General features: G+C 55.9%; 7 protein-coding genes across 21 annotated transcripts; 2 read left to right on the top strand and 5 right to left on the bottom strand.

Annotated features, from left to right (window-relative positions):
* Positions 1-5,045: 5,045 nt before the first annotated feature.
* On the bottom strand, positions 5,046-38,054 carry LOC119849015 (peptide YY-like). Of its 3 annotated transcripts, none has more exons than XM_043503494.1 (4): positions 37,751-38,054; positions 7,320-7,507; positions 6,181-6,261; positions 5,046-5,549 (listed from the first exon to the last, which is right to left on the bottom strand). In XM_043503494.1, the coding sequence occupies exons 1-4, from the start codon at positions 37,865-37,867 to the stop codon at positions 5,525-5,527; spliced, it is 411 nt and encodes a 136-aa protein (XP_043359429.1). In that variant the 5' UTR covers positions 37,868-38,054; the 3' UTR covers positions 5,046-5,524. The 3 variants fall into 3 exon arrangements, with proteins under 3 accessions (XP_043359429.1, XP_038241491.1, XP_043359428.1); XM_038385563.2 differs by lacking the exon at positions 37,751-38,054 and adding an exon at positions 10,430-10,660; XM_043503493.1 differs by lacking the exons at positions 5,046-5,549; positions 6,181-6,261 and having other exon boundaries at positions 6,270-7,507.
* A 9,511-nt stretch (positions 38,055-47,565) lies between these two features.
* Positions 47,566-55,228, top strand: NAGS (N-acetylglutamate synthase). Its single transcript, XM_038385954.2, has 7 exons — positions 47,566-47,903; positions 51,287-51,561; positions 51,640-51,844; positions 52,444-52,624; positions 52,815-52,986; positions 53,608-53,790; positions 54,555-55,228. Exons 1-7 carry the CDS (start codon positions 47,598-47,600, stop codon positions 54,688-54,690), a joined length of 1,458 nt encoding a protein of 485 aa, XP_038241882.2. The 5' UTR covers positions 47,566-47,597; the 3' UTR covers positions 54,691-55,228.
* Positions 55,229-56,996: 1,768 nt separating this feature from the next.
* Positions 56,997-65,771, bottom strand: TMEM101 (transmembrane protein 101). The gene is made up of 4 exons (XM_038385953.2): positions 65,584-65,771; positions 62,480-62,660; positions 61,648-61,794; positions 56,997-58,908 (listed from the first exon to the last, which is right to left on the bottom strand). The coding sequence occupies exons 1-4, from the start codon at positions 65,718-65,720 to the stop codon at positions 58,600-58,602; spliced, it is 774 nt and encodes a 257-aa protein (XP_038241881.1). The 5' UTR covers positions 65,721-65,771; the 3' UTR covers positions 56,997-58,599.
* A 4,967-nt stretch (positions 65,772-70,738) lies between these two features.
* On the bottom strand, positions 70,739-71,800 carry LOC119849189 (slit homolog 2 protein-like). Its single transcript, XM_038386022.1, has one exon. The coding sequence runs from the start codon at positions 71,798-71,800 to the stop codon at positions 70,739-70,741; it is 1,062 nt and encodes a 353-aa protein (XP_038241950.1).
* Positions 71,801-80,382: 8,582 nt separating this feature from the next.
* LSM12 (LSM12 homolog) lies at positions 80,383-97,320 on the bottom strand. Of its 2 annotated transcripts, none has more exons than XM_038385839.2 (5): positions 97,056-97,320; positions 94,607-94,740; positions 85,253-85,362; positions 83,032-83,158; positions 80,383-82,051 (listed from the first exon to the last, which is right to left on the bottom strand). In XM_038385839.2, the coding sequence occupies exons 1-5, from the start codon at positions 97,174-97,176 to the stop codon at positions 81,959-81,961; spliced, it is 585 nt and encodes a 194-aa protein (XP_038241767.1). In that variant the 5' UTR covers positions 97,177-97,320; the 3' UTR covers positions 80,383-81,958. The 2 variants fall into 2 exon arrangements, with proteins under 2 accessions (XP_038241767.1, XP_043359427.1); XM_043503492.1 differs by having other exon boundaries at positions 82,023-82,324; positions 97,056-97,312.
* A 3,561-nt stretch (positions 97,321-100,881) lies between these two features.
* On the top strand, positions 100,882-113,668 carry G6PC3 (glucose-6-phosphatase catalytic subunit 3). Of its 4 annotated transcripts, XM_038385804.1 has the most exons (8): positions 100,977-101,051; positions 101,684-101,911; positions 102,598-102,686; positions 103,429-103,535; positions 106,039-106,129; positions 108,425-108,543; positions 109,375-109,516; positions 110,558-113,668. In XM_038385804.1, exons 2-8 carry the CDS (start codon positions 101,909-101,911, stop codon positions 110,916-110,918), a joined length of 912 nt encoding a protein of 303 aa, XP_038241732.1. In that variant the 5' UTR covers positions 100,977-101,051; positions 101,684-101,908; the 3' UTR covers positions 110,919-113,668. The 4 variants fall into 4 exon arrangements, with proteins under 4 accessions (XP_038241729.1, XP_038241732.1, XP_038241731.1 ...); XM_038385801.2 differs by lacking the exon at positions 102,598-102,686 and having other exon boundaries at positions 100,882-101,051; XM_038385803.2 differs by lacking the exon at positions 100,977-101,051 and having other exon boundaries at positions 101,250-101,911.
* Positions 113,669-120,239: 6,571 nt separating this feature from the next.
* Positions 120,240-224,869, bottom strand: HDAC5 (histone deacetylase 5). 9 transcript variants are annotated; one of them, XM_038385176.2, is made up of 27 exons: positions 224,627-224,869; positions 207,971-208,164; positions 185,393-185,464; positions 159,600-159,853; positions 157,159-157,300; positions 156,264-156,378; positions 154,806-154,936; positions 153,615-153,746; positions 148,950-149,062; positions 146,255-146,389; positions 141,809-142,031; positions 141,005-141,219; positions 140,531-140,812; positions 138,406-138,571; positions 137,382-137,515; positions 135,966-136,086; positions 135,069-135,118; positions 134,864-134,971; positions 132,147-132,202; positions 130,626-130,713; positions 128,901-129,020; positions 128,244-128,341; positions 127,167-127,285; positions 126,011-126,144; positions 123,508-123,592; positions 122,998-123,151; positions 120,240-121,248 (listed from the first exon to the last, which is right to left on the bottom strand). In XM_038385176.2, exons 2-27 carry the CDS (start codon positions 207,990-207,992, stop codon positions 121,209-121,211), a joined length of 3,309 nt encoding a protein of 1,102 aa, XP_038241104.1. In that variant the 5' UTR covers positions 207,993-208,164; positions 224,627-224,869; the 3' UTR covers positions 120,240-121,208. The 9 variants fall into 9 exon arrangements, with proteins under 9 accessions (XP_038241104.1, XP_038241099.1, XP_043359425.1 ...); XM_038385171.2 differs by having other exon boundaries at positions 157,159-157,303; positions 207,971-208,167; positions 224,627-224,842; XM_043503490.1 differs by lacking the exon at positions 185,393-185,464 and having other exon boundaries at positions 157,159-157,303; positions 207,971-208,167; positions 224,627-224,830.
* Between the last annotated feature and the right edge of the window lie 1,991 nt (positions 224,870-226,860).

The following is a 226,860-nucleotide window of genomic DNA, read 5'->3' as shown; positions in this document are numbered from 1 at the left end:
TTCCTTATCTACTTTCTCCACACCAGTCATGATTTTATAGACTTCTGTCCTCTCTCCCCTTAGTCATCTCTTTGCCAAGCTGAAAAGACTCAGTTGTATTAATCTCTCCTCATACGGAAGCCATTCCTGACCCCTAATCATTTTTGTTGCCCTTTTCTGAACCTTTTCCAGTCTACATATTTTTGAGACGGGGCCACCACATCTGCAGGCAGTATTCAAGAGCTAGCAGTTGCAGAAGAAACCGGGCATCCGTCAGTGGGCCCTTTCCCCCAGCAGGTGGCACCCCAGGCCGGGCAGTGCTGGGAGCCCACAGCTAGGCCAGGGTCGCGGGAACCGTTCCCAGGGGCTGGGGAAACCCGGCCCAGGGAGAGTCAGACCCGGCGGGCTCCGATGTGGGTGATGGAGGCCGAGGGCTGTGGAAACTCTGGCTTTGGAGCTGGTGCAACCGCGGCTGGAATCCTGTGTGCAGAGCCGGGGCCCACAATTCAAGGACGCGGGCAAACTGGAGTGGGGGGAGGGGGTCCGAGGTTATCGCAGCTGAGCTCCTGGGGTCTCTCTCTTTAGCTGAGCAAAGAGAAGGTGAAGGGGTGACTATCCCAGTCCATCCGTCCCTCCAGCGGGAGCCACGCGCTGGCAACGGGCTCCACTGTCTAGCAGGCAAAGGTCTAACAGGCTGGAAGTAAAAAGAAAAGGAGTACTTGTGGCACCTTAGCGACTAACAAATTTATTTGAGCATAAGCTTTCGTGAGCTACAGCTCACTTGATGAAGTGAGCTGTAGCTCACGAAAGCTTATGCTCAAATAAATTTGTTAGTCTCTAAGGTGCCACAAGTCCTTCTTTTCTTTTTGCGAATACAGACTAACATGGCTGCTACTCCAAAGGCTGGAAGTAGAAACTGGACAAATTCAGACTGGAAATAAGGTGCAAGTTGTTACCTGTGCAGATAACTGACCCTTGGAACAACGTGCCCAGGGCTGTGGTGGATTCTCCGTCACTGGCAGTTTACAAATCCCGCGTGGACGTGGTTCTGGAAGATCTGCTCGGATCCAGCTGGGAATTAATCCAGGGCCGCTCTGGGACCTGGGCTATGGAGGAGGTCCTGCTCCATCACAATCTATGAAAGGTGGGCTGGTGCCCAAAGTGGAACAAAGCCAAATCAGGGGACATGACTCCCCCCAAAAATCTGTGGGGAGGGAGGGGCTGCATCTACCTCCCCCCGAGGTAGCTGCCGCTCTGTCCTCTCCACGCCCACACGGCTGGTGCTCAGCAAGGTCAAACCCAGCCCCAATGGAAAGGGGAGGTACACCCACTACACACACCCCCTGCAGTGGGTTGCTGCTCTGCCAAGGGCGGCTAAAGGCCACGGCACCACGAGGAGTAAGCGCATGGGGCAGGTGTTTGGGTCGAAGCTCCACTCCCCTTGGTGGACCCGGAGCCCCCCAGGTCAGCCGGGAGGGCAGCTGATCAGCAGGTGAGCCCGAGGCAGTGCAGTCCAGCAGGCAGAGCACTGGCCTCAGGAGACCTCTGTCACGCAGGGCCGTCCTTAGCCATACGCGGCTGTGTAGGGCACCCGAAAATTTGGGGCACCCCTAGGTCTTAGTTTTCAGAGTAGCAGCCGTGTTGGCTTGGATCTTCAGACATATCGCTTTTTAAATAAATCTTTCAAAAAACCACCCTCATCTAAAATACACCCGCGAGCCCAAGCTGCCGTCGGGCATAGGGTGCCCAGACAGCAAGTGTGAAAAATCGGGATGGGGGGTAATATATAACAAAAAGCCCCAAATATCAGGTCTGTTCCTATAAAATTGGGACATCTGGTCACCCTATAGAGGCACCAGTTTAATAATACTGAATATTCATAGAGCCCCATAAATCCTAAGGACGGCCCTCCCCTGTCCAGGTCTCTGTCTCCCCTTTGCCTTAGCTAGTTAAGACTGTAAGAGCTTGGGGGCAGGACCGGTTGTGACCACCCAGCACAATGGGGCCCTGACCTGAGGGCTGCTAGAATACGAATAGCCCGGCTTTCACTCTCAGGCGTTACAGCCTCCCAGGGAGGGTGCTGCCAAATCTTGTGCTGCTGGAGTCCAGGGATGATGAGAAAATCTCTGCTTTCATATTACAAAAAAGGCCGTTTTTAGACCTTACGACCAAGAGAAAGCCATGAAAACGTGACATGAGTGCGACCCACGGGCTCAGCAAGCAGCAGGCGAACCAACAGATCCCACAGCTCATGTGTTTGTTAAAAGTCTCATGCTTTTTCGAGATGGTCCTGTGATTTCGGGGGACCTGACTGGTGATTTTTGGACGCTCGGAGTTGGGGATGCTGGCAGACAGCGCCTAAGTCCCAGCTTTCAGAGTAGCAGCCGTGTTAGTCTGTATTCGCAAAAAGAAAAGGAGTACTTGTGGCACCTTAGAGACTAACAAATTTATTAGAGCATAAGCTTTCGTGAGCTACAGCTCACTTCATCGGATGCATTTTTCCCAGCTTTCCCATCATAAGTCCCAGCTTGCGATGGCAAAGTTGGGGGCCTGGAGAGCAGGAGGTCAGATCAGTGTCTCCAACTCCCACACTTTCATTGCAAATCTCACAAGGTCTGGTGCCTCTCTTAAAGCCCCAGCTGCTGGAGTCATGTGATGAAACACAGCTATTATTAACGTTAAGTATGTTTCTAGCGCTTGCGGTTGCAGAGAAAAAAATGAACACATGGCACGAGCTCACCCGGAGGGCTCAGAAATCAGAGGAGCACATGCAGAGAACACACCATTTACAGGGGGCTTTGGGGTTTGTTTGTTTTAATTCATGATTGGTGAGAGGGGTGGCAATTCGTGCTGGTGGCTCTAGGGGTCAGTAGAAGCACAGAGAGCCCATCCCTCCCAGGTCACCGCTGCAAACCCAGCCCGGTACGATACCCCACTGCACCCTTCCCAGTGGCCCCTCCGTGAAGCGAGTTTGGTGGGTTCTCGCTACCCAGTGCTCACCCCCATTTGTGGCAAGCCCCACAGACCACTCTCCTTGCCAGCTGGGGACAGCGTGAGGGGCACAGCATCAGGGCACAGCACGGGGAGGCTGCCCTGGGATAATTAGAGGACTCCCATCTCCTGGGCTGCCCGTGCACCTTCCACCCAGTGATTCATCCCTCTGCTTGGTTAGAAGCAGGCTGGGTCCTGTGGGAGGACAACAAGCAGCCCCTCCTGCCCCCAGCCAGAGTTCATTTGGCCCATCTCCGCCCACCTTGCCAACGTGCTGTTTCGCAGCCATCCAGGAGGTGGGTCCCAGTGCCAATCAAGGGCCCAGATCCTGCCTAATCCGTGCCCAGCACTGGGGGGTCAGCACAGCTCCCCGGAATACACCACCTGAGAACTGGTCCAGTGACTAACTGGAGCAGCCACGGTTCAAGCCCCTCCCCAGAATAGGGGCCATGTCCCAGTGACACCTGGGGAGGACCCTCTGTTGCCCAGCAGCTACATGGAGCTCAAGGATGGGGGGGCACCTCAGTTTAAGAGGCTGGAACAACAGGGGCTGCAGCCATATGGCCCAGGGGTTGAGCATCCCGTCAGCCTTGGCATGGCAGGGGGATGAGGCTCGGGGAGGGCTCAGTACAGAGAGCGACTCTCACCCCCATCCGAGTTCACTTCTCCTGCCAGGGCTGGGCTTTTGCCGGGACACCAGGGCAGGGGGCAGCACGAAGCTTCAGGTACGGGGCCGAGGACGTGGGACCAGAGCCCAGGACAGCTGGAACAAATGGGACATATGACAGACTCTGAGGGCAACGACTCAGCCATTGCTAATATCACTAGTCAGCTCCAGCCACGGCCCCGCCGGCTCCCCGCGGCCGAGGGACTTCAGGCTTAGCCAAGTGACGTCCCTCCCCAGAGTCGAGACTCCAGATCGAGCCAGCCCCATGCTCACCCCTATCTGAGCGGCCAGCTCCACCCTAGCCTCCTAGCCCGATGCTGGCCCATCCCCCAGCCTGCCTCGGCAGAGTCCAAAGAGAAGGAGACGAAAAGTCAAACTACACCCCCCCACCACCACCGACCCCCAACTCCCCTCCACTCACCCCCCAGCCCCCAAATCAGAGCTCTGCCCTAGTTCACGCATTGCTGGAGGAGGCAGGCCGGGTCCTTTCCCCTTCGCCAGCTGGGCAGGGCAGGGCAGGAGCTGCCTTGCCCCATTCCTGAGGCCCTGATCTCGGAGCCTGGAGTCGGAGCAACGAAAGGTACAGTCCAAAAACCAACCCCTCCCAGCCCCACTGGGGCCAGCAGAGCCCAGGCCCGGGTCTCTCACTGAGTCGCCCGCCCCGGTTCCTATCCAGCCCCAGCACCCGGGCAGGGCAAGTGCTCCCTGATCGCACCCAGCTGCTTTTGGCCATTAGCTCCAAATTGTCCCTTAAAGGAGTCACACCCCCTGCCACACATTCCCGACATGCCCATTGTATCTATCTAGCCACCCTCCTGTCCAGCCCCATATCCATCCATCCCCCCCATACGCCCATCTCTCTACCCAGCCCCATATCCATTGATTCTCCCACACTCCATCTCTCTACCCAGCCCCATATCTATCGATTCCCCTACACTCCCATCTCTCTACCCAGCCCCATATCCCTCTATCCCCCTACACGCCCATCTCTCTACCCAGTCCCATATCCACCGATCCCCCCATATGCCCATCTCTCTACCCAGCCCCATACCCTTCTATCCCCCTACACTCCCATCTCCCTACCCAGCCCCAGATCATCAATCCCCCTACACACCCATCTATCTACACATATTCATCTATCCCCGTACACACACCAATCTAATCTATCTAGCCATCCCCATATTTGTCTATCCCCATCCATCCATCTCCAGACGCACCTGTCTAATCTCTCTATCTACCCCTCCCTCCCCAAACACACCCATCTCTCTCTCTCTGTTATTAAGTTGGTGCTGTGGGACCTGACAGCCTCTGTCCAGCCCTTCCACCCGTCTGACCTTTCTTTTAACCCCGGGTTCCCGGCCCTGCGGCCTTTGCTGGGGAGGGACAGAAACACTCCAGACATCGCTTCTTTCCGTTCAACTTGCTCTTTATTATGGAGGCAGAGACCAGAGACTCCACTGGAAATATATATAAATGACATACAAAATAAAATCAACCCGATTCGGGGGGACAGCGAGGGGTCAGGATTCAGCCGCTCAGACTGGCCACTGCACACAGACATCATTACAATGACAACCCAGAGAGGCCCCCCTGCCCTGCGCCCCCAGGGCCCACATCCATCTCTGAGACCCCCGCCGTGGGGTTGGGGGCGGTCCTCAGCACCGAACACTGTGGTGCAGCCTCTCCAGGTGCTGTACGGGGGGGAGGTCTTGGTGCCTTGGAGGGGGCTGGGGTGGGGTTGGAGAGGGGGTCAGGAAAGGGGGGGGAGGAGAGAAGACCCTCTTTGCAGAGAGATTTCCGCTCCTCAGGGCTCAATTAAAAATGCAAATGATACCAAAAGACTCGGAACATTTAAAAAGAGACGGGGGGGGGGAAGCAGGGAGCCCATCACCATAGGTAGGAGTCCTCGTACCTGCCGGAGAGAGTGGGGAGTTAGACACTGGGGCAAGGTCAGGCGGAGCCCCCCCCCCCACCAGTCCCCTCCTCAAGCTCTGCCCCCTCAGCCTTATCCCCGTCTCTCCCTCCTCCCCACAGAGCAGCCAGTTGCTGACCCCCACCAGCAGGGAGGGAGGCAACCCCCCCCATTCCACCACTGGGACAAGCTTTCCCTTCCCCCAACCTACAGGGTGGGCAGGGCCAGCCTGGCAGTCAGGAGAGGGGTTGGGGAGGGGTTGGGGCATATGGGGATCACCTCTCCCTGTACCCCAGCCTAGCCCCCTCCTTCAACCTGTACCACTCATGGAGGACCCGAGCCATGGAGTTTGGATCTGGATTCCAAGTCCCCTCACTGAAGGGGTCCAGTCTGGGAAGGGGGTGGGGGCTGATCTGGCCCCTGGGGCCATCGGCTCCAGATCTCTGCTCAGGTCTAGGGTCCCACGAGAAGCCAGTTCCCAGGGGGTGGTGTAGGACAATGCGGGGCGCTCGGACCACAGCGTGGACAGGGCCCCAGGGCCCCAGTGCATCCCCTGCCACCCTGGAGTTTGGGGGGGGGGGACCGCTGACATTGGAGTGAAGGGAACCCCAGAGGCCGGGGGCGCGCTCACCGCGATCTGCCAGCGTGGTCGCTGCTGTCCCCGAAGAGCATCTCGGACATCAAGGCCTCAGGGCTGGATCTCTTCCCATACCTGGGGTGCGGTTAAACAGAGCACTGGGTTCACGGACCCTGCCTGGCCGGGGCAGGCTCCAGAGCCCAGCATCCCCCCAGCTACTCAGAAAGGGGGGAAGGGGCACGGATGGGGGGCAGATGGGATCAGTGAGAGTGGAGTGTGCCAGGGTGCGGGGGAAGGGGGGCACAAGGCATGGGGAGGTGTCTGAGTGTGCAAGGGCAGTGTGAGTGTGTGGAGAGGGCTGTGGGGGGGGGTGTCTTAGTGTGTGGAAAGGGCTGGGTTGGGGGGATGTGCAAGTGAGGGGCTGGGGCCTGGCAGAGGAGGGTTGCAAGCAGCCACCTCTGCTTTGCAATTAGCATGTATTAGCCCCTGGCTAACGGGCTCCCGTGGGGCAAGCTGCATTGATGGAGCTGGTGCTTAATGTGCTGTTTCATGGCTGCCGTCTTCATTGTGCTCCCCAAAGGACCTCCCAGGGGCCAGGGGACCCAGCAGCCTGCCTCTTCCACGGGCTACACTGGGAGATTATCCAGGGCAGAGGGAGAATAAAACTCACGATTCTCGCTGGAGTGAGAACACGGAGCTGGGAATGACGCCGCAGACCCAGATCTGGCTGCAAATGGGGGCTAGGGGAATAAACGCCTGCCCCATTCAGACACACACCCACACAGGGAAAAAAACCCCAGGCAAAGTCATGCACAAAGACCCACATTTGTGCATAACTGCCCGTGCTCAAAAAGGGCACAACACACACAACCACCCACAAAGCACAGACTTGTGCACAAATAGGTGCAGAGAGTCCCGGGCTTGTGCACAAACATGCCCCCCACCACCGGGCACCCGACACGGCAACCCCTGGGCACATACACAGACTCTCCTGCACAAAACCCATGAGATTCCTGCACAGCAAAAACACAAACACACACACACACATACAGACACCCGCACTGGCCCAAACACACATAGTCATGCACAAACCCGGACACCCGTGTCCAGACACACGGACACACACGCACAGGGCGTGCACGAGCACATGCACAAACACAAATGCGTGCACAGCCCAACCCGCACACACGCACCGCTGCCTTGTCACTAGATTGATGTAATGCCGAAGGGCAGAGAAGTATTTGGCCATTTCTTCTGGGGAGGCGTCGTCTCCGGGGTTCTCTGGTTTAGGGGGGTAGGCCTCCACCAGCGCCCCCAAGCAGAACAGCACGCAGAGAGTCACGGCAACCAGCATGGGCCAGAGCTTCACAGAGGCGACCATCTGAGAGCGGGGCAAAAAACGGGGTGAACACCCCATGCGAATATAGACATCGTCCCTGCCACCCTCTCCGCTGACCCCTGCTGGGCAGCTGCGTTTCTATGGGGAAGGGGTTGCTGCCAGTCCAAGGACCCAATAAAAGTGGTCCTGAACTTCCCGAATCTCCAAGGTTCTGGTTGGGGGCACAGGTTCACCTGCCCACCCCTCACCCTAAGGCCAACACACTCTGTTGTCTTGTTTGAATCAGGAGAGCTGGGCTCTGCCACCGATCTGATGGGTGACCTTGGGCAAGTCACTTCCCTTCTGAGTGCCACTTTCCCCTCCCACCCTCTGTGTGTCTATTTCAATTGGAAGTCCTGCCTCTCAGGAGCCTGCCCATGGCTGGGGCTACTAGATGTTGTATCATACAAATAGGAATGGCTGTCCAGCTGCAATCTTGTCCCATCCTATGGGACACTGATCCTTCCCAGTTCCTTAGAGGACTGTGTGCTCATTTGCTGAGACATCCAGCCCAGGAGACATTTCCGAGTACCAAGGAGGGGGACAACCCATCGGCCCTGTTCTTCTTCTGCAAATGCACAGAGCAGCTGAGTTCCTGAGCATCCTGATCCCGGATTCTGGGCCCCCTTCCGATTCCTGACCTCCAGCTCCCTGCGGTCCCCCACAGGGCCTGCGGTTCATCCCTACAGGTTTGAACATCCTGGGTGGAAGTCTCCTCTCATTCATGCTGGGGCAGCCCCCGCCCCAGGGCCACGTGGTTGTAACCAAGAGGTGAATTTGGTCTGCTGTGTCACCGCTCAGAAAGCTGGGACTTTCAAAGGAGCCGGAATGAAGTGCCCAGCTCCCTCCAGCATCCCATAAACAAGTCACTTTTCCACCTCCCCAAAGCAGCCAGCTCTGGGGTGGAACACAGCAGCCGTTCAACACTAACAGCCTGATTCTGCTGTCACCTATGCCATTGTAACAGCATTAACTTCTGTGGCATTACTGCTGATTTACACCAAAGCAGCGAAGCTCAGACTCTGGCCCTACCATTTCCATTTCCTGTCTGTATTACCGTGGGATGGATACACTGATATTTGGCATAGTGCTTCGAAGCGGTAAAGCTAAGACTCCAGAACACCATCCATATTCATTCATTTACGCACCCAGGCTTAACGAGACGAACGCCGCATTTAGGACCAGACTCTGAGCTCAGTTATGCCGCTGCAAATCAGCCACAGAAAATAATGAGTTACACTGATACGAGCACACCCAAGTCTCTATTAGTCTGTGTGCATCCGTATAGTTGCAGTGTTATTTCTATCACACTCTTTGCATGCCTGGTGCTGTACAGATAAAAGAGATGGGGCCCTTTTGTGTCTATGCCTGCTGCACGTGTATCTGTGTGTGCAGGCCCGTCTCTAGCTTTGCACTGCTATTGGATGTGTGTGCGATGGACATTAGAAGTGAGTCTCTCCGTTGTGTTTCTCTGCTGCATACATACTGCAAAGGCCGCGGGGGGGGTTCTAGACGACACCCCTGAAATCAAGTGTCTAAAAGCAACTCGACAGAGGCAGGCTTCACCCCACTGATTCTGAGGGCATCATGCCAGGGCTGAGGTTGGCCCTGCCACACTGGCATCCCTTTAGTAAGCATGAGATCCATCTAGATATTCCCCTGACCCACCTTCCTGGAAATGTGAAGAGATGGTGACTCAGCCCCCTACCTGAGAGCCTGTATCGTCCTCCGCTGACAACCCCCTTCGCTCATCAGACACCGCTCCCCGGGAATAATGAGCTGATACCCAAAGCAGGAGAGATTTGGGGGTGGGGAGAGGGAGGGAAAGCAAGATGCCCCTCAAAGCCTCCTCTTTAGGAGTCACCCCCATTCCCTCCTCCCCAGGCTTTCCTTATTATTATGATTGATATTGTGCTGGCCCTGAGCACAGCCCAACACCCCTCAGGGGGTCGCGAGGTTATTAGGTGGGGGGGGTCGCTAGCTGTTAGCCTCCACCCCAAACCTTTCTTTGCATCCAGCATTTATAATGGTGTTAAATATATTAAAAAGTATTTTTAATTTATAAGAGGGGGTCGCACTCAGAGGCTTGCTAGTTGAAAGGGATCACCAGTACAAAAGTTTGAGAACCATGGGTTATTAGGTGTATTACGGTAGCACCTAAGAGCCCTAGGCATGGCCCAGGACCCAGAGCACCATGCGCTGCACGTTATTAGATGTATTACGGTAGCACCTAGGGGGCCCAGGACCCCAGAGCGCCAGGCGCTGCACGTTATTAGGTGTATTACGGTAGCACCTAGGAGGCCCAGGACCCCAGAGCGCCAGGCGCTGCACGTCATTAGGTGTATTACGGTAGCACCTAGGAGGCCCAGGACCCCAGAGCACCATGCGCTGCACGTTATTAGATGTATTACGGTAGCACCTAGGGGGCCCAGGACCCCAGAGCGCTGGGCGCTGCACGTTATTAGGTGTATTACGGTAGCACCTAGGAGGCCCAGGACCCCAGAGCACCAGGCACTGCACGTTATTAGGTGTATTTACGGTAGCACCTAGGAGGCCCAGGACCCCAGAGCGCCAGGCGCTGCACGTCATTAGGTGTATTACGGTAGCACCTAGGAGGCCCAGGACCCCAGAGCGCCAGGCACTGCACATTCCCACTGTGTTTGGCCAGTAACTCCCAGGGCTACCCCTGCCCCGGAAGCTGATGGGAGTGAGAGACGCGCGGCCGACCCCCCGCCCCACCCAGTCAAATTGCGATGGCCCCAAACATTGGGGGGCTCTCCGCTTCCTTTGGGGAGACCATGCCGCCACCCACAACCTCCCTCTTTGCTCAGCTTATCCCTGACTGTGGGCAAACTGCCCCCCCCCAGCTCCTCACCCTCAAGGGAAGGGCCTGGCCCAAGCTAAGCCCCTGGCCAAGCTACTCACCGCGGGCAGGCGTCGGGGTGCAGGAAGCACAGAGAGGTGCGGGTCTCAGCTTGACAGGGTGGGAGAACCTGGAGCTTCCAGTCCCTCTTGCTGCTCTCACCGCTCTGGCTGCTCACCACCCAGGGCTTTATAGCCCTGCTGGCTCGGGGAAGTAAGGAAGGAGGAAGGCTCCTCCCTCCCCCTCTCTCCCTCCCCTCAGCAGTCACTGATCAATGTGCTGCCAGCAGTCATCCTTGAGCCTCCCCAAGGAGAGCAGGGTCCATGCCAAGGGAGGGGGGCACTGGGATGCGTCCAAGGGAGACTGGCTGAGAAGCTTCCCTTTGTAAAGGACACGGGGGTCGGGGGAACCTGCTGTGGGACTGACTCCACCACGGCTGGGTGCTGCGGGCAGGCACGGATTGGAACAGGTGAGGTGGGGGTGGCAGTGCTCAGTGTTTGGACTCAGGAGTCCAGGGGGATGTAGCAGCGAGATTCACTCGGGGTCCCCTGGCAGAGTTGGGGAGGCTAGCCCCGGTGTCCTGGCCAAACCCCCACATCTTCTCTGCATCAAATTCCCACCGTCATCCCAACTGGACCCTCACGCCCTGTCCCAAACTGTTATGTAGCGCTGATCAACAGCCGCCGTGTTCCAGCCCAGAGGTGGCTGCACTTCAGTGGTGGGTGAAGTGATTCTGGTTGGGCGGTGGGGTGGGCAGAGTGAATGGCCCGATCTGTAAGGGGGTCACTCAGGCAGGACCAACCGCGCAACAACATCAGTACAGATAGATAGGAGATGATGGAAAGAAGGAGTTGGAATGATAGATGGACAGAAAGACAAATAAACAGAGACAGACAGCAGACAAAGTAGATTCTCTGTTGACCAATATATAGCTCAGGGATGGGCAAACTTTTTGGCCCGAGGGCCACATCTGGGTATGGAAATTGTATGGCAGGCCATGAATGCTCACAAAATTGCGGGTTGGGGGTGCGGGAGGAGGTGAGAGCTCCGACTGGCAAGGGATTCGAAGGGTAGGAGGGGGATCAGGGGGTTGGGGCGTGGGAGGACGTCAGGGGTGCAGGCTCCGGGTAGTGCTTACCTCAAGCAGCTCCCAGAAGCAGCAGCATGTTCCCCCTCCGGCCACCCTTGAGGGCCAAATTAAAACGTCTGGGAGGCCGGATGTGCCCCCCGGGCCGTAGTTTGCCCACCCCAATATTGCTGATGAGCTATTTCAAATTCTATCCGTGTCTGTTCATCTCAATCCTTTCTTTCTTTTCGATAATCTATTTCAACTCCGATTTGCCTCACGGTCCATCTCAATCTTTCTTCTTCTTTCTGCCGTAGACAGACAGACAGAGACAGCTGTACGACCAGCTCCTCCAACGCTCATTCTCACCCCCCTTCGCCAGGACCAGCCAAAAACTCAACCCCTGTGTTCCCAGAATGCCAGGACTGGAGGGTGTTTCCGTGTGACCCTACAAGCTTAGGAGGGTCCGCAGAGCTACAGAACATGGAGTGGGGTAGGACAAAGGTTTTGTTGCTAGGTATTTTGACTGCAAGCTCTATGGGGCAGGGCCTTTTCGTTGCGGGTCTGTGCTAGACCTAGCACAATGGGGGCCCAATCCCTATTTGGGGAGCTCTCGCTGCTAGAATAATGTATAATAATACCCGATGGGCACTTTATTCTCCTGGGGTGATGCCGCGGGAGAGCTAGGTCGGGGTCCCAGCCGAATGCCGCTAGCCCCTCGGCCCTGTACCAGCCCAGCGTGTATTCTGTATGTGCCACGTATTCAGGAACTGTCTTCAAAGCATGTGACCAGTGCCACTTTCCAAACCCTTCACCTGGCAAGCCAAGGTTGCCGCAATAACCTGAATCCAACCGGCCTGGCCTGGAGGGAGGGGGAAAAAACCCTAATTCCCCGTTTCTACATCAAACTCTTTCATGACTGGAAAATCTCATTTCTCCTGGCCTGCAGAGTGCTGTTCCAAAGGGGAAATTCCCCTTCCCCACCGGGATGAGGCATTAATTTCTAGCCCTGATGGCTCATGAGATATGGCCCCTCGATCTTGTCCATGATCCAAGACTGCCCATTGCCGGGCGGATTTGACATTTCAGGGTCAAAGGGAAAGATTTGGGGAAAGGGGAGCTGTTTGCAGCTGCTTGGGAATTGCAGTGTTAGGCTAGGACGGCAGGGGCAGCCGGGTATGTCTAAACACGCTGCGATCACGCCTCCTCGTGGCTGTACAGACACCCCTGCGCCGTACCCCAGACCGGGCTGCATCGGTGGGCAGAGTGCAGGTGACACGGACGGAGGTGAATGCTGAGCACCACGTGGCTCGGTCGTTTGTCCCCATCCCGATCTACATAGGTTATGACTCGCTCCGCACAAGGCTGTTTGGGGGACAGTGCCAGTGGAGGTGAGGGGGGGGAGGCGGGAGCGGCTATAAATAAGCAGCGGTGCGGACATAGTGACTCAGCGGTGGAGGAGAAAGGAGGACAGGAACATAAAAGGCAAACGCTCCAAAACACCTTACCTAACGCAAACGGTTATGACACTGGATTCAACTTTCGGCTTTGCCGCTGACTCCCTGGGTGACCTTGAGCAAGTCACTTAGACCCGGATCCTCAAAGGGATTTAGGTGCTGAATGCCCATGGGAGTTAGGTGCCTAGACACCTTTGAGAATCTGAGCCTCAGTCTCTCTTTGCCTCAGGTTCCCATCTGTACAATGGGGATAAAACCATTGCCTTGCTTGCGGGGGGAGAGGTGTCAGGATAACTCCGTTGATCCTGGGAGATATGCTTGGAGCCATGTCATCAACGTGGAAGAAAGAGTCCGGGGTGGAGACGATAGACAGAGTGAGCAGCCTCTGGGCTTAGTAACGCTGCCTGCTATTCAAACACCTAGCCAGAGACAGTCCCTGCCCCCAAACAGCTTCCAGCTGAAATAGAAGAGACAGGCACAAGCTCAGGCAGGGAAACTGAGTCACAGAATAAGGGACTTGACCAAGGCCACACGCTCAATGAGTGGCAGAGGTGAGACTAGAACCCAGGTCACTGCCTTAGCCACTGGACTTTTGGAAAGCCCTGGGGAAATTCACTGAGGATCTGCCCTGGGTATTGACCCAACCAGCCACGGGGGCGCCATTGACACGGGAACAGAGCTGGCACGCTCGTCTAGCCAGCCACAGTAAATATTTACAAGACACACGGCGCAGCTGCCTGACTCCTGCGGCCGGAGAGCTGGCGTCTGCCGTGCAGGGGAGCACACGGTCAGGGGCATGAACTCTCCATCCTTGGGTGGAAGAGACCGGGCAGTGGCTCAGTGAGCTTTCCCAAATCCCTGCCACGGGAGGGCTGCGCCGCCCGGAACCTGGGCCACCTCCACAGCCCTAGAGCCTGGCTGAGTGACCCCCTCCACTAGCCCAGCACCTGGGACAGTGGCCTCAGGATGGCCAATTCTGCACAGCCAGCTGGGCCCCAGGGGAGAGGCCTCCGGCAGTTACCCTGACTGCTCAGCACGAAGGGACAGCAGGGGTGGGGGACACCTGACACCATCCTTGCCACGCGCCCTGCCAGCAAAGGCAGCCACGGCGCCAGGGAGCCGGTGTGTTGCTGTGCAGCAGGCCGCTCCCTGGGCGTCCGTCCGTGTCCTTTGATGGATTCAGGCCGTGAGTCCTTGTCTGGCCCAGTACAAGCTGCACCCTCCAGCAGGCTCTGCGCCCTCCATCTCCATCCCCATCCCCTGGGCATTGCCTACACAGAGCAGGAAGCCAAGGAGAGTCAGGGACTGCGCAATCTGCCTCCTGGGCCAGCCTGTACTGCAGGGGGCCCTGGGGGTGGAGGGGGTTTAGCCAAGGAACCCCAGCACCCAGATCCTCCGCTGCGCCAGAGCTCTGTGCAACGCAGGGGAAGACATGGCTGCTCCCCTGATCCTCGGGGCTGGTTTAGTTAGAGCCACCTCCGGGCTGCTCTAGCCTATGCCAGCTTGCAATGACCCCATACAGACCATTCCTCTTGCCACAGACCCTGCACTGTCTCACACACCAGAGAAATCCCAGCTGGGGGCAGCTTTATGGGCTCTGGACTGGGACTCAGGAGAGGTGGGTTCTAGTCCTGTCTTGGCTGCCCAGTGAGCTTGGCTGAGTCACTTCCCCATGCTGTGCCTCAGTTTCCCCAGCTGTGAAATGGGGAATAGTGATCCTGTCCTCCGTTGTAAAGTGCTGTGGGCTCTAGGGATGGAAAGGGCTGCGTTGGAACAATTATAACTGGAGGCGAGGAGCTGGCCCTAGGTATCCGGAAGGCTGCTCTGTTACAGTTCAAGTGTCTCAGCCCTTGGGGAGCTGCTAGAACCCCCACTGGTGATAGTTGAACACCTCCCCACTCCCCGGCTGCCAACTTAGAATAACCCCAGCCCATTTTTATCAATCCTGTTATTACAGCAGTGCCTGGAGACCAGACCAGCTGGGACCTCTTTGTGCCAGATGCTGTACAAACACAGAGTCCCTGCCCAGCACAGCTAACCACTGGGGCAGGGGAGCAGGACAGAACAAGAAACCCCAAGCTCTTCCATAGCTCTTGCCAGCAATAGATCTCAAAGCACTTTACAAAAGGGAATAATGACACTGTTCTCCTTTTTACAGATGGGGAAACTGAGGCAGGAGGATGACATGACTTGCCTAAGGCCACACAAGCGGCCAGTAGCAGAGCCAGGAATAGAACGCAGGGCTTCTGAGACTCAGTTCCCATGGGGTGTGGTGCTGGGGGTTGGACCTTGCCCTAACGCTGTTTGCTGGCACTCCGCTACAGGGCTGGCACTTCCACTCCTTCCACCCACATCAAGTGCTTGATAAAAATTCATTTAAAAAAAAATAACCAACATAAAACAAGCTCCGAATGATTTACACACACACGTGTGCAATCACACACATGGCCAACCAGCTCAGCCCCATAATTAGAAAGGTGAGTGATTAGTTAATTAATCACCACTCCGCCATCGAATCTCTCATTAAGACTCTGATTACTCTCCAAGAAAGTTTCCTGGTCCAATCAATAGTCATCAAAGCCCCTTTATGCACTGATGAGTTGCCCTTTGCAGCTCAGTTTCATTAAATCCCAACTCGGTGTGGGGGGAACTAATTCTTTATGGATTTGGCATTAAGAGCAAGGGGCCGGATCCCGAGAGATTTGCCTCCTTCCCTCTCAGGCAAAATTCTCATTGAAGTCCCAGGGGCATTTTCCCTGAATATGGACCAGCTAATACATTGGCACTTTTATAGCCCTTATAACAGGATCTCAAGGCAAATTACAGTCAATCCTTGTTACAATTTATTTGGATTTTATTAATTCCAAGGCGCCCCCATCAAGGATCCAGCTGCCCCAGACAGACAGCATCAAGGCAGCTCCTCCCCCAAACAGCTCCTCCTCACTCCCTTGAGATTGGTCAATGTCATTCCCCCCGCCCCCACTGCGGATGGGTAAACCAAGGCACAGAGCGGCTAAGCTGGGCATCTGTCCAACATAGCCACTGGTTTGGGGAGCCAATTGGAGCTAGCTGGCCCAGCTGTGGGGATAGATTAGAGCCCCGGGGCTGCTTTCACTAGGGCTGGTAACCTGCCCTTTTACAGCCAGGATGCTGGCTAAGCCACTCGAATGCTGATAGTCCTCCAATGCCGTCCCACAATTCCCCCCGCGCGCCCAGAGGGACAGACAAGTTCATCCACAAGTCGCTTGGAAAGAACGACAGAGAGGCTCAGCTTCCCATGCAGCACAAAGCACCATGGGATACGTCCTCCCCCGAACTCCTAGCAGCACACATGGGGGCGTGCGGCATGGGTGAGGACGCACGCCCCCAGGCAGGGCTTTGCAGCGTGGCCACTCACACCCGGGCGAGGCTCACCTGGGTGCTCAGACCCCGGGGCTGATCATCCGGGCTGCCTGGAGCAACAACGCACCCTGGCTGTAGCAACAGTCGGGGCATTGGCCAAGCTCTCTACCACCACGTGAGGCCCCCACTGCTCCCACCAGAGTCGTGCCTCGCTGGCCAGATGATGGAGTCTAGCCTTTGCCTGCTGCACACACCCCAATCAGGCTGCAAGAAAGTCATGAGGTTTTGATTCATCGGTTGCGGCCATAGTTTAAAGTTGCGGCTTCGGTGCAGTCAGACATGAGCATGTCAACGTGGCACTCGACAGACGCTCCCCTGCGGGCTCTAGTCTCAGGTTGCCCTTCACCCTGGTTCCTGACGAATGCCAGCCCCCGCCGGGAGTGCCACCCCCGGGCGCACTCCCCCGCACACAGGCCCCAGCACCTTCTTTCAAGATACGCCGGCTACCTTCCAACGCAGGGCAGCAGCCCAGAGGAGACACCTCGCTCCAAGGGCAGGCACCAGCCGAGGGGACGCCGGGCTGCAGTTGGGTGGCGTCGCGACCCCGGGTGCTCAGGTTACAACACCATTCAGATCTGCGGCAGCGCTAAGAAGCTGCATGGGTTAAAAGTTGTCGTTTCCGCACGAAAACCAGGCCCCACCATGTTCTTACAGCCCTGCCAATGACGGGGACTCCATCACCTCTCTAGGCTGCCTGGTCCAGTGCTTACCTGTCCTTATCCTTAGGAAGTTTTTCCCCAATATCTAACCTAAAATCTCTCGTGCTGCAAAGTCAATTGATTCCTTCTTGTCCTACCCTGGGTGGCCATGGAGATCAATTGATCACCATCCTCTTTATCACACCCTTTTACGTCTTTGAAGACTGTTATCTTGTCCCAGCTCTGCCTTCTCCTCTCTAGACTAAATATTCCCCTTCCTTTCAACCTTTCTTCACAGGTCACATTTTCTAATCCTTTTATAATGCGTGTTGATTTTTAGTCAATCCAAATGATTCTTTACAGGCTGAGTCGAAGCTGGAAGTGGAAAAAGAGCTAGACAGACCAGAGAAAAGAAAGAAAAGAAAAAAAACAGAGAGAAACAATCGCAGGAACTATTCCAGTGGGAATCCTGAGATGTATAAAGATATATCAGTTTGCTAGTGTAACAAGCAGAGCTGAATTACCATTGTTTAAGCCACACAGCGCGGATTATGTCTCACACTGCATCTGGCCTTCTGTCTGAGCTCCATCGAGAGTGATGTCTAGTGGTTAGAGCAGGGTCAGGATTCCTGAGTTCTATTCCCACCTCAGCCCTTCCTGTGCCTCAGTTTCCCCTTCTATAGAACAGAAGTAATGATACCCACCTGCCCCCAGGTGGGGTTGTGAGGTTTAATGAATTAATGTTAGTAAGAAGCTTTGAGACCCCTAGACAGGAGGGGCAGAGAATTATTACGCACGCCAGCCCAAACCAAGTTATTTCTTTATTTCCTATCCCATCATTTTAAATAGACAGAAGCAAATACTCATTGCCCTCTTCCAAGGCCCTCAGGGGGTTTCTAAGGGTTGAGCCAGCCTGAGCCACGCTGATACATCAGGACCCAGATAAGGACGCAAGACACATGATCCCAAGAGCTGATGTGAGTGCCTGACAAATCGTATCATAGATATCAATTACCAGCCAGCAGCTCTGACAAAGGACGTTAAAACCCCCATGAAATAAATAACATCACTGTTTTGCTACAGAGGTAACCCGGAGCTGAACTTTTCTGCCGTTTGCTCTAATGGCCCCAGTCAGGAAGCTGAGATTTAAGACATTATATCTCCTCTTGCTGACAGCCCCAGAGTGGGGCTGAAATCAATGAGAGATTGGGAGCTGGGGCCATGTGGAGCATCTCTCTCTCCCACACGCACAGCTGGAAATAGACTGAGAGGCAGACGCCCTGCGGGTGGGGGGTTCAACAGGTACCGTCGCTCTCTCCACACACACAGTTATAGCCGAGTGTGTTGGTGTGAGCACACGTGGGAGCACAGAGTGTCTGTGCACATGTGGGTGAGAATAGGGGTGTATGAACAATTATGAGTCTCTCCCACACATACCTGAACATGGACAAGCACATCCATTCTCCCGGGTCCATCCACTCAAACACCCTCAGGTACACCTCTGCTTTGACACACATTTATACACTCCCTTATGCACACTCGCTCTCAGTCATTCGTACCCCTTCATTCACACCCACTCACGGCCAGGCATGCTCTCCAGGCTGACGTGCACGCTCCCAAGCTTTCACACTGACACACACTCAGTTATCGATCTCTGACCTCACACACGTCCCGACACGCTCACTCGGACGCTCACTATCTCACACGCGCCATTCCACCCACTCAGGCACCGTCTTGCACAGGCGCTCCACACACTCGCAGCTCCTTAGGGGGTGAAACTACTTTGCACGCGCCTCTTCCTCCATCACACTCAGCAAGGAGGCATCCAACGCCCCGGCCTGGGGGAGCCGAGATATTGAAGAGACCGAAAGGACTGGGTCTGTTGCCCACCAGAGTGGAAGGAGCGGGACCTGGCCTCAGAGCTGTTCTCTGGCTCAGAGGACAAGGAAACGGGCCACAGACTCAGGAGGGGTCAGCGATGCATCCTTGCCTAGATGCTTGGGATGGCAGGATGTGGCTCCCCTGCACCCCACAGGCATGTCTCAAACACAAAGGGAAAGCGCATGCTACAGGGCAGGTGCAGACACCAGCTGGGACATGCAGCGAATGGGAGGGCTCGGGGCATGCTGGCGCTGCAGTTGGGAGTCTGACTGCAGCCCGTAGAGGTGTGCGCAAGCCAGCGGTGATCGAGCCGGCTCGAGTAACAACAGCAGTGAAGCTGTGGCAACACACGTTCCAAGGACCCTGGGCACGCACTCAAGCAGCGAGCCCGTGCGGTCACACGTCTGATTGCAGTGCACAGCAAACCCCCCAAATCTATTGCCAACTCAGGGGCCCAGTTTGCTGAGCAAACCTGGGTCGGCCGATGGCACCCACAACAACACTCACCTGGAAGGTGGTTGAGCCCTGACCAGCTCACCAGGGAAGTGGCAAATGGATTGGGCCTGGCCCCAGGAGCAGGCGATAAGTAAGTTCAGGGCCTGCCCAGGTCAGAATCAGGTCTCTGGTTCTGATGCGCCATTTCCAAGTGGCGCAGCTGGCATCTCGCTGCCCCACCCGACCTCCGCCGCCCATCCACACTGCTCAGTGTCCCAGCACCCCTCCGCCTGCTTCTGCAACTAGGGGGGACAGGGCGTCATTCCAGCACTGCCCCTTGCACACACCAGGCTGTCCCTCCAAGGCACGGTCCCACTACTTGTCAGCTGCCCTTCGCCTCGACTGACAGGCACGTCACTGCCTCTGTCAGGAAGGATTTGCAGGCCCGGTGCTGGCCTGTCAGAGCAACTCGGAGAAGGGAGCAGCCAGTGTGGGGGCAGGGGTGCATGGCACAGGCAGTGTGGGGGGGGTGAAGAGACGTGGAATGCAGAGGGGGAGAGGAGGTGTTTGGGGAGGGACATAAAGGCAGGGTGGGGAGATGCAAGGAGTCGGAGCAGTGGGACAGCTGGAGAACCTGCCCTGATACTCATCACAGGGCTGGGAATCATGCAGCACATGCCTGTATGAAGCCAAAAGTCCTGCCAACCTCCAGTGCAGAGAGATTAATGCTGGGGTCCTGGCCAAATTCAAATGTGGGTAACGTCCATTCAGCCTGCAATACCCCCCACACCCAAATCTCTGATTTCAACTCTCCTGAATTCTTTGCTCCCTGTCCTAACCTATTGTGCAGTGTTCTTGTGAGCTGTTAAACAGCTGCTTAGTCCCACCCCAGAGGTAGCTGCCTTTCAGGAGTAGGCACACATGGGACTTGATGGTGTACGGCTTTGTGTGCCAGCTCACTGGGGTGGCACAGCTCTGCAACCAGGTGGTACAACCTCTCTCACAGAGGATGCTCCCCTGGAAGGTAAAGCCCTGCATCCCACCCCTTGGCCAGAATATATATAGCATGGGAGTGGGGTAAAGGCCCCTGGGGCTGGCATGAGATAAGGGGGAGCTGTGAGCCCTCCTGGGTTGTTCTGGGTACCCAGAGAGTTTCTGTGTCGGAGGACAGCTGGGTTTTTCTCAGGGCACCCGGGCCATCCAGCTGGCACAGCAACCCCAGTCCCTCAGTGGGTTCTTAGGTTGGATCACCACCAGGCCACCTCAGCTTGGCCACCCAGCCTAATCAGGGCTGCTCCCACCTGTGCTCCATCTGCCTTTCCCACACTAGCCATCGCACGCCTGTCATCTGGTGCCAGTCCTGGTATTTACACTCTTCTGACTCGGCACCAGAATCGTGCGCCAAGGAAAGGTCAGGAGCAGAGAGGCCGGCTGCCTGGTGCAGAGTGACCCTCCCCTCACCCTGGAGAAGCTCCGGCGCCCAGCCGGGCCTCGCACCAACCTACAGCCCAGGGCGGCCGAGATGGGGCTGAAACCTGGCCAGCCCTGTGAACCCAGAGCTACCAGCACACCCCGGCACATTCACCCACACAGCTGGGCTCACACACACACACACACACACACACACACACACACACCTGTGAGCACAGTCCTTTCCCACTACCCTGCACAGTCTCATACACACAGGCGTGTACACCCACACAAAGCCACACACACCTGCTCTCAGACACACACACACACAAACACACCTGATGCCTTCACACACCCAGACACACAGTCCCTTACACCCTGCCCGTCTATCTAGGGTTTCACTGCAGTGCAGGGCGTGGTGTAGCTGACTGTCACCCCCAAATCAAGACAGATGCACACGCACCCTGTAGAATCTCACACACATCCCTTCGTGTGCGAACAGCCATGCCCACGTGCGCACACTGCACAGGTGGCCTCAGTCACAGACTTGCCCCCGGAGGCTCGGTCTGGCCCGAGGGTCTGTGCGCCTGAGCGGAGCTGGGTGCCCACTGCAGGATTTCGCCCTGTGATGCAGGTGCCTGCAGCCCGGGGAGCAGACATGGCCGTCGGGAAGGTCAAATGAAGCCCCAAACACTAGCTCAGCCCACGTGCCTTTCCACAGGGCTGGTTGTGTTATCGCAGCCCAAAAGCAAAGCGGCTGGGTAAGAACCACCAGGGATCTTGCCAGCCCCAGGCGGGGGGGGGGGGGCACATCCTTGGCCCTAGGTCACCCCCACTCTAGCAGCTTGATCTTTGCTTTTACAGCCCCACGCCCGCTCAGGCAGGGGCTGGACAGGGAACCCAGGCTCTCCGCGTCACACCTGGGGTGGAATGGGAAGCTTTACGCCTTGGCCCAGCGGCTCCGGGGGGCGGGAAATCAGGCCCCTGCAGCTGAGGGTCTCTAAAGCCAAGGCCAAGGTGTCGGAGACCAGCCTGAGACCCCTTAGGGATCTGGATTCCAGGGGGTGCTGAGCACCCACTCGTTCACCACCAAGCCCCTTGAAGACCCCTAAAGTCCCTGTTCAAGAGCTTGGCCCAAGCCCCTGAGAGAAGCAGTTGCCGGCTCAGCCATAGGAGCCCTGTTCTCCCAACTGCCTCAGCCAGCTGGCCTGACCCCAAGCTGTCTAGGGAACCCAGCTCCAGATGGTGTCAATGCTGGATCCTCACTGCCTCAGGCCTCAAAGGCCAGCTTCGATCAGAGCGGCCACTCCCGGCTCCCCGGAGCCTTCCTGATCTCCAGCCAGTATCTGCCCTTCCCCTGCCCATGGCCCAGGGAAGGCTGGTGCCCTGCCAGCCGCAATCAGAGCTTATTACCCACCTGTGACGAAGCAGGACTGTTCTTAATGTTTCCTCTGAATATTGTGGGGGTGCCTCAGTTTCCCCTATGCAGTTCTTAAGTATCTAGGGGGTGGGATAAGGGTGTATGATCATTGCAGAGCCCTAGAGGGCAGGTGTGTGCAGGGGTCTGGACACAGAGAATGGCCGACACCCTGTTTCCTGGCAGCTGATGGCCTGGGCCCTTCCCCCTGCAAGGTGAGAGCTAAAGGGTTGGAGAACAAAGGAATCCGATGACCTCCTGGCCCGGAAAGGGACAAAGCCCAGAGGAGGGGGGGCTGGAGAGTTTCAGTTTGGGACTGGCTGGGGACATGGAGTGAAGTGCAGACGGGGTTGTCTGGCTCATTGCCCCCCAAAATGGACCCAGCTGAGGGGTCCTGTTCTCTGCACCTACAAGCTCTGGTTTAGACCATGTTCCTGTCGTCTAATAAACCGGCGGGCTGAGAGTCCCGTCTGACTGCGAAGTTGGGGGGCAGGACCCTCTGGCTTCCCCAGGACCCCGCCTGGGCGGACTCGCTGTGGGAAGCACACGGAGGGGCAGAGGATGCCGAATGCCCCGAGGTCAGACCCAGGAAGGGGGAAGCCGGGTGAGCTGTGTGCCCTGGAGACAGGCTGTTCCCGGAGACGAGACTCCCCAGAGTCCTGCCTGGCTCCGTAGGGAGCAGGTCCAGAGCATCGTCCCGTGACTCCGTGACACCACCCTGAGCCGCTCCCCTCCTCCCCTCGGCCTCGCCAGACGCCCTCGTCAGAGGCGCAGCATCGAACCCCCGCGGGTGACGCATCCCGGGCTGCCAGCCAGCCGGAGCCGGGACGGGGCTAGAAGTCAAGAGGAGACGGCGCGCTCCCATGGCAAGGGACAGGGAGCGTGGAGAGGAGATAGTCGCCCAGACACCGGCTCTCACTGCCACCATGGTTAGGCCGTAGCCAGAGGCCGGCTCCCCTTGGTATGGCTGCGGTGGGACCAGCTGGAGTTTAGTGATAGGGGATGGGTCAGGCTGGAAACCTGGATCCCACACCTAGAATCTGGGATCCTTTGCTGGATCACGGCCCCACTTGGGTGGGACACTGAGACAGGAGGGTCTCCTATAGCCCGGCCCCTTGGGGCTGGGGGTCTCTGACAGCAGGATCTGGAGTCGGAGGCTTCGGCTTGAAGGGCCTCCTGGATGGGGCCTCTCAGATGAGGGGTGGATAGGGCTGGTGGGGAGCAGGCCGGTTAGCTCCCAGCCCGAGAGAGGGATGGAGACAGACAGGGAGGAAGGAGAGAGGACGGCCCACGCAGGCAGAGCGATGGGACTGGGGGGGAAGATACACAGGGAGCACTGGGGTGTCAGGCCCCAGCCCTGCACGCACCCCCCACCAGGAAACATGGAGGATGTTCCCGCCGTGGCCAACATGCCTAATTTCCTCTCTTTGTTCAGTGCGCTGCTGCAATTAGCCACACGTCTGAGCGGACGGCTCCCCCCTCGTTACCCAGCAAGCCCCCAGCCATGGGAACTAGCCACAGTGGGGTCTGGTCCACGGCTGGGGCTCCTGCAGTAATAAATAATCCTCTGGCCACAACGATACAACAGGTTTGATTCAGCCCCCAAAGCCCTGCACTGAACCCCCAACGCCGTGATGTGATCGCCTGCCTGGGAGAAGCCCCGATGACTTAGGCTGTTCTCCAGAGTCCCTCTGGGCTCTGTGTCCTTTGCTGGGAGGCAGAGAAAGGACTTCCAGTTCCCCCCGCAAGCTCCCTTCCACCTCCCCCGCCTGGCGCCAGGGGACCCAGTTGGCACGCTGCAGCTGGCTGGAGCTGGTGACTCTGCCTGGCTGCTGCCAGCTCTGGGAAGCGGACCGAATCCCCGGCTGGTTTCTCACGCGCTCTGGGGTCGGTTTGTTTTTTTGGAAGAGCCTCAGAAGCGGGAAGGACGTGCCGTCCCCAAAGCAGAGATGAGGAGAGCGGCGGGGACCGTGGGGGACATCCCGGCAGGCGGTGCTGAGAAGATAGGCAGCAAAAAAGGGCAGCGTGCGTTCCAGGGACGTCCTGCTCTATCCAGGGGTGAAAATGAACCCGGGGTCCAGACCCTCAGATGGTACAAATCCACAGAGCTCTTCTAAGTCAATTATTACTCATATGACAGAAGCGCTGAGGCCAGGTGCTGGCCCCCGACAAAGAGACAAGACAGAAGTGGAAGCAGAGGAAAAGCAACAAGACCAAGGTCACCCAGCAGGTCAGTGGCAGAGCTGGGACTAGAACAAGCCCAGTGCACTAGACAATGACGTCTCCCACAGCCAATGGTGCCATGCAACCTAGCTTAGGTGCAGACCTGGCCCCCAATTGCCGTGGGGGGCAGGTCTGTTCTCCCCATTGTACGATGGGGAACTGAGGTCCAGAGAGGGGAAGGGCCAGTTTTCCAAAGGTGCCTAAAGATGCAGACTGGCACCTAGTGGAACTTTCCAAAGTCCCTAAGCAGGTCAGTTACCTCCATTCAATTGAGACCGATGGGAGTTTGGTGCCTAACCTGCTTAGGTGCCTGGAAAATCCACTAGGTGCCTAAATACATTGGAACCTCTGGCCCCGTGGGGCTTGTCCAAAATCACCCAGGAACCCTGCAGTGGAATTGAAGCCAGGTGTCTGGCTAGCACCCCACCACAGGACTATGCTCCTCTGCTGATTGACACCGGCTGGCTCAGTCCCACGCTCTGCCTGAGCAGTTAGGCATTCGCAGGTCGAGAAGGGAACAGGCCCACAGGGATCCCCCAGCCCATAGATCTGGGTTGTCAATGGGGCACCCCATAAGTCAAAATGAGCTTTAAACCCACTCCAAGGACAGTCTGTCCCTCTCCAGCAGGGCTGACCTGGTATTGGCAGGAGCAGTGGGGCCTTTGGGCACTGGACAGACCCTCCCTTTTCTGGCGGTGCCACCCCACATCCTCTCAGCAGGGAACTTCATGGGAAAATTGGCTGGCAGGGCCAGCGCCTCACGCCACTGGACCCCCGCATTGGGTTGCGTTCTCTCTCGCTCAGCCAGAGGCACGGGTGGGGGGGTACCTCCTTCCACCCCATGCAGAGGCGGGGAAGAGAGCCCTGGCCCATGAGCAGGGCTCTCTCCATTTGAGGAAGGTCTGGCACTGGGTGCCACCTCGAATCTTTCCAGTCCATTTCCTAACCCAACAGTGCCGCTCACGAGGGGGGGGGGACAGGCCAGGGGTCTATCCCGACTCCCAGCCTCCCCCAGCTCTGCCAGGGCCCCTCTATCCCGACTCCTGGGCCCCCCACCCAGCTCTGCCAGGGCCCCTCTATCCTGATGATCAGTCCCCCGTCATCCCCCAGCTCTGCCAGGGCCCCTCTATCCTGGTGATCAGTCCCCCCTGCCCAGCTCTGCCAGGGCCCCTCTATCCCAAATCCCAGCCCCCCCAGCTCTGCCAGGGCCCCTCTATCCCAACTCCTGGGCCCCTCTATCCCGACTCCCGGGCCCCGCACCCAGCTCTGCCAGGGCCCCTCTATCCTGACGATCAATCCCCCGTCGTCCCCCAGCTCTGCCAGGGCCCCTCTATCCCGACTCCCAGCCCCACCCCCCCACAGCTCTGCCAGGGCCCCTCTATCCTGGTGATCAGTCCCCCCTGCCCAGCTCTGCCAGGGCCCCTCTATCCCAACTCCCAGCCTCCCCCAGCTCTGCCAGGGCCCCTCTATCCCGACTCCTGGGCCCCTCTATCCCGACTCCTGGGCCCCCCACCCAGCTCTGCCAGGGCCCCTCTATCCTGATGATCAGTCCCCCGTCATCCCCCAGCTCTGCCAGGGCCCCTCTATCCTGACTCCCAGCCTCCCCCCAGCTCTGCCAGGGCCCCTCTATCCTGGTGATCAGTCCCCCCTGCCCAGCTCTGCCAGGGCCCCTCTATCCCAACTCCCAGCCCCCCCCAGCTCTGCCAGGGCCCCTCTTTCCCAACTCCTGGGCCCCTCTATCCCAACTCCCGGGCCCCCCACCCAGCTCCGCCAGGGCCCCTCTATCCTGACGATCAATCCCCCGTCGTCCCCCAGCTCTGCCAGGGCCCCTCTATCCCGACTCCCAGCCCCACCCCCCCACAGCTCTGCCAGGGCCCCTCTATCCTGGTGATCAGTCCCCCCTGCCCAGCTCTGCCAGGGCCCCTCTATCCCAACTCCCAGCCTCCCCCAGCTCTGCCAGGGCCCCTCTATCCCGACTCCTGGGCCCCTCTATCCCGACTCCTGGGCCCCCCACCCAGCTCTGCCAGGGCCCCTCTATCCTGATGATCAGTCCCCCGTCATCCCCCAGCTCTGCCAGGGCCCCTCTATCCTGACTCCCAGCCTCCCCCCAGCTCTGCCAGGGCCCCTCTATCCTGGTGATCAGTCCCCCCTGCCCAGCTCTGCCAGGGCCCCTCTATCCCAACTCCCAGCCCCCCCCAGCTCTGCCAGGGCCCCTCTTTCCCAACTCCTGGGCCCCTCTATCCCGACTCCCGGGCCCCCCACCCAGCTCCGCCAGGGCCCCTCTATCCTGACGATCAATCCCCCGTCATCCCCCAGCTCTGCCAGGGCCCCTCTATCCCGACTCCCAGCCCCACCCCCCCCAGCTCTGCCAGGGCCCCTCTATCCCAACTCCCGGGCCCCTCTATCCCGACTCCCAGTGCCCCCCGAGTTCTACCAGGGCTCCTCTATCCCGACTTTCAACCCCCCCAGCTCTGCCAGGGCCCCTCTATGCCGACTCCCAGCGCACCCCAGCTCTACCAGGGCTCCTCTATCCCGACTTTCAACCCCCCCAGCTCTGCCAGGGCCCCTCTATGCCGACTCCCAGCGCACCCCAGCTCTGCCAGGGCCCATGAATAGGGCTCTCTCCATTTGAGGAAGGTCCGGCACTGGGTGCCACCTCGAATCTTTCCAGTCCATTTCCTAACCCAACAGTGCCGCTCACGAGTGAGCAGTCGGGGGGGGGGCCGTCCAGGGATCTATCCCGACTCCCAGCCTCCCCCAGCTCTGCCAGGGCTCCTATATCCTGAGGATCAGTCCCCCCCCCCAGCTTTGCCAGGGCCCCTCTATCCTGACTCCCATCCCCCCCCCAGCTCTGCCAGGGCCCCTCCCTCCGAACCTGCAGCCTCCTAACGATCCAGGAGCCAACCACAGCAGGCCCTGACACTCTAACACTGGAAATGAGCAGCTCTAATCAGAAACAAGGTAAGAAACAGCAAGTGCTGCTACCTGCCATCCGGGAGTCCTAGGTCCTCTCTGCCGTTTGATTCCCTACGACAGACGAGCTATTACTAACCCCAGTCATTGCACCTGGGGCTCAGCAATCAGCTGGGGCCCACCTGGAGCCCAGCCAGCACACCGGGAGTACACCTCTGCTGGGGAACTATTGATGAAGGCTCCCCTGGCCCACCAGAGCCCCCGCTTTTCATCTCGGAGCCCCCAGGGACCTTTCAGAGGCACTCCGAGAAGTGAGGGGGCTGGGGCAAAGTTATTTACGCAGTCACACCAAATCAATGATCTTTTCTCCCTTTTTGTTAAGTCATTAGGTACTAATTTGAGCCAGAAGCTCAATCAATGGGAAGAAGAAAACGGGCACCACGGGAGGAGGGAAGGCCTGGGAGGGAAGTGTGATTCCGGCCGGAGGAAGCAGGAGCTGTGATGCCACACAGACAGGACTGGGGTAGATTCATGCTGCAATACTTAAGCCGGGTCTACACTTAAAAATTCAACCGACCTAGCCACGTCGCACAAGGCTGTGAAAAAATTCCCGCCCTGAATGCTAGGGTTAGATGCAGCCAGGTTGGTGGAATAATTCTTCCGTAAACCAGCTACCACCTCTTGGAGAGGTGAATTAATTGCACGGAGGTTGTGGAGGCCAAGACCATAACAGGGTTCAAAAAAGAACTAGATATGTTCCTGGAGGATCGGTCCATCAATGGCTATTAGCCAGGATGGGAGGGATGGTGTCCCTAGCCTCTGTTTGCCAGAAGCGGGGAACGGGCGACAGGGGATGGATCACTTGATGATTCCCTGGTCCGTTCATTCCCTCTGGGGCACCTGGCACTGGCTGCTGTCGGAAGACAGGACACTGGGCTAGATGGACCTTTGGTCTGACCCAGCAGGGCCGTTCTTATGATGGAAAAACCTTCCATCAATGTAGGAAGCGTATAGCTAGGCCCTTAGCTCTTCCATTGGGCTTTTCAGCCATAGATCTCAATGCTCTTGAGAAAGGAAGCTCAGTACCCAGTACAGATGGGGAAACTGAGGCACCAAGCGAGTGGGCATTACTTGCCCAAGGTCACACGTACAGCTGGTCGGGGGCGGGGGGAGTGGACCAAAAAGTTTTTTTTGGGGGGAGGAGGGGAGGCGAGGCAGTGCAGGGGTGTGCCCTGCAAATGGCAACCCAGTTCCACTGACGCCCCTACTTCCCCCTTTCCCCCGCTCTTCCCCACACTGCAACTGCTGTCCCACTCTGGGCAAGCCCCCTGCTCCTGTATCTCCGCTCACTCCCCATCACACACTCACAGAGCTCTAGCAACACATCTAAGCCCTCACACACACACACACACACACACTCCACCCCACCCCTAAGCCCTGAGGTCTTAGGCCAAGCCTGCCTGGAAAGCCACCAGCAATGCCAAACCAGGGAGTGGCAGGACGGGACTGTCAAAACTAACCTGGCCCCCTAGAATTCAAGGCAACCAAGTTCTCTGGAAGGGACAGGCTGGTGCACTGCCCATGTGTTGCTTGCAATGGCTACCTATTTAAAAAAAAACCCACTAAAGCCTGAAATCCAAGACCACAGCATCCGAGCCCCTCACAATCTTCAATGCATTTAGCCTCAGAACCCCCAGAGGACATGAGACTGAGGGGAAACTGAGGCACAGAAAGGCTAAGCAACTTGCCTCTAGTCACACAGGCCTCTCAAGCTGTAGTCAAGTGCCCTAACCATCAGGCATCACTGCCAGTGCGGGTTCAGTGGGAGCCATAAGGTGGGGAGTGAACTATGCTGTTAGCCCAGCAATTTACATCCCAAGCAGGCAGAGCAGTTCAGTGTATGACAGAGACGTAAGTCCATTTCCTGGCGCATTTCCCCTTGCCTCTCCCCCCCCCCCGTTACATCCCTCCCCACACACACACACCCATCAGAAGGGCTAATGCACCTTGAGAGACCAATAAAAAGGTTTGTGCCCTATGAAGTGGAATCTGTTTAAACTGAATTTGGGCTGCAGTGTACACAGCGGCAGCGGGGGTCTGGCTAATTCACTCCCTTATCTTGTTTAAACAAGCGCCTGGCCCCAAATTGATCGGTTAAGGAGGTTCCGGGACAAGGGTATTTTTTACACAGATTAAACTGATTGCTATTGATGTCCGTTAGCCAAAGAGAACACTTGCGCTTTCTTCCCTGGGTGTTTTATCTTATCACCATATCAGAGTCGGGGGGCGGGGGTCACACTCCCAAGCAGGTGGAGCAGAATTTTAAAGTTTTAATTTTAAGTTGTAATTTTAAAATTTTAAATTCCACACCGTAATCGAGGACCCTAGTTTGCGCAGCACTCGGCTCCTAATGAAGCCCGTCCATCAGGACTGGACATTCAGCACATTGGGGACCATGCAGAGTTGCTCAAAAAATATCCAATGGTTACTGCAAAGCTTTGGGGAAGTTGCCCTTTCTTTCCACTTGAAATTTCCTGAGAACATTATTTAGTTTGGCCCGAAAAAGTGGCCACGGGGGGAGGGTGACTCGGTTTAACAGCCAGGATGGAGTGAATGAAACAGGGAGCAGTCATAGCCCCGAGAAGTATTTGGAACATCAAGGAAGAAGCTCAGAGCTGCAACCCCCAGACACCCAAAGTCTACTGGCCCAAAAAGACACTCAAACCAGCTTGGCCTCCTGAGGGTGCCAGGTGCCTTCCCCATCACACGCTCCCTGATCACTGGCTTCCCAAGTGAATCTGGTTTCCATTGGCGTGGAAGCTACAAAAGAGTCAATGGATCCACCCTCACTTACACCTGCGGAAGATCCGATTCCCTGTTCTCGTCATGGGAGCTGGTCAGAAAACAGATTTTCCAACCCGGGAAACATTTGAAAATTGGGGAGGGGAGGGAGTGGAATTTGCCCGGCATTGGGCCAAAAAGCCAAATTTCCACACTTTCCATGAAATGAAATTCCAAACAAAAGCAATCTCTGTTTCCGGGCAATTGAAATGTTTTGTTTGGATTTCGACTCCTATGGGCGCCCGTGTGGCGAATACGTTTCAAAATGAAAACGGCAAACTTTTTTCACTCCACAAGCGTTTTGACATTTTCTAAACTTTCTTCCCCAATTTGGCCCCCTGTGAACTTACATCAGAATCGACGCGATTTTGAGAAGCAAAACAAATGATCCAGTTTAATCGAACGAGCAATTTCCAGAGAGGAACATTATCCGACCAAACTTGGGCCTGTCTATGGAGACCCGCTCGGGGCACAATCCCAACAAACTTCCGGGGGAGCCGTCAGACCCTGAAGCAAACCCCTGGGGAATCTCCAATCCATATGCAGAGGGTGAATCCTGCGGTGCCAGTGACTTCCACAGAAGTTTGGCTGGAATAAGAACTGAGCAAGGACCTTTGAGACTGGCTCAAAGAATCTGCAGCTGGGAAAGACCAGCGAGGGCACTTGTCTCCTACAGGGCAGGTCCCTGCAGCATCTTCTCCCGTGCCAGTGATGGCAGGGTCCCACCAGCCCCTCTGCACCAGTGTGAAACCTCCAGGGATGCCAGGAATCAGCTGAACCTGGGGCCGGCTGATTGCTCTTGTGCCTGCCTGGTTCCCAGCCTTGCTCCAGTCCAGCCGAGCCCGACTCCTGGCCTCTGACCACCACTGCTCCAACCACTAGGCCTGACCACCCATGCCCCGGTCCGGGACATGGAGTAGGTGGGATGGAGTACTGCCCTCTCTGCCATGTGAATCTGGAGGCAGGGGACAAGGGAGGGTCCTCAGGGTTAGGCGGGGAGCAAACCCCAGACCAGGAGGAGGATGCTCATGGATCTGGGCGTGGGGGGGGGCAGGGGACTGGGTTGATGAAATCAATAACCCCCCCGGCAATATTCCTGTGGGTCCACATCCGCCTGGCCTGGGCGGGGGCAGAGCACAGATAGGGAAATCCATACGGAGCAAGGGCACCAGGGATGTCCAATCCAGCCTATTGAGCGAGAATCAGCCATGCTGCCAAAGCCTCGGTTGAGGGCACTGGGTACCGGCGGCAGCTGGGCAGGCTGCCACCCTCTTCCCAGCTCCCCCAGCGAAGCCAGTTCACGGCTGCATCCCCAGCCATGGGCCCCAGCCAAGCAACAGCTGCCAGTCTGGTTTGCAAGGTGAGCACCAACCTCTCCTGCCCATTGGGAAGATCAGTGGCAAGAGACAGGGCATGCTGGCTCAGCCAGCGGGGCGGCCCCCCCCCCCGGCACACCACGGAGCGTCAGAAGCTGTGACCTTCCCGACCCCAAATCAATCCCACTGGGGGCGGGGGCTGCCCCGAGGAGCTGGGATGGAGGGAGCTCCTGGCCACCAGAGGGAGGCCACGGCGGAAGAGAAAGTCCGTGAGCCAGAGGCCACAGCGCGAGCTGCTCCATCCAGGAACCCAGCCCTGGCCCTAGGGCACTGTCCCTTCCCCGACTGCAGGAAGATGATGCTTCAGCAGGTGGTGCTCTTCCCTCCGAGTCAGCAATGACCCAGTATCCCCTGCTGTCCTCTTATGACACCCTTCACTTCCTGTCCTAAGCGGGCAGCTGCCCAGCTGTTAAAAAAGCCACTCTGCTCCACCCCAGCAGCAGCTGCATTCCAGCTGCGGGTGAGGCCATGAGACGCTCGGTGCTCTTTAAGGGGAGGGCTGGGGGAGGGGGCGCTCAGCCTTGTAAGGGCTTCCCCGGGATCCAGAACCCATGAAATGAAGCTATTAGCCGCCTTTTGTTAACAGCCAGTCCATTAGCCTTTATGGCCTCATTAAGCAGCTGCCCCAGAATGGCAGGTTCATGTCACATAGGAAACTCCATGTGTCATCAAATCCTTGTCCCCAGTGACAACAGCCTGGCCTCCTACCCCACCCCCTATGCTCTTAGCACCCATGTGTCTCTCCGAGCCTCAGGCCCTCCTTGATAAGGGGGTTCTCTCTAGGCCCCCTAATGCCACTCCGGGCATGGAAGCGCCAGCCCCGCATGCCCACGGTTTGTTTCATGCTAATTGCTGAGGGGACCATCAGGAACGCTAATTAAAGAGAGATGCAAAGACAGCCGGAAGAGGATTGCGTTCCCCCACTGCAGTGCCCACAGCACGCCCCCTCCTCGCCCCCCCACACCTCCCCTTTCACGAGGGAAGCATGGGAAAGCGGCTCAAGGATAAAAATTAGCTTTGCAATTAGCCCCTTTTGTTCATGGCATGTAATGAGCCTAGGGTGACCACATGTCCCGATTTTATAGGGACAGTCCCGATTTTGGGGTCTTTTTCTTATATAGGCTCCTATTACCCTCCATGCCCTGTCCTGATTTTTCACACTTGCTGTCTGGTCACCCTAAATGAGCCGCAGTGACTGCGCCTTGGGGAGACCCCTGAGCCTGCGCCCCCTACTGGGAGAGGCTAGAGTGGCCCGGAGCCCCCCTACAACCAGCATTCCTACCCCACCCCTACAGTGCCCCCTGCTGGGAATAGATTAGCAAACCACCACTTCCCAGGCTAACGTGAGAAGACAACGAAGCTATCCGGCTCCCCCCGCGAGGTGCTTCCTGACGCTGCGTGATCTTTACCAGCGTCTCCATGAAAGCAGGCACTTTTCTCCCCCAGATCAAACTCCACCGGGGCTTTCTGTGCCAGAGAGAGACGGGAGCTCCAGCAGGCTTGGCCCTGTCTCAGCCTGACCTCCTTAATCTGAATTGATGGCAACCGTTCAGCCACTCACTCCGTCCCGCCACTGCCCATACCTGCTGGCTTCGCATGCCCACTGAGTGCTGCCAGCCCCCAGTGAGCCACTCCCCCTTTGCCCCGTGACTCAGGATGGCCTCCCCAGGGTGGGCTTCACTTCCAGGGCCCCAGGCTGGCTGGGAGGGGGCCCCAGCTGCCAAGCGTGCGTCTAACCCCTAGCAGCTCAGGGGATGGAGAGGGGAGCCCGAATGCAGAGGGAGAGGAGCCAGGTGGGAGCCACTGGAGAGCACAGAGGGTCAGAGCAGGATCAGACCTGGAGTCCCTTCCCTCCCAAGCTGGGATGTGGGTTCTGGGGAGCAAAAGACAGCTCTTGGGCATTGCAAGGTTTTTCATGTAATTAGCAATCAGTAAACAATCAGCCCCCTCTGCCGGCAGCACTTGGGTGCAGGGAAGCCCCCTGAACTCCATCTCACCCCTCGTGGATCCTACAAGCACCCACCATCCAGGGCAGCTTGTCCCCGCTTTGCTTGACTCCCATGGTCCCCTGGGGGTGCCTCACCCCCCCTCCAACACCAACCTGCCCGGCGTGGCAAACACACGGGCTGTAACATTCACACAGAGCCTGGGGCCGAGCTGGGATTGAACCCACGTCTCCAGCGCCAGGGCCACGCTCCCTCCCAGATCTCAGCATGATACTAGAAACAGGCCCACACCAGAGCCCCAGGTCCATGCAGCCCTGAGCTGGGATCTGGGCCTTGCTCCACCTGTGTGGTGTGTGCCCGACGCAGGGCCCCTCCTGGGGGTCTGGTGAGATTTCCCATCCCTGCCCCGGACGCTTGTGTCCCCCGCACCTCCGGAGCCGCCAGCACATTTCCAGAAGGAGGTAATTTCACAGAGGGACAGGCTCGCTGGTTAACAAGCCCCTGATGGGATTAGCCAAGGGTGACTCAGGCTCTGAAGGAGGCGAACGAGCCGGAGCACTGGGGAACGGGTAAATCAAGCAGCCGCTGGCCCCGCCAGGCTGGGCGCTTGGAAGCAGATCCAAACCCACGCGGGGTTAACAAAGATGGAGCATCACCGCCTGGGTAGCTCGCCCTGAGCATCCTCATCCCCATGCCCTCAGCTCCTTCTGGGGCCCCAATCCATGCTGTCAAAGCCAACGGGCCAGATCCTGAGCGGCGCCGGGTGCCCATAGCTCCCACTGAACTCCATGGCAATCTGGATGGTGTCGAAACCAACCAGATGGGGCTGTTAAAATCTAACCCAGAGGGAGCTCTGGGAGGCCTGGCACCCTGGGGGTGTGGGGGGGCAGCTGCAGGAACCCCCTTCGGCTGGTGAGCTGTCACAGTGCCGGGTGAGTACAGGGGACACACAGCTTTGCCGCCTGCTTGTGCCCAGGCCAGCGCCCACAGAGGGCCCTAGCCCTAGACCGACCTGCCTGGAGAGCCCTTGGTTCTCCAATCAGCAGCTGGGGAACGAGTTGGGGATGGAGAGACAGAAAGATGATGAGGGCCCCATAGCCAGGTGCCCAAATCAAACCACACTAAGACCTCATCTGCGGGACACCCGGCCCCCGGCCCCTCTCCCTGGCTGTCAGACTCGGCCCCGAGACAGCAGCGTGGCCAGGCAGAGGCACGCGGGGTTCGTTCACAGCTCGGCCTTGCTCCCGACGGGAGGAAAGCGCCGGCTTAGACAGATCGGTGGCGAGGGCACAGGCCGGCCCCCCAGCGACGGCAAAGCAAACGTCCTGCCGCTTGGCTAAGCTAACATTGATTTTTCGATCCCATCCAGGCCGCATCTTTCCTGAGTGCCCCGGCAGTGTAAATAGCACAGCCCGTGGGCCTGCCCCTGGCCTGTGTTGACACAGAGACGGGCCTAATCCTCTCGAACGACTTACAAATGTCAGACAAGCCATCTCAATGCACGCCGGGCGACAGACGAAGCTGGCTAACCAGAGGCAGTGCACTCAGCCCCCCCCCCACCCCCCCAGCTCACATGCATGGCTCCGGAGCCAACGCTGTTGACACGAGCTGGCGCTTCGGTGATGGGACCGAGCTGGCTTCCGCGCCATTTACCAGAGAGGCTGTAAAAAGCAATTTTCCAAAGGTCGCCGAGCGGGACGGAAAAGCTTCTCTGGATGGGGCCCAAAGAGGGCACAGAGGGTGGGGTGGAGGTGCTATCCTGGAGCTGGGCACAAAGGGTTCACTGGCCTCTCTCCCCTACTGCTCAGGGATGGAGTAGCCTGCCCCGGGGCAGTCCCTTCCTGACCCCTGCCGGTGAGTGGCTGGCTCGTGCCCTGAAGCAGGGGGATTGATAGCTCTGCTGAGCACGTAGCTGAATGTCAAGTTGACCACGTCCCCAGAACTACGCACCTCGCTCTCCTGGTCTCGCCAGGTCATCGCCCTGAGCGGGGCGATGGATTGCAGCACCTGATCCCCGGCCCTGTCTGCAATCTGGGCCCCACCGGCGGGCACCACCCGCAGCCTGCGCTCTGCATCACCTGCGGCATGGGCACTCGACAAAGGTTTCTGCTTTCCAGCCTGGGGCCCTGCTGCACTTCACCCTGATTGGAAATGACTTCAAACAGCACTTCAAGAAGAATACAAGCCAGCTCGTTCCTATCCCCTCACACACACCCCCTCCCTGTCACCCACACCTATGCCCCTTCCTCCCTTCTCTCTGGCCCCACACGGGCTGCTGTCTTCCTTCTTCCAGCTAGCCACGGCACCCAGAGAGAGTCAGACCTGGGGCTGTGGCTAACTGTGCCACCCTGCCCTGGGGTTTGCTGGTGGAGGGTGCTGGGTCCTTTCCTCTTTACACAGCAATAAGAAGTAGCCACATGGGCACAGCAGGGGCCTGCTCTGGCCACTTCTAAAACAGAACCCAGTGAACACCAGTAGACCCACAACCTACGTAAAGGGCTACCACCCGGCTCCTGTACGAGATGGAAGGGGTCACTGATAATCCCATAGTAACAGAGACAGAAGGGGATGCCCTGAATCAGCTGGCGATGCTCTGGCTACACCCCCGTGCCCCACCATCGTCTGCCACCCACTTTGGGTGCGACAGTGGCCCTCTTCAGCCCCCTGGTTGAGAGGGGGATTTCGGTTAAGTCCCTTGCAGAGAGGAGGGCCAGGTAGAAAGCTCTGGCCCGGACCAGGAAGATTGGGGCGGTTCTGGATCCAAGGTTGGGCTCAGGTCCCATCTCTAATCCCAGCCCCACGGCCAGCCGCTGTGAAGCAAGGTTACAAGGTTGAGCTCCATCTCCATTGCTGTCTGGAGCTGGGCTATAAACTTGCCCAGCAGCTGCTCTCTGAGCCAAGGCCCTGTTGCCACCTAGAGCTGTTTCTCTTTGCTGCAGCCACAGATGTCTTCACAGCTGCACAGAGCTTCAGGCTAAAAGGGACCATTAGATCATCCAGCACAGTACAGCCCACTGCAGGTCACCCAGTTACTCCTGCTCTGCCACTAGCCTGCTGTGCAACCCCAGGTGAGTCACTTCCCCTTGGGGTGCCTCAGTTTCCCCATCAGTACAATGTGGATAAGGGGCATGGGGGGGGGCACTGCATGGTTTGCAAAGTGCATGGAGATTCTTGGGAAGGAGGTGCTCGAGGGGGAGAGCTGCCAGGTGTATAGGACGGCCGGGATTGGAGGAGGAGGTAACCACCCTGCTAACCAAGTCCCAGCACTGTGATCCCAGGGGCGAAGGAGGCAGGAAGGGAGCCTTGCCCAGCAGCGGACCAGATGTGTCTATCTGTTGATGCTGAAGCCAGAGGGTGGCTTGTGCCTCCCCTAGACTAGGGCTGCCCTATCTTGTGCTCCTGTTCCACCAACCTTGCGGGCAAGGGGGGCTCTGGGCCACTCGGCTGCTCCCAGCCAGCCCTTCACGCTGCCCCAGGGAGACCTAAGTGGAGCCGCTGTGCAAACAAGGACCCACAGAGCTTTATGGCCCAATGCTTCCGAGAGCGCTGAGTTAAAACCCTTCTCCCCAGCCCCGGTTCCCTTATCAGGGTGACATGCAGCCACTTAGTGACTGTGTGTTATCCTTGTGTTTGTTCCCCCGCTGTAATGGCCTCACGTGCATTGCAGCTTCCTTTGGGAGGGGGGAGCCTGGCCGGGGAGGGGGCCCGGGGAGCCATGGGACGGAGAGTCTTTGGAGCCAGGCAGCCGGGGCTCGACGGGGAAGGAATCAAGCTAAATGCAGGCCGGGTTCTTGTGTCACGTCTCCTCAGCTAAACCGGGTGCACAGAGCCAGCCCTGGGAGGGGAGACCTTCGAGTGCCAGCCAGAGTTGGCTGGCCATGGTGCTAGCCCCAGCAGGGATCGGGGGAAAGGGCTGATGGCAATACGGCCCTTTCTCCCCCCAATCCCTCTGTTCTTCTAGGGGCATCCTGGGTGGAAAATTACCCAGGATGCCACGTGTGGGGTAGGTATCCCAGCCTCTTGCAATGTGCCCCTTTCAGTGCAGCTGGGACCCATGGCTCAAACATGAGGCTGGTGATGCCAGAGTGAACATGCCCAACTGGCATCAGGGGCCTCATCTGCTCCCCATCCACCCATGGCCTGTGTGTAGACACAGCTACAGAGCACTTAGAAAGGGGGTGGAGGGGTTGGTAGGTAACACTCTCCCTTCAGAGACCCCCTGAAACATGAGCTCCTGACCCCTGGAAGATCTCGGGGGGCTTCCCCCAGGAGCCAGATTCCTCGCTGTGATATCATGGGCTAAGTCCAGTCTGGGTGGTTCATTTACTGGCCCCAACGTCCCTCGTGGTTTCAATTCATAATCACGCCTCGCTCTTACCTCACGGTTTCCATCCCTCACACTCAGCGGGCTGTCCAAAGCAGGAATTGAACCCAGGTCTCCAGCCTTGCTCTGCTGGCTTGTAGTTAACACACTGAGCTGGGAGCCAGGAGACATATGGCCGCCTCTGCCCCAGATTCTTTGTCTGACCTTGGGCAAGTCCCTTCATCCCCCAGTGCTTGAGTTCCCCACCGGACAAACAATAAGAAGGGCCGACCCCAGGTTCTGGTTTAGGGGCAGCCGGCACTGCGCCCTCTGCAAGGGAAAAGATCCTGTTCCTCCCCAGTTCAGGCCCCAAATCTCAGTTCTCCTGCCGTGGGGAGGTTAAAGGGCAGGCTGCAGCCACAGGGCTGAGGGGCAGGCTGAAGCCAGCAGCAAGGGGGTGATGTGAGCCCACTGATCGTGTTAATTACAGAGCAGCAGGGCCTGCCAGGCCCCTCAGCTGTTCCATACCATCAGCTGAGCTGCTGGTGGACAATTAACCTCCTCAGGACACCTCAGCCCTGCCCCCATATCTACCCTCCTTTTCTCCAGCCCTGACCCCATATCCCTTCCTCCCCTCCCCCAGCCCCCATTTACCACAGCATCTAATTAGCAGCAGAGCAATTAGAGCTGCTCTCCACTGAGCTGTCCGCTGGGGCGGGAAGGGCCCCTTGTTCCCTTCAGATGCGTGCTGGTCTCCAGCGAGACGAGCCTGCTTCTGGGGCAACGGGGCCGGCAGCGCACCTGGCCCCGCGGCGGAGAGGGAAACTGGATTTGAAGTGGCTGCAGGTCGCAGCCCCGGGACTCGCCAAGAGCGTCTCACTCTTCCAGCTGAGGCACCTTGTGGGTGAAGTGGCCTCCACCCACCGGTCTCCTTTAAATCGGAGCCAAGTCTTTTGGTGTGGGGGTTTAAGACCAGAATGCAAGTGCTCATCGTCCCCCTGAACAGAGGGGGAAACTGAGGCTCACAGAGAAGCGGTGACTTTGCCCAAGGTCACTCAACAGGCCAGCGGCAGATCTGGGGTCAGAACCCGGTGCTGAGGAGTCAGAGACGGGAACCTGACCTAGATGGACCTGGGGATCTGAGCCACTCTGGCAAGTCCCATGTTCCTCCAGCCACGAGGACCAACAGTGCATCAATCCCTGTTCATTCATTCCTCAATGCCGGTAAGGAGCCGTGAGATCCCGGGTGGAAAGTACTGCAGAGATGCCCAGTCTCCTCACCCGAGCACCTGGCACCATGAGGCGTTCATCGTCAGCACTCACTGACCATCAACGTGACGCATGAGCTATGGAGGAGCTGCTCGTTGTGGGCCTGCCAGGGAAGAAATGAACCGATCTGTAAAACTAAAGTTACTTATTGGCCTGGTGGAAGGCCGCTGGGCTGGGGACGGGTCCAGTGCCAAAGAGAACATGCTATAATATCAGCGGGCAGAGTGTGAATCAAAGAGTCTCCCTCAGGCCCTGTCTATTTGCCCTGGCTGGGAAATTCAGTGGCACACGCTGATGTCTCAGGACTGCTCGTGATGAAACAACTAAGCCCCCCCCCCTTAATTTCTGGGGAAGAGACGCTGATGTCTGAGACTGGTTATAAATAAAATTACAGCCCTGGCGAGATTGACGAGTTTATTCCCAGCAGCCCCCTTACTGCCAGAGCTGGGAGATTTGGGAATCAAGTGCGTTGCCAACCCCTGTAGTTAGCCACAGAGCAGGGATGGCATGAGCCAATGTAAACACACGCGGATGCCAACCCCCTGCCCCCGTGACCTCAGCTTTCACCTGCATGGGCCACTTCTTGGGGAGAAGTTCCAGACTCTATGGCCCGGGCCGGCTTGGAAAACTAGGAGCCTTCATTGTCCATTGGTGGTAGCAGCGTCAGGGAACCTAGAGCAGACATGGCTCTGGGTTGTCTGATCCTGCTCAGAGCTGGATTAGCTAACATAGTGGTAAAGAACACCGAGTCCCGTCTTTGTTGCAGAGCCTAGGGCGGCTACTGCTGGAGAATGACAGGGTCAAATAATCATCACCATCCCTAGCTCTTCTGTAGTGTTTTCCACCCGTAGATCTCAAAGCGCTTCACCGAGGAAGGCAGCATCATTATCCCCATTTCACAGATGGGGAAACTGAGGCACAGAGAGGGGAAGTGACAGGAACACAACCCAGAGCTCCTGAGTCCCAGTCCAGTGCTCTATCCGCTAGGCAATACTGCCTCCCATCCTGTTCCCAGATCCCCCTTGAGAGCAGGCACCTCCACTCTGCCTGCGGGGGGAGCAGGGTGGTGAAGGACACAGCAGGGGCTCTCTCCTCTCTCTAGCTGGAGTTCCACTGTTCACTCCTCACTCCAGCTAAGAACCTGGCTGCCTCCTCCCTGTAAAGTCGGTCAACCAGCCGTAGCACCTTAATCCAAAGGGCCTGGCTGGGTGGTGCCAGACAGGCTGCTGGCCGCCAAGTGGCATAACTAACCTGGGCCAGGTGGAGGAGGACACGGCCCGGGAAGGCAGGGCTGGGATGCGAGACTACCAATAGGCAGCGTCCCAGCAACATCTGCCTCCAGTCACTTCATCTCCAAGGGCTCCTGGATCAAGATCCGACCTGGGTGTTGTGCGGGCCAGGAATGAGCTACCCGTCCCCAGGCCGTTCTGCAGAGCATGAGTCCGGCACGCCGACGGTTCTGAGCTAACCACTAGGCCAGGCTGAGAGCAAATCCCTGCTGGCAAGGCCCAGGGCTACCTCACGACTTTCCAGAAGAGCAAGTCTCTGGGCCGCACATGGGATATGCCACCACTGCCTCAACCTGCAGAGCGTGGGAGAACTCCCCTAGCAAGCCCGGCGCTCAAATCCGGCAACGCACAGCACCCCCATCAGGGCGTTCCAGACGTGGGCGCCCAGAACTCAAACCCAGTTCTCCCTGCATGGCAACGCACAGCGCCCCCGTGAGGCTACCAACCTATCCCTTAAATGATTTCTGTGACTGCTGCCCATGAATGGTTTGCCAGTGGCTTTTTATTGCTCCTTATCGAACAAACAGCTTGGGGGAAGGGCCAGGTCCCTTCTCCGTCTCTCTTGCTTTGTAGTCAATGGAGATTTACCCAGCTAAACTCATGGTATCAATTCAAGGAATGCCAGCAAACCCACTGCACAAACGTGCGACGATCTGCAAGAGATGTGGTAATGGTGCCCTCTAGTGCCAATATCCATGACCTGACATCACCGAGCTTTGTGATGTGCCACCCCTCTGCCGGGCATCACAGCTCCTGGCTGCCAGGTCAAGCAAGAGTCTGATCCCAGCTATGACCCAGCGGCAATCAGCCAAGCTGCATCCATTAGGAGGAAGCGCTGGTGTACACCCGGCCTGGGACGGGAGGTACACCTCCTTGCGGGCAAGAATGCTGGCTGGACCAGCTAGCTCAAAAACAGAACGACAGTCCTGGTGTGTGGCAGATGGAGTCACACTCACTGCTAACATGGGGACCAATCGAATGCCTGGAAGGCACTCAGCCCCTCGGAGGGGTGCTCAGCACCTGGGACAATCACCCCTAGGGCAATGGGAAGTGCAGCCCTGAGACAGGTCACTGGGGCCTTATAAAGTACCAAGCCTTGTAGCAGGCAGACACCAGCTCCATCCATCAGGACCTGCAAGCCTAGAATGTAAGAACTGGGTCAGACCAAAGGTCCATCTAGCCCAGTGTCCTGTCTTCCGACAGCAGCCAATGCCAGGTGCCCCAGAGGGAATGAACAGACCAGACAACCGTCAAGTGATCCATCCCCAGCTTCTGGCAAACAGAGGCTAGAGACACCCAGAGCATGGAGTTGCACCCCGACCATCATGGCCAATAGCCATGAACTTATCTCATTCTTTTTTGAACCTGGTTGTAGTTTTGGCCTTCACAACATCCCCTGGCAATGCGTTCCACAGGTTGACTGTGCATTGTGTGAAGAAATACTTCCTGTTTATTTTAAACCTGCTGCCTGTTAATTTCATTGGGTGAGCCCTAGTTCGCGTTTTATGTGAAGGAGTAAATAACACTTCCTGATTTACTTTCTCCGCACCAGTCAAGATTTTATAGACATCCGTCATATCCCCCCTTAGTCGTCACTTTTCCAAGCTGAACGGTCCCAGTTTTATTACTCTCTCCTCATACGGAAGCCATTCCAGACCTCTCATCATTTTTGTTGCCCTTCTCTGTACCTTTTCCAAGTCCAACAGATCTTTTTTGAGATGAGGCGACCAGATATGCATGCAGTATTCAAGGTGTGGGCGTACCATGGATTTATAGAGAGGCATTAGGATATTTTCTCTCTTGTTATCTATCCCTTTCCTGGCCTGGTTTTTCATTTTTCCCTTTTAAATGTTCCAGCCTGTTGAAAAGTGTGGCCAGGATGGATGAGGTGACGGTTAAGACACTGGACTGGGACTGAAAAAGTGTCGGTTCAGTTCCACCACTGGCGCCCTGTGTGACCTTTCAGTTCTGCATCTGTTACGTGGGGACAACAATCCTGCTTTGGTCTGGTTAACCTGGAAGCTCTTTGGCACAGGGCCTGTCTCCCCACGTGGGTCTGTGCAGCACCGGGCACAATACGGCCTTGAAGAGCAGCGCTTCAATAATGCAAAAACCATCAGTAGGGTGTGAGCGCTCTGGAGACCCCAGAATGTTGGCATAGGGGGCCAGGAGAGCTTCCCCCACTGCCCTGGCACCTTTCCGACGGAGGCATGGGCCCCAGCCGGTCAATGGAGCGAGGCTGCAGTACAGTGCACCCCACACACCTGATTGCCTGCGAGCTCCATTCTGCCCCAGCGCATCCCCTTGAGCCACGCTTCTTCTAGGACATCAGTGTTCAAGCATCACCTACTGGCGGTGCCTTCGACTCGCCAAGGAACAGCATCTAGCGCCTACCGCAGCTTTGCCCTTGGTCTCTTTGGGGGAATTCTGTGTTTTTGAAGGTCGGGGCACCTGGCTGAGCACCCTGGAGGCTCAAGTCCTCCTTTATCTGCCTAACGAAGGCAGAGGCTTCCCCCCCACACACACACCTCTTGCTCCCATAACCCAGCCTTAACCAGGAGGGGGTGACCGGGGTTGCAAGTAAGAGCCAGCTCAGTTCCGAACACTCGGTTCATGTCTTGCGAACATCACAGAGGTCACTGCTATGGGGAGACTTAACAGCAGAGAAGGGGGGGAGCTGGCAAAGAGGGATCAGGAGGGTGAAGGGCCTGGCATGAAAGATGGATCATTGGTGGAGCAGGGGGATCACCAGGGGTGCAATTCACATCTGGAACAGAAGTCTAGGAACGAGCAGAGGTTATAAAGACAAGCAGCTTCTCCTCTGCGTGGGACAGAACAGGAAGCAAGCGCAGGGCAACAGAGGCAGATTGCCAAGGAATCATTGCAGCGGCAGTGTTTTAATGTCTTTTTTTTTTTTTTGGGTATGGAATAAACCTCATGGCATGAGCATGGGGGACAGCAGAGCCCTGACACAGCTCATCCAGCTCCACAGGGGGGTGAAGGGACAAGAACAGCTTTCAAGCTAATCAGTGAGGGCCCGCAGGCATCAGTCCTGGGTCCAGTACTATTCAATATTTTCATTAATGACATGGATAATGGAGTGGAGAGGATGCTTATAAAATTTGCAGATGACACCAAGCTGGGAGGGGTTGCCAGCACTTTGGAGGACAGGATTCGAATGCAAAACCACCTGGACAAATTGGAGAATCGGTCTGAATTCCAGCAAGACTAAATTTAATAAAGATAAGTTCAAAGCACTTCACTTAGGAAGGAAAAAAACAGACATGCAACTACAAGATGGGGACTAGCTGGCGAGGTGGTACTGCTGAAAAGGATCAGGGGTTATAGATTTCAGATCACAAATTGGATATGAAGCAACAATGTGATGCAGTTGCGAAAAAGGCTAATATCATTCTGGGCTGTATTAACTGCAGTGTCGTATGTAAGACAGGGGAAGGTACCTGTCCCGCTCTGCTCAGCACTAGTAAGGCCTCAGATGGGCACCACATTTCGGGAAAGCTGTGAACAAACTAGAGAGAGTCCAGAGGAGAGCCGCAAAAGTGATCAAAGGTTTAGAAAACCTAACCTATAAGGAAAGGGTAAAAAAAAAAATGGCATATTTCATCTGCAGAAAAAAAGACTGAGGGAGACCTGATAACAATCTGCAAATATGTTCAGGGCTGTTACAAAGAGGACAACGATCAGTTGTTCTCCACGTCCACTGAAGGCCGGACAAGAAGAAATGGGCTTGATCGGCAGCAAGGGAGATTTCAGTTAGATATAAGGAAAAGTTTTCCAACTCTCAGGGCAGTTAAGCTCCGAAATAGGCTTCCAAGGGAGGTTGTGGAATCCCCATTCCTGGAGGTCTGGAAGAACAGGTTGGACAAACACCCGTCAGGGATGATCTGGGGTTACTTGGCCCTGCCTCAGCATAGGGACTGGACTAGATGACTTCTCAAGGTCCCTTCCAGCTCCACGTCTATAATTCTGTGATCATTTGACTATAATCCCCTCTACTCACTGGCTGCACTTTGGGCTTCCCCTACTGGAGGTGATACCCCTGCACGTGATGGCAGCTAGAAATAAAAGGGGACAGAGGTCACACATGGGCCAAAAGTGACCCTGGCGATTAGCATTGGGCAGGACTTTTCCATCCGAACATCATTTTGATGCAAAACGAACTTCACATCAGAACCAAACCTTGCCCCAGGGAATTTGCATTGTCAATCAATTTTTTTCAGCTTTTCAATGGGCGAAAAATCCCAGACACTGAACAATTGCCACCGAAAACTGACTAGTTTTATTTCTGAAAATGATTTCCAGGAAAAAAAGAGAGGTTGTTCTCTAGGGTACCCCAGAAACCTCCAGATATCTAAGGGATCCCCATCAGCTGATCTTCTCTCCTCAACAGAGACTTCCCAGCCTGACAGCTGGGCTTCCTGTTATTAGAGAACTATATTGGCTCATTGATTCCTTGTGTCTGAATCCATTTGTCTCTTGTCTCCACGTAATCCATGCCAGTGTGGTTTCAGAGTAGCAGCCGTGTTAGTCTGTGTCCGTAAAAAGAAAAGGAGGACTTGTGGCACCTTAGAGACTAACAAATGTATTAGAGCATAAGCTTTCGTGAGCTACAGCTCACTTCATCGGATGCATGTAGTGGAAAAAAATGCCAGTCTGGTGTGTCACTCGGTCCCTCTCTGGCAGTGGATGGGCCCCACAGAGATTGATGAGCCTGCTACAGCCGTATTTCAATCCCCACTGCTGACAACCCACCTGGGGTACAGTGTTACACGTCATTTGGAAACCCCCTGGGACAGGCACCATCTTTTCATTCTGTCTGTACAGTGCCTAGCACCAGCGGGTCCTGCATCCAGGACGGGGCTCCTAGCCATTGGAAAAAGTCACCTCCCTAACTGACCTAGTTACACCCATATAAAAAAGGCATAGAGCAGGCCTGAATCTCTGCAGGAAGGTGCCTGCTATGGGAATTGGATCTTAGAATCATAGAATATCAGGGTCGGAAGGGACCTCGGGAGGTCATCTAGTCCAACCCCCTGGCTCAAAGCAGGACCAAGCCCCAGTTTTTGCCCCACATCCCTAAATGGCCCCCTCAAGTATTGAACTCACAACCCTGGGTTTAACAGGCCAATGCTCAAACCACTGAGCTATCCCTCCCCCCGGCATTGATCTATTTCCCCCCACCCTCCGATGACCTTGACTGCTTGCTTTCTCCTATCTATCAACAGCCCCTCTCTACAGAGCAGCTCTCTTTGAAGCTCTCCACTCACTCCGGGGCACAATCCGCTGCCTTGCTGCTATTACGTTTACATCAGCTCTTGAGAAATGACAGCAGAACGCACCCACCACATCCCTCTCGCAGCCACACAAGTGCAAATCCTGGGAAGTCAACAGAAAGCTGGCCCCGGCTCTGATACGCTGTTCCAGGTACACAACGCTGACCCCAACTCACGGCTTTCGGGAACGACAATATCATCACATGGCTAAAAGGCCTTGGCAGGTCATTCTGATAAGACACAAAGTGAGAACGTATCAGGAGCTGCGTCCCACACAGGGCTTCTGTCTTAATCCAGAGCTTCTCACACTATGGGCCCATCGATGGTCTGGTAAGCCCCTTTGGGTGCTCCAGAGAGTGAAATACACGCATAGACTCCAAGGCTGGATGGCACTCCTGAATATCAGGTCAGAGATCCTCTTCACCCAGAAATCCCTGCATTGAGCCCAGAACGTCTGGGTGATCTACGACATGGATATCAGCAATAGTTAGACACCTAAAAGGTGGGGGATTAGAGAAGTTGGGAGGGGAGGTGTATTAAAGGAGACAATATAGGACTTGGTTTCCGGACTCCTGGGTTCTGTTCCTGACTTTGCTACCGAGATGCCCTGTGAACACTGCTTTGTACCTCAGTTTCCCATAATGAGTGAAGTAGACAAGATCTGCTGAAAATCACTCAGAGTATTGTCGGGGGGGGGGAATCTCTCTCTTACGACCTAGACAGTTGGCAAAGCTCTGTAAAATGGCCATGACCTTTTCCTTTTTCTTTTTCTGGTTTGCTGCAAATGCCTACAACCCCGGCTCTGTTGGGGTGGAAGAAAGACAGATGGGCAGACCCAAAACTCCAACCCACTTGTCTCTCAGCAATACAGCACGTTCGCTTTCTCATGACTACACTTCAACATGGAACAATTGCAGAAAGGCCGTAGAGATGGAAGTGATTTCGATCCTTTTCAATGTATATAACCAACAGCTTCACTTACTCAGGTTCATCTGGACAGACTCCAATTATCACTAATTACCAGCCACGATTGTTGTAAGACCATTTATCAAAGCTTCCAGAAGCATTTGCATGAGAATCAGTCTCATGCATCCCTGTCTACTGCTGTTTCTAGGACTACGTGCTACCATTTATAACACACACACACACCCCGGCAGTAACTGGCACGTTCCCGCCCACAACTGTCTTTGCTGCTGCTCATGTTCCTGACCTTCACCAGTCTGGTCACAGCAAAGGGCTGGGTCCTGACTCCCAGTTGCGCTCTAACCATTGGACCCTATTCCAAGGACTGGGGAAAGAGAGGGTCCAATATTTAGAGCAGGACTCGGAATCAGAACTGCTAAGTGGGAGAGAAGAGGGTCTAGTGGTTAGCGCAGGCGGACTGGGAGCCCGGACTCCTGGGTTCCATTCCCCGTTCCGCTACTGACTCCTTGCGCAGGTTAGTGATTCAAGCCCACATCCACAAAGGTATGTCGGTGCCGAGCTCCCACCCATTCATTATGGCCTTAAACTGTCATTTTCAACAGCAGCCACTGATTTTTTTTGGGGGGGGGGGCACTGGAGAGGCCTGCGGCCTGGCACCCCACGCACACGGCTCTCATCGCAGCCCCCGGGTCGGGCCCCCTCTGCCAAGCTGGCCCCAGGATTAGTCTCAGGTCGGGCAGCCAGTGCCGGCCTGGGCGAGGATGGCACAGCAGCCCAGCCGGGGGCAGAAGCAGGGAAAGCGCCCGGCCAGCCTTGGCAGGTGGGAGCTGGCCCACGCCCCAGGAGGAGCAGGGGGAGGCTCTGATCCCTGCAGGGAGCGGGACGTCCCAACCCGCGGAGCACCTGGCCCTGGCTCCCGGCCCGGCCCGGCCCGGCCCCCCGCAGCACGCACTGGGCTTGCACAAGCCGCTGTTTGCACAGCCCCGTGGCGGGCAGGGGCCAGGGCCCGGGCGGGGAGGCACCGCGGGAGCCGGCCGCTGATTTGCCTGGAGGGGCCCGGAGTCAGGGGGCGGGGACCGGGGGGAGGCCCCAGGGTGTCGCCCTGGCCCGGGGCTGGCCCCACTGCAGCCTGCCCGCCGCACCGCCATGGGCTCGCTCGGCGCCGGCTCCGCGGCGGCCTCGGCCGGCCGCCTGCTCTGCGCGCCCGTCCCGCGGGGGCTGAGCGGCCGCGGCCCCCCGCGCCTGGGCGGCCGGCGGCGGGAGAGCCCCGGGGGGCTGGCGGGCGCCCGGCTGGAGCTGGCCGGGGCCGGGGCGGTGCCCGCCCCCGTGGTGCGGCGGGACATCCAGGCCTTTCTCCAGGAGTGCGGCGGCGGCCCCGGCGAGGCGGGCCACTGGCTGGCCAAGTTCCAGGCGCTCGGCCAGGCCGGCGGCCGCCCCTTCGCCGTCATCGAGGTGAGGGGGGCGCCGGAGCCACAGCTGGGAGGGAGGGGCGTGGGGGGGCAGAGCCGGGGGTGCCGGACCCACAGCTGGGCGGGACGGGCGTGGGGGGGGCAGAGCCGGGGGTGCCGGACCCACAGCTGGGCGGGACGGGCGTGGGGGGGGCAGAGCCGGGGGTGCCGGACCCACAGCTGGGTGGGACAGCCATGGGGGGGGGCAGAGCCGGGGGCACTGGACACACAGCTGGGCGGGACAGCCATGGGGGGGGGGGCAGAGCCGGGGGTGCCGGACCCACAGCTGGGCGGGATGGGCATGGGGGGGGTAGAGCCAGGGGTGCCGGACCCACAGCTGGGCGGGACAGCCATGGGGGGGGGCAGAGCCGGGGGTGCCGGACCCACAGCTGGGCGGGACGGGCGTGGGGGGGGCAGAGCCGGGGGTGCCGGACCCACAGCTGGGCGGGACGGGCGTGGGGGGGGCAGAGCCGGGGGTGCCGGACCCACAGCTGGGCGGGACAGCCATGGGGGGGGGCAGAGCAGGGGGTGCCGGACCCACAGCTGGGCGGGATGGGCATGGGGGGGGTAGAGCCAGGGGTGCCGGACCCACAGCTGGGCGGGACAGCCATGGGGGGGGCAGAGCCAGGGGTGCCGGACCCACAGCTGGGCGGGATGGGCATGGGGGGGGTAGAGCCAGGGGTGCCGGACCCACAGCTGGGCGGGACAGCCATGGGGGGGCAGAGCCAGGGGTGCCGGACCCACAGCTGGGCGGGATGGGCATGGGGGGGGTAGAGCCAGGGGTGCCGGACCCACAGCTGGGCGGGACAGCCATGGGGGGGGCAGAGCCAGGGGTGCCGGACCCACAGCTGGGCGGGATGGGCATGGGGGGGGGTAGAGCCAGGGGTGCCGGACCCACAGCTGGGCGGGACAGCCATGGGGGGGCAGAGCCAGGGGTGCCGGACCCACAGCTGGGCGGGATGGGCATGGGGGGGGGCAGAGCCGGGGGCACTGGACCCACAGCTGGGCGGGACAGCCATGGGGGGGGGCAGAGCCGGGGGTGCCGGACCCACAGCTGGGCGGGATGGGCATGGGGGGGGTAGAGCCAGGGGTGCCGGACCCACAGCTGGGCGGGACAGCCATGGGGGGGGGCAGAGCCGGGGGTGCCGGACCCACAGCTGGGCGGGACGGGCGTGGGGGGGGCAGAGCCGGGGGTGCCGGACCCACAGCTGGGCGGGACGGGCGTGGGGGGGGGCAGAGCCGGGGGTGCCGGACCCACAGCTGGGCGGGACAGCCATGGGGGGGGGCAGAGCAGGGGGTGCCGGACCCACAGCTGGGCGGGATGGGCATGGGGGGGGGTAGAGCCAGGGGTGCCGGACCCACAGCTGGGCGGGACAGCCATGGGGGGGGCAGAGCCAGGGGTGCCGGACCCACAGCTGGGCGGGATGGGCATGGGGGGGGTAGAGCCAGGGGTGCCGGACCCACAGCTGGGCGGGACAGCCATGGGGGGGCAGAGCCAGGGGTGCCGGACCCACAGCTGGGCGGGATGGGCATGGGGGGGGGCAGAGCCGGGGGTGCCGGACCCACAGCTGGGTGGGACAGCCATGGGGGGGGGCAGAGCCGGGGGTGCCGGACCCACAGCTGGGCGGGAGGGGCATGGGGGGGGTAGAGCCAGGGGTGCCGGACCCACAGCTGGGCGGGACAGCCATGGGGGGGGCAGAGCCAGGGGTGCCGGACCCACAGCTGGGCGGGACAGCCATGAGGGGGGGTAGAGGCAGGGGTGCCGGACCCACAGTTGGGTGGGACAGCCATGGGGGGGGCAGAGCCGGGGGCACTGGACCCACAGCTGGGCGGGACAGCCATGGGCGGGGGCAGAGCCAGGGGCACTGGACCCACAGCTGGGCGGGACGGGCATGGGGGGGCAGAGCCAGGAGCGCCGGACCCACAGCTGGGTGGGACGGCCATGGCGGGGGCAGAGCCAGGGGCACTGGACCCACAGCTGGGCAGGACGGCTATGGGGAGGGCAGGCACAGCTGGGGGCACTGGACCCACAGCTGGGTGGGATGAGCACGGCCCAGGAGGATAGGGGGATGCAGAGTGGGGGGCAGGCATCGGACCCTGTGGGGCAAGCAGGGGACGTGTATGGCCCCAAAGGGGGGTGCAGAGAGGGGGCAGCGGGGTGGACAGCTGGGAGATGCTGGGGATGGCGCTGCAGAGAGGGGACATGGGAGGCTTGGAGGGACACATAGGGCGGAGCTGCAGGGCTAACTAAAAAGGGCAGCCAGGATTAAAAAGGCAGCCAAGTCAAATGAGAGGCAAGGAAATAGAGTTGGAAGCAACATGGGATTAACCTGTGGGACTCACTGCCTCAGGATATTATAGAGCAGGGGTGGGCAAGCTGTGGCCCATGGGCCACATCTGGTCTATCAGACCATTTAATCTGGCTCTCAGCTCCTGCCGGGGAGCAGGGTCGGGGGTTTGCCCCGCTCAACTCCCAGGAAGCAGCCGGCATGACCCCCCGGCTCCTACGTAGTACATGGCAGCATGGCCAGGGGGCTCTGAGCGTGGCCCCGTCTGCAGGCGCCAGCCCAGATGGGCCCCTTTGTCTGCTCCGGCATCACAGGAGGGAGCACACTGGGCTGTAGGGACTGATGGTCTGAGCTGGCTGACTGGCACGCGGGGTCAGAGGGGTAACGGCCCAGCCAGTACAGCAGTGCCCAGGGTGCTACCTCTGCTGGTGCTCCCGCCACTTCCTCCCTTCCCACCCCACACACATCTGGGGGGGCGGCAGCTGTCTTTAGCCAAGCATTGGCCAGGGAGAGGGCACAAGTCCTCGGAAACATTCAGCCCAACTGTGCCTGATAGCAAGGGTCCAGATAAGGGCTGCTGATAACCATCTCTGCTTGGGACAAAGGGCACCAAGCCTTACAGGGATTGATAGGAGGAGGGGAGGGAATGGGTTGATGGGGGAGGGGAGGAGGTGATAGCTGTTGTGGGAAGGGGGCGGGGAGGGGAGGGGTAACAGCTGTAGTGGGGAGGGGCTGGGAGGGGAGGATAATAGTTGTAGTGGGGAGGGGATGGGTGATAGCTGTAGTGGGGGAGGGGAGAGAACAGTCTATTAGGGGAGGCAGGGAGGGGAATTTCGGGCTGCAGCAGGGCCCCAATCTCCCCAGCCACATCGCCCTCCACCCCAGGGCTCTGCACTGGCCCTGCCAGGCCCAAGCTCACAGCCACCCAACGCCGGCAGGTGCTCGCAGTTGCAATAGGAGCGGCTCTGCCACGGGCTAACGCGGAGCCAGGGCTGCCCATCCGGCAGCGTCCACCCCAAGGTGCTCGGGGCCCAGGGCAGCCCACCGCCCAGCCTCCCCGGGGCCCTGACACTCGGCTCCCTTGTTCTCCCCTGGGCAGGTGGACGAAGCCGTCTCCCGCTGCAAGGAGACCGTGACCAGCCTGGCCTTCAGCTTGGCCTTCCTGCAGCGCATGGACATGAAGCCCCTGCTGGTGCTGGGGCTGCCGTCCCGGAGCTCCCTGAGCGACACCCTCACCTTCCGGGATACCAAGGCGCTGCTGACCCAGAACTGCAAGGCCCTGACGGACGCCCTGCGCCAGAACTCCGCTGCGACGATGCCCTTCTTCGGGGCCGGCGCCATCCTAGGAGCGGAGCAGATGGCCGCCCACTCCAGGTCAGCCGCTGAGCCTGCAGTCCTGGCTCTCCGTGCCTGACCGCTGGCCCCCATTAACACCTCTCTCTCTGCTCCCAGCGGGATCTCCGTGGACAGCGACCTGCTGCAGTGGTGTCTGGAGATGGGGAACATCCCCATCATCTGCCCCGTCGGGGAGACCCGCAGCCGCCAGTGCCTGCTGCTGGACTCCGTCGAGGTCACCGCCGCCGTCTCCAGGGCACTGCTGCCCACTAAGATCATCTTCCTGAACATGACCGGGGGGATCAGGAACTCGGTGCAGAAGGTGGGTAAGGGCAGCGCAGGGCCTGGCACAGGAGATGCCAGCTCATGCACCCTCTGCTGCTCGGCCATGGGTTCCCATCCTGCCCCTTCCGGTCTCCTGCTTCCAAGATACACTGCCACACACCGACATCCTCCTGCCTGCTGCCCCTGCCCCCCTCCTGGCCGCCTTCCCTTCACCCCTCCCCAGCTCCTGGTAACCCCCTCCCCTGCAAGGACCGGGAAGCCAGGAGACGAAGCTGAGGAGCATGGTACACAAATGGGGAGAGGCTGGAGGGCAGGCACATACACATGAAGAGGGACCTTAGGGGGCCCACAGAGGCCTAAGGCTGCTGCTGGGATTTGCCCATCAGCTGGGAGACGGTCAAAGCAGCCCCCTGCACTGCACCCCTCTACTGGGCTGACCACGGCAGAGTGAGAGCCAACCTTCCCCACCACGCCCCATGCCTGCGTTAAGTGTCCTCCACTTGGGTTCAGCAGCTGGGCTGGGCCCATTCCAGGCCTTCCTGGAGGCAACTGGCCTGGAGCAGGGGACGGGCCAGGAGGGCCTAACCCATGGAGCCATCGCCCATCTCCTTGCTGAGCCCCCTCCTGGCTGTGCAGGTGCTGGGGAACGTGAACCTGCCTGCCGACCTGGACCTAATGACCAAAGCCCAGTGGGTGGGCCACAAGGAGCAGCAGCAGGTCAGGCTGATCGTCGACCTGCTGAGCCGCTTGCCCTACGAGGCTTCCGCCGTCATCACCTCTGCCGGCACGCTGCTCTCCGAGATCTTCAGCAACAAAGGTGCGTGTGGCCGCCAGGGCCTGCCCCGGCTCCTGCCCCGACGGGCTCAGCCCTGCCTGGCTATCTTGGAGCGGGCGGGCGGGATGGGGGAGCTGAGCTCGGCTGGCGAGTGGCGCAGGGATCAGAGTACCGCTGCTCTGCGGGAGACCGTCCGAATGAGCAACGCCCTTGCTCTTCCCTTTGGCTCCAGGCTCGGGGACCCTGTTCAGGAACGCCGAGCGTATGCTGCGGGCCGAGAGGCTGGAGGAGCTGGACCAGCAGCACCTGGTCTCCTTGATCAACACGTCCTTCGGGAAGACCCTCCGAGGGGACTATCTGGCTTCCATACGGCCCAGGCTGCACTCGATCTACTTCTCAGAGGGGTAAGGAGGCCCCCTGCGCGTCTGTGCTGGGCCCAGGAGCTCTAGGAGCAGGCAGGCAGCGGACTATTTAAGAAGGGGAGAGATCCCTAATCAGCCACTTCTAGGGGCAGCCCCTGGGGTGCAGAGTGGCCCTAGCGTCTGGCTGAGGGCCGTTAGTTCTGGGGATTGTCTTGTATCCCAGAGGTCTGAAAACCTTCCCTGCCCCCCTTTCTCTGCCTGATCTGTTTAGACAGGAAACTCTTGGGGCAGGGATCGTCTCTCCCTACGTGCAGCACCTCACACCACGGGGCCAGCTAGGGCCTGTACCTTCTCATGCAGCATGAGATGGGCCTATGAAAGACAAGTAACAGCCTTCCCAGCTGGTTCCTGTTGTAGAGTACAGACCCAAACCCCAGAGCCTCTGAACCTTGGGGCCATTCGAAAGCCAGGCACAAAGTGGTTATTTCCTGTAGTGGCTGAGAGCTACTGCAAGTGCCCTAGTCGCAGCTGCGTGGGCCCAGAGGAGCGAGGGAGGGAGAACAGAAGGTGCAAAATCTCCTCCCTTCCTCTTGGAAGCCTTCCCTGCTACGCAGTTTGTTTGTGCCACTCCCAGGCCTGCTCAGCCTGCCCTTTGTCACCCAGCTACAACGCAGCAGCCATCATCACGAAGGAACCCGTCCTGGGCGGCATGCCGTACTTGGACAAGTTTGTGGTCAGCTCCACCAAGAAAAGCCAAGGCTCTGGCCAGATGCTGTGGGAGTGCATACGGCAGGACCTCAGGACCCTCTTCTGGAGGTCTCGCGTCACCAACCCCATTAACCCCTGGTAGGTGGAAAGGGGACCTGAGCAGAGCAGTATTTCCATTGGGAATGCCACCCTCCTGATGGACGCTGACACAGATGCACATCTGTTCTGGGCTCAAGTTTTAAACACACTAATGATTCTCCTGCTATGCCAGCCCTGGGCTTCCCAGCATACAGCTCTTCCAGTGCCCCACAACCCTGCCCTGCAGCCCCCTGCTATTCGAGCCCTGGGATCCGCACACCCAGCTCTGTCAATACCCCACAACCCTGCCCTGCAGCCCCCTGCTATTCCAGCCCTGGGCTTCCCAGCATACAGCTCTGCCAATGCCTCTTGCCCTTACCTGCGGCTCTACTCCCCACACACCCAGCTCTGGCAGTGCCTCTCACTCCTGACTGCAATGCCCCTGCTACACCAGGGCTGGGCCCTCCACTGCTCCACTGGTGCAGCTGTACTCTGAAGCACAGCACCCCCTACTAAACCAGGCCTAGGTTTCCCACGCCACCTTGCCAATGCCCCTTAACGCTGACCTGTACCCTCCTCCCACTCACTCTGGACCTCCCCATCTGGAAAACAGAATTACCACTACTATGCTACCTACGGAGGGGCTGCAGGGATACAATCACGGACGTCTAGGAGGGACTCGGATACTCTGAGTGCCCAGCTAGATACAGTGGGCGGCAAGTCTGACCCAGTATTATCCCTGTAATTGTATCAACGGACACTCCTGTTGCTCTATGGGATACAGATACTGCTCTGGGACTAAGCATTTGTTTTGTTCCCGTCAGGTATTTTAAGCACAGTGATGGAAGCTTTACCAACCACCAGTGGATCTTCTTCTGGTTTGGACTGTCCGACATCCGGGATTCCTACGAGCTGGTGAACCACGCAAAATCCATTCCAGACTCATTTTGCAAACCCTAGGGCAATCTTACTAGGTCAGAGTAAGTGCGGAGCAAGTCGGGCTTGGGAGGAGTCAGGCTTTTGTACATCAAGACTGGATAAGAAGAAACAGCTCAGAATGGCCAGCCATGCATGGAGCTGCATGCACCTTCCCAGAGAAATAATTGGCACGAAGAACCCTCTTGGCCAATTCAGCACCCAGCTTTTCCCTAATAAGTGCTAGTGAAGCCTGTGTGTGCAGACTGTTGCCAAGAGAAGTTAGAGCAAGGGGATCAGGACTCTTGGGTTCAAGTCTCATCTCTGCCACTGACTCACTGTGGGACCTTGGCAAAGTCACTTCCCCTCTCTGTGTCTCACCTTCCCGACCTATAAAATGGGACCGACAAGGCTCCATTAATGAACGTGTAAAAAGAGCAGCAACATTTTTCCTTACAATCCTGTGGAACAGCAAGTAGGAGTCACACACAAGCTTGTATTTATAGGAGCCAACAGCCTGGGTGTGGAGTTTTACATACAATGTGTACAGCAGAAAACAGACAACAAGAGTAGCTGGAAAGCATCAACTTTTAATGTGATTTTTGTCTTCTTTTTAAGGTGTCTCGCCTTTCTTTAGTGTGATGTTAGGGTCTTACTGCTTTCTCCTTAACCAGTACCTAAGGCTACTGGGCACCAAAATTGATTGACAGATGTCAGCTGGGAACTTCAGAGCGGCCAAAGGGACGCAGACACCAAACCACCAGTGAAATTCCAGCTAATGCCTCTAGCCTCTTTGAAAACCCCACATATAAACAGGGGGTAAAATTGTCAGAAGTTGACAATTGATTTAGTTGAGGATTGGTCCTGCTTTGAGCAGGGGGGTGGACTAGATGATCTCCTGAGGTCCCTTCCAACCCTGATCTTCTATGAAGTGACAAAGGCCCATATTTGTAAAAGTATTTAGGCATTGATGCACTTAGCATTGTGACACCTAACTGATTTAGGAACCTAAACCTCATTTTAAGAGCCTAAATCCTATTGACTGTCAATGGGATTTTGGCACCTAAGTGCTTAAATCCCTTTTGAAAATGAGATGTCATTTCCTAAATCAATTAGGTTTCACTGAGCACCGCAATGCCTAAATACTTTTCCAAATCTGGGCCTAAGTGACTTAGCAGCCTATGGCCCATTTTAAAAAAGTGACTTAGAAATCTAAGTCTTATTGTCAGGAGGATTTAGGCTCCTAAGCAACTTTTGAAAATGAAGCAGGTTCCTAAGTCCCCTGGACACTTAAATTCTACCCAGATCACAAACCTACTTGACCATGGGCAGCATCCCTGGCAGTGAAATATTTAAATGTCAAATTGCTAGATATTTGCCATGAATCTACTGTGAACTCTTGCTAGTCAGCCAGTAACGAGCAAGAGAAGCAGCAGTAAGTATGAGATGATCTGTTTAAGCACTAGCATCACCTTTGGCAGGGTTAAAGGAGAACCTGTCTGGTTAAGTGCCATGAACCTGCAATGAACTCCTAAAATGCCAGCACTACCCAACGTGAGCATCAGTAAGCCCAAACGGAAATGTACAGGTACCATAGCTTCAACTCGTTAGGCACAAGCTAAAAGCAATGTACTTATGAAGCAGAAGATGGGAGACATTCTTCAGATAGGAGAGGAGCTGGGCAGCAGGAATCAAGACCTGGGCTCTGTTCCCAGCTCTGCCACAGATTTCTTGCATGATCTTGGGCAAGGCAGTTCATTCTCAGTTCCCCATTTGTACAATGGGGATAACAACACGGCCGTGCCTCAGAGGGGTGGTGGAGGACAAATCCATAAGTATCTGGGAGGTACTAGGTACTCCACTGATGCCTGACACCTGTCAAAGTCAGCTTGCTTATTTAGGTGCCTAAGTTTGTTAAAAAATTCTCGTCTATATGTCTTTCCTGCCACCTTAAGTAAGTTGGTGGCTTAAGTAAGATCTGGCGTTCTGGCTCTGGAGCGGAAGAGCAGCTGACGTTTCCTCTGTTCACATGCCTGTGATTCGGGGGAAGACATGAAGAATGGCCCAGTAGTTAGGGCACAAGCCTGGATTCAGAAGACTCAGGGTCTGTTACCTGCACAGCCATGGACACTCAGGGTTACTTTAGGCCTTTGAGTCTCAGTTCCCCATCTATAACATAGGATTAATAGACATGGCTCAGCAGGGGGTTGTGGGATGAACATAGTAAAGCTTGTGAGGTGCTCAGATAACAGTAATGGGGACCAGAGAAATACCATAGGCAGGGTTTGGCTTGGCTTGGCTTGGCTTGAGTAAAGCCAAACAACATCCAGTAAGAAATAAAACTCAAGGGATGGAGTTAAAAGCCTTTTCTCATTTAATCATCAGAAATACATGACAGGGAAAGTGGTTTAGAAAATAGGAAGACTCAACAGCAGGTCAAAGTGGAAGGCTTGATCTAAGCAGTTGAGACAATGCCCGTGTTTGAGGGCTCTCCTTAGGCGGGCAGGGCACTGAAGCTAGAGAGATCCTGCATGCAGCTGGCCTTGCAACAAAAGACAAGCCAAACCTGGTGGCAGGAGGCCCTCATGGGGCAAAGACAAGATGTCTCTGGGCAGCATATGACCTTATAACATGGAGCACAATCTCCCAACCTGCCCCTGACTCTGACAATCACTAACCAGGGTCGTAAGATGTGGAAATGGGGGGTTGGGAACTGGACTTTTCTCCCCTTTCAAGCTTCCCTTCCTCACTCAGTCACTCCACCCCAGCACTCTGGAAATCCCACCTCTCTCAGCTCCCCTCTCTATGAAGTTGTTCTTTCCCCCAGGCTTTGGCAGGCAAGATTGTCCAGCTGTAAAGCAGCATCCATCTGCTCCCTCCCTCCATCCGGCTGTGCTAGGAGACAAGCCAACGCACAACGGATTCACATGCATGCTCCAATGATGGACTGGAGACAGCATGGACGTATGCACACAGAGCGGGAGGAGAGGCAAAATTATTCCCTTCTCATCTCTGGAGCAGCTTCCTTCTCCCTCTCAAGAGCATTTAGGGTTGTTCCCCTTTGAAATCGCTCCTCTCCACAGCACTGCATCCTTTCAGGGAGCACAGTTTCTTTGTAACCACATGAAATTGCTTAAGTAATGGAGTAAGTAATGACTCCTTGTTTTTGTGGATACAGACTAACACGGCTACCCCCTGATAATGGAGTACGGGTACTCTGGCTTGGCCACTATCCTGCTGGGTGATCTTGGGCAAGTCACGTCCCCGCTCTGTGCCTTGGTTTCCCCATCTGTACAATGGGGATAATGACGCTGACCTCCTTTGTAAAGCGATTTGAGATCTACTGATGCAAAGTGCTAAATAAGAGCTAGCTTATTATTATCGTTCTCCCCACCCACCACACACAAACAATGGTCCCCACACACCCCACTCGTTGCAACCAATGTGCAGAGTTCACCAAAGACGATGAAGGGCAGCTTTGAAGTCCCCCATTCAGTTCATTGTTGGCTTCTTTCCAGTAACCAATCATCTGGCTCTCCAGTGGGACTCCAAAGCTTCCAGGATCCACTCCTCCTTTCAGCAGAGGAATGATGCTCCTCATACCACTCATGGAGCTGACTGACCCTGACTGCCCACTGACCCTGTGGGCAGCTGTTCTACAGTGTCCGGGAGGACCCCTCCCCTTTGCTGCTACACAGAGCCAAAAGAGTGAGGTTCTATAGGGCTGTGCTTAAAACATCTGTCAAAGTGCGATGAAGGACTAACATGCTCGAGAAGGAGGCAGCCGCTGAGTCCCCTAGCCCGTCAATGGGAAAAAAATCAAATAGGAATTTTTTTAAAGTAGTAAAAAAAGAATAAATAATGGTGATTTTAAAAAAAAACCTAATCCCATCCTCTCCCCCAAACTGCAGAGCCCTCCCCAAGCCTGTCCTATCTGCCCCCACATGTCCTATCTCAACCATCCGTGGCCAAGATGATGATAGCCCCAAAGATACCAACGTTCTGCCCGACGAGTTTCATCTGGTTCCAGAACTCGACGCGCCGGGAGTCATGCCAGTAGCCGAGGTTCCCATCAATGAACAGGATGACCAGGGGCAGGATCACTGAGAGGATCTGGGCGGCTGTGCTGATGTAATAGCCGGACAGGAATGACAGGGCCAGCACCCCATAGAGGATGAAGAGTAGCTGCAAGGTGATCTCCCCACCTAGGATGTGGTTGAGGTAAGCCAGACGATCCTCTTTGCTGTGCTGGAGGGAATAGGCCTGTAGGACACAGTGGAACAGTAAGCCAAGGGGTAGGAGCAAATTCATACACTCTCAATATGTCTGTACTACAATTGGGATGTGTGACTGCAGCACGGTTAGATATATACGAGCTAGCTTTGATCTAGCCTCACCCGGCCAGGACCATGGGTACATACTCCAAACTCCCTCCCCGCCCAGTTTCACACATACAAAATGGGAAATGACTGCCTAGGCAGGAGTACTACAGAAAGGGATCTAGGGGTCATAGTGGATCACAAGCTAAATACAAGTCAACAGTGTAGCACTGTTGCAAAAAAAGCAAACATCATTCTGGGATGTATTAGCAGGAGGGTTGTAAGCAAGACACGAGAAGTAATTCTGCTCTACTCCATGCTGATTAGGCCTCAACTGGAGTATTGTGTCCAGTTCTGGGCGCCACATTTCAGGAAAGATGTGGAGAGATTGGAGAAAGTCCAGAAAAGAGCAATAAAAATTATTAAAGGTCTAAAAAACATGACCTATGAGGGAAGATTGAAAAAACCTGGTTTGTTTAGTCTGGAGAAGACTGAGAGGGGACATGGTAACAGTTTTCAAGTACATACAAGGAGGAGGGAGAAAAATTGTTGTTCTTAGCCTCTGAGGATAGAACAAGAAGCAATGGGCTTAAATTACAGCAAGGGCGGTTTAGGTTGGATATTAGGAAAAACTTCCTAACTGTCAAGCACTGGAATAAATTGCCTAGGGAGGTTGTGGAATCTCCATCATTGGGGATATTTAAGAGCAGGTTGGACAAACACCTGTCAGGGACGGTCTAGATAATACTTAGTCCTGCCTTGAGTGCAGGGGACTGGACTAGATGACCTCTCGAGGTCTCTTCCAGTTCTATGATTCTATGTTGCTGCAGCTTCACTGCTATCATTACTGAAGCTAGCTCAGGGATGTCTACATGTAGTGCAATCACATCTCCCAATGCAGTGTAGATGTATCCACAGCCTTTCATCCCAAAAGGCTTTGGGGATTGTGTGCGCAATGGCAGCTGCTTAACTGCATGTACCCAATTACTACACAGCAGTTTAGGGGTGCAGGAGACCAACTGTAACTGAAGGAGGCACAATGCAATTCATAGAGTATAGGCCAAAAGGGACCATTATGATCATCTAATCCGAGCTCCGGCATAGCATATCAGGACTTCCCGGAATTAATTCCTGCTTCAAGCCTGCTTATGGTTGAACTAGTGTGGATCTTTCAGAAAAACAGCCAACCTCGATTTAAAAATTTTCTAGCGATGGAGAATTCTCCACAACCCTCAGCAAATTGTTCCAGTGGTTAATTACCCTCACCGTTAAAAATTCATGCCTTATATCCAGTCTGAATTTGTCCAGCTTCAACTTCCAGAAACTGGCTCTTGTAGATCTTTGTCTGCTAGATTGAAGAGCCCATTATCGTGTTTGTTCCCCTTGTAGGTACTTCCAGACTGTGGTCAGTAACCCCCTTAATCTTCTCTTTGTTAAGCTAAACAGACTGAGCTCCTTGAGTCTCTCACCATCAGGCAGGTTTTCTAACCCTTTAATCCTTCTTGTGGCTCTTCTCTGACCCCGCTCCAATTTATCAACATCCTTCCTGAATTGAGGGCAACAGAACTGGACACAGGATTCCAGCAGTGGTCACACCAGTGCCAAATACCGAGGTAAAATAACCTCCCAACATCTACTCGAGATTTACCAGTTTATTACTAGTCTGAATGTATCTAGCTTCAACTGCTAACCATTGGATCTCATTATAGTTTAATCATCAGGCTGGAATTTGGCCAGGAGACTAAAGTTAATAGCTGACTTTTGCACAAAGCACCATGGGATCAGGATGCCAGTTTTACAGCCCTTCTGAAAGGCAGTGGCACAGTGCCCCCTGCTGTCATGCTGGGGGTTCTGATTTAATACAGCTTCAGCAGGAAGGAATAATGCCTGCTGCTCAATCAGACAATAAACCACAAAGACTAAGGGCATAACTGGTGCCAAAATACTATCTCCATTTCTCTGCCTCCTCCACCCTGCAGGGCTGTTAGGGGATCATGGAAGCTGATGCTCCTCCCACAGAGCCAATCCACTGCCTCTGTCTCTGTCCAGTCTGTGGCTTTCTAAACACCCCAGAATCCTTCGCAGTAGGCTGCAGGGGTGTCCAAAGGAGGTGCAGTTGGCAGCCAGTGCAAAGAATTCTAGAAGCAATGTAACACCCAAAGGCGCCCCGCTGCACCTGGATGAACAAAAGTAGGGAGTAGCAAAAAAGTCCACAGGCAGAGCAAGCAGGTCAGGGCTGGCCAGTAACCATGGCAGCTGGGGTGTTTCTCTGGCAACAGCCCCTTTTAGTCTAAGGGACACCCTAAGTGGCCACCTGAGCCCCACAGAGAATCCCCCCAGCTCTGAAGGGCTTGCCGACAAGAAAGAACAGCAACAGATGTGCAAATTGTAAATATCCATATTGCCTCTGCTAACAAGCAAAGAGGCCAGAGGCCTTGTCTGATCTCCCCACATCTGTGACACAAGCTGCTCCAACACGCACACTTTCCCAACTGCAGCTACAGCCACATGCAAAGTGCTAAATCCCAGTTTCTTTCTGATCACCCCACTTAGTCCCCCCCCTCTGGTGATTCCAATGCAAGCCAATGCATGCTGGCTAGCAATGGCAGAGCTGTGCATAGACGCCAGCTCTGAGCTAAGTCCACCATGGCACCAGCCAGCTCCTGCCCCGCTGGGTACATACCACGCAGATGAGGTAGATACCGAGGAAGACCTGCCCGGTGGACTGCAGGGACCTGCTCCGTGGCTTCTGACGATAGATCTCACCAGCCCCACTCGCCAAGATCAGGAACCCACCAATGATAGCTATGGTTCGTGAGTACATCCTCACCTGCAGTGGGAATCACACAGTGTGTTTATCAGTTAGTGACTGGGAAAAAAAAGGAGCCCCATAAACTTAAAAGAAATAAAAGAACGAGGCATTTAGATACATGAAAACAGCATCTGCAGAGGCATTACATTGGATACAGACCTCTCATCTTCACGTTTCAGGGCACAAGCTGATCATCAGCTGAGGTCAGGAAGAAAGCGTGTAGGCTTGTAATTAGGTGCGCTATGCAATCTCACTGAAGCAGCTGCTTTGGCCACGAGATAGCGGACTAGCAGGATCAAAATGGGGGCAGAGGTGGAGGGGAAGGAAAGGGTGATGGGGATCATTCTTGCTCTCACTGAAATAACATGGAGACTGAAGCCTTCTTCTATTCACAAAGCAGATGCAACCCGGGCATGAGCAGGGCAAGCTTCCCCTTACACTGTCCTGATCTCAAGGAGCGCGGGAGCACTTTGGTGTCTACGGTCTCTTAATTCCTTGCCCTCCCTGCTGGAAGAGCCAACAAGGAGGCTCAATGATGATGAAAGCTTCACTTAGATGTTAGGGCCTGGGGGCCTGGACTGTACACTCATTTCAGATAGGCCAAACACTCCAGAGTTACTAAGCGAGGCTGGCATGGGAGCAGACGAGAGGCAGCTGCCCCCTAGCTGATCAGCCACCCAGGGAATTCCGATGAACACCTCACCTTCAACCAGTCACCGTAGTGCACATAGCCCCCGATATACGCCGCATACGTGCTGACGGCCAGCTGAAGAGCAGCTCCCAGTGCAAACCACCTGCGCTTCACCCCGAAGGACATGAAGCTGGCACACAACACCGCTGCTCCCATGTCCAAGTACAGATAAGGGACGGGGATGTCAGGTTTCCTACGGGGAGACAAGGAAGGATATTTGAGGAATCAAGTCATACCACGTAAACAGGACAAAGCAGCCACAACCCTCCGTCTGCATGTGAGCCCAGGGTGCCCAACTGTGTTTGGGCACTGCCTTAGGAAGAACTCTGCTCTCAGGCTGGAGATATTAGAGACCTGAGCCATCTCTCTCACATTAGCCTGTGAATAAATGTCCAACTGACAGCCCTGGACAGGGAGGTCCTCTATTTCTCCTGGAGTATGTACAGGTCAAATAGTGGCAAGGCAAGTTTCCCCACGTCACCCCATCAGCATGCCTCAACTGCAGCCTTCTCTAACAATAATTTAATAATCCCATGGTTTTCTATAGCTCTTTTCTTCCATAGATCTCAAAGCACTTTCCAAAGGAGATCAGTATCATTATCCCCATATTACAGAGGGGGAAATTGAGGCACAGAGAGGAGAAGCAAATCCACCCAAAAAATAAAATATAGTAAGTTCTCCAGGGCAAGGACTGTCTATTATTGAATTTGTACAGCGCCTAGCGCAATAAAGGCCCATCTTGGTTGACCCATAGGCACTACCATAATAAACATGAGTCATAATGATAAGCAAAATACTCAAGGTCACCCAGCAGGCCAGTGGCAGAGTCAGGAACAGAACTCACATCTCCTGAGCCCTAGTCCAGTGATCTATCCACTAGGCAACACTGCCTCCGCTAATGTCTACCATGAATGGAAGGGAGGCCACTCAAATTATCCCAGCTTGCTGTTCAACGTGTTATGAAAATAAGCTCAAAGCCATTCACAGTGCCTCTCCAGCACCACACTAGTGCCATCAGAAAGGCTCCACTTCCAACTCCCCAAAGGCACATGCAGGGCTACAGGGTTTCCACTCCAGCATTAGCTGCATCTGGGTATTGCAATACAAATAGGGTTGCCACCTTTCTAATTGCTGGTAATGGGCCTTACCCCGACTTTTTCCCCTAATGCTCCACCCCTGCTCCACCTCTTCCCTCGAGTTCCCACCCCCTTCTCCACCTCTTCCCCCAAGGGGCCACCCCATCACACACGCCTCTCCCTTCCTTGCTGGCTGGATCCACCCCACCTTTCTCCCCACGGCCAGCCGGACTCCCTCTGCTGATCCAGGGCCAGGACAGGAGCTGCTGCAGGCTAACAAGGAGCCTGCGGGCAGGTAGGAGGCAGCCCCCAGCTAAGCAGGGGCTGGGTTAATGACCAGGCACTTCCCCCCATCTCCCAGTAACTGAACTTTAGAAAACCAGGCACCTGGCAACCCTAACCAGGAAGAGTCTAGCCCCTCACATAAGCAATAGCTAAGCACCATGAGGTAGGTACGGCAAGGGAGGACGTAGAGCCTGAGCTAGAGTCCCTGAGCTTAAGGTAGAGCCTTGATGTTCTTTTAGCACCAGCAGATGCAAGGCCATTAACCAGACCATGCCTAGGAACAGTATGTAGCCCAGTCAGCTGCTGGCCTTCCGGGGACCAATTCTCACCCTACCTTTAACCCTGCCCTTCCCCAAGATCCCAACACCCCCCCCAGCTATCCTCACTCCCAACCACATCCCTAACCCTCTCCTCCTCCTCCCCACCCATGATCCTGACTCCATCAATCCTAACGTCTATCCCCTCCTCCCAATCTCACCCCTTCTCCTCCTCACCCCCGACTCCTCCCCTGCCCCTCTCCCTCCTGGCTCCACCTCACCCCCGACTCCTCCCCTGCCCCTCTCCCTCCTGGCTCCACCTCACCCCCGACTCCTCCCCTGCCCCTCTCCCTCCTGGCTCCACCTCACCCCCGACTCCTCCCCTGCCCCTCCCCAATCCCTTCTGACTCCTCCCCACACCTGGCTGTTCCCCTGCCCCTCCCCCATCCCTTCTGGCTCCTCCCCACCCCAAATCCTCCCCCATCCCTCCTGTCCGCTCCCCTGCCCCTCCCCCATCCCTCCTAACTCCACCCCACCCCCGACTCCTTCCCTGCCTCTTCCCCATCCTTCCTGACTCCACCTCATCCTCCTGGCTCCTCCCCACCCTCCGACTGCTGCCCTGCCCCTCCCCCATCCCTTCTGGCTCCTCCCCCACCCCAACTCCTCCCCTATCCCTCCTGACCCCTCCACACCCCCGACTCCTCCCCTGCCCCTCCCCCATCCCTCCTGGCTCCTCCCCACCCCTGACTGCTCCCCTGCCCCTCCCCCATCCCTCCTGGCTCCTCCCCACCCCTGACTGCTCCCCTGCCCCTCCCCCATCCCTTCTGGCTCCTCCCCCACCCCAACTCTTCCCCTATCCCTCCTGTCCGCTCCCCTGCCCCTCCCCCATCCCTCCTAACTCCACCCCACCCCCGACTCCTTCCCTGCCTCTCCCCCATCCTTCCTGACTCCACCTCACCCCCCCAACTCCTCCCCCGACTGCTGCCCTGCCCCTCCCCCATCCCTTCTGGCTCCTCCCCCACCCCAACTCCTCCCCTATCCCTCCTGACCCCTCCACACCCCCAACTCCTCCCCTGCCCCTCCCCCATCCCTCCTGGCTCCTCCCCCACCCCTGACTGCTCCCCTGCCCCTCCCCCATCCCTCCTGGCTCCTCCCCCACCCCTGACTCCTCCCCTGCCCCTCCCTCATCCCTTCTGACCCCTCCACACCCCCAACTCCTCCCCTGCCCCCCCCATCCCTCCTGGCTCCTCCCCCACCCTGACTCCTCCCCTGCCCCTCCCCCATCCCTCCTGACCCCTCCACACCCCCGACTCCTTCCCTTCCCCTTCCCTCATCCAGCCTGACTCCACCTCACCCCACAGCTCCTCCCCCATCCTTTCTGACTCCTCCCCTGCCCCTCCCCATCCCTTCTGGCTCCTCCCCCACCCCAACTCCGCCCCCATCCCTCCTGGCCCCGCCCCCATCCCGCCGGACTCCCCCTCCCCCGGCCCCGCCCCACCTGCGGGCGTCGGCCCGCTCCGCGAAGAGCATGAGGGCGCTGAGGCAGTTCCAGAAGGGGAAGCGCGTGAGCAGCACCGAGCCGAGCTGCATCAGCAGCCGCAGCGACCGCCGCCGCCGAGCCCCGGCCGCCGCCATCTTAGTGCGGGGCAGCCCGGCCGGTCCGGCCGCGCGCTTCCGCTCGCGTCCGTGCTCACACCTGCCCGGCCGGAAACGCGCCCTGCCAGCTCGGGGGTTCCGGCCACGGGAGGTTCCCCTGGGAGGTGCGGGGGTGGGCGCAGGCTCCCTCCAGCCCCGCTGGAGTCGATGGGGGGCCCTCCTCGCCCGGCACTGAGGGACACTACAGGGCCCGGCCAGGGGAAGGCCCCCCCGCCTGCACCAGCCAGCTGCTTCGAGGGGGAGAGAACCCAGGAGTCCTGCCCCCCTACCCCCTCACATCCCTCCCGATTCCAACCCTGTACCCCTTTCCCTGCCAAGGGCTGGCAAGAGAACCCAGGAGTCCTGACTCCCAACCCCCTGCCCAATGCATGCACCTCCCTATTCCCTGCCAAGGGCTGGCAAGAGAACCCAGGAGTCCTGACTCCCAACCCCCTCCCCGCCCCATTCCCTTCTAAGAGCTGGGATCAAACCCAGGGGTCCTGACTTACTCCCTCCTCCAACCACTGCTCCCCTCCCACAAGAGGGAACAGAACCCAGGGGTCTTGACTCCCAATCCCCACCCCCTCGCCCCCAGCTCCTAAACCCCAGCCCTTTCCAAGAGCTGGGATCAGACTCCAGGAGTCACAGCTGGGTCGGTCCCCACCCTGCTGTCACGCTCCTCTCCTCGTCCTTCAGTGCTGCCCTGGGAGCGCTTGCCATATTTCTAGCTAATAATCAGTCAAAAAACCCTGGCCCTGAGCCCTCAGGTGCCAGCCTGCAGCTTTGCCCATCGGTGTAGACGGTTCCATGGGAGAATTCACCTCTTTCTCCCTTTGCTGGCTGGGGGACCCTGGACGGACCTACAGAGAACTCAGGCCTGCCAAGAACACCTTACATTTTGCTCCTACAGCTGGTGAATTCCAGCATGATGGGGGGATTAATTAAAAATGTGGGATTATGGGATGCTGGCTTCCTGCCCTTAGTGTGTGTATTCTGCAAATGCAGTAAATCCAGCTTTAGGATGCAGAGCTGGCTGCGATGTCAGCAGATAATACCTGAGCTCACTTAGATTGGGGATGAGGCGGTAGAGGGATGGGGGACCAATGATCTTCTGTTCAAGGGCATTTCAGTCTGGACCCTGGACTTGTGATGGGCCAGATTTCCCCCACTCTCGTGACTGGTTTCAGCAGTGTCACTGCTGTTTGACTAACAGCCAGATTTCCAAGGGCTCAGCACCCATGTATGTGTATTACAGATCCCACTCTGTGCTGACCCACAGAGAACAAGCCCGTTACGGGCATCAATTATCAAACCTAGCTCCGGCTGTACCAGCTTCCACTTTTAGCGCTGGAGGTCCTGGTTCAGCCCCCCTGGTGCTGGTACACATGACAGCCCTCACATGGGCACCTAGATAAGCTTTAGATTTGCAGAAGTGATGCTTACAGCTGGGTTTTCCAAGCAGCCCAGCACCCAACACGTACAGCTGTTTGGAAAAACCCAGCTACTTACCTTGCTGCCTAAATGGGGGGACTGAGCACTTGTGAAAATGTGACCTGTCCCCCAACCCCTTCTGGGCCTTAAAAAGTTGACGGGGTTCCAGCCAATGAGCAAAATTCTCCTCTTAGCCTAAACCGCAAGCGCTCATATGCAGGCATGTAACTTTACATGCAGAGCAGTTCTGCTGAGTTCAATACTCTCCCTGCTAACGAGTCCCCCACCACCTCCATACGGAGCCTGTTCTTACGGCCCAAGCTCTGGTCAGGACATTTTCAAAGGGCAGGTAGGTTTAGAGAATTAGGGTTGCCTAGCTTTGAATTGTACTTGAACTCATTCCATGTGTGTCTTACCAGTTCTCAGCCTAGACCCAGGTGCTGCCATTCCCGTTGGCATTAGGGGGGTTGTGTGCATAATACCCTGTGCAGGGCATTCAGTCTGCACTCCACAGAGACAAGGGTGTCCCAACCAGGAGCGAAACGGAGAAGGACATGCGAGAGGAAGGCTGGGCTTGTGGAGCGGCACTGGCCTGGAAAAATCTGGGTTTGCATTCCAGCTGGGTCACAAATTTCCAGCATGACCTGGGTTAGGCTTTCACGTGGTCACCACCCATAACTGGGGTCAGGTTTTTAGACGCACAGAGCCCTGGGGATGTGTGTCCAACGGCCATCCTGTTGAGCGCATTGGAAAATGTGGCCCTAGCCTTCAGTTTCCTGTCTGTAAAATGGGGATAAGATTTTACCTGGTCATGGTGGAGATAAATCCAAAACCACTTAAGAGGTGCTCAAATAACAATACCTAGACCGTTCCATTAACAGGGCTCACAGCCCTTTAGAAAGGAAGCCAGGGCCATTACCCCCATTTTACAGATGTGGAAACTGAGCAAGAGAGGAAAAGCGACCCCATAGGTCAGTAGCAAGGGACAGAACCCAGGTTTTCTAGAGTCTCAGTTCACCACCCAGCATGCTTACTACACTGATGGGGGACCAAGAGGCACATTGGCCCAGCGATGATTTCACTGTATCTCACTATCCCCTACTGGCCCTAGATTCAGGAAACAAGACCTGCCGGGCCCTTTTATCAGCACCGAAACATTAGAAGAGGGGAGAGAGTTTGGAGAGACCGGTGGAAAACGCTGCCAACCAGCGTCACTGAGCCCGGAAGCTCCCTGGGGCAGGGGCTGTCTCTCTGTGCTATACACACAGAATGAGGGGGCCCTGCTCCAGCGCTGTTGGCCTATTGCAATACACACAGTAAACAACACACACGCACCCAGGAAAACCCGATTTTATTTCTTTTCCACAACAGGATTATGCAGCCTGGCGGCTGTAGAAGGCTACCATTGGGAAGAGCATCATTAATTATCTTTCAGAGTAGCAGCCGTGTTAGTCTGTATTTGCAAAAAGAAAAGGAGTACTTGGGGCACCTTAGAGACTAACAAATTTATTAGAGCATAAGCTTTCGTGAGCTACAGCTCACTTCATCACCAAATGCATCCGATGAAGTGAGCTGTAGCTCACGAAAGCTTATGCTCTAATAAATTTGTTAGTCTCTAAGGTGCCACAAGTACTCCTTTTCTTTTTGTTAATTATCTTAGCAGCCAGGAAACCCTTGACACAAAGGTTTCCCAGTAGAGGACTCCACAGGGGATTTGCCCCAGCCCAAAGAGCTGCTGGCAGACATGAGCTTTGGGACCGGCTCAAAACACAGCACTGCTCTCTGGCTGCGGGACTGTTTGTGGGACTGGGGGAGGGGATTCAGGGCCTGATCCTGTGAGACGCACAGCCCCTCCTCATTAGGGGAAGCCCCAGACAGGCAGCATCTCGCAGGATCAGGCCCTTAGCTGGAACAGAACCACTGACCGTTCTCAGGTCTCACAATCCCTCCCCCACCCCTAGTCTGCCCCGCCCCAGCTGTCCTGTTGCTCCCACATTCCCTGCCAGATCAAGCCCAGAGGTTCATGCCCCACAAATTGTAAAATCCAGTGGCCAAAGGACCTGCCCCCCAGGAGAGCTGCCTGGCCCATCTGTGACACCAAACACACGACCTGACCTAATGTCCACTCTCCTTCTCCCTCCAAGAGGCGCTCGGGCCTCCTGGCGGGGCCGGACGTGGCCCCACTCTCCAGCCGCTCGCCCTCCGGCGGGGGGATTTATAATCCACTGGTTAACCCAGAGCTGCTGCCTTTTGCTGAGCTGCGCGGCTGGGTACGGGACTGGGCCGAGGGGGTGAATGCACAGCCAGGGCCCTGGGGTTTGGAGCATGGTTCACAGCACTGCTGGGCCAGCGGGGAGGCGGGCTGAGGGCTAGCCAGAGGCTCTGGACAGCACCCTGCGACCACAACCAGTACCCTGCTGCCGAGGCCTTGGTGCTCTTAAGGGCGTTGGGTTAGGTGCAAAGGGAGGCTCAGACGCAGGCCACAGCTTCTAGGCAAGCTTCCCCCAGGCAGCCCTGGCCTCAGGCTTGATGTGGAGCAGGTGAGAGGAATCTTATGACTCCTTCCGGCCACTGAGTCAAGGGCCCCCCACCAGCCCATGAGGTTTCACTCGCAGAGCAGACAACCAGCTCTGCCTTGCAGCTCCCAACCCACTGCCCTGGCCTCCAGGGGGAGCAGACAAGGGAAGCCCCAGCCGCCCCCGAACCAGTGCTTCCCACAAGGCAGCGCTTTAACACTGCCCCCACACTGCAACGGGCCAGCTCGGAGCAGAGCGCGGGAGACTGAGAACGGCGGGATCGAGCATCAGGACCCCCGCGTTCTATTCCCAGCTCGCTGCGCTGACCTTGACCAAGACGCCGTGCCTCAGTTTCCCCAGTTGTAAGGCAGGGGTAATCCCTGCCTCGTAGGGGAGGGCTGCGAGGGCTCATGGAGCCAGAACTGCTGAGTTGAGGGGCAAAACCAGAGCCCTGTTCCCTTTTTCCCTCCCGTCAGCCCTGTGGAGCCATTGTAGTCGGGGGGGGGGGGGGGAAATGAGATTCCCTCCCTCCCCGGCTTCACCACATTCCAGTCGGCTACATCTGTGCAATCCCCCCATATGCCAGCAGGGGGCAGGAGAGGCGTCATTGAGGGCAGCTGTTAAAAGGCAGCGTGTGGGGGCCGGTGGGGGGGCGCGAGGGAGAGTTTGAAGGCCGGGGAGGGGAGACAGGTGCAGGGGCCTGGCAGGGCAGCCGTTGGCTCACAGAACCTGGTGTCGATGAGCCGGTGAAAGGAAGGGACCCGGCCCAGCTCTCAGCCCCTGCCCTTTGGAGAGGGGACAATTGTGGGGATGGGGGGGCGGGGAAATCATTTCCCTCATGTCCAGGTGCACGTGATGGGACCGAGTGGGAGGCCCCTGCAGTCAGTGCAGCAGCTGCGTCTCCGGGCAGGGCGGCGCTGGATAAACCATCCCCACACCAGGCGTCCGGGCTTGGGTCCCGAGGAGCTGGGGAATAGGGCCAGTCAGCGCAGATCCAGGAGAGCTCAAAAGCAGGGGCAAAAGACACGGCTGCTTCTCACGCACCAAGCGCTGGCTTTCCCACCCCTCATCTCACTTCTCCTGCAGGTCGAAGGGGCCGTCCGACTCGTTCCAGTTCTTCTCCTGACTCTTCTTCCTGTTCCTCTCCGCCATGACGATGGCAGCGATGACCGTCACCAGGACGGTGACCGTGATCACCAGGACGGTGGCCGTCTCGGCCACGCACAGCTGGGCGTCCACAGAAACCAGAGGCAAGTCGGCCAGCTGCCAGGGACTGGCACAGGTGATATTGGCGTAGTCTTCCACATGGAGGTGGCGGACGCTCAGGATCTTGCTGAAGACCCGCTGGAGGTCACAGTCACAGGCCCAGGGGTTGCCGGCGAGCTGGAGGTGGGTGCTAGGTGTCTGGATGTTCAGGATGGTCTTGAATTTGAGGTGGATGAGCTGGTTGCCGGTCAAGGCCAGGAGGTTCACGTTGTGCAGGGAGGTGAAGGCTTCCAGCTCGATGGCGCTGATGTTGTTGGTGCCAAGGAAGAGGACTTCCAGGTTCTGGAGCATGGAGAAGAAGCCGTTGTGAACAACCCCCAGACGGTTGGACTGGAGGTAGAGGTACCGGAGCCTGGAGAGGCCCCGAAAGGCCCCCTTCTCAATGGAAGCCACTTGGTTGTAGCTCAGGTCCAGCTTCTCCAGGCTCTCCAGATGCTGCAGGCTCTCATAGCCCACGGCCGACAGCCGGTTGTAGGCTGCCTTGAGCTCCTTCAGGGAGCCCAGATCATCGGAGAAGTCAGCAGGCAGCTGGGCCAGGAAGTTGTGGCTGAGGTCCATCTTCTCCAGGAAGCCCAGGCATGTGAAGGCCTTGGGCCAGAGCTGGCCGACGGAGTTGTGGGTCAGGAGCAAGATCTTCATAGACCACAGGGCGTCGAAGGAGCCTGCCTCAAGGCTGGTCAGGTTGTTGTGCCTCAGATCCAGGAGCCAGGTGCTGGGAGGGATGCTGCGGGGGACGTGGGCCAGGTGCCGGCCACGGCAGTCCACGAAATCCGAGGATTCGTAGCAGACACACAGGTGGGGACAGGCCTTGGTGGCTCCTGCCACCAGGACCCAAAGCAGGAGAGCCAGAAAGAAGGGCAGCATCATGGAGACAGTCTGCGGAAGAGACTGGCCCACATAGAGCAGAACCCCGCCGCCGACAGAAGGAGAGAGAGGACACAGCCAAGCCAGCAGCCCCGTCCGGATCGCTTTCTGCCCCACGGACGGGGGTGGGGGGGTCAGGTTTCCTTGGAGGAGGCTGTAAGAAAGACTCCTTTGTTAAGTGACGAGCCCAGAGCTTTCTTGGCCTCTCTCCTTCCAGGACAAAGCAGGAGATGGAACCTGAACGATCCAGCGGGGAAGGAACGGCTCAGATAGGTCCTCGGGCAGGGGGGTGCCTTTGCCTTCCCTCTCAGGCTCCTCTTTCCAGCCCTGCCGGCCAGCCCCTCGCTTCGCCAGCAGGGCCACAGCCTTGCCTTGCGCTAGATCTGCTGGGCAGAGGAGGGAAGAAAGCAGCCGTTAAAGGGGTACCCACGGTGCTGCCAGGGCTGCCCGTTCCAGCCAGCAGAGAGAGACATGCTCCCGTCTCGGGACAGAGGCAGGTGCAGGGCGAGGTTTTTGTGCTGAGCCATAAGGAGGCGCTGCAGGGATGGGGCAAGAGCTTGAAGACAGCCTGGGCCCTGGCCGAATTTGGGGGTGAAGCAGATCCCAGTGGAAATCAGACTGCTCCCCAGGGTGCCCCAGCCTGAAATCACGGTAGCAGCATACGGAGCATTCCCTCCTGCCCCGCCCCCCAGCATGCCCCCTACCCTGGGGCTTGCAATGGGGGCAGTTTAGGGCTGTTGACATCAGCTGCTGCCCTGGGGAAATGCCCCCGTATGCTGGCAGCAGAGGGGCCGGGGGGCAGGGGATGAGCATGCCAGGATGTGGGGATGGAAATCTGATCTGCACTGGTGGGGGGGGCACTTCCCACCCCAGCTCTGGCTCACAACCAACTTCCCATCCGCCCTGTGCACTCCTCTTCCTCTTGACAGGTGCCCTCCCCACGGCTCCTCTCCCCATGGCTCAGCACTGCCCCCTGGCCCCTGCCCACCATAAGGAGGTCTCACAGCTAGGCCAGTGGCCCTAGGGCAAGCTGCAGCAGCAGGAGATTGGCAGCAATCACATCCAGCCAGCTGCCGGTTCAAACCGTTCCCCCGTTCCCAGAGACTGAGGGAAGACAGACTGGTCCCCCATAGGCAGGGGGCTGTAGTCCTAGTCCCTGAGTGCCATGGAGGCTGGGGTGCAGGGGAAGGGACCCAGCCCTACTCCGCGCTGGAGTCTAGACCCCTGGATTCCTTGTTTGCAAGGCTAGAGAAGCCTGCTCCAGGCAGAGCAGCAGAAGTGTTTCATGGGGATGGAGGTGGCTAGCTCTTCCCTGGCACCCAGAGGCAGCAAGGAGGGTGCCCAAAGCTCTGCACCCACAGAGCCTGCCTGGAGCCTTGTGGGGAGGGAACAAAAAAATAGCCCTGCCCCCATCCCTCTAGCTACATGGAAACCCTCCCATGGCACCTTCCATCTACTCCTGCTGCCATGAGTGTAATTAATCCTTACTTCAAGTGGCAGGGTTCTGTGGGTCAGTGGTATAGGTCCTGGATTCAAATCCTGCAGCCAGTGCTGGAGAACGTGCATTACAGAGTCCCACACTTTGGTCTGTCCTTCTTAAAAAAATTAGGAAATTACATACCCCCCACAAAAAAATATCCACATTATGAGAATATCATTCAGGTCGCAAAGTCAAGCGCTCAGACAGTTTTGCAACAGCCGCATTAAGGTTGCCCTCGCAACTGTCCACTCTGTGCAATGAATGAGCCTAAGGTCCGGTGGGAAAAAAAGTGACCACATGCCCCTGTAGCTATAGATTGCATCATAACGAGAGGGGGGCAAAATTTTGGGGCTAAGACTTCTGCTGAAGAATGCGGATTCCGGTCGACAAACATTTCACAAATTTGTGGCGATTTTGCAACTGTTTCAGTCAAAATAAGAACGGATGTTTCCAGACAGGTCAAAAGGGTTCGTTTCGGCATCATCAGAACGAAACGTTTCCTTTGGTCAGCCTAGATTGGCAAAACAGGAGCCGCCCCCACCTCAATCCTTAGCCCAGCAGCTGGGGCACTTACCCAGGGCACGGGAGAGCCAGGTTTGAATCCCCAAGTTGGAGCTGGGGCTGGAACTCAGAGGACACCCACGTCTTAGAGGGAGGCCACAAGCCCTGGGTGAGGGAGTCACACCCCTTCACTATTTTGATTTAAATTTTCACTGTTGCCAGGACTAATGGAGGCGGGGACGGGTGGTATAATGACAACAGACCTTGCAATTCCAGCAGTTCAAGCTTTGTAACCCTTCAAACCCAAAGTGGCAGCATCGCATGGCCATAGACCAGGGGACTAGGCAGAAAAGCTAACTCTCAGAAGGCCCCAAGTAGCATTTTTCTGACTGCGTCTCTCTGGGCGTTTTGATTCTTCGCCCTAGAAAGAGCCTTTCGCCAGCTTGCGTGCGCCCAGCGAAACGGACATTTCTCCACATTGCCTGGTTAAAAATCATGCCCCTCCCCAGCCTGGGCTGAAGGAAGGTGGTACCAGCAACGCAGCGGGTGTGAATCGAGCGCTTCCTTCCCTTGGCTTGGATTAAACACCCCCATGAAACGTCTCATGGGGGGGCGGGTCGAACGAAACAACATTTTTCGGAGTCTTTGAGATTGGCTGGATTTTTTTTTAAATCCGTGTTTTCCGTTTCCCCTGGCAATTTTTCAGCACTGCCAGCAACTGAAAAATCCCTTATTTGCAAGCTTTACTCATAACCCACCTCCCCAAGGGTCCAGAGCAACCTCACTTCTAGCCTGGCCTCCCCCTGCATTGCTCAGAGGTGCACAGAAAGGACCCCAGCCCCCCCCCCCCCCGCAGTCCGTGGGGTTAGGGACAGTCCCGGCTGATCCTGTCCTATCGATCCCTGCTCCATGGCTTTCACCCACTTAGCATGAGTCCAAGAAGGGGGCATCGAGATACACACCTCTAACCCAGCTGTACCCCCAGCATGGCTTTTGGGGTTTCGCACTGAGGGGCAGCTCCTCACTAGAGGAAGCAAAGATCTGTCTGTCCAAGCAGCCCCAGGGAGGCAGGGAAAGGGGGGACATATACACACCCCTACAGCTGACCCTTCCCGGGCGGGCTGTGCAATTTCTGCAGCCTGGCCAGGGCAGCCAAAGTGAAGGGGTGAGCAGCTGGCCAAGTGAGAGCAGCTGGCCGACTTGAAAGGCAGCGAACGCCAGAAACCCTCACCCCCATCTGCCCCGATGGCCGGGGACCTGGACGTACCTCGGAAGTCAGGCCCGACTCGACCGCAGCCCCCCGCGTCCCGCTCCCTTGGGCAGGCAGAACGCTGGCTGACAGCCGCCAGGGCTGGCAGGAGAGGATTGCCTTCCCAGGAGCGAGCAGAATCTAATCTGGGCTAGGGATTACGGACACCGCCTGGCTCGGTGCCAGCCCGCCCTGCTCCTCGAGCATTGTGATACCCTGCAGGAGCCACCACGACGGGGGAGGCCATGATATCAGAAGCCAGCCCGGTGTGTGTAGAGGGCACCGCTGGCCTATGCCCAGAAGGATGGGGCAGCCGGGAAAGATGGGGGTTTCATTCTTCCACTCTCCTCTGGCCTCTTCAGTTGGGGGGCTGGCTCAGGCCTGCCCTAGAGTCCCCTCTACCCCTGCACCCCCAAGAGGGGCCCTGTCTCCATGCCTATAGGAGCCCCCAGGGTCTGCCCTTCTTATCCTAGAGGGAGCATGAGCTAGTGGTTAGAGAAGCACACCACCCGGGGCCTGGATTCTGTTCCTGGCTCTGGGAAGGGACTATGGGGCTGGCCCGTGAAGCAGAGGACGGGGAGCCAGGGGGCCTGGGACCCTGCCACCCACTTGCCGTGCCAGCTGGGATGAGTCACCGACGTTATCAAAAGCAGCCCCAGGCATTAGGAGCTTCCATTGTTGGGTGCAAAACGCCAGGCACCCTGGCTTCACCTGGCAGCACCCAGCACTTTAAGAAGCCATGCAGGGGCATCCCCCACCCTGGACAGCCAAAAGGCAGTTGCCTCTTTTAGACAATGGTGGCCTCTAGGGAGCAGTGTCGCAGCCCAGCTGTCGAATGAGCTACCTAACCTCTGACCCGTGGGGCGGTAGAGCACCTGGGGTCTGCCCAAAGGCAGGCGCAGGATTGCAGACAGCATCACTGGGACCCAGCACCCCCGCTCAGAACAAGTGACAGGGCCTGCCGGGTGCCCAGGGTTTATATTTACATCCCACCGCCCTCAATCTCCCCCTTTGTCCTGGCAGTTGGACCCAGGCTCCTTCTTTGCCCCTTGTCCTAAATGCCTGCAGTACGTTGCTGCATGCCGCGAAACAGCTCCTGCGCTCCACCCCAGAGCTGGCTGCCTTTCGGTGGCAAGCAGAGCGCTCCAGACCTGCACCAAGACATTTCGGTGAGAGACACACAGGGACAATCAGGCTGCTCCTTTGCATGGTCCTGGGATTGTAGCTTAGCATACGCCCTTCTTCCCCCCCCCCAACCCACTTCTCCTCCCACTGCATAAGATTTCAGCTCTCCAGCCAGGATCCCCAGCAAAGCCCCGGGGTTTCAAATTCACCGGCCCGGTAGCGTGGAGTCTCACATTTCACTCCCTCAGCCCCCAAGCCAGCCATGCAAAATTCATCACCCTCATGACTCATCCATAATTCAACGGCTTTCCCCACCCCCAGCAGCTAATCAAGGCTAGTGTGCAATAAACACGTACGTACGAACCCAGCGCTCCCGGCCTGGCCGGACACCTGACACGCTGGGACATGCTCCATCTGCTGCACACGCACCTGGGGGAGGGATGGCCACCGGTACCCCAGCTCCCTCCCCACAGCCGCCACCTCCCTCTCTTAGAACAGCTCGCACAGCTGTGGCTAATCTACCCCTCCCTCCTGCTGGAGAGATGCTAGGACTGCACTACTCTCTACAGAACCTCCTGCTGGGAGGGGCTGGGATTGCAGTCACTGGGGGTTCCCCCCCACACTACATCCCATGCTCCTGCCCCGCTCCCTACAGCACCCCCTGCCGGGAGTGGCGGGGACTACAGTAGCAGGGAGCCCCCCCCCCAGCGCTCCTGCCCACTTTAAGGCCTTTTGCAGATCCACACTCAGCCGACTCTGCCCCAAGGAGCAGGCTCTCGAACAGCAAATGACAACCCCAGCCCTTCCCAAGCAGCGATGCCAACACAACCCCAGCAGGTGGCGCTCACAGACCGTGCAACATGCAGAAGGCTTTGTGCTAAGAGGCTCTAGGGCAGGTCTGCCTGGAAAAGTGAAGTTGCCCCAGCTACATCACTGGGGGTGGGGGGAAGGGGTGCAAAATCCACCCCCGTGAGCCACGTAGTTAGGTCCACCTGTCCCCGGGAACGTGGATTAACGCCAATGAGGGTGGGGACCCTCCCGTCGCACTGGGTGAGCTGGGCCACCAGAGCGTGAAGTGCGTAGCCCCAAGGATTCAGCAAGAGCCCAGGATACCGGGGGGACTGGCTGGGCATGAACCTACCACTCCTAGGCCCTTGGTAAAAGCCACATGTGGCCTCATTTGTGAAGCGCTGGCCTGCCTGGCTGGCGGGGCCGAGATCACCGCATGCTACAGCTGCTGCACTGTCCCCCAACAAGCACTCCTGCTGGATGAGGCCAAAGCCGTCAGAGCACCCGAGTCAACGTGATACCCATGGAGAGGCCCAGGGAGGCTAATACTAGAACGTGCAAGACAGAAGAGGAGACGTACGGGAGCCCCAAGTGTCGGATCAGAGCAGGGACTGGCCCACACGGGACACTGATCCAGGACACTGCCTGGACCACAAAGCAAAGGGAGCGTCTAGGCCCAAGTATATAGCAACAGGCGACAGGGGATAGATCACTTGATGACCTGTTCTGTTCATTCCCTCTGAAGCACCTGGCACTGGCCACTGTCGGAAGACAGGATACTGGGTCAGATGGACCTTCGTCTGGCCGTACTTACATAGGCCCTTGTAAATGGCACGATTTGCTAAGTCAAATCCTTGGAGCAGCACGATTAGAATCTTCCTGCCAAGCCGCCAACAATTCAGAGCCAGAGGCAGCAAGAACCCTAACTCCCGTCACACTGCATGCAAGGGGAGTGGGCGTTCCTCTGTGCTCCTTGAGACACGCCTGCCACCCCTGCAAGCATGCACTTCCCCCTCTCCCAAGAGACATCGGCCTCCATTCAATGTTGCCCTGAAGGAGGCTGACAAGCTTCGGACAGGGTTCGTAAGTCACTGCTGCTTGCAGACCGCTTGGAGATCCTGGAACAGAAGAGAGACACTTCTCTTGCCCTTTAACAGTCTCTTTCCAAAGCTTGGCCACAGTGCACGTGCCGTAGAAATTGCAAGACCACGGGGCTCCATGCAGTCCGAGGAAGGGGCAAGAAACCCCAGGTCAGGAAATTCTGGGCTAGCCTATCCCAGAGAAGTTTCTACCGAAACCCCCTCAGCAATTGGCGGAGGCCCGGAAGCATCAGTTCACAGCCCACATTAATGCAACTGTGGCTGCCCTGAGCCATCCAAATCCTTTTCTGAATCCTACCAAGTTCTCGGCTTCAATGATATCTTGTGGCAGTGAGTTCCACCGGTTAATGCTCTGGCCTGAATGGATATCACAGCTACAGACCATTTATCTCAGACACCCTTCTTGCAATTCCAGTAGTTTTCCATCTGGCATGGGAAGCATAATTCCCCTGTACTCCAGCAGAGGCCAGCCGTGCACAGCTAGGAAGCGTAATATTTCTCGAAGCAGCTCAGAGGAGCAGAATCCCGCCCTTGAAGAATGTTTTTGATTTCAGTGCCAGCCCCGCAGAAGGCAGCCATGAGCCTCGCAGAGCACCAGGGAAATCCCCACCTCATCCCACAGCTTCAAGCCTTTTAAGCAGCTCTGATCTTTGCCAAGAGACAAGCTTGTCAGGTGCTTTGGCCTTAGGGGAGTTTGTCCCCACTCCCCCCACCCAAGTCGTTACTGCTTCCAGCGGCCAGAACAGGCATGTGACCCTGCTGGACAGAAAACACACAGCAAAGCTGCATTTAAGCCCACAGGAGAACGTGCTGCCCTGCTCACCACGGCATGTTAACGGGAGCATGGCAACGTAGGCCCGGGGTCAACTTCTGCAAGCTGCCACTGCTGGATGTGATGCCCCCTAGAACACACGGGAGGGGGGCCCACATTTCCCCACACCTGATGAGCTGTTCAGTGTCGCTCGAAGGCTTGTCTCTCTCGCCAGCAATTGGGCTAGTACAAGGTAGTAACCTCCCCCACTGTGCGCCCCTAGCGCACATTCATGTAGCGGCCTGTGCCCGAGACCTTCAGGGCTTTCCAGATGTCCGCACAGCCTTGTTATGGGGCCAGGACCCCAGCGATGCTTCAGCCACTGTGTGATGCTGCCCCCCTGAAGCTTGAGTAGCAGCCTCCTTCCATGCAGGCTACATGAAGCAGCCCACTTTGTTCGGAGAGACCCGGAACAATGGAAAACCACCCGCCAAGGCCTAGCCGGGCAGCGGCTGGGCCAAGTGCGGGGCGGCAGCAGTTCTCTCCCTAGACCCAAACGGGATGGATCTGAGCAAGCTTCTGGGCCAAGCATCGCCCTCACCAGCAGCCTCTGCTCTCGAGTGAGGGGCAGAGAAGTGGCTTCCTGCTGGGGAAGTATCCCCATTGCTGTAGGGCAGCCCGAGGGCTCAAGGCAGTTAGCCAGCCAGGGAGACATGCTGCTAGACCCCTTCTCCGCGGGACAATTCCCCCTCTCCTCTCCCTGCTGGAGAAGGGGGTCCAGCGCCATCAATGGCTCCAGGACCCTGTTACCGAGCCATTCACCTCTAGGTTGAGCCTGATGGGTTCTCACGAAACTCCCACCAAGCCACGGCTGTCCAGTGGCCTGGAGTGAGCTCAGGGAAGGTGCGAGGTCTCCCAATAGCAGCAGGCCCGTGCTGACGGGCTTTGGTTAAGAGCTGGATGGGCCCAGCTGAGGTTTGCATTGGGCCCCACATATGCTCTATGTGGTCTGCGGCCTGATGCCGCTCTCCTCCAGGGATGGTTTTTCCATCTGTGCTACAATTAGTTGGTTAAGAAAGTTGTGGCCCCTATGGGGTCAAGGAGGTGTGACCCCTCCTACGCACCGGGCACATAGCAGGCAGAGCCCATCTCTGTCACCTGCCCGAGACTGCACAAACGTGCCCATTCAATGCAGTACCAAGCTATTACCCCCCCCCCCCCCTCCACAGCAGAGGGGACACTATGCACCACAGTTCCAAAGGCACGGCTGGAAGCAGTCTCTGCTCTGTGCTTCACCTACCCACCCTGCACCAGTACCTACACTGGGGAGGGTCCAACGCTGTCCCCCTGATATGAGGACATTGTTCAAGTCCTGCACCCTGCTCTCCGGAAGCCTAGCGCGCCCCCCCCCCCCCGCCCCCCAGGCTGCTTGCTTTTCCAACAGAATAGCAAGGCAGGGCAGTCAATCGAAGGCCAGGGCAGTTTAACCCGCAGAGGAGGGTCCTGTGTGCTCGAGCCTGCACGAAACCCCTGCTCTGGCTCACCGCCGGGCACCAGGCTGCAGCCAAACAAACCCACCAATGCAGACACTTTTGATGGTTAAAAAAATTTTGGGTTTTATTGTTTTGCTAAACAATACTAAAAAAATTTCCATTTTTTTTTTTTCTTTTAAAGGCAGGGCTTGAATTATTTAATTTTGATCCATTTATTTAAAAAAAAGGGAAGGGGGAAGATCATGGCAAAAAATAAAAAAAATAATAGCGAGACTCCTGTAGCTTAGCCGCACCCCTGCCTAGCTTGGGAGGAAGCCAGTTTCACCAGCTCCATAATCTGGCTTGCCGCCGAGCCGATGGCTACAGTCACCCATGCAGCATGCGATGCCAAATGGCTCGACGCATGAATGCCAGCTGGGTACGGTACAGGACAGGGGAAGGCAGCCCAGTGACTAAAGACTTTTAGGGTTGGGTTTGACAGAGTGACAAAAGCCCTCGTGCTCTCTTAGCAAATGGAGCACAGTGCAGCTCTCTGCATGGGCACTCGGACGTATACAAACCGTGTCCCAGCTTGTAAGGATCCCAGACGCACGCACGCCTGGAGCGGAAAGGGGATCAAGCACAAACGGGCTGCTATCCAAGTTCATTTGGATAATTTTAACATCGAAAAAGACAGAAGCCTACACACGAGCTAACACGCACGATATTCAGTGGCGTGAGCCGACGCGACGCAAGAGAAAGCCACCGTGTCTCCGGATCTGCCAGCCCACTGAGGACAAGAGACGGCTTTGTGGTACCGTACCGTGGGAGGCAGGGAGGAGTAAATTAGCAGCATCATCCTGTGTTATTCCTAGCGCCTGTGTCTTCCCAGACCGGGCCAACTTGCCTTCGGCACAGGACAGTAAGAAAGCTGTCAGAAGAGGTTTACGATTTAGGGAGCACCACCACCACCTCCTGCCCTCCCAAATCCCCAGTCTTAGTGTGTGTGAACTCTCCAGAGTGTCACACGCAAAGCCACCAACTCTGCAAGAGCTGATTAGGGGTGGGAAGGGTTGTTTGCTTTTTCTTTTTTTGCCATGATCCCGGTGAAGAGAACTGCTAGAAGCAGAAAATATTTAAAGAACATTTTAATATATATATTCATATATATATTTAAAGATAAGAAAAATAATTCTAATTCAAGCCTTGCCCTGTGCAAACAAAATTAAAATGGGACCATGCCGGTGGCAGAAAGGCCCCGATTCAGTTAACACAGTCAGATTGTTATTTTTATTTTTAGCAGGGTATTGGGGGAAGGGCAGATTCTCCTACGTCAAAGAAGGGAGGGGAGAATGGTGGACCCCCTTTTCAAAAATAAAAGGGGGGGGTATTGTGTGGGTTGGCGGAAGAGGAAAGGAAGTCAAAAATAAAACTAACAAAGTCTGACTGTCCTAGGAGAAAACATGGCGGACAAAAAGAAAAGGTTGTTAGTCAAGTAATGGATGATCTTTTAAATTATTCTCTTTTTTTGTTTTAAAGTCTAAAGTTTGGAAGTGGGGAGCTCCCCATTAAAGAGCCCCCCGGAAATAAAATAGAACCCTGGCCCTCCCCCGCCCCGGCCTCCTTTGAAGAAATCCTGTCGGCTTCTGCTGGATCTTGGAAGAGTGCCCCCGGTGATCGGAAGGGGGCAGGACTCAGGATGACAGGGTAGTTTCCTTCTGTGTTTGCTGTGCTTGTGAACCTTGCATTACCTTTTGGCTTTCCACATCTCTAAAATGTTTCTCAACCTGGCCGAGGGGGAAAGAGAAAAAGGGAGAAGATGGATCAACATTGCTGGGTTTTAATTGTACAATTTCACATGGTGTGCGAACAGGGGTAACCGGGTCTCGTGGGTGCCAGGCACATGCAAGAAAGTGGTCCATGGTGATCAGAAGCAATCGTTGCGACCAGTGGGATTTGCAACAGCTGAGATGGGGATTATGGGCACATGCTCCATCTCCTCCACCCTGGTAGATGGAGACCATCAGTGGTTCAGCTAGAACTCAATAGTTATATTTGACCTACACTGTTTGCAAGGACACACACTCACACACAGGTAGTATGGGATGGCATACTCTTCCCCAGAGACTAGTCTATGTCAGTGGTTCTCAAACTTTTGGATTGGTGACCCCTTTCACAAGCCTCTGAGTGCGACCCCCCTTATATATTAAAAACACTTTTTAATATATTTAACACCATTATAAATGCTGTGGGCAAAGCGGGGTTTGGGGTGGAAGCTGACAGCTCGTGACCCCCTGAGGGGTCCTGATCCCCAGTTTGAGAACCCATGGTCTATGTAGCCTGAGGTGGGTGCCAGGGAGATTACAACTCTCCATTGGATAAAGCTTTAATATCAAACCCGTAACTCCTTCTGCAGCCTGACTGCTCGGTCAGTAAAACCGGGACGGGGACCGGACAGCAGAGTCCAGCCTTGTAAGTGGCTTGGCTCCATAGCGAGGAGTTCCACAGGAAACGGGAACAGGAGACACCAGGCCCCTTTAGCGGGCCATTAGGAGACCCCTTTAAAACCATTTCCTGCTTGATTCAAAACCCTGCTGCAGGCACTGACTGGAATAACAGTTGCAACTACCATTCGGACATAACGCACCATTCCTTGTTGGGAGCAGACAGCACCAAGTAGGGGGAAAGGGTCCTTCCACATGACAATAATGGGGTCCCACAGGTACCTACGTGGGGCAGGGGAGAAATTCACCCTCCCTCTACTCACTATTTTGCGTACGTGACTCAGGGCACTTCCCTCCTTGCCTTTACAGTTTTCCACTTGGTACGGAGGAGCGATAACGACGTCTTCCATCACCACTATGTTCTTCTCTTGCCATTTACAGTCTTTAATGCTGGGAGAGGCAGAAACGGCAGGATTTTACTAATACCGCCGTGCACTCACCCCCACCCACAACTGCCCAGCAGCTCCAGAGCCCTAACTCTCCCCCTCCCACCCGCCTACCTCCCCGCTCATGTGGGTTTCAAAAGGGCCCCGTCCATTCCCAACACTGGCTGTGGTAGCTCTGAAACCAGATCACTGCAGACAGGAGTGAGCTGCTGCCCCATCCCGATGAACCAGCCTTGGGGGCGCGGTTGGGCCAGCAGCCAGTACATCACTGAAGGCACAGCCGGTACCTCCAGGGAAGGATTACGGGAAGCGGTGTCTCGATGAGAGATCTGTCTAGCAGCAACATTGACAGAGCCAGAAGAGTACCCAGAAGTTACCTACTACAGGACAGGCCCAACAAAGAAAACAACAAGCCACTTCTAGCCATCACCTTCAGCCCCCAACTGAAACCTCTCCAGCACATCATCAAGGATCTACAACCTATCCTGAAGGACGACCCATCACTCTCACAGATCTTGGGAAACAGGCCAGTCCTTGCTTACAGACAGCCCCCCAACCTGAAGCAAATACTCACCAGCAACCACACACCACACAACAGAACCACTAACCCAGGAACCTATCCTTGCAACAAAGCCCGTTGCCAACTGTGTCCACAAATCTATTCAGGGGACACAATCTTAGGGCCTAATCACATCAGCCACACTATCAGTGGCTCGTTCATCTGCACATCTACCAATGTGCTATATGCCATCATGTGCCAGCAATGCCCCTCTGCCATGTACATTGGCCAAACTGGACAGTTTCTACGTAAAAGAATAAATGGACACAAATCAGACATCAAGAATTATAACATTCAAAAACCAGTCGGAGAACACTTCAATCTTTCTGGTCACTCCATTACAGACCTAAAAGTCGCAATTCTTCAACAAAAAAAACTTCAAAATGAGACTCCAATGAGAGACTGCTGAATTGGAATTAATTTGCAAACTGGACACCATTAAATTAGGCTTGAATAAAGACTGGGAGTGGATGTGTCATTACACAAAGTAAAATTATTTCCCCAAGTTTATTTTCTCCCCTACTGTTCCTCACACATTCTTGTCAACTGCTGGAAATGGCCCACCTTGATTATCACTACAAAAGGTTCTCTCTCTCCCCTGCTGGCAATAGCTCACCTTACCTGATCACTCTCGTTACAGTGTGTACGGTAACACCTATTGTTTCATGTTCTCTGTGTATATAAAATCTCCCCACTGTATTTTCCACTGCATGCATCTGATGAAATGAGCTGTAGCCCACGAAAGCTTATGCTCAAATAAATTTGTTAGTCTCTAAGGTGCCACAAGTACTCCTGCTCTTTTTGCAGATACAGACTAACATGACTGCTACTCTGAAACCACTCAGAGCCGTCGTTGTGGGCTTGGAGTTACAACATCGCCTCTCAGTTACAAGTCGCTCTGCCAGGTAGAGGTGCAAGCCCTCCGGGAAGGGAGCATGTTCAGGGTGTGCTGAGGAACTGCAGATCTGATTGCGTTCCGAAGCACGGGAGCTCTCCCATGTACCTGTACCACTAGACTGTGCCTTGGGCTGGCACATCGGCTAATCAAACCTCTTGCACTTCAGCCCAATTGCTCACAAGGCCACAGGTCAGGAGAGGGTTGAAATGGCACAGCTCAAAGCTGTTAACAGCTCCAGCTGTAATTTGAGGAGGCTAGGCAGGGCTGAGACTCTCAGTCCCGTAGGGCCATTTCCACCCACACTACATAGTGAGCTGAAGTGCGGCCTAGAGGAGCAGTTGGCAGCTTGGCCAGTCCATCTGCAGCAGACCAGGGCCCGTGGAAGGCCGGACAGTGCACACAGCAATGGGAGAAGGCAGCAACCACGGACATGGGGCCAACCCAGAGGAGCCTGAAGATCCTGTTACATGTATGGGTAGTTGGGAGCGACTAGACTGAGACCACCAGTGAGAGGGAGGCTCTCGGAATCCGTCCCAGGAAGAGTTACCCCGCCCGCTAGAGAACACAGGCGCACGCACGTATCCGAGGATGAAGGAAACAAAGACCTCCCAGCCACGCCCCCCCCCCCGCAGCCAACTTACGTCTTATGTATAGTCTGGAAAAGCTGCTGTCCCTCCAGAGAGACACCAGCACTAATTGCATACGCCTGGCTCATCTTCTCTTCCTTCTCTGTCCGCGCTTTGTTGGCAAGCTGCAGGGAGGGAAACAAAGACCCGGAGCATTACTGATTTTTGACCACAAAACAGCAGCGTCCCGAGTGGGAGAGAGGGAGCAGCAAAGAAAAATTAAGACTGGCTGGCCTGAATTTGACAGAGGCGAATCCTGCTGATGAAACTGTTTGCATAAAGGCAACCAGCTCCAGAAATAACCTGGTACATGCCTTACTGAAGTAAACACAGGGGAAATTAAACTGAGCAACAGCGGGGCTCCAGCAGAAAGACTTCAGGACCATACTAGTGCAAGCAACAATGCTCTAGCCCAGAACTCAGATACGCACTGGGCTCCTGAGTGGTCCGAGTACAGAGCTCCCTTAGCTTGTAAGATCTCTGGGGCAGGGACTGTCTCCTCTCATGCAGGTGGCACATCTAAAGCACCATGCACTCCTCCCTTGATTCAGCCCCACTACAAAGAGTTCTGACTATTCAAAGGGGATGTATTCCTAGTCTCGTCACTTACATTCTATTTTACAGCTCAGCGTTATCCACTCCCTCACAAATCCAGTCAGCTGCAGGCAGGGAGCTATAAACAAGCTGCCCGACCTTAGCTTATTTAAGTAACTGTTAGGTTTGAGACAGTGCCACACGGGCATCTCTGAAGAACCAAGACCCCTGCCCACCTTCGATTGTCACCTCTATGGGACAAGGCCCATCTTTTGTTGCATGTTCGCACAGTGCGTTGGGGGCCTGGTCCAGGACTGTCCCTTACAGGCACGACTATAACACAGATAATACACACTTGCCCACTCACTGAGCCAAGCTGGGCTTTTTTGGGGCAGGTGAGTAAGATGCAAGTTATTTTCACACAGTGAGTTGTCATGGTAACAGCAAGACGAGTTTTATTATCATAATGCCCAGAGGCTGCAGCCAGGATCGGGTCCCCACTGGGCCGGGCACTATGCAGCGCCAACGTAAGAGTCCCTGCCTCAAGATGCTCACAGTCTAGTAGCTTCTGTGCTGGGAAAAAAAAACAAACATTTTCATGGTCATTTTGCAAGCCTGAGTTACAGGTTCCCAGACACTGCCTACCATCAGTACCTCACAGACCTGCCGGAACCTCCAAGGGCAAGTCTCCCAGCCCATTCAATGCTTGGCCTCTCAGAGGAGATGGCAAACAAGCCCCACCCAAAACCGTGACACAGATTCCTACCAACTAGGTACGGGACAGACTGCCAGCTCATTTAATGCAAGTCACAGAACAGCCAGGTATTAGCAGCTTGTTTGATCAGGGCTGGATTTGGACTTGTGAGACAGGCCATTTCCATCATATAGAGAAAGCCTACTGGGAAAACGTGTATGATGCCTGTTTGCGTCAGGCACTACACTGGAAGTTAGGTACTTTAAATGCTCATGCTATGCACGTTTCTCGCATGTTAAAAATGCATCTCTGCACTTCATCGTTTAGATCACAGGTTAAGTTAGTTTGATGGTAGCAAAAAAAAAAAAAAATAAATAAATAAATAGAGGATGCAAACAGGCCTTTGCCCTTTTCATTCAAAGATCTTAAAGTCCTTTATGTACCCAAGTTTAAAAAAAAAAAAAAAGTCAGTCTAGTCTTTTTAAGGTAGTTTTAGTAACCACATCTGCCCTGGAGTCCCCCGACAACTTTGGGGCTTTACAGTCACATTCTCCTATTTTGTGCCGCCTCATTCCTGTGCAAAGCGCACACACGCAGGAAAAAGAGATTATATATAATGTGCTGTCAAACACACAGCAGCAGAATTGCCCATCTCCTAATCTCAGAATCGTGGTCATTTCAGGTATTAACAGCAGGTGGATTATTGGGGTTATGAGGGCTTGTCTACACAGGGAACTGGAGCAGCAGAGTTATGTTGGAATAACTATCCCAACATAGCTACTTCAGGACACACACAATCCCGCACACACTCTGTGGGCTCTAGTCTAGAATAAGAGCAATTTTATCCTGGAATAGTTACTCCACTCACAAAGCAAAGTAATTATTGTGGAATACAGTACCCACGTAGGGGGGGTTACTCCACTGCATGGGGCTGAAGCCCAGGGCCCTGCCACCCGGGACTGAAGCCGAAGCCTGAGCAACTTAGCTTGGCGGGGGCCCGTTGCATGGGGGTGCCAGGCAATTGCCCTGCTTGCTACCCCCTAATGCCAGCCCTGGCTTTTATATGCAGGAAAAAAAAGTTATGGTGGCACAGGTGGGCCACAGAGTTTTTATAGTATGTTGGAGGGGCGGGGGGAGGCTCAGAAAGAAAAAGGTTGAGAACCCCTATGCTACAGCACAACACAAAAGGATACAGCAAGCCAACACCCCGATGAGAGGGATCCATTCCCAACTCACAGAACAGGGATGAAAGGGGTAAAGTTAACAGACTGTCAGCAGAATGCAGATGCTTCTTTGCCATAAAGGAGAAAGCATTTCATGCCAGCTGATCCCTAGAAAGCATCTTCTCTAGATACAGAGCCAACTTGCAAACCAGCTCGTCCCAGGGCAAAGTCTTCCCGAAGGCTCACACCAAATATCTCAAGGAAAGTCGCCTTTGATTAGCTAGAAATGGCACATTTCACACAGTTGTGAGATGCATCATCAAGATTCTCTCCCCCACACCCCTTTCCTAGTGTGAAAATCCTAAGCGCCACAGAGCAGAGGAACTTTGCTACAAACAATTCGACAAAAGCAAAAGATCAATCCCACGGAGATAGAAAAAAAATCTAGCCAAAATCTAGCTCATTGTGTCTTGTTTCAGTGCTTAGGTGAATGAGACTTTTACTGAAGAACTGTGAAGCTGCAATACTAAAAGGGGGTGGGGGGAATCCTTCTCTTGCTCATTAGCAATCCTTCTGGCTGCTGATTCGTTGTTTAGTTAAAGAGCACGCAGAGCTAATCTCACTTGGTAGCTGGATTACAAGACTCATTTCAACATAGTTTTCTGGTAATTTACAATGCATCCGATGAAGTGAGCTGTAGCTCACGAAAGCTTATGCTCTAATAAATTTGTTAGTCTCTAAGGTGCCATGGGTACTCCTTTTCTTTTTGCAAATACAGACTACAGACTAACACGGCTGCTACTCTGAAAAGAGAATCAGAGTCACCTAAGCAACAACCATGTTTCTATATGGCTGCTGCAAAACACTGTTTCCCTGACTTGTGGGAACAGGGATTTGCCTCCTGAGAAGGGTTGCTTTAATGGGTTTCTATAGCAAAGTACGGTTGGTTCACCTAGTTGTTAGCAGAGAGAATGCCCAGGGTGGTCACTGTTCTAGGAGCTGCTTAACCACCTCATTTAAACAGGGTGTCAGCTTGCATGGTCTTGCTCCCAGTGAAGGCTCGATCCACCTCTGTAGCTGAGAGACCGAGTTCATTCTTATTGCACTCAACCAGCAGTTTATTTCCAGCTTCTTGTGTTTGACAAGACACTGAAGGGTTTAGCAGAAGAATCCTCTGCACTGAGAGAGCTGGATGCTCAGACAGGCTCTTTGTCCATTTGCGTGCTGACTTAACATAAAACAGTGGCTACGTTGGATAAACATTCCCTGTCCAGTGGCTTGGCATGTGAGAGAGATGCAGAAGAGACCAGTCAGGTCTTCGTGGGGACCCTGCCTTTGCAAGAAAGGTAGCAACAATTACACTGTAGGGAGCAACTCTCCTCCGTGAGGGACTGCTAGTGCATCCTAAACAGCAGCCCACCGCATCAGAACCAAGTGGCCAGTCACACGCACTGCCAGAGAGATGGAGGGAATGCCTCTGCTGGCCGAGAGCTCATATCACTGTCTTCGCATAACTAGACCCCCCAGCCAGGAACACAAACAAGGTAAATCAAAGCAAAGCATGTCTAAGACTTGCAGACAACATCCAAAGAATGCTTTAGGGATTCCTTCCCCCCCTAAATTAAACAGCACTTTAGTCCACCTACAAATAAGGAGATCAAGGGGAAACCCCTAGGATTCCAGCCCTCAGCCTCTGACCAGAACCATGTACTTAGTCACCCGCTGAAGAATGAAACTAAGGGTAACAAACTCGCATTTACTGGTGTTCATTAATCCCACATATCAAGCTCCTAATCCGAAGGGTCCTTACAGAAGCACAAGAGCTCATAGGATGTGCTCTCTTACTTACCATTGCTAGCTACGGAAGAGAAAAATTAACTGCATCTGCAAAAGCCTCGTTTACAGTTTCCAATTCAAGCATTCAAAGCAGTTTCACTGTCAAATATACTCGGCCGTTCCAGCTTCCCCAGTCTCCAAAGAGCATCTGAACTTGCTGCTATGAGCCTATTAAGCAGATTCAGCTATACACCTTGTGCAAGAGCTCTGTGAATGGATGAGTCACTTCCCTTCCCTATTCATGGATGTATGAATGGTATGAATACGTGCAAGCCTAAAAGAAAGCCACCGAGTTCCAATAAGCTGCCTAGTCACATTCCTCAGTCCCCCCCCCCCCCCCCATCCCTGAGACTCCTCACCCTCCAGGTACTAAATGGCAACTAAGTTAATTAGACAAATAGACCTGTTGCCCTCTTATCCCAAGAGTCACTCCCAGTTCAGAACTATACAGATGCAGAGAGACATCTCATCACACAGGCTGAACAAGCTCACATTAGTAATGGTGTCAGTATAAACCAGCAGTCTAGTTACAACAGGCGAGGCAGACACCGATCTCTAGCCAGCCTTTTACTGAAGTGGACTTAGCTGTTTGCAGCCATGTCTCAGGCCCCAGGAGCACGCTGAGCCACTGCACCAGTCCCTGTGGCATCCTCTCTACAGAGCTGTGCAGCCAGGGAAAAGGGTTCAAGGAGGGAGCGGCGATTTACTGGTTGTACGCGGCTGAATGCAGGGCTCACAGCAACAAAGCGGTTGACAAGCCCCAAAGCCATCTATGTTATAGCCTCCCTTCAAACCACTGTTAGTTTCTGGTGGAAACACTACAGCCAATAAGTCTCCATCCAGCCCATGCATAGGATATCTTGTGGCTACCTTCAAGTGCTAGTCTAGCTCCTTAAACTCATTTTTTGAGCCTTCAGCTTCCTAAGTGGACTGCCAGCTCCTGGCTTTAACACACCAGTGAAATTAATACTAAATTAGTCAAAGGACGACATTCGCACCCAGGGAAATAATGTTTTGTTTCCACAGTTCTCCTTTCTCCAACTCTTTTACTTTGCTCCCAAGGCCATAGATTGAAGAGTCCTCAATTCAGATCCTTTCCAGAACATCTCCCTAGTTTGCCCACCACTGCAACTGCAAAATTGTCTTCGTTCAGCCACATCTTAACCAAACATCCTCATCATCTACCCATCTTAATGCTTGGCAATTCCTGTTATAATCTTTTACAGCCCAGTCCTGTGGGCATCACAAATACCATTGTTCGACTTTCACCACAGGACACAAACATATCACCCTCTCTCCATCCTGCCTTCTAGCAGCACATCCATTTACCAGTCCTATTCACAAACATTCCCTCCTGGTTTTCAAGTTTCATCTTAACTACATTTCTCTCTCTCCGCTTTCCCTGCTTGCTCACTCCGCTCATCTCCCCTTCCCAGGGTTCTTATTTGGGCTGGATCCAGGATTTCTTCTCCATGCTGCCACATCCACCTGTGACTGATACTCCAACATTCATTCCCCTGTCCCTCATTCTTCCATTCATACCTAGGACTAGTGTATACAAATACTTTCTTTGCTGTATTAAATGGCAGCTCTCTATTTCCATCTTCATACATCATTCCCACCCGCCCTTCCTATATGAAATCTGTACTCCATTAAGATTTTCTCTACATCCCTTTAGTAGCATTATTTCCTTCCTCTGACACTCCAGCTAGCAGTTTGCACTACGTTCCAGTCCTGAAGCATCCAGACAACAGCCTACACAGCAGCCTTTGGAAGAGGAGTTTTGTAAATGCAAGAGGTATGAAATGCTGCAGTTGTCTCAATCAGACAAAGACCACATTTTTTTTCATTATGGGAATACAGACAGATTTCTGGACACTTGAATTGCCAATGGAAGTACAATTTGATTTGGGTTTCTTGCACTGAAGAATTTCTATAGAGCCTTCCTGCCAGCAAAATAACTAACCAAGTGCTTTTAAGTTAAATAAGTGTGTTAGTTAATACACTATTATGCATACAGCGATTCTCCCCCCTCTTCCTCATAGCCAAGTAAGGACCTGTACATCTATTACACCTAACTAGCAGCATTTACAGTTACAGCAGTTGATGCAGCTACAAGGTGTAATTACAACTCTACAGTAATTGGGTCATTTGATACCTTTGTCAACATGATTATCCATCAATAAGCAAAAAGAAACGCACATAAGCCACAGACAATGCCACAAAAGGAGTATACTTGTGTTTAGGGACAAAGCCTGTGGTTCCTAGGTATCATGTCATGTTATCTTACTGTGGATGGCTTATATAGTGCAGGTTTAATGCTATACTAAGAACTCCACCCACCACCAATACTACCTTGTCTGTTAGCAATTACCACCACCTGAGTCAGATTTTCTCCCCCCTCCCTCCCACCCCTAAAAACTTCCTTAAAAATGGCAGCCACACCCGGTTTAAGATTGCTTCTCTCAACTGCATTTCCTGCCCTGAAACCTCCTTCCACTTTAAAATTAATCAAATAAAGCCAAACCCCAAATTTACCTATACCTTGAAGCTTCCAAATCTCTAATTTTGACCGCTTGCCCTCCAATTTTAACTCAGAAGAATGCTAATCCCCAAAAGTCTCATCAAGCTGAGGCAGCCCTGCCAGAAACTTTGTCCATTCCCTCACTCACTAAGATTACAGGTGAGTCTTTTTTTACGCTGGGGTTACATTCCGCAGTCAGCGCGTAAAGCGAAAATTGCGTATGGTCAAAATTACATTGAGTGTAATGGCAGGCAGAATCACCCACACTACAGGTACAGTATTTAAATTGTTATTTTTCTCTCTTTTGTTTGTTTTTGCCAACCGCGCAAAGCTGAATTCACGCATGTTAAATGCGCGTAAGATGAGACTCGCCTGTACACTGAAATGCAGCTGAAGAATGTATTTGTCTACCATGCACTTACTGGCTAAAGCCTTTCTCCAACACTCCAGGGTGCCATTAGAAGACCAGCACCGATCACGCAAAACCCTAACTAAGCTACACCTTCCCTACACCACTCTGTTTCCCCAGCCCAGTTGGCTGGGGCATTTAGCACAAGGCATCCAACTTATTTGACTGCACCGGATCATTTCCCTTTCCATCTCCCAACAGTACCTCCTGAAAACCAGAAATTATCTATTTTAGAGGGGAAGTTACATTCAAATTACACACAGATCCCCAAGATACAACTGACTGCTCCGTGTCTTTCATGGCTTCTGGGCCTTCCCTCCATAGGAACTCTGACCTGCTCACAAGAGCACGAAAATGCCAATTGATGGGAATCCATTGGAGATTGAATAAAGCAAGGGAACACAGCAAACATGGACTGGAAGGGTGACTGCTTAAGTGTTAACCTGCCCATAGCCACTTCTATCCATTAGCATCACCTCCAAAATGGGAAACAAATACAAGCGCTTTTGACCTGTGATTTTGTAGCCAATAATGTCAGTTCTCGACTACACCACCTGCCAAAGAAAACCTGGGTGCTGCAGGTAGCAGCGATGAGAGACTCAGCTGATGGCAAGCTCTGTGAGCAATGAATGCACAACCCTATATTAGCATTGCAAGGGGACAGCACTATGAAGCAAGTTATTTTTTTGGCCGAGAGATCCTGACCACTTGTGGTCACCGAAGAGCCGGCTGCACTTTTATATAAGACTATGGGTGTTAGCCCTAGCATCCTGGCTAAATTCCAGCTCAAGTGATTGTAATCCACCTACCTAGATTTCCACTGCACTTAGACACGGGAAAGTTACTTTTCACTTCCTGCTGTGACTTTCTACTGCTGAGATACTGGGGCTTCAGCAGGAAACAGAGGGTTCCACACAGCTGCAGTTTTTCTAGAAGAGATGCTAACCAAACTGTAAAACATTAGATAGGCATTGAGGTACTGAACACAGGAAGCCTTTGGTCACTGCCACTTCACACGCCTTTAACATTCAGATGCCATCTTGCCATTATTAGGCCTGGTCTACACTTAAAAGTTAGGTGGACGTAGTTACAGCATTCAGGATCTGAAAAATCCATACCCAAACACCGTAGCTATGTAGACCTAACCCCCAACATAGATGCATCTAGGTGGATGGTAAGAATGCTTCTGTCAACATAGCTACAGTTGCTCAGGGAGGTGGTGCTCCTACAGCAACAGAAAAACCTCTTCTGCATAGTGGAAAGGTTTACACTGTAGGTACAGCTGTGCCATGTGGTATCCATAATGTATACATGGCCTTAGGATCATAGGTCCGTGTATCCTATAAGCCTTGCTTGAGTCCAGTCACAACACAGTAAAACTCTGACTGACTGAGCGGGGTCTTACGGTGCAGAGTGGACTATACCGTGGTCCCTAATTGCACCTACAGCAGTTTAGATGCCAAGGCTGTGGCACACTTCAGGATAGTTAAGACACAGAGCCAGTCTCCATGACAAGACCATGTTGAAATCAGGTCCAAAAGCCCCCTGGATTTTGACAATGTAAACTGGACCAAAAAATGTACACATACCCTACTAACAGTCAACTACTGTCCAGCAACCTAGACAAGCCTGGTGATCAGCACTAAAATCATGTACGCACTGGCTGAACAGCAAGTTGGACCCAAGACAAAAAAAGTGGGTCTCATCAGTTTCCTTGTAAACTACATTAAGCAGAAGAAATGGACAATAACCCATTCCTCCTCTAGCTCCATTCAGCCAAGTATGCTCCATACCATGCTTTGGCAAAACACATGCAGCTAATTAAGCATGGCCACAAGATCCCAGACCATCACATTTTCATCTGCACAATGAAGAACTCAGTTGTCCATGGACTAGTCACCTTGGAAAACCCCCCTCCACATTCTCTACTTTAGGTCTGAATGATGGCCGTTAAGTATAAAGATGGACGGACTGCTCATTAACATAGAAATTGTAAGGCACATCTAAGTGCTTCACAGTATGTGGGGAACCAGAATAGCAACATGCACATGAATATTTTGATTTAAATTCATAAAAGGAATGTCAGCTAAGCAAACATTGTGCAAAGCAGGGTATTTTAACAGTAAGAAATGCAACTGATTTTCAACTCTTCCCATCAATCAAATCACGCGTAAATCCATGAGCACACAAAAGGATAAAGGGTCCTTACCTTGCTAACATTGAGTGATGCTAAAGGAGGAGGGGTTTCCGTGCGGTCATTAATTATTTCCACTTCTGAAACATACTGTAAGTTTACAAGCAGGATATCTGCATGGTTGGGCTTTCCACTGGAAGAGGGACATTCTGGAGGAAAACAGCATTAAGGAAAACAAATCCAGGCAGACACACTTAAGTCTAAAAAGACAACTGGTAAGGAGGGCTATTTGATGGAGTTTAGAGAACAAGTCAATAGAAGAGTTAGATTTTCAGCATATAAATTCTTCTACCACACTAAACCCTATAACAATGAAACAATTGGTCAGCAGTAAAAACCAGAAACAGTGCTAGCAACAACTATTTAAACTCAGCTGCTGCTAGCATGGTTTCCCTGACCATGGGACAGGATCTTTTTCGTTTGCTAATAATTGTTATAACTACATTGTAGATAACCTAGGATGCTGTGTGATCTACAGCATGCTTTTCAGGGGTACATACAACTGTGCCCATTCTAGTCAAGGAAGCTTAGAGGGGTTTATGTCATGGTTTTGATGGTGGTGGGGACAAGGCTTTGCTGATCAGCACAGATGCCAATAAACCTTTGCTTATTTACATAGAGAAATTGAACAAAATAAGCCACTGCGGAATAAGCTACTCCAAAATAACCACTCTGTGTGGGGCACTCATTCTGGAATACGAGTGTGCGCATGGGTAATTATTGCAAAATGGCTATTGCACTTTAATTTCATGCCCTACCTTATTCCAGAATTACTTCCCCATGTAGACAAACCTTGACAGACACACACTAGGTCTAGAGTCTCTACCAAGAATATTACCTTACTGCAGATGCCACCTGAACACAAGTTACTCTAGTCATGCTTTCACCTACATAATAATCAGGTGACAAGCTCTAAAGATTCATAGAAGAGACTTTCCCATTCATTACCACATTTTTGATAACATAAACCTTACATGCATTTGAGGTAGTTTGACACTTCTAGAATACAAAAAAGTGTCAATTAGCCATCAGTTTACCACCCCCAGAAAAATCTTTATAGAACTGACATTAATTCCTGCGCAATCTGTTCCCGATGAAGCGGGACAGTTAGTCCTCCTCTCCTTCATCTGTCTGCTAGAGTAAGCAGAGAACATATCAAGGCGAGAGAGATGGTGGGTTTATTAGTGTGAGGAGACTGCATTAGACATATGGCTCTGTACACTGCCTCTCCACACCTAGGAGAGGAGGGAGACTGGTCTCATCCATATAAATGAGACACACCTGCGGCTTAAAAGCAGAGAACAATCAGATCTCCCTCCCACCAGACAAAGTTAATACTACAGCGGATATGAAAACCTCACCTGCAGAAACTCGTATAAAAAGGGAGAAACTTAGGGGAGAGAAAACTGGGGAAAATACATCACTCCCCAGAGCACTGTGTCCAGATCACATCCTTTTCTCTGAAAAGGGATTAAAACCCGGCCCACAAGCTAGACCATTTGACCCTACTTCTCAGTCTTCCTTTGCTGTTAAAATCCACATTCTCATCAAACCCAGACAGCACTCCCCACTCCAGAGAGGAAGGAACCATTGTAACATCCCACAAAGCAACCTACTCAGATTGCTTCCCTTTTCCTTTTGAAGGGTTCAAGCAGCACACCCAAGGCCAGCTCAGACAGTGTCCCGACATTGGCTAGCAGTACCCAGAGGTGGGGAGGCTGGAGACAGAGCTGGCGCAGGCAGTGGTATGGACTTTGATTCTGGAGTTTCCCTCTCTCGCAGACCTTGGGGCATCCTGCAAGGCCTTTCCTGAGCATGTGGCGAGAGGCCTGCATGGCCTGTTTTAGACTAACTTTTTAAGCGGGTCCAGAGACTTAACGATGGGCTCGTGTATTGCCAGGATCTCCATTGCCTGCTTCTACCACTATATAGCCAGCAGTGGGCCACACAGAGAAGCAAGCACACATCACTCTTTCCCCCCCCAAGCAATCTACCCACAGCATCTGCCTCTTGCCCTTAAATCCCCCCCCCAACACACACACACAAACACGTGTCCCACGCCAAGATCAGACTCATCCTCCCCCCACGCTCCATTTTCCCTCCAAAGCCAGCCAGCGTCCACCCCGGCCTCTTCCCCCCCCTACTCCAGGGCCCGAGGTAGATCAGACACACCGCCCCCCACCCCATGCAACCCCCGGGCTAGATCACAGCCCCCCCCACACACCAGCCCCCCCCCCCAGCGCTGCTCTGCCCGCCAACTCCCAGGCCGCAGCAGAGCCCCCCCCGGCCACAGGGCCCCCCAGAGCGTGACCCCACCTGAGCAGGATCGCTCCCGCCCCGTCTAGGCCCGCTCCCAGCCCCGCGGCGGGCGCCAGGCCCACAGGCGTCCCCTCCCCGGCCCCCGCAGGGCACCCGGGCCGGCCCGGTTCTCCCGGCTCGGCTCGGCTCGGCCCCGGTCGGATACTGAGCGCCAGCATCTTGCTGGGGTAGTCGAAGGCCACCACCTCGCCCTGCAGCCGCTGCTCCTGGCAGGTCCGGCACGACACCTGGCTCCCCACACTGAAGTACTCGCCCGGGGCCGCCATCTTGTCTCAGCAGCGGCCGCCGCGGCTCGGCTCGGCTCAGCCACCCAGCCACAGGGAGCCCCACGCCAGGCACGGGGGGGCGGGGCCACGGCCGCGGAGGGGAGGGGGCGCTGCCGCGTCGCCCCGCGCGGCGTCTGGCGTCACGACGCAAGGGGGCGGGGGCCTGGGAATAGGAGGAGAGGGGCGGGGCCTGAGAAGCCGCGGGCGGGGAGGGGCGGGGCCAGCTGGGTGAGGTGGAAGTGTGACCTGTGGGTGGGCGTGGTCAGGAGGAGGGGGGGCGTGGCCAACCGTGCAAGGTGGGATTGTGTGACCTTGGGAAGGGCTTTCTGTGCAGTTTAGGATGCAGCAAAGGTTCCATACTCGTCCATCCTATATACACACACACATACACCCCTCCTTACAGAAATGCATATATTATATATATATATAAATACACACACACCCTCTTACAGAAAAGCATATCTTTTATATATATATACACACACACACCCCTCCTTACAGAAATGCATATATTATATATATATATATACACACACACACCCCTCCTTACAGAAATGCATATATTATATATATATATACACACACACACACCCTTACAGAAATGCATATATATTTATACACACACACACACACACACCCCTCCTTACAGAAATGCATATATTATATATATATATACACACACACACCCCCTTACAGAAATGCATATATATTTATACACACACACACATACACCCCTCCTTACAGAAATGCATATATTATATATATATATATATATACACACACACCCCTTCCAGAAAAGCATATCTTTTATATATATATACACACACACACACCCCTCCTTACAGAAATGCATATATTATATATATATATATACACACACACACCCCTCCTTACAGAAGTGCATATATTATATATATATATACACACACACACACACACACCCTTACAGAAATGCATATATATTTATACACACACACACACATACACCCCTCCTTACAGAAATGCATATATATTTATACACACACACACATACACCCCTCCTTACAGAAATGCATATATTATATATATATATACACACACACACACCCTTACAGAAATGCATATATATTTATACACACACACACATACACCCCTCCTTACAGAAATGCATATATTATATATATATATATATATACACACACACCCCTCCTTACAGAAATGCATATATTATATATATATACACACACACACCTCCTTACAGAAATGCATATATTATATATATATATACACACACATACACCCCCTTACAGAAAAGCATATCTTTTATATATATATACACACACACACACACCCCTCCTTACAGAAATGCATATATTATATATATATATTCACACACACACAGCCCTCCTTACAGAAATGCATATATTATATATATATATATATATATACACACACACACAACCTTACAGAAATGCATATATACATATATATTTATACACACACACACACCCTTACAGAAATGCTGCATTAAATAAATCCTAAAGTGGGTCCGTGCAAATTAACAATGATAAAAAATAAATCTTGCATTTATTCACCACCTTTTCTGCAGTGCTCCAAAATGAGTCAAGCACTTTACCAACACATCAGCAGTCAGTTCCCCAGCCCAGAACGGTGTACAGCCTAAACAGAGATCCCATTCAGACATCCTGCAATGTGGGATGCATGTGATACAAATAAGGCCCCAATCCCTGCAAGGAGATTGGATCCCAACACTTGCACAGATCTCACTTTAGGATCCAGGCTAAAGTTTGCTGTGTGGCATGTGTGCAAACAAACAAACAAGCCGACAATAAAAATACCTCTCTGATCCTTAAAAAGATGCTATGATGCAGAATAAATAGATCAACTCCCACACAGTTTCCTTATCCCTGATGAAGTGAGCTGTAGTTTACGAAAGCTTATGCTCTAATAAATTTGTTAGTCTCTAAGGTGCCACAAGTACTCCTTTTCTTTTTGCGAATACAGACTAACACGGCTGCTACTCTGAAACTTATCCCTGGTGAAGCACTTTCTACATCATCATTCCAAAATAGCCGAGTCTGCAGCAATCTAGGAGAAGCAAATTGCATCATGACAGGACGGAATCCCACCCCAAAGTCAATTGTTTTCTAGATTCTTGTGAAAGTCCCTTGAGGAAGCACCAGGCATCTTCCTTACTTTTCTGTAAAGGGTCATGAAAGTGTTTTATTTATTCTCCCTTTGTATGCAGTGGTTTAGCAAAAAGAGGATTAGTTTGTTACCACTGATGAAATTAAAGATGACCTACAAAGATTTTTTGTTTTATATCGGGTGTGTGCTCATTTTTTCTTCTTAATCATGGAGAAAGGCAGCCTGAAAGGAACTCCTCCTCTACCGGAAAGGATGGAAGGTTTATTCCCCTACCCCCCTTCCCCGTTTAGAGATATCAAATCTTGTCTAGTTCTCCAGTCATCCGCAGCATTTTCCAGGATAGGAAATACTAACATTTTGAACATAAAGAAGCAGCTGGAAAGACTTTTTTTGTAAAAAGAGGGGGAACCCTCCCAAAACCTTCTTAAACATCCCAGTCCAGAGCAGCAAACAATGGCATAAACCTACTTCCCTCCCACCCTTTGCAAGTCACCTTTAAGAGTAAACTTCCCGGTGGGGTTACTATGCACTATAGCAGTACATAAATAATAGCATAGACATGCACTTCATGCAAGGTTTCGTGAGCTGTAGTTCACGAAAGCTTACGCTCAAATAAATTTGTTAGTCTCTAAGGTGCCACAAGTCCTCCTTTTCTTTTTAAGGTTTCTAGTATCTCCCACTGGTTTTATGTGACTATTAACACACTGGTTACCTCCCCTTCCCAAAAAATCTTGTTTAGATTTAATCTACTGCTTTACTGGGTTCGAACCAGGGGTCAGCAACGTGCCCATGATAAAAATTTTAAGGTCCGTGGTAATTTTTCAAGAAACACTGAATGACTCTGAATGACATAACCCCCGTCCATCCGTCACTAAGTATGGTAATTTTGTCAAGTGTCCGTTGCGCAACAGGGTGGTGCCGACCCCTGGTTTGAACAAGATGGAACCGAAAGCACGGTAGACTCAGGCATGGGAGTAACAGCAGGCTATATGGGACTGAGGGCCCAGATTAGAGAATGAGATTATAAATGCAGGCAGGGTGACCAGATGTCCCAATTCTATAGGGACTCTCCCGATATTTGGGTCTTTGTCTTATAGAGGTACCTATTACCCCCCCCCACACCCTGTCCCAATTTTTCACACTTGCTAGCTGGTCACTCTAAATGCAGGGGGTGCATGGTGTGGGTTTGGAGGTACAGGGGAGGAGGGAGGCTAGGAGTGGGGCGTGGGAGGGATATAGGGGTAGGGTTGGGATGTAGGGAGGGAAACAGGGTGAGATTTGGGATACAGGTAGGAGTGGGGCATAAGGAGAAAGAGGTCAGTGGGGTCTGCGCCAGTTTAGGGGATGCATCTGGAAGGAGGGGGGGCTACAGGGTGGGATGAGTGCCGGGAGGGGGCTACAGGTGGAACTGGGGGGGCAGGCGTTGGATTTGGGTCCAGGAGCTGATCGAGGGGGCGTGGGACGGGACATCGGGGGCACAGGAGGAGAGGACGAGGCGGAGGGGAAGGGGGGGGAGAGACGCAGGCGCGCCCAGCCGGTCTGGAGCGCGCCCGGCCACACAGGCGGGCCCCGGCGGGGGCAGAGAGCGCGCGTGGCGCACCGCTGTGTCCCCGCCTCCTCCCCGTAGAACCCCGGCGGCCGCTGAGGCCCCTGGGAAAGGTAGGCGCGGGGCGCGGGCGCGCAGCGCGAGCGGGAGGAAGGGAGCGTCATCCCCCGGGAGCTGCCGGGTAACGGGGCGGCGCGCGGGCCGAGGGAAGGGGGCGGGGGCGGCGCGCGGGCCGAGGGAAGGGGGCGGGGGCGGCGCGCGGGCCCGGGGAAAGGGGCGGGGGCGGCGCGCGGGCCGAGGGAAGGGGGCGGGGGCGGCGCGCGGGCCCGGGGAAAGGGGCGGGGGCGGCGCGAGGGGCGGGGGCTCGGGCGAAGCCGAGCGGGAAGGGAGGTCGGGTGGCCTGGTGGTTAGGGCACGAATCTGGGGGGGCTCGGGAGAGCCGGGTTCGAGTCCTGTGTCAGCCTCACGCGGCTCGTTGGGGTGGGACAGGCCCCGTGAGCCCCTTGGAAAAGGAAATTCTTTAAAGGGGAAGGTTTGGAGGAGGGAGAGGTGGGGGGCCGGGCTTCCCTGTCTCGGGTGCCCCCCCCCGCCTTAAAGGAGAAGTCTGGGCAGGCGTCCCCGTCTCTCGGGGGCACCTGTTTTTTCATCAGCACGGCCCCTTGTTCTGCCTCAGCCCAGGCACGCACCCCCTCCCCCGTGTCACACAAACTGGGGTGTCGGGGGGGTTTAAAGTTGCGCCCCATGCCGTAGCAGGTGCAACGTGCGTCCGGTCGCGGGTCCAGGCCATGCTAACGCTCTGCCCTGTCCTTTCAGCCTCGCCGCCATGGACGCCTTGTACCGCAGCGGAGTTCTGTTTGCCGAGGGGCTGCAGACCGGGCCGCCCTGGCTGGAGAGGTTCTGGCTTTGGGTGACCTGCCTGGCCGATCCCAAATGCATCTTCACCGTCTTTTTCCCCCTGGCGTATTTTCTGGACCGGAAGGTCGGGGTGGCAGTGCTGTGGGTTGGTTTAATCTCCGAGTGGCTCAATATAGTGGCTAAATGGTGAGAAAAGATCTCTTCCCAGACATTCGGATAGACACATACACAGCTCAGGGGCAGAATCCCCTGCACGGCCCCAGGTAGCAGACTTACTGGACCAAGAGACCCCTGTGCTCAGGCTGTTATTACTAATGAAACCCATCTTCCCAGTGATCGGTTTTTATATTGTTCTAGGAAAACTGAGCCAGGCACATGCTGTCTTCCCGCTATCGCCACTTTTACGGGAAGCATGAATCACTACTCCGGCAATAAGGAAGCAGAGTGAGACCAAGCCACTCCCTGCCAATTCATGTGCTTCCCCTTAAAAAATAAAATCTGCTCACTGCATGGTTTCATCTTCTGAAGCATCCAGAATTGCCCACCGTCCAAGGGGGAAACTGGATGGATCCATCAGTCTGATCCACTGTAGCAGTTCCTACACTGCTATGTTCTATTGCCACTTAAAAGTACCCACTCCCGTTAGCCCAACTGTGGGAGAGTGAGTCAGAGGCTGTTTCTGCCTCACGACAGATGCATCAGCTAAATCCTAGCTATGGGATCTTTATTACTAACAATAATGGCAGAGGCAGAAAGATCCCAGCGTGACTCCAGATTCCAGGTGGAAAGTGCAGCAACAGCAGCTAGAAAAGTCATCATGATTACAGGGCCCTGCTCCTTCCATCTCACCCGACTTTAATGCTCCTGGACAGGTGGCTGGGCTCGTCAAGGAGCAAAGAGTGTGGGGATCAAAGAGGCTCAGGACTTCAGTGGCACCCATCGCTGCCAAGAGCCATGGAAGGTCTGAAGCAGTGTATGCTCCTCCCCGCTTTATATATGCTCTTAGAACTGACTCAGAGCCCATAGGAATCAATGGGAGGCTGTCCATTGACTCTGCTGAGCTTTGAATCAGGCCCTATCCTATTCCCATCAAAATAAGATGCTCCATTGACTTCAATGGACTATGGGTCAGGCCCACACAGCCCATAAATATCACCTTGCTCACCTCTACTTCCTTACTTTCCTCTTTTCTACTCTCTCTCTCTTTCTGCCTCTTCCTCTGCTCCTCTCCATTCTCTTCCTACTCCTCTTCTTTTATAACCTTCGGGCATTCTCTTAATAACCCAGGAAATAGCAATTGCAAGCATGCCTAGCCAGATCCTGAGCTCAGTTACACTGGTGCAGACCCAGCATTGCTCTGCTGCCATCAGTGGAGTTATTCGGGTGTCAGTCGGAACAGACTGGCTCATATGCCGGGCAGTGTGCTGCTGGGAGATCCCTGGGCAGTGGTCACAGGCCTGCTGACTGGGCAGACTTATCAAAACCAGAATCAGCTGACCTGCTTCCCCAGCCATCTAGGGGGAAAAGGACCTGGCCAGCACTGAGGTCACATATCAGCCTTGTTGTACCCTAAGTTATGGATCAGGCTTTGCCCTCAACTGTGTCCCATGGGGCTATTGGCTCCAGAGAGGATGTGGCTTCTGGGAGACTTGGGCATTTTGTTTTTTAGCCTTCACAGCTCTGTCTCCTCTTTCTGCCCCTAGGTTCTTGTTTGGTGAACGGCCATTCTGGTGGGTCTATGAATCTGGGCTCTCCAACAAGGAAAAGGTCCTGCTTCGCCAGTTCCCTGTCTCCTGTGAAACAGGGCCAGGTTGGTTATTAAGATGGCTAAAGTTTCAGCTTGTATGTCTCCGGAAAGTTCCACCGCTCTTAACAGCGGTGTCCTATATTCCCATAGCCCCTTCCTCACAAAGGGTTGCAAAGTGCTTTTCAGCATGTGCACATACACTGGAATCACATTACCAACCACTGACGTGCAGTCCCCTCTGAGGGGGGGACGTGGTGGCTGATTAACAGTACATAGCTTTGTTACATAAGAGTTCAGGATGGGAAGTGAAGCATGTGGTACTGAATTGAAACTGCAGAAGGAATTTAGGGAAGCAGAAGGCAACACTCAGCATTGGAATTTGGCCAGGACAGCTGATTGACGCCCCTGTACCGTCTCTGGAAGCCGAGTCCCCTCATTACAGAAGGCCTGCCCACTTAACCTCCCGCTGCATCAGTTTCCCCATCTGTAAAATGGCCATGAGGATTCCTACTCTCCTTTTGTAAAGTGCCTTGAGATCCACAGATGAAGAGGTTTCAGAGTAACAGCCGTGTTAGTCTGTATCCGCAAAAAGAACAGGAATACTTGCGGCACCTTAGAGACTAACAAATTTATTTGAGCATAAGTTTTCGTGGGCTACAGCCCACTTCATCGGCTGCATGCAGTGGAAAATACAGTAGGACGATTTTATATACACAGAGATCATGAAACAATGGGTGTTACCATGCACACTATAACAAGAGTGATCAGTTACCTGCTGGTAATAGCTCACCTTAACTGATCGCACTCATTATAGTGTGCATGGTAACACCCATTGTTTCCATGGTCTCTGTGTATATAAAATCATCCTACTGTATTTTCCACTGCATGCAGCCAATGAAGTGGGCTGTAGCCCACGAAAGCTTATGCTCAAATACATTAGTTAGTCTCTAAGGTGCCGCAAGTACTCCTGTTCTTTTTACAGATGAAGAGGGCAATCAATGAGGTCAGTGTTGTTGATGGTTGTGTAATAGGCCATCCTAAAAGGATGGCCAGAGGGGATTTCTAAGGGGACACAAACAAGCTCCTTCCTAGTCTCTCGGGTGGCTAGTTACACAAAGGCAGCCTCAGATCCACCTTGATTTCTGAGGACTAAGCGTCAGTGGGCTCTCGGGGCCTGATCCGACTCCCACTGTCATTAGTGGGCTCATGCCATCCATGAGGAGGACATTGCCGGGCCCTGGGCATCTATAGAATGTGGCCGGCTGCAGGCCCCATCTGCATTGGTGGACTGACAGTGCTCGGTGTGTTGTTCTTCAGCCCGCTTTGTCCAGGCCTTGGAGACGGGACAGTGCAGACAGTGCCCCAGCCTTAAGTAACCAGTCAGCTGAGGTCATGGCATGGGAGAGACAGAGCTCAGCTGTAAGGCCATTAATCAGTCTGTGATTCTCAGCAGAACACATTAGTGAACGGTGGGAAGTGAAATCTGTGCCATCAACACTGGCAAGTAATAAATATCACTGCCTGCTTGTAGGCCAGGAAATCCCTGGGAAGGTCTGCTGTCTGACAGCAGGCAGTGGGATGAAGGGGAATCTTGCTTGGTTTTTCCAGCCTGACTTCCCCCTTGCCCTGAAAGTGCAGCCTCCAGCTCCTTTTCCTGGGATCACCATTCCCTCCCCTCTGCCCCGTGAAGCCCCAATCTCCTGCTCCGGTGGCTGGGTGTCAGCCCACGAGCGGCAGATGGCTCTAAGGAAGGTTCTGTTTCCGTGCATCTGGGGTGTGGATACTCATGCAATGAGAACCTTGAGTGCCAGCAACCAGAAGAGCGGGAGACCGGAGACCATTCTTGACTACGCCTCTCCCATGACATTATAGTGAGGGGGCGCAGGGTAATGCATCAGCCACAGAACCCAGAAGTCCGCCCAGATCTAAGTCATAGAAACAATGCAACTTGAATGCAGCAGTTTATAGTACCGTAATTTCCTTGATACTACCACCCTTCTCTGGGCTCAGTTCCCCTCTCATACCAGGGTAACGCTAGCCACTTCCCTGAAGCTACTCCCTGTTTACACTGGTGTTAAGTGAGCAGGGAATAAGACTGTGAGGGCCAGCTCCTCTGTTGGGGAGCTACTCCAGTTTTCACCAGCTGAGGATCTGGCCAGGAGTTCCTAGCAGTGGTGGTTTCAGCACAGGCTGATGGATTTTACTGGGGGCCAGACTGGCTGTGTGACTTTTGGTTACAAACAGTCTTGCCAAATGGGTCAGTACCTCTTTGTTCCCCAAGCAGACAACTAACACTCAGCTCTTTCCTGGCACATTTCATCAGTAGATCTCACAGCACCTTACAAAGGTGTCATTATCTCTTGTTTCATAGATGGGGAAACTGAGTTGCACCCTTCCCCCCCCCCACCCCCCCATGGTCCCCCTGCCAAGCTGGAAATAGAATCCAGGTCTCCTGATTCTTAGTCCAGTGCCCTACCCCCTAGGCCATGCTACCTCCAAATCCTAACTATCCTCTCACAGACACAGGCAGGAAAAATATTTAACCTCTCGTGTTCCCTTTACGCAGGTAGCCCCTCCGGCCATTGCATGATCACAGGGGCAGCCTTGTGGCCCATCGTCACTGCTCTCACGGCATTGGCATCCCAACACTCCACTAGGTAGGTACTGCAGGGGCCTTGGGATGGGCAGTTCCCCGACACCCCATTGTTGGCAGGGTGGGCATTTGTCTGGAGGCTGTTATAACACAGCTGAACCCTGCTGTACAGATCTAGCCTGCGGCATGTCCTATTCCAATGAGTACAACTATTACCCTATTGGTTATATTTATAGTTAGTGCTACAGTAGTGCCCTGAGCCCCCCCAATCAGGATCAGTCCCCTAGGACCTGAGTCTTCATTGTCCCCAGTGTTGTGTCATCATACGTGCAAAGCAGGTGGAAAGCTATAGCCATTCATATCTGGTAGTATTTCATCCCCAGCTCGTGCTGTCCAGGCCAGCAAAGAATCTGTCCCCCGGGTATCTAAAAATGCAATTGCTGGGGTGAGAGATGCAATGCGTTGGAAGCACAGAATGTTCAAAGACGATTATATTGAGAAGTGACAGATGCTATGGCCATATGGACTATTCCGAGACTGTCGTGTATCTTCGTGGGCCGCCTAGCAATTGTTTTCCTGGCCTAACGGGAGAGCGATCGTGCTGTATTCCATGCTGCCAAAATATTGCATCTGTCACAGCTAGTCGTAGTCAAACCCAACATGTCTGAAAGGTATTAAACCCTGTCTCCACTAGGTGCTAGGAGAGGCTTAATACCGTGTTAACTAATAGTATTATTAAACTAAGCCCCGATTCAGCAGGCGGTCCCTATTCAGCAAAACATTTATACATGTGCCTAGCTGTTCGGCGAGCACTTATATCTACTTGAATGTGCATCTACAGATAAGCATGTGCATAAGAGCTTTGCAGAGCAGGGAGGGACTTAACCAAGAGCTTAAGGCCCAGATTTGGAAGGTATTTTGGTGATGCTGCGCTTAGTGTTGTGATGCCCAACAGATTTAGGAGCCTTAAGCCTCATTTTCAAAAGGGATGTGGGCACTTAGTCCAGACTTAAGGCTGCTAAATCAGTTGGGCACTGCAACGCTGAGTGCAGCAATGCCTAAATACCTGTAAATATCTGGGCCTTAAGCTCTTGGTTTACAGGTATTTAGGCATTGCTGCACTCAGCGTTGCAGTGCCCAACTGATTTAGGAGCCTTAAGTCTGGACTAAGTGCCCACATCCCTTTTGAAAATGAGGCTTAAGGCTCCTAAATCTGTTGGGCATCACAACACTGAGCGCAGCATCACCAAAATACCTTCCAAATCTGGGCATTCATATTTTGCTGGGTTGGGGCCCAAGACAGGTGTGGCAAATTGCCGGTAGGATTTATGATGGGTCCCACGCTTCCCCTTCTTGGAGGGGGGTTCAGGGTGCAGTTTCCTGCCCCTGAACTAGTGTATCTACTGTCCCGCTAGTAACCCAGAGAAGGGTAGTGGAGAGGGAGGGACCCAGGCCCGCCCTCTACTCCAGGTTCCAGCCCAGGGGCCCTAGGGATAGTGGTAAACCACTAGAACTAGTGCTTCCTTCCCCTGGGCTACTTCCCTCTCCTGCTCTTCAGCTTGGGGGGCTTCCTGCCCTCTCTCTCTGCACAAGCTGGGTGTCTCTTTACCTAGGGTCTTGGTCTTCTAGCCAGCCACAGCACTTCTCCAAACTCTCCTCTGCTTCAGCTCCTCCAAACTGCACTCTGCTCCAACTCCTTCCCCTGGCTGATTGGAGGGGGGGTTAATCAGGTGACCAGCTTCAGGTGCTTTTAATTAATCTATAGAAACCTTTCTTCCCTCTACAGGGAATAAGGCTTTTCCTAATCCTGGGACTTGCATCTCTCCTAGATCACTCTCCTGCTGCCTTCTGGCCATGCTGTATCACACAGGGTTTTAGTGAGTGACTGGGAAGACCCTGGCAAAAATGGGCAGGGTCCCATCAAAATGGGACAATTTCCAGGAAATGTAGCGCTTGGCCTTTGGCCACGTGCCCCTGTGAACATCTATTGCAAAAAAGGAAACAACCCTCTGAAAAATTGGGAGCAATTCCCACAAACCCAAGAAAAATCTCTGCAAAAAATTCACTGTTTTGTTGCAGTTTCCTGCTCCCTTTCGACTATCTTTTTTTGCCTCGCGTATAAATGTTTTTGCCCCTCTTCTTTGGCCCAATTCTCCAGCACCCCGTACCTCACACGTTTGCTCCCGCCAGCACAGAGCATTCAGAATGGCTGTCACAGTGCAAGTGACTGCTCACGGTGCAGGGCAAAGGGGATCAGACTTGCTGGTGACGAGGACCAAACCGTGCAGTGCTCAAGTACCCTGGAGGTACATACCTGGACTTACCCCCTTCATGGTCTACTTTTCCCCCCCTCCAACAGCTGGCTGGTGAAGCTAACCCCCTTCGTGGTCTACTTTTTCCTCCTGCTGGCTGTGGGACTCTCACGCATCTTCATCCTGGCACACTTCCCCCACCAGGTGTTGGGCGGCATTGTGGCTGGTTAGTAGATCCGGGGGAGGCTGGGAGGGCGGTGGGCCTGGCACACTTGGGGCCTGGCAGGCAGAGGGAGGAGGCTGTCTGGCTGTCACCTAGAGGAGAGGAGGTGGTGACTGCGTTCAGACATTGGCCCCGTCTGGGCTGGGGGCTGTACTAGCTGAGCTGTTTGGCAGGCCCTCGTGGCTGGCACCAGCACGGTCTGGCCTAGGTCCCAGCACAGCTTCTCTACTCGGTTTCCATGTGATCTGGCCCTGGTTACGCTGGTCTGGCCAAGTTAGCCTGCAGCTTTGCCACAAGCCTGCTCTAAGCCCCAGTGAGGAGGGTGCCACCTGGGTCCCGTGGGAGAGGAGGCAGCACAGGTGAGAGACTTGTCCTCAAGAGGCAGGTGCTGTCCCTGAAGGGGTCTGGCTAGCGCCTCTCCCGCTGGGGCACATCCATCTGCCCTGCTGCCATCAGGCTCAGGTAGGTCAGTGCAATCAACCGCTTGGGGCTGGTGGGCCCAAAGAGTCCGCTAACCCATCCCTCTCCAAGCCCACCCTCTGTGGCCAGCACAGCCCCTGCAGGCTTGGCGGATGGCAGGCAGTGGGTTACATTTACCCCTCCCTGCGTGAGCCGTCACCTTGAGCCCCAGCTGACCCAAGCAGCGGGAATCCAGCGACCATCAGGTCCACAGGACCTGCTCAGCTGGTGGTGTCTGAACCCTCTTTCCCCTCATTGGCAGGGACCTGTGGCCAGCACCCTCCTCCCTCACTGCTGGGCAGCATCAGACTCTGCTCAAGCTACAGCCCCTTCCTCACTGCCGGCCCCTCTGCCCTGCATCTCTTTGCTGCCTAGGAGCCACCCTGGGCTGGATGCTGGAGGCCCGCATCCCCACAGAGAGAAAGCTGAGTTTCTACCTTGCCACTTCGCTGGCCCTGCTGCTGAGTGCCATTGGGCTGTACTGGAGCATGGTCGCTCTTGGCGTGGACATCAACTGGTGAGCTTCTCACAGGAAGAGGGTCCCTTTGCACAGCTTCCCGATTGGAGAGACCCAGGCCCAGTGTGGCCTGACTGGCTGCAGGACCCTGGCAGACAAACCCAACAGGTTCTTGCTCCTCAGGTTACTGGCAACTTACCTTCCCATGGCATCTTCCTTCCCCTGGGGCTTTATGCACAGGAATCCCCACCCTTCCTCCAGGGTGGGACAGTCACTCCAGCTGAGGGAGGCAGAATTGCCCAAGAGAGAACATGCCCAGGGACCAGGATAACACCCACACTCTTGGAAAGTGCCTTGGGGAGTGGCAACAAGGAGGCCCTGCCTGAGCCACACCACCGGTGCATCTGCCTCAGCATCCCCTTGGTTCAGGTCTAAGAAGAGCACAGGCTCATTCCTGGCCCAGTTCAAGGAGCTTCCTCTGGGCATAATTTATTCAGAACACAGACTAACAGCTCAGCCCATTTTAGCAATCCAGCTCTGGCTCTTCAGGGTAGGAGGGTCATTCAGCTAGCCACTCTGCTGGTCTCATAGCCCTCAGCCCCCTTGGCACTGGCTCTGCAACTCAGGAAGTTCAGCTGGTGGCCCCTCACCTGGTCCAAGAAATTTCTCCCTAATCCCAGGAAGGGCCTGCAGAGCTTTCCACTCTCTACAGCTTCTCTGACTCTCCAGGACTCCACCCTCTAGGGCCCAAGTACCCCCTTTTAAGCCCATGTGGGAGGCAGCTAATCAATCATAGGTCCTCAGGGCCCTGCACCCTCTTAAAGGGCTAGTTACCCTCTGACAGGACCTTTTATGACCCCAGAGGGGGAAGGGGCTGGGGCTGGAAGAAAGCCCCTCTCTAGCACTGCCCTAAGGCCCAGGTTCAATGTGGACTCCAGCGGTCCTACTGAATCACTCAAAGGAGGGCTGGCCAGTTCCTCAGGGCTGAGCAGGCCTGACAAGCTCAGAGCTGGGGCGGCAGGGCCGCTCGCCATGCCAATTACCGCCGGGGCCCTTCGCGAAGAGCTTTCAGGCGCTGACATTTCTCCACCGCTCGTCTAGGTCAATTCACCTGGCCACTAAGTGGTGCTTGAACCCGGAGTGGATCCGCGTAGACACGAGGCCCTTCGCGTCGCTGTGCCGGGACACAGCCTCAGCCTTGGGCCTGGGGCTGGCCACCCACTCCTCCCTCTACACCCAGCTGAGGCATGAGAGACCCGGCTGGAAGCAGCGAGCCGCGGGCGCCGGCCTGGCCCTCGCCGCCCTTCAGGGCCTGAACAATGCAGCGCAGCCGGAGAATATCAGCCTGTGGTACGGCCTGAACTTTCTGAAATACGCCAGCTTCCCGTGGGTGGTGGTGGCGCTTGTTCCGTGGCTGGTCCGGTCGCTCCCTCTCACGCAGACCCGCCCATACTCCGAGTAGCAAGTCCAGTGCATCAGTGACCCAGACAGACGGCGGGTCACTCACCCGAGGGGGTGTGGCTGGAACTACCCACAGACATGTAAACTAAATCTCCTGGCAAGTAGCAGCATGCAGCCTCCACCGTCATTAGATGCAAAACAGAGCCCAAATTCTGTTCTCCCGTCTGCTCGTCCAGCCCCGTGTGTCAATGCGGCTATGCATGCGGCTCTGGGCTAGAGGAGGATTGCATTGGCGAAAACGCCTTGCTGGAAAGCACAGTTACTTAGCCCTGCTTTGGCTAATGCAGGTTCTCCTCTGGCTTAGATGGGGCCTCGTGAGAAGGATCCAAATAAACCAGCAGCTTGAATCTGGCCCCTTGAGCATTAGGATCAAGGAGGTTTATCTGTGCTGGGAGCAAGGGCTCTTGGGTAAGACCCTAACACAAGGCAGTGTGTCGCAAGGTAGGCTGTTTGGAGGACCAGCTGGCCCCCTGTGGCTCCAACATTGGTAGCTTCCTGTCTGGACTGCAGAGAATCTGTTCTGGCTGGTAATGAAGACCTCGTCCTGGCATCACACCATCCCAATGCTTGGGACAGTTGTGTGTGAATGCAACGGGTGCATCTGCACTAGAAAATGTGGTACTCTATTCTCCAGCTGCACTGCGACTACCATAGGCTCATAGAAATGTGGGTCTGGAAGGGACCTCAAGGGATCATCTAGTCCAGTGTTTCTCAGCCTTTTTGATACCAGGGACCATCTTGCTGCCTTCCTAAAGGCAAGGAGCTCTCACAGACTGGCACCAGTCCATGGACCAGGCATTGAGAAACACTGATCTAGTCCAGTCCCCCATGCTCAGAGAGGATCAAGTATGTCTAGACCATCTCTGACAGGCATTTGTCCAACCTGTTCTTAAAAACCTCCAATGACGGGATTCCACAACCTCCCTTGGAAGCCTGTTCCAGAGCTTCACTACCCTGAGAGTTAGAAAGCTTTCCCTAATATTTAACCTTAATCTCCCTGGCTGCAGATCAAGCCATCACTTCTTGTCCTACCTTTAGTGGACATGGAGAACAGTGGATCCCCATCCTCTTTGTAACAGCCCTTTACATATTTGATGACTGTTATCAGGTCTCGCCTCAGACTTCTTTTCGCAAGACTAAACTTTCCCAGGTTTTTTTTTTAACCTTTCCTCACAGGTCAGATTTTCTAAACCTTTGAGCATTTTTGTTGCTCTCCTCTGGATTCTGTCTTGTTTGACCACATCTTTCGTAAAGTGTGGCACCCAAAATGGGACACAGCACTCCAGCTGAGACCTCAGCAGTCCTGAGAAGAGCAGGACAGTTACCTCCGTGTCTTACATACGACACTCCTGTTACTACAGCCCAGAATGATATTAGCCTTTTTCACAACTGCATCACCTGGTTGCTTCATATTCAATGTGTGATTCACTATTGATTCCAGCTCCTTTTCAGCAGTACAACCACCTAGCCAACTACTCCCCATTTTGTAATTGTGCATTTGCTTTTTTCCGTCCTAAGTGAAGTACTTTGCACTTGTCTTTGTTGAGTTTCAGCTTGTTGATTTCAGATTAAAGTCACTGATTTAACAAGGTCCTTTTGAATTCTAAGCCTGTCCTCCAAAGGGCTTGGCCCTCGCTCCCAGCTTAGTGTCAGCTGCAACTTTTATAAGCGTATGCTGCACTCCACTATCAGAGTCATTGGTACTGGCCTCAGGACAGACGCCTGCAGGACCCCACTATACATCTTCCCAGTTTGACAGCAAGCCATTGATAACTACTCTTTGACTACAGGCTTGTAACCAGTTTTGCACCCACCGTATAGTAATTTCATCTACCCCATATCTTCCTAGTTTGCTTACGAGACTGTCATGCATGACTGTGTCAAAAGCCTTCCTAAAATCAGTATATCATGTCTAATGCACCCTCGCTGTTCGCTAGGCCAGTACCCGTCGAAGAAGGAAAGGAGGTTGGTTTGGCATGATTTGTTCTTGACAAATCCATGCTGGCTAGTCCTCATCCTCTAGCTGCTTCCAATTTGTTTAGTACATTGCATCTTTCCAGCTATGGTCTCTAGACTAACCTCTAGCGCATCGCTAGAGCGTTTCAGCAGCAGATCTCAGAGCGCTTTATGAAAGGCCAAGTTATCATCCCCATTTTTCGAGCTAGGGAAACTGAGGCCCAGAGCCGTGAAGTGACTTGCCCAAGGTTACCCAGTAGACTAGTGACTAGCTGGGAATGGAACCCAGGGCTCCTGACTCTCCAGTCACTCTCTAGCCACTAAGCCACATTGCCAGGAAACTAGCAAGGTTGTTAAGTGCTGGGGCAGACTAGCTGGAAACCTGGGATCAGTTGTGCTGGTGGAAACCAGGCCAAGGTGTTGGACAAGGTCACTGTGAACCAAGCAGCGTCTCATCATTTAGCCTTGACAGGGCCAAAGGCCTTGAGTGACGAGGCCACAGGCCAACCTCCCTCCGGTGGTAGTGGCACTTCCAGGCTGTAGCTAAAATGCTTCTGTTCGCGTATATTGTCTGTGTCATTGCAAATCCTCTGTGACTTGAAACATTGGCGGGAGAGGGGGATGATTGTGTGTGGGGAGGGGGATGTGATTCAGCCATGTGTTTGGCCAGTGCCTGGCACAGTGGGGGCCTGGTCCATGACTGGGGTGCCCAGGTGCTACAGGGTAACAGCCAAGTGCTGGCTGCGCATATTTATTCCTGGTGTTGAGAACCAAATAAAGGATTCTGGAACTGCCTGTGTGACCCCTGGCACCTCATTCAAAGTGAGCCGCTCTTCATCCACCCCACCCCTGGGCGGGGATGGGGATTTGAAGGGGCGTGATGTGTCCCCCCCCATGTGGAGGAACTGGCCATGATGCGGAGCAAAGGCTCCCCACCAGCACAGACAGTGCGCGTGGAATTCCCCAACGAGTGCAAAAGGGGCTGGTTTTCTGCTAGCAACACAGCCCATTTTGTGAGAGGGGCAGGTCTGGGTTTGCCTGCCCTGTGTTGTTCTCCACAAAACCCTTCTAAAGATCCAGCCACAGGGTTTAACTCAGCTGCTGAACTGGTCCATTGACCCCTCCCCACCCTCCCGGACCATCACGCAGTTCAGGCTGCAGCCCCCTGCCAGAGGGGTGGCCCCTCCCATCGAGCGCTGGAAACACTTTACTTCCCACAACAGGGAACTGAGAGAGTCATTTACACCAGCTTTTAGAGGGAGAGTCCGGCCGCCCTTAAAACCTTTCCAGGGCGAGTCATTTGTGGGTGTACTTCGAAGGCTTCCATCCCTGTAGTGCCTCTACTTATTAACACAAGCACCAACCCCTGTGGGAGCTAGGGCATTATCAGGTGGGAAACTGAGGCCCAGTGAGTTGAAGCGACGTGCCCCAGTCCACACAGCAGAGCTGGGATGGGCACCCAGGTGGCTAGAGTGCCTTCCAGTGTCCTACCAACTAGACCAGCCTTCCGATCTGGTAAGTTGCCCCACAGCCCCTTTCTGACAGCGGAAAGGGCTGTCAAATCCCCTTGATGCTGCGAGAAACCTCTGAAAATCAGGCCAGTAATCAAAATCCAATGGCGGCCCCCAACTCCGCTGAGGGAGTCTTAATGGAGGTGAAACTCAGGGCTGGTGCGGCCCTGTTTGGGCCCTGGCAGGCTAGGTGGAAAGGTACAACCCCAAACAAACCCACGCACGCCAGCGCCACCAGCGGGTATTGCCAGAAACAGTTTTATTTACACAAGGACAAACATTGTAACAGGTTACAAAATACTCAACTGAAAACCATAGCGAGAGCGAGACAGAGAGCAGGGCAAAAAACCAGAAAACCAAACCCCAACCCTCAGACAGAAACAGTTCCCACCCCAGGGAGGGGGTGGCATCTTGCAGCGTCCAGGGGACAGGAACAACAAAAACGGCACAGACCACCCCCAACAACGTAATACTGCAGAGACTGTGTGAAACTCAGAAACGAGACCATGGGACACAATCCACCCGTGGACAAACACTTACAGGTGTCCAATGGAGCCATGGCTTGGTTTGGGTTTTTTTTTTTTTTTGCAAATGAATGAAGAACAGCACCCAGGCAGAAACTGACACCCCCATACTGCAACCGAGACAGACTGCAAAAGGGGAGAGGGCGGCTCACTGCCCTCCCCCTTCCCAAAAGAAACATTACCATGATGTGGAACAATGCAACCAAGGGGAAAATGCTTTTCTTCTCTCGGTTGCTTTAAGACTGGAGGGCTTTATGAGCAGAAAGGTGATACATTCCCGCCACCTCCCCGAACTCTAGGATCAGTGTTTGATTCCAACACAGTTGAGAACACAGTTTGGCTTTACTTGGGCAGAGGGGGCTCAACTGTATTCAGGTGCTGAGTCTCCCCCATGCCTGTCTCCCCCGTGACAGTCGTTTGCATGAGTGCACTGAGGGTGTGAAACACACCTGGTCTGATCTGGTAGCGTTTTACACGCAAATGACTGTGCGAGGTGCAGGGTGAGGGCAAAGAGGATCCTCTGGTTACTGGTACATCAGACAGTCGAAGGGTTCTACCAGTACAGCTGCGTCCAGATGACAGTTCGAGACCGGCTGGTCTCCGGGCTGGCTACACCAGGGCTGCGTTGCGGAGTGGAGACGGGTTTCTGCCAGCGTTTTGGAACTGGGTTAGAGTGGTGCCGTAGCGTGGCTTCAGAATGAGCCTGGGGTCCCGTCTACACTCCGAAACGAAACAGGGTTGTAACCAGGGAGAGGGGGTGGTTGTATCTCTAGAGCAGACAGGGCAGATGAAGGGCACTGTGCTACCATCGTGGCAAGATCAGGGCAACATTTAGCCAAGGTGGGTCAGAGGGGAGGTTCCCCACCCAAAGAAGATGCAGGTGCAATTGCTGCTGTTGGCCCGTGGGGTTTCCACTGGGGGGGGGGGGTGGCTTTAAGGACCTAAGAGCTAGTGGATGGCTCCAGGGGGCAGTATGGTTTAGGGAGGGGTAATTAAGAACAAGCTTGATCCTTTCAAGGGGCTCAGCTCCAGCTTTCCAGGCAAAGCCCCAGCAGTTCTAGTGCCACGTTCAGGGCTTGCCATTTGGGAGCCAGCTGTGGTGGCAGAGCTGAGGGTGCCTTGCTTGGTATTGCAAGCAGTTGGGATTCGAGCAGGGAACTCAGGCTCTGCCAGCCCAGCAGGCAAGCCACGGCCAAGCCTTCCCAGGGAAGCGGGACTCACATTTGGACAGGGGTTCTTGGCAGAATGGACCTAGCATGGCTTCTAGACAGGCCTTTAATCAGGTGAGCTAAACCTTGTAATCCACCCTGCCTGCGGATATGCCCCTTGGAAATCTGACAACAACCTCCGTGCTGGTCTGGGATGGGGAGAAGGGGATCTGGGAGCTCAGTGGAGACAGGGCCTCGAAGGGACCACCCATGGCTTTGAATGACCCATCGGGGCCCTTCCTCCAGTGGGTTTGCCTAGCGAGTGGTGGCTGGGGCGAGCAGAGGGCTGAGATCCCTGTTCCAACTCCCTGAGTGCTCAGGCGAGCTATAGTTGACCCTTCTGTGCCTAACTTCTCCCGGCCTCTGGGCTAGAGCCCAGCCGGGATCAACGAGCCCCTAGTCTGGGAAGCCCTGCCGGGGTTTTCACATCTCCTGCCTTGCCAAGAGGAATTGAGCTGCTGAGCATGGGCAAGCTTCACCTGGGCCAGCTCTGCCCTGAAGGGGGCAACCCTGGCAGGGCAAAGGGAAATTCAGTCCTGGACATCTCTGCCAAGACAGAATAGTGGCGCCAGGTGGGAAGGTGGGTTTTGTCACCTGGGCAAAATCCATCCTCTGTATTGGCCCCCCAGGGCCGTGCTCGGAGACCCCACCTCACTACACGGCCGCCTGACTGGGCGACGTCTCCGCTAGGGGTGGGCGGCTCAGAACTGAACGGAGCCTTCCAAAGTTCAGGGCTGACTCGCTTTGTATGTCACGCCTCGGCACTGCTGGCGAAAGGCAGAGGTGAAGATCCGAGCCAGGGCCCAGGGTGACCTGCTCAAAAGGTATTTAGAGAAGAATCTGACATCCAGGCTGCACAGCTGAACCTCCGTCACTGGGACCCAACCAAGTATGTCTGCCCTGCAATGCATCACTGGGACCCGAATGAGTATGTCTACACTGCATTGCAAACGTGGGTCTGTGGGACCCAGGCTTATGGACTCAAGCCCACACTTGTGCATGCACACTGCGTGGTAAACCTGGGTTTACAAGTGCTGGACCCAGGGCTCACAGCCATGCTAACAGGCCCATACTGCACTGGGCAGACCTTCTGACTCGGGTCTGCAGCTTGAACTGCATCCACACTGCAAAATGATAGGGCTTGGACCCGAATCACAGTGGAGCTCAGGCTTACACCTGCCCCGCCCCCCAACTGCCCCAGGTAGGTCCTGACTGATTTGTGTGTGGATGGCAGGGAGGGTTGGCCCCACATGGGAGTCTGAGCCTGAGCCTGGGTTTACTGTGCAGTGTAGACAGACCCATAGTCATTGCCGACCTGAGCTGCATTTGAACCGACAACCAAAGGGAAACGCAGCGTACCCTAGAGTCACTGCTCCACAGACCCTGCCACCACTGCAGGTTTCCTAAAGAAGCTGCCAGGGTGAAGCTGCCCAGCTGCCAATAAACCAGCCCCTCTTGTTTCTACCCCTGCTCATTCTGCCTTTAACAGCTGGGCAAGAGCCCAGACTCAAGGGGCTTTGAATAGATCATCTGACCTTCTCCACACTGCAGTCAAAGCTAATGGCCAGCACCATGCTGGAGAGAAGGGATGGGATGGGGAGCCGTATAAGCAGAGACCCACCTAAGTCTCCCCCCTCCCCCCCGCCACCGTCCTATCCTAGGGAGGATCAATAATCCATCTCTCTTAGTTTCACCTGAGTTAAGTTTGTCAACCCAGCCGCTCTTTCTAGGGCACTGGTTTTCGGAACAAGAGAGCTGGGTTTCTTACCGACGCTTGTCAGGTCTCCTGGGTGTGTCAGGAGTCCAGCCTACAAATGAGGTGAGCTGGCCTGGCACTACCCCTGGCAGGTTTAGTCACGCGTCAAATGACCCCGGCTAAGGAGCTGTTGCGATCGTGCCAATGGAACAGTGCTGGAGAGGCCTCTGCAATGGGCAGAGAACGGCCAGGATCTGGAATGGCAAGGCAGCATGGCCCTGGCACTTCTTGGGACAGAGCTGTCCGAGCACGGAGCTCTTGGGTAACCATCGCTGTTTGGCTAGGACTCGCTTTTCTACCTGTCTGCCGGAAGCTGCTGGGGATCCCAGGGGAACTCCCTTCAGAGCCAGCCAGGAGGAGGCCAAGCTGCATAGATCCTTCTCCCCTCCAAGGGTTAGCGAGTTGCTCTACAGGGAAAGACCCTGTTTATCACCTGGCGGCACTGAGGGGCTGTAGTGATAAGCGCAGAGCTCTAGGGAGCAGACCTGTCTTGCCAAACGGCACCAGCTAGTGTTCACAAGTACATATTGCACTAAGTCCCCCCAGCTCCGCGCAGTTAGCGTTGGGCACAAGAGACAAGTGGCCGCTTGCCTCTCTGTTTCAGGGGCAGGGTGCTGCAGCAGGGCGGCAGGCGGGGAGCCTCATGCCGAGAGCGCTTTGACGCTCCCTCTTGTCCACACACCCGTTGCGCTTCATAGATTCATAGATACTACGGTCAGAAGGGACCATTCTGACCATCTAGTCCGACCTCCTGCACAGCGCAGGCCACAGAATCTCACCCACCCACTCCTATGAAAAACCTCACGTATGTCTGAGCTATTGAAGTCCTCAAATCGTGGTTTAAAGACTTCAAGGAGCAGAGAATCCTCCCTCAAGTGACCCGTGCCCCATGCTACAGAGGAAGGCAAAAAACCTCCAGGGCCTCTTCCCGTCCCCAGATATGGCGATCAGCTAAACCCTGAGCATATGGGCAAGATTTACCAGCCAGATACTACAGAAAATTCTTTCCTGGGTAACTTTCCTGAGTTCTTAGAAGAGCCCTGTGCCATCCTCTACAAGCAGAGGCCATTACTGCTACTGTATTAGGCTGGGGGGCTCATGCCTGCGGCTAAGAAACCGTATGGGGGAGGGAGACAAGTAAGACTGTGAAAGGGGCCCAGTGCTCAGCCAGCAACTCGGGAACGCGGGGGCAAAGTCTGATCCCCAGGCTCAGGCTGGAAGGGGCTTGCCCTGGGCTGGGTGAGCAATCTGGGGAGCGTTGTAGGGGGATTCTAGCCTGCCCAAAGCACCTCACCCTGCAAAGGGGGGGGGTGAAGAGTCCCAGGGGTATCTCTGGGAGAGGCAATTAGCCCTGTCTGCTGTCAGGGCTTGAACCCCAGCATAGACAGGGCCTTCATGGGAGAAGTTCAGCATAGCTACTCCCACTGCAGTGTCAGAGAGAAGGGATCAAAGCTGGGGAGAGGAAGACAACTGACGACAGAGAAGGGTCCTCTGGCAGCGGGACAGTCCCCAAAGCTTAGAGGGGGCTGGATCCAGGGTTCAGGTTTCCCTCATCAGAGGGGCCAGCGATTACCTCTGGGGCTGTTTGGATCTGGGTCTAGTACTGAGACTCCTGCGGGAGGGGAAAACTGCAGCATCCCCAGCAGCCAAGGGCTCTAGATCCACCCCGCCACTTCCCAGAATGCCTGGCACAGTGGCGGGTGGCAGGGAATCCTCCCGCATCACTTCCTGAAGGCCGGGGTGAAATTCACCCCCCTGCCAATGCAACACGTCAGCCCCTTGCCGGGGCCAGCACCAGACCTAAGCACCACCTCAGTCTCCTGTCAGCCCACAGGTTTAAATGGCATCGTCCTATCCCTCCACACCAGGACAAACCTAATCCCCCCCAGTGACTTGTATCTCCTCGCTACACAACCACAGCCAGGACCCGTGGGTGCCCACAAAAAGGGCAGAACAGAAAGGTGAATCCGAATGCGGAGATGATCCAAGAAGACATTCCACTGGGAGTCCCTGGGAGCATTAAACCCAAAGGGAACGGTGACCCCGACAGACCTCATCAGAGGTTTCAACCAAAGAGAAAAACCACACGACACGCAGGCTGACATCACCCGAAACTTAGAAATCGTTTAAAACAAAACCACCTAGCTCTGTCCTTGGTGCAAATCTCCGGCCCCCCACCACCCGACTTTCCAAAGGAAAAGCATGTGCAGTGCATTTAAAAAAATACTATTAAATAATACATCTGTAATAAAATTATATACCTTTGTTTTTTTCCTCTTTTAAAGCTAAAATCCTTCTAAGTTCTCTTAGGCTGGTGAAGTAACAGGAAAAGAAAAATATTTTTTTCCTTTTTTTTTCTGTTTTTTGTTTTTGTTTTTGTTTTTTTACGAATGGACAACGGTTTTTGTGCACACAAGACAAGAAATCAAATTATTTACAGCAAGACGAGGCTTTGTGAGAACAAAACAAAGAGAACTTCCAGAAAGCATTGGTCGTGAACACGGATGCACAATGGCTCTCTTAATTACAATGGGATTAATTACACAGTGTGTGTGGTAGGAGAAGGGAGGGTTGGGGATGGGGGGTGATTGAGAATCAAACTAAAAGTGTGACTCTCTTCCCCTGTCCCGTATTTATATATGTATAGCTCCCTCAGAAACAGTAACTCAAAAGAGCAAAATGAAAATCACAGAGAAATTAAGGCATTAAAAAAAATGACTTAATTAAAGGCACGAATATTTCCTTTCTCCTCCCCCAGAGACCGTCCTCAGTTAGCATTCAGAGTCACTTATGTCTCAGAAACACTTCCACATAATTGACAGAAAGATGAATTCAGGTGTGAAGGCTTAAAAAGAAAAAAGAAAGCAAATCACCGAGCTTGGATTTCGGTGTGAGCGAACAAGGAGAACGAGAAAAGAAGAGAGAGGGAGAGAAAACAGGACAGTGTTGCCGTTTGGATTTGAAATCAGCCGGGTCGTCTCCTCTCTCCTGAGCACAGAGCATGAAGGACCCCCAAAGTGAAACAGTTTCTTGTTTCGCTGCTACCGTGTGTCACCAAAGGGAAGAAGGATGGAGAAGTAAGACAGAAGAGAAGGAAATCGAAACCAACCAAACCCCTCAATCCCAAAGGTGCGGGGACAAGACAGAGGCTGGTGGGCTCAGCTGCTTGGAGACGGACACAATCACACACACGGCTTTGTTGTGGAGTTGAGTATGCCTTTTTTTTTTCTCCTCTTTTAATAGAAAAAAATTCCTTTTTGGGGGGGGAGGGGGAACGAAATCACAAATGACCAAAAAACCCACAAAAAAGTGACAGCTCCACGACGGCTTGGCACTTCACAAAACAGGCTCCGCCTCCATCGGCTCCTCCACTTGTCTAGGGGCAAAGAGAGAGACACCAGCTGTTAATATGGGGCAGGCGCTTGCTCTCAGGCAGAAGGCCTGATCTCAGGTTGTGTTCCAGGGACAGATGATCCCCGGCATTCAGCGCACGCAATTGGAGCCCGGACCATCCGAAGAACCCAGCTCCCATTTAGGTACCTAAATAAAGGGTTCTCAAAAGGCCTCATCACCCCGTAACTCCAGGGATGATAGAGATAATTGGGCTTTCCAAATAGCTCAGCCCCCCAGCATGCTGGAAAACGTGTCCCTCTAGCAAAGGAGTGAGGGTCGGGGCTACGCATGGGGATAAGTATCTGTATTTGCTGATAGTCCATGTGTCTGTTGGGCCTTAGCGATTGTATGCCCTTTGAGGACAGGGACAGTCTGTGTACTATAGGTGTACAGCACCTAGCGCCACAGGGTTCGTAGGTGGTACAGGAACACAAATAAGGAGACGTGCCAGGCGCAGGGAGACTGTGCACACTGGGGATTAGCTCCTGATTTCACCAGAGTCCGGCCAGCTGCTCCCAAATGCAGCCAAGGAAAGCTCAGCTTTGCGACCCTCGAGCTGACCCCAGGACAAAGCTCCACCAGCATCAAGCCCAGTCCTACCTCTGTGCCTGGGGGCTCTGCCCTGTGACTGAAACTGGGGCTGATTCTCCCTCTAGACCAGGCCAGAGTCTGAGCCCCCTCTCTGCTCACTCCCTTACACGCAAGGCGGGTGGGGGGAGACAAGGGGCAGAGGATGGGTGTGTTGGAACATGACCCTCGCCATGCTACCAAATCGCTTCCTGCTGCCCTCCTTCCTGCGAACGTGGCCCATGATCCGCTGTCCTCCCCGTCTCCCCCAGCACTTGGGGCCTTGGGCGCAGACACGCCGCAGACCCCACCGAAGCAGATCAGACCCCGCGGTGTTTGGTTGCAGGGACATGTTTCCCACCGTCTCGGCTCCGCCAAAGACTGGAGGAGTTTTGCTTGTGGTTTCGAGGCACCAGGGTCTTTCCTCTGCGGCGTGTTACTGGTCACTAGCAATGTGAGCGGGCAGGCGCTCAGCCTGAATCCGCGGCAGGAGGAAAAAGGACTCCACGGATTCACTTTTCCAAGGGGCCTCAACTCAGCCACAGCTCCCCTGTGGGAGCTTGCCCAGGTGCTGTAAGTAGGTGAGCAAAAAGAGGCAGGGGGGATGAGCTGTCTCACAAGCCAGGGCGTGCAAAGGAGAAAGGAAAAATGCCCCCTTCGTGCGGAAGCACCAGCGTGAGGCATTGTCCCAGTGACACGCTGCCCAGGGTGAATTTCACCTGCCAACGCAAAACCCTTGGCATGCACTGAGCTGGGCAATGAAGAAGCATCAGCAGGTTCACACTGCAGTGAGTTGGCTGGATTGATCAGTTCTGCACCACTGCCCCCTGCTGGATGGGTGCAGAACTGATCAATTCTGTGTCATAGGCCCTGTACAGATATGGGCTAATGGAGATTGTCCTTTAGCTCAAGGGCCTGTTGTTTGGATGTAGGAGGCTTGGAGCTCTATCTCCCTGCCACTGGGAAGTTTAGAGCCAGATCTAGACCCAGACTCAAGTCCACTCCAACAAAAATGGCTCAATGAGCCAGCTGAGGACTGCGCTCGGGCCCATATGGTGGGGATACAAGCAAGGAGGCTAATCCAAGTTGTAAGCAACAAGGTACAATACATCCAGGATGCCGAGGACGCACAAAGGCAGAGGGTGCCGCGGGGGAGTGGCCGTACCTGGGGCTGCAGTCTGTGCTTCCTTGTTCGGCGTCGACCGAGAGCAATGCCATGGCACTTACTGTCTCTGCCTCCTCGGCTTCTCCCTTCTGCGCCTCCAGCAAGGAACAACTGACCACTGAGGCACAGCAGTTCACAGAGCTCCAGTGTTTGCCTGCAGGCACCGGGAGTGAGTTACTGGGGGCACCTGACAACCCCACTCTGACGACCCGCTTCAGCGCTCCTGTCCCACCCCCCTACAGCACCCCCTGCTGGGGGTGGCTGGGACTGGCACAGCTGGGAGCTCCCCCCACAGCCAGCACTCCTGCCCCACCCCCTACAGCGCCTCCTGCTGGGAGAACAGCTAAAGCCTCCTCATCCTATGACCCACCCCCAGCACATTTGGGACTCGCTTTTCCTATCCCCCTCTGAAGTTCTGCCTGGAGGTGAAACTAAAGGGCATCAACTGAAGGGATTCTCCAACCCCTCCCCAGACCCAGCGCCCTGGGCTGCCCCTCCCTCTCCACTTACTCTGGATTTCAATAACCTTCTCCAGCGTGGCCACGGCATTTACATTTGGCTTTTGCTGCAGGAGAGCTTGATCCAGGGGGTCCAGCTGGGAGAGAGGGGGGATGGGGAGAGAAGAGAGTCTCAGAAAGAGTCGGGGGCATGTTCTGTACCCTCCCCCCGCCCCGCTTCATTCAATTCTACTTTCCCCGAGGGGGTCCCCGCTTCCTGCATTATTATTATTATACAGTGACATCATCATATAAAAGTTACAACAGTAATAAGATGGGCCCCACCCCTGGGGCTGGGATGGGTCCTGGCTCCACAATGGAATCCCCTAGGGAGAGCTTTTCCGATTAATCTCAGTTTGCTCCTGTTGAAATCAATGGGAGTTTTACCAGCGACTTTGCTGGGAGCGGAGTGAGGCCCATGCTGAGCACTTCTGAAAACCTCAACCCTTGATCGGGGGGGCGGGAGGGCTCCTTAGAGGCAGATGGGACCCGCCTGTGCGCTTCAACTGCAGGATCAGGACCATAATTAATTTATTTTTAAAAAGAAAATGCCCCCTTCCCTTGGTAAAACACTGGGAGGGTTTATAGCGCCAGACTCATCGCTTGCTCTGCTGTCTGTTCTCTTTTTCCTCCTTCCCTCCCTACTCATGGTGATAGTCAGTTTCACGCTTGTTTCTAGTCAATTTCACGGTTCCTGCTCCGGTACCTGGCTCAGCTGGGATCACTAGAACTTTCACAGAGGTTAGAGTTTAGGGCCAGACTGGAACCAGCCTGACCTGTGGCACAGTACAGGCCGTTAACTCCCCTGTATTAAGACTTTTGTTAGATCAAACCAGCCCTCAAGAGGCTAAACTGTTACGTGCCACCAGCAGGCAGGGAATGGGAGAGACTGAGGGGCTGCCGATGCCGGAGTTTCCTGCAATGGCGGGGAACTGATCAGGTGAGAGATGCCCAGAGGATCCCAGCCCGTAATCTGCAGAGAGAGGTGAAACCAGCCCAGGTGGTCCCTGCCAATCTGACCAGGGGGAAAATCCTTCCCGGCCCCAAATCTGGAGCTCCAGGCGACCCTGAGCATGTGCGCAAAACACCCCAGACAGGCATCTACAAGAGGATTCTCTGCCCCCAACCCCTGGGTTCGGTGTCCTGTCTCCGATGCTTCAGAGAAAGGCAGAAAAAAATCCCAAGCCACCAGGCCGATTGTTAGACATGGCAGGATTCGATTTTAATTGATAAGGGTCGATCAGCGCTGATTTCAGCTGACACACTGAAACTGACAAAACATATCAATGGATAACAGTTGGAGCGAGTGCTGCCTGCCCCTTCCCATGCCTTTCGCCTACAGGGATTGGGTGTCACCGGCCCCACGGCCAAGCAGGGAGCCCTCTGCAGCCCCACTGTCGCGGACCTGCACTCTTGCTCACCCGCTGGGACTGCTGGGGGTCTCTGCCCGGCCGCAGAGCTACTGACATACGGTCCCTGCAGGCACAAGGACAAGGCTACGGTCCTGGCAGAACAGAGCAGAGACACCCCCCCGACCAGGACTGCAAGGTGGAGGAGGAATATGAGCCCCCAGGAGGAGCCATTCAGCATTGGGGGTAGGGGGGCTTCCCCACAATGGGGGTCTGTCACCCCCCAGAAACTTAAATTGAACTAAAAAAAAATCGACAAAAACAGAAACAAAGGTTAAAAAGAAAATTTGATTTTATCCATCAAAATTAAAAAAATAACAACAACCCCAAACCAAATTCTGCCAAGCTGGCCAGCAAGGCACCAGGCAGAGAGACACGAGAGAGCAAATAGAGGGAACCAGTATCTGTCCCTGTGTTTCAGTTTGTTCCCTGCACATCTGCTCCCGTTCAACGCACTTAAGCCGCAATTAAATCCATCTCCGGTCAGGACAGCACTTAAGCATGTGCGACCATCTTGTCTGCGCAGCACCTAGCACAACCAGGAACCCGGCCCGCTGGGGGCTCATAGGAGCCCCTGCAATAACAACAATAAACTATTCGGAGCACGGGCTGAAGTCCTGCTGAGTGCATTGGGTGAAATCTCACTCCAGCGAAGCCAGGATTTCACCCAGGGACGGTCCAGGGGTTTGAAGCACCTGTTTAAAGTTAACCACATGCCAAAGGGCTGTCCTGAAGAGAGATGCTATCCTGAACTGGGGCTTTTGGGCCCAGTCTGGGGCCCGCTTTCCCCTGTATTGCAGTCACCTCTTAGTTAGCTTTTTGGGGCAGAGACGATCTCTTTGTTTTGTGTTTGCACGATGGAGGCCCTGTCACTGGGGCTCCTAGACGATGCTGTAAAGCAGATACTAAATGATATCAATTAATAATAATATTTATTGTCTGTATCACATGAGCAGCTCGTGGCCCAGCCGAGACCAGGTGCTGCACAGATACAGTAAGACACAGTCCCAGCCCAGAAGAGCTTGCAGGCTAAACAGCAGGTGGGAGGGGAAACTGAGGCCCAGAGATGAGCCCGCGTTGGCTGTGCTGGGCAGGAACTCCACTGACCTCCACACCAAGCAGGGCGGAGACACAGGCTTCAGAGGCATCGCAGATGGCTGTCAGGTCGTGTCCTCCCTCCAAAGCCAGCACCACGCGCCCACCAGCCAGCTTCATCAGCTGCTTGGTCAGGTGTCCGAAACCTACAGGGACGGGGAGAAACTGCCCTGGTCAGTGTGGGACGAGACCCTCCCTTAGCAGGGTCCTGCAGCACCCGGGGGCACTGGGATAACAGGGGCCAGTGAGATAGAGACGTAGGCATGGGGATAAAGAGACAGACAGATGGACAGACAGGTATGCCTGTATGCATGGAGATAGACAGACAGACAGACTAACCATTGCCCACAACCTGGGGATTGCAAACTGCTTTGTCAGTGGATTAAGCCCCCATTTCACAGATGGGGAAACCGAGGCACAGAGCAGGGCAGTGACTCTCCTCCTGTCACCCAGGAAAGCCAGGTGGGGGCACCTAGAGCATTTCTCTCTGTATTAGCCCCACTGCTACGGCGGCCTGCTGGGAGCTCAGGAGAAACAGGTGCAGCCCAGCTCGGAGACCCTGGAGCTGCTGGGTCCTAACGAGTAGAGATGCCCAGGGCTAACCCGGCAGGGAAAGAGCCTGGCCTGGGTCTCTCCTGGCTCCGACATCCATCCCCAGGCCAGGCCTGGGAAACAGAGCTCCCCCTTCAGTGCTCAGGGTCCCCCAAGCCACCGAACCTGGAAGATGAAGCGGGAGCGAGTGGTGCCCAGACTCTGTGCCAACCCTCTGCCTGGGGGCATTTCACCCTCCAGGGGCTTTCCCGCCCGGGGAACCAGCACTTGGATCGTGGACAAATGAGCTGGCGAGAGGCGTTGTAGGGACCCAGCCCCGGCCCAGGAAGCAGGCTGGGCGCAGCCTGACGCGTTTCCCTCCGCCTGCAATTTTCATGGTTCTTGCTTCTCTGCTCCAAGCCATGACCCCAAATGCAGGCTCTTCCCCTGATCCCCATGGGGCAACCCAGCCGGCTCCCAAAAGCAAGCCCTCAGCCCCCATGTGGCAGCCCTGCCTGCCTCCAGACGCAGGCCCTTGCCCCGATCCCCAGGGGGCAGCCCCACTGGCCCCCAAACACAGGCCCTCGACCCCTACAAGGCAGCACCACTGGCCCCCGAACACCGGCCCCGCTCTCACATTTTGCCGTGACGGAGTAACCGCCCAAGGGAGACAGGTGTCCCTCGACTGCGTCGAAGCCGGCAGAGACCAGGACCACATCCGGGGAGAACTCGTTGGCTATTGGCATCACCACCGTCCTGGGGGAGGGGAGACCGTGAGTGGGCCCCCCGGCAGAGCACGCCAGCCTCAAGAAACCCTTGGCTGAGTCACCCGGGGCTGGGAGACCGGCTGCCTGGCCAATGAGAGGGCACAGAACATCTCGGCACCTCCCTTACCCCCCCCTCCTGCCCTCGGGAACCCTCCCCCTACGCCCTGGCCTCCTGGGAGCCCCTGTCCCTGCCCCCCTTCTGCTCTGGGATTTCCCCCCCCCCCCCGCCACCTGGCTCCCCACAGCAAAACAAAAGCACTTTCTGGGCCCCAAGAGATTAAGCATTCCCCAGTCCCCAGCCCCAGCTGCCCTCCCCAGCCCTAGGGAGGGCTCTCTGCAGGCCCCCTTCCCCGCAACAGCTACGCTTCCATGGCACATGGAGATGCGGCAGCCAGAACAAGCAGGGAAAGCAGTAGGATGGTCACGCAGGACTCTTGAGTTCTATTCTCAGCCTGCGGGCTGACCTTGAGCATGTCACTTCCCTGCTCCATGCCTCAGTTTCTCCCCCTGCGAAGTGGGGATAATGCTGCTCGAAGGGCAGAGAGACGCCACTGCTGCTGCTAGCGCTGTCCACTGTGGCTGCGGCCATGCTGGCCCAGCAGATGCTGCCCTGGCCCGCCCCGATTGGGGTCAGTGTCACACCAGTCCTACTAGCCTCGAACCTCTTCCCAGCACCAGCCCCCTCAGCCAACCCCTCCTGGACGTCCCTCCCGCCACAGATGGATGGAGGCCGAGTGACCGGCCCAAGGACACCCAGAGAGTCAGTTGCAGGGCCATGTCTCTCCTTCCTCTCGGCCAGTGCTACCTGCCAGCAAGGTGCTGAGGCAAAGGCAGGATGCGAACCCAGGAGTCCTGCAATCCAGGCCAAACTGCCCCTGGGGGGTACCCCAGCCCTGGAGAGGAGCCGGCCGCAGCCAGTGATGCAGTGCCCCCTGGGGGAGCCCTACCTGAACGCGGCCAGGTACTCCACGTCTCCGATAGGGGGGTCCACTCCGCCTGTCCAGGCTATGTTGACATTGTACCCCACCCCCATACCGCTGCCAACCTGCAAGAGAGAAGACGTGCATAGGACATGCATGGATCCGTGGGCCAAACCACGAGCAGGGGCCCGGCCCCCACAGCCCCTGTGGAAGAGCCTGGCACAGGGGCGCCCTTCTGGCTCAGGGCTCTGCTGTTCCAGCCACTCTGATCTTGCCCCTTCTCCGTTAGCTATTCGGGGAGGGGACGGGGGGATCACGGAGGGAGCCTTACAAGGGGATTCAGGTTCCTCCCCCTTTCCCCCAGCACTGTATAACCCCCAAGTAGGGAATGCCCTTGGGTCAGATCCTTGGGACCTGTCACATCCCAGCCCCACACCTGATGGCGGACGAGACCGACAGCCGCCCCACACCCCATCGGCCCTGCCTCAGATCCCCTTTCTGCAACCTCCACCCTGACACCTCCGCCTGCCTTGGGACAGGCTCCCTCGCTGGGGCCTCGGACAAGAGACCCAGCTCCTGCGCTGAGCACCGTCACCTGCAACGGCACCGCCCTCCCCGCGAGACGCCCTCCAGACGGCGCGCACTGGGCCTCCCTGGCCAGAGACCCCCCGGCTCTGCCCTCACCTCCTCGGGGGCCCCGCTGCCTGGGAAGAAATTGCCGTTGTCGTAGCGGTGCAGGGAGATGTACAGCACGTTGGGGTCGCTGTAGAAGGCTTGCTGGGTGCCGTTGCCATGGTGAATGTCCTGCAGGGAGCACAGACAGTTAGGGGGCTTCCCCGCTGATGGGAGGGTGGGGACTGGTCAGGTCTGGCCAAAGGCCTCCCTGTGCTGATGCAGAGACCGGTAGATACAAACGAGCCTCCATCAGGACTGGGGCTGACTGGATCCCAGCAGCCACCCTCCCTCCAGCCCTTTTCAGCTGACCCTTTATGGCAGGGGTGCCCGATTGCTGTACCCAATGCCCCCCTGGCAAGCTCCGAGCCTGCTTCCACGGAAAACAGCGAGCGACTTTCCAGCCCTTAAACCTTCCCAATGAGGCCACAGTGTAGGGCAGCGGCCGTGACCACAGACCCCTTTTGTCTCTGCGGGGCGTTAACGCTGGAGGCTAACGATGGCACCCGAGAACAGGCAGCAACCGTGCACACAAACGCAGCCGCACGTGCACTGACTGCAGCCGCCCTTGGGAACGGTCGGCGCAGTTACTCGCTCCTGCAACCTGCGTTCTTAGCCCTCCCCGCAAACATCTTCGTACCAGGAGGGGAGAGCTCACGGAGGCCCGAGGAGAGGGTGACGGGTAGGGGCGGGAGTGGAAAGAGAAAGCCGTTAGCGGGATTCTTTTGCCACACACTTTGCTTTCCACGTCAGTCTAGTGCAGCGACCCTCCTGGGTTTATTTAGCTGAGGGCCTCGCGGTTTGGATGGCTGTGTCAGTTACAAGGGAAAGGATTTAAGGTGCTAAAGAACTTGGCCGCATTTGCAGGGGTGGAGGCGAGAAGCGTCTCTGAGGGGGGTGGTAGAGAGAACGGGCAGCGGCTGTCACCCATTCCGGGCTTTGAAATCACCTGCAAAGGGAAAGCAACAGAGATCCTGGGGCTTGGGGTCTTCTTTAGCTTCTGAACAGAGTCGGCTCTGGGAGGCGGGGGGGTTGTTTCTGCTTGCCTTTTGAATGAGTAACTCAGCTTGTCTAGCGTCTGGAGACAGGGAGCCTGGCTGGGCTGAGAGGAAGTGGGGTTTTGTTGCCAGGATTTTAACCAAACCAGGGCTTGAGATGGACAACGCTGTACCAGTCCAAAACCTGGATGTGGGACCAGGCCAGGGGCTGGGTCTTCACTGCAAAGCAAGGTGCAGTTCCAGCCCCCGATGCTAACTCGTCAGCTGTCTGGCTGTCCCATCCCAGGTGCCCTAGTTCTGACCTCGGGGCAGCTAGTTGAGGTGAACCCCGGGTGTCGGGGAGAGGACTGACTGGATCTAGCCATGGCCGGGTCTGCCCTACAGCCCTTTGCTGGCGTAACTATGGCAAGCAGGGGCGTGAAGAGGCATGAAGCCTGGTTGACACAGCTGTGCTGGCTAGAGACCCTAGTGTGGACGCAGCTATACCAGCAAAACTGCAGGGGGGCTGGAATAAGTTACGCTGGCTACAGCTTTGCCAGCATGGCTGCATCCACACGGTCAACCGCTCAACCCCCTTCATTCTCCATCACGCCGGACAAAAGCTAGCCAAAGGCGGGGGATTTTTTTTCTCTTGCAGGGCTGGCTGGAGAGAGAAGGACCCAGCCCCTGCAAGGGGACCAGGAATCCGGTTGCCAGCCAACGGGAGGTACATTCTGGCTGGCCTGGCCGCCCTCCTTACCCAGTCCACAATGAGGATCTTGCCGACGCTTAGCTTCTGCTGGAGGAGTTTGGCAGCGATAGCGACGGAATTAAAGAAGCAGAAGCCCCTGAGGAGACAGGAGAGGAGAGAGATGTGGTTACCGCTTCCTAGCCAGCGTGAGCGCCAGGGCAGCGGGGAACTGGCCCCACTGATCTGCCTGCATCTACGCTAGGGCTTCTCTGCTCTCCGGGTCCCCCACCGCTCCGTCGGCTCAATGCCACGCCACGCCACTGGGGCAGCCCTGGCGCCCGGAGAGCACCAAGCATCATTTCATCCTGCTCGGGGCAGAGTGACGGGGCATGGTGGGTAAAAGCCGGCAGCAGGGCGGTGCTCCGGGAATGACGGCTGGGGAGTCAGGCCCCCCAAGATTCATGTCACATAAATGCTCCGGCAACCATCTAGGGGGTTGGGGACTGGGTGTGCGGGGCAGGGGGAGGGTGGGTGATGTGCTGGGCTGGGACAGGCCCCAGAACACACTCCTTGCCTGCACTGGACAGAGAAAGCGGCCTAGAGCCCCAGCTGCTAGAACAAGAGATGGGACCAGAGCCGGGCCCTGATTCTTTTCTGGGCCAACATCCCTCAGCTCAGTGCAGGGGGCCAGCTCCCCTCCAGGGTTTCCTGAGGGCCTCTCCACTGGTCCCAGTCTCTTGCCATCACTTAGAGCAGCTCACAGGCTGCTCTAACTTTTACCAGCTGGCGAGGTGTCTGGGATCGTACGCTGAGTTCGAATCAGCGGCTACTCCATCCCACCCCCTGTGCCAGCTGACGGGCCCCCCACCGCACGGGAATTCTCAGCGGGCCAGTGAGGGCCAAGAGTCCACTGCTTTGTGCCACGCAAGTGGGACAAATTGGCCAGGACAGGAGTGAATCCAGACCCAGATCTGTAGCTTGAGCCCCCACCTCTCGTTTAAACACAGCTGATGCCACCCCATCCATCACCCAGACAAAGCCTGGATGGTTTCTACTTTGACATTTGCAGGGGTCCCTCCTTATTCCTGCAAGGGAGGGGCATGCCCTCCTCTAGCCATACCAGCCGCCACACCCCCATAATGTTCCCCTGGAGATGCAGATGAAAGGGGGCCCCCGCAGATCCCCTGTGACAGAACGGATCTAGCCTGGCTGGTGGAGATGAGACCAAATCAGGTCCTAGCCCCTGTGCTGAATCACGCTGGAGCTGGGCAAAGAGGGATTCTGAGTGCCCAGCTCAGGACACTTTCAAAGGGGCCAGCAGTCAGAGGGCTGGTGCCCAGCACTTCCTGAGTCCCAGGCCCCTTGGCAGCATCTCTAGCGGGGCGCCCCAAATCTCACCCCAGGGCTGGAGCGGGACTGATCTTGGTTAGAACCTGATAGCCCGCCAGCCACGTGACAGCATGCCCCCCTGAGGGGGTGAAAACTCCTGGCTGGAACTGGGCAGACACCAGCCCTTCTGGGTCACTTTGCCATTCGCCCCTTTCCCCTGCCTCCCAGGATGGAAGGGAACGAACTTCTGCCCTTACTTACATGGCCGTTGATTCCTCCGCGTGGTGCCCCGGGGGCCGAATGACAGCAAATCCATTCTGCACAGAGAACCAGAGAGGCGGGGGGTTAAAGGAGCGAGCCAGGTTAGAAACTCCCGCACCCCATTCTAACGGTGCTCAGAAAAGGCTGGGCCAGACTCGGGGATAGCCGGAAAGGTCGGGAGGGGACGTGAAATTAGAGATGCTATTTTCACTTAGCTTGTAAGAGCTTTGGGGCAGGGACTGACGTCTTGTCCTGGATTGGGACAGTGCCTAGCACAAATGGGTGCCCGGGTCTATGACTGGGGCTCCCAGCCCAATACTGATAATAAACGACAATAGAACGAGCAGAAGGGTGACCCACAACAGTCCCTGGAGCGACCCTGCAGGTGTTCCCCCCCGCAGGGAAGCCACCGTTCCTGTTAGCCCAGCCGCCAGTCTACCCTGCCTCTTCCAGCAGTATCAATATCCTCAGCTGGATTCCAGCGGCAGAGTCTTGCTCATGGAAGAGGCTGGATTCCAGAACCAGCGGCACCTTTCACGGGAGGATCTGGGCCCCTTGGCAGCCGTTCGTCCTGCGCGCCCCGTTTCAGAGGCCAGGCAACAAGGCGCAGCGGTAAAAGAAAACTCGCTCGAGGTCACACGAGGCGACTCCTCGGCAGAGCTGGGAATAGAACCCAGGAGTCCTGCCGCCGGCTCTCTTGCGCTAATGACAAGACTACACGCCTCGTTCCGAAGCTGAGACTATACCCCGGGAGTGCTGCGGCCCTGTTCCTCCCTGCTCTAACCCTTAGAGGATACTGTGATCCCCGGAGGCCGGTCACATGGCGGTGACTCCTCTTCATTTCCAGTGGCTGAATAGTGTTAAAAGGAGCTCCGAATACCACGCGGGGACCTGATTTTCCCAGGCGTCTCTTCCTGGAATTCCTTTCCCAGGTGACAGAGTAGCAGCCGTGTCAGTCTGTATTCCCAGGTGAGCAGCTGTTGCCACGGGCGGGTTCCGTGATCGTAGGCGGGAGACGTCCCTGCGTGCTCCGTGCCATGGGAATATTGGATACCCCCAATCCAGGCCGTGTCCCCCTCTATTGGTCCCCAGGGGAAAGGGGAATTCGGCAGCAGCTGGCTGATAGAGACAGCCTCCGATCAAACCCGGTGCATTTGATCTGGATGGGACTGAACCCAGAATCCCTGGGACATCACTTTGACACAGCCCCCGTTCCTGATTCTCCCTGCCTCACGGCGATGAACAGTCCTGTGCCAGCAGGCTGGGGGTAAAATACACGAGCGAGTGCGTTCGAGGGAGCCTGTCCTTTGCCGCCCCGTTTCTCCGCTGCCACCACAGCCAGAATCCAAAGGGCAGGACGGGCAGGGTCACGCGGGCTGGTTTGCCAGATCCCAGCGGCATCAGCAAGACCACGCAGGAGACGCTGATGCAGGCAAGGTTGCTTCCCACATGGCTCCTCTGACCTGGCAACTGGCCCCGGAGCGTTCTCCCCGTGGGCGAGCCCAGCAACATCTGCAACCCACCCTGCTGGAGCCCCAAGGGGGAAGTCTGAGGAGCAGGGGTTAAAGCAGGTTGGGACAGGGGAGGGGAGCATTCTCTGCCGCAGTCAAGGAGGAGGGAGTGTTGGGGGAGTGCTCTGCTCCCCCCTTAACTCCTTCTGATGAACCCCAACACGGATCAGTGAGGACTCATCTCCACAGCACAGCTTTCTTCCAGGAGAGCTGAGGGAGAACTCCCTGAGTTGCTAGCAGCAGTAGGTTGTAATCCTCTATGTGAACCAGCTCCATGTGAATTCGGGACCTCCAGCACCAAAAATCACAATCCCCTATGCCCTGAGCTAAAGGGTCAGCCCCTCCAGCTACGGAAAGCCCCTGGGGGCAGGGAGAGTCTTTTTGTTCTGTGTGCGTACAGTGCCTAGCACCATGACTTGGGCCCCTAGGCCAGGGATGGGCAAACTTACAGCCTGGGGGCCATATCCGGCCCTCCAGACATTTTAATTGGGCCCTCAAGCTCCTGCCGGGAAGTGGTGTCCGGGGCTTTCCCCACTCTGGTGCTCCAGCTGGGGAGCGGGGTCGGGCTCTTGCCCCACTCCACATGGCTCCCAGAAGCAGCGGTATGTCCCCCCTCCGGCTCCTACAGCCAGGGGGCTCCGCACACTGCCCCAGCCCCAAGCGCCGCCCCCGCAGCTCCCATTGGCTGGGAACCGCAGCCAATGGGAACTGCAGGGGTGGCGCCTGCAGACAGGGCAGCGTGCAGAGCCGCCTGGCCGCATCTCCGCATAAGAGCCAGAATGGGGACATGCTGCTGTTTCTGGGAGCTGCTTGAGGTAAGTGCCGGCCAGAGCGTGCCCCCCTGCCCCGCTCCCGTGCCCCTGCCCCAGCCCTGATCCCCCTCCCATCCTCCAAACCTTTCAGTCCCAGCCCAGAGACCCTCCCGCATCCCAAACCCTCATCCCCAGCCCCACCCCAGAGCCCGCACCCCCAGCCGGAGCCCTCCCGCACCCCAACCCCCAATTTCATGAGCATTCATGGCCTGCCATACAATTTCCATACCCAGATGTGGCCCCGGGCCAAAAAATTTGCCCACCCCTGGCCTAGGCGCTACAGTATGACAAATAACGACAGACAGGAGCAGGCCATTGCAGTGGCCATGCTCCGCCACTAAAGGAAGACATGATGGAGCGCCCCTGAACACCTGGCTGCGCGCGGGGGACTCACCTTGAGCTCTCCCGAGGCCACCTTGAAGGCTAACTCCACCAAGCAGCCCACGGCCATGCGGACGGCGCTGGACGAGTGCATCTCGTTCCACACCGTGTCGCTGTCCACCTGCCCAGAAAGCAAGCCGGGCCGTTACCGGGGCCGCCCGGGGGGCATACCGTGGAGTCCCCAAGCCCCCCAGCCCCTGCCCTGAGGAACTACTCACCCCGATGCCGCCGCAGGGCAGGACCGCATACATCTTCTGGCTGATGGGACCTGGGCAGAGCAGAGGGAGCAGTGACAGACAGCCAAGAGCCCACGCCCCTGCCTGGGGAGGGCACGGTCCCCCTCACCCCGCCCCTCGACATCTGGACTGGGAAGAGGTAAAAATGGGGGGGATCTGGACACAGGGGCATAGGAGTTGCCATGACACATCTCCCCACCGGGCCCTCTGAGGCTGTGTCCCAGTGGCTGCCGGAGTAACAGACTGGACTTGGTCTAGTTAGTCCAACATCCAACCGCTCACCATAGCAGAAAGGGTCCTCAGTCCCCACTCTGCCCACCAGGTCACTCTCCCTTTCAGAGCCAGAAAAAGAACCCAATGCCCCTGCTCTAACCCATAGGGAACACTCCCCTCCCAGAGCCAGGAAAAGAACCCAGTCCCCCTGACTCCCAGTCCCCCCTTGTCCCTCCCGCTCTAACCAATAGGCCACACTTCCTTCCCGGAGCCAGGAAAAGAACCCAGTCCCCCCCCTGCTCTAACCAGTAGGATGCACTCCCCTCCCAGAGCCAGCAATAGAACCCAGGAGTCCTGACTCCCACTCCCCCCTTTCCCCCGCCCTCCGCTCTAACCAACAGGCCTCACTCCCTTCCCAGAGCCAGGAATAGAACCCAGGAGTCCCGACTCCTTGGCCCCTGCTCTAACCATTAGGCAGTGCTGCCTCTGCTAGATTAATAGAAAAAATGCAGCCACCGTGAAGAAAACATTGCCCCGCCGTGCACACTATGCAGGGAGCATGAACAGCCCCACCTGCCTCCCGCCGTAGCCAACAGCCCAGGGACTTGGTGGGAGCGGGCAGGGCCCTAAGTCACCCTCAGATGGGGCACTGCTGGGGCTACTTACCTAGCAGCTTCTTGCTGTCGAGTTTCTGCCGGTTGAGGGGGCTGGTTCCGTAGAGCAGCGTGTGATGCTCCGAATGGACCGTCTGGATTTCATCCAGTGTTGCTTTCCTGCCCCGGATCCTCTGGCAGAGAGAGAGAGGGGTGAGGGCAGGTCCCTGGCGGGGATGTACCTGGCCAGACGGTCCCAGGATTGTTGCTTTATGGAGGTAGCTGGGCTGGGAAACCTGTCTCAGTGCTCGGGGCACACGGCCAGCCGTCCACTTCGAGGGACTCAGGATCAGCTCGGGGGTCCTGGGTTTTTGCACCTCAGAGGTGACAATCCTGCTTCTGAATGGGGTGAGCTGCAGCCAGCGGTGGCTGGATCGTGGATGCTTTTACCTCTGGTGCTGGGGACCAGTCAGCAGACTGGGGTCCCTTCCCGTGGGGCAGGACTGCAGGGGGTATGCTCCCTGTATTCGGAGACTGTGCAGAGCCCTCTCCAGCCCCTGCGGTAATTCAGAGCCACCCCAGAGCTGCTTTAACCTATACTGCACTTCCTATCGCCCCCTACAGGCCGTGGGCAGCAGAGAAGAGCAGCAGCACAGAAGACTCCAGCCATATCCCTTCCCCACCATACCCCTAAGCTGGCAGGGGCGGGGGTTTCTCAGTGGGCTATTGCCACCCGCTTTGCGGGGCACGCAGCTCCACACAGGGGGAATCCGATCTCACTGACACCTCTGGCGAGCAGCTGGCCGGGCTGGATGAAGCTGGGGAGGGTCTGTCCCCCACCCCCGAGTCTCTTGCGCTAGGAAGGGTGACGTCTGCACTGCACAGTGAATCCGGGCTCTCCCCCCGCCCCCATCCACACCCAAAACCCTCTCGCCAGATTTGGTGGAGCTTTCAGCGCCAGCTGGCTGGCACGGCTGGGGCTTGGCACCCGGGTGCTGCTTTCCCTCGGGCTGGTAACCTCACTTTGCAGCGAGAACGCCAGCTAAACCCTTTGCACACTGAGTCCCACAATCCCTCCACGGCCCAAGGACAGACAAGTTCTCCCACAAAAGAGAATCACAGAGCGGCTCTGTGTAGTGCAACACCAAGAACTGGGGGACTGTGCCCCCGGAAGTCCCAGCGACGCACCTGGAGGAATGCAGTGCCAGCGAGGGCCCTGTGACTTGGGCAGGGCTTTGCCCCATGGATGCTCACGCGCGGGCGGGTGCCCATCACCGGGGCTAACTCTGCAGTGACGACGTCGGAGATGGTGGCGGGGCGCCACGGTTGCCATCTCTGAGGTGGGACAATAAACCAAGGCCCCAGCTACTCATGGTCCCATGACACTTTCTGCACGAGGTTCAACCCGATAGCTGCCTCCTGAGCCCCCACGTCCCCCCCCTGCACCAGGGCAGGGGCGTTCCCCCAGCCTCCTCCTTAGGATCCTCACCTCGCACTTGCTCAGCAAGCCGGTCTCCTGGAGCCTGGACCAGATGCTCTGGATTCTCCCAGCATGCTCTGGGTGAATGTTAGTGTTCCCGCACATACACTGGTGCTTTAGCATGAACGTGTCATAGATCACGCCTGGGGGAGAGACAGGGGAAGGGACAGGAAGTACAGCAGGAACCCCATGGCAGCAAGACCCCTCTGGCTGTGGGGCAGCCCATGGCCTGGGCCACAGCCCTGGAGGCTTTCCTGGGGGCAGTGAGCGGGTGTGACCCACCCTACTCAGCATGGCGGCTGGGAGAAGAGAGAGATTGCAGGGCTCAGACTGAGGGGCTATAAGATTGCAGTGTAGATGTGTGGGCTCTTCCCGGGCTCCGACACCTGCAAGCGGGGAGCGTCCCAGAGCCCAGGCTCCAGCCCGTGCCTGAACATCAACACTGCAATTTTATACTCGCAGCCCGAGCCAGCTGCCCCGGGCTCTGTGACTTGGTGCCGCGGGTTTTTTATTGTAGCGTAGTCCTGGGTCAGCAACAGAGCAAGTGGACGTCTCTTTTCTAAGGCAGATCGTCTGGAAAAGCAGAGAGAACTTGGCTGTCTCGGCCAATCTAGGCTCCTCCTGCCAGACCCTGCTCCAGAATCTTACATTTTCATTTTCTGAATCATTTAGAAGTTTCTAGGCCTGAGGGCTTTAAAAGGAACTGTCCAAAGCTGACCCAGGCATGAGCCACACCCTGATGTCCACCTGAGTCTGCAGACAAGCACAGGAAGAAGGCATGAGCTGCCTCATTCAGCGCAGCGGGACATTCACTCTGAAGTCTAATGATGACGGTTTGCATTAGCGGTTCCCCGGCTGATCAAAGCACTCGAGAAAGGAGAGGGATGATCACGTTATGTGCTTCTGCACGTTATTGTGAGTGGCACCCCACTTCAACCTCGTGAGGGTGGAGCTTGGGCTGTGGGCATGGCTTGGGCTGCTTTTCCCCCCCCCCAGGTGACCTCTGGGAGGAGCGGGGCACATGACTTCTTACCGGTAGTGAACAGGTGTTTGACCGGGGGTTCAGCCGTAGTGGTCTTGATGCCCGCGGTGGCAGGCGAGGACTGGGTCCGGCTCAGCGCTTGGTGAGGCAGGGTGGCAATTGTCAGGGAAGCTGGGAAGAGCTGGATGGGCTGCAGCTGCTGAGCGTCTGGGAACACCTGCCAGAACACAGCGCAGAGAGGGGATGTACACATGGCGGGAAATTCACTGACGGCCAAGCCCTCCAGAGGCAGCATGGTCCAGTGGCAGGGCAACAAGCTGGGACACAGGTTCTGTTCCCGGCTCTGCCACTGACGCGCCCAGGCCCCGCTCCGTGCCTCAGTTTCCCCTCCCACCCTTTGTCTGCTTGGCCTATTAAGACTGTACATTCTGTAGGGCAGGGACAGGGTCTGTGCAGAGGCATGGCCAGCTGGCAGAGGGCCCAGCGCACGGGGTGAGCGGGTGCCTTCAGTCCCACTGAGCCAGCTCTGGGCACTCGCATATCTGTCTGAATTTGCCCCATACCGCCTCCCGCTGAAGCAGCAGGTTGACTTTCGATGCCCCACAACACCCAGGCTGTGGCATCCACGTTTGCCCAGCAGCCAGGCTCCTCCTGCCCCTTTCCTCTGTGCCATGTTTATAACCCTGTAGGAAACTAGCCTGCAGTGCCCCAGGTACCCCCGATGATGAGGTTAAGGGCGTGAGTTGGCCCAGGGGTGCAGTTCCCAGGTCTATCCCTATCCTCGTGCCAGGGCCCAACAACACCACAGTGCACCGTTGGCACCGCTGAGACACCAGCGGCTTCCCGCTTGCCCGCCCGCGCCGCTCTCCTTTTACAAACCCCATCCCCTCCGGGGAACGAGACTCATCCCTCCCCGCCGTGCGTCCACATGCACCCCCGCCCGCACAGCAATCAAATATTCGGCAGCCGGGGGAGCGGGGATGTGAGAGGCTTTGGATGAGTCATGCCCCGGAAGCAGCAGCAGCTGGGTACGATGCAGCGGGGGGGGCTGTGCGGGGGCCGGAAGCGGGGAGCAAAGAGGGCGATGCGGGGGTGTGGATGAGTCACTCGCCCCTCAGAGCCGTGGCTGATGAATGGGGAGCCGGCTTGGCAGGCAGCAGACTCGGCAGAGGCGGTGTTGAAAGCCAAAGCGGGCCGCAGAGAGCTGGCTCGAACGGCTGCAGCCGGGCAGGGTGGGAGACGGGGGCAGGGGCGTGCCAAAGGGCGCAGGGCTTCGGGAGGGTGCGATCAGGCATGAGAGCGCCCCCGGGCATGCCAGCGGGCCGTTGCTGTGCCCAGGCCTTTGCCCCGCCGCCAGCTGCGGCTCTGCTCATGTGCCCAGCCCCGCGACTGGGGCCACTTTCCACTGTCGGCCGGGGCTTTCATCAGGAGCCAGCACTAGCCACTTCCCAGTTGCCCGATGATCTCACTAGCCCGTTTCTGTGTAAGCTGGACCCAGGTGGCCAGGGCGAGCGCCTGCTACCCTGCCCCGCCACAGCTGGCTGGCCAGGGCGAGCCCCCCACCTCCCAGGCTCTCCCAGCAGCCCGGTGGAGAGCCTCAAGAGAGAAGGACGCCCCCTCCCAACCAGCTGTGAGCATGACGAGTCCCCGGTGCAGCCCGCCATGAGCACGACGCACTCTGGCAAGCCAAGCTGGGGGCCTGAGCCAAACTCCTCAATGGGGGATGGGGAAAGCTGGGATCCGGACCCACATGGTGATGGGCCAAGGATACATGCCTGGATCTGCAGGGCAAACAGCTGCCCCACCCCTACCCATTGTGCAGGCTGGAACGGCGTGACCCCTGCAGCCACACGCTACAGCTAGAGTAAACATTTGGGGCCAGCATCTCCCACTGCTGCCCCCTCCTCCCAGGGGTCACACCTATGGTGGCACATCCCCCCTAGCACAGCGTCGCCCTCTGATGGCTGGAGCGCAGAAGAGGATAAGAGCCTACTACTGGTGCCAGCTGGGGGAGTCCCTCCTTTAGCCCAAGCAGTAGAGGCACAAGGCCTTAGTGCTGACAGCTCTGGGTTCGAATCCACCTGTCAGCCTAAAGAGAGGGGCCATTCTCCTGGCAGATGATGCATAAGGTAGAGGAGACCCTGGTTCATTTAGGGAAGCAGTGGGAGGGGCTCACCTGTTTGTAAGCCACGCCCAGCTCCTCCACCTCCGGTGAGTCGATGTGCTCCTCTTCATCCCCGCTCGCACCCCCGTCGTCCTTCACCGGCTCACAGCCCTCGTCCTCCTCCAGCTCGTCCTGCGTGCTCTCGCTCTCGGGGGAGCCGTCCACCACAAAGGCCACCGGCCCCAGGGGCACCCTGTCCTCCAGCAGCACCTCCTGCTGCTCCGTCAGCTCCTCCTCCGTCTCCTCTGGGTGGGTGGTGGGCTGGCGGGGCAGCTCGCCCGTCTTGGTGATGATCTTTAAAGACAGGGGGCAAGGGTTCTTTGGGGCATCTAAGGGCACAAGGGGTTGGCGCCTGGGCCACGTACAGCGGCTGATATGCCCTGCAGGCGGCACAAGGGGCGGGGGGTTTCTCTGGTGATTGGCAGGTTCAATCCGCCCGTGCCCTGCAAGCCACCCCGCCCTGCCCACCCCATTGCCCCGGCCAACCTTGCCAAGCTGAATCTGGTGCTGCTGCTTCTGCTTCTCTAGGAACTGCTGGTGCTGTTGCTGCATGACCAGCTGCTGCAGGGCCTGGGGGCTCTGGGGCAGCGGGGACGACTGGGTGCGGCTCAGCGGGCGGTGCCGGGGTAGCTTGTTGACTGTCCGCATGTTGGTGGAGATGCGCTCGCCCGTCACCAGCGGGGACTGGCCGTGGAGTGGCACTGGAAGGAGAGAGCACTCGGGCAGAGGGTCAAGCGGGACGTACAGGCTAGCACAGGGAGTGCTGATCCAGCTGTACGGGGGGGCTGCTAGTCAAGGCGTCAGGACTCCTGGGTTCTCTCCCCAGCTCGGGTCACCGCGTAGGGGGCCGACCTTGCTCCTGGTGCTTGCATCACCCCGTCTGCGCGACGCGGATCGCCTTGCCGACATGGGTACAGCTAAACACGCAAAGGGCGACTCCAGGCAGCAGGACGGTGGCACGGCCAGGAACAGGACCCTGCGCCCCTGCTGCGATGCAAGGCAGCCCCCCCTCCCAGCAGGTTATCCATCCCACGACCCCTCTGGCCTGCCTCAAGCTTGGCCCTCACAGGCTGGCGATTCTGTCACAGAGGGGTGTTGTCTAGTGATAAGAGCAGGGGACTAGGTGTCCGAACGCCGGGCTCTGTTCCCGGCTCTGGCCTAGTGGTTAGAGCCAGGGACTGGGCATCCGAACAATACCGAGCCCCATCTCAGGACAGCTATTTCCAAGTCCCTCAGTGAGGGCCCCCTACCCTCCCCCAACATGGCCTGGGCCCCCTCGCCCCCCCTCACCAGCGATCAGCGTGTTCTGCTGGCGGGCCTGCTCCAGCAGCAGCACATGCTGCAGCAGGGAGGCGTGCCCGTGGCTGTTGGTCTCGCCCTCCAGGGCGACCCCCAGCAGGCAGCCGGGGATGGACGAGGTGCTCATGAACTTGCCCGTGAGGGCCCCGCCCTGGCGCAGCGACTGGATGGCGTGCCGCTCCGCTTCCTGCTGGGTGGAGAGCTTCGGGGAAGCCTGCGGGGGAAGGAGAGAGAAGAGAGAGTGTCGGGGGGGGGGCTGCTCCTCTGCAGACCCTTACCCTGCTCCTGAAAGCTGGCCAGGCACAGGGGGGCGCGATCATGTCCCCTTCCCCCCCAACAAACACACCTCTGTCTGCTCGGGGCTCCCAGCCAGGGCGGGGGCAGCAGGGTCTCCTGTGGACCACAAAGCCATTCGGGTTACCAATGGGGAAGGGGGGTATTAGGACCATGAATGAAGTAACCCGCATCCAGGTCTGTCCCCATCTCTGCTCCCCTCCCCAGATGGACACAAGGCCCTGCCCTAGTGAAGGTGGAGCTGACAAAAATGTCCCAAGCCCTGTGCACCTTGGCTGGTGGCAGCGCACCCACCCATGGCTGCCATGGGCTTGCAGTCACGCCCAGCTTGAGGAGTGGCACCGGCCAGCTGGGTGCCCGTCCCTAGACCCGCCTGGAACCATCCGCGTTAAAGAGGGTTAAGCCCTGGGGCCGACACCCCCAGCCTGAGCTGAAGGGCCCGCTCTGCCCACCGGCGTCACAACCACTACCACCACCAGGGAGGCTTCCGCCACATCAGAGCCACGCTGCCGCACGCCTGAAATCCTGGGCTCTCGACGGTCCACCCCAGGAGTTTCCAGCCTTTTTTCTTGTGTGGACCGCTACAAAATTTCGAAGGGAGGCGCGGCCCCCTCTGGAAATCTTAGACATAGTTTGTGGGCCCCCAGGGCTCCACGAACCCCAGGTTGAAAACCACTGTTCTAGACAGACCCTGGCTGGACACCCGGCCTCACTCGGCTCAAGGAAACTGGAGTGACCAGCGGCCTCTTGGCCCCAGCCCCAGGAGCTGGCTTTGTCTCCGGGCAGGACGAATCCCCCTCCTGCCAAGCCCCTTCCCATCCAAACAGCTGCTCGGCCCCTCGGCTCACAGGGACGAAGTCTCCACTTTGTGTAAGCTGCTCACAGGAGCACGGGGCGCGGCTGGAGCACGCAGCTAACTCTGCCAACACATCTTCAATACTTCCACATGCCCCTCCGCGCACCCCGCTCTGCCAACGCACCCGAACCCTGCCCTGCAGCCCCCCGCCCCGCAGCTCTGCTCTCTCCCGAGCGTCGCCCCGGCATGCGAGAATCGGAGCAGTGGGACAACACCCACGAGAAACGAGACAGCGAATGCCCCACTCCTCCCAGCTGCGAGCCCAGACCGGACTAAGCCCCCGTTCTCCTGCCTTCACCCCACTGTAGTCTCCTCCCGCCCTGCGGGGAGAGATGGAAAAGTGGGGAGGAAATCACGTGCAAAAAAGTGACAGCAACTGGGGGAAGCTGACCGAACCCCGCGGTCCCCACACGTGGGCAAGGACCCACTCTGCAGCCGTGGGCCCACCCTCAAGCCGGGTTGTTGTTTTTTCGGGGAACAGTTGATTTCATTAGTATTATTCTTTGCTCGGATTTGCTAATTACCGTTTAAAACCAACAGATCCACAAGCAGCTAAGGAAAGACAAAGGTGACGGACGCCCTGACTGTTTGATGTGCGGGACAGGGTGGAGACAGTAACAAAGAGAAGGAGGGGGCTGCATGGAAGGACAATCACTTCCAAACAAGGGGGCCGGAGAGTTTTACCCGCTTACCCCCGTACTGAGCCCAACCATCTTAGGGCCCTAAATGCCACCAAGACTCCAAAGTGCCAGGTTTGCAAAGGCCTTTCCACGTCGGTACCTGGTGGGTTCTTCAATAGCACCTGTGTGTGATGGGCGGGTGTTTGGAGAGGGCAGAGTGATGGGTGTGTTTGTGTGTGTGTGTGTGTGATGGACATATGTGTGTGTGTGAGAGAGAGCGAGAGATGGACATGTGTGTGTGTGTGTGATGGACGTGTGTGTGTGTGTGTGTGTGTGGGTGTGATGGACATGTGTGTGTGTGATGGGCGTGTGTGTGGGTGTGTGGGTGTGATGGACCTGTGTATGTGTATTTGTGTGTGTGTGAGAGAGAGAGAGATGGACCTCTGTGTGTGACGTGTGTGTGTGTGTGATGGACCTGTGGGGGAGTGTGATGGACCTGCGGGTGTGGGTGTGTGATGGACCTGTGTTTGTGTGAGAAAGAGATAGAGAGAAAGAGAGATGGACCTGTGTGTGTGCGTGATGGATGGGTGTGGGTGTGTGATGGACCTGTGGGGGGGTGGGGGGATGGCCGATGGACCTGTGTGTGTGTGTGTGTCTGATGGACATGCGCACGTGTGTGTGTGGTGGGGTGAGCACTCCTCAGCCTCCCGCCACAGCCACATTTGACAGGAGCAGGGTTCGACCCGCTGTCGGAGGCAGCACCCCAGAGAGGGGAGCCAGTGGGACCAGGCCAGGGGGGCGGAGCAGGCTCCGGCCGGTACCAGCACCACAGAACGGAAGTTGGCCCCTCAGCCCAGGGCTTGCGCAGAACCAGCCGGGTCAGAACCGGGTCCCCAAAGCAGCCTGGCCTGTCTGGATAAAGTGCCTCCCTCCCTGGGGGCTGGAAGCAGCCTGAGCCACCGGTGGGACAGCGGGGTCCCAGCGAGACGCTGGGCTTTGCAGAGCAGCCAGACGTGGCCAGTCGCAAGGGGCTTCTCTGTCTGGAGCCCAGCTCACCCTGAGGGCACATCCCCAGGCCAGGCAAACAGCCCCACACCCCCCTCTGGTTGCACGGGGCCGAGTCACCCCTAGCAGGTTCACAGTACCCGACCCATTCGTGGGTGATCAGAAAACTCCCCACCGTGACCAGGCTGGAAATCCCCGCACCTCGGCGACAGCCGCACAGGGCCCCTGATGCACGCTGGCCCCACACGCCCCCAAACTACGGTCCCAGTTCCAGGCTGCACTGAGATCCCAGGGTTTGCAGCTCTGCTCTGGGACCTGGCCGTGCATGGGGGTCTGAGCGCATGGGCCGGCAGAGGGGAGGGTGGCAGATCAGAGGGGAGCCCCTGGAGACACTAGTGTAAGCTGCAAAGAGAATCTTCTAGGAGCTCCCCCCGCAGGCAAGGCATGCAAAGCCCTGGCGACAGCTGCAGAGCCTTGGGGGGCCATGAGCCTTGGGGGGGGCCCATGCTACAGCTGCAGCAACTCTGTCCCATTACCCTCACAATAACCACGGCTTAGCATTTATCTAGCGCTATTTAGGATGATGATTCTTTCAGGTGAGGAGAGTGGCGAGGGCTGGGGAACGAGGGGTCAGGTCTGCTGGGTTCTATTGCTGGCTCCATCACTGACTCCCTGCATGACCTTGGGCACATCGCTGTCCCCGTTCCATGCCTCAGTTTCCCCATCCCTAAAATGGAGGGTAAGAGGACTGGCTTGTTTTTATGGAGCTCTTCACCTGCAAAGTGCTTTTCGCGCTTTGACTGCGGCTCACTATGCTCCTGTGAAGAACTGTTCCCAGGAAAACTAAGGCACAGAGCGCCAAGTGATTTAATTAAGGCCATGCCAGGTTCCGGTGGCAGAGCCAGGCTCAGAATACAGGAGCTCCTGGCTCCCAGAGTTGCTCAGTTTCACCCTGGCACACAATAGAGCTCGTTCCTCCACCTGTCATTTTCCTGTTACTAGGGACTGAGACTCTAAGCTCATCTCACCCTTAATCTACAGCAATGCTACCCAGATTTATCAGAATGGGGGTGTTGTTGCCCCCCTCAAATAACTCGAGGGAAATGAGTGCTGCTTACCCTGTAAGGCAGGGATAGTCAATTCTTTTTTGTCAAGGTCCAAATTTCTTGGTCAAGGTCCAGACTCCAGAGAAAATCATTTTAAAAACACCCCCATCAATAATGATAAGAAGAAGCAAATTAAAAGATTTCAGGTTCCATTCAAAAGGATCTGGCAGTCGGGATTTGACCCCCGGTCTGCCTATTAACTACCCCTGCTGTAAGGTAAAGCTCTGCCTTCGTGCAGATTATCTCTAGTGTGTGGGAGCCAGGACTCCTGGGTTCTTTGCCGGGCTTTCCCACCGTCATCAACATCTGCGCGATGTGGGTGCGAAACGGTCCCCAGCTCACACTGGCTCCACGCTGCCCCCGCCCCATGCCGGTGCGATGCACGGCACGATGCAGCCCTGGTGTGCCCCGACAGCGCACACCCCTGGCACGGGCATGGTCTGCCTCGCTCTCCCTAGTGCCAGGCGCTGCCCTGGAGCGCGGCTCCTGTTCCCCCTACTGCCTCCATCCTCGCCAGGGAGGGGGCGGGTTGCCGCATGTTTGCGCCCGTACTCACGTTGAGGTGCGAGTTGGTCACGGTGACCGTTGCCTGCAGTCCCAGGGAGATGTTGGGCAGTGACGGGGAGGTATAGAGGCTGAGCTGACTAGCGGACCCGTCCATTGCCAGGGCTCTGTGCTGGGGGAGCAGCTGCTGCAGAAAGGAAGGAAGGAAGGAGGGAGGGAGTGGGGAAGAAAGAGACAAGGGTAAAAAGCTACGTAAGCGAGAGAGGAGGACGTGGCAACAGCTCAGGTGCGGCTGGTCAGCCCCAGCCCACCAGGAACAGGACTTGCTATGACAGCACTAGCCAGCAGGGGGTGCTCTCTTCTAACGCAGGCGTCAAACAAGCAGATTAGCCCAAAGCTCGGTCCTAGCAAGGGCCTTGGGGAAGGGGGGGGAAGCAGCGTGTGGATGGAGAGGGGGGTCCCTACGGTCTCAGCTCCGCAGCTATTAGATGCCAAGAAGGACTCCCCGCATGACCTTGGGCACGTCACTGTTCCCGCTGTGTGCCTCAGTTTCCCCATCCCTAAAATGGAGAGTAATAGGACTGGCTTGGGGGCAGCCGAGGGGCAGAGATTCTGCCCACGTCAATGACTATTGCTCTGGGTCCCTGCCCTCTTGCTGAACCCCATTGCAGCCCCACAGCCTGTCACCTCTCGAGCGCCTACTGAATTCAGATACGGTGGGTAAAAGTCAGCTCCAGCACCCTAGGGAAAACTGGCCCAGCCCTGGCACCCCAGGAGGGTGCATGCCCCGCTCCTAACACCCCAGAAGAACCTCCCCCTACTTCCACCTCTGCTCAGCTCTGGCACCCCAGGAAGGGTGCCCCCCAGCATGCCCTCTTCCCTCCCGCAGCGAGCACCCTCCCTACTCAGCGCTGACACTATAGGGCCCAGACTTCGTTCCATGTCCAGTGAGTTTCATGGATTTGTTCAGCCCACATAGCCCCCCAGGTGAGGTGTCCCCTCGGCGCTCCCAGCCTCGCCCCCTTTGCCCTTATCCACGCAGCAACCTGCATCTGGGAGCTAAGCCCCACTGCAGAAACTGGGGAGGGGCAGCAGCTCAGGCTGACTGGGATAAGAGATGTCTCTGCCGACCCACCGGATGGCTCCCCTGGGCAGGGACACGGCCAGCCCTGCCCCATCTCTCTCTGTGCCTTTGCTCTGTGCTTGCCTCTTACTCCCATTGTCCCTCCGGTTTATCCCGGGCCTGGCGGAGTTAACTGAGATCCTGGGTGTGCTTCCAGCTTCCCCACTACAGCAGGAGAGAGGGGGCGTCCCCGTCTCTCCCAGCAAAGCCCCTGGATCACGACCAGCTACACCAAGTGACAGCCGAGAGACCACCATCAGAGCAGTGTTCGTTCGGCGAGGGGTGGGGGAAGAGAGATGCAGAGATCTGAACAAACCTATGCCACAAGTGGGTTGTATTTGGGTTCGGACCTGGATGTTTGCAAAGGATCTTGCAGGCTGTAGGACCAGGCCAGGGAACCCCCCGACGACGACCAGCAGGGCCTAGCTGATAGGCTGATGGTGGGAGCCTAGAACCCACGTCCCTGCCGAGATCCGGCGCTGTGCATCACCGGGGACACAGCCAAAGGGCCCGTGGACACAAAAAACGCTAGCTATGGCCAACACAGGGCTGCGGGTGGTCGCGAGGAACTCCATGTCCGCAAACCAGAGCACGCCCAACCCCATCCCACGTCCTGTGAGTGGAACGTCCCCGTCTCCCGCCCAGCACACACATGGGGGGGCCCAGCTCGGCCGCCCCAGGATGGTCCCTTTAACTATTTAAAGGGGACATTGTCCCCGTCACACCCCACAATCAGGGCCTTCAATCTCTCTGCACCAGCCGCTCCGGTATGTCTGCCCATCCTGCATCTACATGCGGCGATTGCACTGGGGATCTGCTCCCCGAAAACACCTAGGAGCAGGAAGGGTAACTGACCAGCTTCCAGCTGAAGGAAACGGAACGAGTAAACAAAGGGCAGCAACCATGGGGAATGAGATTTAAACGACCGCCTGACTCTACTGAGCTCATGTCACTCGGGTCCCGAGGAAGATATCTGGGGGGTTAGTTTGGTCACTGGCTGTTTTGTTTTATTTTTTCAGCAACACGCGTTGGGTTTTTTTTTTCCAATGGCAGCATCCCAACTGCAGAGGAAGAAAAAGGTCCTGTCACTCTCCCAGCCCCAGCTAAAAATAACCTCAAAATCCCAAATCACCCAAAGGCTCTTTTCCCCCAACCCTTTGGGAGTCACGCGACCACGGCGAGCGAGAGAATCGGCGCCGTTTCCACTAGAAAGTCCATCGTCCCACTAGCATCCACCCAGACACGCCTCACACACGCGGGCGGGTCGCTCGTGTCACGCGCCAGCGATGTGAAGCCCCCAGTGATCCCCACCACAGGACGACACAATATTAACCCTTTCCTCCTGGAACACTGCAGCCCTCCTGTAACCAAAGAAAAGGTTCAGAGACAAGACAGAAGAGAGGAAAACGTCCTTGACGTCACAACAGCCACAAGATTTGCCAGATCGGGGATAACAAGGAAAGTGCCGAGCACGTATCAGTGCAGCGTCGATGGAGACGGGGCAGTTCCACTGAGGAGATGAGTTTTCAGCTCTTTGGTCAGGGCTCGTGCTGAAGAAAGCAAGCGAGGACTGGAATGGGGGAGGCCCAGCACCCCCCAGGGGGGCTCCCTCTGCAAACCTTACCTCGGTGTGGATATTGGGGGCAGAGCCAGTGAAGCCATTCTCAGCGATGGTGCTGTTGGAGCTGTTCGGGGAGCTGGGACCGGACCCTGGGGCACTGTTACACACGGAGGAGACTGCAAGAGAAAGGGAGAGTTGCATATATGCCATCAGCTGCCAGCACAGACGCCCGTTCCCCACAATGCTCCCGAATGCCAGGCCAATCTAGATGTCGTTCCTGTGTGCCGGGAGCTAAAGGGTCTTGCAATCTTCGTTGCTCTTCCCAAGTGGGCTCAGCCTGTCCTGGGCATCCAGCATGGACCTGGACCGGCCCTGAGGGCCAGGCTAGCAAAGGCATCAATCTGCACCAGCCAATTTGGCACGGACATCTGCACAACTGACCCGCCATGGATCTGGGAGAAAGGGACACTGCCTTCGGGCAAAATTTCCCCAGAGACAGTGCACTCCTTCCACACTGGGAGAGGGGTGCAAGAGTGTTGTCTAGTGGTTAGACAGGAGACTCAGCAGGAGTTCTAGACCCAGCTCGGGGGAGCGTTCAAGTCACTGCCTGGCTCCATGCCTCAGTTTCCCCGACTGTTGCTTCTCCTTGCAGGCGTAGGGCTGCAGGGATTACATTCTGTAGTGTTTGCCAAGCACTTTGCAAGCCCTAAGTGGAAGGAGCTAGGGAAGGATGAAATGTAATTATCATCAGCTGACCCCAATTCTTGGGCCCAAAGGATGGGCACAGAGCTGGGCTCAGGGCTTGCAAAATCCCTGACACAGGACCCTTTACAGCGAAGGGTATTATCGCTCCGCACGGCTCTCTGCATGATCCAGAATTGGGGGGGCTGGCCACACATGCAGTTGTGATCATGAGCTCTATGGTTCCACTGCCACCTCTTGCACGGCTGGAACGAGATCACCTTCCCTACCCAGCCATGGCCTGTATCCCCCGGGGCTGCGCCCTCGTGGGCCCCAGTGCAAGCAAGGGTAAGCCAGTAGCAGTAGGAGTCAGTAGCGCCTGGAGCAAATGACCGTGCCAGGGAGACTGCTGGATTTTAACACAAATCCAGATGCAATGCACCGAAAAGAAAAAAATCCCATCTTCCCACACAGCAGGATGGGCATGGACCCCTCCCCCTCCCCCCCGAGTCTCCCCATTCCCCGGCTGCAGCTGCCCCAGGCCATCGGGCACTCCAGGTTAGAAATCCAGATCAGCACAAATCCCCAATCCAGACAGGTACAAAAACAACCGCTGGCTTCATGCCCCTGTCCCCAGCCTGCTCTGCACCCCTCCCCCCCCAGCCATTGTCACTAGGTGGGGGAAAGCGGATTTCCAAGCACCACCTACATGCCAGGGGGCAGATCCTCAACTGGCATCAACCGGCGTCCCTCCATTGACTTCCACGGGATGCTGATTTACATCAGCTGGGATCTGGCCCATGGCCATCAATGGACTTGCCCCAGCTGTGGATCACGCCCACTGATGCTCCGTGGAGGGACATCATTCTGTATCTCAGGAAGACAAGTACCTGCCCTTGCCCTTGACATCTGCCACCACTAGCGGTCCCGGGGCGGCTCCAGAACACCGCGGACGTTATATAACAGCAGCTCAAAGGCAGCTGCTGTATCTGCCCCTGCTCCACTCCCCTGCAAAATATTTCCTTAAAGAGCAACAGATGCTCCTAGATTATCCTCCCCTCCTTCCCCCCCACACACACATAAAATGGCCATGCACAGATTACAGGGCCTCTGGATTAATTTCTTAATTCGATATGAACGCTTGGTTGCATAACAGCAAGAGGGCCGCAGCCCCGCCAGAGGAGCTGGGGCGACTGGCTCATCCCTCGCGGAGCCGGGATCCCGTCGTCAGGGGCGGGCCGATCTGGGTTTCGGAGGAGATGGACGGGCCTGATCGCCAGCAGGTGTCAATCAGTGCAAGTCTGCTGTCCCTGCTTATCTGCCTGCATCTGTGCAGGCTCCAGGGGGCCGGGCACAATATTAAATCCACCGAATTATCGGGAAATCAAACCCAAGAGGGAAGCAGCAACTGAGCCCACAAACCCCAGCCCTTCTGCAGAGACCATCACTAAAAATCCCCAACACAGAATCCACGCCCCTCCCTAGCCCAGGGAATGAGCTTTGCAGCATGCCCTGACAGTCCCCAGATTTAGGCTGTTTCCAATCAGGGACGGGGGCCTGAATTTCAACATCCAGGTGATGCCCTGTCAGCAGCTCCCTCTCACATAAACCTTGGGTGGGTCAGCTCACCCAGCAGGGCTGGTGGCAGACAGCCTTGGACAGACAGATTCCACACCACGCAGGGACAGATTTTCAAAAGAGCTCTCGGCCAAATGACAGTCCAGTGGCACCTTAAAGACGAACAGATTTATTTGGGCATGATCTTTCGTGGGTGAAAAACCCACTTCTTCAGATGCATGGAGTGAAAATTACAGATGCAGGCATGCAGCCACTTGCAGGGCCAGAGCTCAATTCTCATTCAGGTGCTGAAATCAGAGCCAGGTTTTCACAATGGGCCCAGCAGTTCCCACTGTCACTCAATCAGCATCTGATGTGCTTTGGAAAATCCTAGCTGTTTGGGTTCCTAGGTCAAAGCCAACATCAGGACACTAAGGCAGCCAGTCAGGGCCCCAGAGCGGGGTTTCCATCTTCGCTCTCCAAATGGAAATTCACTGCCATGCTCTGGTCTGCAGGGGAAACAGGCAGGCGGGGGCTGGATTGGTCACCAGCTCTGGCCCAGACATTTACCCTGGAAGTTGCAAACCTGAGTAGCCAACAACGGACACATATGCACAGTCAAAGGGACTGACGCAGACTATAATCCATCCTCAGATCTACCAGCATCACCCAGGCCTTGGATACACAGTAGAGTTTCTTTGCTATAACCTAAGTCCTGGTCTACTCTTAAAATGTAGATCGACCGAACCCCGTCGCTCAGGGATGTGAAAAAATTCACACCCCTGAATGGCATAGTTAAGCCAACCTAGCTTCTGTGGCTCGGGAAGGTGGATTTAACCTCCATCGCTGAAAACCCCCTTCCGTCGATGCAGGGAGTGTCTGCACTACAGCTCTGCAGTGATAGTGACCGCAGCGTCGCTGCAACCTACGGCGGATAGTTGTACAGGTACAAACCCCGTGAGGACAATCTTATTCCAGCGTAAGAGGATCACGTATGTCACTGTGGAAGGAGACTAAACCACGCTGAGAAAAACCACTCAGGGCTGGGAAGGTCCAAACAGGGATTTTACCTGTACAACGATATCGGTATAACTGGGGAAACGTACCCATGTAGACAAGCCTTTAGTCTCCTCCAGGCCTGCTCTGCTCTAGGAAGTTTCACTAGCATGCACAACCAACAGAGCCTTGCCAGCACGAGCCCTAGTGTGGACACGGGCAAAAACATCCTTCCAAAGAGTTCCACAACTGGTTTAAGCAACTCTGGCAAAAGAACTCTGGCTGTGTCTCCGCGAGGGAAGTTTGCTCCACAGGTCTCTCCCTTAAGGGAGCATCAGCCAGCTTGCCCACATCCATGCCCCAGAGGCTAACGGGACACTCCCAATGCAGAGCCGATTGTGCACACAACACTCACCACCTGCACACGCCAGCCAAATATTTCTCTATTTAGCCTCTCTGGGGCTCCAGGCATAGTCCAGCAATTCTAACTGAACCTCCTCCCACTTCCCGAAGCTCAACGAGGCAAAATGACAATGGAGAGTCTCCCTCTTTCCCAAGCAAAAGGAGCATGCACACAACTGCACATTAGTTGCTGTTTGCACGCACGATCGCGTGATTTGCGCATGCATTCCCGATGACCGCGTGTTCAAATCAGGCGCATGGTTGCGTACACAGTTGGAGATCTCGCTGGACGCAGGTCAGCGTGATGATATTCAGAGACCCAAAGCAGGCCTTGATTCCCCCCGCTAGGAGCAGCGCTCCACCCGGCTGATGTTTGCGGGTAAAGCAATGAAAGGACACAGTCTATGTACTTCTCTCTGCTTAGGATCTACCACGCCCTTCACTGTCCTGTCTGAGCCCCGCACAGTAATTCAAGGTCACCATGTGGGTCTAATCAAAGGCGAACTCTCCCTGCCCAACCATTCCTTTCTGAACGTCTCATTCTCACCCCTTTTGGGTTCAGCTTTTCTGCAAAATAACAATGGACTGGAGCTGTGGCTGCGAGCACCCCCGATCCCCAAAGGCTTGTTTATCACGGTAGCTGTTTGTCATGTGTCCAAGGAACAGTTCTGCTGGAGAACATGCTGCCCAGCAACTAATAATATCAGTATCTAGTGCTTCTACACTGAAACAGTTTTCAGGCATCGACCCCCAAGTGTTTTACAAAGGGAGGCAGCAGCAGCATCCCTCCCCCGTCTCCACATGGGGAAACTGAGGTATGGACAGGGGAAGTGACTCACCGCTAGAGTAAATCAGTGGCACAGCTGGGGTTAGAACCCAGGAGTCTGGGCTCCCAGCCAGGTGCTTTATCCACTGCACAACACCGTCCCCCTTCCCCTCTCTAGACCACACCAGACACAACTTCCCTTTAATCGGAATCAAAGTACTGTGTTAACCGATCAAGAGGCTCCCCGGGGCCGAAAGGCAGCCCCCGCAAGTCTGTCCCACAGCCAGCCCGCCGGCCGGGTCCCCGGGCCTACAGGCGTCACTCACCCGTGATCTCGATGGCTCTCTTTTTGAACGTGCTGATGACGGTCCCGTCTTTCCTCCGCAGCAGGGGGCTGCTTCTGCGCTCGGCCACCTTCTGTTTTAACCGCGAGCGCACTTTTAAGTTGGGTTCCGAGGCTGGACGGGGAAAGGGAAAGTGCCATGAATGGTCCCACCCTGACTCGCTGCCCCAGACCTGTCTCCCACTGCCTCCCAGCCCCTCGCCGGCAGCTCTTGGCCAGTGCCTGGCCCCAGTGGCTACAGCAGCCTCCTGCTGGCTCTCAGCTAGAGGGGCTGTGGCTGAGCGAATGACGTCAGCTCAGTCTCCCTCCCATCCTACATTCCTGCCAGAGCCCGGAACAACCTTCCTCCCCCTTTGCCCGTCACGCTGACCCTTTCCCCAGGAGGACCCCGGGGTGTCCGTTGCACCCCTCAGTCCTCAGGAGCCCGCTCCACCCACAACAGTGGGCCATCCCCTTCTAGACACCAGCTGTTTGGACTGAATTGGGGCACTCAAGCGGCTTTGCCTCTGGGCGGGCGGGTCAAATCCAGCCTGGGGCGGTAGTGAGCACCAATCGCTGCCCTCTGATGGCTGTTTGGTCTCTGGGGCGGGGGGGTCTGGTCCGTAAAGCACTAAACGTTCTACCCAAGGGGCTTTGCAAAGAGCTCAGGGCCAGGCTTGCCAGGGCTCCGCTCCCCGAATCGGGGCCAGATTTCCAGACATGCTCAGCTCACAAGGTGCTGGACTCTGATGAAAATTTGGTCTCTGATTCTGGTCTCTAAATGAGAACTGGGCTCTTGTGAATATTAGGTCCTATATTAATAACTACAGCCCTCCCCATGCTAGGGTGAAGCTGTGCTAGCTACAACCACAGATCCTCCCCACCTCCCTCCAGACACATGGGGGGGGGATCTCCATGGCTTGTCCAGACCTTGACCTCTCTGCTGGCAAGGGGGCCAATTATGATGGTCATTTTTGTGACACCTGCCCAGCGGGAATTAGACAGAGGCCTGCCCAGCTCATCTCACTCAGGCTCCCAAAGAGCCAGCAGGTAGCAACGCTTTGCCGCCGGCTACTGCCCTGGGTTGGATTTGAACCAGTGGCCCGGAGGCAAAACCACTCCTGTTCCCCTGATCCAGCCAGCCAGCCCCACCGAGGTGGATTGTAAGTTTCCCTTCCCCTCCAGAGGCACTGACCAGTTTTCCGGAGTGGAAAGTCATCTCTGCTGTCGTATGTGCCGAGTAGGGGTAGTTTGTAGGAGGGTGGTGTTCCCGGGCTGCCTGTCTGGGGAGGGGAACTCTGGTCCAACGAGGTATGATGGGCTCCCCTGCGGAGACATGCCAAGAAGCAAAGCTGTTAGAGAGGCCCACCCCGTTAGCTGGTACCTGTGCACCCAACTGGCCATAGAGAGACAGGCTGCCCTGCGCCCCAGCCTGAGTGCAGACTCACTCTGATCCAGGCCCCGTCAGTCCTACCCATGCATGGAGACGGGTCTATTTGAGCCTACCCAGGACCCCTCTCTCCCCGCCTAGCCAGGGATGCCCTCCAGGTGACACACAGTGTAACTCAGGCCCCATCAACGCTAGCGGGGAACCTAAGTGACAACCTGATCCCCTCTCCAGGGTGGATAAAAAGCAGCTGTCTGGATGGGACTGAGGCTTGCCTCCGCTGGGTTCTAGCTCCTTGGGCTGAGCAGCGGGGCACCAGTGTCTAGACAGAAAGCGCTCGCTCCAGCCAAGGCTGCGACGTGGGACAGGTCCTGGCTCCGCTCCAAGACCCAACCACGTTCTAACCAGGACAGAGGGACAATCGGGCTGTGACGGGATCCCCCCGGCCAGGGCTGCACACGCAGCTCCTGGCAGAGCTCTGGAGAGGATCAGGAGAAGTGTGTGTGTGGGGAGGGGAGGTTAACAATTTCTATGGGATCTCCGAGGTCCCTGGGCAATCCCTGGCCAGGATGTGTGGACCCTGGTGAAAACACAAAATGCTACTGGTAAGGCGGGAGGAAGTGCGGGGGAGGGGAACGGCCCATCAGGGATCTGTTTTTAGCCGGCTAAGTGGATTTATCCCCTAAGCATCCCTGGGCTCAGGAAGTGGAGTAGGTCGCTGGGATGCAATTAGCCACCACGTGTGCCAGTCCATTTTTAAAGCCAGAGGCGAAGAGAGACGTCACAGCCACCTCCCAACCTCGGCGCCGGGCAGGGGTCCCTCCTTGGGACCCAGAACCGGGCCATTTTGGTTTGACTGGATTCGGGTTAACCGCACACGTCCCCGAGTGATGCCCTGGTCTCCTGGGAAAGCCTGGCGCATCCATACACCACCCAGAGACTCCCCATTGGGATGTTACGCTGTACACACCCCATTACCCACCCCACGGCTCCGACAAAGATACGCTGCCGGAAACAAGCGGGGGGCCGCGTGGCTTAGCGGACAGAGGGACTGCAAACCCGGGCTTGCGTGGCCCACCAGACCACACACAGGAGAGAACCCAGGAGTCCTGACGCCCAGCTCTAACCACTATACCACACTCCCTCCCAGGGCAGAGCACGGAACCCAGGAGTCTGGGATCTCAGTCTTCTAAGAGAGGCCCCAGCCAGTTCATCCGGCGCTCCGCTCCCCCTCTCTGGCTCTGCCATGCCCGCCGGCCAACCTACCAGCATTTGGAGTGCTGTGGGAGGGAATGGTTGAAGCTGCCTGCCGTCACCTCTTTTGACTTGCTGAGCAGGAACTCCTGGAGCTTTAGCTTCACTTCTGTGCTGGCGATTGCACCTGCAGAGAGACGGGACATGGTCCACAGGAAAGGCACTGGCTGACCAAGCGCCCGAGAGCATGGCTGGGGAGAAGGATTCCCCGAGCCCTACGGCATTTAGTGCGGGCTATTGCTTGCTGGGCCGGCTGACCTCTGGACTTGGGCGCTGAGCGGGGAGGCACCAATACCACCAACAGATCCCCACCAAGGCTGGCAGACAAGGGGCTTGGGTCTTTTATTTAGACCCGACATGAGTCTCAGGGGCGAGGGCCTCACCCGGGGCCCCTCTCGCACTTCTGGTTCCAGGTCACGTGCAAACTGGGCTCCTGCCATGGGCCATGTGCCCCCTGCAAAGCTCCATACTGTGTCCCTAGGGCCGAGGGAGACAACTTCCCCCAGCATGCAGTGCTGTCTCTCGAGCCACACTCCCAGCAAGCAATGCTCCGCCGGGATCCAGACTGAGCATGGCTGGGATCTGCGCTCTCCCCGGGCCGCCCCTGCCTACCAAAGAGGAGGGCAAGCTGCCATCTGCTCCCTCTGGCGCCTGTCGGAATAACAGGCCACTCCCCGTGGAGCTCCCGGCCAGCTGCCCACGGGGCACCCTCAGCTGGGCAAGTCTGGGCCTTCCTGGCACAGGCTGCACTGGTCGAAGTTAAAACTGGAGCCCACCAAGATCAAAAATACAGGCCGGGAGGCTGTCGATCCTCATGGCCCCCAGGCCAGCCTTTGCCCCAGCTGGGCCCAGGCTCCGCAGGGCAAGAGTCGAGCGCCTACCCCCGCCCCCCCCCGCCCGCTCTCACTTTCTTTGCTCTTCTCCTTGTTCCGGAGGATGAGGAGCTGCTGCTCCAGCCGCTGCTTCTCCAGCTCCTCCTGCCGCAGCTGCTCCCTTTTGCGCTGCTGCTCCAGCTCCTGCTGCCGCTTTGCTGCCAGCATCTCCTGCTGCTGCTGCCAGGCAGAGGGGGGCCGGGTTAGCGGGCCAGGGATCGGGCAGGCAGAGGGGACAGAAACCGGCAGCGGGGGGGATGAGACCAGGTAAGAGCGGGGGGTGGGGTGGGGGGTCGCTGGGGGGAGACTAGGTGGGGGCAGACCAAGTGAGAGCCGAAGAGGGGACACCAGGTGTGAATGGGGGGGGCAGGTGGCAGAGGAGACTCTCATTCGGGGGACCCCGGTTAGCACGGAGGGGCCCCATCCTCTTGCTGTCAGTGACTGAAAAGCACATGCCCCCTGCCTGCGGGGCCCGGTCACAGCCCACGGCACGGGCTGGCAGGGAGGGGAGACCAGGCGGGGTTCCCAGAAGGCCCGGTTGTGGCTGGTGCAGTGGGGCTTGATTCAGCTCAGAGGCCGGGGGGGGGGGGGCGGTGGGCACTTGAGGTGGGCAAGGAGGCATCCAGCCACGAGCAAGGATTAAACCCAGGACTCGGCCGGCTCTCCCATGGACTCCTTGAGGAGAGGGAGCTGCTCAGAGCAGCCCTGCTAGGAGCTGGCAAAGCGCCCCCCACCAGGGCAGCATGCATGGAAGCCCCCCCACATCCTATGAGAGCCAGGCCTGCATCGCCGGCATGGAGTGGGCGTCAAAGGTGCAATGAGATGGAATAGGGACGGCTGGGACATCGAGCCCTAGGCAATGCAGGGAGCCAGCAAGGGATGCTGGGAAAATTTGCACAGGCTGTCCCACCTGCATCCCTTACCTTCCTTGGCTATAACGGGCCGGTGGGCAGGGGGGGAGGGGGGGCTTTGGGTTCTCAGCCTCCGGTCTGAAACCCGGACACTCCTCTCCTACCCAGCAGTGCACATGTGTTGGCTTCAGGGGTGAACGAGCAGAGAATCAGGCCCCCTGCACCTACAGTCCATGGGCCGGCCCCGGCCGCTCAGCCCGCTGCGGTACGTTCCACCCCATGCAGTGTGAGGGCTGTCTGGACGAGCCCTTGGTAAAGCAAGCTCCTGTGGGTTCTGCCAGGGAGCAGCAGGGGGTTGCTCTTGTCTCAAATTCTCTTGCCCCTTCCCCTGGCATTGCCACGCTATGTGCTGGTGTGGTACCACCCCAGAGGTGGCTGCATGTCAAGAGAGCAATCCGGGATCCTTCAGGATGAAAGGAGCTATAGAAGCTTGCAGTGCTCCACAGGGGAGAGCTCCCTCCTTTACGCATGGTGGGAGGGGAAAAGAAGGACAATCGTGTATTACTGTTGTTTTTGTGCTCTGTTTGTACAGCGCCCAGCACGCTGGGGTCTTGGGCCATGACTAGGCCTCCTAGGTGCCACGGTGATATGAATAACAATAGTAATTAGTGGCTGATTCATTTAGCGCCTCTGGAAGCCTCCAAAGGTCTCCCACAGGATTGCAACCTCTGCCCACTACTGCAATGCAGCCACTTCTGGGGTGGAACGGGGCAGCCACTCTGTGCTAGCAGTTCCACAGCAGGTTCGGATGGGAAATGAGGAGGAACACTGCCCGCAGCTAAAGCAAAAGAGGGATCTTGGGCTGGTGAAGTGTAGTCAGCCCCCCTTCCCCCCAAGTCAGAATGCGGCAGGACACCAGGGTCCTCATGAAAAGGGCCACGGGATTTCAATGATCAGAAAGCTTTGGCTCTGAGGCTCAGCTGAAACCAGAGCCCCCTTGTGCCGCGGTAGCAACAACCTGGCCAACCCCAGGCTTTCAAACCTCACCCGGCAGCCCTCCCCCGCCCCAAATGACGAGATTTAAAAAAAATAACATGGGGGGGTCTTTTTTAATTCCTTTTCTGCTTTTGGAGCCTTTCAGGGTCGTGTTTCTCTCTGCAACCCAGGGTTGGGGCTAGAACCGTTTGTATTTTTAAACAAAAGCCGCGATTCTCAGACCTCACCTGACTCCGGGAGCTGGGGCTTTCAGATGAGCGCCCAAAATCGTGAGACACCAACTCAGGATAGGTTGGCAAGAGCTGGCCCCCCTCTACTAGCCCAGCCCCTCCCTCTCGAGTCACTAACTTCTCCCATAAGGTTTTGTGCATCTTTAGAGCAGTGGTCCCCCAGACGAGGGGGCTGGGCACCACCGTAGCCATTTCTACCGACTCCTGCTGCATCGTGCCTGGCAGGTCTCCCCTCCGGGCACCAGCCAGGCTCAAGCCTGCTCAGCTGGTGAGTTAGGACAGGGTCTCAGCCTGCGGGGCTATGCCGATAGGAAAAGCCCTGCGAGCAGGTGGAGCTGGGCAGAGCTCTGAGATGCCCTCCAGGGAGCGAGGCGGTGGCAGCCCCACGGGGCGTCTCACCTTGAGGTGCTTCTGCAGCTGGACCTCGTGCTGCCGCGTCAAGTGCTCGTGCTGCTTCTGGAACTCGGCGAAGAGCAGCTGCTTCTGCAACTGCTGCTGCTGCTTCAGGACCAGCAGCTCCTGCTGCAGCTGCTGCTCCCGCACGGCTGGGTCCACGCTGGGCACGCTGCCCCGGGCGTCTGTCCGCAGGTCCACCGGGCTGCTACCGCAGGAGTTCTGCATGGCCACGGGCAGCGCCGGCTTCACGTCTACCGCTGGCGAGCAAACAGAGACAGGCCTTGGGAACTGGCCCCCGCCAGGGACCAGCCAGCAGGGAGGGCAGAGGTGGAGGGCGAGAGGATTCCCCCACTCCGCTAAAAGCAATGGAGAGTTCCCCTTTCTGCTCTCCTGCTTGCCCGCTGGGCATGGGGGCAGGGAGCAGCCGGGGTACCCCGGTGGGCCCGGTGCCCCAGGAGCAGCCGGGGTGCCCCGGTGGGCCCGGCGCCCCAGGACCAGCCGGGGTGCCCCGGTGGGCCCAGCGTCCCAGGGTGCTTTAGAGAATGGGGGCCAAGTCAAATCAATCCAGGTCATTTCCCATTCCCACCCTCACTCTGTCTGCCCATGGCCGGACACTGCCCTCTGTTAATGGAGTCCCAGAGCCTCCATCCATTCAGCCCATCTAGGAGTGTCACACGCTGGCTAACCTGGGGGCTAGGTTGGATCAGGGTTAAACAAACAGTAGACTAAGCTGGCTGTGTCCAGTGCTGTGTCCGTCGGCCCTTGCGGACCCCTCGCTCCTGGCAGAGATCCGGCAAGGGGGCATTCGCTGCTGGAAGCAATGGCTGCATACCCACCAGAATGCAGTGACCTCTCGCGCCCTGGACACAATGCAGGGCATTGGAGGGGGCACCTTTTCCCCTCCTGGCCAGCCTTTCACTCCCCCCTGCACCGGCCAACGTGTGCTGTGCACACTGGGGAGACACTTGCTAGCGGGAAGTGGTCAGAGCTCCAGGCCGGATCCTCACAGAGTCACTTCTACAGGCACCCGGATCGGCTGCGCAGAGCCGATTCCTGGAGGCAAAAGCCACCGTCCTCCACTGCCAAGGCAGAGATCCGAGTCTGGGATGCAGGTCCCAGCTTGGGGGGCCTAGCCAGATCCCAGGGTAGGAGAGGAAGGATATTCCCCATCCCCACCTGCAGCCTTGAGGCTCAGCAGGAATGGGATGCCAGTCCCCATCCCCCTGCAACCCTTGGGGTTCAGCAGATCCAGAGTCCATCTCCTCCAGCCTCGCTGCTCAGTGGGACACTCCCGTCATCACCCACGGCATCGTAACCCACCATGCAGCCCCTTGCGCGCCGTCGGCCCCACTGGCAGGGCTGCGTCGGGCGCCAGGGCTTTGGCAAGCTGTGAATGAGTCGAGAGCTGTGCATGACTCAGTCGCTCGCTCCTCCGATTGTCTCCCCGTCTGTCGTAAAACCATGTGCGCTGTCATTAACCCGCAAAGGCACAGATCCGGCACAAGCCCGTGCCACAGACAACCCTGCCATGTGTGTGTGTGTGTGCGCGCGCGTATGTGTGCACACTATCGCGGGGCACATGGCAGCACCAGCTACTCCCACCTCTCCTGGAGCGAGGTGTTTCTCCAGGAAATTATCCCCTTTCTGCAGGTTTATTGTAATGACATGGGGGGGTTGGGGGAGACCAACTCACAGGGCTAAATATAGACAGAGCCACACAGCAGCTGTTGTGAGCAGGGTGGGGAGATGGAAGCGGGAGGTGGAGGACAGCTCTGAAGAGAGCTGGTACATGAGGGCGACTGCGAAAGGCAGAAGGGGAAGAAGCTACAAAAGGAAAGAGGAGAGAGAAGATCGCTGCCCGCTGTCCCTTCCCCGTGAGGATCTCAAAGCACTTTCTGAACATTAATGAGTTAAGTCTCACACCCCCTCCCCTGCCCCCCATTACGAGGTACTGTATTATTTATGAGCATAGTGATAGCACCTACAGTGCCCCAGTCACGAACCACAAAGCCAATGTGCTAGGTGCTGTACATTTTTATTGCTACTAGGTAAATTACGGTAGTGCCTAGCCACCCCAGCATGGACCAGGCACCCATGGTGCTAAAAGCTGTACAAACACAGAATAAAAGGAAGGCGCCTACCCCAAAGAGCTCACAGCTGAAGGTAGATCAGTATCATTAACCCAATCCCACAGGTGCGGGAAAACTGAGGCACATTGCTCAAGGTCCGTGGCAGAGCTGGGGAGAGAACCCCCAGTTCTCTGACATCCCTGTCCAACCACATCAGCAGCCTCCTCCCGGAGGAAGGCAGACAGCCCTGGCAAGTGAACTGCATTTCTAGGGGCGACGCTCTGCCTGGTGCCAGCGTTCCCCACGCGCCACACAAACCAGGCATCCCCTCGCTGCAACGGCCGGAGAAATAACGAAGCAGAGACGGTGGAACAAGTGAGTCACATTTTCACTTTCCAGCCGGTATAATCCCCGCCTGCCCGGGAACACAGTCGCGGGTGTGCAACCCCCGGCACACCAGTGCCCCGAGCCTGACTTGGGTGCTACCGTCACGTCAATATTTCCTGCTACAAATGGTAATAATGTACCACCCTGCAGGTGGAGAGGAAGCGAGGGATTTCAAATCCCCTCTTCCAGCTCTGCCTTGCTGTGGCAGGGGCTACAAAAAAAGGTGGCAACTGATAGGCAGATTGGGAGCTGAGGGCACTGCCCCTCGGCCCAGCCAGTATGGTCTGGTCATTTCAGTCATCTCCCCAGACTGAATCCACCAGTTGGCCTGGGTCTTATCCTTGGATTGTGGCCCTTTGGGGCAGGGACTGTCATTGTATTCTGTGTCTGGACGGTGCCTAGCACAACTGAAGCTCCCAGGTGCTACTCCAATACAGCTAATAATCAGGGGCAGGCAGAGGAAAGATGCAAGAGGAAACTGGACCGGTGCCCGGGTACTGCAAGGATGGGCACTTTAGAAATGCCAGAGAAATACCCCAGGATAATCAACCACCGAGACAAGAATGCCCATCAGGAGACGCATCTACACAGCTCGGTTTGGTAGCGAAAGCCCGGTCAAGGCTCAGCCAGCTCCCCACACACAACCCCTGCATTTCCCCACCGTGGTTAACAGCTCCCGTCTGCTGAATTACACAACACCCCCGCCAACTCCCAGACACATACAACACCCGAACCTTTGTGTTCCTTCGCCATGGCAACGCTGCTGACGCGGTGGTGACGTGGTACAAGCCTGTGCGTAGGGCGAGCGACACACACAGACGACCCTGCTCGGTTCAATAATTTGACATCAAATCAAGAGTGTTTATCCTCTTGTCCCAGCGCCTCTGCGGAGGTGGGCCCTGCCTCGGGGCTTTTGATCTAACATTCCCAGCAAATGAGGGAGATTAAAACTGTATAAACCTGGCGGGCGAGGGGGGCGGGGGGGCAGAATTGCATTAGGGTCTGTTTATACATATTGTTTGGTTGTGAAGCAGTGGGGCTGTCTTGATAGCAGGGACCTGATTCTCTACCACCTTGCACTATCATTTATGCTTGTGTCCGGGGGGTGCAAACATGCTGTCGGGGATCAGTTTCACGGCACAATCTGCCATGCGAGGCAGAGTCAGGCCCCATATATGTCATGTAGCAATTCAGCTGCTCCCTATGGCACCTGCACGGCACCCACTACCACAGCACCTAAGCCCCTTACAATCTTTACTGAGTTTATGCTCAGAGATAGGAATATTATCCCCCATGTTACACATAGGGAACTGAGGCCCCAATCCTCAAAGGTACTTAGATGCCTAACTCTCCTTGTTTGTACAGCACCTAGCACCAGGGGGTTCTGGGTCTGTGCCTGGGGCGCCAAGGAGCTACCGCAAGACAGATCATAAGCAACAACATCCACATGCGTCCAGACACGGCGCAAAACACAGAGAAGACGACTCATCTTGTAGTTACGACACAGGAATGGGTGCCACTAGGCCAGCGGGCTGTTCCCAGCTCTGCCACTGGCCTGCTGGGGGACCATGAGCAAGTCCCTTTACCACTCCGTGCCTCAGTTTCCCCTCCTGCTCTTTGTGTATTGAGATTGTGAGCTCAATGTGTGTAAGTAAAACGGGGCCTTGATCACAGCAGAGCCCTTCAGAAAACGTCTACACTGCTCTGGAAACCTACGTCTGTGGGACCCAGTCTTGTGGACTTGGTATTTCAAAGCCCACACCTTGAGCATCCGCATTGCGTTGTAAACCTGGGTCTCTCAGCCGTGCTAACGCGTCCACACGGCCCTGTGCAGACCTTCTGACTCGGGTCCATGGCTTGAGCTGCGTCCACACAGGAAACTGACAGAGCTTAGACCTGAGTCTCTGCAGGACTTGGGCTCTGACTTACCCCTCTAGCAGGCTCTTAGGATCCGGCTCCTGAGTGCCTGCTGACCCGAGTCAGACTGATTTGTGCGTGCACGGTAGGAGGGTTTGGGCTCAGACCTGAGTCAGAGCTGGGTTTAGCATGCAGGGCAGACAGACCCTTAGGCAGCACTATCAAATATGAATGAATAAATGTCCAAGGAGGGAGAGCTTCCCAACAGGAGTGGAGCAAACAACCGAACTGGATTAAGATGGACCTTGCTATGGGTATGAACAGGAGGATATGACAGGGCTGCCGTGAGATAACAGGGGCCTGGGCACCTAGACCCAGGGAATCCCTCCTAGACCTATGTTAGTGAGGGACAGCATGAAATATTACTATACATATGTGACTGACTATATATAGCGTGCGGCATGGGGGGAAGGCATGACCTTTTCGTTAAAACACCGCACTGGGTATCAGAAGAGTTAGATTCTATTCCCAGCCAGGTCACTGCCTTGCTGCGTGACCTTGGGCAAGTAACTTTCTTCATTGTGTCAGGCCTCAGTTTCCCCATCTATAAAAGCAATCATATTTGATCCAGAGCATTTGACACTTTATTCTCATCTGTGATCTCCAATGCTATGGGCACAAGCACCCTACTAGTGAAACGCAGCTCCGATCTATCCCCATCTCCACGCGCTCCAATTCTCAGCCCCGTGCAACTCCAACGATATTGAACCTGTGTTCTTATTTTCTCCCCTGCTCCCTGCAATGTTGCTCTACTGACTGGATGACATTCTCCTCCCAAGCCAGGAATAGAACTCAGGAGTCCTGCTGACGGATCGCACACGGCCGGCTATTACCCACACACCACAGCCCTTATGCCGAAAAGTATGCCGGTTAAAGTCAATGAGGTGGCTTGCGTGAGTAAAAGACACTGGATCAGGCCCACCGCTCTGACGCTTTTTCAAGGCCTTCTTAAGACTGCCCTATACTGGGGTTTGAAAGGCCTCCAGGATCCCAGGGTCAGAAGAAAGCTGATCCCAGCCCCAAGGCCTGTAGTATGCCTGGCTCCAGAGCGAATCGCCCCTTTGCATTCTGAAAACCCCTTTTACATTCCAGGAACCTGGTCCACGTTCTCTCCTCCCACGGAGGAAGGAACCAGCTGGGCTTACTGAGCAATACGTGGAGGGGAAGGGGGTCATAACCCCCGCCCCTGGGTTGAGAACCCTTGCCCTAGTCCGTCCTCACAAACGTTGAAAAGACCCACTGAATTCCCTGGAAGTTAGGAACCTAAACGCCTTTCAGGCCTAGATACCCCTGGCCTAAAGCGGCCCATGATTTTGAAGGGGTCCAAACTGAGACACCTTATACGTGCCTAGGCCCTCATCAGCTTCTGAAGCCTTCAGCTGGAAAACGTGGCTGCTTGGTCTCTCCTGGAAATCAGACCCCAGGTGCAGCCAGAATCGGGGCCACATCTGGAAGCGACGGCCAAGACTTTTGACCAGAGGATCCTAATGTTAAGCGCTTAATTTCACATTCCAGCCCTTGGGGACGTGGTCTGTTCTGCAGAGAGGCCTCATCCTCCCCCCACCTCTGTCAATTCCCTGCCACCTCTATGGGATTTGCGGGGTCTTTGGCCCTTTGCAAAAATCAGGTCGTTTATTTAGAAGCCGCCCTGAGGATTTAGGAGTTTTCCAGTGGTGGGCTGCACGCGGGTCCACCATGGCGCTGATTCTCCAGGGCCCATTCCGATCAGCGCCCAACGGGAGCAGAACCCTGTTCTCCGATCTGAGCGGTAACCTTGTGCCTGACTGTGAACGCCTGCCCGCGGTGCAGGGCAATGCGGGAACTGGGCCCAGCAGGGCATGTCTAGCACAGATGCCCGTTGTAAAGCCGTCTTCTCTGCCTTGTGACCTAAGCTCTCCCAAGGCTGTCTTCCCCTTTCATTTACTGCACTCGCTCCTAACGAAGGAGGCCCCGGCACACGGTCACACCCAGGCCGTAGCAAAATTACCCCTTGCTGACAACGGGTGCGGCTGCCCAGGGGATGCCGCTGCGGCTTGGCAGGGCTTGGGGCAGACGGCCAGCGGCAGGTCCGGACTCTGCCATGCCTGCGCCAAGTGGCACATAGCTGCTGTTCTGCGGAATGGCCGGGAGGCACCAAGCTGGCTTTGGAAGAGAAGGTGGAGGTGGAACCTCACCCGTCTGCCCAGCGAGTGACCCGCACCGGAATAGGAAGCTAGGACCATGAGTTTGGCTGTTTCCAGCCGTGAACACCAAATGCACCGTCAGCTCCCTAACCAGCTGTACGGGAAAACAAAGAGGCTCCAGCCCGGCCTCTGACACAGGGAATCCGTCCTTTGGCGAGCCTGTGCCCTCCTTCGGCGGGGTTGTGGTTGCCGGCTAGGAGCAGCCGGCTCAGTGGGACCTCCCTCCAGCTTTCCTGACCTAGCTGGTGCATCTCCCTCCTTGCCACAAGACATTCGGTATAATGAATAGTCAGACTTCCCTCCTCGATAAGGCACTTCGCAGGAGGATCCCAAAGCACTGGATCCTATTCCTGACTTGGGAGGGCAGTGTGGTTTAGTTAGGAGAGCAAGGGAAGTCAGGACTCCTGGGTTCTACCTTGACTTGCTTAGTCAAGACCTGGCATCTTGCTTTCCCTAGGCCACCTGTGGGAAGCCCTTTTAAGGTGAACAGCACGACCTGTGCGCTAAATGCCAATGCAGATGATGTAAGCCCCGCGCAGGGCAGAGAAGCCGGGACTGAATTCCTGTCTCCCCTCAGGGCCACTGGCAGGGCTGACCCCATGCTGGCTAAAGGCAGGCCCCAGCCTGCAGAGCTTCCGAGAGAAGCGATGTTCCCTGGCGTTGACTCCCACACCGGAGGCCAGGGAGTCGAAGGGCAAGAGGGCTGCTCAGCCGTGCTGCCCGGTGACGCCACCAGAGCAGTCCTCCGGCACCCAACCGTGATGCTGTGATGATCCAGCCCTTCACTGAGCCAGGGGCCGAGCCTGCTCTCCATTGTGCCGGCCGTTCACGCAACACCAACCCCGCCTCCCCCTGCCAAGAGCGCAGACAATTCCAGCTTTGCTGTGGCAGAGATCTCCTTCGTGTGCTCTGGCTGGGGGGGTGGGGGCAGCGCTGAGCTATGGGGCGGTCTTGGAAAAGATGAAGGAAATCAAAACTCCCTCACGTTTTGTAACCTCCCCCCGAGCTTTCTTCAGCAGTGGACCTCAAAGAACATTAAAGTGGAGATCGGTAGCATTGTTCACATATTACAGATGGAGAAACTGAGGCCCAGAGAGGCAGAATGAGTTGCCCGAGGTCATCTAGCAGGTCACGGGAATAGAACCCAGGTCTCTCCAGTCCCAGTCCAGTACTCTAGGCACTAGGCAATGCTGCCTTAAGGATCCATAACTCCCTTATTCGTACCAGCATCACTACAGGAGGGAGCGCCCTTCATCAGTTAGAAGGGTGGGGAATGGGAGTCACGACCCCTAGGTTTATTTCCACTTCTAGGAGCACAGCCCGGCAGCTAGAGCAGCCCTCTGGGCGTCCCCGGTTCTCTTCCCGACCCTGCCAATGACTCGCCATATGCTCCGAGGCACGTTACTGCACCTCTCTGGGCCTCAGTGTTCCCTTCCAATGCGGATCCATTCTGAGAGGAGAGGAGACCATGAGTGGCAGTAAATCTCCGTGCAATAATCTGGGGCCTTTCGCGACAGGGCTGCATTTCAATAGCAGCATGCCTCTGACTGTACGTTATTACCCCAACTACTGCGGTCATGCTTAAAAGCCCCAGCTGAGATCAGGGTCCCATTGTGCTATGACATAGTCCGTGCCCTGGTGAGCTCAAGATCGGACAAGGCAAGCCCAGCAACAGGCTGGCTGTTCGTTACTCCCAGATGACTGACAGGGAACCAAGGCCCAGGGAGATTAAAGGATCTGCCCAGGGCCGTACAAAGAGTTGGCGACGGAGCCGAGAACTGACTCGAGCTCTCCAGTCCTGGTTGCGGGGTCTGTAGGGGCGGCAATGAACGATGGTCACGAAAAATCTGACCCAGCTGTCAAAACAAGGATATTCTGCTCCCCAAGCCCTCAAGAGGCATCGGTAAAACTGCCTAGCATAGCCCCGCGGGGACGGGAGCCCCCTTTCCCAGACAGGAGGCGCAGAGAGCCGGGAGGCCAGTGTCTCCAGACGCATCCACTTCTAGAGAGCCAGTGTGGGGGTGCCTCTGGCCAGAGGGCCTGCAGCTCCCAGTGACTTTGGCACTCAGAAAACAGGTCTAAAGAGTCTCACATCAGATCCCTAAAAAACTACCGGCCACTGCAGCCTTGATCTCCTGCCCAAGGGGGCGCAGAGAGCACAGTGCAGAACTCAGGCTCCCTGGCTCCCAGGCCCCCCCACAGCCCTAGCCCTCACTGTGTACCACGCGTGCTAAGCCCGTCCACTGCAAGCGGTCCCCTTGCAATGGGGCAGTCCCCTTGAAATTGGGAGAGAAGGGGCACCGGCCGGCAAGCGCTGTGCAATCCCCCTTCCCCTCCCCGGGAGCCGGGCCTGGCCCGCGCTGCGGATGAATGGAGCTGGGTGGCCACCGCAGTCGTGAGTAACCGCCTTGCCGATGCAAGCCCATTTGTATGCGAGCAGCGGGGCCTGCACACTTGAATGAACAACCTGTTCTAATCCAAACAGGAAGTCGGGGGCGGTGGATGGGGGGCGGGGAGGGGAGGATGGCCTGGAATATTAATGCCCCCTTTCCCCCATCTTGGATCATTCCTCAAGACGTCCTGACGCTGACGGATGGGACGGACGGACGCGGCTCGGCTACCACACCAACCCAAGACAGAGCCTCCCCCTGCGCCTGCCGGCAGCAGCACTAGCTGATTGGCACACTGGGTGCATCCGCAGCTCCAGCCCAGGCTCGTTGCCTGGTGCCAGCGCGCCCTTGGCAGAGAGAGGGACGGGAGGCAGCCGAGCCTCTTGGCTGGCCCTCTCAGGGGCGTGGAGCCATCGTGGGGCTGCGGCTACCTCTTGGTCGTCCAGCAGCCGCACAGAATGCGGCGGGGTGCGGGTTTCCAGCCGCCCTCGGTTTGCTGCACAACGTGTGTGCGTGTGTACTGCACGTGTGCATTCCTGACTGCTGCACAAGGTGTGTGTACTACACATGTGCGTTCCTGACTACCCTCGCGTTGCTGCACAACGTGTGTGTGTGAGACTTGTGTGAATTCCTGACTACCCTTGCTTTGCTGCACGTGTGTGTACTACACGTGTGAATTCCTGACTACCCTCGCTTTGCTGCACGTGTGTGTGTGTGTGTGTGTACCACACATGTGCGTTCCCACCTACCCCCCATTTGCTGCGCGATGCAGGCATGGGATGTGCGAGTGTGTGTACGTGAGTGTTCCCAGCTACCCTCCATTTGCTTCACCCTCTGCATTCAGGGCTGACTGGGAAGAGGGGGGCAGGTGGGCTGGATCCGGGGGCTGCCATGGGCCCAGGGCAATTCTCCTGGTGCTGGGGGCCGGGGGACAGACAGACACCATCCCATATCACCAGGGTGTAAAGGTGAGCAGGTAGCCGCTCACACAGAGCACCTGCTGTTTTGCCAGGCTCCAGAGAAGCCCAGAATCCAGATGGTGCTTTGGTGGCCATGCAAGCTTGTGGCTCCTGAGAAGGGCAGCCCAGAACCAGGGGCACCAGCATGAAACACCGATGGGGCTTGGCACCCCCTCCTCCCCAAGGAGGACAGCTCCCCCTTTACTGCAGCTCAGACCCATCACAGGCTCCCCATCCCCTCTGCGCCCACCGTCCCCTCAGCTCCCACTCCTGGATGCACACATCCATCCTGGGTCTCTGCTACCCTACGTGCCTGCTCTACCCAGCTGTAAACAGCTGCACGAGGGGGTCCCCAAGCGGCTGGCATTTCCAGCAAGGCCAGGTCACGAGGGCTGAGAGGAGACTGGCCCAGAGGAGGACTGGAGATTGTGCACCTGGGTGTCAGATTGCAAGGAAGAGGGATGAAGGGGAAGGGGCAGGATGGCTCAGTGATTAGGGTGCTAGCCAGAGACTCTGGAGCCCGAGATTTAGCGTGCGGGGAGGATAAACCACTGAGGACGCTCTGGGAATGGGGGGGCAGATACCCTTACACCTTAGTGGCCGAGATCCCACACCAAGACAGGGAAGAACTCTCCCTTGTATCAACAGCACCAGGGCAAGGAGTCTAAAAATAATCCTGACCTTGCAGCAGATGGAAGGGGGCAGTCTGGGCCAGCCCCTGCCAAATGTGCACTTAGCCCTGCTTAGAAGTGGCTTTCTCTGGCCAGAGGGTGCACAGCCTGGCTGGCTCCCGAGAGAACCAAACACCCGCCTGGGGGAAGCTGCAAGAGTTCGCAGCTGGCATCCCATGATGGGAGGTCGGGCCGGCCAGCAGCAGGGCATATGCGGTGGGGCAGGCGGTGGGGAGCCGCCCAGCCCACGGCTCCGGTCGGGCGCTGCTACGGACTATAGCCTGGGGCAGTGAGGATGGCCGGCCTAGGGGGTAGAGCACCACTCTGTGACTCCAGAGACAGAGTGGTCTGTGAGCGGCTCCGATCTACAGCCAGGGAGCCACAGAGCCACCCAGGGTAGACATCCGACACGCTTGCTCCATGGCAGGGCAGACCACGCTGCTTCCTTCACCTCCACGAGCCGCACGGGACAGCAAAGGATTTTGGGCGAAAGGACTGACCAGCAAGGGGCTCGAACCAAATCACATCGCAGCTGAGGCCCGGCTGCATTTCAGCTCCCAGGAAGTCGCTTCCAATCCCAACACCGCCGTGAGAAAAGTATGGGGCACCTTGCCGACCTGCGCCATGCTCCCATCACCTCCACTCGGAGCCCCTCTGGAAGTGGGCTATATAGAGGATCCCCAGAGTGGGCCAGGCTCCAGTGAGCTCTGCGGGGAGCAAGGTGACTAGCTCCACCTCTCTATAACAACCACAGCACCCGCTCTTCTGGAGAGCCCATCCTCATCCATAGTCAGTTACTCCCTATCTCCCAGCCCTGGACGGTCCAGTCCCTGCTGGGGCAGCAGCAGGGCTTAATGTGTAATGAAAGGTGTCAGGGCTCAAGCAATTTTTTTACTTTCATAACTGATGCTGCAAGCCCAGGGTGCCGGGGCTGTGAACTGCCCGGCCCAGAGGTGTCGGGGCTCAGCCCTGGTACAAATTAATCACTAGGCAGTAGGAGTCCTCTTCTGGAGGCGAGTGCATGTATTTGCTGAGATCTGGTTTCCACCCCTGAGCAAGGCTCCTTGGAAAGCGTTTGCCCCAACGCACATGGTTATCGGGTGCTAATCAGAACACATCACATTGTCTGCACTGCACCTTCATCCCCAGCAAAAACAAAGATAATAGTCGTCAAAGTGGGCTGAACAAAAAACCCAGGTCGGAACCTTGGGAACTTTCATCTCAAGCACTAAACTTGGTGACTGGGCATCACCTTTACACCTAAGCACTGCTGCCCCCTACTTGATGACATAGGACTGTTTACCTGTGTGTCATAGGCCCTATATGGCTAACAGAGAATCTTCAGCTCCAGTGCCTGTGCTGCTGGAGCAGGAGGCTCCGAGTTCTAGCCCCGCTGCTGCTGTGCAATTCCCAGTGGCCTACAGAGCCTCTCTGCAAAGCAGCCAGGTTGCAGGCTACACGGGTCCAAGAAATTCGTTTGCATACTAGCCCCGCTGCTCTTGCATGGCATAACCAGCGCTCTAGGGTACGTGTCTGGGATCCTCTGGGTCCTCCCTACACTGGGTACTTATGGTACAACCTTGGGCACGAGCAGGCTGGCAATCTGGTGCAACCACACAGAGCCCTGCAGAGGGGCTGGTATCACAACTGCCTCCGTGGCTACTCTCCCACCCCGTACACCTCTGGCGCCCTGGTCAGCGAAAGGGAGGGCTGACCCTCTCCCACCAACTCCCCAAAAGGGGAAGGGAAATTCCACGGCAAAGCCTCAGGGAGCCGAGGAGGAGCAGGAGCGGCCTCTCTCCCCTGACAGCCCCAATTAGATGCATGTAAAAATACAAGAGCCAGCGTTTGTGGTCTGGAAAGATGATCCACCCAGGTCCATGCCTTCCACACACACCCAGTCATTTTCCAAGGGTGTGACAGCAAAGTGTGCGCTGCCCTCAACCATCTCCCTCTTTCACTGGGAGGGGAGCGGGGACACCGCAGGGCCAGAGCACTGAAAGATCCAGGGCCTTCCGTCCTTTCCTTACTGTTATATATGACAGCAGCACCCAAGGGTGCTGGGTGCTGCAGAGACAGGCCCTGCCCAAAGAGCCGGCAATAGACAACACCAGGCAGGAGGGGGAATTGTCCCAGCTTTACAGTGGGACACTGAGGGGCAGAGAAATTCAGTGGTTTGCCCACGGTCACACATAGGGAGTCAAGCAGCAACGCTGGAAATAAATCCCAGATCTTCTGAGCCCTTGTCTGGGGCTGGGACCACACCACCATCTCCAGGCCCCTAACTTCATCCGTCACCGTCCCAGTGGTTAGGGTGCTGACCTATGACTTGGGAGAGGTGGGTGCAAACCTCTGCTCAGTCACAGACTCTGTGATCCTGGGCATGTCACCTAGCCTCTTCGTGCCTCAGTTTCCCATCTGTACAAACAGATAACAGCCCTGCCCTGCTTCACAGGGGGGAGTGAAAATAAATACACTGAAGAGCGTGAGGTGCTTGGATATCAGTAACAAGAGGCCAGCTAAATACCCAAACTAAACAGAGTCACCCCAGTCCCTGGGCTGAATTACAGCTGGGCAAAAACAGATTACCTGACCACTACCCACTAGCCATGCTACTGTTGCAAAGGAATGTTCAAAGAAAGACTGATGGGGGGTAGTACCAAAACGGCCGGCAGTTTCATCCTGCATTGAATCTATTTTCAGGAGTTTTACGACCCGTCTCAAAACTCCCTAGCAGGTGGTGCTTGCCAGCCTCTGGTTTTGCTGCCACGACCCTGGTTTACGACGGTCATCACCAGAAACACTCTGTGTATTTTTACCCTTTGAGCCCGACTCTTCTCTGCTCCTGGCCGTTTTGTGCCAGTGGAGTGACTCCTGATTTACGCTGCCGGGAGCGAGAATCAGGCTCTGCAGAAAATCCAGGCCCTGTGAGTTCAACTTCACTCTTATTTTAGAACGGTGTCTCTTTAAAAGAGCCTGTGAAGGTCTGAAGGGGAAGAAAACAGCTTTGTAAACAAACAGTGCAATCAAACCACCCCTGTGGCCAGGGATTACGGTAGCCACGGGTCCATCTGAGAGTGGAATTTATCTCCCCCAAGCTGGGCCAGTCCCTTTTGGAGGCTGCCGTCACAGCCAGGTTGGCAACCTCTGAAAGCAACAATGGTGAGATCATCGTGGTCAAAGGAAAGGTTGCTGGGTGGTGGAACATCTCGAAGTGACAGAAGTCCGGGGCGGGAAGGGCAGATCCCGAGGGGTCCCCATGTCGCCTCGGGAAACCAGTACAGTTGCTGCCACTCCTATAACTCCGAAGCCCTTGGAGAGATTTCCCCAGTTTCTTTAAGGGAAAGGAATTCGTCTCCAAGCTCAGTCTTGGCGTCTGTGTTGATTCAATCCCCCCCCCCCCGCCAAGAAAACCCCCAGCCAGGATAATAATAGATTTGGAATTTTGTCCAAAGGTTCTCGAGAGCACTTTGCAAATGGTAAAAGCTCGAGGGGCGCATCGGGGTTACCTCACCCTACCGCCCGGCAGGACTGAGCCACCGAGTGGGGAACCAACTTGCTCTGGGTCACGTAGCGGGCCTTTGGCATAGCTGGGACGAGAACCCAGGAGTCCTGCTTCAATGGCCCCTCTCTAAGCACGAAGCAGGAGCTGAGCCCCTGAAATAAAACCCGGGAGCGCTGGCTCTCCGGCCCCAGGTTCTAACCCACTAGCCGGCCCTTGCACCCTGCTTTTGAAATCCAGAGCACTTCAGATCCTGCCCCCTAAAAACCCAGGGAAGAAATCCAGCCCGCAAGAGGCATCAGGTGCAGGATCCCCGTTTGTAAAGAGATCCCCACTGAACAGCCACCTCCTGAAACCTGTATTGGTGCCGGGCATAGACACTATCTCCCTGCTGGGACAGGCTAGGTGCTCCCCCGCCCCCGTCAGTGCTACCATCCCCCCACTGCACTCTCTGCTGGGATAGGGTGGGTGCTTCCCCCCACCGCACCCCCTGCTGGGACAGGCTGGGTGCTCCCCCCCCCCCCCGTCAGCGCTACCATCCCCCCCACCGCACCCCCTGCTGGGACAGGCTGGATGCTCCCCACATCAGTGCAACCATGCCCCCACTGCACTCCCTTCTGGGGGAGCCAGGGACTGCGAAAGGACAAGTATACAAAGCTCAGATTTCCCTGAAGGAAGGCGCAAATCTCTCCCGCGTTTTTCCCTCCCTGGTCTGCCCCATCCCTGGGCAGTCTGAGGTGCAGGGAAGTCTCGGCCGTGCCTGGAAGCGAGGGACACTCCTCAGGGGTGGTAGGCGCTCTGGGGAGAGGGATTTACGTAGGTAGGAAGCCCCCAACAAACAGGCTCCCACTGCTTTAATTGGGACCAAGGGGACCTCGCGCCTGACACTTGCACGCAATTAACTTTCCACTCCAAGGAGATGGTGCAATTCTTCTTGAGCAGCAGGGACAATGCCCAGCTGCAAGCACCCAAGGAAACAGCTCTGAGGACTGCCCAGAGAGGGTCTGCAAGGCCAGGGGAGAGGCTGCTGGTGGGAGCCTCCTCCCCATGGAGCAGCGACAGCAGGGGCCAGCCCCTGCAGGGAAGACTCAGGGCCAGAATCACTCTGTGCAGGGGAGCGAACCAGGATGCTCTGTCCTCCTGAAATGTCCCTCTCCTCCAAAAGAGCTGCGAACACTGCAAACCCCTCGGAGCTTATCCAGACAGGTGGGCCGGGGCACGGGGGGATGAGGGGGAGGGAGCATATAAAGACACACAGAGTATTTCCCCCCCAAGGATCTGAAAGCCCCCTGGACAAAAGCGTTAAAATATTATGCACAGAAAGGGACTTGCCCAAGATCACATAGCATATCAGTGGCAGAGCTGGGAAGAGACTCCAGCAGTCCTGCAACCTAACTCTAGCCACTAGGCCACACTCTCCCATGTCCTGAATCCCAGTCCCTCTATGAATAAGGCTGCTTATTTAGGTGCTTAAATGGGAAACTGACCTCCTTGCGGGGGCGAGTCGGGGGGGGGGGGGAATCTAGCCCCAATTGTGGGTGCTGAACACTTAAGAAAATTCTGGCTTGGATGTCCCTGTGCCTCAGTTTCCTCACCTGTAAAACAGAGGGACACCGTGCAGGAATCAATGCTGCACCCCAATTGCAGGGAGCGAGAGTAGGCAGGGGAGGGACGCCCCAGGGGACAGGGAGAGCCTCTGTCTGGAAGCAACCACCCAGCTCCTGAGCTCCCAGCAGCCCCTCAGAGGTCACCCAGCGCCCCAGCCATGCAGGCCCCCAAGCACCTCGGCCTCACTGCTGGACTCCAGCCTCCCAACATCCCCGTGACGGAGGGGAGTGGATCCATCAGCTTGCCCAAGGTCAGTGACAAGCCCTTGAGGTCCAGCCCGGGGCCCTCTCCTCCCTCACAGCTTGGACAGCTGGTGGCAGTGAGGACTGGGAACCCAACGAGAGCCCCAGGGCCAGGAGCTCAGCTTCCCTGCAGGGCACGGGGCGACTTTAGCCTCCGCCCGTCTGGGCTCTCCCCGGCCCCGCTGCTCTGCCACTGAAACTTCTCCCCTGCTGAGAGAAGGGCCCAAACCAAACGCCCTGGCAGCTTCCCCGGGGGGCAGAGCCAGAACCCCAGCCCCCCCCACCCCACCCCCCCAGGGCTCTGAGCTAGGCAGCAGCGGTTCCCGGGCTCTGCTCCGAGCCAAGTGGATGCAGCTGATTGCAGAACCACCAGCAGGGTTTAAAACCTGCAGCCGCCAGGAGCAGCTTCCACTGGGAGGTGTCGCCCGGTGTTACAGGGGATTTTACATTTGCCTGCAAGGTGCCCCTGCATTAGCTATTTCCAGATCAGAGAAAGTTTTCTCCAGACCATGAAGAGCCTTGAGGGCAGCCGCCGGCCAGCACTGGACCTGTCCGGTTCCCTCCCTGGCTAGGACTGGATCCCCCACCCTTCGTCTGCTCAGGCTGGGGTGATACCTTCCCCGGCCCATCTGGGAGGCCAGGAAACTATCACGCCTTCGCCTTGGGACCTCGAGCCTTGTTTACACAAGAATCACAAGATCTTGCTGAGTTGAATTGGTTTATGAGTTAATTGGTTTATAAACTGGTTGGCTAACCGGGGCCGCCCTGCGTGAACTCTTCCCTCCCGTGTACAGCCATGTAGCTAAGGCTGGATGGCAGGGAGGCAGGGCATAAAGCACGGCTGGCCTTGGGGTTAAAAGCTCTGGCCTCAAACTTGGAAGATGGTGCGTCCTATCTCTGCCACAGACTCCCTGCATGTCCTGGGGCGAGTCACTTCACCTCTCAGTACAAGGGCTGGTCCCTTCTCCCACTGCTTAGATAGCCAATTCCCCGGGGCAGGGGCTGTCTTTTGCCAGGCGTACGTACAGCATCAGGCACACGGGGCTGTGATCTCAACTGGGGCTGCTGGAGGTTACTGCAATACAGAACACCCTTAGCGGCCCAGCGTGGCATCATGGTGGGGTCAGATCTTATCTCCACCATGCAGAGAGGGATGATGAGTGTCTCCCAGGCCTTTACAAAGGACCAAAGAAATAAACCGTACAACTAAGGCTGGTGAGCCTGCTCTACCTCTCCTTTCCAGCCAGCTGCCTGGCAAGGCCATGGCACGGCAGGAGCGCAGCTTCCTTCCCGCAACAAACACAGCTGCCAGGCTCCGCAGCGGAGCGGGATTAGAGCAGCGCTTGCTGCCAAGCTGGCAGCGAAAAGCAGCTTAAAACTCAGCTCTAAAAATACCGGCCCAGTATTCTTAGCCGCTGGCATGCTTTCGAAAGCGCCCTACATGATCACGTCGCCACTGGGAATAGCTGGATTGAGAAATCAAGCGAGCGGGGTTGGAGCCACCAGAGTGAGTCCACTACCACAGCTGGCACCAGCTGCCCATGGAGCTCTGGCGACAGAGGGCCCACTTTCACCAGTGTAAACCAGGAGTGAGCTCCACCCAGGCCTCTGGACTCACACCAGCGACAGAGGGATCACACTCAGGGGATCAGTCTTTGCCAATCGCACCCCAACTTCCCAGGAGTGCTCTTCCTGCCAGCAAAAGGGGGGAGTCTGGTGGGATCTGATGTCTGTAAGACACAAGAGGGGGGAAGGGGGCTTGGGGCACAGGAGACCTGGTGGCCCACACACACTCCCTGTGGGGTCCTACGCACGTCACACTAGGGTATATTTTCAAAAGGGCTGGGGCCTCATTCTGCGGAGAACAGTGCCAGAGGTGTCACCGTGGCTGCCGCTGGGGGCTGAGGATTTCTGAAAATCTGGACCCAATTGTGGGGGGTTGAGCCCTTGAAAACCCAGCCCTTAACCTCTCTGGGCCTCCGTGGCCCAGAATCCCTCTCTGATGTCCGCCCAGTCTCTCTAGACGGTAAGCTCCTGGGGGCCAGTGCTGTCTCACTACATCTCTGCAGTACCTGGCACGCTTTGCGGGGGGGGGGGGGGGGGCAAGACCCTAGGGGTTGCTTCAGTTCAAATCTCACACACACACACACACACACACACACACGATAAGTGGGCTGCCCTAGAGACAGCCTGACTAGGCAAGGACTGCCTCTCACGCCACGCTTGGGTACGATCGGGACCCTTGGATGGCACCGAAATATAAATCGTTAACAGGTCAGTACACAAGGTGGTTTTTCTCTCTCTCCTGTCTCTGCTCCTTCAGTCGGTCTCATCTCTGCATTTCTCTCTCTCCTGTTTTCGGATCCATTTCCCTCCCCAGCGATTTTTTCCCCTTCCCCTGCTGTCATAGACACACACACACACCCCGCCAAGCACAACCTGAGCCCAACAACATTCAGGGCAGAGTCAAGTACCCAGCCTGGGCTAGTTTTGCAATCCAGCACCCCGGGGTGGCCGGTCCCTCGCTCTGACAGCTGTTTGGGGGAGAAGACACATTTCAACCTGACTGGCAGCACAGGACTGGTGTGTGAGAATCAGCAAGTGAAAGTGTCCAGGCTGAAATAAATGAGATACAACATCACCCCACTCACCATGAGCTGCATAGCAAAGTGGGCAGATTCCCCCGTAATCACAGCCCCAGCTGGACATATTTAAGAGTCAGATTACTTTTATTCCAGTAGCACCGCGGCCACAGTCAAAATCAGGGCCCCCCATGCTGGGCACTGCGTAGACACCTGGTGAGAGACAGCCCTGCCCGAGAGAGCTCCGACTTGAAAACAGAGTGAGAAGGGAAACTGAGTCACAGAGAGGTTAAAGTGACTGGCCAAAGATCACCCAGCAAGTCAGTGGCAGAGGTGGGAATGGAACGCAGGTCTGCGGACCCCTGGTCTGGTTACCCTCCCCCTGACATGCTCCTCTTTTCTCCCTTACAGGGCAAGGCTGAACCTTGTGTAATGCGTCCAGGGGGGACACCCAGACAGCTCTGCGGAGGGGCTCAGATTGGCCTGCCCCAGCCCTGATGAGCAGCGAGGGTGACAGCAGCCCAGACAGCATGCACACTGCAATCCCACAGCCTAGCAGGCTGTAAAACCAGCGCAGGGCTTTTCCCAAGGCAACAGCCCCGGAAACATTCAGCAGCGTAAAAGCCAGCCGGGTTTTCACAGCGACAAAAGTCACTGCTGTGAAATGGGAATTTCAATAGCTGGGATGGGGATCTTTCAGCACCGCCCGTTATGGTTTGTTTTTTTTCTCCTTTGCGTCCACTAGCATCTCAGCTCCCTGGATGCTGGGAGAGAGCGGGCTACCCCAGGATCCAAGCTAGTAACCATCCATAGGTTAACCCTTTGCAGTCTGTGCACACGTCCTAAATGCATCTGTCTGGAAATTGCCATTATCAGTTCATTCCCTGCTTGCACATTTCAATACTTGGCACTCCTCAGCGGCAGAGCTCAGAGCACTTTACAAGGGTAGGTCAGCACCACTAGCTGCTATCAGGCAAGAGAGAGAGTACAACCTAGCGGGTGGCTGTGATAAAGCGGGACTGTTCTTAATGTTTCCTCTGAATATTGTGGGGGTGCCTCAGTTTCCCCTATACAGTTTTTAAGTATCTAGGGGGTGGGATAAGGGTGTATGATCATTGCAGAACCCTAGAGGGCAGGTGTGTGCAGGGGTCTGGACACAGAGAATGGCCGACACCCTGTTTCCTGGCAACTGATGGCCTGGGCCCTTCCCCCCCTGCAAGGTGAGAGCTAAAAGAGCTCAGAGAGCTACCTGAAAGGGGGTTTCAAAGAGGATGGCTCTAGACTGTTCTCAATGGTAGCAGATGACAGAACGAGGAGTAATGGTCTCAAGTTGCAATGGGGGAGGTTTAGATTGGATATTAGGAAAAACTTTTTCACTAAGAGGGTGGTGAAACACTGGAATGCGTTACCTAGGGAGGTGGTAGAATCTCCTTCCTTAGAGGTTTTTAAGGTCAGGCTTGACAAAGCCCTAGCTGGGATGATTTAACTGGGACTTGGTCCTGCTTTGAGCAGGGGGTTGGACTAGATGACCTTCTGGGGTCCCTTCCAACCCTGATATTCTATGATTCTATGATTCTATGATTCTAAAGGGTTGGAGAACAAAGGAATCTGGTGACCTCCTGGCGAAAGGGACAAAGCCCAGAGGAGGAGGGGCTGGAGGGGGAGGTAGTTTGGGGCTGACTGGGGACATGGAGTGAAGTGCAGACGGGGTTGTCTGGCTCCCTGTCCCCTAAAATGGACCCAGCTGAGGGGTCCTGTTCTCTGCACCTACAAGCTCTGGTTTAGACCATGTTCCTGTCATCTAATAAACCGGCGGGCTGAGAGTCCCGTCTGACTGCGGAGTTGGGGGGCAGGACCCTCTGGCTTCCCCAGGACCCCGCCTGGGCGGACTCGCTGTGGGAAGCACACGGAGGGGCAGAGGATGCCGAATGCCCCGAGGTCAGACCCAGGAAGGGGGAAGCCGGGTGAGCTGTGTGACCTGCAGACGGGCTGCGCCCAGAAAGGAGACTTCCCCAGAGTCCTGCCTGGCTCCGTAGGGAGCAGGTCCAGAGCATCGCCCGGGGACTCCGTGACAGTGGCATGTGTCAGGAGACCCAGGGTCCATTCCCAGCTCTTCCACTGAGTGACTTCCAGCAAGTTGTCTCCCCTCCCACCCTGCAGCTGTCTTGTCTATTTAGCCTAAGAACTCTCTGGGGCGGGGGCCATCTTTCACTGTGTGTTTGTACAGCACAGAGCACAATCAGGCCTTTAGTCACTTCTGTAACATAAACAAGATATGGGGAAACTGAGGCACAGAGAAGCTGAATGACTTGCCCAAGGCCACAGAGTCAGTGGCCAGGAATGGAACCTAGGGCTCCTGGTTTTTAGTGCCACTCCCCACGACTCCACTGCCACCAGCCCCTGGTTCCTGACCTGCAGTACCTTTTATTGTGCACCACTCCCATCCCTCTACCGAGGCACTAACCCTGACCAGCAAGATGCTGTGCTATCCCAAACCTCAGGTCTCTGCCCCGCGTGCCGTCTGCTCCTCCCAAACTAGCCCCAGACTTGGCCAGGAGAAGCCAACACACAGTGTGGACCAAGATCCGGTGGGAGCCATCAGATCCAATCCCCTTATAACTCTTGTGTGTAGCATGCCAAGTGGCCTGCTGCCCTCCACCCCAGAACTTGCTGCATTTTAGCGTGATCATTTCTGAAGCAGTTTGGAGCAAAATGCTGTAGAAATGCCATCTCAAAAGTGCCTCCAGTTTTGTGGGCCTAAGTTCTTGGTTTAAGACACAGAGGGTATGTCTATACTGCACATTGGGCCCTGGGTCTGTAGGACCCAGGTTTGTGGCCTTGGCATTTCCAACCCCGTGCCGGAGCATCCACACTGCAGGACTTGGGTTTTGACAAGCCCCCTTCACAGGGTTCTAGGACCCGGTTCCTGAGTGCACGCCAATCCAAGTCAGACTGAGGTGCGTGTGGATGGAAGAGGGGCTTGGACTCACACCTGAGTCTGGGGTTAGCGTGCAATGTACATGAACCCCAGGGTTAACTCTTTTGCCATTTTTCCCTCTCACCCCGACAATGAAAGGGGAGAGGGGTGGAATATCACTTGAAACGTCCCATGTGGAGTCTCCTGCCTTTCCCCCTGCCCCGTGACCGCCTGTTTATCCCAGAAGGTTACCAGGTTTCTATTTGAAACATGTGTTTACATTCCACATTCCTCCCCCTCTAAAAAAAAATCCTTTATTAGCATGGCCCGGCAATGCTGTGCGAGTACCCTCGGAGATGCCAAGCCGGTGAGCTGGCCGGAGCGGCCCTGCATTCCCGGCCCTCTGGTTTTGCAGACAGGGTGACTCACGGCTGGCGAACGGTGACTCGCGCTCCTTTTAAACACTCACACCGAGGGGCCGAGGCACGAGCTTCCCTTGGACACAAGCAGCAAGACAGGTGGGGTTTCCGTGCCGCGCCCCCCCCGGCTAGCGCTGTGCGATCAGATGCGCCGCGCCCATTTCCATGACTGGAGGGCGCCCATCCGGGATGCGCTTTGTAACTTCACAGCTCAGCAGCGCTTAAAGCTCGAACGCGCCTCGTTCGGCACCTGCCCCAGGTGACAGGCGCCGACCAGAGCACAATCCAGGGTCCGCAGGTGGCTGCATTCTGGGGAACCGCCGGCTGAACAGTTCCAGAGCTGGACAGAGGCTGAGGTGCAGTGAGTGCATAAGAAGCTCACTTCTGGAGGCAGCGGTGGGGCAAGGCAGGGGCCTGGGAGCAGAGACGTAGGTGTAATCCCCAGCCCTGCCGCTGCCTTGCTGTGTCTCTCTGGGCAAATCACTTTCCCTCCTTCTGTGAAATGGGGAGCAGGGAGCTCTGCCTCTTTTTGAGCCCTATGGACGCACAGGGTCAGACCATATTGACCAGCTGCTGTCTATAGGGCAGCAGGAGTTAGAGGGCAAACGCCGCTGTGAATTGGGGGGGCAGTTAAACGGTTTGCCCCGATTTTGTTGTCGTGGGAAAGTGCCTGACTGGTGGCTACTAATATTCTATTCAATAAAGCCCTAGACAGACTCCAGCTGGAACCGCCTCCGTTCTGGGCTGAAAACCAGGTGGCTTTGCGTTTCCCCTGAGCTGGCTGTGAAACCACAGGTGATCAGAGCCCCCAAGCCAAGCGGCATTGTGACCTGACGCACGGGGTCACTGGGCCGTTCTGGTTTGTCCCGTCCACCCCTCCATAGACAGAGAGGGGCAGATAAGCCAAACCTGAGTGACGCTACGACCACATGTCCCAGGTCTCAATGCCCAGAGCAAGGAACCGGGCCCAGACTCGTGGGCAGGAGCTGCCGCTGTGAGGCGAGTGCAGATCAGTTTTGCTCCCCCATTCCGCCCCCCAGCCTCACTTTTCAGTACCCCCCACTACTGTCTTGTGTATACTGATGGAGCAAAAAACAACATTATTTGGTGACCTTTCTGTGGCTTATTGGTCCCCCCACCCCACCTCTGCAACGAAATTTACTAAAAAATTCAGTGACAAAGTCATAACCTTGCCCAGGATGGATTTCCAGGCATATCTTTGCATTCACCTGCACACCAAAACCATCCCGCTTTGAAAGGGCCAGGATCATGCCCACGCCCCCCACTCCCTACCCCTTTCCCCACCCCGCAGCTCATCCTGAGAGCGTCTCCAGGCAAGTCCAGCGATAACTGAACACGAGGCCATGGGAACATAAGAACGGCCACACTGGGTCAGAGCAAAGGTCCATCTAGCCCAATCTCCTATCTTCCGACAGTGGCCAATGCCAGGAGCCCCAGAGGGAATGAACAGACCAGGTCATCAAGTGATCCATCCCCTGTCACCCATTCCCAGCTTCTGGCAAACACAGGCTAGGGACACCATCCCTGCCCATCCTGGCTAACAGCCATTGATGGACCTATCCTCCATGAATTTATCTAGTTCTTTTTTGAACCCTGTCATGGTATTGGCCATCACAACACCCTCCGGCAAGGAGTTCCACAGGTTGACTGTGCGTTGTGAGAAAAAAGCTCACCCTGCGAGTCCTGCATCAAACCCATCACTTCCCACGGAGCCACAGCATCCAAGCGGAGTCAGACCAAGCCCCAGCCAGGCTGCTTTACAACTTGTAGTAACCAGGCACCCAAATCCTGACGCACGCGCACGCACAAGAAAATCCTCCCAAAGCCAGGGGATTCGGCCAGCTGCAAACTCCACCAGGATTAGGTAATGCTGACATAACTACCTGCGCTTCATCCAGCCCTACATCCTCTCACTTGCTTACCCTTGTTACACACCCTCACTCACCCATTTGCCACACCAGGCACTGACGGGCCAGCGCGTCTCCTAGCCTGGCAGGCACTGACCCCATTGCGCACGGTTCTGCACAATCATAAGGCGACAGGCTTCTGTGTTTCTCTCCTGCACCCCCACGCCCCTCTGCTGCCCCCCATTTCCTTCACCCTATGAGCACCAGCTCCAAACTCCACATCCAGGTTGATGCAAGTACATGGATGCTGTTTGTGAACACGGAGCCCTTCTTTGTGATGAGAAGACAGGGGGCCCCCACAGGCTGTGCAATTTTGAGAGGAGGTCAGCTACAGGAGGGGTGGGGGCAGCCCAGCAGTTCGGAGGCATCTCTCAATCCAGGGAGGGGAGGAAGGAAGGGAGGCCGTGATATTAACATCTCAGGTACCTAAAGGCAGTGAGCCGGGGCTAAAATGGAAGCTGACGCTGTCCACTTGAGATCCGAGGGGCTGCCGGCGCTGCAGGGGGCTCCGTCTGCAGAAGCCAGATGCAACCGGGCATTGAATGGGGCTGCAGGCCAAACTGGAAGAGGGGAGGGAATATCTCCCTTCTGCCTTCAGAGGGCTGAAGATCTCAGGAAGCCAGAGGTGGGGGTGGTAAATCAGGGCAGAATGTCCCTGCATCCACCCTCTGCCCTTGTCACTGACAGACCAACCCTCCCTGCTCGCAGGGGCTCATGCTGGAAACTGATGCCCCAAGTGATTCTCATTCCTTAAACGCCGCCGAGGCTAACGGCGCTGGGAGGTTAGAAAGCCAGAGCCCCTCGCCCTGAGGTGGCCAGCAGCTAAATGAATCAACGCCGGACAACGAGGCGCGCGCGTGAAGGGATGGGAGCCGTGCCCCGCTGAACGCCTCAAGCCCTGGGCACGTCGTCCCTCAGCGCAAGGTCGCGTGTCGCTCCCATCAACAAACACAACTTCAAGAGACCCAACCCCTCCACGGACACGGCACGGGAAACCGGGCTGCCACCTCTCCAGGCAAAAGGTTGTTTAGTGACCCATTCTGCAGCTACCAACTGTGCCAGCTTGGAGCCAAAACCTCGGCAGTGGGCACTGGTGCGGGCTGCCACCCACCACGGTCTCTATTCAGAGCCAGCTGTGTCCTGAGGACCCAATCCAAAGCCCACTGCAGCTACTGGTGGGAGGGGGGGAGGGGGTCTTGCCATACACTCCCCCCAGGTTTGGATCCGGCTCTGAGGGACAGCAGGGGCTGAATCTGAATCTGTTGCAGGGGCAACAGAGACAGCTGCTCAATTGTAAGTCAGGGTGGAACCCAGTGGAGCTACATCCATTTACAGCAGCTGAGGATCTGGCCCAGGCTGACACCGCGGCTGGCTGGCTCAGGGACGTGGCAGGAGCTGGAATATCATGGGGCCGCCATCAAAATCAACCCATGAGCTGAGTACTTCTGACAGGGAAAGGAAAAGGTTGCTTGGCAGAAACACCTGCTGGCAGGCAAGTCCGTCCCATATTCCCAGGCTTTCATTCAGCTTCCGAGCACCTTAACCCCGGAGCGAAGACTCAAAGGATCCAAAGAAAAGCCACATGGCATTATGAAACCCTGACCATCTGCCTGGCTCCGCGAAGGGTAAACCCAACCCTGAGCAACTCTTGCATGGCGGGGCTCAGCGTACATGGCAGGATCGTGCCCTAGGACTAGAATTCCCAAGAGAGCTCAGCACCCAGAATCAGGGCCAGATTTCCGAAAGGGCGAGTGGGGCAGAGCACCCTTTGGAAAACCTGCCTCAGAGCACCAGCGCTGAGCCCTCGAAAACCTGTCCCCTGGGCAATTTTATGAACCCGGCTCCGTGTTTGCAACCCTGTGGGCCCAATCCTACAAGCTGCACAGTGCCCTGCACCGATGGAGCAGCCCCGTGGCAGGGTCAGCCCCCCACCAATGCCAGAGGCACCTCCTGCTCCGTTCTAGAAGCTCAGGGCAATCAACAGCATTGACAGGGCCCTATTAACGATCGCGCTGCACTCACCTGCCACGGGAAGGCCATGGATCTGAGTCCGCGAAAGGAGCTCCAGCGACTGCTCGCGTCCGGGTACCCCATCTGAAGAAAAACACGATTCGCTCTCGTAAATAGTCTGCAACATTGCGGGCAGCCCCAGCGCCCTGGGCATTAGCAGCATGCCAGGAACAACTCAGACACCAGCTACTACAGGGCCCGGCAAGGCAATCCACACTGGCTTCCTTCCCTGTCCCACCTTCGCCTTAAAATCCAGTGCAGGGCAAGGGAGCTTTCCTTTGCAACAGGAGGGGGGGTCCGTTGTGCCGAATCTCAGCTGAAAACCATCAGACATCCCCCCCTCCCTCCACCCACAAAGAGCAAAAGGCGGAGGTCTCCTAGGAAAAGTTAAAGCATCCAAGTCAGCGAGCAGCGTTCGACAGCAACCCCAAAAAGCTTCGTCTGCTGGGCCAAAAAAATAATATTCAAATCTTGCAAAAAATAATAATAATAATAATAGTCACTGTTTATGCCAACTGCAGACAGCAGAGGCCAGGCGTGGGAAGGGCCCGCTGTTCCGGAAGGGGGTCCAGCCGCTAGTCTAGAGAAGAAGGAGGGTTTCACTTCTCAGGCGCTGTCTGATTCACGCCGGGAGGCAGCTCCCAGCCCGGGAGGAACAGCACGGATCAGGCATTTGTACAGGAACGGAGACAGACCGAGCTGGCTCCCAGCGTCACCAAAACATGACTGAGCTAAGATGTCCTGCGAAGCAGAAGGGGCTGGGCTTGCCCGTGAAGCCCTTTGCTAATTGCGCCACCGACAATTCCCTTTATCTGATTTATTTTTTTCTCTCCCATCCTTTCCACCAAGTGAGACAGCAGCTGCCCAGGGTGACCTGAAATAGAACTGGAGGGGAGGAGCCGGCTATAAATAACCCAACGCTCAGGGAACTGGGATTGTTCGAAGGGGCCTGCCTAGCAGATGAAGCTTTTACCAAAGGGGTCAGTGGAATTGCTTCCCTGGGGGTGGGAGGGGGGAACGAGGGCTGAGAGCCCTGCCAAACAGAGCCAGGAGAGAGACAGACTGGATTTTGGGGAGGGGGGGGGGAGAAACACGAGAGGGGGAAGGGAGGAAAAAGTTAATTTCTACAGTATTCTTTGCCCCTAGTCTGAAATTGACTAGATCAGCGGAAGGTCTACGGGGGATGGCTTCGAAATAGCCTTTGCATTTGCTACCTCCAGACCCCAACACTCAACTGGGACCACCACCTTCCTGTCCTATCCCCCTCTTCCCCCCCAGACAACCCTGACCTGCCCTCCTGCCCTCAAACCCCAACCTTCAACCCTGACCCCCCCCCCCCAACCCCAGACTGGAGGAAATTAATCCAATCTTTAAAAAAACTTCAAAACAAAACCCTCCCCCAAGTTTTGAGCCCCAAAAGGGAGAAGGGCCAGAGACCCCACAAAACGCACTAGGGGCTTTGCTCTTGATTTGATGTGGAAGGTGCTCAGATACCCCGGTGAGGGGCAGCGAGACAGACCCAACAGCCAGACAGCACACATTAGCAATAGCAAACAGGACTGGCTAACTAACCCTAATACGGCTGCACTCATGGGCAGTGGGTATCGTAGGCATGGGAAAGCTCTGCCTTCCCAAACAGCCTGATGTCCCCCTGCCCAGGCTCCACCCCAGACCCCAACCTGCCTGTGCTTCCCTTTGTGCCAGAGGCTGGGGCAGGCAGGCTAGGGGCCCTGGTGTGCCCCCAGAGCTGCGCCATGCCACCCGTCCTCCCAGCGCTCCGGCCGTGCCTCCTGCCTGTCCATCTGCCCAGCGCTGGGGTTGGGGGCACTCTGACTGTGCCATCGGCCCACACATCCAGCGCTGGGACTGGCAGCTTGGCCAGGGGATGCCTTGGGGGGGGGGGCGCGGCTGGCCTGGGTTTGGGCTGGGCAACGCAGCCCAGCGCTCTGGGGCTGGGGGGACTGAGGCCGCACTGCCCCAGCTCTCCAGGGCCACGGGAGTCTGGATCACTGGGCAGGGGCCAGCGGCCACAGTGGAGGCGGGGCTCGGGTGGAAGGGGCATGGCTAGGGGGACTAGCCTCCCCCAGCCTGGGGTTCACCCCCCCTCCCATGGCTGCACTTAATTTATTTTTCTGCCTGGGCAGGTCAGTCACCCAAAGAGCGCCAGGGATAGCTAGGGCAGGGCTGAGGACCCAGGCCCCGGAGTTGCGGGGGGGTTGATGGGTCTAGGTCGTTTGTTCTAAGCGATCATCTGATGGAACGAAAGCGACCCTGGACAACGGGCAGGGAACCTCCGGTCCTAGCTGGGTCTCCAGGCAGGCACCCATGGCCAATGGCTGCTACTGAAAATTTAGGAACCCGGCATCCCCCCCGACCCCCCAGGACGCAGGGGATAACAGGGGGTTTGCCACAGGAAGGAAGGTCCCCCTAGGGAAAGGCGGCTTTGCGTTCACGCCTCGCTCAGCAGACCAAGCCCCTCCTGGCTTCATTCAACCCATGGCCATGCCCTTTGCCAGCCAGCGGACCCAGCCGCACAGAGCCTAGAGACGCACCTGGCACAAGGATGCACCTGGGAGACGGAGGTTGCCCCAGGCCGTGAGGGACGGAGCTGCTGAGCGTGAGAGTTCAGGAGCTAGCTTGGCCCTCAGTAGGGGCAAATCTGGGGCGCCAGAACACCACCCACCCTGCGTGGGACTCAAAGCGCCGGCCGCTCCTCCCCCATTTAGTCACAGGGAGCACCCAGCAATCTGCCCCATGGCTTAGCCAGCGCCCCCCGTGTCCTGCCTACACCCACCCAACAGCCTAGGAGACTTCACCCCCAGCACAGCCTCTCCCAGAGCCCTGGGCCAGGTCTCCCACCTCTTGGAGCCCATGTATTGCTGCAGCAGGAACAGCTCAGGGCCTGGTAACGGGCAGAAGTCCCCAGCTGGCAGAGCTCAATCAGGGCCCCCCCCGGCCCTTCTTGACTCGCTGTCCTGGCAGGTGGGGTCTGACAGCGAGTTGTTTCTTCTTCCTCTGTTGCTGGGACTGGGGAGGGGCCGGGGCCAAGCCTGCACGGGACGCCCCAAATGCAGCTCCCCCCAGACTCCACCTCGATGCGGTCTCTTCCCTTTTTTGTTTTGTTTTGCATGGAAGGCCAGCCCGGCTCAGTAACTCAAGCCACCGCATGAGGCTTGCGGAGGCTCCCTCCAAGAGGCCCTAATTGCCCTGGACGGTAATCCGCATCATTGCTGCCAGAAATAAAACCCCAGGTTTTGCCGGGAAGGGAAAATCTCTGCGTTGAGTTAGGGGCCCCGGTAAGAGCAAGCCGGGAAAGCAAGCGTGTGGCTCCGGCGGTGGCTCCCACTAGGCCACAGGCCCCGCCGGCAACCTGCCAGGCTGATCTGAGAAGCTGCCACCTATCGGGCTGCACCTTGCCACCCCGTGGACAGAACCCAAAGGGGCAGGATGGGAAAGAAAGTTCCACCCCTTGGTCCTCAGAACGCCTGAGCCACAGGGCCAAAACTATTCACCGGGGTCAAAAAATGCTCCTCCCTCTCCCCCAGTCTGAGGAGCCCCCGCAAAGCACCCCCGGGGGCGGGGCGGGGGGGGGAAGCGTTGGGGGCTGGGCTCTAGCAACACCTCTTCTCCAGGGGGGAGCTAGTGGCCCGCAGCCTCCGGGCAATAGGGTGAGGGGCCAATTCTCTGCTGGAGCAAATTTGCATCGCTCCGTTGATTCTTGTGGAGCAGCACGTGTTTACACCAGCACTGAATCTGACCTCCTTGGGGCTGGTTGGCGGGACGGACTGGCCGTAGGGGTTGCGATGCTGTACCGGGCCAAACGCACCATGAATTAAGCGGTGAGCACGGATCCCGGTAGGGCAAACGCTGGAATCCCCGTGGCACTTCCTGCGGCACGTTCCCCTAGCATGTTCCTGTGAAACCCGCTGGGGACTGGGCCAAGGTTCAGGGGAAGACGCGAGGACTTGGTGCCTCTCTCCTCTAGGTCACTGCTCCGACTCCAAGCCGAAGTTGGGAGGGACCGAAAGTCGTTACCGCGCGCTGGCCGATGACATGTGTGAAATTAACCGAGGCTCTTAGAGGACAGGCATCGTGAAAACCAAAGACACCCCATGCCCTTGCCCCTCATTAGCCAATGCCTGTATGGGACAGGGAGACTTCACTCCCTCTTCCCATACGTTGGGGTCCCCTCCAGGACCGAGGGTAGATACACTGGCAGGGGAAGCTTGGTGCACCGCTGCCCCCAATGCGCCCGTCCTGGGGGACGCCGCACGCCACGCCCGGCGGGCGGTCAGCACGGTGCACTGAGTACCGCAAAGCCAACTTCAAAGCGTCACTTAGGTCGTGTTTGTACAGCACCCAGCACCAAGGGAGCCTGGCTCCATGACTGGGGTTCCTAGATGCCCTGGGTAACACAAGTAAAAAATACTACTGCAGCCCCAGCACCCTTCTAGCAAAGCCCTGGGCGAAAATCGAGGTTGCCTACATCCATACAGACAACCCACCACCGTCAATACCCTCTGATCATTCCCATCCCCCACCCCCTGCCCCCCATCCCGTGTTTACTGCCCCAGGCAACTGCCCAGGCTATAGATCCAGCCTGTGGCAAAGGTGCCCATGGAAACAGACCCAGGGATCACCTTTCAGGGCCCCATACCCCGCGTGCTCTCAGGCTTGCTCAGGCTCTACGTTCTGGGATGGTGTTTAAATTTCTGACCCGGCGCAGCAAAGGGGACGCTGGTTTATTTATCAGTGTGTTAATCCGACCCCTAGACTTTTAATAGCAGAGTTATTTATGGGCCATTCCCCCTCCCCCCTCGGTGCACTTTTGGAGTTGACGTCAGACGAGCTATTCCTGCGGCTGCAAACGGGCAGGAGGCCACAGGATATTTTCCCCCCTCGTCGCGGTTGACCCCACGGATCACGTCAAGGTCCAGCATTGCAACACAAGCGGCAGGCAGGGCGCTCGGGATCAGCCCCCTCCCGCCCCACCAGCTCTGGGGGAAAGGGGACGCCCTGCCTGCCCCACAGCCACGCTTTCCACCTCAGCGGAGATCATGGTAGGTTTCTATCCTAAACTGCTCTTTGGCAGGGCAGGGCGGCTCCAGGCTAAACACTCAGTGCAGGGAATCTCGGTACAAGGGGCGCCATATGCCGGGCGGGGGGGGGGGGGGGAATAATGCAAATCAGACCCAAACACCGGCCTCCGTGGCAGGCTGCTCTGTTCAGCAGACTGTGGGTAACTGATGCGTGCAGCTCTGGGGCCGGCTGCGTTTCAAGATCTCGGTGGAATTCAATGGAAGCCAGGGGCAGGGTCCACTCATGGCAGCAGCTCAGTTCCCAGGCAGGAGAGAGCTTGGCTCTCACAGTTGCCACATGCTCCGAGCGTCACAGAAAGAGGCCAACATGCCCGGCCGAGCGGCTGCCAAGGAAGCTATGCGGCATCGGGCGGGCTGGCCTTTTAAGGGGTAGCTGCCTCCGGATGACGGGGCTGAGGCCAGGGATCCGGCCATAGCCGGCAGGTCAGCTGGTCCTTGGATAAAAGGCCAAGACGCAGCCCCGCTGGGAGCGAGCCGTGCAGGGAAGGACCCCTAGGAGAGCCTGGGGCAGAGCAAAGCAGCCGATGGACGGGGAAACTCTTGTTGGCTGGAGAAATAAAACTCACCCCTAAATCCTACTGCTGCTGCTGAGGGTGCAATCTGTGGCTCTGACCAGCACGCTGGCCTCACCGCTTTCCACCATTTGGCAGCCTAGGACAGAGCAAGTAAACCCACATCGGCCACCAACTTTGACGTCTCAGGATCAGGCCCGAAGTAACTGATCCGCAGAGCCGATGAGCCGGGTGTCCTCCTGGCCCATGGATTTTAAACGCTACCCATTAGGACTCGGGCACAGCCATGAAGGGGTTAAAACAGCCCCCCGCCCCACTTGCTGCATCCAGACCAGCTGTTACTGGAGGTTCCAAACGCTGGTGACTTGAGGGGTATGAGAGGCCCCGTGATGGTCTCACCCATCCCCACAGCCCTGTATGCTACTTCCCACATACAATCCAGGTCTGCATAACTTTCCCCCCGGCCGGCCACGCCCCATCCTAACCAATTCCTCCAGCATGCCAAATCCCCACAGACCAGCACGTTCACCAGCCAAAACCCACTCGCACACAATGCACTTTTCACCTGTGGAACTCATCGCCACTGGACACCCCTGCAGCCGACCACTGAGCACGATGGCAAAAGGGATTCAAGAGGCGTATGCGGGAGGACAGGAATAGCTAGAGTCATCACCATCCATGCCAAAATAATCTGGCAAGTTTGGGAAGGAGCTGCACACACTCCCACTTCTTGCCCCAAGGCGTAGGGGTCAGGAGGAAAAATTCCCTGCCTCCTGCAAAGTTCTTTCCTCTAAGCAGGTGGCACCGCTGTTGAAGATGGGCTACTGGGCTGGATGAACCACTGATCTGATCGGGTCTGGCAATTCCCATGAGATTAGAAACATAAACCACGCAGAATTGCCACGGGCTATTCCCGCAGTGAAGATCGGAGCACCCAGGTGGGGAGCTCGTAGGTTCCACTAGGATGCCACAAGGCTCTGGCTCTCGCAGCTGGGGGGCTAGAGAGCTCGCCCCATGCCGCTCCTATCTGCGGCAGGGAGAGGCGGCTTTCCAGACAAGTGGGATTTGCCTGTGAGCTATGAAAATACTGTTCTAAAAATACAGTGCGCGTTGAAAGGGGGAAGGGAAGAACCCAAACAGCCCTGGCAGGCAGCAAAAGCCATAGAGGACATCTGTATGCAAAAGGGACCCAGCCCCCCCCAAAATACCCTGGAACTCCCAGCTCCTGGGGGGCTCACTCAGCCTGGCACAGAAATATGGGGCCGTGGGGCTTATTTTATTTTTGGCTCTTTTGTGGTTTTATAAAAAAGCAACCAACGGTCTGAGCCATCAAATCCTGACCCTGATTGGAGTTGTCCCAAACTTCAGAGGGGTTGGGATTGGAGAGCTGGCATTCATAGAGGGGAGTGGGATCCAGGGTTTGGAGGAAGGGGGACTGGGAGTCAGGACTCTTGGGTTCTAATCCCAGGTCTGGGAGGGGAGTGGGGCCTAGCAGTTAGCACGAGGCTCTGGGGTTCCGGATTCCCAAAGGGGAGAGGGATCTAGTGGTTAGAGCGAGGGGGCTGGGAGTCAGGACTCCTGAGTTCAATTTCCAGCTCACGGAGGGGACTGTTGTTTAGTGGTAGAGCAAGGTGTTGGCCTTATGGAGCCCTGAATTCTATTCCCAGACCTAGCGGGGAGGTTGCCTAGCGGTTAGAGCAGAGTGGTTAGAGTCAGGACGCCCGCACTCTCTTCCCTGCTATTCAACCTTGAACAAATCACTTCACCTCACCTCAGTTTCCCCAAAGTGGGGACAATGCTGCTGACTCATTTTGGTGAAGTGCTTTGAGATCTCCATGTCATTGCTGGTTTGGCGATACACGAGGAGACCAGTTAGAACATCAAATGAATGGCAGCATGCAGAAACATCGGACACGGACGTCTCTCATGCACACGCCAGCAGGAAAGCGTGTTTGTTTCTGACACTTTCAGGGAAGCGGGATTCGTAGGTGTCGGTTCCTATTGGTGCGGGCCGAGTCTTTATGTTGCTAGACTAAGCCATCCCAGGCCCCGCTTTGAAGTGCGGATCCCACCAGGCTACGTCCCTGGCAGCCCAGATGTCACTGGAATTCCCACTGGACAAATTACAGGGTGGGTTTGACGACAATCCAGTCATGATGAATATAGAACGGAGGACAACAGCTGGAAAAAGCCCGCAGCTAACAAAACAACACACGTTAGCGGGCGCTGGCTTGGAACCTACAGATCTCAAGAACTACTCGTTGGCGCAGCCAAATCTTCTGCAACATAAATTACGCTGGGACAGATTCTCCTGCATGCTGGGGTGGACTGAAAACTGTTAAAATGACCAGCCCTCACTTTGCTTTGGAAGGGGTTAGCTGGTCCTGCTTGCGGGCTAGGGCCTCCGTAGGGAAGCGGCTGCATGAGCAGAGTCAGTTTGCAGAGAGATTTCAGAGTAGCAGCCGTGTTAGTCTGTATTCGCAAAAAGAAAAGGAGGACTTGTGGCACCTTAGAGACTAACAAATTGATTTGAGCATAAGCTTTCGTGAGCTACAGCTCACTTCTTCGGATGCATTCGGTTTGCAGAGAGCCAACCTGGCCTAAGGTGGGGGGAGCTGGGTCTCCCTGCTTTAGGGAGCAGCCTGCTCTGTCTCCCTCTGATTGGGCTCTTGTGTGTTATCGTTCTGAATTCTAAGAACTTTAAAGTTGTGTTACGTTCTGACAACACCCAGCAGCTTACGGGGGCCAGAAAATTCCCTGCACAGAAGGAGGTAGGGGCGACAAGAGGCCATGTGCTCCCCCGGTCACCTGCAGCTCCCAGTTAGGGGCGCATGCCAGAGGCAGGGCCAGGTCACAGTACAGCGGGGCCAAAAGGGGGCTCATCCCTAGAGCACATCACTCTGGAGATTCTAGGCAGTGACACAGCCACAGGCTGCCCTCGGGGCTGCTCTAATCTACGCCCAGCTGACCCAGAATCCAGGTAGTGCAGAGATGACTTAAAGCGACAGCCTGCTGCTTTACCTCCAAGAGGCTGTCAAATATAAAGGGAAGGGTAAACACCTTTAAAAATCACGCCTGGCCAGAGGAAAAACCCTTTCACCTGTAAGGGGTTAAGAAGCTAGGTTAACCTAGCTGGCACCTGACCAAAATGACCAATGAGGAGACAAGATACTTTCAAAAGCTGGGGGGAGGGAGAAACAAAGCCTCTCTCTCTCCGTCCGTCTGTCCATGTGATGCTTTTGCCAGGGACAGAACAGGAATGGAGTCTCAGAACTTAGTAAGTATCTAGCTAGAGATGCGTTAGATTCTGATTCCTTTAAATAGCTGAGAAAATAAGTTGTGCTGAATGGAATGTAGATTCCTGTTTTTGTGTCTTTTTGTAACTTAAGGTTTTGCCTAGAGGGATTCTCTATGTTTTGAATCCATTTACCATCCTGATTTTACAGAGGTGATTCTTTTTACTTTTTCTTCTATTAAAATTCTTCTTCTAAGAAACAGAATGCTTTTTCATTGTTCTTAAGATCCAAGGGTTTGGGTCTGTGGTCGCCTATACAAATTGGTGAGGATTTTTATCAAACCTTCCTCAGGAAAGGGGGTGTAACACTTGGGAGGATTTTGGTGGGGAAAGACGTTTCCAAACGGACTCTTTCCAAATTATATCCCTGTTAGACGTTTGGTGGTGGCAGCGAAAGTCCAAGGGCAAAAGGTAAAATAGTTTGTACCTTGGGGAAGTTTTAACCTAAGCTGATAAAAGTAAGCTTAGGTGGTTTTCATGTAGGTCCCCACATCTGTACCCTAGAGTTCAGAGTGGGGAAGGAACCTTGACAGAGGCGCTGCACAGAACCGGGGTCCCTTGAAAATGGCAAGGCTGGGAGGCTCAAGGGGATGGGAAGGGAACAAGCAGCCTCTCCCCTCCAGCTCACGGGAAGGAGCACAGCCCAGCGACTGAACGCTGACCCTGGAGCTCCAGAAACCACCCGCGTTCAGTGGGAAGAGCTCAGCATTCGCACCAAGGGCAAAACCAGAATGAATAAATCACCCCGAGAGGGAGGGAGGCTGGCCCGTGCCCACTGCTGCTCTGTAACATGCACCATCCTCCATGGTCCAACACTGCAGCTGCGGCTGTGGCCAGCCTGGAACTCAATGACGAAGCGCATCAAAAGCAAAGAGCACGCTGCCTATCTGCAGGTGAGCTCTGCAGGGAGAAGTGGGGCTAGGCCATAACCAAGGGGAGATGCCTAAGGGTATGGGCATGAATGCCGCTAGCAGGGTACCAATAGCAGGATGCAGAGCACAGCATGAGTCTCCGTGCAAGCTAGAAAGCCCAGCACGACCCCCAGGGTGCGTACCCAGCTCCCTGGCCCACGCGGAGTTGTTTACACAACTATTGTTAGCCACGCTCGCTGGACTCAAGCTAGCTCAGGTAGGGTAGCCCACAGCCACCTTTGCTGTACCCTAAACGCACCACGCCAGTGGCATACCTTGCCGGCACTTCCGGCAGCAAGGCCAAGTAGCGGACGGGCCAGGGGCAAAGACAACTCCTCTGGCTTCAGACCAGGGCCTGCAGAGAGTTTGCCCTGCTGCTGCTCATGCCCCTTCAGGCTCCAGGGCTGCCAGCTTTCAGCCCCCGACACCCGCCCCTTTGTGGTGAGACAGAGACCCTGGCACCTGCCTGCCTGCTTCCAGGGCACTTCTCCCAACAGTTTTTCCTTCCTGGCCTCCCTGTCTGGGGCCTCACTGGATTGTGGCTAAGCCAGGGGCCATCCAGAAGGAATGGGGGGGGAGGTTGTGGGGGGGAGGAGACACCCTCAGACTGGGGGAGGGTCTGTTTTCTGGTGTCTCATCCATTCCTGCATCAGGGCAGAGTTCCTCCAGGCAACTTGCACTGCCTCCTTGAATTGATCCGGCGCCGTCCGGGGCTCGTGGTGCCACAGCCAACGCTGGATCCTTTTGACCCTGTGACCGGGGTCCTGGTTCCATCAGTTGTCCTCCCCCCTGTTTAGCCAATTCCCCATTTGAGGGGGCGGGTCTTCGGCTTTGACAGGCTCCACCCACCACGCAGGGTTTATCAGGCCGGCACCTTCCACCAGCATGGAACACCCACGGAAATATACCAGACAAACAGACAAAAATATACCAGACAGACCAGCCGACCTTGGAGCTGGCTGGCCCTGGGCAGAGTCCCGGGCTGGCTGATCAGATGGCCCCAGCTAAGGATTTAAAAAAAAAAAAAAAAAACAAAAAACAAAAAAAACCACCACATATTAAAATAAAAAGATGTTTTGCAATGTGATCTGGGTGTTGGAGCCGAGCTCAGGAGGGTGCATCTGAACCTCCGGCCTCTGTGCACAACCCTAGAGCAAGATCTTTATCATGCCCCCCCCCCCCGGTTTTTAGATCCACAAATTAGATTACAAAGCTAATTGGCTTAGTATAACTACTGCTTAGCCTAGAGTCTCTCCTCTCCCCCAAAGCTCTGCCACTCACACACACAGCCCCCAGCTGGCTGCTCAAGTCCCATCTGCAGGCAGAGTTTTAGGATTCCTTCACTACGCACACAGGGATGGGGGCCCAATCCTGCCCTTCCACAGCCCACCCCGGGGAGCCAAAGTCTCACGTCAATCCGAGACGCAAAATAAAGATGGCACCTGCCCGAAAGGGCTTCTGCTCTGATGGACGCGCACAGAGCGGACAGGACGCCCTGCGGTTCCCCGGGGGAACCAACCCTACCTCAGCTGCCCCAGTGCCAATCTGGTGAAGGAAGCAGAGCCGCAGTGGTGCCAAACCAGAGCACGGTCCTCCTGGCGTAATTCAAGGCATCACATGCCCATCACCAGACGAGAGTCGTGCCCTCTCCCAGGGCCACAGATCCCAAGGCGCACACAATCTGGTGTTTTTCCTTAAAAGCCCCAGCTCCTGGAGTCCTGTGACTTCATGAGAATCTTGGCTTTCCTTTTAAAAATAAATACATTTCTAGCTCCCGTGATTGTGGAAAAAGGCTGGACAATAAAACACTCTTGAGGGCTCCAAACCCAGGAAGCCAATAGAGAAAAAGAACCAAATGTTTTTTCATTTTTTGAAAAAAAAAAAAAAAAAATCTCCTGGTTTTGAAGCCAATCGTGATTTGTATGGAGTCTGACTCTGAAGCTTTGAAGCCTGACTTTACCCCCTCTCCCTACCTAGGGCCTTGTTCCCCATGGACTTCCTCCAGGTCTGGGGTAGCATCGCCCCAACTGGGGTAAGACCTTGACTATGCACAGACATAGCATCTCAACCAGCCAGGGCAAGTTAAACTTACGGTAGCCAGTTTTAAACCAATATAAGCACCTCCACCAGGGGTCTGCATCACTAGCCCAAGGCATCTCCTGCCCTTGTTCCTTCAGGTCTCCAGAGAATTCCTACCAGCTGGTAATTTGAGCTGCCCCAATCCCAATTCCTCCCATCTCTGTTTTTATCCTCCGTTCCCTTTCTGCTTCCTTCAGCGACTCCTACACGGCCTTTTTTAGTTCTTGTGACTTCTAGCCCCTGTGGATTTCCTCCCGTTCTCATCAGGTGGCATCACTGAGGTGTGCACGGCAGTGGGGAATCAGACTCCAGGGGCAGCTCTGGCTGGTGGATTTCGGATGGGACCGGTACAGCACAGAGCCTGACACAGCTGTAGAGCCAACACCTGGCCCCAGTTTGCCACGGGCACTCCGTGACCCAGCTGCCATTTCCCGTTGCCTCCTCAACAGCAAGAGGGATTAGCCAGCCTCAGAACACTGCCTGGACCGTACGACGGGCACCGCTGCACGAACCCTCCCCGCTCCTAGGACTGCATGCCAAGAAAGCTGGGCCCGGTGAATCAGGGATTCTGTTCAACAAGCCAACACGTTTCAGGCTGCTCAGTGAAAGAAATGGGGACTCCTAACTTGAGCAAGTTAACTCCAGCCACAAAGCTAGTGCAGGCAAGGCAGTGGGTGGTTTGCACATGGTCAGCAGGTTGTGTTCCACATGTGGCTCCCCGCCCCCTGCAGCCTCGAAATCGATCCACTAACTGGTATGACAACACCACACTGTCTTGTCTTCACCTGAGTTAGGAACACACCCACAGAAGCTTATTTAAAATCACCAAGTGGAATGCCTCAATGTAAATAACCGATTTTAATCAGGGCTAAAATGCAACCAGAACTGTCCAGAGTGGAGCTCTGGTAAATATCTTAAACCCCTGGGGGGACCACAAGCTGATTTCAGGATTTCCATGGGGCCCCGTGGTGGAAACTCTGAGCCCCTGAGCCACCCTCCCCCTGTGGAGCTAAAGCCCCAAGCCCTGGCACTGCCCGCCCCCATTCCCGCAGGGCTAAAGCCCCGAGACCCCCACACCACAGCTGAAGTCCAGCACCCCAAATGGGGGGGAGGGGCATGGAAGGGGGACTCCAGGAAATAATCTATGAGAATTTAAGCCTTGATTTTAATCAACTTTTCCATTTGTACTTCAGTTCTTTGCTAAAGAAAGGTGCCATCTCACTGGTTGTAATAACCATTAAAACACGCCGATTTACAACCAGAGCCTTTGCACTAGCTTTGGTCCATCTTTCCACAGGCTAGGTGGGTCCCCCGTAACTACAGACACATTTATGCAAGTCATTATATTGTGTCACATTTTCAGATTCGTATTAATTGTACATGTTTTGTATGCTTGATAATGGTGAGATATTGCTTATTTCCTAGGTCATTAACTTTGTGCTCACGATTGGTGTCACAGTGCATCAGGATGATAACTGGAATTTAGTTACACACACACACCCAAACAAAACTCTGTGTGTGTGTGTGTGTGTGTGTGTGTGTGTGTGTGTGTGTGTGTGTGTGTGTGTGTAAAAAAGGAGTTTAGGCCTTACTATCCTTTGTACTAAAGTCAGATTTCATTTTAAAACAAGAAAAAATATAATTTAAACAAACAAAAAAAAAATCTGACTTAAAATTAAAAAAAAAAAAACCTCAATTTTTATCCATCCTGGAGCATCCTGTTGCTAGCGAAGAAAAAGTCTGAGGCACCAAGGGCCTGATTCTGAGTGGGGCTGAGCACCCATGGTCCGACTGACACCAGCAAGAGCTGCGGAAACATCTCATGCCGGGTTCCTAACGGAGCCGCCACTGTTGAGAGATGTTGGCCGGTCCCTTCACCCCCTCACACTGCAACCAGGATTCATGCTGGACGGGTAGGTCGATCCTGCGCTCAGTGTGTGACAGAAAGCAGCGTAGACACTTCCGCTGGCTTTGATCTAGGTCACACCTCTGCTTGCAGTGCAGACGCCCTTGCTCCAGTAGTTAAGGTGCTTGCTTGGGACCCTGGAGATGCAGGTTCAGTTCCCTGCTCCCAGTGCAAGTCAAACGGCGTATGCCTCCAAGTCTGTTGAGCCGGTCTCGGAGACTTGCCGCTGCTTGCTGTGTAGACACACCTTAATCTCTCTGGGCCAGAGGGCCCCATCTGGAATGGGGGGAAACGAGCCCTGCCCTGCCTGGCAGGGGTGCTGGGAGGATTAAAGGTGGTAAGGTGCTGCAATGCCATGCTAACTGGGCCTGTTTCAAGTCACCCCCCAGGACGGTTTCTGGAGACGGGCTCAAGCAGTTGCAATTTGGGCTCTGATGTTAAGGTCAAGGATCAGGCCCAGCGCTGTGGTTCTTGCCCATCGCGAGCTGTTCCCGTGTTTATTTGCAATGGTTTTCTAGAATTTAAATGTACTCTCCAACGTGCTTTTCTTCTTCTCCTCTTTCCCAGTGGCTCGCCTGGCTTTGGAACAAACGCATCTTTTCCCAAAACTCAAATCCGCCTCTTCGAGCCAACCTGGGTCACTCAGCCTAGGAGCTCAGAGCAGTGCAGTGTCTCCGCCTGCTGGGGAACGAGAGATACTCCAGTCCAAGGAGATTCTTAATACTAAACATAATGCCCAGAGTGGAACCTGAAATCCACGAGGCAGCTATAAACACAGGCAGTGCAAACATCCCTGCCTCTGCTCAGACCTGAGAAAGCCAGCAAGGAGGTGCTCTGACGTCAGAGGAGCCAGGGAAGCTTGTAAGTCTATTGGCCTTTCCGCTGAGAGCAAGATGCCAACACCTCTCCGCTGACGGGCTGTCACAGCTTAGCCAGGCCTGATTGAAACTGGAAACCCACGGAGAGATGCTCTATCACCCAAAGCGTGCTGGAAGGTGAATCTTGGGGCTAAAGCCCTGCACTGGGACTCAGGAGCTGTAGGGTCAGACATCTAGCTGTGCCTTTACTGACCCATCTGTAAAATGGGGACAATATAATAGCTACCGACTGCACAAGGGCTTTAATTCAAGCACTATGAAAAAGTACATCACAAAAATAAGTTACGTTCCCTACCCCCCCCAAGACATCTCCATTCCCTTCCTAGCATAATACCCAGCACTTATATATGTGCACTTCCTATATCCCAAGCACCCTACAAACACCAATGGTTTCCCGCATTGTGCGGTAAGGACTACGCTTAGTCCAGAGGGATAAACTGAGGCAGAGTGCATGGAAGCGACTTGCCCCCAACATCACACTATGCCTGTGGCAGGGCTGGGGTTGGAACCAAATAGTCCTCTTCTTCTGGCACCACATTCAGACCACGCTTCCCTCTGCAGCAGAAGGATGTGACGTAGAGAACAGGATTTCCTTCCACCCTTACCCAGCATACTTAGGGACCAGTTTGAACCCCCAGCTTTCACCCCTCTACCCAACTGCCCCTGGACTTCCCAGGGGAGGACCGGTAAGGCAGGAATTCCCTGCTCAGCAGAGAAATGCCAGGCAGCACCGTTCCATGGGCAGCATCTTCCCATTAAACGAGGGTCTATCCAAAGCCCACTGAAATCAACAGGGCCCTTTGCACTGTCATCAATTCATTTTCCATCAGACCCCCAATGAACCCTGGACAGGCCAGCATTGCAACCCCCTGATTTCTTCAACCAGCTGAATCCCTCCCCTACAATCCCTATCCTGACAGGCCAGCAGCAAACCAGCCACAATCTTCCACAAGGGCCTGATCTAAATTTCACCAAAGTCAATGGGAGTCTTTCCACCGACTTCCAATTGTCTTTGGATCCGGTCTTGGAGGCGGGGATAAGATAACGCACACAGCTCAGACGCACAATGGGGCCTCAGTCTTGGCTAGGATTTCTAGGTGCTTCCATAATAACTGTGATAGAACCAATCTCCTATTAACAGGAACCGCTCCAGAAGGAACACGCAAGCCTAATCTCTGATCACATGAGCTTCTTATTTAAGCAGATTTCAGCATTAAATAGCCAAAGATTAAATGCCAAAAAAAATGAAGTTCCCGCATGACTTACTCTCTCACCAGACGAGCCACGGGAACAGTGAGGAAGTGTGGCCGAGTGATTAGAGCCAGAGACTGAGGGGGGGTCAGAAGTTCTGTGTTCTGCTCTGAAATCATCATGGTGTGACTCAGCTAAGTGATTGTGCTGCTCTGCCTCAGTTTCCCCATTTGCAAACAGAGAATAATCCTGATTAACATACCTCCTTGATTGATACAAGGGTTGATACAAGCCTTTAATTAATGTCGGTAAAGCACCTTCAGATCCCGGGATGGACAATGCGCTAATGAAAAACTGGCATTTTATAACCATGAATTTGTCTTGGATTTAGTGGGGCACGTTCAGGCTGAGATTTTACAAGTTCACAGAGCCAGGAAGCAAAGTCATGTGGCTCACAGCAGTCGTAACTTAACTCAGAGGGTGTGTTTTAAGGGTTTTCTATTGCCAATTATAACGAGGAACTTCGCTGCCTTGATCTCTGGGCATTGCAGGAGGATTGGGGTTGCTGTGGGAACCAGAACGTGGCTCCCAATGTTGGGTTTGTAAAACCTCGGCCACATGGACAGGGTGCTCGGGGTCTCATTTCCTTGTTCATTATTTTATTTTATTTTTTAATAAAGGCAAACAAGGATTTGCCCAGTAGGCCAAAAAGCCACCTTCTTTTCTATCAATAGTTGCATACATCTATTGGATCAGACACTCAGACCAAACATTCAGAACCGGGTGCCAACACATGAGCCTATATTTAGGCCCCCATGTACGTGAGCTCCCCAATGGGAGCAGCCAGATGCTTCACACTTTTGAACATGAGGCTTCACTGTGGAATTAAGAACCTTTCTTTGTACACTTTTTCTTTTTTTTTATTAAATCTTGGCTTCAAAATCAAGTGGTGAAACACTGGGCACTTCTCATTCATTGATCTCAAAGTACCTAAAAATGGTGGCCAACCGTTCTCCTCACTTTACAGATGGGGAAACTGACACATGACTTGCACTCAAGGTCATACAGCGAGTGGTGGCAGAGACAGGATTAGAACTCAGGACAGAGCACTGGACCGGGGCTCTGGAGACCTGGTATCTAATCTCAGCAGTGCTACTGGGCGATTTGGGTAAATCACTTCCCTGCTCTGTGCCTCAGTTTCCCCATCTGTAAAACGGGGACAGTGATACTGAGCTGCTTTGTAATGCACTTTGAGATCTATGGAGGAAAAGTGCAGAAAAGATCCAGATACTCTTAGAACCCCGTGCTCAAAGCACTAGACCACGGCTTTCCTGCATTGTTTGTTGATTTTTTTTTTTTAAATTAGTGAAAAAACGACAGGAAGATCCAGACTCCAACTTTCCAGGTGCAAAGCAACTCTCTGAAAATATCCAGGACCTGATTCTCCATGGCTCTGAACCTGCACGGAGTCGTTTACACCAGCGCAAAGCGGGTGTGAAACGCGATCCAATCCCAACGGCAGGGGTTTGCATCCATTCTCTACCGGTGCTATCACGAATCTGAGGTGCAGGGCCCTGGAGAATCAGGTCCTAAGTGCAGTGGGGGACCCTAGATGGTTTAGGGAACAGCTACATCCAGAGATCAGCATCAGGAGATACCAGCCCACCAGGCTCCGAGAAATCGAGGAGGTCGGAGAGCTGGGGTGCGTGCCCCTTCCGATTAGGGTGACAACACAAGGCGGGAACAAGCCGCATTTCCCTTTCTGGCTTAATTAATTTCTTAAGTCTAGCCCCAGGGCTCTTCGATGATGCTCAGGGAAGGGAGTCCAGAGCCAGGAAGGGGAAGGGAAAGCAAGGAGAGCTCAGCCTACGGGAGGATGTAGAAGATGCAGTGGCAATTGCATGACACTGCCTTAATGCAGGCAGCCCAACAACCGAAAAGGAGCCAAGCAGCAGTGTTTATATAACCTGCTCTGTTTTTGAAAGGGAGGAAGGGGCTGGGGACACTTGGTACCATCTGGATTTCTCACCACCCAGGACAATAAGAATCCATGGACCCTGTGAATTCCAGAAGCTGACCCCCACCCGACCCCTCCCACCTCCTGACTCTAAAAAATACCAGACACATCAAGTGTCACCTTGCCTGGCTGGCTACATCTGGGGTTCCAGCTGCAACTGCTGATGTGTTGACTCTGAACCCTAATGATGGCAAATCCAATGCCAGTTTCACAGATATTTGTGTGTGTCCTATGGAAGCCCTATTGTTCAAGAGAGTGCTGTACAGAGAGGCTCTACCCCAAGGAGCTGCCAATCAAAGTAGACAAAGGAAGGATTTCTCTCATTTTATGCTTGGGGAACTGAGGCACAGACAGGGCCAGCGACTTACTCACGGTCACCCAAGAAGTCTGTGGCAGAGCTGAGATTGAACCCAGATCTCTTGAGTTCTAGGTCAGAGCTCCAATTACAAGCCCATCCACTGCTCATTTTCACCAGCTATCACGGTGGAGCTCGAAGTTGGGGGAGAACTTTATAGGCATACCATCCCGCCGCCCGACCCCAGCAACCCTTCCAGCTGTGCACCAGTGGTTCTCAACCAGGGATACGCATACACCTGGGAGTACACAGAGGTCTTCCAAGGGGGAAAAATCAGCTCACCTAGAGATCTGCTCAGTTTTACAACAGGCTACATAAGAAGCATTAACGAAGCCAGTACAAACTAAAATTTCATCTAGATGATGACTTGTTTATAGGTCTCTATAGACTATACACTGAAACGTAAGGACAATAACTATAGTCCAATGGATTTATTGTATAATTATAGGGTAAAAGTGAGAAAGTCAGCAGTTGTTCAGTAACAGTCTGGGGCTGTGACACTTTTGTATTTTTAGGTCCAATTTCGCAAGCCAGTCATTTTTAAGGGAGGTGAAACTCGGGGGTCCTGCAAGAGGTCCAGCAGTCTGGGAAGGTTGAGAACCACTGGTTTACACAGTAAACGAGTGGTGAGCGATTGTCCCTTTTGCCTCTTTCCAGGGCCAAAGCGTCATCCCCCAGGGACATGTGAACTTTCCCCCAGTCACAGACTGTTAGCTTTAAAGCCTAATTAGGACCACTTAAATGCCAACTTGGTTAGCAATTCCACTGCCGTCTGCCGAATGTAATGCCCAGGGCCACGCGCCAACGCCTCCCTCTAAGCACCTGGCTGCAGAGTTTGAAGGTGCCATACATAACAGTTAAACAGCCAGTGCTCGTCCAGGTACTGATACCCACTGCCTTCGTCTGACAGGAAGGAAAAAAAAAAAAAAGTTCCAGCAGGCCTGATTTCTCCTATGAAATAAACTTACTTCGGCAGCGGCAGCAGGGGGAATTGGGTTTTCACAAGCTACTAAGTGCAGTTCAGCACTTCTGTATTTCACTAAGCGAGCCCTCCCTCAGGAGGGCCAGGCAAACGGGAAAACGAAAGGATCAAATTATTAGCGCAGCACGAGGAGCCCTGAATGAGATCAGGGCACCATTGTGCCTGGCGCTGGATGAACATATAGTAACAGACAGTCCTGGACCCAAGGAGTTTATAATCTAGAGAGAAGCCAGACAACGCGGTAGGGGAGGGAGCGAGTGGTATTATTAGTGCCTGGCAGCATAAAGCCTTGATCCTAGTCTGAGATGCCCAGGCAGGACGGAGCCTCGGTTTCCCATCTGTAAAATGGGTATGGCACTCATCCCCAAGGTCTGTAGCAGAGACAGGAATTTTCTCCAGCCATCCTGAGTCCCCCAGGACCATCCCAGGTCAGTTTCCCATGCGGCGGGGAAACCACACAGGCTTCTACGGAACATTTCCTCTGCGATGGAGCCCGGGGGGCAGCTCGGTCAGCCCTGCTCCAGTCTCCCACGCTGCGTGGTACAGCACCCAGCACGCCAGGGCCCTCAGCTGAGTCGGGCGGGGCCCTACTTACAAATGGGAAATGCCAGCAAGGGGCAAGCAAAGGCTCCTCAGCCCCAAGCAAGCCACAACACGTCCCGAGCCCTCCATCGGCCCCCCCCCAAGCTTGGTTACCGCACAATGCAATAGCCCGGGGGAATGGGGGGGGGCACAAAAAAGGATCATCCCACCCTGGCCTGAGCATTTCCAGACGCATCAATTAGGCCTGCAGGGATCACAAATTCAACGGCAACAAAACACAGCAGCGGCTTCCCAGGCACGTCTTCCAGAACCGCGGAGAGGCCTGCTCCCAGCCGGGGCTCCGGTGCCCACAAATGTGCTGTTGCCAAGGAGACCGCTCGCTGCCACCTCGCTCTTCGCAACCTTTGTTTACAGCTTGCTTTTGCTTGCCCTTTTTTTTTTTTTTTTTTTTTTTTAATTAAAAGAGACATTAAATTACTTCCAACGAGCCTCTTTAGCCAGCTAAACGGCCTGGCGCTGGCATTGCCACTGCAATCCGGGCCTGGGAACAGCGTTCCAAGGTCCTGCGGTACCCCCCCACACACATTATCTGGGTTGCAACAATGTCCCGGCGCCCCAGCCATGGGCCAGACCCCTAGTTAGCACGACACCAAGCCGCAGGTCGACCTGTAACTTGACAGTAGCAGAGGGGTCTAGAACTCGGCTCCTCATTGGAGAAACACCGGGCCCTTGCCACTTGAGCCAAAGGGGAATCTTCACAAGCTCTCTGCTGTATAGTTCTTCTGACACACAGTCAAGCATTCACAGTTCCACCCAGTAGAGGGCAGGGGACATACACACACTGCAGCAAGCACCCAAATGGCTACAATACAAGGTACACCAGGCAAAGAGCTCAAAGAACCTCAAAATCCCAACAGAGCCCCGAACACATCTGCCCACATCTCTCAACCACGGAGCTAAGTGGAAGTCTGATCCTGGCAGATCAACACGGGGTGTAACCTTCACCCGGGTACCCCCCAGGCATAGGAGACATGTGCTGTGCCATTCTCAGTCTGCACTGACAACGCAACTGCCCAGGACCAAATGTGAAGAGGTTTATTAAATATATACGGGCCCAAATCCTGCCACAAGCAGAGCACCTGCAGCTCTCATTGGCTTGGGGCCCTGTAGGCGCTCAGCACCTCTGAGCACATAAATTCTGGGGAACAATTGAGCGCCAGCAGGAGCAGGGACCAGAGGACCGAATGGGTCTGTCCCACTCCCCCAATCCCCGGCAGGGACTACTGACCTGTCCCTTGGTACCTCGCCGGGACAGAGACGCCCCAACACCAGGAACCTGTATGCCCAGAGCAGGATTTCACCAACCTGAGCCTCTGACACCACACTGGCCTCCCTGCTCTTCCGCGGAAAGTCAGCACAACACAGGACTTTGCCAGCCAACGAGGACAGGAGACCTCATGGTGAAAGCACAGGACTCCTGGGTTCTCTTCCCTGCTCGAACACCGGCTGGCAAGTCACTACCCACGCCCTGTGGCATCTCTGTTTCCTCAGTGGTAAAACAGGGACAATACTCCAGGCCTGAACCAACACCAGCCTGCCCGGCACCATGGGTCAGCCCCCAGATAGCACTATACCAAGCCTCAGGTTGACCTATAAACTTCCCAACAGCAGAAGGGAGATCCTGGGCTGGGAAGTGCCCAAAGCAGAGATGCAACTTCCCTTTACACTGCGTGTGATGGACATGAGATGAACCGAGCTCCTGGTTCCCCCCGGCCTGGCTGGGCTACAGTGGGGGACAAAGGCCTGCTCTTTTGGGAACTGGAAACTAACCAGTTCAGAGCTCCGGGATGAAATTTACTGAGAGCAGCATCTCAAAACACACATCTCTAAGTGACAGGGAATGGTCTCCTTTCTGTTCCTTAATCCTTTACCACCCTAACAGGAAACCCTCATCATATCCGCTCTCCAACTTGACTTCCGCTGCTGGCAAATCGGCCTCTCCATTAGGCCAGTTTCCCCAAATCTAAGCTCATCCCGCTGGTTCCCCCGCTGCAGTGCTGGGCCCTGTTCCCATGGAAGTGGGCATCTGGTGGGGGACCAGCTCCCCCCCCCTCTGTATAGGTCAGAACCGTTCTGTGGGCTGCCCGACAGCAGGGGGAGAAGACCGAGAGTCTGGTTTCCCACCTCCTTCTGCCAAGCTGCTAACATAACCAATGCGAGAGGACCAAGGCAGGTGAGCCGACATCTTTTATTGGCCCAGCATCCGTCAGCGAGAGCGACCAGCTTTCGAGCTACACAGAGCTCGTCTTACCTCACCCACCTCGTCCCCCTAATAGCCCAGGACCAACCCAGCTACTACACTGCAACCAACGACGAAAGAGCAAACAGGGACTCGCTCAAGTCACCTTTCATCTGGGCCTAGGCCAAAGAACTTTGCTGGCCCCGACGGGCTAATTCACACACAAGGAGGGGGCTATGGATCCCGGCACCACGTCTCTAGAGCACCCGCTGAAATGCAGCCACCTCTGGGGTGGAGGGCAACAGCCACTTCACACACACATTCCCTCCCCCACACTCTTTAGCAACCACCCAGAGTAAGACTCAGGGAGTTTAAGAGAAAGCCACCTGGAAGTGAGTCTACAGCAGAGCCATTCCTGCTAACGAATGAACAGTTGGTTTCAAGTAGCTGGAAACCGCATACCCAAAGCAGGCCCCTCAAGGCCACCTCCTGCCTCCCCCCAAACTTAGAGCCACGAGCTGCAAGTACGAAATGCAACCCTGTCCCCGCCTAGGGCAGGGAGCTGACAGAGCTCCCCGCTCACCTGACTCGTTCTGGGAGTTCATGTTGTCCGGTAGGCAGGCGGCGTCCTGGCCAGAGACCGGTCGGCGAAGGGTCTTTGGGAAGCAAGCGGGTTGGCGGGCGTCTGACAGCGTTCCCCGGAGGCGTGGCTGGCTGCAGTTCTATCGCCAGCCCAGGGTCTCAGGCATCCCTCGTGGCCAGCCCGTCGGCAGAGCCCTGCTGGAGAGCAACAACAGTCAGAGGCTTTGCACCCCTCCCAATTCCAGGGCTACAAGGCAAGACTCCCCAGCTTTCCCCTCCCTCCTTCCTGCAGAAGAAAGGACAGGGTGATGGGCCACCTCCTTCTGCAGGTTGGGCTTCTCCCCAGAACTGGCTAGACTGAGTTGGACCCCAGAATCTGCCACTGGGGGAGCCCGGGGTACATGGGAGGGAGACCAATCTATCTACAAGCCCACTCGCCCGGTGGGCTCGATTCTCCCCTGGCGCTGGTGGAGAGCAAGAGCCAGCAGTGCTGCGAGTGAGAGAACGGGGCCCTGTACAGCATGTGTGGCCCTTGATCACAGCTTCCTCTCTCTGCCTAGCTGGAGAGAGCCAAGCAGTGCCTTGCACAAAGCAAGTCAGGTATGTCACCAAGCCCTAGCCACCACAGACTACGTGGGGGTCACTCGGCACTTGACCGCAGGAGCTGGGATCCTCCTCTTCCAATTGCACAGGCCGTCTGAGCTAGAGGAAGCAGCGCCAACAGCTATCAGCAGTATAGGACTTCTGACACACAGATGAGCAGTTCCGATCCCATCCAGTAAGGGGAAGCAGTGACACTAATGTTACAGATATTCTAGTCCAGGGGTATCTCCATGACCCACCAAGATCAGGGCCCCACTGTGCCAGGTGCTGGACAGACATGGCAAGAGACAACCCCCAGCCCAGAGGATTTACAATCCAAATAGACAAGACAGGAAGCACAATTATCCCGTTTTACAGATGGGGAACGGGAGCACAAAGAGATGAATGACCCGCAAAGCGAACCAGGCCTCCTGAGCCCTAGCACCTAAACCATCCTTCCACTGACCAGTTGGGTGACCTTGGGCAAGTTGGTGCCCCTTTGTGCCTCATTTTCCTCATCTGAGGGGTAGTGATACTGACCTCCTTTGTAAAGTGCTTTGAGATTGACAGATGCAAAGGGCTCGAGATTTAAAAATGATTATTATCAGGCACCCAGAGCAATGATGGAAAGTCATTTGTTAACTCCAAACATTTCTTTAGGACAAATCCATCCACACAGCTCCAGGACTAAGCCCTGCTCCGCATCCAAGCCTCCCTTGATTTCAACAGCAGCAGGATCTAGCCCTTTCTCTCTGCTGCACCAGAGAGGGCCCTGCCAGTGCAAGCCAGCTGTTTCAGAGGAGAGCCGAGGAAGCAGGCAGCATTGTCTAGTGGGTAGAGCGCCAGACCAGGGCTCAAGAGACCTGGGTTCTAGTCCCGGCTCTGCCACCTGCAGCCTACGCTCGGCTTCCCCGTTCAACGCCTCTGGCTCCCTTGCCCCGTTGGATGGGCCGAGTGTCTTTCTCTCAGATGCGGTTCATGCAGCCCCCGGCGCCAGGGCGCCGCCAGGTACTACTGGCGTAAGAGTGAAGACTGTAGATTCTGGATGGCACCCCCAGGAGCCCTGGTTTCCCCAGCTGGGATTAAATGGGCCCCTGATGCCCAGGGGATTCCCCTCCTTGCTAAGGCTGGGGAAATGGGTTCCCCAGCATGAGATCGGGGGGCTGGGTTAGGGGTTAGCTTGCAGCCCTGTACAGACAGATGGGCCAAACCTGTAGCGGGCACCCAGGCAATGACTTTGCAATGCTGCATGTCTCGCCTCCAGGAGCGATTTGCTGGAGGGGGCTGATTGGTGAAGGGAAATATCCATCCGTGTGTTCCCTGGAGGTTTGGCTTAGTCTCGCCCGTAGCCCACCCGTGGCTCTGCAGCACCAGATTGGTGCCTTGCTGCAGGAAACCCATGCCCCGGGTTTAGTGGCTGGAAAAAAGGACAGCATGGAGTGGTGATTCCCTCCCCAAGCCGGCTGCAGCCTCCTTCTGCAAAGGAGGGGGATGGGAGGGATGAAGGAACAGGACCCCACAGGGCACATCCCGAAGGCAGAGCCTTCAGTACGGTGCCCCAGAGCCCACACATTCCCAGCTGCGGATCTGCCCTTGCCAAAGGGGTCCAGCCCCCCGACCTTTGTCGGGGGAGGGGGCCACGTTGGGGCAGAGGGAGTGTCCCTGCCTGGAGAGGACATGTGCAAAGGGGGTGCTGCCCTGAGGGCTGGCCCCACAAAGGCCGGGAGAGCCCCCAGGCCAGGAGACGGAGACAAGGCGGCAGGCAGAGAGGAGCGAGGAAGGATGACCTAGAAATCGCAATCAGCAATGGGCATCTGCAGCAAAGAAGAGCTGGGTCAGAGAGAACCCACTGCACATGGCAAGGGGGGGAGGGGGGAGTCCCCCCAGGAGTATGTAGGAACCAGGAGGAGGGGCAATAAGAGAAGGAACCAAACTGCACATCACCCAGGGCCTGGGCCTGCAGGACTCCCATGCTGAAGCCAACAGAGCTTTGCACCCAGCCGGATCAAGGCAGCGTTCGTGGGCTGACAGGGTGAAAGAGCTGGGGTGGGAACAGGAAGCCAGGAGGAGCAGCCCTCTCCATCCGCTGAGCACTGGCTCAGGGACTCGGGTATCGGTCCAGAGCGCTGGCAGGTCACGGCGCTGACTCCTCTCCACCTGCCCTAGCAAGCTCTGCCAAAAGCCACACTGCGGGGCAGGGCGACTCGCCCCACTGGACAACCACACCAGCCCCACAACAGGGAGACTGGGGAGGAGATCCAGCCACCTCCCCCAAGCCAGCCAGGGGCCTGCAGGACGGACATTTTCCCCAGGATCTCCTGGCAGGACTTTAGGGGCTTGTCGGGGCATCTCCTTCCTGGCCTTGGTATCCAGCCTCCCATGTAGCAGCCCCGTTATCTCAGTTCTGAGCACCTCAATCCTGGCACATCACACCCCAGGTGATCCCAGTCCCTGCCCCACGCCATGCCCCAGGCTATCCCACCCCCTCCACACACACAGCTCTGCTGACTGTCCCCTTGTGCTATTCCATTCATGGGGTCCCCAACACACAGCTCTGCAGATCAACCTTTCTGGTCCTGCTGCGCTCCCTGCCCGAGCAGCCCTGGGATCCCCCCCACACCCTCAATCCAGCCCTGTAGCCCCCCCGCTATTCCAGTCTTGGGATTGCGCCCCCGCCCCTCCTCGGCCAGTGCATCTCAATCCAGACCTACAGCCCCCTGCTATCCCCATCCGGGATCCCTGCACACAGCCCCACATCTGTAATCAGCTCTGACACCAACATCCCCAGAGAGCCGGTTCAACAGGTGGCCCTGTTAGCGTCTCCTCACTAAGCCGGGCAGCCTGCACCCAGGTGCGTCGGTGTTTGGAAGGGAGCTAGCAGGCTGTTGAACCCTGCACAGGCCACAGGCGGCATGGCCCACAGGCGGCATGGTCCAGCATTCGAGGCACGGTTTGCTGGCAAGGCAGAGGATCAGCCCCAGGAGGAAAGGGGGACAGGCTGGGTCACTGCAGCAGAGCAGGGAGAGCCTGCATGGATCTCGCCCTCCAATCAGAGATGCCAAGATCTCCAGCAAGCTGCTCACAGGGGCCGGGAAGCAGCAGTGCTGGGCCCCACTGGAGATCCAACAAGTTCAGCCCCGCCAGCCATGCGCTAGGAAATTGCAGGGATCCTACCCCCCTTCCCCAAAATGCCACACTTCCACCTCCGAGCCCCTCAAACAATGGGACAGGAAACCCAGAAAGCGGCTCTTGCTCGGAGGGCCAATCGGGGGAGGGAAAGAGAGACTGGGGCTTGCCTTCACCCTTAGAATCATAGACTCATAGAAGATGAGGGTGGTAAGAGACCTCAGGAGGTCATCTAGTCCAACCCCCTGCTCAAAACCGGACCAACCCCAACTAAATCATCTCAGCCAGGGCTTTGTCAAGACTGACCTTAAAAACTTCTAAGGATGGAGATTCCACCACCTCCCTAGGTAACCCATTCCAGTGCTTCACCACCCTCCGAGTGAAATAGTGTTTCCTAATATCCAACCTAGACCTCCCCCACTGCAACTTGAGACCATTACTCTTTTTTCTGTCATCTGCCACCACTGAGAACAGCCAAGCTCCATCCTTTTTGGAACCCCCCTTCAGGTAGTTGAAGGCTGCTATCAAATCTCCCCTCACTCTTCTCTTCCGCAGACTAAAAATAACCCCAGTTCCCTCAGCCTCTCCTTGCAAGTCAGAGAGGCTGAGGGAACCCTTGTAACCCTTCAGAGTACCGGGTTTGAGCCACTGCTGACATGAGAGAGATCACCGCACAAACCCACCCCCAAAATCAGCACCGGGGGCTGCCCTGGAGAGGGCCAGGGCTGAGCTGCAGAGGGAGAGATGGGAGGAAGCTGGCATTGGAACAGCAGCAGGTGCTGTGGGTCAGGATAGTGGGGCATTGTGAAGGCTATACCGGGGATCTCGGGATCAGAATAGCAGGGAAGGGATCCAGGTTGGGAGTGAGGTGCATCAGCCCAGCTGTGGGTAGGCATCCAGGGTTGGACCAGCAGGGAGGGGCTGCAGGTCGGGATCGAGATGCTGTGGGCAAGGACCGGGGCTAGGGCATTTTCACAGGATTGGCCTGCATTATACCTGCCTCTCACCCAGGCAGGGCTCTCATGCTGATTTCCATGGGCCAGGGAGTCTCAACCTCTCCCCTCTTTGCTAGGTGACTTTACTAGGGAGATGGCGGTGGGAAATCGTATGGATCCTTCGGAGGAGTGAAGACTCCCCTGCCCCGATGCAGTCCTCGCCTGCATCCCAGGCTCACCACACCACCCTACAAATCAGCCAGTCAGATGGGGCCACGCAACTGACCACTCTTTTTGTTAGAGTTTTGTGCTGAAAGACCATCTGAACAAACGCAGCCTCGCCACCACCACTGCCCTGCCCGCCAGTAAGAACAGGGAGTATCCCATTCCAGCAGCCAATCCACCTCACGCTGGGATGTGCCAGATCTCACAAGCTAAGGGGGCTTGGCCTGGTCAGAACTTGGATGGGAGACCTCCATAGTGCAGGTGGGCAGTGCAGGAGTGAATCAGCCAGTACTGATCCCCCTCAAGATTATCCTGGTCATCTGGGGGTGCAGTCTGTTTAGACAGATGTGGTCCTGACTCCCTGTGCTCATCAGCGATCCTCAGGCACTCTTCACAAGAGCTTGGTGATCCCCTTTGGCTTACCTTGAATTCTTTCCTTGCACTTTCCATTGGACAGAGAAAGCTTCTCTGCTCTCCGATCTACACTGTTGCTGTGTGCTGTTAAACAACACCCCAGAGGTGGCTGCATGTCAGTGTTGGGTGAGCCATAAGAAACACTTACCTTGCACTTTCTATCAGATGTCCTCAAAGCACTTCACTAGCATTCATGCACAAAATAACCTTTACATCCCCCCTCTGAAGCAGACTCTTATTTCTCCCTATTATACAGAAAGGAAAGTGACTTGCCCAAGGTCACACAACAGATCAGTGGCAGAGCTGGAAGTCCCAACGCCTACAGTTGCTACACACTCTCCCCTCTAGAGAACACCCTGCTGTATATAATCCCTGACCTACTTCGCAGCGGGGTTGTCAGGCTTAATCAAATTATGTCTGTGAAGTGCTTTGAGATCTTCAGATGAAGAGTGCTAGAGGAGGGCAAATGGTTATCTGTTATTAACTCGATCAGACCAGATCCTCAGCTGGTGTAGATGGGGGCAGCTGCCACAATCCCTAACTCTGCACAGGAGACACCAGAGTTTGTCCTGCAGTTTGGGTAGCCACATGCCCCAGCGCTGAGCACCACTTTGATTTGGTGCAAATGCCCTCCACTGCCCTGCCCCATGGGCATCGCTCCCGGCACGCATCTCTCGCCTGGACAGATTGATTGCAAAGAGCGGAAGGAGCTGGAATAGTAGGGCTGGTTTGTAGGATTGAGAACATCAGTGCCAGAAACCTGTCTGACAACCAAAGCCTATTTAAAGACTTCCCAAGCCTGATGCAGAGAAGGTGTCCGATTGACCGCAAGCCACAGGGGAGGGTTCTCACTTAGGGATGCGTTGGGAGACCTGTGGAAAGTTCTCCGGATTAAAGCATCTTCCAAGTATGGAAGCTATGGAGCCCCAGAAAACGTAGCTCAGATAGAAATGCTTTAAACTCTATGCAGCCAGCCATGTGCCAGACACTGCTAGCAGACGGCCTTGGCACTGAGGTGTAAGCAAAAAGAGCCAGATCCTCAGCTAGCGTAAATCGCTGTGGCTCTATTGAAGTCACTGGTGCGATGCCAATTTACACCCCTGAGAATCTGTCCTACCGTTTGCAGCATCTGCCTTAGCCGGCTGCAGCCCAAAGAGTGCAGAGGAATGGAGTGTCCTTGTCTGCTCCATCTGGGGTTCAAACACCCCCTGGCACAATTTGTGAGAGCCAGGGTTTGCCCCAGTAACCTTGGTCAAATTCTCTTCCTGCCCACTGCCGGAGTAGCATGCTCTGAATTGGCTGCTGCCCTCTGCCCAGACTGCAGCATGCTCTGTGGAGTGAAGGGTGCCGTAGAGAGGTAAAGGCTCTCATCTTGGGGGGGGGGGGGGAAATCAGCGAGGCTGTTCCCTGTCACCTCCGTGCACACACACACACTCTGGAGTTGGGCAGTCAGCGACTGCTCACTCTCAAGAGTGAATCCAGATTAAAAAAACAGATCTCCCCCGCCCCAGCTAATAACTGCCGTGGCCGCCGGCCCGTGAGCACAAGCATTTAGGAAGGCAGAAGGCTCAGGGACTAGAGCCCGGGGCTGGGAGTCAGGGCTCCTGGGATCTCTTTCAGCTCCTGCCGTGGACGCATTTTGTGATTTTGGTTAAGTGGCTTCACTTCTCTGGGCTTCGTTTGCCCCGCATGTGGAACAGGGCTGACGTTAACCAGCCTCAGAGGGAGCAGCCAGGTGCCGTTCACAGAGGGAAGCTGCATAAAGCTAGAGAAGGGCAAAGCATCTTCATCTGCTACCACCCCGGCTTGCTCGGCGCATGCTGCAGAGACCATAGCCAGGCCCTTGGGAGATGCTCAGATCGCTCCTAGTGCCAGGAACTGACCATTTACATGGCTCCTGGCTAACCAGCCCCCCCCCCCCTCCCGGGCAGGGGGGAGAGCACATAGAGAGGGGAAAACAGGCCTTCCCTCTAAGGTTTTGCCTACATGACATTGGAAACCCTGGTCTGTGGGACCCGGGCTCCTGGACTCGGCGCTCCCAAGCCTGCACTTGAGCATCTGCACTGCATTGCAAACCGGGCTTTACAGCGACCAGAGCCAGGTGCTAACACGGCCACACTGCACCACGCAGGCCTGCTGACTCGGGTCTGCGGCTCGACCTCCGCCCGGACTGCGGCATGACAGGGCTTGGCCCCAAGTCATGCCAGGACTCACACAGGGTCCCAGGACTCAGGTCCTGAGCGCTCGCTGACCCGCGTCAGCCTGAGGTGGAGGACAGGGGAGATCACACCTGGGGCAGGGAGCGATTGTCTGTCCCGTGTGCTCTCCCTTGCTCCGTGTCAACACATGCTTGGTCCTGGAATGACTCAGCAACAGGCAGGTTGGCCCAGGTTCCCCCTTCCAGTCCTATAGCTGTTATCTACCCTAGTGACCCTGGGGAGAGAGGGGCGGGTATGGTGTGAACACACAGATAAAGCCACCAGCTCTGCACTATCACCAAGGGGTGAGAGAGCAAGTGAGCTGAAAGTGACTAATCAGTACACACAGCCAGTCACGGCCACACTTCAGCGACACAGGGCTGGATCTAATGGCTCCCAGGCTGCCCAATACCCATGAGCCTACAGGCACGGAGCAGCCAGGAACATACATGAATCATGCCAGACTGTGGGCATGTGGGGTCTAGTGGGTAGGGAACTTGCCTGTGACCCTACCCCTGGTCTGACCTGCTGGGTGACCTTGGACAAGTCAGGGCACCTCCGTGCCTCAGTCTCCCCCCTCCTACCCTTTGTCTCGCAAGCCATTCGTGGCAGAAACTGCCTCCCGCTATGGTACGAACAGTGCCCAGCACAGGAAGGCCTCGATCCTGGAGGCAGCCGCCGGGTGCTACAGCACCACAAACAATTACCATGGTCTCTGTCCAATAGCAACAACACGCAGCCTGCCTCTCTTCAACCCCCTGTGCAGACATGGGCTTGTTAAGCCCCACCTGCTCCCGAGAGAGAAAGAGACAGGGTCACTATCCTCACCTTACGTACAGGGAAGCCGAGGTGCAGAAGGAGGTTAAACGACGGTCCTGATTTAACTAGAAATAAGTCAGGCAGCTCCAAACCCACGGGGCCAATCAGATGCACAGCCGGCCCTGCGCACGGACACAAGCCCCAGATCTTGGTGCACCACGGCGGTGGTCACACATGGACGGAAAGCGGGGCAGGCCGGACCTGCCCTTTCAAACCAAAACAGGTCCCAAGTGACTGGCGCAAGGTCCCAGGGGGGAACGAGCGACACAGCCAGGATTAGGAGCTGGGCATCTCTGCCTCCCACTCTTGTTCTGTAACCACTAGGGCCTGGCCATGCTCAGCTGGACCGAGAGGTTCCCTCCACAGCCGCAGACAGGGAAACAGCCCATGGCAAGCACGTGAAAGCCAAACTCTGTACTAGTGTAAGAGCAGTCAGGACAATAAGGAGGCGTACTCAGGCCGGGTGGAATGCCAGGTAGGGGTGTGGCAGGCTCCCCAGCTCAGAGGGTCGGGAGGGCAGGGCTGGCACGGAGCGCTCACAGCTCCGATGGGCGTTGGCACCATGCCTTCTTCCTCCCGGGACAGCTACCGAACAGACTGCCGCGGCGTTTCAAAGGAACATGCTCAGGCAAGGATCCTCTGCCTTGTCCGGCCCCTCACCTTCCAGTCTGGGTCTCCTCCCCGCCCTGCTCCTGTTGCTGCTGCCCCATTTCCCGGATCTCTGGTCCCACCTGCACCACCCCGCCCGACATGCTCCCCCGCCACCCATCCACCCCATCCCCACCGGCCGTTCCAACACGTCTCAGCCTGCCCACACCTTGGGTCTGCCTGCACGCTTTCACACTGTGGCCCGGCTCAGGGAGGCAGCTCAGCCCCGTGTTCGCCGCCAGCCCAGACCACGCTCTAGCTGTGGCATGGGACAAGCGGGGCTGCCTGACTCAGTGGTTTTTGCAGCATGGTTGAGTGCTAAAGCAAATACAGCCGGCAACCCATAGGACTCGACCGCACGGGAGGGGCGGAGAGCAGAACCCAGCGAGGGAGGGCGTGCTTGGGGCAGCTTGAATGGAGCTCTCAGGAAAAAGATCCTGCCCCTATGGCCAGGGGGTCACAAACCAGGCAGAAGATCATGGCCATCCAGCCTTTCCCACATTGCTAAATGGCGAGGGGGGGGGGGCTGCCTACAAATGGCTACTCCAGAGATGAGCACGGTACAAAAACCTACATAGACAAAGGGATTTCTAGGGGTGCCCAGAATGGGTCCGGCGGAGAACAGCTGTGCCAGGAGAATGTGGGTCTTTGCCCCTCTAGTGGCTAGTCGTTAACAGGGGAAACCCTCCAACGTAGGTGCAGACACAACCTGCCTCGGTTTCCAACTTCGGCCACCCACGCAGAGGAATGTGTTAGCAGCGAATTCAAACCCCTCGGAGCCACAGGCCCCAGTTTCTCCCCAAACCCCGGGGTAAGACAAGGTTAGAACACAGCAGCTCTTCAACGCCAGGTCACCCACCCCAGAGTCATTAACCCCGCAGTCCCGTTGGTAGGGCCCCGCTCCCCAGCCCATCCCCCTGGGAGCTCCAAGCCCGTTTCTCTCCCCGAGGTCACCGCAGGTCTCCTGCCTATGGCTTCCAGGATTCCTCACCTGAGAGTCCTACCCCTGCTCAGGGGAACCTCCCTCCCCAGCCAACGCCTGGCTTCTGGGCCCTGCTCACGCAGACCAAAGCTGGTTCGTGCCCTCCTTCCTACTGGCCTCTGCATGAGTCTTCCTGCAGCACGTCCCAGCCCAGTCCTTCCAGCACCTCACCAGCAGCTCCCAGTTTCTGGTGCCCCAGGTCTCCTGCTGCTCCTTCCGCAGGAAATTCTCCCCTGTTCCTGCTCTCCCTCCCCTGTTCTCGGACAGCTTCCACCTACCCCGTTCTGACACTTCCACACCCCAGGGCTGCCTCTTTGTATGGCCCAGGTGCCTTCTTGCCCTAACTGGCAAGCAGCTGACCCGTCACAGATGAACTACACCCTCCCCAAGGGTCAGTCGTTCCGCGACACCAGTCCACAAAAGAGGATAAAAGTCTCCTGCAACGGCAAGTGAACGGTGCTCCTCCTCCAGCCAGCGCAGCAGAGGCTCGTGATCTTAGCCCTGAAGTTGCTGGGTTCAAACCCCACTCTGGACCCACCCGGGTGGGTCACACCTGACCCCTGCTGCTGCAAGTAACCGAGCCACATTCTCCTCCCAGTTTTGCTCGTACAACCCTAGCTGGAGCACTCCCTGATTGACGCAGGGTTATCAGAAACCACAAGAGCCAGGAGGGCCTTCACCTAGGAGGCCTGCAGGGGGAAAACCCACTGGGCCTTCTAGCCAGCTTCTTTGCAATGCATAGGGAGCCTGCTAAAAGGCAATGAATAGCACAGACCCTTCCACTACCAGCTCCTTATGCGATGGGGGGAGGGATACCATCTTGGCCAGCATGTGAGGATTTAACGGGAGATCTCCAGAGCTAAAAGCACAAGCTGCTACAGCTGCAGCTAAGGGACCAATCCTCCTAGATCTGGGGCTGTAACAGACTCAGATCCCCCATGGGCCAGGCACCCGGAGGGACCACAAAAGGACTCGCCCATGGGCTATATAAACAGCTTGCAGAAGGAAACTGACAAACTCCAGCCAGTTTCCCCCTGCAGCCAGCTCTTTAAACTGGAAGGCTGCTAAGGGAAACTGACTGCAACACTAGCCAGTTTCCCTTGGCCAGCTTCACTGAGCTATCAGGGCTTTTATATGGATAGAATTGACCGCAGTCGGGCTTTTTTCCGCACAGCTATGTAAGAGTCCCATCTCTAACCAACACAACTATGCTGGAAAAGTGTAGACCAGGCCTTACAGTCTAAATACACCAGGTGGGAGGAGAAACAGAGGCACAGAGCCGGGAAGTGATTTGCCCAAGGTCACCTGACAGCTCAGTGGCAGAGGTGGTAACAGATTCCAGGCTCACTGATCCCCCAATCCTACCCATTAGATCACGCTCCTATGGAAGGTAAAGAACACACTGGAGCAATTTACACCAGCTGGAGATCTGGCTCAAGAGGAATAACTCCAGGGGGTTGGCCAAGTATCTTCCCCACCTCATCCCACAAGAAAAGGCCTTCATGTCCAAGCCTGTATTCGAACTACCTCATTACTACACTGGTCAGTATCAGCCACAATCCTGAAATCCAGCCCACACAGGCTCTAGCAGTCCCTTAAAATGCAGTTCTGCTCACAGAAACGATGGTGTAAAGAAACCAGCCCCCTCCTACCCTACAGAGCTGCTCATATCACAGTCAGACCTATTGATTGTAGCAGCCAACGCTTCTCATTCACACTAGCCCCGCAGAGCTATGAGACAATGGGCTGAATTCAGCTCAGACGCCCACGTCAGCAGTGGAATCTATTAACCAAGTTCCAGTTCCGGTTGCACTTGAAGACAGCAGGGCCACACAGGTGTCACCGAGGGAAAGATTCTGCAGGCCGGTTCCAGATGACAGGACGATGGGGGAGAAGGAAAAAGTCCAGTTGGATGCACAGATGAGTTTCCAGGGCAGACAGATTAAAACAAATCCCACCAGCCCCATCCTTTCTCTAGTCAACGGTGCACATTTGGTTGGAGTCACAAACACAACCATGGAGCATAGCTGCATTTTCGAGATGGCTTCATAGCCATTAGCCCAGGGTGAAATCCCGGCCCTGCTGAAGTCAGTGGCAAAACGCCCATCCACAACCACAACACTAGGATTTCATTAAATGCTCCCCGGAATCACAGATTCAAATCCGAATAGGCCTGTCTCCAACGAGCATCCTTCCTGGAGAGGGTGTGTCTTATGATTAAAGCTCTGCATTGCAACTTGGAAGATCTGCTGTGCCACACACTCCCTATGCGACTTCAGGCAAGTCCCTTAGTGCCTCACTGTCCCAACAGTAAAATAGAGATAATTCTTCCTTTGCCTTGCGTGTTAGACAGTTAGCTCCTGTCTCTTATGATGAGTGTGTACACAACGCAGCCCCGATCTCAGCAGGGACTTCTAGACGCTACAAATCATAGATCAAGTGGGCCCTAATCTTCTCTCATTTAGCCCCCCGTAAGTCAGAAAGGCAGCCTAAGAGAGAGGAGAGTAAAACCCACTGAGTTCCATGGGTGGATCTTTTTAATAAGTCCTCTCTGCACAGCAATAGCCCATGGCATCTTTCATGAGCCTAGGTTCTGCTCAGCCAAAGTTTACGCTCCATCCACTAGCTGCTATTTCCTCCGCAATTCCAGAATCAGCTGCATTTAGAGTCTCTGTACATACAGCAGCACGGAAAATCCCTGTGGATCCTTTCTGAGTGAGCAGTGCTAGCTACATAATTAATCAGGAAAGGCCCTTCCTGAAATCAAATCCCCTCTGATCGGATCAGAAATCTGCTGGGCCAAAGCTTTGAATACCGAGCCGCACAATGGCCCTGCCTGCAGCCCAGAGCCTAACTTTTCAATTGTGGCAATACTAAAAGGACAACAAATAAGGCTCTGGTTTTCAAAGCCACCGAAGGGATTTGGCTGCCAAAATCATGATTCCAAAATTAGCCACAACGTTTAAGTTCTGAGTCTGCAGATTTCTGACAAATTTCGAGACAACCCAGGGAAGATCTGAATTTGGGCCAAGGTTAGTAAGAGCTTTGGGACTGGGGCTGTCTCTTCATGCAGTGTTTTGTACAGCGCCAAGCATGATGGGTCCTGGTCCATGACTATGGCTCCAAAGTGCTACAGCAAGAAGATTCATAAATTAATAATAATTTCTTCCTGCTGAATCTCCTGAGAGGCTCTCATGCCCCACAGCAGGATGTGAGGCCCCTCTGGGACACACTTGTCCCACTGGAGAGGGATAAAGTGAGGTCTTTAGGGAGCCCCATCAAGTGATTAACAATGGGGTACCAAGAACAGATGGCCTGTAAACGTTAAAGAAATGGAACTGGAAACCCCAAGGATAACTACGTAAATCAGCGGCCTCAGCCAGAGATTTTCCTCCGAAGCAGACACCGTAGGGCTGGATCCTCCAGAATGCTCAGCAACCAGATGTTCCCACTGAGACAATGGGGGCTGCTGGGGACTGAGAGCTTTGAAAAGTCCAGTCCGTAGGACTGAATCTAAGGTGACCAGAGAGCAAGTGTGAAAAATTGGGAAAGGGAGTGGGGGACAATTGGAGCCTATATAAGATAAAGCCCTATAAATCGGGACATCTGGTCACCCTAACTGAATCTAACGCCCACTGAAATCAACAGGACCCTTTCCATTAACATCAACGGGCTCTGGACCAGGCTCGTAGTTAAGGGCACACAGCACTGCCAATGCTTGTGACTTGGGACCCCAGGCTTTTTTCTTACAAGCAGTCATGTGATTACGGGAGGAGCATCTCACAGCCTTCACCTACCTCAATAATTCTCTGCTCCTCATGGTTGCAAAGAAAAGCTTGAAAACATGAAGCCTCAAAAGGCAGCTGCACCGGAAGTCGAAGAAGAACCCCACATTTAAAAAAAAAAAAAAAAAGTCATGAGATTTATTATGCCCATCTCATGATTTTTGAACTCTTGGGACTAGCAAATGTTTCATCTATTAAGCCAGAAGGGATTACTGTGATCATTTGCTCTGACCTCCTGTATCACACAGGCCATAGGACTTCCCTGAATTAATTTCTGTCTTAATTAGAGAAATATAAAGCAAGGTCCTGTTCACCCTTGTCCTAATTCATCCGATTCCTCTCTTCTCCCAGAGCTAGGGCTAAAAGCCAGGAGTCCTACTTGCCAGTCCCCCCCTGCTCAAACCACTAGACCAAACTCCCTTCTCAATGCTGTTCATGTTCCTCTTAGTGTTCCACACCCCTTGTCCCCATTCAAACCATATGCTCCTTTGAGCAGGGACTGTCTCATGGTAAATTGGTCCAGCTCTCAGCACAATGGGACCCTGATCCCAGTTGAGGCCTCTGTAACCATCATCCTGCCTCCTCTATGGTAGGAGTGACTGCATCTGGAAGATCACACCCCGTCCCGGGCACAGCGTGAGCCCCGAGAGCGAGGAGGGAGTTCAGAGAAGAGAAACAAACTAGCGAAGGGCTCTGACTTGGGAGGAAAGGTTTAAAGAGTTAAACAATGGGCAGACAGAAATAGTAACGCTCCACAGACATCCGAAAGGGTGTAAGCATGCAGGGAGGAGGCATTACTTATTACGCAAGGAGGACAGGAACGGAGAGGAAAAAAAACAGAGGATGAATACTAGGAAACATTTCCCGGCAGCGAGCTACGTGAGGGCATGGAAAGACCTGTCCGAGGGAAGAGCAGAGAGTCCCGTCATCCATTCCCCCCATGGGCTGGATGGCACCTGACCAATCTCTCAGCTCTAACCTCTCTGATCCTGCCGAGGTTCTTCACGGTCACCACCAGACTGCGTATTGCACCGTGCATACCAGCAGCCTACGTTCTGCTCTCAGCTACACCCGCATCCATCCACAGTAACCCCACCGAAGTCAATAGCGTTACTCCGGATTTACACCAGCGTGGCCAAGAGCAGAATCTGGCTCACCATTTGCAGCACCGGGGCACGCTGGGCCTAGTGATCCGAACAGAACACACAGACAAGCCATTAGCAAGCAATTTTCCCGGAGGAACATCTTTCCTACCATGGCCCCATTTTGCTGGTCACCTGCAAGGATAACAAGGGACAGATGGAGAAGGAAAGCAGGGAGAGGAGTGAATCCCATACCCCCCCCCATCATCCCTCCCCCCAGCCTCAGCAGGCAAACCGTCTAGCTCCAAAAGCAAAAGGGAAAACTGAGCCCCAAAGACCAGCGTTTGCTCCTGCACCTCATCCACCAGCAGAACGGCCCAGGGACCACACAAACAAAAGCCATCGCCCGGCAATGAGGCTGCAAGCACTGCAATATTCCAGACGGTCCTCCTCAAAAGGATGCAAGTAGGAAGGATAAATTATTTAAGAGCAGCTGCTGCTCTGGAGCCTTTTCATTCCCCCCACGTGCACACACCCCCACTTAGTATTTATAGCACACGGCTAGCGTGCAATACGAGGCATCAGCAAACCTTTGTCTCATGGGCAATAATGCACCCGTTTTCCTTCTTCCATCCCAGCCAGCGATGGGGAAACGAAGCGCCGAAGCCATCCGGCGAGATCAAGAGACGAGATTTTGATTCGAAATAATGGGGATTTGGGGGATGGGGGCATTCATGCATCTAAACTGGCTTTGCATCCCCTTGGTCTCTACGGCACAAAGTTTAAGCCCTTACGAGGGCAGATGTCCAGAGAAAGGGATCCAGGGGGTGGAGGAAGGGCTGCACCCCACAAGTAGCCTCCAGAAGCTGCAAAGGCCGGGCACCAGTAAGGGAATGCAGCCGGGGGAGCATGCACCCTCTTGGGGAGCTCCAGAACGACCCACCCTTTAAAGGCCCCCAGGGGAAAACCACCCCACCACCCTAACCCCCAACCACCGCTGCTCATCTAGAACCATGCGCCCCCAATTTGCTTCCAAGGAGTGAGGTGCGATTGGCGCACACAAACCCTGTCTCACACCCCCAGGCACATCCTCCGAATCGCGACCTACCTACCTACCAGACAGAGACACACACACACACACACATACACACACACACACACACACAACACAAGCTGGAGCTCAGCCAGTCCTGACGAAAGGAGGCAACGTTCCCGCTGCCAACCTCCCTGTGCCAGATCGCCCCCCCCCCCCATACATGCAGGCAGCCTGGGCATTCCACGCTGCCGTTTCATAACCATCCAGTCCCTGCCTTTTGTTCCAGCGCCTGTCCTGGCAGCCCCTGCACACCTAGGTGCCTGGATGCCCCCCCACCCTCCCCAAGACTTTTACCCATCCAAGGGAAGGACGGGGCATCTCTGGCAGCAGGGTGCATTAGCAACCCCAACCCAAGGGTGCACACACGTTGCAAAGGCACCTGCCAAGCGGTGCTTGCCTCCACCACCTCCCTCCACACCCACCCAGCCCAATTCACCCACCTCCCCTGCCCAGCGCTTCCTCTCCCTGCAACATTCCCTAACAAAGCCCTGAGCCACCAACAGCTGCTGGACACCCCCGGCCCCTGCTCCTCTGGGCACGCACAGGTAGGTTACCTGTAACAGGTATGGCTTCCCCCTCCTTCCCTGCAGCCGGTGCAAAGCCTGTTCTTTGGAGGGGGGGGGGAGCAGGGCTGCACCCTGCACCCCTCCCCGGGGTCAGGAGCGCCGCCGAGCCGGCTCCCCTTCCCCTGGGCGCTGGCAGGGTGCAGGAGCCCGGGAGGGGCTTGTGCACTGTGTCCCCGGGGTGGACGGGCCCCTCCCTTACCTGCAGCTGCACGGGGGGGGGGTGGCTGCAGCTGGGCCCAGCCGGGCTTGGGGCCCCCTCCCTTCGCTGGCTCTGCCCCACCTCTGCCAGGGATCCGGCTGCCCCCCGCTCCGGCTCCTTCACCGCCACCAGCTCCTGCTCCGCCTCTCCTCCATCTTTGCAGCTGGCTCTGCTCACTCCCTCTCGCCCCGCCACCAACAACAACATTTGGTGACGTCACTCACCGTCACGTGACGGAACCCTGGGTTAAAAATAGCCTCCCCCCCCCGTCACTCTCCTCCTCCCCCCTCCTTCGCCTGGTCCCCGTGGGGCGTGGCCTCAACGAAGGAAGGCGCGTCACCGACACTGTCTTAAAGGGCCAGAGGAAGATTTGGGGGGCGGGGGGGGGGTTGTGATTTTCAGGGCTGGAGCCCCAGCTGGAGGCCTGGCTTCCTCCAGGGAAGGATGCGAGCAGAGGGTTTGCAAAGCCCAGCGCTCAAAAGTTAGCCCAGGCCGTGAACGGCCGCCCCCCCCCTTCACCCCCCTTGGGGGCCACCTGGCTTCGGCCCCCTTGTGCCTCTGCCCCGGCGTTAATGACAGGCTCCTGCGGTTATTCCCCATCGCTTTTCCTCCTCGGTCAATGCGCAGCCCCGGGCCTCATCTCCCGCCCGCCGCCCAAACCCCGCGCTGCGTGCAGCGTCGTCCTTTTCTATCGGGGGGAGCCGAGCGTGTCACAACCACTTGTGCACTTAGCGCCACGGCAGCCCTGTGAGAGGGCCCAGGATCCCCATTTTACAGACGGGAAACTGAGGCCCAGAGACGCACCAGGCCAAGATTTGGCAAAAGCGTCCACTCATTTTGAGGGCCCAGTTTGCGACGCCCTGGGCCGGTGGGTTTCACGGCCGCCTGCTGGCAGCAGAGGAATGTGGAGACTCAGGACTCCTGGGTTCAGTTTCGGGTTAGGGCGCTGGAGTGAGCTCTAGCGGGTTAGACCAACCTGCCCCTGTGCCTCTGGCCTGTCCCATCCCCCTCTGCCACTAGTCACTCCTCTCTGGCTTCTGCCCTTGCCCCCCCCCTTCTCCTATCTACTCCCTTGCCCAGCTCCTTTCCCCCTCCTCTGCACCCATATCATCCCCCACCCCACCCCTTCCCTCCGCTCCTCCCCACCTCTGGCTCCTGCAATCCCTTTTCACATCTCCTCCCCATCCTCATCCCTCATCCCAATCAGTCTTCACCTCCCTCCTTCTCTTCCAGGCTGCCTGGGATCCAGCTGGGGGAGCACTGAGAGCAGAGAGCCCCCCATCCCCCCCCCCCCCGCTCTCCTGGTGTGGCAGCAACCCCTGGCAGCCAGACAGAGCAATTGCAAGGGAAAGTCCTGCTTGATCCCTGCAGTCCTGGGCTGGAGCATGCTAAATTGCTCTGTGCAGATGGCCCATGCACAATGTGGTCACAGGTAGGAGCTGTGAGGGGGATGGAGCATGCTCCGTGCAGGCGACATCTGTGGCAGAATTTATCACCTGAGCTCTAACAAGTCTCTACTGAGCATGTGCAAATTTAATTTTTGCCGAGACTTATAACTTGGCCAACTTTGGGCACATTTTCACAGAGCTGGCAAAAGGCAGAGGCCTGACTCCAGCCCAGTTTCAAACCCCTGCTCCAAAGCATGGAGGCACTAGAACTTCTTGAAAAATGGTTGCAAGAGGTTTTGTAACATGAGCAAAACAAGTGGTTTTCCCCTATTCTCACTCTTTGAAATGGCTGAACTGTTTGAGGTGAAACTTTCCAGAAAAATTCAGCCCGAGGTCGATACCTGGCATGGAAAACATCGTCCCTCCCATTAATATTTGGAAACGTTTTAAGCAACTGGGAACGGGGTATTCTAATGGGAAGTGGTAGGCAACCTTCACGGTAAGGCAGCGCTCCCAGCTCTAGGATACAGAAAATGAGAGAGTATGATCCCACTTACACCAATGCGAATCCAGAGTGAGGCCAGGTGTAAATCCAGAGTAATTCTGGAAAGAGCTCAGAATCTGGCCCACATTCCTTATGCACCAATTTACACTCCTCTAAGCCACCTTGAATGAGGCCAGACTGCTTTTTACACGTTTGTCTCTCTCTTCCGGTAATCCTCATGATGCCACTTACACAATTTAAGGGCCTGATCCTGCACACACTCACTCCAGAGAACAGAGCCCATTTCACCATTTTCTGTCACCCTGGCAAAATGAGTGCAAAGGAGGTGAAAACATGACAGT

Source organism: Dermochelys coriacea, chromosome 27, assembly GCF_009764565.3.
Source record: "Dermochelys coriacea isolate rDerCor1 chromosome 27, rDerCor1.pri.v4, whole genome shotgun sequence".
NCBI lineage: Eukaryota > Metazoa > Chordata > Testudines > Dermochelyidae > Dermochelys > Dermochelys coriacea.
Note: the sequence above shows the minus strand (reverse complement) of the source record. Positions and strands in the feature narration are given on the sequence as shown.

Excerpts from the sequence above, each read along its gene's own strand:
- LOC119849015 (XM_043503493.1), bottom strand. The coding sequence starts at position 37,867 with ATGTCTCCTGGCTCCCAGCTCAGTGTGTTAACTACAAGCCAGCAGAGC. Across the intron at positions 7,508-37,750 it reads TGAGGGATGGAAACCGTGAG|ATGGTCGCCTCTGTGAAGCT; the intron begins GTAAGAGCGAGG and ends CCCCGCTCTCAG.
- NAGS (XM_038385954.2), top strand. The coding sequence starts at position 47,598 with ATGGGCTCGCTCGGCGCCGGCTCCGCGGCGGCCTCGGCCGGCCGCCTG. Across the intron at positions 52,625-52,814 it reads CGAGATCTTCAGCAACAAAG|GCTCGGGGACCCTGTTCAGG; the intron begins GTGCGTGTGGCC and ends CTTTGGCTCCAG. Across the intron at positions 53,791-54,554 it reads ACCAACCCCATTAACCCCTG|GTATTTTAAGCACAGTGATG; the intron begins GTAGGTGGAAAG and ends TGTTCCCGTCAG.
- TMEM101 (XM_038385953.2), bottom strand. The coding sequence starts at position 65,720 with ATGGCGGCGGCCGGGGCTCGGCGGCGGCGGTCGCTGCGGCTGCTGATG. Across the intron at positions 62,661-65,583 it reads GAGCGGGCCGACGCCCGCAG|GAAACCTGACATCCCCGTCC; the intron begins GTGGGGCGGGGC and ends GTCTCCCCGTAG. Across the intron at positions 58,909-61,647 it reads GTATCTACCTCATCTGCGTG|GCCTATTCCCTCCAGCACAG; the intron begins GTATGTACCCAG and ends TGTGTCCTACAG.
- LOC119849189 (XM_038386022.1), bottom strand. The coding sequence starts at position 71,800 with ATGATGCTGCCCTTCTTTCTGGCTCTCCTGCTTTGGGTCCTGGTGGCA.
- LSM12 (XM_038385839.2), bottom strand. The coding sequence starts at position 97,176 with ATGGCGGCCCCGGGCGAGTACTTCAGTGTGGGGAGCCAGGTGTCGTGC. Across the intron at positions 85,363-94,606 it reads CATCACTCAATGTTAGCAAG|CTTGCCAACAAAGCGCGGAC; the intron begins GTAAGGACCCTT and ends CCCTCCCTGCAG. Across the intron at positions 83,159-85,252 it reads TTCCAGACTATACATAAGAC|CATTAAAGACTGTAAATGGC; the intron begins GTAAGTTGGCTG and ends TGCCTCTCCCAG.
- G6PC3 (XM_038385801.2), top strand. The coding sequence starts at position 101,694 with ATGGACGCCTTGTACCGCAGCGGAGTTCTGTTTGCCGAGGGGCTGCAG. Across the intron at positions 103,536-106,038 it reads CTCCTGTGAAACAGGGCCAG|GTAGCCCCTCCGGCCATTGC; the intron begins GTTGGTTATTAA and ends CCCTTTACGCAG. Across the intron at positions 108,544-109,374 it reads GTTGGGCGGCATTGTGGCTG|GAGCCACCCTGGGCTGGATG; the intron begins GTTAGTAGATCC and ends TTTGCTGCCTAG.
- HDAC5 (XM_038385167.2), bottom strand. The coding sequence starts at position 185,543 with ATGCTGCTAATGCCCAGGGCGCTGGGGCTGCCCGCAATGTTGCAGACT. Across the intron at positions 137,516-138,405 it reads CAAACACCTGTTCACTACCG|GCGTGATCTATGACACGTTC; the intron begins GTAAGAAGTCAT and ends TCTCTCCCCCAG. Across the intron at positions 136,087-137,381 it reads GCTTGCTGAGCAAGTGCGAG|AGGATCCGGGGCAGGAAAGC; the intron begins GTGAGGATCCTA and ends TCTCTCTGCCAG.